General features: G+C 35.6%; 9 protein-coding genes across 13 annotated transcripts in view; 2 read left to right on the forward strand and 7 right to left on the reverse strand.

Annotated features, from left to right (window-relative positions):
* katnal1 (katanin p60 subunit A-like 1) overlaps positions 1-23,530 on the reverse strand; it is a 23,963-nt gene extending 433 nt beyond the window's left edge. Inside the window, exons 1-11 of one of the 2 annotated variants that reach the window (XM_056467593.1) lie at positions 23,447-23,530; positions 20,742-20,989; positions 17,319-17,479; positions 16,845-17,007; positions 13,424-13,551; positions 10,523-10,628; positions 10,022-10,180; positions 7,965-8,091; positions 4,543-4,677; positions 2,587-2,713; positions 1-215 (exon numbers count right to left, since the gene is read on the reverse strand). The exon at positions 1-215 is cut by the window's left edge and continues 433 nt beyond it. In XM_056467593.1, coding sequence (XP_056323568.1) covers positions 17-215; positions 2,587-2,713; positions 4,543-4,677; positions 7,965-8,091; positions 10,022-10,180; positions 10,523-10,628; positions 13,424-13,551; positions 16,845-17,007; positions 17,319-17,479; positions 20,742-20,903 — 1,467 coding nt within the window. In that variant the 5' untranslated portion in view covers positions 20,904-20,989; positions 23,447-23,530 and the 3' untranslated portion in view covers positions 1-16. Of the gene's footprint in view, positions 216-2,586; positions 2,714-4,542; positions 4,678-7,964; positions 8,092-10,021; positions 10,181-10,522; positions 10,629-13,423; positions 13,552-16,844; positions 17,008-17,318; positions 17,480-20,741; positions 21,008-23,446 lie in introns of both variants that reach the window. The other variant, XM_056467594.1, reaches the window with a different exon arrangement.
* A 6,672-nt stretch (positions 23,531-30,202) lies between these two features.
* On the reverse strand, positions 30,203-34,738 carry hmgb1a (high mobility group box 1a). The gene is made up of 5 exons (XM_056466837.1): positions 34,652-34,738; positions 32,046-32,206; positions 31,819-31,964; positions 31,560-31,734; positions 30,203-30,938 (listed from the first exon to the last, which is right to left on the reverse strand). The coding sequence occupies exons 2-5, from the start codon at positions 32,190-32,192 to the stop codon at positions 30,789-30,791; spliced, it is 618 nt and encodes a 205-aa protein (XP_056322812.1). The 5' UTR covers positions 32,193-32,206; positions 34,652-34,738; the 3' UTR covers positions 30,203-30,788.
* Positions 34,739-39,027: 4,289 nt separating this feature from the next.
* On the forward strand, positions 39,028-57,927 carry uspl1 (ubiquitin specific peptidase like 1). Its single transcript, XM_056466453.1, has 9 exons — positions 39,028-39,149; positions 41,833-41,984; positions 42,269-42,391; positions 44,866-46,162; positions 51,622-51,732; positions 51,821-51,950; positions 53,947-54,072; positions 54,164-54,324; positions 56,367-57,927. Exons 2-9 carry the CDS (start codon positions 41,865-41,867, stop codon positions 57,626-57,628), a joined length of 3,330 nt encoding a protein of 1,109 aa, XP_056322428.1. The 5' UTR covers positions 39,028-39,149; positions 41,833-41,864; the 3' UTR covers positions 57,629-57,927.
* A 2,806-nt stretch (positions 57,928-60,733) lies between these two features.
* Positions 60,734-67,913, forward strand: alox5ap (arachidonate 5-lipoxygenase-activating protein). Its single transcript, XM_056467169.1, has 5 exons — positions 60,734-60,931; positions 62,698-62,782; positions 64,604-64,674; positions 65,006-65,087; positions 66,969-67,913. Exons 1-5 carry the CDS (start codon positions 60,862-60,864, stop codon positions 67,129-67,131), a joined length of 471 nt encoding a protein of 156 aa, XP_056323144.1. The 5' UTR covers positions 60,734-60,861; the 3' UTR covers positions 67,132-67,913.
* Positions 67,914-67,919: 6 nt separating this feature from the next.
* Positions 67,920-77,546, reverse strand: LOC130236455 (mesenteric estrogen-dependent adipogenesis protein-like). Its single transcript, XM_056467165.1, has 5 exons — positions 77,050-77,546; positions 76,828-76,958; positions 73,532-73,647; positions 69,932-70,102; positions 67,920-69,412 (listed from the first exon to the last, which is right to left on the reverse strand). Exons 1-5 carry the CDS (start codon positions 77,247-77,249, stop codon positions 69,392-69,394), a joined length of 639 nt encoding a protein of 212 aa, XP_056323140.1. The 5' UTR covers positions 77,250-77,546; the 3' UTR covers positions 67,920-69,391.
* Positions 77,547-79,854: 2,308 nt separating this feature from the next.
* nipblb (NIPBL cohesin loading factor b) lies at positions 79,855-142,357 on the reverse strand. Its single transcript, XM_056466466.1, is given in 64 exon segments — positions 79,855-80,941; positions 82,630-82,806; positions 85,114-85,288; positions 87,686-88,074; positions 89,244-89,390; positions 92,844-93,044; positions 94,744-94,851; positions 97,359-97,549; positions 99,316-99,489; positions 99,582-99,672; positions 102,877-103,031; positions 103,123-103,216; positions 104,607-104,747; positions 105,308-105,426; positions 105,429-105,443; positions 105,526-105,634; positions 108,915-108,968; positions 109,072-109,104; positions 109,106-109,147; positions 109,149-109,172; positions 110,865-110,999; positions 112,627-112,722; positions 112,724-112,774; positions 112,858-112,931; positions 112,934-112,955; positions 114,023-114,125; positions 115,357-115,382; positions 115,384-115,577; positions 115,652-115,745; positions 116,711-116,773; positions 116,776-116,856; positions 116,938-117,009; positions 117,012-117,037; positions 117,040-117,071; positions 117,810-117,829; positions 117,831-117,871; positions 117,874-117,892; positions 120,990-121,119; positions 122,993-123,093; positions 123,177-123,257; positions 125,075-125,226; positions 128,138-128,172; positions 128,174-128,367; positions 128,450-128,475; positions 128,478-128,535; positions 128,623-128,723; positions 128,843-128,932; positions 129,012-129,058; positions 129,060-129,081; positions 129,179-129,354; positions 129,668-129,797; positions 129,905-130,521; positions 130,523-131,113; positions 131,115-131,841; positions 132,161-132,610; positions 132,613-132,624; positions 132,627-132,701; positions 133,479-133,560; positions 133,698-133,846; positions 136,602-136,631; positions 136,634-136,752; positions 139,663-139,771; positions 141,713-141,843; positions 142,350-142,357. Coding segments are annotated over 64 exon segments (8,397 nt in total). The 3' UTR covers positions 79,855-80,575.
* Positions 142,358-143,745: 1,388 nt separating this feature from the next.
* LOC130235935 (nipped-B-like protein B) lies at positions 143,746-200,908 on the reverse strand. Its single transcript, XM_056466467.1, is given in 40 exon segments — positions 143,746-143,864; positions 143,867-143,971; positions 144,064-144,154; positions 147,361-147,515; positions 147,606-147,699; positions 149,091-149,231; positions 149,793-149,929; positions 150,012-150,120; positions 153,411-153,464; positions 153,567-153,665; positions 155,369-155,503; positions 157,082-157,228; positions 157,310-157,408; positions 158,475-158,577; positions 159,798-160,018; positions 160,101-160,187; positions 161,155-161,298; positions 161,381-161,513; positions 162,251-162,333; positions 165,417-165,546; positions 167,427-167,527; positions 167,611-167,691; positions 169,515-169,666; positions 172,508-172,739; positions 172,822-172,908; positions 172,996-173,096; positions 173,216-173,305; positions 173,385-173,456; positions 173,554-173,733; positions 174,035-174,160; positions 174,268-176,220; positions 176,541-177,083; positions 177,862-177,943; positions 178,081-178,229; positions 181,004-181,155; positions 184,125-184,233; positions 186,180-186,310; positions 189,254-189,419; positions 193,144-193,287; positions 200,620-200,908. Coding segments are annotated over 39 exon segments (6,957 nt in total). The 5' UTR covers positions 193,208-193,287; positions 200,620-200,908.
* Positions 200,909-208,919: 8,011 nt separating this feature from the next.
* Positions 208,920-237,527, reverse strand: slc1a3b (solute carrier family 1 member 3b). The gene is made up of 10 exons (XM_056467160.1): positions 237,409-237,527; positions 235,754-236,000; positions 234,874-235,011; positions 228,988-229,192; positions 228,866-228,908; positions 222,110-222,381; positions 219,106-219,339; positions 217,656-217,850; positions 215,978-216,112; positions 208,920-209,868 (listed from the first exon to the last, which is right to left on the reverse strand). Exons 2-10 carry the CDS (start codon positions 235,932-235,934, stop codon positions 209,658-209,660), a joined length of 1,614 nt encoding a protein of 537 aa, XP_056323135.1. The 5' UTR covers positions 235,935-236,000; positions 237,409-237,527; the 3' UTR covers positions 208,920-209,657.
* Positions 237,528-255,211: 17,684 nt separating this feature from the next.
* On the reverse strand, positions 255,212-278,418 carry rsf1b.1 (remodeling and spacing factor 1b, tandem duplicate 1). Of its 4 annotated transcripts, none has more exons than XM_056467159.1 (16): positions 278,208-278,418; positions 276,555-276,646; positions 276,314-276,406; positions 276,001-276,206; positions 273,104-273,252; positions 270,293-273,009; positions 269,845-270,120; positions 267,289-267,393; positions 266,934-267,013; positions 265,054-265,108; positions 263,466-263,578; positions 263,312-263,379; positions 263,014-263,221; positions 260,172-260,410; positions 259,790-259,969; positions 255,212-257,678 (listed from the first exon to the last, which is right to left on the reverse strand). In XM_056467159.1, the coding sequence occupies exons 1-16, from the start codon at positions 278,359-278,361 to the stop codon at positions 257,140-257,142; spliced, it is 5,274 nt and encodes a 1,757-aa protein (XP_056323134.1). In that variant the 5' UTR covers positions 278,362-278,418; the 3' UTR covers positions 255,212-257,139. The 4 variants fall into 4 exon arrangements, with proteins under 4 accessions (XP_056323134.1, XP_056323132.1, XP_056323133.1 ...); XM_056467157.1 differs by having other exon boundaries at positions 260,172-260,413; XM_056467158.1 differs by having other exon boundaries at positions 269,845-270,123.
* Between the last annotated feature and the right edge of the window lie 9,940 nt (positions 278,419-288,358).

The raw sequence follows: 288,358 nt of genomic DNA on the forward strand, positions 1-288,358 counted from the left end.
TAGCAGTGGTTTGTCTTCACACCGACCCAAACTCAGACATCCAGGACTCGTATTTCTCCAGATCGGCCGCCGAGACAGATTTGGAGATCTTTTTGAGAGCGAGCTCAAAGTCCTCCATGGTGACCGGCATCTGCAGCTCGTCTTTAGAAAGAGCTCGAATCTCCTCAGGACTCAAACCCTGGATCCTCCTGCGCATCGCCATCATCGACGCATCTCTGAGAGCACAGACGCAACATCAGCAGGCTCATTTACATCATTAAACCCACATGATTTAAGCAGACAGCTTCACTTAGGCTAGTGATTATGAAAGATGTTTTACTTTCATTCGAACATACAATACTGGAGGGCGCCATAAGTTTGTTCCAGTTGTTCACTATTTACCTGGTTTTAAAAAATATTTAAAGATTACATTTTTATTTAAATTCTTAAAAGTTCAGTGAAATTAAAGGTTTTTTTAGATGTTAGTATGAGTAAGTTAGTCTTCAAGAATATCTATAGGCTAGTGTGGTAACAAAACAATGACAGGATTTGAGATTAGTAGATATAAAACTGATACAAGCATGTAAAGCTTGTAGTTTGTCGCTTCCGCCTGAATGGATCAATGATTTTTTTTGATGTCAGCTCATATTTCCGTTTCTTAGCAAATGTTCTGACCAATCAAATGCTCTCTAGTATCTAAAATGCTCCGCCCCCTTCAAGACGCTTCACATTTACTTTTCTTTTGATGCGCTTGAGCTCGATCTGTGCATTAGCAGAGCTGTAATAAAACGAAATGCTAATGGCTGCTTTTCTTAAAGGGGAGGAGCTATTCTATATCCCACCCTCTCTTCGTTTTTCAGTTGAGATTACATCAAGCATCGAATGAAAAAATGCACATTTCAAAGCACTTCAAGGCACCTTTAACTATTTTATTACAAAACAAGTATAAAATTACTTTATATGAAACATTTCATTTTCTAAACACCCGTGGAAATTAAGACTTTATTAATTTGCATGTCTTGAATTTTGTTAAAATCAGGCTATTAGTTTATTTGTCTATTTGGTTATTTATAAATATCCTTAAAATTGGAGATCTGCCACCATTCATAGGTTTTACACTAATGTATGTATTCCAATTTTGAAGTTAAAACAATGTAATAGCTACAAACTAAAATTAAGTAACAAATAATGTCTTTGATAACTGGAAAAGAATATTTGAATCTATCCGTTTACAAAATACTGATGGCCTGTTTTTCTAGGCTTTATTGGGGATAATGGACAGGATTGTTGGTCAATTATTGCCTTTTTAGCTTAAGTATAGGACAGAAACTAGCTAGACGGTAGTGTGTGAATTGTTTAGTGGGCAAAATAAAAAAAAAAATGTAAAAAGTCAGTATTTTTAGTAAGCTGTTTTGCATTTATTCTTGCCGAATAAAATTTTTTATTGTAGAGCAACCCATTTTGTCTTGTCATTGATATTTAACTTTAATAGGTAGAACAGTCTGAGATATGAACAAAAGCGAGTGATGCATTAAAGTTTGATTTAAAAAATCTTGTATGGTTATAAATCATTATAATAAATTCTAAAAAATAATTCATTTAAAAATCTTGAACGATACTAATGATATGACGTAGTTCCGGAAACTTTCTACTTCTCTGTTTATCCGTCTGATTTTACGGTGGATTTCTTTTGACCGCCCCCTGCCATTTTAAAGAATATCACAATGGCGAACGCCTCAAGTATAAAAGCCTCGTCCGTTTCTTGAGGTGCGCGCACAGTCAGCGGAGGTGCGTGATGTGGCGCCAGGCGAAAGTATAAATAAGGCTTAAGATGTTTTGGGTTTTTTTTTTCTATAGTTTAATGGTGCATCTAACCTGTCTTTAGTACTGTTCAATTTAAATAATTTTATTTTACCACAAATTTTGTGAGTTTTACATTTTCTCTGGCGTGTTTTTAATATTGTGATATAGGTCTTAAATTTGATATTATGATATCTGCAGAAACCCTGTCCAGGTTGAGGGTTGAGCGCTGGGCTAACGACCCACCTCATAAAAAACTAGATGTAACGAAGCACCAACATTGTGCGCCTAAATATCAACTTTGATATAAATGGCCCTGAGAGTAAGTAATTTTCTGTTATCATAGTACATGATGCAACAACAGAAGAGTCAAGCTTTAAATAGAAAAATGATCTAAACTTTTTTTTGAGTGAGATGCTAATGGCCTAATCCGATTCAATAATCTAAGCTAAGCTATAAATGCTCCAGCCAGACCCGTAGATTGGTTGAATGGATTCAAACTGAACTGTTTAACTGTAGGGGAGTAGTAAAATGACTCTTAATGCAAAGATAAAATGAACTGTTCCTTTAAGCATCTGATCTGATTGGTGTGGTTTACGATTTTTCTTCTATTGTGGAGTTTTTTTTACAGTGCTGAAGGGCAAAATAAATGGAAAATAATCTAATAGGGCGCTATCAGCAAAATGAGCTTGAGTCTGTTCTTTCTGCCAGTGATTTTGTCACTGCAATGTACTGCGCACAGAGAAATGACTTCACATGCAGTTCAGTGAGGACGAGGTGTTCTCTAATCCTGAAAACACACTGTACCTGCAGACGTTGGTGATGTCAGCACCCGAATAACCCTCAATCTTCTCAGCGATGATGGTCAGATCCACATCAGACGCCACTTCCACTTCTCTCAGATTGATCTTCAGCAGCTCTGCCCGGCCTTTAGCTGTGGAGTTCAGTTCTATCAGTTAGCTTTGTTTACATTTTTACCCTGTTTTTATTCAAAATCCATTTATCATGAGATTGGTTTGGCTTCTTTTTAGAAACACAAATCATCTGAAATGTGTTACTTCATATTTCAAAGAGACAAATAAATAGAGGTAAAGAGAGCACTTAAAATCACTCACATTTGCATTGTTGCCGACTTAGACACACGCAAGTTTATTTGTAAAGCTCATTTCTCACAGGCTTGTATTTATATACATTTGTATAGAATGTTGTTTATGACAACAGAGGTTTTTTCATGTACTTTTCATTCTTAATCTGTTCTAAATGGTGTTAAATGTAGTTCATTTACTTGTATTGCAGAAAATACATTATTTTGATATTGCATTCTATTATTTTAATATACTTTTTTATATAATTTTATATTATTTTTTAATATAATTATTATAAATTTCTACTTAGTTTTTATCTTTTATCCCCCAAAACAACACAATATTACATTACCAATAAAGCATTTAAACTTCGTTGTGTTAATTGTTAGTTTGTTTACTTTATTAATTTATGCTGTTAGTAATTTTTAAATGATTTAATTATTTATATTTATAAATGTGCTTCAATTGTCAGTGCCACTGATTATTATTATTGTATTGTCAGGTATATATATATACACAAATGAAGTCAGAATTATTAGCCCCCCTGTTTATTTTTCCCCCAATTTCTGTTTAACGGAGAGCATTTTTTTCAACACATTTCTAAACATAATAGTTCAATAACTCACTTCTAATAACTGATTTATTTTATCTTTCCCATCATGACAGTACATAATCTCACACTCAATACACTACAATTACTATAGTATAAATACAGCACTACAACATACAAAAGAGAGAGTTCGACTTAAAATATCACTTACCAATATAATAATGATTTGATCAGCTGTAGTTAGAAATTACGAGTTTTTCTCCTCTAAGAGCTTATTATGCGGTCCTGTCGCCATCTTGTGGATGGACAACGTCAACCATCTTAGCTCTGCACAAAGACTAATGGATGCCGACGCGCTGTCTCTCCGAAATTATAAATATTTAAAATAGGCACTATTCTTATAATTAAATGGCATATTTGCAATCTAAAAAACTACATTCTCGACTTAAAAAGCCTCAAGAGTACATTGTTGTCCAACAGCAGCAATATTTGTTAAACTGTAGAGTGTCCTCTGCTTGTTGCTGTATGTGCGCGGAGTAATACACAAGGGTTAAGAGGCTGGACCAGTGCAGTTATTTGCAGAATATCCCACGGTTATCAAATTCAAGAAAAAAACAGACAGAACTGCTGTGTATATTTGTGTAATATTTACTCTTTTCAACTTTGTATTGTTTTTGTCATTTGTTTGTTTTAGTATGTATACCTGTTTCAGTGTTTTATTTGTATTAATTTTACCTTTCATTTTTCAAGTTTAGAGTTAAGCTATATTTATATATTTACCACTCATTTTCTAATTTACAATTCAAAAACTAATCTTAATGGTCCCAAAAATAACACTCACTTCATTCATATTTATACCATTTCTATTTCCCCCCGTTTAGTTTCAGGCAAAAATATGGCCATTTATAAACTTGACATATTCTTGTCTTTCTTCCAATTTGAAATGCTAAAATCCAGACCCTGTAACAGTAACAATGGAGTTACATCAGACAGTGAATCCTCGCGAGCAATGACCTACCAGCACACCATGAATGGATGGAGATTAGTCAGTCTGGTTGATCAGTGAGTGGGTGAACGGAGGAGCCGTGACTGCCTGCAGGATGTGAGTGTGTGTGGGTTTGAGTTTACCAGTGGGCAGCGGGATGTAGATCCTCTTCTCTAGTCGTCTCCTCAGAGCCTCATCGATGTCCCAGGGGAAGTTGGTAGCTGCCAGGACCATCACCATTTTAGAGGGGTCTTCACTCTCTTGAGTGCCTCCTACACCTGATGCCATTGCATAGGTGGGTGGAAGAATACTGGAAAATTAGACTCAACTAATATCTTTATATAGACATCACCTACAGTATATAGTATACAATAAGACTGAACAATATATCAATTGAGCATCGATGTCGCAATGTGTGTAATCACATCGCAGGATTTTATTATTAAAGGATTAGTTATTAAAGGCACTGATTATAAGGCTGAACGGCATGAAATGTCAGGAAATGCCTTCTTGAAAATGTCTGTTATTTGCCAGAACGCTGTCTTTGTTTTGGTTCTTTTAACCCGCCCAATGCCAGTTTAGCCAATTAAATTTCAGCAGCCCGGGCTGGCTTGGTGGAAAACTGCGTATTTCATTCATTCAGTCAGAAAGGCTCTCAAAGCATGCGTCCATGACCGAAATGCGATCTCCGGTGGACAGTAATAGACTCCGAAATGAGACGCAGATTCAGAGTTCCTCATGAGGTTATTAATTAGCAAATAATATAAATATTACGAATGTAAACGTTAGGTAAGCAGGTTACATTGTAACCGCGTGTCTTAACAACACGCTACGTGACGAGATTTGCAGTGATAAGCAATTTGGCTGTTTGCACCAGACGCAGCACGACAGAAATTTAAATACAGCCATTCAGAAGCACAGAATATGCACTCACTCACCAAATGGTAAGGTTTATAATGTAATGAATACATATTAAACATTATTAAATGTAGATGCTGAATTACTGATGTGTTTGTTTGCATTATTTCGCAGTACTAAAATTCAATTTCAAATGGTTGATTTTATTTTCAAGATCTGAGGTGAACTGTCTGCTGCAGCTTTCAGTAGTATGGCAATATATGTCATGTAAAAAGTCATTGTTAGCATTTAACACTGAATAAAGCACATGAGGTGTACCTGAGGTGAGCATTGTCAGTTTTCTGTTGTTCAGCTGAAATAGAAGCCGTGTCTAATATATCAATTCGAGGTGTTGGTTAGAACAAAAACTCTTTTTAATATGGAAAATATTCCTTCTATATGGTGCCATTGCTTTTATATGAAATATGGTTTAAATCAGCGTTTAACCTCGCTCCTGTTGGTCGTCAATCTGGCAACCTGCGCTTGCCTTTGTTTTGATCGAGGAATGCAATACCTAATGCAAAACCACTTGGTGTCAGACTTACAAGCTGCACCTTTAAATATTAAAATACAAAGATAATCATAAATATTTTTATATTATTGTATAAAATTATTAATATAACTATGACCATGTTATTTTATGTTAGATTGTTACATTTTTGTATTTGAATACTGTTAGACTCCCCAGAAAACCATACAGCACTGTTTTTCACTTTTATTTTTGCTCTGTTGTATTTACATATATATGATCGTAATTTATTATATTTTAGATAAAATTCATAGATTAAAAACTTGATCACCCCAGTCAATCTAAACTATTAAAATCTTTCCAAATAGAGCTATAAATAATCAGGTGACATTATATTCATATCGCATATATACATATATATTTAAAAAGTCAGAATTATTAGCCCCCCTGAATTATTAGCCCCCCTGTTTATTTTTTTTTCCCCAATTTCTGTTTAACGGAGAGAAGATTTTTTTTCAACACATTTCTAAACATAATAGTTTTTATAACCCATTTCTAATAACTGATTTATTTTATCTTTGCCATGATGACAGTAAATAATATTTGACTAGGTATTTTTCAAGACACTTCTATACAGCTTAAAGTGACATTTCAAGGCTTAACTAGGTTAATTAGGTTAACTAGGCAGCAACAATCTTGCTGTAAGGCAACAGTGCTAACCACTGGGCCACCATGCCATCCTTTAAAGGGAAAGGAGGGACGAGTAGGGGTAAAAAGGAGGATTCTTCAAGGCGAAGTTACCTAAAGTGAGAAACTTTATAGTGAGTTAGGAATCATCTGATAGGTGAATCATGCGCTAGTTAATGCGGGACCAGCTGTGATCAATCATAAGCACGTGCTCCTCTCGAAATTAGTTTATAAATAAACTTCACATATCACAGCAAAACAAAATATCGCAATGCCAAATATTCCAATATCATGCAGCCCCACTATATAAATGCAGGTTAACTACATCTATATATAATAACTTCAACTGTTAAAGGATATTAGTAATTAGTTACTAGTTAATTAAAGTTATTAGTAACTAATAAAGTTATGGTAACTAATATATTATTAATTAATATTGTGAAATTAACAAATAAATTAGTTTTTCAGGAATTACTTCCCAAAAATACATATAATGTAAGTAAAAGTATGCGTTATAAATACTACTGAAAGTATGAGTAAAAAGTAGCTCTTTTAAAAGTAGCCAAGAGTAGTGAATATTATGGTGTAAAAATTATTCCACCTTATTCTCTCCAAATTCAAAATGAGGCTGACATCAGTGCTATTTTCTTTTCAAGGTTTGTTTTTAAGTGTAAGTTAAATTATTTGCAATTCATGGACTATACATTTAAAATGAGAGTATAATTTATCGTTAGAACACATTACATTAATATATGCACCTATAATAAGCTGACAGAAAGCAGGTTGATGTGTTTACATGTAAAGTAAACACTGTGTAACCTAAGGGGCAAAAAACTAGCAGTGACAATATGCTAACACGTGGGTTATGCACTTTGAACCCTGACTAACAGGCTGCGAGTGTTAAGTTGGCACTGCAAACCAAGCTCATGCAGCACTGATAGAATACATGCAATTTACTCATGTGTTCAAAAAAATGTATCATTCTGTAGTGCATTTAGATATTCCTCAGGACAATTTCAGCCTCGAACAGTCATCATAACAGTGGGCATCCTTCATCTTTTCATCAGTGACCTAAACAGTGTTACTGTCTTTAAGCAATTTGATTGGAGGGAAATCTGATTATTCTACCTCACCAATCACCATAGACAGCATAATTCCTTAAAAAAACTAATCAATTATGCTAATGTTTATATTAACTGGGACTTCTGGAGGTGCACATCGATGGATTTGCTCCTCAGTGTTTGGACTTTTAGCAGTGAAAATTAAACCACACTGAACTGAACTAAACTGAACTTCAGCTTTGAAAACTGGACTGACACAGTTTCAGTTTACTAGAACTTCTATGTTAAACTGCTTTGACACAATCTACATTGTAAAAGCACTACCGAAATAAACATGAAATGAATTGAATTATTTTGAGTATTTGTAATTTGTTACTTTACCCCAATGTTGGTAAAATCAGTCACTGTCCTATTATAACAGAGTGGTGGACTTGGACAACACTAAACTTACCGTCCATCTGCACCAGTAACTCTGACTTGACTCTGCGACTCGCCTCGTGTTCATCTGATGTGCCGCGTCTGCCACATATAGAGTCGATCTCGTCGATAAAAATGGTTGTAGGGGCATAAAAACGGGCCTGTAAAAGGGGAAAAACATTCTTATAACTTAACTTTTTGTTTTCATTTACCAGAGCTTATATTTCCATAAAATTACTTAATTGAGATATATTTATTATATATATATATTTATATAATATATATATATATATTAAGGAGCAATATTTGCATTGGAATATAATATTTTTAGGCAGACTATTATAATTATTAATATTATTTTAAATATAATAAGATAATAAGGAGCAATATTTGCAATGGAATATAATATTTTCAGTCTGAATATTATTATTATTATTATTATTATTATTATTATTATTATTATTTTAAATATAATAAGGAGAAATATTTGCACTGGAATATAATATTTTTAGGCAGACTATTACTATTATTATTATTATTATTACTATTATTATTTTAAATATAATAAGGAGCAATATTTGTACTGGAATATAATATTTTTAGGCAGACTATTACAATTATTATTATTATTATTATTATTATTATTATTATTATTATTATTATTATTTTAAATATAATAAGGAGCAATATTTGTACTGGAATATAACTTTTTTTAGTCTGAATATTATTGTTCTTTTATATATATAAAAGGAGCAATATCTGCACTGAAATAAAATATTTTAGTCGCAATATTATTATTATTATATTAAATATAATAAGGAGCAATATTTGCACTGGAATATAATATTTTTAGGCAGACTATTATTATTATTATTATTGTTATTATTATTATTATTATTATTATTATTATTATTTTAAATATAATAAGGAGCAATATTTGTACTGGAATATAACTTTTTTTAGTCGGAATATTATTCTTATTTTATATATATAAAAGGAGCAATATCTGCACTGAAATAAAATATTTTAGTCGGAATATTATTATTATTATTTTAAATATAATAAGGAGCAATATTTGCACTGGAATATAATATTTTTAGGCGTATTATTATAATTATTATTATTATTTTAAATATAATAAAGGAGCAATATTTGCACTGGAATATAATATTTTCAGTTGGAATATTACTATTATTATTTTTAATAAAATAAGGAGCAATATTTGCACTGGAATATAATATTTTAGGCAGAATATTTGTATTTTTTTAACTCATAACTAACCTATAACATAACATAATGCCGATATATGTAAAATCAACAAAGTTTATCAAAGTTTTTTTTTTTTCCTTTTTAAAAGGATGTTTTTTTTATTTTCCCCTCTCACTCACTTACTGACTAACTAACTGTAAACTCATCAAAAATACAGTGTTTATCATTAATGTGTATTAGCCACTGTTTGTCAGAAATGTATTATTAACTTTTACATGGGGGTATTTTTAACTAAATGCTTTATATGTCTTTCCTAAAAACAACATATTGCACATTTAAGTCAAATAAACACTTCCAGCGCTATTATTTACCTTTCTTTAGTGCATTTTTCCATTAAGTAATTAATAAATCATTTCCTCTATGTTGACCATTGGCATTATCTTTTATTTACATTATCTGGAGTATCTTTCACTTTTTATTTTTATCTATTTATTCATCTTTCACTTTTTTAACTATATTGTTGACTAAATAAAGTATAAAAGCACCTTTAAATAATGCAAAATGTGTCACAACACTAACATGCATTTTAAATATTAGATCCCAGTGTTAGAATATAGAGATATCTATAGTCTAATATGATTTTGCATGCGTCACAGTTTCAGATTTTAAAGCTGTTTGGTAAGCATTCTTTATACTCTGGAGAAATGTAACAAAAACATCAAAAATACAGTTTTATCAATCCAAAATTATCTAGGAAAAAAGGCTTCCCTATGGGATCTTAAATTTCAAGTATGAGGCTAATTTTTATCACTTTTAGTGGCATTGCTATAAGATTACACTTCAGAAAAGAGTCTATCCATTGCTTCCTCAGAGATCACTTACCATTTCAAAGAGGAGCCGCACCAGTTTCTCAGACTCGCCTCTGTACTTTGAGGTCAGTGTGGAGGACGACACATTGAAAAATGTTGTGCCACATTCAGTAGCAACCGCTTTCGCCAGCATGGTCTTCCCAGTGCCCGGAGGCCCCACCATCAGCACACCCTGACAGATAAACAACATGATAATGTGACTTTTGTGAATTTAAAACATACAAAGCTGATGATTTATGGGGAAAAAAAAACTCTATGGACCAAATAGGATGTGCAAAAACAAACTGAAGGAGAACTACATGAGCTGATGAATACTACAGCAGTAATAAAAGCTTGCATCCTGTCCTATAAGATAAACTAGTATCACAGCACCCTCTAGTGGAATAAAAACTAAAAATCAGATGCAAATTAAGAAATAAATGTTGGCAAAAACAAAGAATGACAGACTACTCCTCCATATGTGCGTATGGTGGGATGTCAAGCTCTGGCATCAGGTGTCACCTAACATATTAACCTTCCACGGGCGGCGGATCCCCTTGAAGAAGTCTGGCATCCACATGGGCAGGACCACTGCCTCTCTCAGCAGCTTTTTGGCATCTTCCAGATCTGCTATGTCATCCCTGCAGAAACAGTAAAACACGACAGCTTGCCTGAATCACCGTCCAGCACTGAATCACTAACTTCCACTGTGACTGACAGCTGTCGCTGACTCAGCATGCTATTTATTGTCTTCGGCGAAGAACAAAAATTAAACTTACTGCATTGATGTTTACGTAGCCAATGTCTAGGTCCTGAGGGACTTTTTAGATCGTTTAGACTTATTTAGATCTTTTAGACTTATTTAAACACAAAATCTGAGAAAATTAAATCAAAATTAGGTTCTTGAGCAAATTAATTAATTAATTAAAAATAATAAAGTCAAAAACCCAATTGAAACTTTCGTCATTCATTTTACTACAAAAATTAAACTGCATCGATCAAGAACCCAACTGAAACTTTACCCAATTGAAAATCAAAAACCCAACGAAAACTTAACCCAATTCATTTTTATGACAAAATTTAACTCACTGCATCAAGGTTTACAAGCCAGTGTCTAGGCCCTGAGCAGTGACGTAAAGAGTACTGAAAAATCATACTTAGGTTAAAGTACCATTACTTGCCTAAAAATGTAGTGCAGGTAGAGTAGAAGTATCGGTTGTAAATATTACTCAAAGTATGGCTAAAAAGACCTTTCAAAAGTATTCAAGAGTAGTGAGCATTACCCTGTAAAAAGCTGATGCATTTACATGTAATTTGTGGACCTGTGTAAACGTAATATTCTGTAGTGCATTTAGTTATTGCTCAGCAGGCACACAATGTCATAAGACGTTAATATTAGGTTAGATTTAGGTTATGATGTCAGGTGACCAAAATGTAATGTCTAGCCAGCGTCCAAGAACAGCGTTATTTTGATGTCCAATAACGACGTCAAATGATGCTGGTATTTGGTTGATTTTAGGTTGTTAGAAACTGACCAAATCCAACGTCGAGCCAACATCTTAAACCAACATCGTATTATTGTCAAATACTGATATTTATTCGTCAGGTATGGCCAAAAATTCAACATCTGATAGACGTCATAGTGGTAACGTCCACACAACGTCAAGCTAGACCATCATTAGACATTGATATTTGGTTGGACATTGACAAAGGCCTGCCATTGACTTCTGGCTTCAACCCAATTTTCAAACAAAATGCAACGTACCCATGACATTGGGGTACGACGTCAATCTGACGTCATGTTGATGTCTTATGCCTGCTGGGTGTTTAAGGCCATTTTGGTCATCATACAGTAAACATCTGTCATCTTCTCATCAGTGACATGCATCTAAACAGTCTCTTGGTCAATGCGTGTAAAGATTTTGGACATTGTCTTGGACACTTTTAATGATTCCAAACAGTTTGCTGCAATTATAAATCATTCATGTCTTGAGGTACTACAGAATGTGTGATTTGTTTGGACAGGAATCACAGGACTGATTTTTCCAATCCCCATAGACAAGAGAAAATAAAGTAGTGACTACAGGATGAAGAAAAGTAGTGGAGTAAAAGTACCGCACTAAAAATGTACTAAAGGGAAAGTAAAAGTACACATTTATAAAACTACTCAGTAAATTACAAGTTCTGAGAAGAACTACTCAATTACAGTAATTTGAGTATTTGTAATTTGTTACTTTACACCACTGACCCTGAGGGACTTTTTTCTATTTTAGGTCTTAAACACTAAACGGGTTCTTGACCAAAAAATAACCAATAATAATAATAATAATATTAACAACAACAACAACAACAACAAACTCGGCAACACCAAGGCTCCAAAAATACCTGATGCTTTCTCAAAACATTACAGGCTATGCAAAAGCTTTTTTAAAGAACTGAAATTACTAATTCTTTTTGAAAGCTGAAAGTATTATCAAACTAGCTAAAATATTTGCCACTCTCAGAGGCCGTTCACACAGAATTTATTTTTCCATTCCATTGTGCTACTTTTGCATTGTTTTTCTATGTAAACATGAGTTGACCAATGTGTGAATGTTTGTGCCTTACAATAAGTTACATCCATCCAAGGATAACCCACTTATGTTCCCATAATACACACAATATAGTAATAATACATAATACAGCATTTCTCAGTGTTTGAAATGGTTTGTTCAAGGATACAATCTATCTAAACCACCTTTCTGAGAGCCTGCTCTACACTGATTGGTCAGTTGTGGCAAAATCTGCCTGTGCACCAACAGTATATATGTATGGGAAAGTAAGTATTTAGAACATATTAGTAGGGAGTACTGCATATAAAACAAACTATAGAGTTAAAATGCAAAATTATTAGTCCAAAGCACTCAAAAAAAAGTGAAAAAATGATTTAAAAAGCCTTTATTAACGTGGCTATTCCATAAAACTGCACCTACACATTTTGGCAAATACTTGCCTTCATCAGGGTAACCTTATCTTGTTTATCTGTATGAATATCTTACCCAAAAAGCACCGACACATTAATTTCCCCTAAAGCACATTTTGTTTGAATTTTTTTATAAACTATAGAGTCGTTCATTATAAACAACATTCGTTTAAACTAAATGAAAAGGTAAAGTAAAATATTAGTCTGTAAATGTTAACAGAAATCAGAGACATACAAGCAGACAAAATACTAGCCTGTCATGATTATGTTGTCTCATAAACCATCAATAATTTACATTCAAATCAAGAAAAGTATTTGTGTAATGAAATGGCATTAATTGTGTGCTGTCTTGTCGTATTATGTAATGAAGTAATGTTATACACAATCCACTGTGATGGTCACAAATGACCAATAAAATGGCATCAAAATATTTATTCTACATACTATATGTAAAGATGTGAAATGGCACATTACCAATGGATATTTGGATTGCGCGACACAATGTCTCTCTCCAGTGCATCCACCAGATCGCTGTCATATCCTGTGCCATCAAACTTCTTCTGTTCCACATCAGCAGCGCCCTCCTGAGCATTTCTCTTACTCTGAACACACACAGACAGACAGGTACAACACATGAAATAGCCGAAACACAGAACACATTTATGAGCTGACCTGAAATGAACCATAATTCTGACTCAGAGAGGTTTTCCAGAATTATTAGCCCCCCTGAATTATTAGCCCCCTGTTTATTTTTTCCCCCAATTTCTGTTTAATGGAGAGCTGATTTTTTCAACACATTTTTAAACATAATAGTTTTAATAACTCATTTTTATAACTGATTTATTTTATCTTTGCCATCATGACAGTAAATAATATTTGACTAGATATTTTTCAAGACATTTCTATACAGCTTTAAGTAACATTTAAAGGCTTAACTAGGTTAATTAGGTTAACTACGCGGGTTAGGGTAATTAGGCAAGTTATTGTATGATGATGTTTTTTCTGTAGACTATCGAAAAAATATATAACTTAATAAGGCAAATAATTTTGACCTTAAAATGTTTAAAAAACAGCTTTTATTCTAGCCGAAATAAAACAAATAAGACTTTCTCCAGAAGAACAAATTATCAGACATACTGTGAAAATTTCCTTGCCCTGTTAAACATCATTTGGAAAATATTTTAAAAATAAAAATAAATAAAAAAAAAATCAAAGGGGGGCTAATAATTCTGACTTCAACTGTATATGATATGATACAAAATATGATATGATATAATATGATATGACATATATCATATGATCAGGGCTTGATATTAACTTTTTTTGTTCACCAGCCACTGTGGTTAGTAGTTTTCCAATATTACTAGCCACTCGACAATTTTCACTAGCCACAATTTTGTTGCTGGGGAAACATATTTTATATACATAAATTTGAATTGGCGCACTAAAATTACTTGATTAAAATTTTGTGTAATGTAAACATCCCTCTTTGTTAATTTAACTTTTTGTTGTGTTGTGTATGACCTTGCTCAATGAGCAAGAGCAAATGGGTTGTGGTTTCATAGTGTCACATTGCAATTAGTTTTATTTCACATGGCTTTTTAGGGCTCAACACTAAGGATTTACCCATTTTTTTGTCTCTAGCCACACTAAACAAATAATTTTCTTGCTACAAATTTTAAATAATGGGTCAAAACAAGCAACATATAACTTTTTATTCAACAAAAATGTTCTTAAAAAAAAAACAATTGACATTTAAAAAAATTATGTTCATGTATCTATACACAGTAGCTTGTCCAGGCTAAAGGTCCCAGATCGCCAGTGAACTATAGATAAATGGAGAGTTAATCTTCTATTAATGCAATGTTATTGTAAAGGAAAATAATTAAACCACATTAACAAAAATAACTGTAAACAAAAGAAAGCCAGTGAATGAACAACATTCTGTGTGCAATAATGAAAGGATGATTGCACACACTTGGTTAACGTTAGGCTCATTAAATATCTGTTCAAAGAATGGTTAAAGTGAAAGCAGCAACTGCTGCTGCTTACAAACAATCTCAAGCTGTGAAAGTAGCAGGACTGTTGGGGGCATGAGCACCACTTTTTTCTAGTCTTTTTCAAAGAGAAACGATCGCATCAGTTGTATTTCCAGGCCTGGTTACTTCGCACAATGAAACGGGACACGGGAGTTTTTAAGCACTTGTGCGCATCCCATCATGCATCTAATCTTTAGTGACAAGGCAGCACTGACAATTTAAAAATTACTTTCAAACAGCCAAAGTGGCTAGAGGGGGTGTCTGTCTAGGTGAAATCTACCCGCATTTGGCAGATGTTAATGTCAAGCCCTGCATGATATATGATATGATGGTAAAACATTTGGGAGCAATCAATTTTATTATTTTGAAGAAGTCTCTTTTCCTCACCAGGGCTGCATTTATTTGAAAAAAAAATACAATAAAAAGTTAAATAGTGAACTATATTTAATGCATTTAAAACAAAAGCTTTTGATTTTTCATATATTTTATCATTTTGTTCATTCCTGTATTTACTCCTGTTCAGTCTCATAAATTATTATCATCTGCTGATTATATAGATACATTATAAATGTCTTTCATTTTACTTTTGAACAATTGAATGTGTCCTTGATGAATAAAAGTAAACATTTTAATGATACTTAAAGTTTTTAAAAGGTACTGTATCAGAGTTTCCACAAAAATGTGAAGCAGACTAACACTTTTTAATACTTATCATCATATATTTGAAGGATTACATGACACTAAATACTGGAGTAATGATGCCTAAAATTCAGCTTTAAAATCAATTACATATTACATTTTAAACTACATTCAATAAGAAAAAGCACAATTTTAAATGATAATATTTCCCAATTTTACAGTTTTTATTGTATTTTCTATTCAAGATTTAAATAAAATAGATGTAAATCAATTTAAACTGTAAAAAATTGGGAAATATTACCTTTGTTAACAGAATATGCTTCTTTAAAAACAATAAAATAATTTAATTTAAATGTACTAAACCAAAGCCCCTTTAAGGCAAGTCATTTCACTCGGTGGCCATCTTTCAAACTCCTCTCGGCCGTATGCTCGAGCATTCTGTCTAAATGGGTAAGCATTAAATACTCCAAAACAGTTTGCCAAGCTTATGATTACATTACATATTTGGAATCACCAATAAAATTAAACAACAACTGTCTCATAGGTTTTGTCTTAACGTTCAAATTAAATAAATAATTAAATGTGTATTTTTTCAGGTTGCCCAAGCTAATTGGCATGCGCACTCGAAAAGAACAAGATCACAACACCAACCTCATTAATGGCCGTTCTGCACATTATCATCCTCTGAATAATGATCCTCTGATCGTGCTGCACTTCAGAAGTAATTCACAACTTAGTCTTGATGGTGAATCTCCTACAGAAATGGCCACGACTCTTTATTTACATGTTTGTGGCCGATTGAGTAGTTGTTGTCATGTGATGTGCGTTTGACAGGACGGACTGTACCTCACGTTTGTTTCATTCAGAATACAAAACAAAAAAAAAAAATTGTTTTCAAGTACACTTGGTTCATTTAAAAGTACAGATTTCGAGCTTTATCTGGATCTATTTCTTATGTCCGTGAAGCCAGTTTTAGCTGAGATTCCTTTGCGTTTGTTCACCACAAAAACTGTCATAAAGCACTTGTCTGGTCCCAGCTTCTTTCTTGGAGAAACGTCAGTCTATAGCGATTGATGATTGGCTCTGTACTAGTAGGCGGGGCTTCATTCACTATATTGACCATTACACTTTTCCTCATTCAAGACTACACAAGTGACATGTCTTGTGTATTCTATAGTCTTTGACTAAATTAAAACTTAACCAGTTATGAAACTTACCTTTTCCTCCTTAGCCTTATTTCCACGTCCGTCACGGGTGTTGGGTCTGTCAGGTTTAATGTTGGGCTGACCTCTGCCCACAGGTCCACGATGCTGCATCCCGGGAGACTCTTTCCTCTGGGGCTTTGATAAAGGGACCGGTTTCTTTACCTGGACAGGTCCTCTATGACCACACAGAGTCACATTATCAGGTATAACCAACTAGCACTGCACTCAAAAATCACATACTGTACAGAGGGAACTTCATTTGGTTTGAAATGTATTTTGTGAATGCTGAAGTTGTTTCTGTATAGCATGAATGTGTAATCTAAATTAAATTCTAACGTACCGCATCTACAATGTTTTTTTAATAAAACTAAACTAAATGCATTTTCACCAAATTCTAATCGTATCTATTAGTGCTGTCTGCTAGAGCAGTGCATGAGTGAGCAGCCAGTGACAGCACTGAAGCCTGAAACTCTCTGTCGGCTGTACCTGTGCTCCGCTGGGGTTGGAGGAGGCCACACATCAGGGTCCCTCGGGCCCTCCTCAGGCACAGGGTTGGGGAAATCAACCGCTTTGTCCACCTTGAAACTCTCCAGGGTGCTTACAATGCTTTTCACCTGCTCATATTCCTCTGCCAGTTCCTGCCGTACCTGGGTTCAGAGAGGAGGGGAAACTGCATTGATTTGAGTCCTTCAGAATACATTTACTCTACCAGCATCACTATATTTTATGGGTAATAAATATAATGTTGATGAAGGAAGCCTCTTGCGTTCAACACAAATTCATTGTGAAATATTATTACAATTTCAAAATAAACTGTTGTGTATTTGGGTTTATTTTAACATGTCATTTATTACTGTAAAGCTGAATTTGTAGCATTAATGCTCCAGTCAATAATTAATATAAATAATTAATATAGTTATAATAATATAAATTTTATATAGTGAAAGATATTTAAAAAAAAGAATAGTAAAGTTTTTGCCTTTTAATTTTTGAACTGCAAATAATGTGTGTATTTCAAATACATCAGTATTTAAAGAGCATTTTGTAGGTTAAAAAACTATTTCAAAACAAGGTAGAATCGTTTGTGAAAATACTATATAATACCATAAAATACCATATTAAAATGTTTTACGAAGCGCAAGGACACAAATTTTAAAGAAAATGTGTCTGTTTTTGCCACTTCCAGAAAATCCGCTTTTTGTTTCGGTAACGCCAGAAACAGTTGCTAGTTTTGGTGTAATTTATCATCATCGTGGTATAATATTGCGTTTATGGGAACGACACAAACTGCCTGTCAGTCTGTCAGCATATCAACTCCACAAGTTTCCGTTGCTATGTTGGTTCATATGTGTTCGTGAAATAGGATGAATGCGATAAGACCGAGCTGACGCGAAAACGGCGAAAAACGGCGAAAAACACGTTCCTGGATCAGTCAATGAAAGCGAGAACTGCACGGTATGAAAACTCCTTTTTCTTTTATATTTGTCTACTTTCAAATCAGTAAGCATGATTATTTGAGTAATTTGAAGCAACACGATGTGTTTACGTTAGAGTGTCCTACAGTACAGCACTGCTTTTTTTAAATGTGTGAAAATATAAGCATATGATAAGACTACTGGTACCATCAGTTCGCTAATATTATAAATGTCTTGTATAGTTACAGCATAGTGACTTTGTTTGCTCAGCTAATTATTAATTTATTGTCATGTGGTGTGTTTATAAGGCTTTGGGAGACGCATCTGCAGCAGTGATGCCCTTCCAGCTGCAACCCAGTACTGGGAAACACCCATATACTCTCATATTCACACACACACACACACACACACACACTCATACACAATGGCCAATTTTGTTTACCCAAGAATTCATCTATAGCGCATGTGCTTGGACTGTGGGGGAAACCGGAGCACTCAGGGAGAACCCACACCAACACGGGGAGAACATGCAAACTCCACACAGAAATGCCAACTGACCCAGCCGGGACTCGAACCAGCAACTTTCTTGCTGTGAGGCAACGGTTTTAACCACTGAGCCACCATGCCACCGGTGAAATATTATTATAAATTTTAAAAACTTTATTCCATTCATATTGACATTGATATTTTTGTGTGAAAGCGTTGTGCAAAACTATTCTAAAGATTGAGACAAGTGCTTTTTAAGCTTTTTATTTATCAAAAATTAAGTTATTTTCAGCGCTGACAATAACAAGCAATATTAGTATCGATGTACCAATAACAATCGAGCACTAAATCACCAATATTACCACAAAAAATAAGATTTTACAAAATCAAGTGGATTAAAATACAATTGTTTTATTTTATACTGTAATAATATGTCACAACATTACTCCGTTTAGATCAAAGCTAAGAGTTTTTTTCCTTCACTTTTGTAAATTGGTGAAGTTTGTTTCTCGCCACTGTTGTCACTGGCTTGCTTGAGAGCTGGGTAAAGAGGGGGTAATTTCATTGACATTAAAATGGTTTAAAACAAATCAAGAACAGCTTTTATTATAGCCGAAATAAAATAAATAAGACTTTCTCCAGAATGAAAAATATTATAGGAAATACTGTGAAAAATTCCTTGCTCTGATTTGGGAAATATTTGAAAAAGAAAACAAATTCCCAGGCGAGCTAATAATTTCGACTTCAACTGTATCAGTGCTTCCCACAGGTTAGATATTCAATTGAAATTTACCCAATTTACCCAAATCACATAAATAGTTAACTAAATATGACAAACAATATATAATAAAAATTAACAATAATTTTATTACACAGTTTGTTTTCAATGAGTTAAAGTAAAAAAGACATGAACAATTTCTCTTACTTTTATGCTATTCAGGAGCCATGTGCACCCGCTGACAGGTCAAATCTGCTTCTCTCAAAGCAAACTTGAATGCCAAAGCATTTTACATATGTATATACAATAGCACTATGTAACATATTAACATCATCAAATTAATAAAATAATCAGCAAATGAGAAATAAATGACAGAAAAAGAAATAAAAACAGACAATATCTCTAAAAAAATAATCATAATTACAAGATTAAAATGTGTAGATTACTTAAATAAGGTAAATGCTTTGATTAACCGTTACTAATGGTGTACATATATTTTGCAGCCAGTTTAGAACAGGCATTTCATCCTCTCAGAGTATATAGTAAAGTTTTTCTGAGTTATTTAGATAAAAAAAAAAAAATTATTATTGAATGTTTCTCTCACGAATTGCGAAGCCATGCGAAGTAGCCTGAAGTAAAAAGGTAATGCAAAAACGCATACGAGCTTTAGAAAGCGAAAGCAGAAGTTGAATCCCGGACCGGTGTCCTGACATTTTATTCTACCCATCACATTATGCTACCAACACTGTATTTGAATGGTTCTGAGGTTGGGGTTAGGGATTAGGTAGGTTAGGCCGATGTTACACCTTCATATCACACTCCTCCACATTAAAATTTACACTGGTAGCAAAATCTAATGAGTGGCATATTGAGTCATCAAAATGTGCTACCCACTTTTTTAATGGAAGGTAGGACAAATCTACCGAACACCGGACGAATTTTAAGTCCCAAAAAGGCGTGCCTCTGTGGGTCTGCAGAGCACGTGACACTGTCTGTGGGAGTGTTGACAGGTCTTGCATGCACAGAACGAAACAGGTAAACGAGAGAAGATTTTCCACTACTTATGCGCTCACGGATGTTTGGTTATATTAGGCGGATACAAAAAAATGCAAACGATGTTAATAACAGTAAAAAAAAATGTGTCACTAAATATATATGGGCACTTGTTAATATATCTGGGCGGCCCGCAGAAGTAAAGTCTATGTGTGGGAAGCACTGCTATATATATTTTCTTAAATAAATAATCACTTATACATATTAAGTTAGACAGTTATAAAGTATAAGTTTTACCTGTTGCCATTTGACTTTCTGTGCAGGATCTCTGAGGGACTGACAGTGCTTATGGATCTGCTGTATAACCCCTTGATAGTACACCATGGAAGAGTCATAGTTCCCCAGCAGTGCGTATTCTCTTCCTTTCTTAGCATTGTCACAAATCTCAGTCAGATTCATGATGTGAGAGAAATCAGAACCTTTCTTCAACACGACTGGAGTTCAGAGATGCTGGTTTGAGAGCTGCTGATATCAGGCCATGAGTCCTGAAGAGAACAGAGAGGCTGATAAGATGATGCAGAGCTGAATCAATCATTTACACTGATGCAATTACTCAGTCCCGACTGCTCAAAACAAATACAAGATTAGTTTTGGTTGAATGTAACTGCCTTTTTTATTCTTAACAGTTAATTGTGTGATAGAAAACATACAGTTATTGAGTATATGAAAATAGAAAATGTGTGTATGTGTACATTTGTACAAGCTGCATATGATATCAACGTAACAAATGAAAGCTGATAAGAGTAAAAGGATTTTTCTTAAACACCCGGAGTCTTCCCCAGTTGACTAATTATTAAATTAGGAATTGCAAACTTTCATTTGTATTACAGGTTTTCTGTTAAAATGTATACTTTTAATATGCTAATTAGGCTTAATGTAATTAAATATCGCTAATTTGCATATATTTATTGCATAATATTATATAATTATTTTACTTTTAATAATTACTTTTTTGGGGCGGCTTGGTGGCTTAGTGGTTAGCTCTGTCGCCTCTCAGCAAGAAGGTCACTGATTCGAGTCCCGGCTGGGTCAGTTGGCATTTCTGTGTGGAGTTTGCATGTTCTCCATGTGCTTGTGTGGGTTTCCTCTGGGTGCTCCAGTTTCTCCCACAGTCCAAACACATGCGCTATAGGTGAATTGAATAGACTAAATTGGCCGTAGTGTATGTGTGTGAATGTGAGAGTGTATGAGTGTTTCCCCAGTACTGGGTTGCTGCTGGAAGAGCATCTGCTGTGTAAAACATATGCTGGATAAGTTGGCGGTTCATTCAGCTGTGGTGACCCCTGATCAATAAAGGGACTAAGCCGAAGGAAAATTAATGAAAGAGAATACTTTTTACTATCATTCTTAGGCATATATTAGTCAAGTGTTTTTAGAAAAGAGAATTTGTGTGTCTCTTTATTTCACTCTATGATTATAATAATGTAAACTGGAAAAAATAATTATTTATTTGTAGGAAATACAACATATAGAAAAACAAACATATCTCTTAAAAAAAGATATGAAAAAGTTTGAGTAAAAACTACAAATATATAGACTTTTGTGATTAAATAAGTTTGATTTCTTTCCACTAGACCAGAGATGGCCAAACTAGGGTCCGTGGGCCAAAGTTGGCCTGCCATGCCAGCTGAGAGGAGAGTGAGAATCAGTCTATCTATCTATCTATCTATCTATCTATCTATCTATCTATCTATCTATCTATCTATCTACCTATCTATCTATCTATCTGTCTTTGTATCTGTCTGTCTATCTATGTATCCGTCTATCTATGTGTGTGTCTGTCTATCTATCTATCTATCTATCTATCTATCTATCTATCTATCTATCTATCTATCTGTCTGTCTATCTATGTATCCGTCTATCTATGTGTGTGTCTGTCTATCTATCTATCTATCTATCTATCTATCTATCTATCTATGTATCCGTATGTATCTATGTGTGTGTCTGTCTGTCTAACTGTCTATCTATCTATCTATCTATCTAACTATGGTCCATGGCACTTAATCAAGTTTGGCACTCCATAAGAAAAGGTTTGGGCACCCCTGCACTACACTATTTTACATTAGACTTTACATTTTTATGAAGAGCCAAAAATCCCAAAATATAAATGTTATCCTTCATCATATGCAGCATTATTTTGCATGTTGCACTTTGTCATAAATACATTTATTTTCCATTTAAAGTTTCAGTGTTCAGTTTCCCACCTGGTCTCCGTAAAGAGTAAAAATGGGATGTATTATTGTGCTAGCGTTTTAAAACGCACAGTAGTAACTGAATCTTGAATAAACAAACCAGTCTTTTCCACTTTTACGTTACCTAGCATTACCATATCACGTAGATTCACGGAAAACAATCAAAATTTGTGGATTTCTATTTGGGTCTGAATGTAAATCTGCACTTACTACTAAACTCTGGTATATTAACCTTTGTCCTGGCCACAAACAAAGCGACTGTCAAAACTAAAGCATTTGTCGGACACCTGACGTGAGGCGCATAATAATTACCATCCCAGGCGCCTCGTGGGTTATTTTTAATTGCGTGTTTTTCTGTATTTCCACCAAAATTACCTAAGTAGCAATACACAATTAGTAATTCAAATTCAATATGTTTTACCTAGTAAATCAAATGTATCAATCATTGCTTGCATGTAAGAGTAGCACAAACGTCATCGCTTTTCGTTTTCCTTGACAAGGGACTTGTAGTTTTTTCCGTTATGCCTAAACCCACAGACACATAATGAAACCCGCAATAACAAACTACACTACCCAGAAGGCACCAGTGGAAGACACTGAAGATTTAGGCCAGCGATAACAAAAAGCATTTGGAAAGAAACAAAATATAAAGCCAATTCGTTAGTTTATGGGTCCTTCTATGAACGTGCGATATGAACGGTGCATACAACATCAACTCCACATTTGCATGCCAAAGAGTAAATGTCTTACCTTTATTCAAGGCAATTTTACATTTGTCTGGTCCTCAGTCCGTTGCCTGTTGATGTTGCCATGGCCGCGGACAGACGCGCACTGATGAGTGAGTGCATGTGTTGTGGGCGGGACTTGAGGGACAAGGTTTAAAAATATTTTATAAAATAAATAATTTAGATATTTTAAGCGAACTGTACTCCCCTGCCTGTCTGTCTGTCTATCTAATCTATCTGCCTGTCTGTCTGTCTATCTAATCTATCTGCCTGCCTGCCTGTCTGTCTGTCTGTCTGTCTGTCTGTCTATCTAATCTATCTGCCTGCCTGTCTGTCTGTCTGTCTGTCTGTCTGTCTAATCTATCTGCCTGCCTGTCTGTCTGTCTGTCTGTCTGTCTGTCTATCTAATCTATCTATCTGCCTGTCTGTCTGTCTGTCTGTCTGTCTAATCTATCTGCCTGCCTGTCTGTCTGTCTGTCTGTCTGTCTGTCTGTCGGTCTGTCTGTCTGTCTGTCTGTGTCTGTCTATCTATCTATCTATGTAATCTATCTGTCTAATCTATCTGCCTGTCTGTCTGTCTATCTAATCTATCTATCTGCCTGTCTGTCTGTCTGTCTGTCGGTCTGTCTGTCTGTGTCTGTCTATCTATCTATCTATGTAATCTATCTATCTGTCTAATCTATCTGCCTGTCTAATCTGTCTGTCTAATCTATCTGCCTGCCTGTCTGTCTGTCTGTCTGTCTGTCTATCTATCTAATCTGTCTGTCTGTCTGTCTGTCTGTCTGTCTAATCTTTCTGTCTGTCTGTCTGTCTGTCTGTCTGTCTATCTAATCTATATGCCTGTCTGTCTATCTGTCTGTCTGTCTGTCTGTCTAATCTATCTATCTATCTATCTATCTGCCAGCCTGTCTGTCTGTCTGTCTGTCTGTCTGTCTGTCTGTCTGTCTGTCTGTCTGTCTGTCTAATCTGTCTGTCTATCTAATCTATCTGCCTGCCTGTCTGTCTGTCTGTCTGTCTGTCTGTCTGTCTTTCTATCTAATCTATATGTCTGTCTGTCTGTCTGTCTGTCTATATAATCTATTATCTACCTGTGTGTCTGTCTTTTTGTCTGTCTGTATAATCTATCTGCCTCTCTGTCTGTCTGTCTGTCTGTCTGTCTGTCTGTCTGTCTGTCTGCCTGTCTGTCTGTCTGTCTGTCTGTCTAACCTATCTATCTATCTGCCAGCCTGTCTGTCTGTCTGTCTGTCTAATCTGTCTGTCTGTCTAATCTATCTGCCTGCCTGCCTGTCTGTCTGTCTGTCTGTCTGTCTTTCTATCTAATCTATATGTCTGTCTGTCTGTCTGTCTGTCTATCTAATCTATTATCTACCCGTGTGTCTGTCTTTCTGTCTGTCTGTATAATCTATCTGCCTCTCTGTCTGTCTGTCTGTCTGTCTGTCTGTCTGTCTAATCTATCTGTCTGTCTGTCTGTCTGTCTGCCTGTCTGTCCGTCAGTCTGTCTGTCTGTCTATCTAATCTATCTGTCTGTCTGTCTGTCTGCCTGTCTGTCTGTCTGTCTGTCTGTCTAATCTATCTGCCTGCCTGTCTGTCTGTCTGTCTGTTATCTACCTGTGTGTCTGTCTGTCTGTCTATTTAATCTGTCTGTCTGTCTGTCTGTTTATTTTTTGCTGCCAAAATTCTATAAAATCAGTTGCCTCTGTTATATTTCTCAGATCAGAATTGAAATTCGCAGAACAGTAAGTACATTTCTCAAAACAGCATGTACAAATACCAAAACACCATGGATTACCTGCAAAAGCCAGTCTCTTACTGAAAATCCTGAGTTCATCTCTCAAAACTACATTTCTGTGTGAATGAACAAGTCAGTGGTGTCAGAATTACGAGTCCTCGTGTCATTGTGTATGGATAAGGCAATCAAATGACAGTCATGTTGTCAGTATAACAGTGTCCTCTGGAGGGCTGTTCTGGTGTAAACTATTTTTTGTTGTTGCTGTTTGTACTGTAATTTGTTGACAGATCATGGCATTGTGATACAGTGAGGAAAAGACAACACTGCATAGCACAAAAAACAATACAAAAGTAGAAATGTAAACAGGACAATCTGCTTTGAGGTGCACCTTATTAGAAAAAGCCAAGATTCACCTGTGAGAAATTTACTAATTCTAGACAGATTTAGATAAAAAGTGTAATGGAAAGGTATAGAAAAATGCATTATGACACAATATTATGACAGATTGTTCAAGCATTTTTCATGTAAAGACTTATATGAACTAATGCCTAAATGTTGTGATGGTAAGACTATTCAGAGAGAGAAACTTATAATCCATTTTGATCAACATGACATAAGCAACTGATAATGTAGGAAACAGCAGAGAACTGCACATCATCATTTGCGTGGAGGTACAAAAGCATTTGCAACTTGTTCAAAGGAATGAGAAACTGCTTTTCTAATGTGCACAAATGACACAATGGTCTGTAGATTGTGCAGGTAGTTTTGAGAATTTCAATTCTGATCTAAGAAATGAACCAAAGTGACTGAGAAAAACTGTGACTGGAGTAAAAAGTGAGACTCCTAGACTCAGCATTTTATTATGAGAATGAAAGGTTGTTGAAAAGTGTTCTCTTCTGTTTAATGGCATCATTAAACTTTCCCCCCAAAATACAGTGTTTGTCTATGGGTTTAAGACAAGATATACGTATTTTATACATATTTTATATTTGCAGAAAGCCTACTAAGTAAAAGATAAAGGTCAAAATATGGCTGAATTAATGCTCTGTTTTATTCAGCGTAACATATTTTTAGTTAAAAAAAAAAAAAGATTATTTAAAAAAATATGTATATACAGTTAAAGTCAGAATTATTAGCCGCTCTCTTTATTTTTTCCCCAATTTCTGTTTAACAGAGAGCAGATTTGTTTTCATCACATTTCTAAACATAATAGTTTTAATAACTCATTTTTAATAACTGATTTATTTTATCTTTGCCATGATGACCTTACTATTTTACTAGCTATTTTTCAAGACACTTCTATACAGCTTAAAGTGACATTTAAATGCTTAACTAGGTTAATTAGGTTAACTAAGCAGGTTAGGGTAATTAGTAGGGCCAGACGGAATCTGTTAATGTTTTTTGCTATTTCTGTGGAGAATATTTGTAAAAATTTGCTAATTTCTGCTGAATTATTTTGGGAGTATCATAAATAAAACCTTAATACGTGAAATAAAAAATAATATCTTTTTCACTTTTATTAAATGTTTAAAATGCAAATCCAATTAGATTCACTTTATTTGGTAAACAAAGCAAGTCTCTCATATAATATCTCTACTAAAGACAGAAAATATTACTGTACAAGCTTCATTGTACATAAATCAGATGAACATTTTCATATTAGTCAATAATATTACTGTAATTAATTTTAAAACGAAATAAATATAGATTTACACACATTTACACAAGTAAATAAACAGAATTAATGATGGGCTAAAAATCTGCTGAATTCTGCGCACGCAGATTCCGTGTGGGCAGAGTAATTAGGCAAGATATTGTATAACAATGGTCTGTTCTGTAGACTATCAAAAAATATAGCTTAAAGAGGCTAATAATTTTGACCTTAAAATGGTTCATAAAAAAATAAAAACTGCTTTTATTCTAGCCGAAATAAAACAAAAAAGACTCTCCAGAAGAAAAAATATTAGCAGACATACTGTGAAAATTTCCTTGCTCTATTAAACATCTTTTATATATATATATATATATATATATATATATATATATATATATATATATATATATATATATATATATATATATATATATATACTTATAACTTCTTGCTGATAAATGAGTATGAAGTGTAGTGACGAGGTATATGTGTGTGAATGAGTGTGTATGGCTGTTTCCCAGTACTGGGTTGCGGCTGGAAGGGCATCCGCTGCATAAAGCATATGCCAGATTGGTTGGCAGTTCATTCTGCTGTGGCTACCTCTGAAGTAGAAACTAAGACGAAGGAAAACAAATGAATTTGAACCTTAGATCGAGCATTTTATTGTGTTATCAAATGATTCCTGTGCTAAATATGAGCTATATGTTTATAAATATAATTGGCATATAATCTATTACACTGAAGGACATTTTACTGTGTCTTCGGTAAACCATTGCCAAAATGTTGGATAGGGATTTTGTGTTGTTGTTTTATTTTAATTAAACTGCCTATATTCTAATACACTATTAAAATACACAAAATAAAAATGTATTATTATTATTATTATTATAATTATTACTGTTTATTTAACAGGGACAATGCAGTATAACAATGCTACAGTTTAAAGCGGCCGATGCTCCTCATATAGGTTTCTATCCAATGGTTAATTTGCAGCTTTAATCCCTTTTTAGGCTTTTGATACACTAAAACTGTACAAATACATTCATAATATAAATATATAAAGATTCATAAAAAATACCAATAAATAAATAAATAATAAGGAAACTGCATGACAATCGGTGTTAACTGTATTGTTATTGTTGATTGATTGATTGATTGATTGATTGATTGATTGATTGATTGATTGATTGATTGAAAACCCTCGACCCCAATATATAGTTTGTAATTATTACCAAATGTATCCTTACCACAGAGTCTATGCAGCTGTATACTAATACCCACTGAAAATCCAAGCTCAGAAATAAGGGCATGAAAATGATGGCATGTACGGAAAGCAGCTCATATAATCAGATTGAAGAGTCACGGCCTCTATAAACATATGACAGTGGCACAAAACACTCGTCTGGTGGCGCTGTATACCACTTAAAATATGCAGTTTGAGCAGATGAACAGCAGGCGGCTCGGATTAATCGAGATTTTCATCTGGTGATTCGTTCATGTGCTCTTTTTAAGCCTGTGTTTGTCAGGAAAAACACGCGAAGGCCTCAAAGCTGGCTCAGTGTTTGTGTTAAGACCAGACATTCATACATACTGCTAAATACTATGCTACATTCATTGTACTACTGTACAGTATATCCTACTAAAATAGCACATCAATCAATCCAGCTCATTATTTTTGAAATCAATAGTCATATTCGTCCCAGAATGACATGGTCTTGAATAATAAAAACAGCTTCACAAAAACTTTCCTACAGTTTACATGGAAGCATTGAAATTTATTTTGATTCATAGGGAAATTTTCTGTGACCCACAATGCTAGCAAACATTAAAGGAGACGTAATATTAAATAAGGCTGTGGTATTGGCAATTGTCTTCTATTTTGTATGTGTTTTGGTTTGGTTTATTTACTCCGTTATAACAGAATTCATTAATTTATTTTGTATTGTTCCGCTTGTATGTTAATGCTCTGTATTTGATATTCATCTGCGTTATATACAGGGGCGTAGCAACCGGAGGGGACGGGGTGGATCCGTCCCCCTCACTTTTAGAGACAGACCATTTAAAAACAGGTGATTAATAATTATATGAACATATGATCTCATACAGCCGTCCCCCCCCCACTTTTAAAATGTCCGCTACGCCCCTGGTTATATATGCAAATAAGAAAATTAATAAAAAGTTCAAATCATAAGAAAATAACTTTACATTAGACATTCATTCATTCATTTTCCTTCAGCTTAGTCTTTTTTTCAGAGGTCTCCACAGTGTAATGAACTGCCAACTATTCTAGCATACGTTCTATGCAGCAGATGCTCTTAATAATAAATAAGTTATTTAATGTAACTTTGTTTATAGAAGTTTATGAAGCGTGTGAGGCCAGAAATCTATTATTGACTCCTGGTGGGATTTTGTTTCATTCATTCATTTTGCTTCAGCTTAGTCCCTTTATTCATCAGGGGTCGCCACAGCGGAATGAACCGCCAACTTATTCAGCACATGTTTTACTCAGCGGATGCCCTTCCAGCTGCAACCCAGTACTGGGAAACACCCATATACTCTCATTCACATACAATACGGACAATTTTATTCAATTCGCCTGACTGTGGGACAAACCAGAGCACCTGGAAACCCACGCCAACTAGGGGGAGAACATGCAAACTCCACACAGAAATGCCAACTGACCCAGCCGAGGCTCGAACCACGACCTTCTTGCTGTGAGGTAACAGTGCTAACCACTGAGCCACCATGTTGCCCCTACATTAGACATTATTAAGGTTAATTCGGTAACTTCCATTAATGTTTATGTTTTTGCCATGACCTTGAGTAGATGTTTTAATTATTTAGTAAAACACCATTATTCATTCATTTTCCTTTAACTTAGTCCCTTTATTAATCAGGGGTCGCCACAACGGAATGAACCGCCGACATATTCAGCATATGTTTTACACAGCAGATGCCCTTCCAGCTGCAACCCAGTACTGGGAAACATCAATACACACTCATTCACACAAACAATACGTACAATTTAGTCTATTCTATTCACCTATAGTGCATGTCTTTGGACTGTGGGGGAAACCGGAGCACCTGGTGGAAACCCATGCCAACACAGGCAGAACATGCAAACTCCACACAGAAACGCCAACTGACCCAGCCGGAGCTCAAACCAGTGACCTTCTACCTTAGACTTTATCAAGGTCATTTAGTTTGCACATTATGGTCTTCCATTAATGTTTGTTTTTGACATGAACTTGAGTAGACGTTTCATTCATTTAGTGAAACAAGCTATTAATAATGTCTTAAATATGTCTTAATAAAGTTAAATGTATATCATATTAATCCACTTATTAAGTTCAACACAGCCAACATGTCAACACTATAAAGAAGTGAAAAAGAAGGACTTTATTAAAAAAAAGTTTATTGATGTCAGAAGCATACCAGAACAAAACAATTACATTTTTGAATCATTTCTGCAATTACAGTGGTATTCAAAATACAGTAAAATAACTTTGATACGGCAACTTACTAATGATGATAATATTTGATCTGAAAAAAAAAACAAGTAAACAAACAAAAAGTACATTAAGATATGAACTACAACCTCACATGAAACTAGGTTGTGTGCTGCGCACGTCTAAAACTCCACTGAACCCAAGACAATTTTACAACCCCCATTTATTTACTTCTTTTTTTAAACTGTACCAGGCAAGGATAGTGGTGTTGGAACCATGTTTAAGAAATTAAACTAAGAACTCAATCAAGGGTTGGGGCAATCGGACGAACACAGATGACACTTCTGTAGTGTTAACTATACAAAAACAAGGAAACAAAAGAAACTGTACAGCTTAAAAACATATCATATACACAGCCTTATTTGATTTTTTTTTTACTTTTCTTTTTTTATTTACCCATTTTATGGCCTCAGTAAAGTGTACAAGGGGGTTAAATGCTTTATAGACAACAAGCTAAGCTCTAAACGTTATTTATCTACTCGTCATCCTCCTCCTCTTCATCATCGTCATCCTCGTCCTCCTCTTCATCGTCGTCTTCGTCCTCATCATTAGCCTTGTCCGGCTTGGATGGGGCTTTGGCTGCGCCTCCTCCCACTTTGCCTTTAGAGCGATAGGCGGCGATGTCCTGAAATCAGATATTCGACATGTTTAAATTTCCTCAAATGCACACAATACGTCAACTGTAGCTTAAATTTAGAGTATAGATTGCACATGCATTCATTAGTTCTTCACTCTGTGTGTTGATCTGTTAGATAACGTAATACAGAAAGCAGTGACCCTGCACTCATGTGACGTTTGAATACTCTTTCTGATGTACGTAAAAAAAAAAGTCATCAAAATGAGAATATTCACATGAAAGTGCAGGCAAAAGCTTGTTTTTTTATTTAATTATTTATTTCTTTATATTATGTTTATTCATTCATTCATTTTTTTTTCGGCGGATTCCCATTATTAATCTGGGGTTGCCACAGCGGAATGAACCGCCAACTTATCCAGCATATGTTTTATGCTTGTTTATGCATGCTCTTCCAGCTGCAACCCATGACTGGGAAATGTTTATGTTTATATAATTGTTATATTCCATTTATTTTATATTTTTGAAACGATGAAGACCTCCTTTATCATGCGGATGAGTCAACTTCATTGTTTATCAAGAAAATGATGTGTTGTCTGAACAGTAACTTCCAAAATGAGAATATTTACAGACCACTATGTTCTTCGTTTAATCATCACTTGATTTTCTCACCTTCTCGTACTTCTCCTTCAGCTTGGCAGCCTTCTTCTCGTACGGCTGCTTCTCTTCAGATGAGATTTTGTTCCACATCTCACCCAGTTTCTTGGCCACATCTCCGATAGACAGACCAGGGGTCTCTCCTTTCACCTTGGGTCGGAACTCGGAGCAGAAAATGAAGAAGGCAGACCTTTTTGGATAGAATCGATTAAAAAATGAATTAAAAATCAGAACTCTTCACCAATGCATCGTCATGAATGGGTGAGATGCTTACGGGGGTCTCTTGGGAGCATTGGGGTCCTTAAACCTCTTCTTCTTCTCGCCTTTGGGTGGAATGTAGTTCTTCATCTCCCTCTCGTAACGTGCCTTGTCGAGTTTGGCCATGTCTTCAAACTTCCCTTTTTCCTTGGCAGACATAGTCTGAGAAAGGAAAGAAGAAAAAAAGTTAGGATAGGAAAGGAAAAGGGTTTTAACACAATGTAAATAAGAGGTGTGACTGACCTTCCATCGCTCGGAGCATTTTTTGGAAAACTCCGAGAAGTTGACCGTCGCCTCGGGGTGTTTCTTCTTGTGCTCCTCTCGGCAGGTCTGGACAAAGTATGCATAAGAGGACATTTTGCCCCTTGGTTTTGTCGGATCCTTCCCCATCTTGGCCTAAATATCTTAAATTGAATAAAAAAAAAACATAATTAAAAAAATTATAATTTAATCAATTACACAACAGGTATGAAATGGCAGGTCTGGACAAAGTATGTGTAAGATGACATGTTGCATCTTGGTTTTGTTGGATTCTTCTTCATCCTAAATGTCTTTAACTGATTTTTTTTTTTAATTAATATTTTAATAAATTAAACAATAGATATGAAATGGCCAGTACGGACAAAGATTGCATAAGACGACATTTTGTCCCCTTGGTTTTGTTGCCTTCCTCATCTTTGCCTAAATATCTTTAATTGAAATTAAAAAAAAGGTAAACTTAAAAAAATATAATTAAATAAATTAAACGATAGATTTAAAATGGCAGGTCTGGACAAAGTATGCATAAAAGGACATTTTGCTTCTTGGTTTTGTTGGATTCTTCTCCATCTTTATCCTAAATATCTAGAATTTAAATTAAGAAAAAAAAAAGATAATTGAAAAATTATAATAACTAAATCAATTAAGGAATACATATAGAATGGCAAGTCTGGACAAAGTATGCATAAGATGACATTTTGCCTATTGGTTTTGTTAGATCCTTTCCCATCTTTATCCTAAATATCTTAAATATCTTAAATGGAATTTAAAAAAAAAAATTGTAATTAAAAAAAATAATAATAATTAAATAAATTAAACAATAGACATGAAATGGCAGGTCTGGCCAAAGTATGCATAAGAGGACATTTTGCCCCTTGGTTTATTGGATCCTTTCCCGTCTTTACCCTAAATACCTTAAATTGAATTTAAGTAAATATATATATAATATTTCAATAACACATATCAAATGGTATTAACTTATACTCTTAAAATGTGCAGTTGTATTAGCTATTCTCTTTAAATTAACTCAGTTGTCTAAATTATTATTTTGGTTTTACAACATGAGCGATCTTTTCACATTCGTTGTTTATGATTATATTTACAAAGCTCATAGCTTCTTTACTTCTTCGCAACAAATTTTATGATTTCTTATGTAAACATGATCTTTTTACAATAGTGCTTTTAAATATAAAGTGTTGTTGTGCACTTTTGAAACGTCAAAAAGTTGTTATAAATACTCAAACTTTCGGAAAATCGCATTTTTTCAAAGTTAAAAATGCGAAAATAAGTGAGTCTATTAAAGTTCTTTTGTGTGCCAAAGTGTGCGCGACATCACAAAAAGTGTTAAAACGTCTTAAATTCGAGTTCACTTTCGCCGTGTTCCCCGTTGAAAACAGCCCGTTTCTTTCTATGTACCGTTCAAATAGCAATGGCGCACACTCTCGTCTCGCTGAAGGAAAGGAGGTCAACAACGACGGCAATATTTCTTCTTCCATTTTGTGAGAAAGCCTTCTTCATGAAAGAAAGTCCCCCTAAAATGTCTCCACCCGCCTTCCTGCTCGCTTTTGGACACGACAAACAAACGGCGCGGTCGGTTTTCCCGACCGAAAATTGTTTCCTTCGCAAAAAGCCCAGTGCATTCGCTCGGTGTACAGTAATACATTGGCTCTGTGCTGTGCAGAGTTTGCAGTAGGCTCGCAATGGCCGCTTGTCTTCATGCACTAACACTGAGAATATGGCTCCTTCTCTTTGTGTCAGCGCTCAGCCATTACACCGCTTTGCAATAGGGGGAAGCATCACCTACCTCACTTTAACTCTCATTTTAACACCCTTCTCACGCACGGAAAAATACCAAAATACCCGCGTTGGAAAGAGGAGAGATGGAATTTTCATTTTCCGACGAGAAAAGGGTGCACTTTGAGCGCGGTGGGGTTGAAAACACGATCTGAAAAAGTTGAAGCGAACTGCGCCTGTGTACAGCTCTATGGCTTTGCCTTGTTTCCTATGCGAGTACAGTCAGCCATTACAGTAAAGCGCAGCTCCTGAGGTGATCTTTTTTCGCTAGTATCTTTGTCATTTCAACATTACCGAGCGTAAAAATCCGCATACACACGAATGGCGATGTGCTTTAATTTTTTCGCCAGTCCGCTTATTTTCTTTCTTATCGTTTCTCATAGTTCGCGGTGTTCTTCTGACAGACATCCCTCGTAAAGCGCTGCAATGGCTGCTTGCTGGCACTATCACCGTCCATAGACCTTGTTTGTACGCAATTCTGTCACCCAGTTGTCCGTTTAACGTTATTTTTTCGAATTTACGTATTTCCGCGCATTTCAACCGCTCGAATAAAACCGAATATTTACGATATTATTTTTAAGTCGGTCGTCAAGAAATAAATTGCAAAGCTGAGGTTATTCTAGATCTAATTCTGAGGGGATAATACCCTCAATTTTATTTTACGTTTAATAAAAAATTCCCCGGTGATAAAATAGCTCGTTTATAAGCCAATATTAAATTTAATATGCTTTCCTGTCCTTTTCCTGCAATTTCTGTACTTACCCCACACTTTGAAATGTCTACAAGCTGACACTTACCACTGTCTTGTCTGGATAGTGAATGTACTGCAATGGCTGTATGTGGATGTAATAGCTCTACGCAGTAGTCTGCTCTCTCAACCCTCTAGCATTACTCTCAATAGGGCTCTCATGCCATTGGCTCCCGCTACGGCGAACATTCCTCTGATTGGCTGAGCGCTTTCCATTGTCCTAATAACAGCCCACCCGCGATTGGCTGCCCTTTGTGAAACGTCATGAGTGTTTTAAATGGCGCGTTAATACAAAATACGGAGTGTTTGTGTGTGTTTCTTGTCTCAGCTTAAAGCAAAGGCTGTGTATACTGTGTTGGCTGTAGTAGTACTGTGTTCCGTGTGTGCTGAATGAATGACTGACTCGGTGTGCATTCTCGGCGATGCAGTGAGGTGGAAAACACCGAATGAAAAAGCGCTCGGTCCAACTGACGTCCCGCTTCGATCAGACACTATACAAACACCTGAGTCAGATTTTAACCAAAATATGCAATTATAAATCAAATTTATATACGCCGCTTAATCTGTGGGGTTTGTTTTTAACCATCAAATGCTGATTAATTACACAGTTCCGACATGATCCACTATTAAAAACGTCAGAAGTGTGTTTCTGCTCAATGTTTGTAACTCTTTGATTTGAATAATTAAATGACAGCACGCTAAAGTAATGATCATTATTTCAGTATTAATGTGTTGATTTCACATTTTCAAAACAGTAATAATGCCATATAGAATATATATTAACCATCCACTGATTTATTTGCGTAAATTTCATAATTAAAATATTAATTTTAGAAGATAAATAGCATTAGAGAGCAGAGAATGTTACACAATTATTATTATTCCTCTTCATAGCCTATTATTATATCCTATCCTAAATCTGCGACTGTAGTGATATTAATTTTAATAGCCTACATATTTGTATATTTGCTTAACTCAATTTTTTTATTTCATATCTTTAATTTACTTTAGGGATACGTTGTTATACAGTTTTCCTGTTTATATACCATATTTTCTTAAAATATTGTATTTTTCAGATTGCAGCATTGTAATGATATAAAGTGACACCCAAAATTCCCTTGACTACTAAAAAGAGTCAAAATAATTTGGACTCATCAAATATTCCAGTTATTATGCTATAAATATATGCAAATTAGAAAATATTTAATTAAATTATGCCACGTTTGCATATTTAAGATATATCATTTTCATAGAAAACTGTGGAAGTTATCTATCTATCTATCTATCTATCTATCTATCTATCTATCTATCTATCTATCTATCTATCTATCTGTCTGTCTGTCTGTCTGTCTGTCTGTCTGTCTGTCTGCCCATCCATCCATCCATCCATCCATCCATCCATCCATCCATCCATCCATCCATCCATCCATCCATCCATCCATCTATATCTGTCTGTCTGTCTTTCTGTCTATCTATCTATCTATCTATCTATCTATCTATCTATCTATCTATCTATCTATCTATCTATCTATCTATCTATCTATCTATCTATCTATCTATCTATCTATCTATCTATCTATCTATCTATCTATCTATCTATCTATCTATCTGGAACTAAACCAAACACCACAGCATCTGAAAAGGAGAGAGAGACAGCAATAGCTTAACATATGCATTTCTATCTAGGCCATAATTTAGAAACCAGATTAATTTCGTACCATAAACACACGCAAGAACCGAAGCCTATGCATGTTAATGACTAAATCTTGGAAGAAATTATGCAAATTCGTATTGTGTGGGATTGGGGGGCAGCAGATAAACCGTCAAGGGAGCCTGATGGGGAATTGATGCCCGTGTAGTCTTCTATTGTTTATAAAGAGCAGCTGTAGCCCCATGCGCTCCTCAATACAGGCGCACGCTCACTGACGCGCGCGCACACACACGCGCACTGAACACACACACAGGCGCCGTTACTGACACACGTGTTATCGATTACTTATGCATTATTATGTTGCTTTTTGATTCATATATTGATCCTATTTATTTTTCATCTAGTCATTTTATCTTTTTATTAAATTGATGCAGGGTGGCTCAGTGGTTAGCACTGTCGCCTCACAGCAAGAAGGTCACTGGTTCGAGTCCCGTGTTTCCCAGAACTGGGTTGCAGCTGGAATAAGTTGGAACATTAATGAATGAATGAATAAATTGATGTATGTAAATGACTAAATGTAAATGTAAAATGTATGTGGGTAGCGCTTGTTGAAATATCACACTTAAATAAAGTTTAATGATGAATAATTATTTAAATTAACTTTGATTATAGAAGTTTACTAAGAGTGTGGGGCCAGAAACCAAAGGGAATAGATTGGAAATTTATTATTGACTCCTGGTGGGGTTTTGTTTCCTTCCTTCCTTCCTTCCTTCCTTCCTTCCTTCCTTCCTTCCTACCTTCCTTCTTTCCTTCATTCGTTAATTAATAAATAAATAAATAAATTTATTTATTTCTTCATTCATTAATTTATTCATTTATTAATTAATTCATTAATTCAATTATTTATTCATTCATTTATTCATTCATTAATTTATTTATTTATTCATTCATTTAATTATTTATTCGTTCAATAATTCATTTATTCATTCATGTATTCATTCATTCATTCATTTATTTATTTATTTATTTATTTATTCATTCATTCATTTGTTTATTAATTCATTTATTTATTTATTCATTCAATAATTGATTAATTAATTCGTTTATTCATTCATTCATTTATTTACACGTTCGTTCATTTATTTATTTATACATTCATTCATGTATTTACTTATTTATTCATTCATTCATTCATTTATTCATCCATTCCTTTATTTATGTATTTATTTATTTATTTATTCATTCATTCATTCATTTTGGCGGAACGAACCGCCAACTTATTTTTTACGCAGTGATTGCTCTTCCAGCTGCAACCCAGTACTGGGAAACACCCACACACCCTCATTCACACACATACACTATGGCCAATTTAGCTTACCCTACTCACCTATAGAGCACGTCTTTAGAGTGTGGGGGAAACCGGAGCACCCAGAGGAAACCCATGCCAACATTAGGAGAACATGCAAACTCCACAACGGTGCTAACCACTGACCCACAATGTCGCCTTTTATTTATTTATCTATTTACAATAAAATATAGCAATAGTTTCAATAAAATATATATTTATTTTAAAAAGTTGTTTACTTTCACTAAGATTGTCCTTTTTTATGTACCACACAAACACCCCTCTTAAAATCTCAGAAAATAGTATGAGTGTAAATAGTTTCATTATTTTTCTTATGGAAAGTGAACAAGCACCATTTATGATGAACATTGGTTTACGTTTTGAACATTACATTAACTTGCAAAGGTTTTTACCACTTTATTTAATCTTTAACCCTTTACTTGCCTCACTAAAAAAACATTTTGAATTGCATTTCTTAACTCCTAATGTCGCTAGTTAACACACTCAATGCATTTTTTTCAACACATCTCATAATTTCTAAAATATTAACCTCTACTATGTGGTTGATTTGTCGGTTTATGGTAAAAGTACCACAATTAATACATATACTATGAAAAATCTGCAAATATGAAGTGTAAGACCAATGTATTTAAAACATAATACAAATAAATCATCTTTATTTTTTGAAGTATGCCATAAAATAGTTCAGGTTCCCATTTAACATGTTTTCTTGTCTGTTTGTTTTTACAATAAAACCAAAATCAAGTGTAGTAGTGCAACAGGATTTTTTGTTTGATTTTTTTGTAAACCATCAATGCTGTGTGTGTAAACAATTATCTAAAACAGTCAAAATTTTGGTCAAGCATTTGGTAGAGCAGGCAGTTGAAGTGTTAAATTAACAATTTCACGTGGTCAGATTCCAATATAATGTTTTTATTTGACTATTTTAGATATGAAAACAACTGAAATTGTTAAAGCTTAAGCTTATAATTAATTACATTTTCCAGTCTTTGTGTTTTCTTCACTACTGTATAATGTATTTACTTTCCCCATGTCTAACAGCACTCATGTAAATGTAGCTTAAATACATGTTTAAGAGTAAAACTGTAGCAATATATTAAAAAATACATTAATTTTACATCTGTCATGTTATTTAGATTTTAATTGATACCATTAGCCATTCAGGATAATATCTATCTCATTTAAAACGTGTCTACTTTTGTGTATCTACTGATAATTATAGTCTAGTAGGCTTGGGTTGTTTGGATGTTGTTGTTGTTGTTGTTGATTCAACCCCTTCTGCTGCCTAATTTAATGTTCGGACAGCCTGTTCAGTCGTTCCGCAGACCATCCGGATGATGGCGCTCACGTGCCGTTAAAAGACAATATTTGTAAAAACTTTATTACACTCTTACGCAAAACCGGAAGTTGTGCGTTGATCGTACGACGGGGAGCATGCACATGGAAATGTCTCCTACCGGCGTGCTGGAATTACCGAAAGTGTGTATAACATCCAGTCTGGAGATTCTCCGCATCTGCACCGGACTCGAGGTATGTGCTGGTGTATAATATGTGCACCCTTGGAAAAGCAGCGTGTAAGGTTTATGGCGATCTGTTATCGTCTAGTGCGTTCACTGTTGCTATGCTATTCGCGCATGATATCTGTTATTCACAAAAATAGAAATTCCCACCTGCTTTACATCATTATTTGAGTAATCGTGATCTGTTAGCAGTTATTGTGAGAGTTTTGTCTGTTTAATACTGCAGCTACATTTATCAATAAACTCAACTGTCAGTAAGAAAGCAGCCAATGGATTAACATAACATGCTAATTTGACTATCAGCCCTAATTTAATGTTTGTTTTTGCAATGTTCGTGCAATATTCGTGATTCCTTTACAGATTTGGTTAACTTTAATGTTGTACGTATTTAAAAACAACAACAACAACAACAACATTATATAATATAATTACTTTATACCAATCATTCATCACGGTGAACTCAATCCAAACGTATTATTTACATATTATGCCGGATCATTGTTGTTTCGTATCTTGATTGTTTTATCAGTTTGTAGAGAAATATTAGATTTTGAAATACTTACGTTGACGGAACGTTTAATGACCACAATCAAGTATTTGCATACCGACTTGGATTGGTCATTGTCTTCATATATATTTGCATATGTGATTTGTGATTGGTCGACTTGCTGATCGCCACAGTACATAAATTAGTAACTTAGACACAAATACAAAATTTGCCACCTGTTTTTTTGTGATTGAGGTAAAATTGCTTTTATATTCGTACATTCTGACTTTCTCATTAATAATATCATTTCAGAAATGTATTATTTGTAAATTCTAATCAATGAAATCACATTAGCAGCCAATGACCTTCAAAGTAGGTTGTTCACAGTCAAATAAATAGTGCTAATGTTGATTTCAAGTCATACTTGCATTAGATTTCAGACCGGATATTCAAAGTACGGATCATAAGGATCATGTCACAAATTGTCACTGAATATAATGCGAATATAAAGCCAACTTTACCTCAATGGCAGCAGAAGGGATTGAATCAACAACAACATGCAATCACTCAAGCCTACTAGACTATAATTATCATTAGAATCACACAAGTAGAAATGTGTTATATGAGATAGAAATGATTCTGAATGGCTAATTCTAGTTTAATATAAATACCAAGAACAATTAATGTGTTTATTTAATATATTGCTACAGTTTCGTCCCTCAAACATGTATTGCATTTACATGAGTGCTGTTAAACATGGAGAAAGCAAGTACACTATACAGTAGTAAAGAAAACACAAAGACTGCAAAATCTATTAATTATTGTAAGCTTAAGCTTTAGTAATTTCAGAGTTTAGTTTTCATATTTGAAGTAGCAAAACAAAAACATTATATGAGTGACTGACAGACCATGTGAAATTTTTAATATAAATACTAAATAAAGTGGTAAAAACCTTTGCAAGATAATATAATATTCAAAACATAAACCGGTGTTCATCATATATGGTGCTTATTCGCTTTATGATACGTTAATTATTTACACTAATACTATTTTCTGAGATTTCAACAGGGGTGTTTGTGTTGCACATCAAAAAGGACAATCTTAGTGAAGGTTATCCAACTTTTTAAAATAAATATATATTTTAATGAGACTATTGTTATATTTAAATATACAAAAATAAATAAATAAATAAATAAATAAAGCAAAAGTCATTTGCATACCAACTTGGATTGGTCATTGTCTTCATATTCATTTGCATGAGTGAATTGTGATTGGTCGACTCTCTGATCGCCATAGTTCATAAATAAGGACGCATAAATAAAAATCTGCCATCTATTTTTGTGCAGTGAAAACCTTTCTTTTCATTCTGTTCTGTTTAAATTCTTATACCCTCATAGTCTTTAATTAAAATATCCTGCCACTTCTCTGATGACCCATTTACTGTCAATCACGAGATCCTCCAAGAGAGTGCATAAGTACTCACCCACACTTTCAGCAGTGCTTGTTCTAGCAGTTTTTTTATTACTATGGAGATTAAGCGTTAATTTTATGTAACCCAAACCAAACAACTACGAGATATGAACGCAAGCTAAAAAAGCCAATCAGTAAATAACCGTGTACTTAAGTTTAATGAAGGATATGCAGTCCTAATAAGGACTGTGCAGATAACACAAACTAATTTAATTGACAAAAAATAGGAAACTATTACTTTAAAGAACAAAAATTTAAGTGGTTGAAGCGAAAGATCTTTTTCCGCTTCGCTCAACTGCAACTGTGATTGGTTGAATTACATTACTGTACAGCAGTGTGGGAAATGTAGTATTTTGACACGTTTAGCTAATAAACATGATGAATATTTCTAAAAGAAGTGGAATTCATTAAACAAAAGCATATACAATCATTATATAATATCACAACAGATCTGTCTTTAAAGGTTTGTTATTAAAAAAAGTCTCAATCAAAATGTTTTACTCAAATATCTTGAATCTCTATAGCAAACAACAGTGATCCAATTGATTCTCGGCCTACTTTTCTTTCTTTCTTTGTGAAGCCATATTCAATTTGGAAATAAAGATTGTTTCATGCCAATTTGAATGCTGTTCTCTTACTGACTGGCAAGTGCAGGTATTTTGTTCAGGAGTCTAGCTTGAGATGTTTGTAGTGTGTGTATCAGGGTCAGTTAATGTGATATTCTTTCTCACTGCAGTGCGTTCAGGCGGTGAGCCAGGTGATGCGGTTATGTCAAGTTTATGGCAGCAGGACTCGTCAGAGAACGGAAACCTCAGTGGCAGGAAAATGAACGGCGAAGGCACTGGTATAGGGGCTCCGACCCCAGCGTTGGCGGGGTTTTTGGGAAAAGTCAGTTATGCTCAGTTCTCTCCCTCTGTCACTCGTGCAAAGCTCTGCTGTCACCTTCAAATTTGTGTCTAAATTGTATGGAAAATGGTACTGATTTGAACCACCACCCCAAAACCAGACAAAACACACGGAAATCTGTCATGTAAAAGGCGAAAGACATGTTAAAAAAAAGTGATGTGCTGCTATATACACTGTAATTGTGTGAGATTGTGTTGTTTGCTATATGTGAAGTGTTTAGTTTTAAAGTTTACTGTGATTCTCATGTTATTGTTTTATGTTTGCAGAGTGAAGACAGAAATGCTTCACCTGGGAACTGTCCTTGGTGCTTGGCGAAAGGTCAGACAAACGCCCTCCGCTTTTATGCCGTCAACCTAAAGGAGACTGTTCTGCTCTGTACAAATCCAGTGGTGAGGCTTTTATTATTATTTTTGCTCATCACTGACACTCAATCAAATGAGGAATTGAACGAATCTCACAACACCCGTCAATAATATGCGTCTATGGATCATTTCTTCTTTAATTTCAAGATGAAGACATGTTTTGCAAGATCTGTAAAATATATTTTATAGGACTATCCTGCTTTTAATGTTTGTATGTATCAGTTTGCCATGAAAATAGCTGGAGATGCTGACATATAACTAAATAAAAGTATGCAATACCATCAAATCTTAAGGATACAAAATGAAGCTTAGTTTTAGATTGGTTAATAATTAATATGGATGCAACCTTTTTTTTGCCACCATAAATTTGATTGCTATATTCTGTTATGACTAAGCCCACACGGAATCTACGCGTGCAGAATTCCGCAGATTTTTAGCCCATCATTAATTCTGTTTATTTACTTATGTAAATCTATATTTATTTAGTTTTTAAATTAATTACAGTAATATTATTGACTAATATGAAAATGTTTATCTGATTTATGAACAATGCAGTTTGTACAGTAATATTTTCTGTCGTTTAGGAGATATATGAGAGACTTGCTTTGTTTACCAGATAAAGTGAATCTAGTTGGATTTGCATTTTAAACATTAAATAAAAGTTAAAAAGATATTAATTTTAATTAATTAAGGTTGTAGTTATGAAACTCCCAAAATAATTCAGCAGGAATCTGCAGATTTTTACAAAAAATCTCAGCAGAAATAGCAAAAAACGTCCGCAGATTCCGTCTGGCCCTGGTTATGACTCCTGTTTTGCTGTAGTAATAATTATTTGTATATTGCTTGAAAAAGTTACATTGTATTTCATTAAAATGAACTGAGTCCAGGGTTTCCACGGAGTCTTAATGTCTTAATTCCCAAAATTAAAATAGAAATTTACTGAAATATTGTGTTGTAGGTCTTAAATCTTTTTAAACAGGTCTTAATTTTTCTTTGTTCATGTATTGCTACCCAATCTGGCCAAAACATATACAATCACCAACAATCATTTCAATAAAACTTTCAACTTTTCATTTAAAAAGGTATGTATTTTTTAGGGGTAAAAAGGTGATTTTTAACACTATTTATGTTAATGGTTTAATTATTTTTCTTACCATAACATGTGTTTAAAAGTGCTCCATGTATTTACTGGTGAGGACAACGACCTGGACAGATTGTTGTGTATAGATTTAGTTTATTATAGTTTTTAAAACATTTGTTCTTTTTATTTTAAAGAGAGTTTATGTTGGGGAAAAAAGTGCATGGATACAACTAGAGCTTGCTTGTTTTTACACAAAATTTAAAATATTTTGCTTAGAAATATTTAAAATATTTAATTTTTTTATAATTAATGTATTATTGTATTATTAAATGTATTAAATTATAATATATATACTTTTGATAGGTCAAATAAAAATCTCTTCCATCTGGGCCATTTGAAAAATTCCTTAGCCTTTAGCCCCTTATGAGTCTAAAATGTATTTCATAATGGTCTTAAAAATATCTTAAAGTCCTAAATTTAACTTGGTAAAACCTGCAGAAACTCTGTGAGGGGAGAATAAGATGCAAGTTTGCTCCCAAATGAGAAATTAGTCTGTTTTTTGATAATTAAAAATTTATATTTTAACGGATTATACGCACAGCTAATGTTTTTCAGCCAATGATAAACGTCCGGTGAAAGGTTAATGTGACTATTTTCAATTTTATAAGCTTCCTTTTACAGCATCGATATTGTAATGTAATTAAAATACATTCAGTTAAATAGACTTAAGCATTCATTTAGTTGTACGAGTGTAACACAAGATGAAAAACTGTGTAACAGCTAGCGCCGTCAGTACCAGCAGGCGGGCACAGAAACTCTATTGAAAATACTGGGGTAGTCGGCGCCAATAGCCTTGTGGTTAGTAGTCGACATATAGCACCAAGGTGTTCACGGTGACTCGAGTTCAATTCCCAGCTCAAGGTCCTTTGCTGATCCTTCCCCTATCTCTGCTCCACACAGACTGCTCCTGTCTGTAAAATCTCTACTGTCCTATACCAATAAAGGTGAAAACCCCTAAAATAATTAAATAAAAAAGAAAATACTGGGGTAAAATAAATTGCCATATTTTAAAGACATGGCAGGGGAAAATGGGATTTAATGCTTCTTGTCTGGTCGGAGGCCCACTTTATATTGTATATCAAAGAATTCTGAAGGAGACAGTGAGTTTTATATTTCCCAACAACATTAATTATTCTAATATTGGGCTTTATTTTCTTGTTGAAAAAATGTTTTTTTTTCTGATAATGGGCTGAAATACCAGCAAACTGAATATATTCTTGATGAGTTTTGTAAAATTCAGCCAACTATTAATCTCAAGCTCTTCATATTTCTGATCACATTAGATGCTTGTGACACTTTCTTAAAATATTATCCAGTAAGATGGTCATTTACACCTGCACTGTTTTCTCTTATCTTGCAGTGCCTTTACCCGTTGGTTAGTAGATCTCTGGAAGAAGTGCGTGCTAGTTTATCCAAAGGTGGATGTAAAAGGAGCATTTCTTCCCTTCCCGACATCAGTGATGAATCCTGTCCTCCAAAACGACCCAGAGAAGCGAACATGGATGTTCTGTCAGATGTTTCTGAGCCATGTGATGCTGAAGTCAATGATGCCACCCTTCCAGACGACACTGTCAAAACAGAAACATTTACAGATCAACAATCAGCACCTGCAGAGACTATTTCTATTGATAAAACTGAGGAACAACCTGCTTCAATAGAAGACTTTAAGGAACAACCTATTTCTCTTGATGCCACTGAGGAGCAACCTATATCCATTGATCATACTGAGGAGCAACCTGTTTCTATTATTCACACTGAGGAGCAACCTATAATTCTTGATCTCATTGAAGTAAAACCTATCTCTGTTGTTCACACTGAGGAGAGACCTATGTCTATTGATCATACTGAGGAACAACATATCTCTATTGATAACGCTGAGGAACAACCTGTTTCTATTGTTCACACTGAGGAGCAACCTATAATTCTTGATCTCATCGAAGTAAAACCTATCTCCGTTGTTCACACTGAGGAAAGACCTATGTCTATTGTTCACGCTGAGGAGCAACCTATGTCAGTTGATCATACTGAGGAACAACATATCTCTATTGATAACGCTGAGGAACAACCTGTTTCTATTGTTCACATTGAGGAGCAACCTATAATTCTTGAGCTCGTTGAAGTAAAACCTATCTCCGTAGTTCACACTGAGGAGAGACCCATGTCTATTGATCACATTGAGGAGAAACCTATGTCTATTAATCACATTGAGGAGAAACCTATGTCTTTTGATCACACTATGGAGAAACATATGTCTATTGATCAAACAGAGGAACAACCTGTCTCTATTGATGCCACAGAGGAGCAACAACCTGAGGAATTACCTGCTGCCACTGATGAGGATGTAGACTTGTGTGAAAGGAAGGATGATTGTGTATCCAGTACTCAAGATGAGACGGAGGAGGTCTTGGAGAGTTCTTCAGAGCTGGTCCCGGTTCATCCTGAACTCTTCTGGAAAAATGAGGAGAACATGTGCTGGTTGGATGCAATGTTGGTGATGCTGGTGCACTGCAGGACCATCAGAGAGACTCCATGTCAGGGCATAAAGCTGAGCGATAAGTTGGCAACAGTGCCTTGCAATGATTCTGTCGTCTGGAAACTTTGCTGGACGTATGATAAAACATGTGCCTACCTTAAAGCCAAGATTAAACAGAGCGAAGGTAAGAGAAAGACGTACATATATTGGCATTTGTACAGTATTTGATTTTTGAACCATCAAAGTATGTGGAATGTCTTATTTTTTATATACAAAGTTATCTAGCAAAACAGGCAAACTATGGCTTATCACAAAATATATGGGTGTTATGATGCACAGAACAAACATTTTAAAGTTAAGCATGCATTCGCTGCAGTCTAATTAGCTTATTAATGTTTGGTTTATCCTTGTATAAGCAAAACTATTCAACTATAACATGTTTACATAAGCACAATATCGTGGTTTATGTCAGGGGTCACCAAACTTGCTCCTGGAGTGTCCTGCAGCTCCAGCCCCACTAAGGCCCTGTATACACTAATGCGTTTTAGTTTAAAAAAAGTTTTGCTACGGTTACGCCATCCATCCACACCATGCCGGAGTTTTCGAGCGCCGAAAACGGAGCGTTTTGGAAACGCTCAAGAGGCCATTTTCATTCTAAAATGCTGCTGCTCCGTCTCAGTGTGGATGGGGGGGAAAACAGACATCTGAAAACGGAGGCGAGGCTGCAGACATTCGCCTCTCTGATTGGGGCTTTTCCTTAGTATTAAGTAGCCTACACACAGTTCAGTCTTGCATCCTCTCCTTGTAAGTTCAGACTTTGCAAGTTTGATATGGAAAACAGACTCCAGAGGACACATCGGGTAAATCCTCAAAGGGAACAGTGTAGGCTACTTTATAACCTTATTCACATCATTCTGGATACTGTACATTGTTTCACTATCTTAATAAAATGAAAACACGACATGAGGAACTGCCTATTTTCATTTTGATATTAGCAACTTAACAGACAGCAGAAGTGCTGAGGCGTCGAGCTGCATATTTATACTGAGCGTCATCTTCACTGTATGCATATTTAGAACAAAATGGAGTCTATAACATCATTGCCTCCTTTAATTGTCATTGAAAATACGAAACATACCCTCTCTTTTGCATTGGATATTCAGAATATCAGTTTTAATAATCAATAATGGCCATTATAAAAGTATAGTGTACAATAAGTTTATACATTATAGGAAATAAAGGCAAGCTATCAGTCAAATATACAGAATCAGTGTACGTGGTAACATTAATTATTAACTTATCTTTGCACTCAGCCAAAACACATTACCTGAGAACAAGTAACAGATTCAAAAGAACAAAGTCGGGGAATATGTTGTTAGATAGAGACAACAAGATGAATTAAATATCACGTTTAACAAATATACGTTAGTGAGATTGGATCCAGCGGTAGATCCTTGATGAACAGTCCGACGAGCACAGCTCTCATCTGGCTAGATATGCTGCAGCGCATGCCAGAGAGAGTGTGTGTGTGTGGTCTCGTGATGTGCGTTTTCAACGGTGTGGTATAGACGGAGAGTTGTTCTGAAACGCTGGGTGAAACGCTAGTGTGGACGCAGATCGTTTTCATTCTTAAATGCCGTTTTAAAACTAAAACATATTAGTGTAATCGGGGCCTAAAACATGCGTGAATGAGCTAACCAAGGTCTCACTAGGTAAACGTCCAGGTAGGTGTGTTGAGGCTAGGGGTGTCAAAAGTATCGACTTTGGTATCAATCGGTATTGAACTTTTAAAAACATCCCTTTCCCACTAACCCTTAATCTTGTTCTTAAATGCTGCTGATTGGCCATTGTGTTCACATGCTCAACAGAAATGACTGTGATAGGCTGTGAAGGTCATCAGCTCACCATGCTTCACCACTGTTCACCAAGTGCAAATACAGATACACGAACACTGGAGCAGTTCAAAGCGGTGTAGATCAGTCGATCTGCTCATAGAAAGACCAGCTTACCAATTGACAATCAGCTGTGTTTAAAAGGTGAACTGATCTGCCAGAATGTTTGCATTAGCATAATAGCTTATGTTTTAATAATGCTAATAATTAGCATAATATCTTTTGCCGAACGTTTTTAGTAGCTGAACAACACTTCTGTGTATATAAACCCATTCATAAACAAGAACACGGTCTACATCAGCTTTGCGTGGCTAAATAGTTTTAAAACATACCTGTGTAAACGAAATACTTCAGCCGTGGTGTCACCCTTCAGATCGTTGTTTTGAACTGCATAACGTCATTTCCCTCCAGCGTGCAAAAGTAATTCCGATATTGATTCAAGGTTTAGAGAAGATACTGCATTTTTGGCATCTGCATCTTGTTTTTCATGGACACAAGGCCACTCTGGTCTTTCAGAAGAACTTTAGGTTGATGCAGACTTCGCCTGATGACGTCTCTGTCAGCTGTAGATCTGCGCTTAACGTGTGCGCGAGTGACGTATCTGTCTGCTTAGACGCTGCGCAGAAATTCAAATTTATATTTGTTGACAGTTTGAGATGCCTGTCGTAATTGAGTTATTAATCGTGCAGCTCTAGAATAGCCCATTCATTCACCTTTATTTTTCATCTACAGAATCGTGTGAAAATCGTGATCTTTATTTTAAGCAAAAGAAACGCGATTCTCATTTTAGCCAGGATCGTGCAGCTCTACATTATATCCTACGGGACTCCTGCAGATTTTGTTCATGGTTGAGCTAAAGCATTTAACACTTATTATCATGTTAATATGAAGCAGAGTAAGGCTGAAAGCTGTCGAAGGGAAATGAGAGTGATGTAGCAATTGCTGATGAGGAACTGATGCTGACATGGCACGAAAGCAGTGGAGCTTTTATTATGCCACAGTTCAAAGCTTCGGGTACTTCCACTCATGATCATGTGGAGAAGAAGCAGTGCTGTTTTATTATACTAAATACATTTTACAGCCAGTAGACACCTAGCCAATGGTTGACCGATGGGCTTTGTCAGTTCAGCTAGTTGGTTTGTTTCACATGTTGCCCATCATCGAGTTAACTTCAGAGTTCGTTGCTCCAATTAAGCATGATTATTCATTATTATGTTGCATATTATTCGTTTATCTTAAGTAAATGAAAGTATTGGGTGTTTTAGGACACAAGAGCAAGTAATAAAATATAGGCTATATTTTGTTGTGCTCAGCAGCTATCCACTAATAAAGCTCTACATTTAAAATTACTTTTTAATTTTACCACGTCATATAAAAACAAACATTTGTTTGGGGATATTTTCTTGACGTGCAGTTTTTTTGCCAATTCGTTTATAAAGCAGTGCTGCGCAGGACTGGATGAGCGAAAAGAAGGTAGTTTCTGGTTTCACTCACCCAAAAAAATGCTGTTTGCACGATTTGATTAATATCATCATATCCAAATACTATAAATAATGTTTCAAAACTCCTCCGTTTATTGTTTTTAGAAAATATCTAAAATCTTTTTTTCAGGCAGGCCTTTGTAAAATGAAAGTCTTAAATTGCTTGAAACGGTTAATATTATCTGTATTGTACATACCTAAATTGTTCTAGCTTTTGTTTGTTTTTATATTGGTTTATTTATTTAATGTGATTTTATTATATCTGATATTTGTAATTCTTCAAATGATTTCATTATAGCTTAGGCTATTCTATCTAGATATGACACCATTGTGTTGAGCCTACAAAAGTGGTAGTTGTTATGTCTAGTTGTTATGTCTTGTTGTTATTATTATTATTATTATTATTATTATTATTATTATTATTATTATTATTATTATTATTATTATTATCTTCAAAATAAAGAAAGAAAAAACCTGCTTTGACACAATCTACATTGTAAAAGCGCTATACAAATAAAGGTGAATTGAATAATATGGTTTAAAGTAGAGCTGCACGATTCAGGCTAAAATGAGAATCCCGATTATTATTATTATTATTATTATTATTATTATTATTATTTATTTATTTATTTTTTTGCTTAAAATAAAGACCATGATTTTCTCACGATTCTGTAGATGTAAAATAAAGCTTATTCGGCGATTATTAGTCAGCAATTATTATAGTTTTTTTTCTCAAACATATGGTAAAACAACAATAATGATATTATGTGTAGGTCTACTGGTTTCTATAAATAATTCTATTCTAATTATAGTAATTCTGATGTTGAATTATGTTTGAGATATATGCTTGCAATCTGTCATTGACAACATAATTAGACCATTTAATTCACTGGTAAAATCAACATTATATAGGCTAGAGTAGTTATACTGACACTGTAAACATTTATTTTCATGCACAACTGTGTGTTCGCTATGAAAGAAAACAGATCAAACGCTTGTCACAATCATAACTCTAAAATGTGATATGATCATTTAAATGTTGTGCACGCTTTCGGTTTCATTTTCACTGCTAAGTGCTGTTCATACTTCGCTCGCGGCTCTCAAACGATCACTCTGTGCCACAAACTGAAGACTATTTACAACTTTATTACCTGTTACTCACAGCCTATGTAGGTTCTGTTCACTAAAGTAGACGTGCGCGTGTCTATCATTAAGTAGGTTGTGCGCCCGCCCTCTCTGTGATAAGAGCTCACGGTCAGCAGCTCACGTCACGTGGGATTTCCCGGCTACAAATACAGCATTATATGAAGACAAAAGTGACATAGGTGAATTATACCTTATAAATACAGTATGTGACTCTTTCAACATCATTTGGGGGTGTCAATATCGCTGAGCAATGTATGTGAAACAATGAAAAGACTCGTGCAGCCGCCTTTGCTTCTCTCCTGAACTTGAAAATATGATGGGCAGAATCATAGAAATGCTGGATTAAGATCGTCTAGGGGGTCGAATGGAGATCGCGATCTTTTTTCGATTAATTGTGCAGCTCTAGTTTAAAGATTATTAAACATTATTAAGGACAGTAGAAATATCACTTATTAAATTAAAAACGACTTTATTATTTTATGCAACAGCCTTACATTTATAAGGGAAACATGAGGGCTATCATAAGCAAAAAGACCCCTAGCCTATAAGGTGTTTTATGGAATAGCCCATCTTAAACTGACCAGCTATAAGTTTTTTCTTTCCCTTATTTATTTAATTGTTTATTTATTTATTTATTTGTTTGCCGCATGTACTCATGTGTGATTATATGGCGGTATGCCATCTTTACCAGACTCGGGCAAACACCTCTGCTTTCAATCTGCCCGAAGCCCCAGCTGGCCCTCTTTGGCCCAAGGTATTCGGCGGGCTGAAAAAGGCCAGCCGCTGACCCAGAGGAAGCCCCGCTTTGGCCTGACCAGGCCCCGGAAGTGACAGTAGTGGAAAAGCGGCTATTGCTGCTCTGTGCAGTCTAATAAAACACAACATATTAAAGCGTCTTTTGTGCTTCCGTTTTCAACGTCATTAGCACGGTGATACAGGACACCGACGGAGTCACTAGTAAAAATAGCTTATTTCTTATAAATATAAGCAAATAGATTTTAAAAAATCTATTAAAAATCATATTGTGACTTAAAGTGTAAATAAAAACAAACATCTACCCAATAATAGGTTTACATTATAAATATGTTGAGTTGTAGAGCGCTCACCTGTTTCCCTCTCTGCAGATAACGTCTTGCGAGTCCCTGCTGGTGTCCTGGATGAGGCTGAGCGGCGTCTGTCTGCTCTCCGGCTCTCAGTCTTCAAGCTCCTTCAGCCTACACTCAAGTGTGAAATTGGTAAATGGCTTCAACAGCTACTCATAAAATGATTTTATATCAATGTGCCGCTTGTCATTGACTGATAATCCGTCTGTCTGCCATGCAGGTCAGCAGGAGACACCAGTGTTCGCTCTCCCGCTTCTTCTGCGCTCAGACAAGTGGGCTCAGGATATTTTCCAGCACACTATCCGATGGGAGTTCAAGTGCACTTGTTGTGACTTTACTGTAGCTGAGAGGTAAGCTGAGGAACCATTTATTTAGTAGATACTTCTTTTGTTTTATCAACGCAAGCTAGGGATGCCAACGTTTAATTATCAACTGATTAATTGTCAATAATCATTTAAATTGTTGGTCAGTTAAGCATTAATGTGGATAGTTTTGGCACCCAAAATGTACAGCAGATATGAGGGAGAATAAAGTTGCACAGCATTCATTGTGGACAGCAATATCAGACCATTAGTTTTCTGAAGTGGATTATAAGATTCCTCTGAACTGAACTTTAACTCATGAACATTACATTTATAAATCTAGATGTATATAAAGACAGATGATGTGGGCTAACAGTGAAATGGCATTAGGATTTAACAAATCGTGGACATTCATAAGTAAACATGAGCCTTTTCACATTCTCCAGATTTTACTTAGCACACCAATAGCATGCACATTTGAGATGAAATGAACAATTTGTAACACAAGATATATGCTCTCATAGGCACACACACATGCTATTGGTGGTGCTATTCTTCAATTAATAATAATAATAATAATAATAATTAGTGCTGTCAATCGATTAAGAAAATTAACTAATTAATCGCACTTTTTTGAAAATTAACTTGCGATGAATCGCATTTAAATGACTGAAACTTGTAATTTTGGCTTATTTAAATGTAAAATTAATGTAAAAGCAAAACAAAAACTAATTAAATTCAAAATATAATTGTTTATAAGAGTTTTTGTTTAACTTGTAACACAGATTTCTTCACGTAAACAACATGCCCACAATAAAGCACCAAGATCCTGCCTTGACAGCCATATTTATTACAGAAATTAAAACACAGGCATGTTAATGCCATTTGAGTTTCAAAACAATCAATGCCAATAAAGAAAAAAATGATTTCCAAGTTGGATTCTAAGTGGACTGCAAAAAATGCCAAAATACAGGCATTGCAGATATGGAAAATGGAAAATTATAATAACAATAAAGTACTGAATACAAACAATTGTACTCATTGTAAAGTTGTATTGCTGTGAGTTGAGAACAATAATTATAAAGTAGAAACAATTTTGCTTAGTCCTCCTTTACATTCAGCCAGTTGCTAAGACAGTCCAGTCTGTTGATATTATCAGGGAAAAATGTGGACCTTTTCTTTTGAATGATGTGAGCTGTGAGTGCAGCGCAATCTCACGGCAATTCATAACTTTTTGATTTAGTGGCTACGGACAACGACGTTTAGGCAGGTTTGTTGCAGACGTTTTTGTAAAAACTATGCATGTATTGCATTGTATTTAAACCATGCTGCAGCTGAGCACCTAAAACTTCATTCCTCAAAGTTCTGTGATGTTAGAAGATGATATTAGTTTATTAAAACTTGTTTAGAGGTATTAGGTGGAAAATTGTCATTCATATAATATTCAGTAACACTTTAGGTCACAATTCACGGTATTAACAAACCATTACTAGCTTAATAAACTTCTAGTTAGCTGTTAATTAATAGCTAGTAAGGTAGAAGTTAGGGTTTAGGGTAGGATTAGAAATGCAGAATAAGATCATACTTTATAACTACTAATGAACAGTTAATATCTTATTAACAGGCAAGTAATAAGCCAGTAGTTAATAGCATGAATTGTGACCTAAACTGAAGTGTTGCCTAATATTCGAATAATTAATTTGCAATAAACTGTAGATTCCCTTTTAGCAATAAAGTAATGTATTTATGTAAGTTGTATTGTAAACCTCACTTCACAAACCTCAAATATGAGCTTCAGAGAGTTTTATTTTTATTATACCTCACTGAAAAAGAGTTTTTGCAGGGTGGGATGTCTGTATATAATTTGGAGCTTTTGCCCGAGTAAAATATTTTCCTTTACATGAGAACAGTGACACATCTTGCTATTATTAAAGTTAATAATTGATTAATACTTAATTTAAATGATGATTGCTCATAGGATTCTGTGGAAATTGACATCCCTAATGCAAACACGCATAACCTGTTCTTCCTTTTTGTCTTGTAGTGTTGAGAAGACTCTTACAACTTTGACTTGTATTGTTAAGGACTGGCATCCGCTAAAAGCCAATCATCGCACTCAGTGCAATAAATGCGAGCACAAAAACCAGAGGAGGAAATTGGTGCTTGAAAAGTATGGGTGTTTCTTTCTGTTTCATCATCATTTAATCAGTAAAAATCTGCTAGTGTTTGAGATTGATAATTGTCTTTGTGGATTTTTGCAGGCTGTCCTCTGTGTTTGCGCTGCACTTTGTGGAGGGTCTGCCCAGGAAAGACCTTACTAAATATGAGTTTACATTCCAGGGTTTACATTACAGCGTTAGCACTATTATCCAGTACAACAAACATCTTCAGCACTTTGTCACTTGGGTCCGTCAGAGCAATGGTGAGTGACTACATTAACTCAACTATTTACACTGACATTTATGTATTAAGGGGCCGGATTTTTCATTTAGTGATTAAAAACTATTTTGAGACATCCAGTGAAACTCTTTTTGCAGCTGACTTTATTACATGAGTATTTTTGAGGGTTTGTGGTAGTGTTTACTAGTACCTTATCATTGTCTGTTGCATGTTTATGACCTGATTTGCACTGCTTGATGTGCTCTGGACGTTATGTAAATGATCTGATATGCCTGTGTTCTTTACCCTTCTTTCCATTTCCAATGCAAACTTTATTTGCAAATAATTTCAATTGAATTGTTTTATTATATTGATCAAAAGGAGTCAATATTTTTTCACATATGTTAATCAGCTGATTTTGGACATTGCTAACAATAATAATAAATGTTTAATCACCCCCATAATTACAAACTAATGTACTGATCATCAACTAACAAAAGTATAATCTTAAATTAGGGAATTACATCGGTCCCGATCAGTCAACCCTAATCGATTTACTATTGAGTATCTGCCTAATACGGAGTTCCTATTGATACTTGTATTTTTGGGTTGCTAGATGAATTTTTAGATACATTAATCATATTTAAACCAACACATTGTATCAGCTCATTTACACAATACTGTAAAGCATCAAAAAACAGGTCCAAACAGAACCTAAAATAAACCTTGATAAAGTTAGGAAAGGTTTAAGCGAATTACAAGTATGTTTATAGAGAGCTGTATTTACATCTCATAACATGAGAGCAAACTTGCACAAATCAGCCAAACACACAATCACTTCCTCATGAGCATTTAAGTGTGAGATTAAAACTAGCCTAGAGCGCCATCTGCTGTTAAAAACTAGGCTAGAGCACTATCTGCTGTTAAAAACAAGCCTAGATCACCATTTGCTGTTAAAAACTAGCCTAGAGTGTCATCTGCTGTTAAAGTCTAGTATAGTGTCATCTGCTGTTAAAAACTGTCTAGCCTTCAGCATTATTTGCTGTTTAAAAACTAGGCTAGAGCATACTGTCTGCTGTTAAAAACTAGCCTAGTGTCATCTGCTGTTAAAAACTAGTCTAAAGTGCCATTCGCTGTTAAAACTAGCCTAGCCTAGAGCACTATCTGCTGTTTAAAAACTAGCCTAGAACGCCATCTGCTGTTATAAACTAGCCTAGAGCGCCATCTGCTGTTAAAAACTAGCCTAGAGCGCCATCTGCTGTTAAAAACTAGCCTAGAGCGCCATCTGCTGTTAAAAACTAGCCTAGAGCGCCATCTGCTGTTAAAAACTAGCCTAGAGCGCCATCTGCTGTTAAAAACTAGCCTAGAGCGCCATCTGCTGTTAAAAACTAGCCTAGAGCGCCATCTGCTGTTAAAAACTAGCCTTGAGCGTCATCTGCTGTTAAAAACTAGCCTAGAGCGCCATCTGCTGTTTAAAAACTAGGTTAGAGCATACTGTCTGCTATTAAAAAGTATCCTAGAGTGACATCTGCTGTTAAAAACTAGCCTAGAGCATACTGTCTGCTGTTAAAAACTAGCCTAGAGTGTTGTCTGCTGCTAAAGACTAGTCTAGCATAGAGCATTTTTTGATGTTTAAAAACTAGCCTAGAGCCCTGTCTGCTGTTTAAAAACTAGCCTAGATTGAAATCTGCTGTTAAAAACTAGCCTAGGGTGCCATTTGCTGTTTAAAAACTATCCTAGAGCACCATCTGCTGTTAAAAACTAGCCTAGAGTGACATCTGCTGTTAAAACTGCAGCCTAGAGCACCATCTGCTGCTAAAAATCAGCCAAAAGCACCATCAATTTAAAAAACTAGCCTAGAGGGCCATTCATGGTTAAAAAGTAGCCTAGAGCATCATCTGCTAAAATCTATAGCTCAGAATCAATTTAAAGAGAGATTAGCAATGCGTTTTGAAAATCTCCGAATAGATTTTTCACCACCGCTCTACCGATGATTAAGAGCATCTCTCATTTTGATAATGAATATGAAATGCATGTTTTGAGCAGTGGTTCATTCATCTCTCTATGTTCTGTCTTTTTTTAAAGGATTATGGCTGGAACTTGATGACCTTAAACACCCTTACAGCCCCACTCACAAGAGACTTCCTTTTCCCTCCAGTGAATTTCACATTCTCTTCTGGGAGACAGACTCCTTTAAAAAGGAGCATTCAGAGGTTTGTTTACCGACCGCTCCCCCTGTGGTCCTGAATGCCCCAGATGAAAATCCCCTAAAACTGTCAGACTCTGTGGCCGACGACACATGCGTGATCAGCGCACTCACAGTGGAAGACACGACTGCAAGCAGCATTGCGGATACATCCATAGGCAGCACCACACTACTGGACACATTTGAAGGTCTGACCCATAAAGACATCGTAACCCTCACTCTGGTTAATTCTGAATCCACTGAGAATGAACCACGTCCCATGAGACCAGGCTTTGTGCCGGCTCCTCGTCACTGTCCTTTTGTAGCATCCAATTTGTTATCTGGAATCCCCAAAACCGTGAGTCGACTTTCAACACCTCCGATTCCACAGAAGTCTAGTTTAGTTAACAAACCAGAGGTGGCAGCACCAGCAGCCGTATCAAAAACACATTTACCACCTACATCATTATTTCAGCATAATCCTTCCTTTCAGTCTACACCAATCAGACCTCCTCCTCTTCCTCCTCCTGCTCCAAAACCAAAACCCAGTCTGAAATATGACAAAAATGAAGATCTGCTTGTAAAGCCGGCTGACATGTTTGGCGGCTTCAAGACTAAGAAATTGGCAAGTTCTCAACCCAAACAAGTCAGCCCTCCGGGTGGCCTTAATCCAAGTGTTAAGAAAACAGCAGAGCAACAGCCCATTAGCACTACAGATGCCCTCAGGCTAAAGCTAATGAAAAAGCTGAAGGCGAAGAAAAAGAAACTGGCCAAGTTAAACCAGCTCCTGGGAAATGGAGGTGAATCTGTGGCCAAACCGGACAGCACTGCACTTTCATCACCGTATTCGGTCACTTCTAGTACCACAACGTACGACAGCTTTGACGACCAGTTTTTGGCTGATCTATTATCTCCTGCGACGACCGTCAGTAACCTCTCGCCTGACAGCACGGGTCTCCTCGAGATGTTGAACAATGGCCAAAATGGCGAAACGGGGATTGTCGGCGGACAGCAAAATCCTGCTGTAGCAACTCTGGCTCCTGGAGCAACCCTAACCTGCTCTTCTTCCACCATATCGCCTTTAGATGAATACATGCAATCAGGAATGTGCCACACTGCACTCGAGAACGCTGATTTTAATAGCTTGGATCTATTTTTCTGATTTAAGAAGAACTTTTAGATGTTCAGAGCCATTGAGTTTTGCCTGGTGTTAAGATCTTTTTAGTTTTGCATTGGTGAAAAGGAAGACCTTTGTTAGCAAAGTAAACGGCACATCATCTGTTAGTTGTTCATGTTTTGTCTGATCTACTTGAAGAACATTACGCCATGTTTGACGATCAAAGTAAGCACAATGTACTTGTAACGTTTTGTACAGAGTTGTCTAATGTTTTTCCTTGTTATTTTGTATGGAGATCACCGTATTTAAGCTGTTCATATTAAATTGTTCCAGAAAACTGAAAACATGGTCGGTTGCTGACTTAATATTAACTTGGTGTGAAGAAACTCTCTCTCACTGTAAATATATTTGTCATTTCTATAATTTGCTTTAATTCAATTCAGGCTGATTTGGGTAATAAGAAGCATCTTTACAATGTATAACCGTTTGCTTCCACGTGTCCAATGAAGGGAATTTTTTTGCTACACAATTAATCCTTATGTGCTGTTGAGAATGTTTTCATCCACTCTGGGGTGATTTTGTGTCTTCATTTGGCCAGAACTTTTATTTGTGTTTTAGCAAATAGAATGATTTTTTTTGTGACAAATCTTATTTTGACACGCATTTCATATTTCCTCTAGGATTTTTTCCAGCTGTGGCGGCAGGCTTTTTTACACAGATCTACTAACTACCTGTGGCGTTATTTCAATGACAAATGTCGTGAGCGCAGTATTACGAGTCAAGATCGCATTCATGTAATAGCCTACAGCATGCGAATCTAGTTGCTTGTGCGCCGATTTCCTCTGCTCGTGCACAAAGCTTCGTGCGCGCCTTCAAATACGCGCTGCTCAAGCGCAGGCAGTGTTGCCTGATTGGGCGGTTTTGAATTTATTTTTGCGGGCAAAAAATGACATGGGCTGGTAGTAAAAATTTGGGCGGTTGCAACAGCATCCCCGCCAGCCTCGGTCTGCCCTCGTAAACCTGTAAACAAATGACGCACAGCACTACTACGGTCGGTTACAGAAAAGTTCACGCGGTTATTATAATTCACTTACCCTTTAATACGTTTTGGTGCGATTATCACCCGCTAGTAAAAGAATGAAATGTTTTGAATGAGAAGCTGTAATGTAGCCATGGCGGGATGAATTTTGGCGTGGCGTGGCGTGGCGCCCCGCCATGGAAGAATGAATGTAGCGGAAACCATGTATTTTAAGAAAATGCTTTGAATAAAAAATAACAAAACAAATTAACTACCTATTGTTATGTTCGAGATGAAAACATCCACTTTATTAAACAGCTGTAAAATTGCATCAGATTAATATATATATATTTTTTTTTTCAAAATGTTTTGCATAAATCTGTTAATCTCAGACCTGATCAAAACTTCTAAATTGCTTAGAAAATTACAGGATTTTAACTGTTTAATTGCCAAGTTCATAAATGATGTCTGTAGAGTGACAAAAAACACACTAAATAACGAACTTTCAATATAAAAAGTAATTGTGGACTGGATTTTTTTCCCTTTTATCAAAGTCTTGGACATGTGAAACAACATTGTCTTTGATGCATTGTTTTTGATTGATTTTTCATTTTTTTTCTAATTTACTGTTGGTAGCTGTTTTTTTTTTACCTATTAACTTCCATGATGACTTCCAATCATTGTAAAATATTCATAAAAAAACTGCAGATTTATGCAGGCACCTAAGATGAAAATCAACTTTTGTAAGCTGTTTAGACAGAATTGTATGTGTAGTGTGTCCACTGTCATATTGGAGTGATAGAAACAAGTCTCTCTCTTTTTTTTTATTTTTATTTCCTGACGTTAAAATAGGACCCAAATGCCAGTGATTTTGAGGCCCACCGAACAGTGTCGTGGGAGTGCGGTTTTCCCCGCTCATAAAATTGATTGACAGGTGCCATGTAATAACATGTACAGTGCTCACCATAATTGAGTATAAATATTAAAATAAATTAAATTAAAATATTGAAGAAAAAAAAATCACAGCCTACAAAATTTCAATTACATTTGTCAATTTATTTGTTTACCTTGATTTGTCCTTTTGAGGAGTCATGAAACTTGAGGGGTCTACTATATATATATATATATATATATATATATATATATATATATATATATATATATATATATATATATATATATATATATATATATATATATATATATATATATATATATGCTGAGCACTGTAATCACGTCCACAGAACATTTGATTGCAAATAAACTGGGATTAAAATATCTGTTCCAACTTTTTGTAATGTTTATAAGTTTAAACCATTTTTAAAACGGAGCATGTTAGTAATAAAGATAGTAAATTCAATAGTAATTCTTAATCGGTATAATCACCACAGCTGCATGGTGTCAGTTAAAGCTAATATGGGTGTACCTGCAATCAGCATTAGTGTGTGACTCATTTCAGAAAGGCTTGAATGAACTCCACCACTAATACATCAAATAAATTTACTTGGTGTTTTTGACTAATGAGCTGTATTTTAGCTTCATCCAAGTCTGTCTCTATCACTGACTGCTATTTATCTGACATAACACGTGATGAGAAGCAGACACTAACGTCGGAACAGTGGGCGGAGATAAGCAGCTCATTTGCATTTAAAGCCGCAGGCTACAAAAACAGCTACAATGTACTCAGGCACCAAAATGAGTATAGTCTGGAGGCTATAATAAATAATCTGATGGGTGTTTTGAGCTGAAACTTCACAGACACATTCAGGAGACAGCAAAGGCTTATCTTACATCTTGTAAAAGGGGTAAAATAGGTGCCCTTTAATACACAATAACTTCTTAACTTACATTTAAGGTTTAAAATGCAAATCACATAAAAAACACCCACTTTAAGACAGAACATGTTACTTTACAAACTTATTTTCATCTTTTGCCGAACTATCACTTTAAACCAGACCAGCAAACCAGTTTAGGTCAGCAGATGGCCAGATTAAACTTAAAATTACAGAAAAAAACATAAAAAGCAGCTGTGAAACGGCAGATGCCGCTGTACTTCCAATTATAATTGCATGCATTCTTTGAAATGTGCTAAATAAAGCAGAAGTGTGAGTTAATGCCCCTCATTTCCCTCCCTCCAGGAAATACTTCAGTGTGTGTGTGGTGGTGAAGCCCAGTAGTGATGTTATCTCTCTAATACTAAACACCATCAGGCAGCAGTTGCACACCAACAGCTCTAAAACAAACCTTCATACTCGACAACATGTACGCTTCAGTGATGGACAACATTTTCTTACTGGTGCTGGTCACTCTACTCAGCGTTGTTCAGAATGGTAAGACATTTTGTTTTGTTTTCTGTCGTTGGCTGATGTTTACGCAGAATGAATATGCAAATTATCTTTGAATACATTATGCATGCGTTCATATACCTAGAAGGAGTAGTTTGTAATGTTTTTATATGGTTAAAAACTAAATTATTAGCCCTCCTGTGAAATTTAATTTGCTTTTAAAATATTTGTTTAACAGAGAGAAGATTTCTCCAACACATTTTAAACATAATAGTTTTAACAACTAATTTCTAATAAGTCATTTTGTTTGTCTTTGCTATGATAGTAGTAAATAATACTATTGCTATTTACTAGTCATTATAAAAGAGTAGTATTCGGCTTAAAGTGCATTTTAAAGGCTTAACTAGGTTAATAAGGTTAAAGCTCAGTTAATTAGGAAAGTCATTAGAAACTGTGGATTGTTCCATAGCCAATTTCATCGTCTACAGTTAATTCTACTGTAACTTGTTTAGTGTGATCTGTATTGAAAGGATATATTTACATGCTTGCACTGAGTTGTGAGATGCGTTTACTCTCATTGCACATACACTGTATACCTGTACAGTGAAATTAAAAGGCACTCTGTTCTATTCCATTCAATTAAAAAAAAAAGATAATTTCAGTGCTTCCCACAGGCTTAAAATGTACTTGCGGTGGTAGCCGGATTGAAACCAACAGCACATAAATAGTTAATTATATGCGACAAACAAAACATAATTAAATTTTAACACTATATTTTATTATTATCTCTTTTAAAATTAAATAAAAAAAGACTGTTGACAAATTTTAAAAATCCCCTATTTCTCTTTTATGCTATTCAGGAGCCATGTACACCCACTGACAGGTTAAACCTGCTTCTCTCTACCTCTCATTCAAGTCCAAGTTGCTTTATTGGCATAACATTTAGTACAGTATTGCCAAAGCATTTTAGATGTATAAAATATGTAACATATTGACATCGTCAAATTGATAAAATATACAGCAAATTAGAAATTAATGATAGAAAAAAGGAATAAAAACAGACAATATCTCTAAAAATTATAATCAGAATAAAACGTGTGTTTAAATAAGACAAATTAGTTGATTAGCCATTTCTAACTGTGTACAGATATTCTGCAGTCAATTTAGATGTAATTTCGTTTGGAAAGTTTAGAATTAAAGTCGATTAGATTGAAGAATTAATTATTTAATGTGTCTCTCGCGGCTGTGCGCATAAAATTAACGACAGCTTAAAATGAAAGCAAAACCAAATTCCGGACATTTTAGTAGCTTTAGAAACACAGATGCAAAAGGTGCGGGTCTCTGTGGGTCTGCAGCACATGAGAGTCTGTGCGTTGACAGTGCACACAAAGAACGAGCAGTATGAAACGGGTAAAGGAGAGAAGATTTTCCACTTCTTTGTTTATATTAGGCCAATACAAAAAAAATTGTAAAAGGATGATAATAATAGTAAAAATAAACAAAACGTGTCGGCCCGCCCAAGTAAAGTATATGTGTGGGAAGCACTGCATTTATTAAAGAAGGTAATAATATTGACCTTAAAATTGTTTATAAATGAAATGTAAAACTGAATTAAGACTTTCTTCAGAAGATAAAATATTATCGGAAATACTGTGGAAAATATCCTTGTTCTCTTGAACATCACTTGGGAAACATTTGAAAAAGAATACAAATTTCAAAGGAGAAAATGACAAAAAATGTTGCCTTCATCTGTATATGGATTAAACTAACCATAATAAGATGGATTACTAATACAATATCTTCTTCTTTAGTGTTTTTTGCTCTAAAGGTTGAGAAAGAGTGCACAGGTCATCAATCGAAACGTTCTGCAGCTTTCGAGCGCTTGTCTTGCGCAAAGTGAGTAACGCTGATTCTGGTTCCTCAAATTATACATTGAGATTATATATTTAAGCACATATCCAGTGCTCAGCATATATAAGTACACCTCTCACAATGTCTTTTAAATTCATATTTTTATAGGACGCTATACGATATTGTATTTGTGCATATGCAATAGATTAGTCAGCACTGAAGCCAAATATGGAGCTAATCTAACAAAATAACTCATGATAACGGTCCAAAACTAGTACACCCAAATTTATTTGTTATAGAAAATATTAAATACAAATTTAAAAAAGAGGAAAAGTCAAGAGAAGCAAAAAAAAATTGAAAAATTTAGTTCAAATTGTGTAGGTTGTAATGTTGTTTTTGCAATATTTTGCTTGAATTTAACTGTATTATCTTTCGATTTCTAAATAGGTTTGGTGACTAAAATATTAATTTAATAAATATATCTGTTTAATAAATCTATTTTGTTTAAATGCACCAAAATGCATTGCCTTTATTCCCTGAGGAATGGATAAAAATATTCATTTTCAAAATGGGGTGTACTCAATTACGCTGAGCACTGTATATTTTTTTAAATAAAGTATTAGCTAGTGAAACACTACTGGTTTATCTTCTTTTGCATAACAGCTCAAAATTTTCCTGCGATTAGGGAAACTAACTTCTGCTTTATTTGCATAATATGTTGCAAGAGGGTTCCGCTGGTCTGAAAAAAGTGAAAGGATCTGTACAATTACAACTTTTTAATGTTCATTTGGACGTTTGCAGATGTACTTTAAAGTAGGGCTGCACAATATACCGTTTCAGCATTGATATCGCAATGTGTGCATCTGAAATAGTCACATGCTGAGCTGACGTTGCAGTGTATTTTTTACATTTACATATACAAAACAATAAAGCATACACTGTTTGTTTCACTTTTATCTTTGCTTCAGTGCATTTATCTATGCTTGTAGTTTGTTTGTTACATGAAATGCTTGATTCACAATGCATGACCCAAATTAATACATTTGGTAAGATTTTAAGGACTAATTCTCACTATTACTTAGTTGCAAGGTTATTAAGATATTGGCTGTTTATTAGTAAAGCACGTATTCGGTATGATCTACATCCCTAATCCTACCCAATACCTAAACTACCCTAATAAGGAGTTTATTAAAGCAAAAGTCAAAATGGTTTACTAAGAGTGAGAATTGAAGCTTAAAATAAAGTGTAACCAAAAACGCTTTCCAAATAGTGCTATGCAATCATTTGCTGGAATTGTATAGAAACAGTGGATCGCAATATATAATCACAGAAAAACTAAATATCGCAATGTCAGACTTCCAATTATCATGCAGCCCTACTTTAAAGTAAACTGGCTGATTAAGTGTAACCTATGAATGTGGACAGAAGGAAAACAGAAAAATGTCTCCAGTCAAAATGTATGTACCTGCAATATTCTTCTGTACTGCATAGTACATTGAATATTTAACACTGAATATTTTTGCAGTGTATTTTTCTTCCCTTTTTATTTTATTTTTTTAAATATGGAAAATAAACCAAATTTACAGCACTTGTTATCAGGTGCATAAATCTACACTGTTTCATATCAGTTTGCAAGTGTCTCAGTTTAGATCGTCTTCATAGTGTCATTAACCATTACCACAGAGGAAGTAACAACTATGTGTTTTTATTTTCCAAAAGAAAGAGCTTGATCTGTTTGGTAACATAACAGTTGTGTGAATGAGCTGATTGAGTTTGTTTCTGAAGCTGTATATTTGAAAATTATGATTATTAATAAATAACTGTGCTTCATAACGATTAATTTATAACTGTTTCTGACAATTTAAGGCGAAACTGCATGGATACGTATCCTACATTTCTGGCAGTGCTGTGGTGCGCTGGTATCTGCCTCAGTCAAGGTAATATTACCGTATAGATTCATGACAATACTTTCATCATAAAAAGTACTGAACAAACCTTTTTTTTATTATAAATGTTTTATTTCTCACCTATGTTAATCACAACATTGTCTAGGAAGGGAGAATACACCCCTTTGTATTGTACTATAAATGGCTTGCTTTGCTCAGATGTTACGTCAATTCGTTTGCAAATACTTGTTCACGCTTAAGCCGTGACGTATAAACATGTGAGCCAAAAACAACATTGTACAATCGTGAAATTACGCCTATAGAACTCAAAATTTGTACTTTCAATGTCATTTCTAACAACAATAAATCATTTCTGCTGCAGCTCCAGCTGCCTTCGCTGGCATTCTCTACCTTGTGGTCCGCCAGAAGTATTTTGTTGGTTACATGGGGGAGACTTGCCAAAGGTAAGATATTTGAAAAAATCCATAACTCGGAACAAATAACCACAAAAAGATGGTTTCTTTTGCTAAATAAGCAACACTTAAATAAAATTAAACATCGAAATTGTATTTTGATGACCTTTTTAAAGGCTTGTTCACACCAAGGACGATGGCAAAATACATTTAAAAGAACGCAGTCCGCGTGCACGCCACAACTTTAACGGCACGGTTTACAAGGAGTTTTAAAAATGTTGACAACCAATCAGAAATCATCCTGATTTAAAGGGCGCGAAGTCACAAAAATCAAAACTACAGGTAGCCTGTCAGGTCAATGTTTATCGTTATTAGTGTGAGCAGGTCTTTATAAGAACTGGAATTATACAAATATTGGTTATTCTGCATTTTAACATCAGATAATATACACGCACCGGCCACTTTATTAGGTACACCGTATTAGTACAGGGTTGGACCCCTTTTGCCTTCAGAACTGCGTTAATCCTTCATGGCATTGATAAAAACAAGGTACTGGAAATATTTCTCAGAAATTTTGGTTCATATTGACATGATTGCATCATGCAGTTGTTGCAGATTTGTTGGCTGGACATCAATGATGTGAATCTACCGTTCCACTACATCCCAAAGGTGCTCTTTTGAGTACAGTGAACTCATTGTCATGTTCAAGAAACCAGTCTGAGATGATTTGCGTTTTATGATATGGTGCGTTATCCTGCTGGAAGTAGCCATCAGAAGATGGGTACACTGTGGTCATAAAGGGATGGACATGGTCAGCACCAATACTCAGGTAGGCTGTGGTGTTGACACGATGCTCAATTGGTACTAATGGGCCCAAAGTGTGCCAAGAAAATATCCCCCACACCACTACACCACCAACACCAGCCTGAACCCTTAATACAAGGCAGAATGGATCCATGCTTTCATGTTGTTGACGCCAAATTCTGACCCATCCGAATGTTGCAGCAGAAATCAAGACTCATCAGACCAGGCAATGTTTTTCCAATCTTCAATTGTCCAATTTTGGTGAGCCTGTGTGAATTGTAGCCTCAGTTTCCTGTTCTTAGCTGACAGGAGTGGCCCCTGGTGTGGTCTTCTGCCGCTGTAGTTTATCCGCCTCATGGTTGGACGTGTTGTGCGTTCAGACATGCTCTTCTGCATACCTCGGTTGTAACAAGTGGTCATTTGAGTTACTGTTGCCTTTCTATCAGCTCAACCAGTCTGGCCTTTCTCCTCTGATGTGATTGGCTGATTAGAAATTTGCGTTAACGAGAAGTTGGTCAGGTGTACCTAATAAAGTGGCCGGTGAGTGTATCTAGTGATGATGTAATGCAGAATAACCAATATTTGTATATAACTAGATTCAACTTTTTCATATTACTGATTTGTCAATAGCTTTAAATTAATCCAGTATCAGGTGGTAAATATCTCTACTATATAGGTAATAGATCAGTAGAGATATTTACCACCTGATAGTCGATTAATTTAAACCCATCAACAAATAATATGAAAAAAGTTGATGCCAATAGTTATATAGGCCTATTATAATTTACATTGTGTTAAAAACAGTATTGTTACATGTTGTTTTTATGTTAACTTGTGCCTCTTTTAAAACGTTGAACAGTTCAATGTTAAATGGATCCAATCCTTATTCAATCAAGTTAATTTAACAGAAATAAACTAGCTAGTACTGTAAACATTTGACCAATATCAGTGCCTCCTCCCTACTTAAAGTATTTCTGTATAGAAATTTTAATCTTTGAAGCATTTAGCTGAATTTTAATAAAGTTTTAACCGTTATATTGCGTTATACAAACACATATGTTTATCAGTACTGTCACCAAGCCATATAGCAGATTTGCTGACAGATTCTCTTGTATGTATGCCTGACAGTACTCCTGGCTTCCTGTTTGGGAAACGGATTCTCTTCTTCCTGTCACTCATGTGTGTTGTGGGAATCATAAATCACCTGATGCTCAATTATGGTGGCAGCGACTATAAAGAATACATCCAGACCATCACCAAAGCAGCATCCACCCTTCTGCTCTTGCCCTAAACTGGGTTAACATCTCAGTGTAAATAATCTCTTTTGGTTAATGCTTTATCAGTGTGAGGATATAAAAAAAAAAGACGAAAGAAAGAAAGTGTGAAGCGTCTACATGATTACAAAAAGCATTTAATTGCAAAATGGTATGTACATATTACAAATCTTCACAAAAACCAACACAAGAAGACACAAAATAGCTGTTATATCCCAGTGTAATGTATTTAAAATATGTTTTAAAGGGCTCAAATCAATCAGTAAAGTTTTAATTGTGGCCAAAATAGTAAGGATTTAGAATTTAAGCCTGTTTGTGTAAGTTTTCTGTATTTAACTGAATACTGCTGTGTTAATGGCACTTAAAATAGTCTGTTTGTAATATCGTGCCATTAAAAAGGTCCAAGTTCTGCTTCTGCACCGGATTGCCGGTTTCCTGTTGTGTGAAATACAGCGCAGCGAAATCAACAGCCTCTTTGCACAGCCTGGATTACATAACAGGATTGCAAAATATTCAGTGATGACATGTCAAGATCAGACTGAAACCTTGTTAAAAAATACACGTTTTTAATGATTCTCTGGTAGTGCAGAGTAGATGATGCTCTACACAGCACAAGTCAGAGGAAAACGTGATGTTTTAACCTGTGACGTGAGGAAGTTTTTCACTTTGCTGTAAAATATACAGGAAAATTTGATTCTTTATGACATGAGTCATTTAAAGCAACGAAAGGAACACATTCAGGCACATACAGTGACCCATTTTAAAAAAAGTATTGTAATTATTTTTATTTATATACAATTTAGGACTTCAACATAATTATTTAACAATATTTATTATTGTTTTTTTTATTATTGCTAACGTGAGAAAATAAAGTTTTATTTACAGTAAAATGGTCCTTAAAGGTGCTTTAATGAACAACAGTTTCCTAACTCTCGTAGTCTCCTCATCTGTGTACTTTGATTCCTGAATTAAAGAAATAGTTCAGTCAAAAATGAATAATATAATCACCCTCAAGCCATCATCGTTGTATATGACTTTCTTCTTTCAGATAAACACAGCTGGAGTAGTTTTAATCCCAGGGTTCATTCATACACATTTTTACTACTAAATTTCCATGACTTTTCCAAGACCTTCAAGTAAATTATCATGAGCTAATGTTTCATGCAATGTCTACATACGCGTGATAAAAGAAAAACAATGCATGTTCAAATTTATTACAGCATATCGTAAAACATGCAGCAATCTATTTAGTTTCAATTTATATCTATATCTATGTAAAACTGATTTAAATAATGCTTACACAGCACTAATAATGTGAGAGTATGTGATTGATCAAGGACAGAAAAGAAGTAAATAACCTATATTCAAGTATACAGATATGTTTTCCATGACTTTTCCAAAACTTTGTGGGTTTTTCTGTTTTTCCAAAGCTTTCCTAGGCCTGGAAAATGCCATGTCAAAATTCCATGACTTTTCCAGGTTTTCCATAACTGTGTGAATCCTGTAAACCTTATCCTGGCCCTTCCATGCTGTATAATGGTGTAGGGTAATGGCCCTTTTTTTAAAGCTTGAAATGTTGCAAAAATTACCAAAAATATTTACAATTTTATAAATAATAAACTCAAAATAAAGTCATAAAAACTAAATAATTGAGTTAATAACAAAGGTCAAAAACAGTAAGCAACATATTCAATATTTAAATATAATAACTAGACATCTTCTTGACTGACCTCTGACTCGACTATGATGCTGGTGGTGATGATGATGATGATTTACTCTGGTTCAAATATACTTGTGCAAAAAATTCAAACTCTTCTTCTCTTAGTCTATATTTACACAACCACTATGTAGTCAAAAAAGGCATTTTTACTTTGCATTTTGAAAATGTTTTTAAATGCATCATTAAACTAACCATACACCATCTACTTGACAGTGTTTTCAAAATGATCTCTTTGTATTATGTTTGCCAGGCCAGTATTTGGCACTGTTACTTTATTAGTAAGCAGTGAATGTGCCATCGGGGGCTCGGCACACATTTCTTTGTATACTTTGTAACGTGACGTAATGCTTTAATTGCTTTTGTATGCTTTGAAAGAGAGCCACTAGTCAGCATCATTATACAGCATGAAAAAAAAACTGAATAAAATGTAAAACTTCCCCAACTGTGTTTGTCTGAAAGAAGAAAGACATATACACAGAGGATGGCTTAATTGTGAGTAAATTTTGGGGTGAACTAATCCTTTAAGTTGACATTTTCTGTCTCAAATTGTGTTGATATCATCTTCCATGGTAAGAGACCTGCAAAATCAGATTTCCAGTCATATTCTCAATACTTTAAACCATCAAACAGACCTCACTGTAAAAATAAATAGTTAATTAGCAGTTTCCGTATTTGATGATTCATGGTTTTTTTAATTCACTTAATTATGCTTTTGAATTGCATTAAGGGAGCTTGATCTTTCCTCCAATAGCTTTTGATGTAGAAAAGTTTGAAAAGTGATGTCTTGTTGACATTTTTAATATTGTGAAGTGATATATTGTCTTTGTTTGTATTGTAAATTATGGTACAAAAACCTGGTAACAAATTGCCAGTATATAGACTTAATTCTCTCTATATGATTTCTTAAATAATATTTTATCCTAAAATGCCAATAAAAGTCACTTTGTTAATCTGCTGTGTTGAATTTTCAACATCAAATTCGCCAGAGCAGAGATGAAACAACCGTAAATAAACAGAAAACGCCATGTGAACCACAACATACGGCGCCTGTTAATTAACAGATATTTTTACAGTGCTGCTAAAGGATTAAAACAAACCTTGAACTGTCGTTTGCTGAAGCCAAACCAGTAGGGAAAGTCAAAGAGGGCATCAGATCGATACTTTATGGTGAAGTGTGTGTCTTTCCAGGTTCGTTCTACCTTTTCCATATCAGCAAGAGCTTGAGCGTTCTCCCTCATCCATCCCTGTAGTGCTGCACTAACATCAACCTTGACAAAAGAACATTCACTTTTCATTAAAGATTTATTTTTTGGCTATTTTGCCTTTATTAGATAGGACAGTATGCGAAGTTGGAGAGAGAGAGAGGGGGGTAGGGTAGGGAAATGTCCTCGAGCCGGGATTTGAACTCATGACGCCCTGACGTGCTACTGCACCATATGTCAACGCGCTAACCACTAGGCTATTGCGCCGACCACTTTTCATTTTTAGCTTGTCAAAAAAGAGACACAAATTAGGGCTACACAATATATTGTTTCAGCATCGATATCGCAATGTGGTCATTCACAATAGTCACATAGCAAGATATGAAATGTTGAGTCTGTATTGTAATTTGTCATTTGAGCAATTCCAGCGTTATGGATGTGACATTTGCTGTAAAAAATCAAAACATAAATTCACAGAGAGAGTATATGGGAAAGTATAAATATGAGTTATGAGATCAGAAAAATATAATTTTTTAAATAATTTAAATGCGAAACAAAAACATGCGTTACAGATGTGACCAAAAAAGGTTGCGAGTTTACAGTACACTACCTGACAAAAGTCTTCTCGTCGATCGCAGTTGTAAGAGAAACAAATAACAACTTGACTTCCAGTTGATCATTTGGAAAAGTGGCAGAAGGTCGATTTTTCTGATGAATCATCTGTTGAACTGCATCCCAATCATCACAAATACTGCAGAAGACCTATTGGAACCAGCATGGACCCAAGATTCTCAAAGAAATCAGTCAAGTTTGATGAAAGAAAAATCATGGTTTGGGGTTACATTAAGTATGAGGGCGTGCGAGAGATCTGCAGAGTGGATGGCAACATCAACAGCCTGAGGTATCAAGACATTTGTGCTGCCCATTACATTACAAACCACAGTAGAGGGCAAATTCTTCAGCAGGATAGCGCTCCTTCTCATACTTCAGCCTCCACATCAAAGTTCCTGAAAGCAAAGAAGGTCACGGTGCTCCAGAATTGGCCAGCCTGGTCACCAGACATGAACATTATTGAGCATGTCTGGGGTAAGATGGAGGAAGAGGGATTGAAGATGAATCCAAAGAAACTTGATGAACTCTGGGAGTCCTGCAAGAACGCTTTCTTTGCCATTCCAGATGACTTTATTAAGAAGTGATTTGAGTCATTGCAAAGATGTATGGATGCAGTCCTCCAAGCTCATGGAAGTCAGACACAATATTCATTCTTTTTCCACTGCACCATGACTTTATATTCTATACTGGACATTATTTCTGTTAGGTGACAAGACTTTTGTCTAAGCAAAGTCAGACCTTACTGTCCTAATTAAATAATTCAAAATCAAGGCATGATCATATTTTATTTTGTTAAAATAAGCGTAATCTAGAGGCTTTTGCCTTTCATATGAGCCACTTCTGATGCCAAATGATCAACTAGAAGTCCAGTTATTATTTAGTGTTCCTAAAACTGGATAGGTGACAAGACTTTTGTCAGGTAGTGTATACAACATACTTTGTAAACATTCTGTGTATTAAACTGCACAACCCAAACAAATAATGCTAATCAAAAGGATAACAGTTGTCTCTCTGTAGAACAAAAATGATTGACAATTTTATTTGACATTTTTGCATTTATGAGGAAAAAGCTTGGTTATGGATGTGACAGATGTGAAATTGGCACTAGTGTGACAAATAAAAAATTTTTGTTTGAAAACATTCACTGAAAAAAATTATTCAAAGATGATTCCTTGGATTTACTCAATTTTTTTTATGTTAAGTGGCTGTAAACAATTTCTTTGGGCTGAATTTAAACAAACAAATTAAGCTGAACATTATTCAATTTAATTTGTTTGTTTAAATTCAACACAAATAAATTGTTTGCAACAGTTTTGCATGCAACACTTTTTTCAGTGTAGAGACAGTTTTGAGTATTTTTACAGTACTGTAAAATACAAGCCTACACAACAAACTGAGAAAGAGTTTTGCTATTTTGGTAAAAACTGTTTGTGGCAAGAATGACATTTGCATGTGTTTTGGAGGTCTGTTACTGTTTAATGCAAGGGTGTAGATTAGCTCTTGACATTGGTTGGGACATACATCCCTAGATCGCATGCAGCGAACAGCACAAATTCTGTTTCACACTTTTAAAAAAATGAATAAAATACTTAATAATATATAATAAACACTTAATAATACAAATAACAATCATGTCCCATGCTGCAAAATCAATTTACATGATTTTACTGCAGTCAGGCTTTGAGGAGGTATGAATGTAGAGAAATTTAGAGAGGTGTGTGATGCAATTTAACTGTTTTATACCGATTATTGTTTCCCATAATCATGGAGGCCAAAATCAAAACCAAGTTTCGATTATTTACACAGCCTTGGTTAATAGTATTACAGTGAAGTCGTATCGAATCTGACTTTGTGCATGTGTAGGTTACTAAGGGTTGACGGAGGATTATTTTATTTTAAAGTCGATTACATTATAGGTAGGGACATTAATTGGTGGATATTGGTGGGGACACGTCGCCTCCGCCCATGACAATTCTACACCCTTTGTTTAATTATTTTAAAGGCATTCAGGCATAAGAAATCATACTTTCGCAACATTAATAATAATTAATTTTATAAAATTTTTTTACTTTTCAATTACTTGAACTGTACCTGAACAATGTTCGACTCCGAAAATGATAAAGCGGTTTATTTTGTTTCTATCTTTTTCTTTATTGTCGGTATTTATATATTTATCTATTATTTTTGTTATTTATTGATGCTTGTAGATTGGTTATTAGATTTTATGCCTTACAGAATAATCTCAATCAATATAAAATAATACATGCGTTCCAAATAAAGATATTCAAGTCATTTAGTGAAATCATACTCATATCACAATATACAGTTAAAGTCAGAATTATTAGCCCTCCTGAATTATTAGCCATCCTGTATATTGCTTTCCCCAATTTTTGTTTAACTGAGAGATTTTCTTAAACAAATTTATAAACAATAATTTTAATAAATCAGTTATAAGAAATAAGTTATTTTATCTTTGCCATGATGACAGAACATAATACTTTACTAAATATTTTTCAAGATGCTAGTATTCAGCTTAAAGTGACATTTAAAGGCCTAAAGAATTTAATTATGTTATTAGAAAAATTAGGCAAGTCAATGTATAATGATGGTTTGTTCTGTAGACTATCATAAAAAAATATTCCTTAAGAGGGCTAATAATATTGACCTTAAAATGAATTTTAAATATTATAAACGGCTTTTATTCTAGCCAAAATAAAACAAACAAGACTTTCTCCAGAAGAACAAAATATTGGAAATACTGTGAAAATTTCCTTGCTCTGTTAAACATCATTTGGGAAATATTTTTTTTAAAAATCACAGGAGGGCTAATAAATTAACTTCATCTGTATATTGTAAATCACAGAAAAACGAGTTTCCACTCACATCAACTGTATAGCTCTCTCCAGCGACAGATGAAATGGTCTTGTCCAAGCCTCTCTCCATCTCCCATCTGATCATTGGATGACTGCCGTTTATCGCCAACACGTAATATTCAGCAGCTTTGGACAATTATTAAGGGTGTGGTGTTAACTAATGCAGTATGTGACTGTGTCAAAGTTTAATAATTCCTTCAGTGTTGACATGACATATAGCTTTACTGTATTTCCTGGCTGACTCATTTGAGTAAATTAGTACTTGTTAATCTCACCAAGACAATAAAAATAAGTTTTAAGTCCATGTTAAACCATATGTAAAAATAGATAATTTTATATTTAACCATAAAACTAAAACTGTTATTCTGGAATAAAATAAAATTAAATTAAATAAACTGAATTAAAAAATAAAAATAAATATTTCTCATTTCTCAAAAAAATTATAAAAATAAAAATAAAAATAAGATAAACAAATATAATTTAAACTGAGAAAACTGGAAATGAGAAATATTTTTGTCAGTTTATTTAAATTTAAATAAAAAGAAATTAATTAACTAAACAAATAAAACTAATATTTATGATTAAACATTAAAATTTGGATAAATAAATAATCACTATAACACATTTTTACTATGATTTTACTACAAAGATACTTAATAAAATGTAATTCTATGTTCAAATTGTTTATATACCAAAAAACATATATTAACTATATTCATTATTTTAAATATTTTAGTAAGTAAAGGTAAGAATAAGCATGTCGTTTCATTTTTACATAAATATATCTGTTATGAATGGCAATGGAACATTTATTTTTCACTAAAGTAATATGAAATATTACTCTCTTGAGTGTTTTATGCTTTCTGCATATGCATATAATACTTTTATTAAATGAAAACACAATAGGACTTGTCTTTGACTAATATATAATTGACTAATACATTTGTAGTTTAAAAAATAAGTATAGTCATATTTCTTCTAAATCTTCAGGAAATATTTTTGGTACATAAAAAAGTGCAGTTATGATGACCACACAACAAGCTAAAAATAGTGCTTAAAATGTCACTAAAATGCAGTATTTAAATATCATAATTAAATGAAAAATCAGGCAAATAACAGCAAAAATGTCCACTTTTTATGAAAAAAACCACCCCTCACCAGGCTGGCTACAGACCTGTTGTTATACGAACTTAATATTGACAACTTTAAAGGAGATTTTCTCAATATTTTTTAAAACCCTTTTGATACCAGATGTTGAAATAGTTGCATCTGAAATGTTGTTAACCAACAATAACAAAAAATAAATCATTGGAAAGCTTATTTATAAATTACAAATCAAATTTACGTTACGAATGGTTTTGTGGTCCATAGTCATATCAACAAACCAATGTCCAATGTTTGTAGTCAGAGATGGGCAGAATTTATGATACATGTTTTTAAATACTTTTTTGAAATACAAAACAGTATTTTGTAATTAGTATTTGATAGGGATGATGAAAATGGCTAATGTTTTGTATCAAAATACTTTGTCTTGTACTTTTAAAATACTTTGTAGGAAGTCTACCTGATGACATCATAAAAATGCACCATCTGATTGGTGCTTTGGACATTATTGACTCTTCCATTTAAAGAAGAACTGGAAAAAAAAATCTTTGGAGAATGAGCATCCTGTACTAATAATAGCAGTTTTTGGATGGATTGCTGATGCCAAATATTTGTGATTAAAACAAAACAACATAACATAATGTTCCAACATAATTCCTACAAAGGTGATTTCTACAATACTTTATTGACTGTTTCATATGCAAATTTATTTTTCAGAACAAAAATTCAATTCAGAACAAAAAAATTAAAATGAACTTAATTGATCACCCTTTTAAAATATTAAGAGGTTGAATTATCATTGTACAGAGATTATGGCAATTTTACTTGCCAGCAAATGGGTGAAAACACAATCAACAGTTGTAGTACATTGTTCCGATTTGTTATCTGCATTCATAGATATTTACATTATCTGTGTAAATACCTGTTGTCTATTGAAAGGAATGCGTCAATAGAGCCGCCATTTTCATACAGGGTAGCGCTCCATTGAAATGAATGCGAGACCAAGGGGCAGTGGAGGACTGGCCATCCAGAGCCAGAAAAATACACAAATATGCATACATATGATCCGTAGTTTTCCCGGTGATCAGTATGCAAATATTTTTTAAATTATGAAAATTATAATTTTCCATCACTTTTCTATATCGATGGATAAGTGACCGCACGGACATTATGACAAGGAACAAGTGTTTGTGTGCATGGAAATGTATTATCCACCCTCCCTGTTAAATTTGATCTAATCCGTGTACTGAAACACACCCCTTTCTCCTGGTTTCCCTTCTCATTCTGATGGAGGGAGGGATTCGTTTGTGAATGAATCTCTGTTTTGAACAACTCGTTCACTTAGCCACAATAATACAAGCTTTTGGCACCGCAGCATTTCGTTGTCATATATCATTTACATTGTTTGCTTATTTTATTCAACGAAACTAGCATACGCTTATATTTAGTGCAAGTTGGAGCTACTTTGCCTTATGGTGAATGCAGCAAGAGACTATTATCATCAGTAACGTTACCTGTTTAGCACAAGTTCATAACATACAAAAATGTACAAAACGAAATCTTGTTCTGCTTTCATGCTTTGTTTGCTCGTTACTTCACCCGTACACAGTGCTAATATCCAGCATCTTAACGTTGGCACACTGTCTTGACTAGTGCAGCTGAATGACATTTGTTCTGGGAGCACTGTACAAATGTGGCGGTGCTATTGACGCATGTTCGGGGTCCGTATGTGATATCTAGTGTATATATCTATGATCTGCATTAAATGTTTTAAAGGTCATGTTCAAGACAGGACTTTCTATATGAAATATATACAAAATATTGTATAAAATAAAAAACACATTACATTTTATACCTCCTGATGTACAGTAGCAATAGAGGTGAGCAAAGTGGCAAAAAAAGCTAAAACTTGGTCAGAGAAAAGTTATTGTTGTTGAGTATAATGGTGAAGGGATTAATCGAAAAGAGCTAATGATGGAAGGTTTGTAAATAAATATCATGCGCTCTTGTAAAAATATTTTGTAGTAATTTTAAAATACTGTATTTTATTTTGATACATGTTGTGGCTGCTGCATTTTGTAGTTTATTTTGATACACTTAAGCTTAAGGTATTTGGTGTTTTATTTTAAAATACTGTTTCATGTAGTTTTGCCCAACCCTGTTTGTAGGGGTCTTCTGTAAGAAAAATGTTGATTCACCTACCTGGAACATCTCCGTTGCTCTTCTCTTCGCCTTTAGTGTTGTCATAAGCAGACACTAGTATGTAAATCGTCTTTAAGGTCAGTTGTCGTCTTAAATCAGTGTACTCTCCCAAAGTACGTACCGTGATTTTCCTGAAATGCCCAGTCACAAGACTTACAAAAGCACGCTAAATGTAAACAAACCACTGAAATTTGATATATGGAATTAATAAACCAAATTTACCTTCCTGGGGAATTGTAGAAGATTACTTTTCCCTCTCTAGAATGGATGTCATCGATGAAGACGCAGCTTTTCTCAGGATCCCATTTCAGGAGTCTGCACCCCGGGCGCCGCTCCACGGTGAATCCGGCTGGAGGACGGTTCACGAACGCCTCCAGTTTCATAAAGTCCAAAACAGACCGCGAGCTGATGTTTTCACGCATTTTATTTACTTTTTAACTTCTTTGAGGACGGACACAAGTGTCCGTTAAGCTTCTGAATCGCCCGTTTCTTTGGTTTGGTGGGCGTGGAGGCTAAAGGAACAAATCTCAACATAAAAACCGCTTATACTGAGTCATAGTTCAGCGTGAAACCGTTTAACAGCAAACTGACTGTTTTATCGCCTGTCATACTAGTGATATATGATGTCCTCATTTAAAAAACAGCTTATGGTTGCTATTTAGGACAACTTTCCCATTAGTCATGTTAAAAGTAGGTCAGTTTACCGTCCACAAGTCGTGTAACAACGGCGTCTCTGACTGAGGGAACACAAATATGTTTATTACCTCATTAACATTGCCGTACAAAATAGTTTAAGATGGTTTGTTGATGGGTTTTGGTTGTAGCTAAACTAATCCAGCTAAATTATCTGATAGTTTTATAGGGATAGTTCACCCAAAAATGAAAATGTACTCACCATCAAGTGGTTTTATAAACTTTTTTTTTTCTTTAATCCGTAAAAACACTGTGTTGGCGTTGGTTTCCTCCGGGTGCTGCCTTGACCATCCAGTGTGTTTGTAGCTATGGATGTTTCCCAGTAATGGGTTGCAGCTGGAAGGGCATCCCCTGTGTAAAACATATGCTGGATAAGTTGGTGGTTCATTCCGCTGTGGCGACCCCTGATGAATAAAGGGAAAAAGCTGAAGGAAAATTCATGAAAAAACACTAAAGAAGATATTTTGAAGAAAGCGAAAAACATGAAACCATTGAGTTCCATAGTAGGACAAAGAAATACTATAAAAGCCAAATGGTTATGGGTTTCCAGCATTCTTCAAAATATATATATATATATTTGTGATCTACAGAAGAAAGTAAAACAAGTTTGGACCAAAAGAAGGGTGAATAAATCATGCCATAGAGAACTATCCATTTAACTTAGCTACAGAGTCTGGCTTACATTCTACATAAAAAAAAATCCCCTTTTCCCACAAAATTATCAGAATTTCCACTTACCCTGGGCTGCCAATGGTGGTGCTGATTTCAGTGGTTGAACAAACTATGAAGTAACGCAGCAGTTTGATCACAACACAGCCTGAAATTCAACTGTCATACTGTGGTATGATCTATTGTTATACAGAGTATTTTTTTGCAATCATGGTAATATTTATATTTAATAACATTGTTATATTCCTTATCCCCTTTGTCCATTCAGGAAAAACTATTCTAGCTAAAAAAAACAAACAAAAAAATAAATTACTAATGCTTTGCTTCTTAGACTTTACACACCTGAAACTTGCCTATAGCACTTATTCACTGTTGCTCTTGTAGTTGTGTGAATTGCTTCCTTGTTCTCATTTGTAAGTCGCTTTGGATAAAAGTATCTGCTAAATGACTAAATGTAAATGTAGCTTGTGAGATCAAACCATCTATACTAGGACTTTTATTAGACCAAAACCCGCCAATTTTTTGATAAAAGTTTTGTGGTGAGTACAATTTTTCTTTTGTAAATTAATGCAAGATACATTAATTATACTCTGACAGAAAAAACATATAATGTCCAATATAATACTATTTGAAATAAATGCCGTCCTTTTAAACTTTGTTCATCAAAGAATCCTGAAGAAAGTTATCTACATAAATAGTAGTATGGTTTTAATATTGACAAGAAATGGTCTTGCTCCACTGAGCCTGGTTTCTCTCAAGTTTTTTTTTTCCTTCAACTATGTCAATTGGTGAAGTTTGTTCCTCGCCACTGGCTTGCTTGGTTTGGGACAAGTGGAGCTGCGCATCGATGGATTTGCTCTTCAGTGTTTGGACTTTCCAGCAGTGAAAATTAAACCACACTGAACTGAACTTCATCTCTGAAAACTGGACTGACACAGATTCAGTCTACCAGAACTTCTATGTTAAACTGCTTTGACACAATCTACATCGTAAAAGCACTATAGCAGGGGTGTCCAAACTCGGTCCTGGAGGGCCGGTGTCCTGCTTGCCAGGATCTTTCTAGTATATCTAGTAAGAGCTTGATTAGCTGGTTCAGGTGTGCTTGATTAGGGTTGGAGCTAAACTCCCCAGGACCAAGTTTGGACACCCCTGCACTACAGAAATAAAGATGAATTGAATTGAAAATGTTTAATCAAACCAGCACATTAAAATAATTTCTTTAAGACCTTGAGACTGAAGATTGGGGTGACCATGCTGAAAATTCACCTGTAACAGAAACAGATTACATTTTATAATATATTAAACTGTATATTTGGTCAAACAAAACTTAATAAGTGGCAAACAATCATATATAACTTCAATGACATAAGCATAAAATTATATTCAAATAATAAAAGACGTCTTCCCTCAATAACACTCCAGGCTTTACCAATGAGTATTTCAATGAGTGCCCTATAAAGGGTTAAGAAGAGACAAAACCCCCAAACCTTTGATTAATAGTGTACATATATGGAGATAACTATGATAAATCTTAATATTCAGTCATGAGATCAACTTAACAGCCCTTCATTTTATCATTAATAAAATTACTAAATGTTTTCGTAAACATTCGGTAAAAGTAAATAAATATATGTGTATATCCAAGTCAAATGCAAACAAGACAAGTAAGAAAGAGAAGTAAAAAATTTATTGCAGTATTTGCTCCTCCACACATGCTGGGGTCCCCCGTGTCCCGCTCTGGGGAGTAGAGACCCGAACCCTGACCCAATACATCAAAATCTACATTTACAAAAGAATCCCTCCCGTCCATGTCGGCGACAGATACTGCATGCTCTGCTTTCAAACTGAATAAATTATGTCCAGGAGACTCCATTTTACAGCACAAAAGAAGTCAAACATAAAGCAGAGGAGATGTTTCAACGTTTATTTCCCTGGAAAACTGAGCTAAGCTAAAGAAATCCATCCGGCGCTAGGTTAAACTCCAAGGTCACTTTTATTAAGAACATCAACAGACTAATTTCCAACATTCACTTTAGGTTTATTTCTTTAAACAGACTTTTTTTTCTTTTTTTCGTCAGAGATATAAACATTTTTGTTTGCGTTTTTGTGTGTTAAACTATGATACAGTGAAGGGGGAGGAAAAAAATATTTCAAACAACCAGGTTTTGCTGCACAACAGCGAAGGAGCTCCGTTTCAGTTTAACTTAAAAAGATGTACAGGATTCACATCTGAACAAACCAACACTTCCTTAATACCACGTGGGATCTTAAAACCTGCGAGTCTGTAGGATCTCTGACTTTAGGTTTACAAAACGTTGAATCCTGATGAAGTTTGGCTGCTGAGAGTTCACTGGGTGTAACAGTTCCAGAGTTATTACAGGTTTAATTAGCTGGAAGATCCTTCCTTGGCTGCGTACAGTGAACGTAAAGTCTGCACTACTTTGTTGCTCAGTTTGTGTGCGCTCGTCAAGGCAATTTTCTTGTAAATAATGTCAGACTCCTTTATAGTGTCCACCCAAGGCACCAGTTTGCGTCCGTCTCGTTTCTTGGCCTCGGCCCAGGTGCCGGAGTAGGATCCGGCCATCCAGTGAATGCTGTAGCCTTTGCTGGTCTTCTGAATAACGCGTGCGAGCTGCGGCCGGTCCTTATATTTGGGGCAGCACAGAGCGATGACGTCCGCGGCTTCCACAGTTTCGTTCCTGTGTCCTGATGCCTCCGCCGAATCTCCGGTTCTCCTTGACCTCCGGGAGGACTGGAAGAGGACAAATAGAGAGTTTTATTCAGTGAGAACCACCGCATGTATGTTCGTTATCAAATTACAACTACTCAAATAACTGTGATTGAGTAGTTTTTCCTCAGGAACTGCAACTAAGTAGTTTTAAACGTGTACTTTTCCTTGAGTAGCAGTATCAGTATTTTTCTCCTCTCTTTCCTTCAACCTGCAGTCACTACTTTATTTTTTCTTGTCTATGGGGATTGGCTGAGTACACTACCTGACAAAAGTCTTGTTGCCTATCAAAGTTTTAGGAACAAGAAATAATAACTTGACTTCTAGTTGATCATTTGGTATGAGAAGTGGCTTATATGAAAGGCAAAAGCCTCTAGATTACGCTTACTTTACCAAAATAAAATATGATCATGCCTTGATTTTGAATTAGGACAGTAAGGTCTGACTTTGCTTAGACAAAAGTCTTGTCACATAACAGAAATAATGTCCAGTATAGAATATAAAGTCATGCTGCAGTGGAATAAGAATGAATATTGTGTCTGACTCCCATGAGCTTGGAGGACTGCATCTATACATCTCTGCAATGACTTAAATCACTTCTCAATAAAGTCATCTGGAATGGCAAAGAAAGTGTTCTTGCAGGACTCCCAGAGTTCACCAAGATTCTTTGGATTCATCTTCAATGCCTCCATCTTACCCCAGACATGCTCAATATTGTTCATGTGATTGGGCTGGCCAATCTTGGAGCACCTTCACCTTCTTCGCTTTCAGGAACTTTGATGTGGAGGCTGAAGTATGAGAAGGAGCGCTATCCTGCTGAAGAATTTGCCCTCTCCTATGGTTTGTAATGTAATGGGCAGCACAAATGTCTTGATACCTCTGACTGGCTGTTGATGTTGTCATCCACTCTGCAGATCTCTTGCACACCCCTATGCTGAATGTAACCCCAAATCATGATCTTTTCTTCACCAAACTTTACTGATTCTATGAGAATCTTGGGTCCATGTGGGTTCCAGTAGGTCTTCTGCAGTATTTGTGATGATTGGCATGCAGTTCAACGCATGATTAATCGGAAATATTGACCTTCTGCCACTTTTCCGAATGATCAATTAGAAGTCAAGTTATTATTTGTTGCTTTTACAAATGGGATCGACGACAGGTTGTCGCGTAGTGTAGAAAAAAAAAAATCAGTCCTGAGATTCCTGTCCAATCAAATTGCATCATACTGAACTACCTGAAGACACGGGCGCTTTATAACGTTTTATAATGTTACGTTTACACATCCCTAAACAAATTGCCTGTAAACACATCAGCCTTTCACAGCGCAATACTCACTATTCATTACTCGAGTAAGGGCTTTGTTTTACTCAAACATTGAGTAATATTTACAACAGATACTTTTACTCGACTCGCACTACATTTTTGGGCAGGTAATGGTACTTTTATTTGAGTAAGATTTTTCAGTACTCTTTACACCACTGGTTATCTTTGACTTTACATCAGCAATAGTTAATTTGAGTAATTACTGGTATGTATAAAAAATGAAGAATGCTGGTCCTGAGAGAAACACGCTCTGCCTTTAGATCACTAGCAATGCAATGATGTTGGCATTAATCCACATGTGAGATCCACACATGTAAACATTGGGATGTAAAATTAAAGTATAACCAAACTAAATAGCATACAATAGGAAAAGAAGTGGTTCTTCGTACCCCAGGAGTCTTTTCTTCCACTTCACTATCGTCGTCGTACGATTCAGCAGCATTATTCTTGGGACTGGAGCCTCCTAGCAGAGCATTGATGGCTTTATTTCTGGCATGTGAACTGGCTGAAGCCTCTCCCTCCTCTTCTTCCTCATCCGGGTCCAAGTGCTCCATCAGTACCTTAAACTGTGGAGGAAACCGTTTAGAGATGGTCACTTTCATTCATTTTTGATAATCAGTTCAAAATGTCTGTTTAAAAAATAAATTCAGTGAGCTATTTTTGCATCCACAGTCTATTTTTTGATACATTTTAGATGTTCTAGGTAGGGTTTTTATTTGTCGTTAATATAGCATACATGTAAATCGACTTCTTTTTTTAACTGCAAACACTGGACAATGGTTGATTGATAAAACCATGGACCACAAAACCAATCATAATTGTCAATTTATTTTTACAATTTATAATGAGCTTTAATTATTTATTTTAATTGTCATAATACTGATGTTTTGTCTATAGTAATGTTTTGTCTACACTACTTGCATGCAATATCAGCTCTATTTCAGTTTGTTGTTGTTTTTATAGGAAAAACAGTCCTATTTTTTTGTTAAAAATCAACCCTGGTGTAAATAAAAAAACTAATATTGTATAAAATAATGTATTAAAATAAAAAATAAATGCATTTATTAATGTAGCATACATTTATTTATTTATTTATTTATTTATTAATTTAATCCTTCAGCGCTTTTAGTATTGTCATAGAGCTTTATTTTAAAATAATTATAGTTTTTATCATTCCCATACTTTACCTCTTTATTAAGTAAGTTGCTACAGTAAAATGTACACTTTTCATAAAGAAAGACATTTTAAGTCTAGCTAATATTTCTAAAAAACATTACGTTCAATATAAATATTGAAATTTCTATTTGAGTTAACATAATCACTAGCAAAGCTTTGTTTATTACATGTACGGTGCTCAGCATAACTGAGTACACCCCATCTTGAAAATAAATATTTTTATTCATTTCTCAGTGAATATAGGCAATGTATTTTGGTGCATTTAAACAAAACAGATATATTAAACAGATATATTTATCAAATTAATATTTTAGTCACCAAACATAATTAGAAATTGAAAGAAAATACAATTAAATTCAAGCAAAATACTGCAAAAATAAATTACAAATTATTTAATATTTTTCCCTAATATAAAAATTTGGGCAACTAATTTTACCATTATTGTAAGTTATTTTGTTAGATAAGCTCCAGATTTGGCTTCAGTACTGACTAATCTAACATATTTGACCAAATATGATAATGAAAAGCCTTCTATAGAAAATATTACTTTAAATGAGAGATTTGTTTGGGGTTGTACTCTTATATGCTGAGCACTGTATATCCTGAAAACTTATTAGGAAATGCAACCAAAAAAATGTATGAATTTCAGCTTTATTAAAGCTAAACGTATTATAGTTTTGGTACTGTATGGAAAAATACCTGTCTGATAATTTGGCTCTTGAAAATTAACATATGTAATCAAAGGTAAAGCAAAGACTTTAAAAAAAGTGTGGTCCCCTTTCGGTCACTTTATAAAAAGATAGATAAAAATTGGAAGTCTTGACTGGAAAGATGACTGTAATTTAACATTTAATGTAATAGGGTGGTGTTGTTTTTATTTTTATTTTTTTATTTGAAGAGTTCAGATGCAAAAACCTCTAAGTGCTATCTGAATTTTCCACCCAAAATTAGCATTTTTCTCAAGCTTCTGTGTATAAGTTGAGTAATTTCCCTTTTGTCAATTAATACATTATTTTTATTGTTTTTAATGTGAAATAAGTGAACGTAAATAAAGGAGTATCAGAAAAATGGTCATCTTAGAAATATATTTCAGATGGCACTTAGAGGATTTGCATCTTCACTATATATATATATATATATATATATATATATATATATATATATATATATATATATATATATATATATATATATATATATATTTTTTTTTTTTTTTTTTTTTTTATTAAATACGCACCTGCACAAAGGTCAATTCAAATCTATTAATTAATTTATTTAAGTATTGTATCTTTATCATTTATTTTAAATGTTATTTCTGTTTAATATATGTTGGGGTGGGAAAGTACATTCAAGTATATTATATAAGTTAATATTTTGTATTGTTTGCTGGGCTTTGTAATGTAATTAAAAATCAATAAAAAAAGTAAAAAAAAACAAAAACAAACAATCACTAGTTTTATATTTTTATATATAAAAAGTGTTAAATGTTATAAATAAAAAAGTTGCATATTAAATAAAAAAACGACTAATAATAACAACTGAAAACATAATTTTTATTCATCAATCCAGTTAATTCTAATGACAATAATAAATACCAAAAACTAAAAATGTTCATATCCTTTTTGTAAATCACCCATCCCTACCGAACAGCTTATTATATGGCAAATTGTGTATAATAAAAAAAAAGCAATGCTTACATCTAAATACTGTCTAACGACTCTCCTCTTGACGTCGTTGCTGAGATCTGCATTGGACAGGCTGTTGGTCAGGTAGTCCAGCGTCTGCCGTGGGTTGAAATGCACGTTGGCCTTCCTGTTTACAGCTTTGTCATAAATCTTTGCAGATTCTGTAGGCGAGTACTTCTGAATTTTACTGTAGGGACAGACAAAGAGGTGTGTGTGATTAAGCCATTCATTAAGTAATTGTGGGAGCAGATTTAGAGACGCACAAATGGATCGGATAGAAACCAGAAGCATGTTTTATGTCACTACAAGATTATTCTTGAAATTATACAATCTGACTTAAAATACTACCTGCCCAATATAATCTACAGTTGAAGTCAAAATTATTAACCCTCCTGTAAATTTTTAATTGTGTTAAAATATATACAGAGACCGTTTTTTTATTCTAAACATAATAGTTTTAATAACTAATTTCTAAAAACGAATTTCTTTTGTCTTTGACATGATGACAGTATGTAATATTTTTCTACTTATGTTGCAGGATACTAGTAAGATACTCTCGGAGCGGTTCAGTGTGTATATGTGAACAAACCAAGTGATCTTGCTGGTCTGTTTGTGGTCTGATATCTTCGTGACAAGTGAAAACAAAGAGATCCCGGACTGCTCTGCATTTCGATTTGACATTTGTACCTAGCCAAACCTGCAGCTGTGTTAAAGTATGTCACACTGTTAAGATACAGATAATTCTGCATCCATATATAAATGTTTATGATGTAACTATGGGATTAACTTTTGACGAGTCAATATTCATAGAAGTAGAGGTCTGCGTTAGTCCCGTTACCGCCCACTCCTGCAAGATTTTACTCCGCACCGGACCCCTCCCACTGCATATTCAGCCTTTGTTTACCGGCTGCCCACCCCACCTCGTTTTCTACCCGACCAGACCATTCGCGCTAATTTTAGATCTGGTTTCCAAAATCTCAAGTTTAAATTGGGTACTACCAAAAGAGAGAGATAAAACAAGAAGGGTATAAACGGAGGTCGGAGCCAGCTCCAAGTGGGAGGGCCTTCGAGCTCCAAGTGGGCTGTACAAACCTGGAGTTTTTATTTATTTAATGTCTTGTACATGAGTCCAATATCGTGTTTTATTAACATCTACACCTACCCCAACCCTCAAGCCAACCTCACAGCAACCTGATGTTTTATTAATATCTGCTCCACCTACACCACCTAAACCCAACCTACTTGTGGTTTAAGTCCCTCCCACTTGGAGGTCACCCAACCTATTTCCAGTGTAATCCAGGCAGCAGCGATACCTGCTTGGATAAAACTGTAGGTTGTGCGAGGATTGTAGGCTAAATATAAGTTTTGTTTGCCCTGTGATGAGACAGGAGTGCCGTCTTTAACCTGAGATTCCAGTCTTGTGACTGCTAAAGGGTAAAACTTTAAGTTATTATCACATCGCGCATGAATTATCACATCTCTGACGCATGAAAAAGACTCCCATACATCAGACTTGCCTGATGTGGGTTTCCTAACAGTAAACTGACCATGTTCTAATTCAAGCTGAAGGACAGAGCATCTTCACTTTGCTCTCCCATGTTGGTAATGCCCACTCTGAGGACTGTTATGCAGTTGATGCAAGCACAAGCTGTGCGAAAAAAAGCATGTGCAGAAAGCACTGGTCATGCGTTCATCATGTGTAACAGTCGTGAGCACTGACTGTACCGGTGTTCAATAAGAATGGACTCTGGAGCACTATATTGTTAAACTGCCCGCTCCCATTCAAATTACACCAGAGTTACCGACTGCTACCGCATTATATTCAGAAATTAATTTTCGCGTCGCAATAAATCTGGTCGGGTCTTATGGTACAGCCACGGGAATGGAGACATCTACATAGAAATATTACAGTTATGGTGTGGGGAAAAAAAGGGTCTGAGATCATCTCTGAAGAGAAACAGAAAAGGTTCTGGGATCTTTTTTGAGTCCACTATACTGTGAACACCAGAAGAACTGAGATCACTTTTCACCCTTTCTGGTTCACTTTAAAGTGAACTCGGTTCAGTTCTTTTAAAACAAACTATATGTGTAAACACCCTTAAATGCTTAACTAGGCAAGGTGGGTTAATTAGGTAAGTCAATGGACAACAGTAGTTTATTCTGAAGCAAATTGAAAAACAAAAAAAGATGATAATAATAATTTTTTTAAGGGACTAATAATACTGATAAAAAATTAGCTTTTATTCCAGCAAACTAAAAGAAATAAAACTTGCTTCAGAAGATAAAAAATATTAAAGGAAATACTGTGAAATTTCTTTGCTCTATTAAACAGAATTTGGGAATTATTTGAAAAAAAATAAAAAAATTAATAAAATAAATAAATAAATAAATAATAATAATAACAATAATAATAATAATCACAGAAGGATTAATATATTTGCCTTCAACTTTGTCATTTTTTTGGTTAGATGGTTTTCTGGTTTCTAGCTGAAAAGAAAAGAAAAAAAAAAGTCTAAAAAAAAAGGGAATTAAAAAAAAAAAAAAAAAAATTCAAGCTGATTGCACATGAACACTAGTGTTTCACCTGTCAGAGAAGCCGTAGAGGTTTTTGAGGTGCTGTTTGAGCATCAAGAGCAGCAGAATGCCCTGAGACGCGTTGGCGAAGTCCAGCAGGGGTTCGGGGTTGTCTGGCAGCCGCAGCATCACTTTATCAACATCCTCCACGTCCAGGTCTGAATCGGAGTCGGAGTTTGCAGTGGTCCGTCTGGGTTTCTTCCGCCGATGAATAACTTCATCTTCAGAGCTGTCGCTGTCACTGCTGCTGCTGCTGCTGCTGCTACTACTACTCCTACTGCTCTCATCCTCTTCCTCAGAGCCGTACTTCTTCCCTCGCTTCTGCTTCTGCTTCTTCTTCTTCTTCTTCTTTTTCTTCTTTTTCACCACCTCCACTTTCCTCGGCTCTTTCAGGAGAGACTGAAAAACAAGGCAAGAATGTAGGAAAACTGAGTGTCTGCTCTTAATAAAATTGGTACAAAGAATAAAACAAATAAGGTTCAAAAATTAAACCAAAGCTATAATAACCGTTAACGAAATCTCTGTTGTCTTTTGTTAACAAAAACCGAAACTAACATAATGACTTTTGTCAACTGAAATGAGTCAAATTAACAAAATATATATAGCAGATGGAAAAATTGACTTAGCAGCCATTTTAGTTTAAGCACTGAAATAAATAGCGTAGCTAAAAAAAATCATGCTAACTAATTCAAATGCAAAAGGATTAAATTACAAAACATTTTATTTAAATGAAGTTAAATAATATAAACAACACTAATAAATACACACAATTACTGTAAACATAGGGCTTCAGTACAGTTTTAACTGGCATTTGTGGATGTAACTACATATTGGGGTACTTGAGAAAGCCCATGTGGTGATATCGCTAATAGATGAATGAAGATTCTTGATGCAGTACCGCCTGAGGGATCTGAGTTCACGGTAGTTCAGCTTAGGCTTGCGCCCTTGCCACTTACGCAGTGAAATTCCTCCAGATTCCTTGAATCTTTAATTATGTTATGCACTGCTGAAGGTGAAATACCCAAATGTCTTCCTATCTTTTTTTGAGGAACATTTTTTTTAAACATTTCATTAATTTTCTCACGTATTTGTTGGCAAACTGGCGATCCTCGGTCCATCTTTGCTCCTAAAGGAGTAGAGCTTTCTTGGATGCTGCTTTTGTACCATAACTACAATCACCTGTTAACACCACTCATTTTAAATCACATCATTATTTATCCAATTGACCTAATTACTAGCCCTAAACTGCTCCTGTCCCAAATTGTTTTGCAAGGTGTTGCAGGTCTGAATGACAGGAAAGGATGTATCTTTACAAATGAGCTGAAATTGACCTGACAATAGATTAAACATTTTGTGTTCATATAGTCTGCAATAAAATACAAGTCAATATACATTTGGAAATGACTACTTTTTTTTTATTCGCGTTTTCCATACTGTCCCAACTTTTTCTTATTGTAAAAATCATCATCAGAATAGGAAAAAAAAGACATTTGCTTTTAAAACTAGTCTACAATTGATGCTATTTTAATAATCATCTAATATGAAAGAGTTGAATTAAGTGGAGGGACCTCTTTGAAGGACTGCAGCAGGTTGCTGCCGGACACAGACAGTGTAATGTCCACATGATGCATGATGAACATCGGCTCCTCCTGAGTCTGATAGGGGAAACAGGCCAGATTGTCTGCGATGTACAGCAGCATGTTCACATCCGACTTCTGCATCACAACAAAAAATAATCCAGCATTAATCAACACATCTGAAACACACATCAGGGGCCTGTACTATGAAGCCTGTACTATCTGCCAACTAAGCAGGTAAGTTTCAGTTTACTGCTACCTAAAACCCAAGATTGGTTTGCATGTTGTTGCGTTCTGTTTAGTTTGTGCTATTTTGTGTTACACATGTTTTTTTATTGTGTTGCAAGTCGTGTTGTTGCTGCATTCACACTACGAGTGGCTCGCAGCAGCAAAGCAACAAGCAACATTTTATTTTAACAGAGAGCGAGCAACTTCCGGCGACCTCTGTTTACGCGAGCGACAGCGACCGTTGACAACCAGGTAGGCATGTCGAGCGATGCAACAAAGTTGAGAACTTTATGCAAATAAAGCGCGACTTTCTTGAGCGACAGCCAATATGAGCTCCAGTAAAGCTCATGTGATCCTCTCTCAGCACCTGCAGAGGCCAGTTGTATTATTCATGCTGTAGACCTACACAGACCCGTGTTCGCAGGAGATAAATAGCCACAATGACAGAGAACACATTTTTTTTCTTGATCATCTTTGTAATTTGGCATTTTTTGTACTGATTCCAACTATATTTAGTGTTTTCTTTGAACAAAGGTTATTTTCAGCAGCACTTAACTGTTTCGCTTTCTGTGAATAACACCATAAACGTTACCTACGCAACCCCAAGGTGGGAATGTCCACTATCGACTTCAATCACCACCCAGAGCGGCAAGTAGCTACAAAGTTGCTGCTAGTGTGAATGAGGCATTAGGGGGAGTTCACATATCACATCTAAAAGTAGGGATGTCCTAATCAGGTTTTTTTTCCCCTCGAGTCCAAGTCTGAGTCATTAGATTTTGAGTATGTACTGATACCAAGACCTAATCCGATACTTCTAAAGTACATTCAAAAAATAAAGAAGAGTGAAGAAACAGATCCTGTTCCTTATTTTTTATTTAATTCACCTTATTTTAACATTAAACAAGCAGAGCAGTTATGTGAGGTAGCTTGAACAATCTAGTAATAAATAAACATCTATTCTTCACTTTTGGACCTTAGTGCAATAGTAAATATTAAAAAATCTAATATAAAAACAAATAGAACCTCAGCTTAAAATACCCGGCAGGCAATCCCAAGTTTACATATCTCACAGTTTGCTATGGCAATGCTGTCATAAATTTTATAATACCGCAGACATACTCGCGCTTTCCACTTCAAGCTGTTTTAATTTGCCGGCATTAAACCAATAGCGTTCCTGCTACAAAGTGATGTCAAGCCGCATGCGTTGCTGTTTCTGTGTGAAGTTAAGAACGAGGTCTAACTTTGTGCCACCACATAACTATAGATGTGTTAAAAATAATGAGAATATATACTGTATATAGATCCATATTCGAGTAGTGATCGGGAAGTCACTTCCAATTCTGATAGAGTCTGAAACCAAGTGATCGGGACCGATTTCTGACCACGTGATCAGATCGTGAGTGCACTTCCTTCATCATTTTCAACATGATTTTCTCTCGTGCTCATTTGCCATCTGTCATTGCTAGGCTACCATCAACCACTTTCTCAGAGGATGACAAACTACCAAAACATTGCTGAAGCTCTGATATAAGCTTTATTTACGGAAAAAAAGTACTGCAGCGTTTGGGTGTTCTGTGTGATTAGTCTACCGAAATGTCTATATTCCATACAAAGTATGATGCAATTTAGTCAGTTCTTATCACGTGACTTGCAGTGTGCTTGTGGCATTCTGAAAAGTTGACATCAGTTCAACTAGGTGTGCCTGGAAAGCATGTTGCTCCGAATTTGCACGTGCAAGCATGTGCGCCTACATTAGAAATAACAAACTTCCGTGCTAAGACATGATATGTGAACGGCCTCAAATGCTAGCTGTTGTGTTTCAAGTTGTTGTGTTGTTTATAGTTAGATGTTTAAGCGGCAACCTCCCGTTTTCCCTCGGGAAGCTAATAAAGAAGTAACTAAAACTGCAATTCATCGAAATTCCGCTAGTCCTGGCTCCATATGGAGCAAATTTCTATTGAGCCCATTGTTAGAATGGCCAACTTTACAGCGGAAAAAAGGGTGTTTACAACCTGGTACAAAGAATGATTTTGGTTCATTTAGCTAATATTAGCCTTCATGACAACTGTGAGGGGGGTGAATTTTTTTATAACTCATCTGTTTCCTTTATATTAGGTTATATTAAGTCTGCATAATTAAGGGATTAAGTCTGCAAATATTAAGTCTGCATAATTAAGGGAGTGGCCACTTGAGTGGCCACTAGGTCTCGCTGATTGCAGTCTCGTCACCTCAGCTGATTCTGGCTAATTAGCCGCTGAGCTCAGAATACACATTGTATATGTTTTAGTTAATGTTTCTTTAAACAGTCAATTACCTTTTGGGATCATTTCCTAGAATTATCAGATGATATGGGATGCTGTGTGAACTTATTTGTGCTCACAAACCGTTCAAGTTGCCTCCATTTCCAAGGTGAGTGAAGTTATATACTTATATACCATCTCTATAAATGTATTTGTTTTATTTAAGATCATTTATATTTTAGAGATTATTGAGATTTATATTTTTCTTTAGACCTGTAAAACACTCCAGAATCTGACAGATTGATTAGCTGTAGGCTCTAGAACAGTCATCTGAAGCGTTGTCATACAGTGTTATGCCTGGATTTCATCAATAGTCTTGTATTTACTAACACAGACTATATTTGAAGTGTTTGGAAGAAACAGAAAAACATAAATACAATGCTTAGTGGCTCAATGTTTTACAGCAGTGTTTTTAAAAGTCTAAACACTTTATTGATATAGTACACAACCAAGCACATGTGGTCAGAACACAAACGAGTCGCAGGTAATGAAGTATCAAGCGTTTCTCCCAAAGTAAAATCTGTCAAAGCTAGGTCTAAGCAAAATGCCAGCAGGTGTCTGTAGCTCCGCTCACTCTCCGCCTCTTTGCCCTTGTTTGGTATCCCGCCATGGGTGCGATGACGCGCGAACAAAATGGTGACGGTTGGCCGCACCTACTTGTAGCTTCTTTTGCATTGTTCAGAAACCTTTGGGTGACGTCACGGACCATACCTTTTACAGTCTAAGGTGATGTTGCATCTTGTTTTGTTGTGTTGGTGAATTGTGTTGTTTTGTACTACGCAGCGTGTTGTGCTTGGGTTACAATATTTTGTTTAAATAGAAAACTATTAAGCAAGATTAATTATTATGAAAGCAACAATTGCTCATTCAAGCAGTTTTAAGCACTTTATCCCAAATATAAGCACTTTCCAAACCTTGAAAACACTAGATTAAAATTCAAGCATTTTCCTGGATTTCCAGAACCCTTATGAACTCTATTAAGGTTAACAACTAATGATCACGGGAATTTGTAGAAATTGGCATATCTAGTTATTACACAGAGGTTATGAAAGAAAATACTAACCGCGTTGTCGTCGAACAGGTTTAGCAGTGAGATGAGGAAAGCCCTGCGGTGTTGCCTATTTCCGCGCACCATCGTGTAGAGATGTGAACACAGAGCTGTGCTGCTCTCGTCCAGCCGGAAACCCCTGATCACAGTGTCCTTCGAGCCCACGATGGCCTGCTGCACCTGATACGACATCTTCATCCCCGCCACAGCCTTCATCTGATAGGACGACACAATCATTCAATTCAATTGTATTTGTATAGCACTTTTCACAATAATTATTGTTTCAATGCAGCTTTACAAAAGGTGCACATTATTGCATTACAATCAAAATAAGGTTATTAGATACCATAACTAAATCTTTAATTAGTTTACTAGTAACTGATAGCTTTTAACAGTTAAAGTCATGATATATAAACATAGTTAACCTGCAGTTACATAGTATATAGGTGATGTCCATGTGTACATGTTCAATGATATGAGTTTGGGTATTAAGAGCGTGTGTGTGTTGTCCTTGAAGTCTTCGATGGTTTGCATCACCTCTTCACAAGTCTTGATCTCATCATTCAGGCAGATATCATCATTTTATTTGATTTAGTTTATTTTTTTAAGTCTTTATTGTAATTTTAATTTAAGTTTTTCTTTATTTTAATAAATTTGTAATTATTATTATTTTAATTTGAGCATATTTTAAGTATTTTAGTAAAAAAAATGAAAGATGTGTTTTGCCAACTAGCTGAAAAAAAAAAAGTTCATCATGATGCTATTTTATCAGTTCGTTATGATTTTTTTATTTATTTGGTTTCATTGGTTTCATTTTATACAAGTTTCATTGTAATTTTTAATTCAAGTTTTACTTTATTTTATATATTTTTATATTTTTTATTATTCATTTTTAGTATAATTAAAGTATTTGAGTATAAGAAAATGAAAAATGTGCCTTGCCAACCAGCTGGAATAAAATATGTTTGTTATGATGTTGTTTTAGCATCAGTGAGATAAATTTAAAACTACATTTTTTTTTTGTGAATTTATTAGTTACTACAATAAGAAATGACTACAGTAAATTACTTTGAAGTACTTTAATTTGTTCTATTTCAGTTTATTTAGTACATCATGTTGTTGGAAATTAGAAATGTTGCTTAGAAAAATAGCTGTTAAGTTTGTCCTATATTAGTATTGATAGATATACACATTAACACATTAACACATTTTTTATTAAACACATTTTTATTAAATTAAAAAATAGCTTTTGCTAATTTTTTTAAATCTCAGTTTTAAATATTTCACTGCATCCATTTCCCCTAAAACTTGAAACATTTTACTCTGACAACTGTTAATCCAACTTTCTTTTTTTCATATTATTTGGCAGAAGTTTTAGCAATTGTTATTTGCTTCGTTTTTTTGTCATTTTTATACCTTATTGATTTTTTTAATGTTTCATATTGTTTTAGTTTTTAAAATATTTTTTATTTCAGTTATAATAATTGTAGTTAAAGAAAATGTTGTTAAAGCCAATGCTGAATTGGTTGAAATAAAATAAGTTTTCATATTTTTTATATACTTTTATTGTTCATTTCAATTAACTAAGTTTGGTTTTAGCTTTACTCAACGATGTTAACCCTGTTTTTTTTTCATTATCTTCGCTTTAGTTAACTACAATAACTTTGTTAACAAATGAGTTTGTGTTCTCATTTCATTTTAATTCAGCTAAATTTTAGGCCCTTTTTAAGTTTACATTTACATTTTAGTTTTTGAACCATTTAAACCCTGTTTTGTCACATACTGAACATTTAATTAAGCATTTTATGGATTTGAGTTCTAGGTAAGTATATTAACGATGCACAAACCCAACGCATTATCATGCATTGCATCACTGTAAATAACAAACGCATGTTTGCTGTTCAAATCCACTCACATGAATGAAGCCTGTGTACTTCTTGTCGATCTCCACCAGCTGTTGATCGGCTTTATTCCTCATTGTGGGCTCGGAGTCAGTTCCCATCGCAATCAGATATGGGACACACTGATGGAGGAAATGAGATATTAAACTCAGGACACTGAGAGGGTCACATCAGCATGGTCTGTGTAGCGTGGGACATTTACTCCTTTAGGCAGTTATTACAAAATACAGTTGAAGTCAGAATTATTCACCCTCCTCTGAATTATCTTTTTTTTTTTCAAATATTACTCAAATGATGTTTAACAGAGCAAGACAATTTTCACAGTGTTTCCTATAATATCTTTTCTTTTGTAGAAAGTCTTATTTGTTTTATTTTGGCTAGAATAAAAGCAGTTTTTAATTTCTAAAAACAATTTTATGGTCAATATTATTAGCCCCCTTTTTTTCTGATTGTCTTCAGAACAAACCATCGTTATACAATAACTTACCTAATTACCCTAACCTGCCTAGTTAACCTAATTAAGCCTTTAAATGTCACTTTAAGCTGTATTAAAGTGTCTTGAAAAATATCTAGTAAACTATTTTTTACTGTTATCATGGCAAAGATAAAGGAAATTTGTTATCATAACGATCATGTTTAGAAATGGGTTGAAAATTTGTTTTCTCCGTTAAACTGAAATTCAAGAAAAAAACTATACAGGGGGGCTAATAATTCTGACTTTAAATGTATACACTTAAAATTGGGGTCAAAATAAGCACTTCACATTATCAGAGAGTTGCAGTGTAGAATGCGGACTCGTGTTCTCGTCAAGTTACCTCAGAAGAACTCGGAAGACTGCGAGAACAGAGAACACATATATTCTGAGAAATGAGATGCTGCGTTCTTCCTGATGGTCACGTGACCTTTTAAAATTATTTTAACATTACAGCATTCATACAACGATTTATTGTTTTTTTTTCTTATATATTTATATATATATATATATATATATATATATATATATATATATATATATATATATATATATGCACAGAAGCCTTACAAATACACTGTACAATACAAATAAAACAGATTTTAATACGAATTTCAGCACATAAACACCCTAAATACATTTATGCTTTTACTACGATTTTCATGTGAACGTTTACAATCACCGTCTCGTTTAGGGAAACTCCTGAGATAAATAAGATCTGTCTGAACTTTAATACTAAATAGGTCAATATAAAGTCATGTGCTTCCCATCTTCTTTATAGCGGCAATGACTTCTGAAACTTCTTAAGGCTGATTTATACTTCTGTGTCAAGCGCACGAGTAAGCTAGGGTGCAGCCTTCACGTGGTCGCAAAACCCCTCGCTGTGGCTGCGTAGCTGCGAGCCCGTTGGAGCGAGTGTTTACAAGTGTCGAGTCCAGTGAAAGAGCTCCAGGTGGAGACTTTTGTTTTGTGTTTTAAAAGCTGTTGCATGTCCGTCGGTTCCCGCATCTGAATGAGCGAGTTTTAGCTACTTGTACATTAAGATAGTGTTCAGAAAAAACAAAACACCCATGAAGAAACTCGACACAGAGGAACATAAAAATCTACTGCCAGCTAGGGTTTCGGAAGTGTTATTGCAGAGCAACACAAACAGCACACAGAAGTATAACTGCACAGCTACGCACAAGGCACACCGTGGGTCACGACGATCACTCGACACACAAGTATAAATCAGCCTTAAAGCAATTACTGCGCTCAGGTGTGCATCTCCGATATCAAAACACATAAGTTCTTGGGTTTTGGAACTGTACTTTGGCAACTGAGGATGAAGTAACATGAAAAACCAAGAACGCAAGATCACTTAAGAACGTGCATTGAGAAACAGCCAATGTGTCACCTACAAGTGGTTTGTCAAGCCCACTCACCTGCTTGAAGAACAGTATGAATTGCAAGATTGTTTTCCAGAAACATGGAGTATTGATAAAAAAGAAGTGTCTGGTGCAAACAGAGAAGATAATAGTGTGTGTCACCCACAAGTGGTTTGACAATAGGGGTGTTACCCTACACTGGTCTCAGGTTATCATGCCATCAATTCAGTTCAATTCGATATCTCAACGCAACACAGTTGGCTCTAATGGTCAGTGTGGCTTTGGCGTTATTCACAGATAAACTGCCGCGGTTACAGTCCATGTGCATAATGTGTGATAATCATCACTGATCCATGATAGATGTGGTGGAGAAAACTTGCTCTGCAGACACGCTCATGTCTGGATCCACAAGAATTACTTTAACAGCTAAGAGAGGAGAGGAAATGTCACCTCACACAAGCAGGTCAAAGGTCCACAGAGTGTGAGTCTCCTGGGCTCTGCTGTAACTTCAGTGTCAGTGAAAGACTGTCCAGCAAACCCATAAGCGGTGAATTGTAAGTAGTTGGAGTATTTTAATTACTTGCCCTTGCCTCCCTCGCCATATTAAGGTACATAGCGCATATGAAATAAGTGACATCAGTACGTAATAACCAGTTATGATCTATTACTTAACTGATACAGAATTGTCCGTGTCTGCATCACCGTGCACCGAAGAAACAATTCATTTTGACAAGCCCACTCACCTGTGTGAAGCACATTAAGAATTGCAACATGGACTGTTAATACGTACCTGTACAGGGTGAATGAGCCCCTGATTGAGCGTCAGGGCGATGACGTTGAGGGCGTAGTGTCTGACGCTGGACTGCGTGTGGAAGAAAGCCTCCAGCACCTGCTTGAGGTAGAGCTGCATGATGGAGCTGCTCATGCCGGACGAGATGTCGCCCATTTCCTTCAGGTCCTCTTTCTTGGACAACTTATTCCCTGCACAGAGCATACAGACACGATCAGACCAGAATCCAGCCCTGGATCTGCATGATTAAGACCGTCTTTGTAAATGAAAATTTTAAATAATTTTACTAATCAAAAATAAATAAATAAAAAATACTTATTAGATAATAATTTAAAACGTTATTTCTTCCTGTGATTTCATTTTTTAGCATCATTACACCAGTCACACAAACCTCCAGAAATCATTCTTTAAAGGGCACCTATGGTGAAATATCTACTTTTCAAGCTGTTTGAACAGACATATGTGCATGTATGGTGTATAAACCGTCATATTGGGGTGATATAAACACACCCAGTCCTTTTTTTCAATTTAGCAACATAAAAAACGGTGGACCAATTGGAGCGGTTTTCAGATCGACCGCAACTTTACGTAGGAGTGCGGTCCCCCCGCCCACCGAATTGATTGACAGCTGCACGTATTAAAATGTCCCGGTAGTCACGTGTATAATTATATCAACAAGAGAGGACGAGCGCAAAGCAGCCGGGAATAAAAGGTCTGTTCAGTTCGCTAGGATCATCAATCATCATCAAACGTGATCAAGAGTGAGTTTCACATGTTTAAAATGTTTTAAAACAGTGCATGTGTGTAATGAATTACAGCGATTTAGCTTAGCTTTACTTCATCAGCACAGCCGCGTCTCAGAACAATTATAAAGGAAGACGCTTCAGTCCCGGTTTGTGGACGTTAAATCAGGTTTATTTTGTACATTAATATAAGATATATCCATACAGCAGTGGAGATTAACCTGTATCCTGTCACATTTGCGTGCAAAAAGAGTGCAAAGCTAAACGGGCGCTCTGTCTGTCTGTCTGTCTGTCTGTCTGTGTGTGTGTGTGTGTCTACTGCAGTGTGTGTACGTGCGCGTGAACTTTGTGTGACCCTGCCATGCAACTGCACAATAAATACTAATTGGTAAAGTTCTTACTGTAGTATTTCTCACAAACACTACGTGAGATCTGCTTCCTTTAAGTCTGTCTGTTGTCTGACGCAGCCGCAGGAGGAGATTAAGGCACGCAGAAAGGCAAGTAGAAACGGTGGGCGGGGAGGACTAGCCTTAAAGGAGCAGTACACCAAAACGGCCACCCAGTGAAAAAATGTATAAATAGGAATTTAATAAAAGGTATAATAAAAAACCTGCTGGGTGTTTTGAGCTGAAACTTTACACACACTTTCTGGAGACACAAAAGACTTATTTTAAATCTGGAAAAAGGGCTAACCTAGGTGCCCTTTAATACACTACAGCAAAGCTTTTGTAGAAAATCAGTATTTTCTTTTAATAAATACATAAAGAAAACAGATAAACACACCTTGCATATTACATAAATGCATATAAAGAAAAGAGTATTCTTTAATAAAAAGAAAGTATTTTTAAGTATTTTTATATGCAAAATGATAGAACAGAAAATAGACTAGAACGTGAATTTATTTATATATTTATTAAAAGACATAGAAAAGAAAATAGATTACAAAATAATTCAAAACTTTTTTTAATCGCCATTATTAAACCTTTTACCTTTCATGATCAAACTAATGAGTTTTTACCAATTCATTTGATGGATTCATTTTTAATTCAGTGAGTAACCTTGCCAAATAACTAATCACGTTTTGTTTTCAATTCAGAATCATGATCTTATTATTTGATACAGAAATTCCATGATTGTCAATGTATCCTGAATGGTGCAGTTCTAGCTACTGCTGCACTGAGAACAGAAGTGTGTGTTGTATAAGTGAGACTCACACTCGCGGTCGGCCTCCTGCATTCGGGAATCCTCCTCTTGTAGATACGTCTGCAGGTTCTTCAGCACCTGAATCTTCAGATTCACTGATGTCTTCCTGTCGGCCAAGAGGGTGTTGTAGAGGTTTTTCACCTCTGTAACAAACATGAGTCCTGGGTCCTGGATGAACAGAAACCCTAGAGAAGCAAGAGATCATGGTTTTATTTATTCTGAATGCAGACAAGAATTTCAGTGTTTATGGAGAGCAGATGCAGATGCAGATGTTTACCTAGACCAATGATGGCTTTGGTTTGCACCTCCTCATCATCGTTCTTAGTGAAATACAGCAGCAGCTCCAGGACTTTGTCCTTTATGACCACCTGAAAGAGAAGACGAGAATTCATCTCATGATAACATTAGCTGAGGACATTTTTACAACATTTTAGGGTGATGTTTTTGCCATTTAAAGAGGAGCGAAAGTGCAGGACACTTTGGGATTTGGGTGGGTGTTTAAACAGACAAATACACTTTATAATATGTAAACATGTCCATCCTGCATGTTTTATTTTAAACACAAAGCTCTGTGCGTTCTTACAGTGACACCTCTGCTTTTCACTTTTGATAGCAGGTGTCACTGTTAATGTGAGGTGTCACTTTAAATGGCGTGTACAGAAGCTGATCTGGGATCAGTTTATCATGTGGAGCGCGTCCGTCAGTTACATCGGTCAGCACTCATACATGCATTCACTGATTCTGAGGTTGCATATGAAGATGATCGACGCACAGCTTTAATGCAAAGAAAGTGAATGCAGACATTTTTATATTAACTTCAGCGTGCTTTCAAGATTAAAAATATATGAGAAATACGGGAAAATACTTAATGATAGGATGATAGCGGGATAGAATAGTAAAATACGGGAGAATCTCTGTAAAAACTGGAGGGTTTACATGGAGTGTACAAAGGAGCTGCTGAAACAGTTCTACACCTCCATCGTTGAATCAGTCATCTGCACATCAATAACTGTCTGGTTTAGCTCAGCTACTAAATACGACCTCCAAAGACTATGTCGAAAAGTTCGGACTGCTGAGCGAATCACTGGTACAACCCTTCCTACTCCCCAAGAACTGTACTAATCCAGAGCGAGCAGAAGGGCTGCCAAAATCACTCTGGACCCCTCACACCCAGCACACTGCCTCTTTGAACTTTTACCTTCTGGTCGACGCTACAGAGCACTGCGCACCAGAACAGCCCGACACAGAAACAGTTTCTTTCCTCAGGCAATCCATCTCATGAACACTTGATGACAATAATTGTGGAACCAACATCACTACTTGCTATACACTTTTAATACACATATACACTTATTTAACAACACACTTTACATGCCAATTTGCACATAACAGCTGCTATAAAACAGCTATATAACGTTGTATATAGTAATAAACACGTACATACACTTGTCAATTTGTATATTTGCATTCACTTCTTACTTGTATTTTTTTAAATATATTTATTATCCGTTTTTGTCCTGTCTCTGTAATCCTGTTGCACTGTAGAAGCTCTGTCACGAAAACAAATTCCTCGTATGTGTGAACATACCTGGCAATAAAGCTCTTTCTGATTCTAATGTATGAAGTGAACAGGAAGTGTTTGTGGAACAGTTTTGCGAGGGAACGCAAAGCATCTTTGGGAGGTAATGTAAAAACTTTTCCTATCACTAGTTTTTTTTTCCCCACTCAGTTTTTTATCCACAATCACATCCCTACCGGGTCTCCGTACAACAGCATAAAACAGAGATTCTACAGGTTTTAGGAGGGCAAATGAAAGACTTTTTAAAGACCAACTAACGACAATTTAAGAAATAATCATTTTTGAAAGGAAAACAGCACAGCAATGTGTATAGAACTATGTATAGCACATGTGTCAATTACAAGGCCCGCGGGCCATTGTGGCCCGTCAAAACATTTAATCAGGCCCGACAACAAGTTTTGATAACAAAATTCAAGTGGCCCGTGCTCGCTTTAATTATTAGGTCTGGGACCATTACAATATTGAGACGCAGGTGGTGTTGTTGCACTTCACCCTGCTCTCTAATTTAGACGTTAACATATTGTTACGCTAAATGTAAACAAGGCAAAATATTTCTGGGACTAGCACAATAGCAAAAAAACACAAAGTGGACAGAGAATATCGACAATTTCAACCAAGGTGGAAAACTAAATATGTATTCAAATATTTATTCATATATTACAAGTCCTTTAAAGAAAAATAATCGAAATAATACAATTTCTTCCCATTTATTTTTATATAGGCTACCATTTATCTATAATAGCCCACTAATAAATATATTGCTTTAATTTTTTCCTCTGAAATCCAAAAGTGCAGTTGTCGGCATCGACAGTTGGCATGGACCATTTCATGATTAGGTTGTCTTTAAAAGCTAAAAACTAAAGTTTAGTAATACAATATCAGAAGCCATCTGTTGCCTGTTACAATGTGGTATATCAGTTGTTGCCTTTTTGTTTTATTATCAGTTTTTCTGAATATTAAATTGTTTTTAAAGTAAACTACTGTTCTATGCTAGCCTACTGTACTGTTTTATGCTTATATTGGTTAGAGACCTTCATGTTTTGATAGAGATAAAAGCTGCTGTGACACAAATGTGGTCCAAATTAAAATTAAATGTAAAACCTTGCTATTTTGATAAATGTGGTTTAATGAAGTGTAAGAGATGTTAAAGTTGTTAATACACTTTTATTTTCTCCAATAATTAATTTTAAAAAATGTGTATGTACGGCCCCTGACTTTACTCACAACCCTTACCAAGTTTAGATTTGACACCCCTGATGTATAGTGTCTACGAAGCACACGAAGAGTTGTTTTTATAGTAACATTTCAAAGAATTTACAGACAATCAAAATGATTCGATACACTAGATAGCACCACCGCCACTAAATTGTGCAGTGCATGAATTGTGGAATTCAAAAGCGAATGTCACCATTGGTATATTGGTGACGGCTCCCTAACGTAACACATTATAGGGCTAAACATTTTCATTGTATTACATACACAGTGCATCCCAAAACAGGTAAATCTGAAATAAGATACAATCCTGAATGCAGCAATATTGCTCTCAATCTCGTTCTCAAGCATGGTGAACACTAAAGGCGCAAATTATAAAGACAAACTTGCTTCTCTGATTTATGACCCGTTTAAAGGCTTGATTAATGGAAAAGTTGATTAAGTAACTTTAAGATTTGCAAAAACTGTACAAAATATTAATCTATTAACATAAAAAACATGTGATTAGTAATATCATCATAATACATATTTAAATTAATACAATAAACTTAAGAGTTTATTTGTTATATTGGACCATTTTCTAAACATAATAGTTTTTTAGGATAAAGACAACCAAAAATGACAAGTGTTGTGAAATTATCTGAAGAAAAAAAAAAAAAAAAAAAGATTTATAAGTCATATACAAGTACTGACCACATGTTCGACAGCCATCTTGGATTAAAGCATAATATTTCCTACAATTAAAAACCCAAAAGCCACATCCCATGATTGAGGGTCTGACCTTATTACTGCCTTTGAACTCCTCCTGGTCGAAGTCGAAATGTCTGCACAGCGCGCCGACGGTGAAGAGTGAGCGGAGCAGTGCAGGTTTATTCGAGACCAGGACGGTGCTGTTGGGGTCTTCCTGATGCTGCATCTTCAGCTTGCTCAGAGCTCCTGCATATCCAAGAAGAAGAATATTCAAGTGATTAACAGTCTGAGAAATCCCAGATCAGTTGCAAACGAATCCAAACAAGACTTTACTCACCATAGTAGCGGTTGAAACAAGACCAGACAAACTTGTAGTTATGGGTGACCCTATTGACGACTGCGCCAAGACAACTCACACAGTGCTGCACAACCTGAGGAACATAAAGATGATTGCATTATGGGAACGCTTGAGCCTTTTCTCTGCATGTTTTGGGAGAACGTATAGATTTAATTTGGATAACCCCTTTCTTTATTAGGGCTTGCCCAAATTATCAGCCCCAGTTGATCTGGATGAAGTTATATGCATTGTGTGTTTGTGTGTGTGTGCATTCTTGCATTTAAATGGTGATAAACAGTGAACACTGTTTAAAATGGTTCTGGGTTTATAATTTAGATTTATTACACGGCTGTCTGGAATACTTGATTCTGATTGGTCAGTTGCGACATTCCAAGGCATGTTATTTCAAGATGATACGTTCACATCCATATGTTTACATCCTTATTCTTATTTACATGCTTATTTGTCACGTGCCGTTTTTGACTGTCTTCTGAATAAATATTATGTCTGTTAGTCTATGCTCTATTTAACGGTTTTTGTTTCTGACAGCTATGCTTTTTTTTATGTTTGGCGCCATCTTGTGACTGAATAATGCGCAGGTTAGTGTATACTCCATCGGCTGTTTCTGTTTCTGTCAGCTTTGCGTTTTTGACTGTTTGGCGCCATCTTGTACTGAATAATGCTCAAGCTAGTGTATACTCCATCAGCTGTTTTCGTTTCTGTCAGCTTTGCTTTTGACTGTTTGGCGCCATCTTGTGACTGAATAATGCTCAAGCTAGTGTATACTCCATCAGTTGATTTTGTTTCTGTCAGATTTGTGTTTTTGACTGTTTGGCGCCATCTAGAGTCTGAATATTGTTCAGGTTGGTGTATACTCCATCAGCTGTTTTTATTTCTGTCAGCTTTGTGTTTTTAACAGTTTGGTGCCATCTTGTGACTGAATAATGCTCAAGTTAGTGTATATTCCATCAGCTGTTTGGTGCCATCTTGTGACTGAATAATACTCAAGTTAGTGTATATTCCATCAGCTGTTTGGTGCCATCTTGTGACTGAATAATGCGCAGGTTAGCGCATACTCCATCAGCTATATTCGTTTCCTTCATCTTTGCATTTAACTTAAGTTTCAGAAAAATGTTTTGTGTCTAATTTTGAGTCTAATTGTTATGTGTTTTAGCAAGTAGCTGTGTAATAAACAGATATAATTTTGGTTAAAATTATCAAAAATTGCCGGTAGGTGGCAACTTTTTAAAAAAAGACTGGCAGGTGTTAAGAGTTAAGAGGCTATATCTTTATCTATCATGTGCTTTTTCAATTAAAAACTTTGCAAATTATTACATTAAAGGACAGCTTTGTTACAAAATGCAAATAAAATATCTATTTCATTTGAAAAAAGTAAATAAAATGAAATAAAAAGAGGGTTTGCTTTGGCCTAAGCTGTTGTTAAACCTGTCCCCAGATCTGCTGAATCTGGCACTTCAACTGACCGTCATGCCATATTTGATGATGAGTTTCATCAGGTCTTCTTCGATAGTGGTGAGGAAGCTTTCACTCGGATGGTCCATCAAAGGAACAACAAGCTCCAGGATTTTCGCCACATTACAGATCACCATAAAATCACTCTGAGTCTGCAAAACCAAGAAACACAGAGCGCACCATCACTCTCTGGCCTCTAGATGGCAGCACAAACACCATTTAAAAGGGGCCTATTATACACCTTTTAACAAGATGTAAAATAAGTCTCTGATGTCCCTAGAGTGTGTATGTGAAGTTTCAGCTCAAATTACTATACAAATAATGTTTATAACTCTTTATAACTGCCTCTTTTAGGCTTTGATCCTAATTGTGCCATTTTGGTGACTGCACTTAAAATTCAAATGACACTGCGTTATTTTCAAAGAGGGTGGAGCTACAAATGTGTCAGCATAGTGGCAGATTCAAAAACAACATTAACATCCTATGCTAATGAGGGAGAGACTGCCACTATGGGCAGGGCTTTCCCCCTCTGATGACACGTCCAAAGGGAGAATGTCAATCAAATTGATTTAATTAATTTATTTTTACCATTAGAAGCTGGTTATATTCACAGACTGTTGCCACACAACTGTGTTTTAAACCCGTTATAAACATTATTTTTGCATAATTGGTCCTATTTAAATCAGTAGGGTTTTTCAAAAGCAATACTCACGTTACACTTTGTGGTCAGGTACGGCTGCATAGTCATGGCATGTTTCACCATCAGATGCGGTCGGATTTTGCTGAACAGGTATAGCGTGGTGATACAAGCCACTAGGCAATTAGACGTCAACCCTTATTCTCACAGTCTGCAAAACAAAAAGACAACAAATCTCAGGGAAAGTTCAGCTAAGGTAAATCCTCAGCTTCATAACTGAATGCAGACCGTACCAGCGAGAGACTCCTCATATTTCAGAATGTGCTCCACGAGACTGTCCACCAGCTGAGTACAAGCCTTCCTGGCCGGTTTGTAAGAGGCGTCCTCTTCTGATTTCCACAGCTGACAACAGAGATTAAATCAATGATTAGTCTTTCTGAAAAAAAGTACATTGCTTTACACATTTCTTAAAAGTAAAAGTGTGATTGTGTTTACATAATCTAACCAAAATTTCACAGCCAAAGCAGTCATTTAAACGGATAGTTCACACAAAAATTAAATGTACTCATACTTTACTTGTTTCAAACCTTTATGAGTTTAATTATTCCATTGAATTTAAATGAGATATTTGAAGAAAGCTGAAAACCTGCCAACCATTGAGTCCATGGTAAGAAAAACAAATATGGAAGTCAATGGTCACGTTTCTAACATTTTTCAAAATATCTTCTTTTGTGCTCAACAGAAGAAAGAAACTCATAAACGTTTGAAACAAGTAAAGAGTGAGTAAATTATGACAGAATTAAAATTTTTGCGTGAACTATATCTTTTAATAGGAACCAGCAGATTCTATATAAATATGCATTAATTCCTACTACATTATTTGTGATTAGGGATGCACCGATTAAAGATTTTGGTTTTACGATTATAGTCTGAGAAATAATCATCGGTATCACGATTATTATGCATTCATTAATTTCATAACATACTAGTTTAGAAAAATCACATAAAAACTCCTTTTATTTTAAATGTTATTTATTACTGCTAAATAATACAGCACAAAATAATGATAAAAAACAAACCAATAGTCTATTTCTCTCTTTGGACTTAAAAAGAAGTGATGTTTTTTATTTATTTTAAACATAAGTAATAATTTTACACTGAAAATAAATGACAGAACAATCTATAAATAAATAAATAAAAATAAGAATAAATAACCAAGCAGTATTGTCTAATATAAATCAAGCAACATATTAGCTAAGTATTTAAATGAGCTGTTGTTATAATCTGTGTTTATACATACATAACTATTTTAATATCTTGTAATAATCCAACACATATATTGTTTACATTGCACTGAAAGCCGCTACAGCGTGAGATGTTTTCAACTGGGTGTACCTAGAAGGATAACGCTTGCTTGTCACTCACTACTGGCCCGTTTCCACTGAGTGGTACGGTACCGGTCGGTAAGGTCAACTTTATCAGGCTTGGGTTTCCACTGCCAAAGGGTACCAATGGTACCAATGAGGGTACCGTCATTATGAGTTCATAATGTTTAAAAGGTGATGATAATAATTAAACATGCAGTTTTGTTCATGTTTTTTACGTTGCTGAAAAAATTATTTGCTCCATGTTTTTTTGGGCTTCTCCTTTGTTTTTTCACACTTCACTCATGTCTGTTTCTGAAAGTATCAGACGTCAGAAGCATTTCCATAATCATGCGCACATTATTATCATCAGCTCCAGAAGATTGTTATTTCTAACATAGACACGCACACGAGCTCTCTTGAGAAAGTGAAACCGCTCATGCTTTAGATGGATGGCCTTGTCAACAACAATGGGGCACAGGGTAGATTCTGTTCTTCTTCTTGGCTTGTGGCTGTTCATCAAGACGACGACAAGGTTTGTTTTGAGCTCGGGTCGACCATGGCTCATTATTATATGTATATATTTTTACGGTGTAATGTCCTGGCTGTGTATTTAAAAATGGAGCTTCCTTTGTTTCATTCTCCTCCTTGGGCACGAGCTAGTGACGTATCTCTGTAAACCAATAGCATTCAGCTGCGCATCTGGCCCCGCCTTTTGGTACCCCTTTGTTATGCTAGGTACCCTTCCAAAAGGGTACCCAAAAAGTGGTATAGTATGATTAGTTTTTTGGTATCTTTTGACAGTGGAATGGCGGTAAAGCATACCGAACCGTACCTCTCAGTGGAAAGGAAATGGGCCATACATGTGCGTGCAAGTTCCCAGTTCAGTGCTGGATTCGGTTAAAATCTCCTCAAAGGAGCAGCTCACAACCTGTAAGTGTTTTTATTTGTTTAAAATTGATCATGACATGTACAGTGTCTATCATTAACGGTATGTTGTAGCAAAGATGTAAACAACAGGAAATGCTGTTGGCACCGCAAACGATTTAGCAACAAATTTATATTTATCAGTCAAAACCGCTGTAAACACACACACTCTTCACCAGAGCGTGCAGCGTCTCTCTACGCGTGTGCGACTGTGCATTGTTTCTCTATAGGCAGCTTTTCCTGCGTTCCACATCTCAGATAATGAACTCGCAAAAGATATGTGAACGATTCATATTACTTACACATGCATATTCCGAATATATGTGAAAGACGTCGTGTAACACGTTGAGTTAAAAAATAAATACAGGAGAGCTCGCCTAACTCGTGTAGCAGCAGAAAAAATAAATCAAGGCTCACACAGGTCGCATCCCACATCTAGTGATTTATTCTTCTGTCAACAGTGTCACTACAGAAAATAACTTAATCCCAGCATCAGAGAAAAATAAATATCGGTCCCACGCACATGCGCTTCTCGTGTTACACACGTCTACACACTGTTGACCACACACAATGATGATCTCTCTTAAAGGAGCCGCACCTCATTTTCACTCGTTACAGACAGTTGTCAGATTTTATTTTTGAGAGAAGCATGAGGTTGACTGACTGTTTACACAGCACAAAAAAAACGCATGCTTGTGTGGGTGTGACGTGGATCCATGAATCAAAGCAACATAATGATAGATGACCAATCAGAGTCACTTGAGGGCGGGCCTTTCGGAGGAACTAGGGAATATGACAGTCGTTTTCATGTTAGCTGAGTAGCTGTATATAATCAAAGTAAGATATATAGAAAAGAACGTGATTTCCTTCAAGTGAAACATGAGCACACATTGCTTTGCATCTTATAAACACAACCAAGCCTTAAAATTACATTCTGGACCACCCCTTTAAATTATAATAGCTCCTTATAGAAAGAGCAGAGGAATGGATTTGAATGGAAGACAACATGAGAATTCGGTATCTCTGAATTGAATTGAGCCTGTCAAGTATGGTTTTACCCCATACTAAAAATTGGTTCCCTCTGCTTTTAATCCATCTAAGTGCACACACATATACATATATTGAATGAGGAGTGAAGCACACACACCTCAGCTGGGTATCAAAGATGGAGAGAGTGTGGTTCATCACCTCCCCCCATCTCCAATTCCTGCCAGGACCGGGAATCAAACCAGCAACCTTTGGGTTACAAGCCCGACTCAGAAACCATTAGGTCACAGCCGCCCCAAAAGCTGTATATTTTCAGTTACTGATTCACATAATCTCTAAATTAAACTAAAAACTACCTAACATTGGAACAACGAATCTGAATTGTCCCATAATGGGCAACTTACATTCTGAAGCAGCTGCTCGAACCAGTCGTAACCGGAATCCCTGCAGGCAGCGACCTGAGAGACAATAATTACGTCAGCGGGGACATATTGTGTTCTTAAACTTAATGTATTACAACACACGTTTTGGGGTTCTACAGATGAGTTTGCAGGTCCTTACCACGTCTGTGATGTGAGAATCGGTGTGCGTGTCATGGCTCTTTATCGTGATTGGGTGTAGGAGTGAACCAGAGCTTTCTGAAAGGTTTCATTCACCAATTTCTGAACAAGAGAGCAAAATAGATTTCTTAGTTATAAGGGCAATATTATATATTTTTATAAAGCAAAAAATATATAAATGTTGAATAGCATCATTGATATACCAATTGAAATCAAAAACTTTTTAAAGAATTTATATTTCAGTCGATATTTGTCCTGTTTCACATTTTTTCTGAGCAAAATTTTTTTTGACTAAAACATTTTTACCAATAGGTTCCTATTACCAAAATATTAATATAACAATAGTTTAGAAACCAAAATATTGTCAAGTATATTGAGAACAATAATTATTTGATGACATATTAAAAAGACTTTAAGAATATATATATATTTTTAAATTATCATTTTAAACTTGGCACTGAACCATAAAAGACAAATTATTTAAAGGTGCAGTGTGTGAAGTTTGACACTCAGTGGATGAACTAGGTATTGCACTACTGGTTCAAAAACACACGCAAGCGCAGGTTGCCAGATTGACGACACCAACAGCAGTGTACCTGACTGCCTAAAGGCTGATTTAAATCGTGTTCTAAATAAAAGCAACTGCACGCGATAGAAGGAATATTTTCCATAATAAAAGAAGTTTCTGTCCTAACCAACACCTCGAGTTGATATTTTAGAAATGGCTTCTATTTCTTGCAAGCTGAACAACAGCATAAACTGACAATGATCACCTCAGGTACACCTCATGTGTTCTTTACTCGGTGTTAAATGCTAATAATGTGAGTGTGAATGCCATTTTACATGACATGTATTGGCCATATACTGAAAGCAGCAGCAGATTGTACACCTCAGATCTTCAAAATAAAACAAACCCTTTGAAATTGAACTCAGAACCAGTGACTCAGTGCATGCCAACACATATCAGTAATTCAGCATCTACATTTAATAACGTTAAAGAAGTTTATAGTCTTAATTTTGATTATAAACCTTACCATTTGTTATAGTACAGTAGTGCCCTATTCTGTGGTTTTGAATGGCTGCCGTGTTCGTCTGGGGGCAAACAGCCAATTGCTTATCACTGCAAATCTCATCACGTAGCATGTTTAGGACACAAGGTTACAATGTAACCTGCTTACCTAATGTTTACGTTCGTAATATTATATTATTTGCTAATTAATAACCTGAATCTGTGTCTCATTTCATCAGAGGTGGCATTTCGATCGGCGACACATTCTTGAGAGTCTTCCTGACTGAAGGAATGAATGAAATATTGGTTTTCCACCAGAGCAACATGGGGGTGCTGAAATATAATTGGGCTAACTGTCTATTGGGTGGGTTAAAAGAACCCCAAAAAGGCAGCCACCACATAACTCACATTTTCAAAGCAGAATATCTGACTTCGGCATTGTTTTTCAGATAAACAAGAATGTTCACTTAGCATGTTTCTTAAATATCTACAAACATATTATAATATTTTATGCTTTAAATAGAGTCAAAAACTTTCATACAGCACCTTAAGCATAAATACGCTTTCTATGCGTACAAAAAAAAATCACCTCTGTAAAATATTTGATGCATCCACCAAACATCTCATCTTTGACCTAATATAAATGACTAATTACTTTGATTAAAATACTTAGATTTTTTTTCATTATCAATTAATAATAAATGATCTCCATAAATTAAATACAGCAAACAATGCATTTATTTACATGGATAAACAGACATTTAGAAGAGAGAAGCATGACAAACCTTGATGCCTTCTTCGTCATTGACCCTCCTGATCATCTTCACACACATTTCTGTGACCTTGTTGAAGGTGGGCTGCTCCAGACAGATGTCTCGCAGGATTTTAATAACTCTTTTCCTCACGCTGATGCCCGTGTCCTGAAGAAAACACATGCATCAGTTTAAATCAAAATGCAAAACAATTGGTTTTCACTGTTAGCAGGATATAACTGAGTGCATTACATTTACAAAAGAGCACAACAGAAGATTAGAGATAAAGTACAGGCAGTCCGTTATTTTTGCAACATAAACCCTGGCAGACTGACTAATATAAAGCAGGAAATGTTCTTTAAGCGGTTTATTTCATAGATGAATGTAAAATAATGGCATGTAACAATAAATGGCATGTATTGGATGTTTAAAAGGTGTTTTCAGGCCTGATGCCATATGTATTTGGCAACAGTTTAGCAACCAAAATTAAAGTATGAGTTATATATATATATATATATATATATATATATATATATATATATATATAAAATGCAAAGAAGGTGACACGGTGGCTCAGTGGTTAGCACTGTCGCTTCACAGCAAGAAGGTCGCTAGTTCGAGCCCAACTGGATCAGTTGGCATTTCTGTGTGAAGTTGCAAGTTCTCCCCGTGCTTGCGTGGTTCGCTCCGGTTTCCCCCCAGTCAAAAGACATGCGAATTGAATACACTAAATTGGCCATAGTGTAAGACTGTGAATAATTGTGTATGGGTGTTTTCCAGAGCTGGGTTGCAGCTGGAAGGGCATCTGCTGTGTAAACATTTGCTAGATAAGTTGGCTGTTCATTCCCGGTGGCGACCCCAGATGAATAAAGGGACTAAGCCGAAGGAAGATGAATGAATGAATAACGGAAAATAACATTATTTAAGCTGAAATTATTTTACTTCATGAGGAGAAAGAGTCCGCTTACTTCAAATAATAACATTAAAATGTCAAGGAAATATTTAAAAACACATATCGGAGAAGCATTTTCGGAGTCATTATGCAAAACGTTGACTCTAAAATGACACATGCAAAACAATTGGTTTTCACAGCTAACTGGAAATAACTGCATGCATTACATTTACAATAAAGAGAATTCTGACATTATTTTTTCTGACATAAGGAGAGCCTTTTAGCTTAGCTTAGCTAAAAAGATTAGCTTAGCTAATGAGATTAGAGCACTTACATCTCTTCTGGTATTTTCTAGGTCGATTTAACTAGGAATTACACTTTCATTCTAATATAATAATCAAGAATGTACAATGCTGTTCCAAGGCTGCAACAGGTGCAGTGATGTTATACACGGCGGTGTTATCTAGTTATTTAGCTGGAAACTATTTTCAGGTGCCATGTAATATCATTGCGCCTGCTGCAGCCATGGTACCGCAGCAAAGTTCCTTGATTATTATGCCATATTTTTAATATAGTTCCTAGCCATATAATTGCAACTATTCATTCAGGAGCCATTCTTTAACAGGGAAATTTTTTTGTGGAAGATGCTAATGGTCTAATACAATTCAATGATTCATACTAAGCTAAGCTAAAAGTGCTCCCGCCAGACCCAGAGATCATCAGAATGGATTTAAAAATGATAAAACTCATCTTTTTAACTCTAGAAGACTTGTAAAACTGTTTAAAGACAAAACTTTTAAAGACAAATGTTGAATAAACAGTTTTGAGTTATTATGCAAAAACCAAGTTGACTGTAAAATGCTGCAATTCTGATTTGTAAAAGTGCTCAGAAAAAACACAAACCAGGATGCGCTCGATCAGCATGTCGTAATACTGTTCAGTGAGCTGCGGTCGGCTCAGAACGAAGCGTCCCAGCAGCTCGACTGCAGCTTCTCTCACCACTGGTGGAGTTGTCCATCAGTCGGCCATGAACGCCCCGCTGCATGTCCAGCTGCAGAACATTAGAAAAAGTGAAATACGAGAACACCAAAAGCTTTAGACTTCGCAGCAGAATTGTTTGCTACAGCACTTCACACGCGCAAGAATACTTGGGATCCACTGCCACACTTCAGAAAGACACTTCATCGCTTTAGTTCTCACTGCAATGCACTTTCACCGAGAACTCTCAAGATCTGCAGGTGAAAACGAGGTGTGTTATTGAGATACAATAGATTTCATTTACATTATAATGTAACACTTTATTCAACTCAATGGTTATCCAAGGATATCTATAGATAAGTAAAGAGTATTTTATTTTTTAAGTCACATTTTTTAACATCTGACAATTGCTGCACTGCGAATGTACAGAGGGGTTTGGGGGGGGGTTGACTCAAATTAAGCTTGATCCCCCCCGAAGGACATCAAAACGAGATGTATGGAGGGGAGGTCAGCCCTTTAATAGTAACAAATGGCTTTCTCTGATCTATATCTTAAATACTGATTAATTGAAAATGTATAATATAAATATACATTTGATCCCCCCTAAAATGGTCTATACCATTGTGAATGCCTAATTGCGCCAATCAATGCTAGAAAAAATATCATTCAACAGTCTGAACTGGCAGTTCTAGAGCACCAATAGACATCTTAAGTATTCACAAAACACGTGTCTTGTAAAATAGGTGTTTATATCTGCACGTAGCCTAAAAATAAGAAAACTAGACATAATTTGTATAGTTTGACTTACAGCAACTTCTAAAATAGTCACTAAATATCCCCAAAACCCCAAACCTGAAAAAGTATACATTTCATTAATAAATTAGATGTAATTTAAATGCATTTATGAATTTGATTCACTGATGCATGTATTACAAAACAACTACTACAAAAGTTGACCCCACCCAATCGTCAATGTATAATTCGCACACTGACGAAGTCTTATAATGCATCTAACGTGAAGCAGTTCATTCTGTAATTCTCTGAATTCAGTTAACAGTCAATTTACAGTAAGTTCAATTTATATTTATGTGTAACTTAACCTAACAGAAAATATAGTAATAACATTTTTAAATGATCACAAAAAAACATTTTACTTAACGCTGTATAATAACTGAACAATAAAGTAGTATCTCTAACAAACAAACATACAATTAAATAAACCCATAATAACAAAAAGGCAATAAGAGTAAAGAAACAACGTCTTCAGAAATATTGAGATGCAAACAGAATAGAAAAACTGGGAGATGTGATGACCACTGACCTGTGTGGAGTAAATATCAAAGCTCTGTGCAAACGGCCTCATGGAGGCCAGATATCGCACAATGAGACACGAGTCCTCGTAGTCCACAGTATCCGAGTTTACTCTGATAAAAAAAAAAAAAAATGCACAGCAAATGGTTAAACACTTCTAAATATAGACAAAACAACTTTCACAAGTTAAAAACATTTATTAAAAGTTGAAAGTTGCCCCGTTATGCTATTCTAAGGATCCTAATTTTGTTTTGGAGCCCTGAAAATAGATTTATAATAATCGTAATAATAATAATAAGGTTTAAATAAGGTTTACAGCCATTTAAGTGTAAAAAAATGCTCACATTTTCTCATTATTATGCATTGTAGCATCAGCTCTTTTTTCAACATCGCATAAAACAGTGGATTAAAAAATCTGGTTTTTCTAAACCCACCTTTCTGAAAGCCTCCTCTGTTCTGATTGGTCAGATTCCAGACAGTTTGCATAAACTTCTTTCTTTTGAGACAAAAACTGCATTTATCATCCTGGTGGTGTGGGTTTTCTAAAAGATGTCTGCTCCAGGATGGAGTACCACATATCCTTTATGATTATTAATAAATTTGAATGTTTAGCCTAGATTATATAATAACCTTAGTGTCCATCCCTCTTCAAAGTAAAACTGGAAATAATATGTGCGTGATTGCTTTCTGTATGCCAAATGATTTGTTTCCTCAGGATCTAACAAGGCCAGGTAAGAGGTCATGGAGACTCTCGATGGACCTCGAACTTCCTTTGTATGCAAGCTGCCAGGTTTGGATGTAATTGTACCATTTTTAACCAGTTTTGATAAGACTGCTGAGAGTACACTCAGCCCTTGGATAAGAAACTGATTGTACGTTGTGTGTGTGTGTGTTCTATTCAATTTTGGATAATTTCCACACATTACAGGTCTAGAGTCAGCTCGGAAGTAGCTGTCTGATGTTTGTATGCTTGAGATATTGTACATAAGCACATGAAAAGTTTCTAAGTCTATCTGTGTTTTAACCAATCAGGTTAAAACACCTATATGTATGACGCAGTTAATGACATTACGTAAGATTATAATTGGTTGATGTTTGAGATTGGTAAGCAGAGCTCATTACGAGTGTTAAAGCTGGCTCTGCTGATGAAACTGCAAACTATCTACAGTAAACTTTCTTTTTAATTGAATCTCTGACTCTGGCTCTTCTTCATCTGACAGACTGCTCATTTTTGGGTTCACACTGTAAAAATACCCCTACAATCCCTTTGCAGATTTTTTCAACATTCATTCAGTATTTGTGGCACTTTCACCATTTAAAGTTTTTTTAGTGGTTTAAAGTTACCTCAGTGAGCTGAATTTCGATGCCGTGGGTCTTAATAACAGACCGGAGGAACTTCTTGCGAGCTTCAGCTTTCTGCAAGATCTCACTAGTGGTTTCGATGTCTTTAGCGTGGTGAGGCCCATCAGACGAATCGTCGTCCCTCTGACTCTGAGATTTCATGGCTTTCTCCGTCTCAGTGCTGGTGTCCCTGTACCACTGCGCAAGGTAAAACTTCTTGCAAACTGTTGAAGACATCATAAAAATATTAAAAACAAAGTTTGAGGGTTTTTTTGGGTCAAAATGACCTTTTTAAAACATCTCACCAAGAGAAATGGATCCGTCTCCACATTCTCATCCAGGTAATTTAGCAGAGCCTTTTGCAACTGCTGAATCTCATCACTGCCTGAGCTCTGTAAAACACCAAACAACAATAGTTTCATTCATCGTCTATCTATAGTGTCCTATGATTTACACCATGTGGACAGAATTTAGCTAAATATTTATTTACTGTTTAAGGCAGATTTTAGATGAACAAAATGATCAGAAGTAGGCTTATGCACCTGAACGAACAGAGAAATGGACTAGTGTTGTGAATAATAAACCACAAAAAAACTACGAGGACATAGTCACCAGAGCTGCTGAGCATTTTAGTATTTAATACGAGAAAAACTATCGTATCATGTAAAATATTCATTCAAATACCAGTTTAACTTGAAGAAATTGTAATGGATTAATACTATTGGGGGGTTAATACTATTGTACAGTAGAAAGTACTTCTCAATAGTAATAATAACAACAACAACAGCTGAACAGGAGAAACAGAACACATGAGAATTGTGTTCAACCGAATGGAGAGAATAATTTTTATTTGCACAAGTTTTAAGGCCTGACCAAAGTTCCATGTATTCAGGCACAATAAATTTTACTGCTTGTAACTTTAATAAAGAATAATTTATTTAGTTATTTATATACTAAAAAGCTGTGTTTTTTTTACATTTGATTATTCCAATTCTGTACCTGATTGCTATTTGACTGCCCCGAAAATCATAATTCGAAAATCTATTTCACTTTTATCTGTGATTTTTATCTATTTTTCACTTGTATCTTGCTTTTTTGTATTTGCTTGTAATTTATTATATTTTATGCATGATTCACTTCCCTACAAAATCCTTCCAATCATTCTAAATTAATACATCCTTTAAATAATAGTTTCAAGTGATCCGGTGAAACTGTAAATAATATTATATCGCAGAAAAAACAAAATATGGTAACGTCAGATTTTTCCTATATCGTGCAGGCCCTACTAAAAACTAATAAAAATAATAAAACTATTTGATTTATCCCTACATGTGATGACACAGACTCTGTTGTTTACCTCTCCGAGGATGCGGTTGATGGAGCGCTGGTCCATTTTGCTGGTGACGGCATCATTTGCGAAGTCGTGCAGCCAGCTGTGCCCAGATAATCCAAAGAAGCCACTCTCAGAGCCATCTCCGTCTGCTTATTACTGAACTGATGAACCTACAGAGAGGAGCCAGGACATCATGTCAGATTTCAAGTGTGTGTACCTGTAATCGACCTCTGATCGACAATTGAACTTACCAGCAGCCTTCCCAGAAGGCTCAGCAGCAGCTCTGCAGCCGGCCAATCAGGTTTATTCACCGTAGACAGGAGATATCCTGAACAAAGTTCTCAAAGAGCGCCTGTAGTCGTCTTCACCCTGCTTACTACCACACCTTAGATTGACAATAAACAAATAATGTTAAATAATTACATTTATTCTTGAAAAAAGTGCAGGTATTATCTATAAAGATTGAGCTACTGAAACTGTACTATTGTTTTTCAGCACTGTCTCGATAAAGTAGAAAATAATGTAACATTTTACAATAAGGTTGCATTAGTTAATGCCACTTACTAAAAGGAACAACAATAAACATTACAGTTATTAATTGTATTTATTCATGTTTATTAACATTAGTTAATGGTAATAAAGTTGTTCATTGTTAGTTCATGTTAATGTTAACTCACTGTGCATTCACAAATGTTAACAAGCATGAATTGGATTTTAATAATGCATTAGTAAATGCTGAACTGTGATTAATAAATGCTGTAAGTATTGCTCATTATTAGTTCATGTTAATAAATACATGAAATAATGTTAACTTATGAAACCTTATTTTTAAAAGTGTGACCAAATACAAATAAAATAAATAAAAATATATTTGTAAAAACAAAGAAACAAATAAAATTCAGCATTGATAATTTAGAGACACAGGTGCTGTTTGTCCTCTTGGTTAAGCTGATGAAAATTCATCAGACGACAGAAAGTAAAACAGGTGTTTCCTGATCTAAACGTCGCACTATTTAGACAAAGTCTTATTTGATTCTAGAAAGATACTGTTTATCTATAAATGGTGTAGGGTTTATATGGTTTGCAGAGTGTGGCTGGAATAATGTCAAAGGGTTTATCTTACTTTTTGAGGAAAACAGAGAGGGAAGTTTTGTGCTGTCCTCATTGCGGTCTCATACGAGTTGTGATTAGCACATCCTGATCAACCTGAAAGAAAAAAAGAAAAAAAGAAAATGTGCCTCAAATGTGCTTTCGATGGACATCCGATTCAAGGACTTTTTAAATCAGCATTCATTTTAAATCAAGCTCCTTTGTAATTCACACTGCCAGGATATGCAGCACCATAAAAGTAATTCCTGTACTTAACATTTGATATTAACATCAAACATGTCATTCACTTTTAAACATTTTTGAAGAACTTTATTAAAATGTGTTGAATTCAATAATGGTATTGTTAAAATTAGTTTCTGAAATATTGATAAAATGGTGCATTTTTTTGTCAGAGTTTTTGTACAGATTTAAATTTAATAGGAATTCAAAGATAAGAGATTTTTTTTTTGGCCGATATCGATAACCGATAACTCTTAAGATTTAGAGGCTGATAACCGAAATATATAGCCGATAAATATAAATATCTTTTAGATGTTATTTTTCATAGTGAACATTTTATAGTGATATATTATAGGATTTTATTTTAAAACTTCAAACTTGAAAGAGCCATAAAGTTTGTAATTTATCAGCTTAATTTTAATTTCAGACCAACAAACGATAACATTAAAAATAGCATTTATCTGCTTTAGTTATCGAACCCCTAGCAGAACTCATCAGACAAAACAGAAATTTCCACGGTATTTTAATAGGAGGGGAAGATCATCGTGCCTCACTTTATGCAGATGATGTGCTCATATTTATATCCAAACCAGAGCAGTCTATTCCAACATTGCTGGAATGCATCTCACACTACAGTAGTTATCTGGTTACAGAATAAATCTTCCAAATCCATAGCTTTACCCTTAAAACACCCCTTCTTTGGAACATATAAAATTAATTTCCCCATTCAAATTATCAGAAACTGGCTTTAGATATCTAGGAATCCATGTCACATCTTCACTTAAAGACCTATTAAACATAATTATACACCTCCTTTATAGAAAAAACTCAAACTTAATCTGAAAACATGGTGTTCACCTTCCCAATCTCATTTCTAGGAAGAATAAATGTAATAAAAATGAATGTACTTCCTAAATTTTTATATTTATTCCAGTCCATACCGTGCTACTTAGCAAATTCATTTTTCAAAGAGTCTTAATAAACACATCTCAAAGTTTATCTGGAATAATAAAAGACCGCGTATTAAAATTTCTAAATTAATGAAGCCTTAAGACAGGGGTGGAATAGGCTTGCCAAATCTCCAGTTGTATTATTGGGCAGCCCAAATAAAAAACATGATTAGCTGGTGTAATGAGAGGACTAACTCTATTTGGTTTAAAAATGGAAGAAACAGCTTGCTCCCCTTTACCAATTAAATATTACCATTTGTTAAGAATTATATTAAACTAAAAAAGATTTCTGAACATTTTATCATATCAAATACTCTTAGAACTTGGAAAGATGTAAAGACACATATAGGAATCTCCACCCCTTTCTCCCTGTTCTCCCCACTTTCTTTTAATCCTGATATGCCTTTAACATTGCAAAACACTGTTTTTTCAGCATGGCGGGAACTGGGCATCTCTCAAATATCATGCTTACTTTCAGAAGGCACCATAAAATCTTTCCAACAGATTGTAGATCAATATAACGTTCCAAAATCCAATTTTTATAAATATCTACAATTAAGACATTTTTTTAAAACCAAAGTTGGACAAAGGAGAGCTGAGATCCAAAACAACAGAGATTGAATACCTTTTACTGAATTCAGCTTGTTTTAAAAGGATTGATAACAAGGATTTATGACCACTTTGTCTAACAATTGCACTTCTGCCTGGCTAGGACTTAAAGATGTTTGGGAGAAGGATATTGGTCAAACTATTGAAGAAAATGACTGGAAAATTGTATGTACCTCTCTTGGGATCCATGAGCTTAATTTTAAATTTTTTAATAGGATCTACTTTACTCCAATACGTATTAAGAAAATGTTTGCCAAATGCCACAGACCTGTGTTTTAAATGTAAAAAAGATAAAGGTACATTCATTTCATAGTTTTTGGGACTGTGAAAAAAATTTTGCCATTTTGGAAAGAAAATACATTAGGTACTGGAAAATATTCTTAAGCTTAATTTTGACATGACCCCAGCTCTGTACTTATTGAATCTTAATGCAAACAATCTGTTAAAAAAAGATGCATTCCAGTTATTTATTGTATTGGTATATTTAGCTAAAAAATGTATTTTGCTACTCTGGTCTGCATCACAAGCTCCATCTTTTAAAATGTGGATATCACAGATTGCTACAAGGCTACCATTAGAAAAACTTACCTATGACAAACATAAAAAATCTGATAGATTTGGTCAATTTGGTCTCCCCTTTGGGAGTACATAAAAGAGCTCTCTTAAATTAATACAAACATCCTTGACATTCATTTACCACTTTTTGTTATAACTTACACTTAAAGACTACTCTAAGATTATGTAATTGTACTTTCAATTATTTCTCATCTATTTATTTATTTTATTTTTTTTTTACATTAATTTCTCTGTTACTTTCACTCTCAAGATTGTACATTCTCTTTAATATGTTAAAACATGTTGATGTTAATGTTTTGTGAATATGGGCATACAATAAAAAAATAAAAAATAAAAAAGCATTTATCAACCAATATCGTTATGGCCACTGATTTATTGTGCATGCCTAAAAGTTTAGTTTTTTAAATAAAGAATTTCTCATTTTCTTTGTTCAGTTTTTGACAGCAGCACAGTATAACTGTTTTAATAACACCATAAACTTTAAATTCAAGCACTTTCAAGATCCCATGTTTGTTTTTAAGCACTTTCTCCTTGAATTCATATGACTGAAATTCAAGTACTCAAGAAGCGTGGGAACACTATATATTCTTAGGAAGTACTTTCTTAGTACTCACAATAACATAAAGAATAAAAACTTTAAATAAAAGCTCTTGTTTCATTCTTGAACATATACAGTAAAATTCTACATATAATTTTCACTTTTTTTTTTTGGTAGCATTTCGTGTGAACTGCAGCTGCGGTAAACATCAAGCTATGTCTGAGAATCAAAAATATGCATGCTGTGTTGCACATCAAGACCAAAAGATTACAACAGATCTGAATAACTATGTAACTCATACCTTTCTGTCATTCTCCTCATCCGAGTCTTTGTCTGAAGGCAGATTAACCACACACTGAATGAGCTGCAGAACCAGCGCCGTCACCATCTGAATGTACATCGGCTCTCCATCCACATCACTGCTGTTCAGTCTGAACACACAACAGAGTCAATACAACGGGGCTAAGATGATTGAATATTGAATTGACGTTTTCCTATACTCTGTATTTTTGTTTTTTCAAGTGTTGGAGAGAATGTGGCAAGTGAGATTTACATTACTGTCAACCAATAAAGATTTTTCTATCCAGTTTATCTACAAACATGCAGTGCAGTACTGCTTATATACAGTTGAAGTCAGAATTATTAGCCACCCTTTGATTTTTTTTTCCTTTTTAAAATTTTTCCCAAATGATGTTTAACAGAGCAAGGACATTTTCACAGTATGTCTGATAATATTTTTTCTTCTGGAGAAAGTCTTATTTCTTTTATTTTTGTTAGAATAAAAGCAGTTTTAAAATTTTTAAAATACATTTTAAGGTCAATATTATTAGACCCTTTAAGCTTTTTTTTCCGACAGTCTACAGAATAAACCATCGTTATACAATAACTTGTCTAATTCCCCTAACCTGCCTAGTTAACCTAATTAACCTAGTTAAGCCTTTTAATGTCACTTTAAGCTGTATAGAAATGTCTTGAAAAATATCTAGTCAAATATTATTTACGGTCATGATGGCAAAGATCAAATAAATCAGTTTTAGAAATGAGTTATTAAAACTATTATGTTTAGAAATGTGTTGAAGAAATCTTCTCTCTGTTAGACAGAAATTGGGGGAAAAAATAAACGGGGGGGGGGATATTATTCTGACATCAACTGTACATTAGAGCTGCAAGAAAACATGGATGAGTGTGAAAAAACGAGCGGGGACTTTTTTTAATGAGTACAAAAAGGAGATTGAAAGCGACTGAGGCATCTTTATCTGGCACAGACACCTAAACATCAAGAATAAACAGCTCGATTCACTTCACTTCACAGCTGTTTGGGGCCTAATAATTTTTATCAAAGTACATAAATAAATGGGTCACTTTAATTTAAGGTACAATTCTCACTACTAACAAACCATTAACTGAAACGTTTATATCAATAATTTTAGCTAATATCAATAATCAATTTGCTAATATATAATTATAAACAATAATTTATAAATAATTATATTACTAATAATTATATTATAGAATAAAATATTATAAATAATTATCAATAATCTAATTTGCTGTTTATTAATAAACTAGTAGATGGTTTAGGTGTTGGTTAGGATTAAGTATGCACAATTAGCCACTTTTTTTACTCAAGTGGTTCCAGACATTTAAGAGTTTTTCTTCCATTGAAAACAAAGTTATTTTGAAGAAACCTGAAAACCTGTAACCATTGACATTCATGGCAGGAAAAACAAATACCATGGAATCCAATGGTTACAAGTTTCTGACATGTTTACAAGTAGAAGAACCTTGAAAAGATTTGAAACAAGTAAACGGTGAGTAAAATAATGACAGACTTTTCTTTTTGGGTGAAGTATGCCTTTAAACTGAAGTGTTACCAAAATATTCACTACTCTAATAATATACTCTAATATACAATATAAAGATATCTTTTATCTTTGTCATGATGAGAGTACATAATATTTTACTAGATATTTTTCAAGGAACTAGTATTCAGCTAAAAGTGACATTAGAGGCTTAACCAAGTTAAATTAGGCAAATTAAGGTAATTAGGCAAAGCATTGTATAACAGTGGGTTGTTCTGTAGACTATTGAAATAAAGTATTGCTTAAGGGCAAATATACGAGGGCAAATAATTCTGACTTCACTGTATATACAAACTCCCCCAGTTTTTAACTCTGAAAAAAACCCTGCTAAATCAGTTTCAGCATTTGTATATTCACTGAAACCGAAATTGAGAATCAAATTAAATCAGGATATCGGAGTAATCAATACATGTGCAAGACTATCTCTAGACTGGGCAGGTACCTGTAATTCCTCAAGTTCCTCTTGCTGGTTGGCAGTCTGGCGAGAGAGGTGAAGATCTCCTCCAGGATCAGCTGTCTGTGCTTCTCGTATCGAGAAAACACCTGGCAAACACACAATATCAGAGCGTCAGACATAGTTGAGCAACAGAGAAGGGTAAAGTAGACTGGAACACACTAGTACTTACAGCAGTCACTAGTTTAATGGCACAGAGCTGCAGCTCGCTCACGTTCTCCACAAAAAATGGAGTGATACCTAGAGATGAAATCTGCAAGAAGAGACAAGATTGGATTGCAAAGTGACTATATTTAAACTCTTTGACAAAAGTTGAACCCTTGTGTGCTGTTGGGGATGTTTACATCCACTCTGGGGTGATTTTGAGTCTTTCTTTGGCCACAACTTTCTCTGCGTTTCAGCAAATGGAAATATTTTTTGGTGATGATACGTATTTTGACACATATTTAGAGAAAATGCTTTGGAATTAAAAAAAAATAATAATTCCATTATGATGTCAATTTTCAAATTGATTGCAAAGTCATGACAGCATATAATCATGCATGTTTCTTGATGGATGGTAGTTTTCCTTGTTGGGAAGAGGTCAAATTTGTATTTTTTAATGTTGATCATCAGTTATAGTAATAAAAAAAATAAAATAAATAAAAAATAAATAAATAAATAAAAAAAATACACATATATATATATATATATATTGGCTTTTACATGAAGTATGAGAGTATAGGAGAAACTTTTTTACACTTACCTTGATAGGTTTGAGAAAATCAAAATAAGCAGCTCAGCTCTTGGAACATAGTAAACATAGTATGAGTATTTATGCACACACACACCCTAATCTGCTGTTTTACTCCATATAAAACCAGAACTTTTTTGCACAGGCCTATCTAAAGGGTTAATGGTGCCAACTAATGATCAACAGTAAAAATTATTTTTTTCTCTTCCTTACAAAGGAAAACCACCAACAATCAAGAATACATGATTGTATGGTATCATGGTTTTGTAATAAAAATGTGATTATAATGGAAGTTAATGGGGCAAAAACAGCCACAAACATAAGGAAAGGGTAGTCATTGAACAGTACACAAGGGTTAAGATCACATGATTTTAAAATTCTTTTTAAGAAGCCTCGTCATCACAAAGGCTGCATTTACAATAAAAACAGTAATATTGTGAAATATTAATTACATTTAAAATAGCTGTCTTTTGATTTATGTTTATACTGTAATTAATTCCTGTGATTCAAAGCTGAATTAACTCCAGTTGCCTGTCTCACATGATCCTCACAAATCATTATAATGTACTGGTTTGTTGGTCCATAATGACAGAGTATTATTAGTACAATCATTAATAATGACTTATAACAGGGTTTCTGCAGGTTTGGTAAATGATTGGTAAAGGATCCTGTGACACAGATGACTGAAGTAATAATGAGATTTTAAAATCACAGCAGGATAGGCTTGTTTAAAGGTCCCATGAAGTGCTTTGAAATGTGCATTTTTCTTGATGTTTGACGTAATCTCAACCCAAACACGAAGAAGGGCAGGAAAATAGTGTAGCCCCTCCCCTATTTAAAAAACAGCCAATAACATTTTATTCTGTTCTGTTTATTCTGTTTACACTGTTCTGCCTGTGAGAGTGGTTGAACTCAAGTGCATCAAATGGAAAGCGTCTTAAAGTGGGCGGGGCATGTCAGATACTAGAGAGCATTTCATTGGTTAAAATTTGATGAGAAACTGTAGTATGATATAGATGACGTGAAAAAAACAAGCTCAACATCCGTTTTATATCTCCTAAATGTGAATTTTTTCACTTGTTTTGGAGCACACTAGCTTATTAACGCAAAAACTAGCACTGATACCAACATCTACAAAACTTTATTTTACTTTCATGGGACTTTTGACTGGCAGTGTAACTTTCAATCCTCATGAAATGTAGTCTTTATCAGGCTTAATATTCTGTCAAAATCTATTTGCTCCACATATGAAAGACTACCTGCTGAAGGGATAACAGACGCCATAGCAACAGATTTGTATTCAGGAGCAGCAGCAGTGCAGAGTGTCAGACTCTCACCTGGAGGATGGTTGTGTCTGTCAACAGCTGAATCTCCAGGAGTTCAGACAGGTTACTGATAACGTCACACACTTTGTTGTAGAGCATGACGGTAACTCTCTGCTTGTGCGTTGAGCATTTTGCTCGCTTGGCTTTCGAGCTTAGTGTTCCACCTGAAATGAGAGCAGCAATGCTATTATTTGGACAGTTGAGGACACAAAAAAGTATCTAAATCTTATTTAACAATCAACCTTCAATGACTTAAACCATTTAAGTAACATTTTATATCTTAAAATAATAACTTTAATATGTTACAATAGATATAATACCACTGTACAAAACCATTTTATCATCTTGAATTTACCATTTATTCATTCATTCATTCATTCATTTTCTTTTCGGCTTAGTCCCTTTATTAATCCGGAGTCGCCACAGCGGAATGAACCGCCAACTTATCCAGCCGCAACCTATCTCTGAGAAACATCTCACTCACACTCGTACACTACGGACAATTTAGCCTACCCAATTCACCTGTACCGCATGTCTTTGGACTGTGGGGGAAACAGGAGAACCTGGAGGAAACCCACGCGAACGCAGGGAGAACATGCAAACTCCACACAGAAACGCCAACTTACCCAGCAGAGGCTCGAACCAGCGACCTTCTTGCTGTGAGGCGACAGCATTACCTACTGTGCCACTGCATCGCCCATTTATTATTTATTGTTTTCTAATTATTAAATAATTACTAAATCATTTAAATGATATTTATTATTCACAACAATATTTAGCTAAAACATTGCTATTGATGTAACACTTTTATTTAATAGACAATAATAAAAAAGTCACACAACACTAACATCTTTGGTTTAATTTCCCTTTAAATGTTGTCCCTGTGAGATGTCAAGCCTGTTTTGCACATAGCCACTAGATGGAGTTTCTAACTTGTGTAAAGTACGGTGGGCGAGAGAGCTCAACGCGCTGCAATTAAAGAAAGCACCTGCAATTACAAAAAACAAAAAACAATCTTCATCAATTTGACAGCACACGTGTTGCAAATTGGTTACAACACAAACAACTGAAGAAACGTGCTGCAAATTGGTCATAACTTGTAACAACACAACAGAAATGTTTCAAGGGGACCCAAAACCATTACGGATATGCTGGATAAGGATGTGTTATCACGTCGTGTAATCAGGAAATTAAAATAAACGATAAACATCTTGCCTTTTAGAGACCACCAATCACTTCACTGAGCAACAGTTACGGCAAAATAAAACATACAAATCTCAGGAGGGTCCGTCATGTTTTTGCGTCCCCTTGAAACATTTCTTTTGTGTTACATGGATATTTGTAAGTGTTGTGACCAATTTGCTGCGCGTTTCTTCAGTCATTTGTGTTGTGACTAATTTGCTGCGCGTTTCTTCAGTCGTTGTGTTGTGACCAATTTGCTGCGCGTTTCTTCTCGTTTGTGTTGTGACCGATTTGCTGTGCGTTTCTTCAGTCGTTTGTGTTGTGACCAATTTGCTGTGCGTTTCTTCAGTCGTTTGTGTTGTGACCGATTTGCTGTGCGTTTCTTCAGTCGTTTGTGTGTGACCAATTTGCTGTGCGTTTCTTCAGTCGTTTGTGTTGTGACCAATTTGCTGCGTTTCTTCAGTTGTTTGTGTTGTGACCAATTTGCCGTGCGTTTCTTCAGTCGTTTGTGTTGTGATTAATTTGCTGCGCGTTTCTTCAGTTTGTGTTGTGACCAATTTGCTGCGCGTTTCTTCAGTTGTTTGTGTTGTGACCGATTTGCTGTGCGTTTCTTCAGTCGTTTGTGTTGTGACCAATTTGCTGCGGGTTTCTTCAGTTGTTTGTGTTGTGACCAATTTGTGCGTTTCTTTAGTCGTTTTGTTGTGACCAATTTGCTGCGTTTCTTCAGTCGTTTGTGTTGTGACCATTTTGCTGCGCGTTTCTTCAGTCGTTTGTGTTGTGACCAATTGCTGGCGTTTCTTCAGTCGTTTGTGTTGTGACCAATTTGCTGCGTTTCTTCAGTCGTTTGTGTTGTGACCGATTTGCTGTGCGTTTCTTCAGTCGTTTGTGTTGTGACCAATTGCTGCGCGTTTCTTCAGTCGTTTGTGTTGTGACCAATTTGCTGCGCGTTTCTTCAGTCGTTTGTGTTGTGACCAATTTGCTGCGCGTTTCTTCAGTCGTTTGTGTTGTGACCGATTTGCTGCGCGTTTCTTCAGTCGTTTGTGTTGTGACCGATTTGCTGTGCGTTTCTTCAGTCATTTGTGTTGTGACGATTTGCTGTGCGTTTCTTCAGTCGTTTGTGTTGTGACCAATTTGCTGCGCGTTTCTTCAGTCTTTGTGTTGTGAGATTTGCAATTTGAGAATTTGAGAATTTTGTGTGGTGTCAATTGATGAAGATTATTTCTTTATTTGCTGGTGTTTTTTGTAATTGTATTGTTTAATTTTTTTAAATTGCAGCACGTTGAGCTCTCTCGGCCACCGTAGTAAAGATCTCGAAAGTTATGCCATACATGCATGAAGGGTGTTTCAAATAAATCTGTATACATGTTCACCTAGTCTTAACTAGTCCAGAAGCAAGCTATTACAGTCAATAATTTAATAATTTTACACAGCCAGTGAAAACATATCTGATGGAAACAGGCTTCGCCCAATAATTTCAAAGTAGGCGGTGCTACAAAGTGTGACAGAATATAAACCATACAACAGACTAAGGCCCTATCCCAATTCAATTTTTGTCCCCCTACCCCTTCCCATTGGCCCTTGAAAGAGTGTGAAGGAGAAACACAAGAAGAAATTCTGAACAGAATGAAATTGAAAACTGGTAACCACTGACTTCCATAGTATTCATTTTTCTATTATCAATGTTAACAGCTACCAGTTTCCAACATTTTTTTAAATATCTTTTTTTGTATTTGACAAGTATATAAAAAGTGGAAGGGTGAGCAAATTTACATTTTGGGTGAACTATTGCTTTAAAACTTTGTGGCACTGCTTTATAGAGGCAAAAACTAATGTTTGTTTGTAATATAAAAGATCTTGTTGATTAAAACAAGAAATAAAGGGAACAGGACTGACCACCATGATGATCCACCCTATAGACGGGGTCATATTGGGTACAGCGTGTTCTGTAGATGAAACTTGGTGTACTGCACGACCCTCTCGATAACGTCCTCGATGTAAACGGCCTTGGGCATTCGTGCTGAGGTCATGATGTTAAGAGCCGTCAGACAAGCATCAGCAGATTTGGTGACACGCTCCATGATGAGGTCACGCCACAAGCGCTCCTCGTCGTCCCTGTCGTTGTCCTGAAATCACAAGGACAAGGAATCTGTCAGCGAGAGTCGACGGCAGGGCCATTTCACCAATAACAACTGCAATGATGCTTACGTGATTCATAAGGGTGGAGAGCTTTGCCCATCCTGGATGTTCTTTTCCAAAATACTCTGGACCTTCACCATTTTATCAGTTGTAATCTGAGGATGAAATCATTTGGAGTGAAAGATGAGTAATTTATGATGTTTTCTGTTGCTAAGATGGTGAAGAGAAGATCCTTTACCCACCTTATGCATGATGCCCATGGCCTTTATTTTGGCTGATTCACTGCTTAACTCTGAGAGCTGGTGTTTTCCGAGCAGCAACTCCTGGGGAATCTCATCATCATCTGTTGTTGTAGAAAAGTTCGTTAAATCGATTACCGTCAAACTTGCAGAGGCATTTCATTGGATTTCTAATAATCTTTCAGTATGTCAAAGGCAATTTCTCCACATTGAGCACATTTACCTAATGATGTCAAGTCCACATCTTCAAGGTTGTCCAGAATGTTGTCAACACTGGTTGTAAATCTCTTGAACGTCGATGAGTCCATCATTTCTGTGGAGCATAAGGTGGATTACTAAAGACCTTAGCATCTCAGATCTCTCGACACTAATTAAAAAAAGTGCAAACATACCGTCCACAGTCAGTTTAGGCTCGTAGGATTTCTCTTTTTCTGCTTTTCCTTTTCTTCAGCTTTCGGGCAACTGATCAGAAAAAGATCAGTTTTCACACTTTAACCCATACCAGCAGCAGGAAAACTGTCAAGATTATCAATGCAATCAATGCTAACTGGTCACTTACGGTCACTTAGGCTTGGAGGAGGTGAATCTTCATCTGAGTCTTCAGGGCTGCGTTCTCGATGTCGACCTCCAGAACTTCTCCGACTGTCGAAGCTCCGCCGGTGATCTCCAGAACCCCGCCGGTCCTTTTCTTCATATTCCCATGTTTTATCTCTGTCCTTTTTGAACGCTTTGGGGCTACTGAAAATCAGAAATGGGGATTTTTTTAATGCTTTTTCCATTCTTTGCATATAATATATATATATATATATATATACATATATATATATATATATATATATATATATATATATATGATAGAAAAGATTGGGTAAAAAGAGGGGAGTGTGATCGGTAAATGACTGCAAGGCTAAAATCGAACTCAGTGTATGCAGTGTGGGCACAAGGCGAGACTGAACAGACTCCACTATTACTAACATCAGTGAGGATACATTGATTCAGAACAAAAATTCAACAAGCCTGAAAACAACATTATATTTAGTATATTTACTTACTTTCTACAGAGCTACTATCATCATCATCTGAGCTGACTTCTGCATACTTGGGCTTCTCATTAGTGGAGCTGCGCCTGCGTTTATTCATTTTCACTCTCTCACATAGTGGCAAACGGGAATCAGTCTCTGCCAACACACGAGGAGAAAGTTCAAGCACTACTGAACCATCAGAGGCCTTTACAGACTGGATTACTTAAACTCTTCAAATTAATATTCAGAAAAAATGGACTTACCTCTAAATCTGCCGTGAGACGACCTGCTGGATTTCGAGCTGCGTGAATTACTGATCATCTTCTGGACCTCATCAATGGAAAGTTTCTTCAGAACAACAACAGGTTTGGCGCCCTTATTGAGGTCCTCTACCAGGTCTAGCTTCTCTAATTTCACACGTGGCTCGGAAAACAGTTCTATTCGCACTTCCTGCATCACATTACCCTCTTTGTCCCTTTTTAACTTGGGAATGACAAAATTCTTTAATGCACTTGATTTCCCCCCTAATAGGTAGTTGGGAAAATCGGCTGTTTTACTGTCCATTGATAAAGGCTTGTGTCCATCAACTTGGTTCTTGTTTTCCCCACCCCTTTTCTCATCTTTGTTGCTGGAATTTTTGTGGACCGACCGCTCAGGTTTTATTTTGGATTCTTCTCCATTACGGGGTTCCTGTTTTACCCGAGGACTGTTGGGACGTGACCGCTGCTCTGGAGCCTGTTTATCCTCTGTGAGTTCTTTGTTGCGCTTTTTTTCTTGATCTCGATCCCTGTCCCGACCCTTTTCCCGAACTTTTTCTCGTTCTTTGTCCCGATCTTTTAACCGTTCCTTCTCCTGATCTTTCTCTCGAGTTTTAACCTGTTTTGTCCCGGTCTTTCTCCCGCCCTTTGTCCCGATCTCTCTCCCGCACTTTTTCCCGAAGTTTGTCACGATCTTTCTCACGAAACTTTTCCCTATCTTTCTCCCGAGTTTTGTCACGATCTTTATCTCGAACCTTGTCCCGATCTTTCTCCCGAACCTTGTCCCGATCTTTCTCCCGACCTTTTTCCAGCTCCTTGTCCTGATCTTTCTCCCGACCTTTTTCCAGCTCCTTGTCCTGATTTTTCTCCCGACCTTTTTCCAGGTCCTTGTCCTGATCTTTCTCCCGACCTTTTTCCAGCTCCTTTTCCTGATCTTTCTCCCGACCTTTTTCCAGGTCCTTGTCCTGATCTTTCTCACGACCTTTTTCCAGCTCCTTGTCCTGATCTTTCTCTCGACCTTTTCCCAAGTCCTTGTCCCGTTTTTTGTCCCGACCTTTCACCTGCTCCTTGTCCCGGCCTTTCTCTTGCTCCTTGACTCGATCTTTTACCCGCTCTTTGTTTTTGCCTTTCTCCACCTCCTTATCACGACCCTTCTCCTGGTCCTTCTCTGGATCTTTCACTCTCTCTTTGTCCCGGCCTTTCTCCAGCTCCTTGTCTGCCTTTCTCAAGGCCCTTATCCACAACTTTTTCTTGGTCCTGTTCCTTGTCCCGATTGTGCTCTACTCTACTGGACTTCGATGTATCTGATCGGCGGCCTTTAGAGCCGTCACTGTCCTTTTCTCTGTGCCTTTCCTCTTTGCACTCTCGAGATAATTCTGATCGCCCTTCATGCTTTCGGGAGGTTTCATGGCCTCTTCCCTCAGCCCTTACTTTATCAGCTTTACCATCATGTCTGTGCTTTGACAAATCTGACCTCTTTTCAGAACTCACTTTGTTGGAGATTTCCCGTCGGTTTTCGTGCTTGTTTTTGGGAGTCTCTGGTCGTCCATCTACAGCAGTTTTCTGTGGCGTAGTTTCTACTCGTTGCTTGATAACTTCTGGCCGACCATCTACTGTCCTCTGCACCTCCCCATCTGTCTTTGATTTGAGCCTCAAGACCCCGGTGGATTCGGAGCCATCCTCTGTCCAGCGCTGAGCCTCTGTGGCAGGGACAGGAAAGGAGTCCACTGGCCCTTCCACCCTACCTGCTTGCTGCAGGTCAATACTGACCATCAAGGCTGGCCGACTAGATCCATTGCTCGCAGCACAAGCCTCTTGAGGTACCAGTTTGTTCCCAGCATTGCATCCGCCACCAACACCAGGTGTCCCAGAAGCACCAGCTGTGCCTGCAGCTCCTGGTTCCTGAGGGTACGAATCCTGTTTTCTCTTCTTTAGAGGCTTGTCTGTGAAATTACAATTACACAGATCAGAAGCAGTATTCAATGCTATATATTTACATTTACACTGACAGTAAGTGGTTCTTGGTCATGCAAATAAATTGACTGGTTGAAAGCGTTTAGAGTGGTTGTCAGATATTAGCATGTTCTGAGTTGTTACAGTGTAGATTCTGTGTAGATGCAATGGAGCTGCTAGCAGTTGTGGTTTTAAGTGTTGCTAACATGTTACAGCTTTACAATCTCAAAAAAAAATTATACAAGTACAAATATATCCATGTAGATCACAAGCATGCACGTCAAGTGATAAAAACAAAAGTAACAGAACCTTTATCTTGAACTTCCTTAGAGCAGCGTTCTCGTTCTATAGCAGATTCCCTCTCAATCCTTTCGATCTCAGCAAGAGCATCCAGCTCTGCCTCGTCGTACGGGGTTCCACTAACTACACCGGGCTGTTTGGCTGCAAGTGCCCCGATGTTTTGTAGTACAGGAACCTGCTGGTAGGCTGATTGCTCCCCTGAAAGACACTGACCAGCGGAGAGTCGCTCCTGGGGGTTCCGGTGATATGATAAGCTGTTGCATGATACCTCGTTCTCAGCATCTGAGCCATGGTCTACTACAGGTACCACAGGCTCAGCTGACTGCTCAGTCTCCGATGACTTCACTCGAGACAACTTAATTGTTAGTTTAGTCGAGTCTTTAGAGGGCGAGCTGACAATGTCATACATGGCGCCTTTACCTCCCTCCTCTTTCAATAACCTTTTCTGCTTCTTTTTCGTTCAGGCGAATCCACAAGAGGTCCGGAGCTGTATCTCTAGGGGAGGTGTAGGGTGAAGAAGACTGAAGAATCAAGGGCGGCCTAGGTCCAACTGAAATATAAATAATGTAAACAAGAAAAATCACTCTTCTGAAACTTAGAAGAGCTTTCAGCATAGACCAGTTTGTCAGAGTTCTGGTTGACTGTGTGATTTCTGCGTCTTTGTGCACATTCAGTCACACTCACTACCCACTTGTTAAGTCGAAGCCACGCAGCATTTTCTGAGTCCAAATGCCCTATCAGATACCAAAAGCAAACCACAAACATTGCTAATACACACTTATAACAGTGCTGCTATAATAATGTCTTTTATTAAGAGACAGCGCAGATATCACAGTGCAGACAGTAAGCTTAGCTTAAACGTGTGTTCTAAACAAACAGTACACTGTTCTCTACTGACATAAGGCCTGGACACAGAAATCGTTTTCTTCACAAAGCAGATATGTGGGAAAGTTTGGTTAAGCATAACTTATCTATGATTCAGGCATGCGTCATAAACAAATATGTGTGGTTCTTAGTAAATGGTATCATTTCTCACAGCTGTTTGAATGTAATGTCTATATCGTATACTCATGCTAAACGTCCAAGTACAGACGTATGTGTACTGAGCGCATATTCAAAGTGACAATAACATGAATAAAACAGTGTATCTGGCATTATCTTACCCTTAGTTGTTACCTTATTACAGTTGTGCACAGCTGCTGCTAGTAAACACTGCCGGTACTCACACGGATGGTGCAAAAGCACCATAAATACAATGTGAAAAGTGAAGAAAAACCCTAAAAGCACGTTGCTATATAAAAATAGTACAAATGAAGGTTTAATCCACCTTTTGGAGTCTCTTCACTTCCAGCAGGAGAACAGGCGGAGCGTACAGGAAAAGAGGTATTTCTCATGGCGGGGTCACCCTCCTATGAAAACACAGAGAACACGGGTGGACAATTGTGCCATATATACAGGCTTAGGCACAGCTGAATTAATAAAAAAATTGGAACGAGAAATATATTTAGGGTTATAAAATCTTCTGTTAGCTTTGGCAAGCACTCACATCATTTCCAAGTCTCTGGACGATGTTGATGTACTCGTCGTTGGAGCAATGCCTCGCGTTGTGGTTGGAATTACCCGACACTTGACCAGAGACTTTGTTGTCGTGAATGTTTCTCATGCCACTGGGAACTATTGGACTGGATACGGAAACTGTAACAGAAAATATCAACTTATTTGCTGTTTTTATTTATTTGCATTGACCACAATAAGGAGCATATAAAAAACATTAAAAGTAGGGTTGCACAATATTGGAAAAATCTAACATTGCTAGATTTTTTTATTTTGCGATATATATATATATATATATATATATATATATATATAATTATATATATATAAATTCACCATATAAGTTCATATCTCTATTTGTAAAGAATTTAAATGTTAGATTGATTGTGATGATTCTGCAGTGGGAGTGCTTCTCCATAAAATCTAATAAACAATAAATAAAATTTCTGGGGTCCCCCGACACACTTTCGTGGTTGTCTGTTCTACTTGCAGTGTGTTTCTCTATTTGCATGTGTTGTGAGTATTTTTATGGAAATGTTTAGTCAGGGATTGATGAATTAATGTTTGCTATTTGCATCTTCATAAAATCTAATAAACAATCTATAAACCTTTTTGAGACCCCCGACACCTTTTCGTTGTGCTCTGTGCTATTTGCAGTGCTGTGTAAGCGCAGGTTTTTTGAGCGCTCTCAAATAAATGCTCCAGAAGTGCGATTAAGTGTGTTTATGTAACGGGATATGTCTCCGACATTTATTACATTTCCTAGGAATATTTATGATGTCTCCAATAGACCTACAGAGCTGCATTAATGCGTCCTGAAGTGAAACAGCTATAAACTCCAGGAAGATAAAGTCATGGCAAGCAAAACCACAGACCTTTATCTATAATTAAAAGTATAATGAAATAAACTGTGTTCATCTTAACTGAAAGCTACATCGTGTTTGCTGGCCTCATGCATCACGCACCTTTCAGTCAGTCAGTCAGTCAGCATGTCACCTTAAAGGGTTAAACAAATAGCGCACAGCACTACTGCGATTACAAAAAAGTTTACGCTGTTATAATTCGCTTACCTTTTAATACATTTTGGTGCGATTATAACCCACTATTAAAAAAACAACAACTGAATGATTTGAATGAGAAGCTGTAATGCACCCGTGGCGGATGAATTTTGGTGTAGCCATGTAAAATATTACACAAAATCAACATTGCAAATCCGATGATGTGACCATTGCGAGTGATCGCATTGCGATATCGATGCTGAAACGATATATTGTGCAGCCCTAATTAAAAGTATGCACTCCATTAATATTTTGTCATATTTTACTCACCCATATGCTGTTTCAAACTCTTTAATTCACTTTTGGAATAAAATTACTTAATCTAATCTATGACTCGACATAATCTAAAAGATTACTGTCCCCTTGACATTCCATTGACCAAATTCTTCAAAACATTTAACAAGAGATCATAAAGCACATCCATATGAATCAAGGAGTTTAATCCAAATCTTTGAAAGACACTAATTTCTTTATATGACATATTTACACATTTAATTTAAGCTTTTAAATGGACGTAAACATTAGCTATGTTTCCATCCACCTATTTTTATGCGCATTTTAGATTTGCGCATAAAAATAGGTGAAGGAAATGGCAAGATGTGCATCCATTTTGAACGTATGTGCATAAGTGAGTAGGATAAACTTTTATTCGATAAGAAAAGATGCGCATAAACTACAAATTCTAGTATGCACATTAAAAAAGTCATGTGATTTTGTTATAAGAGATCATGTGATGATAAAAATGTGTGTGAATGGACAAACCAGCAGGCTGAGCACGTTGTAAAACATCTGAAATGTTGCTTTGGTCATTCTAAAACGCCTTAATCATCTTATTAGTGTGTTATTGTATTATTCATTACCTCCAGAACTGTCAAGAGCGTCTGTGCTCCACATCTGATGCCTTCAAACGCCACCACGCATTCATTGTGTCATGGCATTTGTCTTCTGAGGCGCAAGCCATTTATTAATAAAGAAAAGATTTACGCAGTTTCTACTGCAGCAAATTCCATCTTTACTGTTGATATTTGGCGCCAGTTAATCAGGAAGTGATGATTTTGTTCTCTTTGACTCATTGGATGGAAACCATGCTTTATTCACACATCTTTTAAGCGAGAATCAGTTTTACGCAAATGGAAACAGCGATTGTTCAGTGAACATACACAACAACCACATCTGCTTGACATGCAAAAATGAACCTCACTGGTTTTCACATGTCAAGCAAGCATGCTTGAGATTCTGTGAGTCAATCTAAATGCTGCAATCATTATTTGCTGATAAATGGGGCTACAAATGTCTCAAAATGACCATGTCTCTACAGAAGACTTCAATTATACCACTGTTTAAGAGTTTAAGTATAAAGACTTTCAACAGAAGGACTAAAAATCTCTAAAATTGTATTAACAATATCTATCATGTGTTTCATGACCAAACACGAGGCTTAGAAAAAACAGAATAAAAATGTTAGTGAAATAACCCTTTACTAAGGAAGCCAATGGCTGTTTTTCTTCCAGCAATCTTCAGTATACCTTCCTTAGTGTTCAACAGAAAAAAAAACCCAAACAGGATTAAAAGAAGCGAAAGAGGAGTAAATGATGACATTATAATTTTTTTAAGTAAACTATCCCTTTAAGAAGGTAAATACAGATTTATTTACTTGTTTTTACCAGCAGGGATTTTCTGTTGCATCATTCAGCAAGAGACACGGATAAAAGAAGATTCAATAGGCACAAATCCTATTAAAACCACTTTTCCTTGTGCCCTGAGGTGGTTTAAGACTATAGATGCCAAAAATGGTGACAATCCTCTTGAGGGTCTCGCAGACGAAAATGTGGACTCACCTTGCTGGATCGGTTGGTGCTGGGGGTAGCTGGTGGGTGGCTGTACTGCATGTAGCCCGCTGGACTCTGTGGCGCATACGGACTGGGCACTGGACTGTTCTGCTGGGGCATGTACCTGCTACCAGAACCCGCCTGAGTTTGAACATATCGGCTGTGGAGTAAGAGTGAAACTGGTCGGTAATCAGACTGGAAATGGAACCAATTTTATTGTTCAGCATATTGTAATTCTTTTAATCACTGCAGGTATATTGGTATGGTTTTATTGAATAGGCCTGTCACAATAATCAATATATCGACTTATTGCACAACACATGGACATGACCTCAATATTTTTGGTGACCCAATTATATCACACATTAAAAAAAAACAGATTCTAGCAGTATTTTAGCTGATTGTGCAACATCTCAATCTCTATTAGATGTGTCAGTGTCAGTATAGTTAAAAAAACACCATAGTATTTATTATAAATTACTATAGTATATTTTCATGTGGGTGTTTGACAACTGAAAATAGATGTGGTAGCAGATATCGCAGCCACTTTCTTGTTAACATTACTATTATTTAGGATATGCATTTCACATTCTGATTCCAATGCCTGATGAACTTGTTAAATGACTATAATTAAATAAAATATTCTTAAGAATAAATATTATGTTCTTTTGAAAGTGTACTTGCATTGTGATATTATGTTGTAATTCTAGCATTATGGGATGGGAACTGAAACTCTTCACTTATCTGTATCGGTGCCAAATTAAAAGACAGAAGTATCGATAAGCTCTGACGTTAACGGTTCGTTAACGGCACTGGATAATTATTGCTAAATAAACATTACTTAAAGTATGTTACGCTTCCCGTATGTTTTGTGTTTCACTTTTTTGTTCTCTTCCGTTGTGTAGTCTGTCCTGTCCTAGGTGTGCAACCATTGGTCGAGAAGGCTGTCAATCACCATAACTCGCACTCGGCGCACCAATCAGGAGCTGATCCGCCACATAAAAGGCGTTCGCTTGCGCTGTTCACAAACTCCTTACTTGTCGGCCAGCCTGTTCATTTGTGTTTGTATTATTTTTGTTGTTGTTGTTGTCTACTTTGTCTCTCGTTAAGTGATCTATTTATTAGATAAGCTTGCGCAGCTCAATTTAGTATTTATTATTGGGAAGCTGAACGATCTTTATGAGAATTGGATTATCAGACAAGCTCGTTTTGCTAACAGTGTGTACTTACGAGGACTTCGGTATTTTGAGCAGCATAGCTGTTTTTGTGTTAGCCACATTTGTAATTATGTTTTGGATAGGTAATTACAGTTTAGTATACGCTGAAGATTATGGTTTGTTTCTGTATTTGTTTTGGTTAGTTTAGTGGGTTGGGGTTTAGTTAGATTGTTTTGTTATATTTATTTGTTTGTTTTGGCAACACTCCTGTTTTTCTATTAATTTGGTTATTTAAAATAACATTCTAAATTCCTATATTCATTGTTTATTAATCTCTGATTAATAAATTGTCATTTTTGTTTCACTTATCATCGGTTGTGTATTCTGATTTTCACCCAGCACCATTAGAGACTCACTGAATGTTACGTCTCATCCAACTTAACAACTTAAACACGTAACAAGTAGCATAATTTAACTAACCAAGCTTTTCTAATTTGCGATATTTGATATTAATCCGCACAGTTGGCAATCACATGAGAAACACTCATGTTTTCGCCCAACAGTACAACGGCGAGTGCGTCAAGTATAAAAGCCTTCACAGTTCTCGGCTGTTTGCGCACATTCAGCGGAGGCTCAGCTAAGCGCACATGCATAGCTCGCGACACAGACTTGCTCACACACAGCTCGTAAGCTTGCAGAGTGGCGGAGAACCAAATGGGTTGTATTTCCCAAATGGACACAGACAATGCCCGTTGCAGCAAACGCAACAAGTTGTTTTCTTGTATAAGCGGAAACGCATGCAATCTGGCTAAGCATCTTTTAAAAGTGCATTAACTGCAGAAAGACAAATGAAAAGTTTTTGACAGCCTAGCTAAGGTACATCATCCACATCATTATGCTAGCAGTCAATCACATAAGGCAGGGGTCACCAAACTTGTTCCTGGAGGTCCGGTGTCCTGCAGATTTTAGCTCAACTCTAATCAAACACACCTGAACAAGCTAATCAAGGTCTTACTTGGTATACTTGAAACACCCAGGCAGGTGTTTTGAGGCGAGTTGGAGCTAAACCCTGGAGGGACACCGGCCCTCCAGGGCTGAGATTGGTGACCCCTGACATAAGGTCTCTAAATTAGTATCACAATAATAGTTTAAACACACACATTCGGTTACATCGGATGTGGAACACAGTATTTTTTACATCGGAACACAGTATTTTTTTCGCAGTTCCTCAATAAATCTTAAACATTAAAATGCTTTTACATTACTGTATTTACAAATATACCCTATGAAAACCTAATAATAAACTACGCTTATAAAGAAATTATTTTAAAAACTGATTTTTTTACATGAACACCCAAAACAGTTAACTCATTTATGTGAATGAAAAATCTTTATTATTATAATAATCATTATGTGATTATTAACTGCATTTTGCAACTCAAAGAGGGTATTTTTAGTTGCAGCGAGCACAATACACCAAGAAAGAGTTTTTCCTTCAAACCATTGTACATTCTTTTACAGGATTTTTTTTATTTATTTGTTTTACAATTATTGGTTTAGTTTTATTTTACATTAAAAACATAAAATAAAACAAAGTGTTGTTAATTCTGTTCAATTTCATTTTATTTTTTCATAACAAAAAGAAAAAAAAAAACACTACAAAAAGTACCGATAAGAGAACCATTAAAGTACAGAACCGATAAGTGGTATCCATAAAAGTAGTAATACTCTTAAAACCTTAACAATACCCATCTCTAATGATGAGTGGCATAAAATGGAATTAAAATGACAATAATATCGTTTATCATAATATATTTTTGTGCAATAAATTGTAGAACAAAAAACAGATATCATGACAGGCCTATTATCTACTTACCTTTTTAACCTAAATAAAAAGGAAACTGGAACAGTACCTGGGAGGGCTCGGAGTTATAGTGGTTTGCTGGTAGTTTGACGCCGGACTTCCATGCATGGAATTCTGAGGCATCTTATACGGTGGTATCATTGGCTGTTGCATTAAACCTTTAAAGCATCAAACAAAGAGGAAATCATGGTTTAAAATGTGGTAAATGATAAGTGCATCTTTGCCATGATGTCTTACATTAGTTTTAACAAATAGAACAAAAAAATCCACAAAGATTAAACACTAACCATACTTAATAACACACACTACCATTCAAATGTTTGAGGTAAGTAGTTGTACTATTAATGTGCATTATTAATACATTTGCAGAATGCATTAATTTGATTAAAACCAACAGTAAAGACATTCCTAATATTACAAAAATATATATTTTAAATTAATGCAGCTCTTTTTGGCTTTCTGCATTAAAATTATAGTATTTCTGCCAAAGATGTTAGGTATCGCAACTGCTTCCAAAATTTAATAAAAAAATACCAACAAAACACCATATTTGAATTATTTATGTGTAAAATCATTTGAAACTGAAGTTTAGAGGAATGATGCTTACAATTCAGCTTTGCATTACAAAAATAAATTGCACTCTTAATTATTTTAATTAAGTAAACAGTTATTTCAAATATTTAAATTATTTAGCTGTTTTACAGAATGTTGAGATCAAATAAAAGCAGACTTGGTGAGAAGACGACTAGGGCTGTGCGATTAATTGAAATCTTATTGAAATTTTGACATGCGCCATTTCTTAATCTCAATTTTCCTGCAGTATGCTGTTTGAACCAATCATAACACAGTGCGCCTAAACAGAGCATGAAAACAGGAGACCTGCATATACAGAGACGATGAGTTCAGCACAGGAGGATTTAGTGCGAAAAAAAAGTCAACATCTGTGGTGTGGGATCACTTTGGATACAGGAAGGCTAATGTATGGCAGAACCAGGTAATTTGAAAGTCAGTCATATATTGCACCTATAAGTGTGTGGAAAGCGTGAGCGCATTGCTTCCTTCAGCATTTTCAATGTGCTTTGCGGTAGCGCCTTTGTCTCAGAGGATGAAAAACTAACAAAACATTGCTGCTGTTCCGATACAAGTTTTATGTATGGAGAGAATTAAAAAGCACTTGGTGTTCCAGTGTGTTTGTCTGAGGTATCTGAAATGTGTATATTCATACAAATATGAAGCTGAGTTTGATACGTGACTCTAGGTGCGGCACTCTGAAAACGTACCTTTAAAGTTTGTCTGAAAAGAGATGTTTTTTTAGCTGGGTGCACCTGGATGTGGCAAACAGGTAACTGTGCATGGAATCTACGCGCCTTCATTGCACACAAAAGACGCAATATGAGAATGGCCTATTTCACGGCAGCGTCCCAAAGAGGTCTATGGTCAATGCATGACAAAACAAATCCGTGAACACATACGCAACTACTTCTGAAATTTGGTCAAGCAGAACATCAGAGCCTTACTTGAGTTTGACTGCGTGCGCGCACACACACACACACACACATTTGTTTTGCCATTGGGCTGTACTAGACACAAAATTTGTTACAGCTTTACTAGGTGATTTTTATTTTATTTTATGCCTGTTTTAGAGACATGTTACAGGTCTTTAATAAAGATCTAATTGTTTTTCTTTTGAAATGTTTCAGATTCACATTGTAAACACAGATTCAGTCTGTTTATGACAAAATCATGATTAAAATCGAGATCGCAATATTGTTCAAGTAAATCATGATAGTTTTCTTTAGCCCATATCGCACAGCCCTAAAGAAGACTCCTTTAAAAACATTTTTGTTTGACCATGAACATTTGAACAGAAGTGCATGCATAAAACCGAAATGCTAAAAGATTGCATTATGGTAGCTTAAAAGTATCAGAATTGTATAAATCTGAAATTGTAAATCAATGTCACTATTAATCAACTCTAACTACAGTCTGTAAATTCAAAAAAAGAAGAAATGGGATTTTTAATTCAGGGAGCTCAAGCAGAGGCCACAGAGTAAAAGCATGCCCAGACTAAACAGCTTTATTTCTGCAGTTTTCCTTACCGCCCTGAACCCCGTATCGGGTGGGCGTACTTTTCTCCCTGAAGACATTGGGGTTCCTGGACAGCACCGTCTGTAGCAGTAGAGGCACATCTCCTTCCGGGTCATCACTGCCCAAGTTGTCCTTCAGCTCTCTAAACACAGAACAGCAAAGAGGGAGTGAGATATGATGCACGATATTAAGGGGGAAATATATGACATTGCAATATTAATTGTTTTTTTGCAATATGAACACAATTTCACCAATTTCACTAGCACTATTTTGAAAGAATCAATAATTTTAGATTGATTTGAGTGATTGGAGCATAAAAATTAATAAATAGTCTGACCATATTTGCTATTTTCATGAGAAACATTCTGGCCAGGAATTCCATATTTGGTTTTCCTGCTTGAATAACTTCTGAAGTTTGTACTTCAAAGTAGTTTGACAAATAATGTGCAGACATTGTACATTATTCAACCGATTATGAGAATGTTGGATCTACAGAGAACAGTCAATACATTGCAATTATGCGTACATGTTAAATGTTTTCGCTCATTCAATTACACTGAGCTGATTGATCATTGTATGACGAGAGGAAGTCAGAGGTATAAGAAGCTGTCTACTCTATTACAGCTATCATACAATGACTATGCTTACATGGACATCAATAATCGAATGTTGCCTTAATCTGAATAAGACAATAATAGGAGTAAGGTGTTTACATGAGTTGCTTTTTAAATGTTCTACGTTAGAGTGCGGTCCCCCCGCCCACCGAATTGATTGACAGCTGCACGTATTAAAATGTCCCGGTAGTCACGTGTATAATTATATCAACAAGAGAGGACGAGCGCAAAGCAGCCGGGAATAAAAGGTCTGTTCAGTTCGCTAGGATCATCAATCATCATCAAACGTGATCAAGAGTGAGTTTCACATGTTTAAAATGTTTTAAAACAGTGCATGTGTGTAATGAATTACACGCGATTTAGCTTAGCTTTACTTCATCAGCACAGCCGCGTCTCAGAACAATTATAAAGGAAGACGCTTCAGTCCCGGTTTGTGGACGTTAAATCAGGTTTATTTTGTACATTAATATAAGATATATCCATACAGCAGTGGAGATTAACCTGTATCCTGTCACATTTGCGTGCAAAAAGTGCAAAGCTAAACGGGCGCTCTGTCTGTCTGTCTGTCTGTCTGTCTGTTGTGTGGTGTGTCTACTGCAGTGTGTGTACGTGCGCGTGAACTTTGTGTGACCCTGCCATGCAACTGCACAATAAATACTAATTGGTAAAGTTCTTACTGTAGTATTTCTCACACAAACACTACGTGAGATCTGCTTCCTTTAAGTCTGTCTGTTGTCTGACGCAGCCGCAGAGGAGATTAAGGCACGCAGAAAGGCAAGTAGAAACGGTGGGCGGGGAGGACTAGCCTTAAAGGAGCAGTACACCAAAACGGCCACCCAGTGAAAAAATGTATAAATAGGAATTTAATAAAAGGTATAATAAAAACCTGCTGGGTGTTTTGAGCTGAAACTTTACACACACTTTCTGGAGACACAAAAGACTTATTTTAAATCTGGAAAAAGGGCTAACCTAGGTGCCCTTTAATACACTACAGCAAAGCTTTTGTAGAAAATCAGTATTTTCTTTTAATAAATACATAAAGAAACAGATAAACACACCTTGCATATTACATAAATGCATATAAAGAAAAGTATTCTTTAATAAAAAGAAAGTATTTTTAAGTATTTTTATATGCAAAATGATAGAACAGAAAATAGACTAGAACGTGAATTTATTTATATATTTATTAAAAGACATAGAAAAAAAATAGATTACAAAAAATTCAAAACTTTTTTTAATCGCCATTATTAAACCTTTTACCTTTCATGATCAAACTAATGAGTTTTTACCAATTCATTTGATGGATTCATTTTTAATTCAGTGAGTAACCTTGCCAATAACTAATCACGTTTTGTTTTCAATTCAGAATCATGATCTTATTATTTGATACAGAAATTCCATGATTGTCATGTATCCTGAATGGTGCAGTTCTAGCTACTGCTGCACTGAGAACAGAAGTGTGTGTTGTATAAGTGAGACTCACACTCGCGGTCGGCCTCCTGCATTCGGGAATCCTCCTCTTGTAGATACGTCTGCAGGTTCTTCAGCACTGAATCTTCAGATTCACTGATGTCTTCCTGTCGGCCAAGAGGGTGTTGTAGAGGTTTTTCACCTCTGTAACAAACATGAGTCCTGGGTCCTGGATGAACAGAAACCCTAGAGAAGCAAGAGATCATGGTTTTATTTATTCTGAATGCAGACAAGAATTTCAGTGTTTATGGAGAGCAGATGCAGATGCAGATGTTTACCTAGACCAATGATGGCTTTGGTTTGCACCTCCTCATCATCGTTCTTAGTGAAATACAGCAGCAGCTCCAGGACTTTGTCCTTTATGACCACCTGAAAGAGAAGACGAGAATTCATCTCATGATAACATTAGCTGAGGACATTTTTACAACATTTTAGGGTGATGTTTTTGCCATTTAAAGAGGAGCGAAAGTGCAGGACACTTTGGGATTTGGGTGGGTGTTTTAAAACAGACAAATACACTTTATAATATGTAAACATGTCCATCCTGCATGTTTTATTTAAACACAAAGCTCTGTGCGTTCTTACAGTGACACCATCTGCTTTTCACTTTTGATAGCAGGTGTCACTGTTAATGTGAGGTGTCACTTTAAATGGCGTGTACAGAAGCTGATCTGGGATCAGTTATCATGTGGAGCGCGTCCGTCAGTTACATCGGTCAGCACTCATACATGCATTCACTGATTCTGAGGTTGCATATGAAGATGATCGACGCACAGCTTTAATGCAAAGAAGTGAATGCAGACATTTTTATATTAACTTCAGCGTGCTTTCAAGATTAAAAATATATGAGAAATACGGGAAAATACTTAATGATAGGATGATAGCGGGATAGATAGTAAAATACGGGAGAATCTCTGTAAAAACTGGAGGTTTACATGGAGTGTACAAAGGAGCTGCTGAAACAGTTCTACACCTCCATCGTTGAATCAGTCATCTGCACATCAATAACCTGTCTGGTTTAGCTCAGCTACTAATACGACCTCCAAAGACTATGTCGAAAAGTTCGGACTGCTGAGCGAATCACTGGTACAACCCTTCCTACTCCCCAAGAACTGTACTAATCCAGAGCGAGCAGAAGGGCTGCCAAAAATCACTCTGGACCACTTCACACCCAGCACACTGCCCTCTTTGAACTTTTTACCTTCTGGTCGACGCTACAGAGCACTGCGCAACCAGAACAGCCCGACACAGAAACAGTTTCTTTCCTCAGGCAATCCATCTCATGAACACTTGATGACAATAATTGTGGAACCAACATCACTACTTGCTATACACTTTTAATACACATATACACTTATTTAACAACACACTTTACATGCCAATTTGCACATAACAGCTGCTATAAAAACAGCTATATAACGTTGTATATAGTAATAAACCACGTACATACACTTGTCAATTTGTATATTTGCATTCACTTCTTACTTGTATTTTTTTAAATATATTTATTATCCGTTTTTGTCCTGTCTCTGTAATCCTGTTGCACTGTAGAAGCTCTGTCACGAAAACAAATTCCTCGTATGTGTGAACATACCTGGCAATAAAGCTCTTTCTGATTCTAATGTATGAAGTGAACAGGAAGTGTTTGTGGAACAGTTTTGCGAGGGAACGCAAAGCATCTTTGGGAGGTAATGTAAAAACTTTTCCTATCACTAGTTTTTTTTCCCCACTCAGTTTTTTATCCACAATCACATCCCTACCGGGTCTCCGTACAACAGCATAAAACAGAGATTCTACAGGTTTTAGGAGGGCAAATGAAAGACTTTTTAAAGACCAACTAACGACAATTTAAGAAATAATCATTTTTGAAAGGAAACAGCACAGCAATGTGTATAGAACTATGTAAGCACATGTGTCAATTACAAGGCCCGCGGGCCATTGTGGCCCGTCAAAACATTTAATCAGGCCCGACAACAAGTTTTGATAACAAAATTCAAGTGGCCCGTGCTCGCTTTAATTATTAGGTCTGGGACCATTACAATATTGAGACGCAGGTGGTGTTGTTGCACTTCACCCTGCTCTCTAATTTAGACGTTAACATATTGTTACGCTAAATGTAAACAAGGCAAAATATTTCTGGGACTAGCACAATAGCAAAAAAACACAAAGTGGACAGAGAATATCGACAATTTCAACCAAGGTGGAAAACTAAATATGTATTCAAATATTTATTCATATATTACAAGTCCTTTAAAGAAAAATAATCGAAATAATACAATTTCTTCCCATTTATTTTTATATAGGCTACCATTTATCTATAATAGCCCACTAATAAATATATTGCTTTAATTTTTTCCTCTGAAATCCAAAGTGCAGTTGTCGGCATCGACAGTTGGCATGGGACCCATTTCATGATTAGGTTGTCTTTTAAAAGCTAAAAACTAAAGTTTAGTAATACAATATCAGAAGCCATCTGTTGCTGTTACAATGTGGTATATCAGTGTTGCCTTTTTGTTTTATTATCAGTTTTTCTGAATATTAAATTGTTTTTAAAGTAAACTACTGTTCTATGCTAGCCTACTGTACTGTTTTATGCTTATATTGGTTAGAGACCTTCATGTTTTGATAGAGATAAAAGCTGCTGTGACACAAATGTGGTCCAAATTAAAATTAAATGTAAAACCTTGCTATTTTGATAAATGTGGTTTAATGAAGTGTAAGAGATGTTAAAGTTGTTAATACACTTTTATTTTCTCCAATAATTAATTTTAAAAAATGTGTATGTACGGCCCCTGACTTTACTCACAACCCTTACCAAGTTTAGATTTGACACCCCTGATGTATAGTGTCTACGAAGCACACGAAGAGTTGTTTTTATAGTAACATTTCAAAGAATTTACAGACAATCAAAATGATTCGATACACTAGATAGCACCACCGCCACTAAATTGTGCAGTGCATGAATTGTGGAATTCAAAAGCGAATGTCACCATTGGTATATTGGTGACGGCTCCCTAACGTAACACATTATAGGGCTAAACATTTTCATTGTATTACATACACAGTGCATCCCAAAACAGGTAAATCTGAAATAAGATACAATCCTGAATGCAGCAATATTGCTCTCAATCTCGTTCTCAAGCATGGTGAACACTAAAGGCGCAAATTATAAAGACAAAACTTGCTTCTCTGATTTATGACCCGTTTAAAGGCTTGATTAATGGAAAAGTTGATTAAGTAACTTTAAGATTTGCAAAAACTGTACAAAATATTAATCTATTAACATAAAAAACATGTGATTAGTAATATCATCATAATACATATTTAAATTAATACAATAAACTTAAGAGTTTATTTGTTATATTGGACCATTTTCTAAACATAATAGTTTTTTAGGATAAAGACAACCAAAAATGACAAGTGTTGTGAAATTATCTGAAGAAAAAAAAAAAAAAAAAAGATTTATAAGTCATATACAAGTACTGACCACATGTTCGACAGCCATCTTGGATTAAAGCATAATATTTCCTACAATTAAAAACCCAAAAGCCACATCCCATGATTGAGGGTCTGACCTTATTACTGCCTTTGAACTCCTCCTGGTCGAAGTCGAAATGTCTGCACAGCGCGCCGACGGTGAAGAGTGAGCGGAGCAGTGCAGGTTTATTCGAGACCAGGACGGTGCTGTTGGGGTCTTCCTGATGCTGCATCTTCAGCTTGCTCAGAGCTCCTGCATATCCAAGAAGAAGAATATTCAAGTGATTAACAGTCTGAGAAATCCCAGATCAGTGCAAACGAATCCAAACAAGACTTTACTCACCATAGTAGCGGTTGAAACAAGACCAGACAAACTTGTAGTTATGGGTGACCCTATTGACGACTGCGCCAAGACAACTCACACAGTGCTGCACAACCTGAGGAACATAAAGATGATTGCATTATGGGAACGCTTGAGCCTTTTCTCTGCATGTTTTGGGAGAACGTATAGATTTAATTTGGATAACCCCTTTCTTTATTAGGGCTTGCCCAAATTATCAGCCCCAGTTGATCTGGATGAAGTTATATGCATTGTGTGTTTGTGTGTGTGTGCATTCTTGCATTTAAATGGTGATAAACAGTGAACACTGTTTAAAATGGTTCTGGGTTTATAATTTAGATTTATTACACGGCTGTCTGGAATACTTGATTCTGATTGGTCAGTTGCGACATTCCAAGGCATGTTATTTCAAGATGATACGTTCACATCCATATGTTTACATCCTTATTCTTATTTACATGCTTATTTGTCACGTGCCGTTTTTGACTGTCTTCTGAATAAATATTATGTCTGTTAGTCTATGCTCTATTTAACGGTTTTTGTTTCTGACAGCTATGCTTTTTTTTATGTTTGGCGCCATCTTGTGACTGAATAATGCGCAGGTTAGTGTATACTCCATCGGCTGTTTCTGTTTCTGTCAGCTTTGCGTTTTTGACTGTTTGGCGCCATCTTGTGACTGAATAATGCTCAAGCTAGTGTATACTCCATCAGCTGTTTTCGTTTCTGTCAGCTTTGCTTTTGACTGTTTGGCGCCATCTTGTGACTGAATAATGCTCAAGCTAGTGTATACTCCATCAGTTGATTTTGTTTCTGTCAGATTTGTGTTTTTGACTGTTTGGCGCCATCTAGAGTCTGAATATTGTTCAGGTTGGTGTATACTCCATCAGCTGTTTTTATTTCTGTCAGCTTTGTGTTTTTAACAGTTTGGTGCCATCTTGTGACTGAATAATGCTCAAGTTAGTGTATATTCCATCAGCTGTTTGGTGCCATCTTGTGACTGAATAATACTCAAGTTAGTGTATATTCCATCAGCTGTTTGGTGCCATCTTGTGACTGAATAATGCGCAGGTTAGCGCATACTCCATCAGCTATATTCGTTTCCTTCATCTTTGCATTTAACTTAAGTTTCAGAAAAATGTTTTGTGTCTAATTTTGAGTCTAATTGTTATGTGTTTTAGCAAGTAGCTGTGTAATAAACAGATATAATTTTGGTTAAAATTATCAAAAATGCCGGTAGGTGGCAACTTTTTAAAAAAAGACTGGCAGGTGTTAAGAGTTAAGAGGCTATATCTTTATCTATCATGTGCTTTTTCAATTAAAAACTTTGCAAATTATTTACATTAAAGGACAGCTTTGTTACAAAATGCAAATAAAATATCTATTTCATTTGAAAAAAGTAAATAAAATGAAATAAAAAGAGGGTTTGCTTTGGCCTAAGCTGTTGTTAAACCTGTCCCCAGATCTGCTGAATCTGGCACTTCAACTGACCGTCATGCCATATTTGATGATGAGTTTCATCAGGTCTTCTTCGATAGTGGTGAGGAAGCTTTCACTCGGATGGTCCATCAAAGGAACAACAAGCTCCAGGATTTTCGCCACATTACAGATCACCATAAAATCACTCTGAGTCTGCAAAACACAAGAAACACAGAGCGCACCATCACTCTCTGGCCTCTAGATGGCAGCACAACACCATTTAAAAGGGGCCTATTATACACCTTTTAACAAGATGTAAAATAAGTCTCTGATGTCCCTAGAGTGTGTATGTGAAGTTTCAGCTCAAATTACTATACAAATAATGTTTTATAACTCTTTATAACTGCCTCTTTTAGGCTTTGATCCTAATTGTGCCATTTTGGTGACTGCCACTTAAAATTCAAATGACACTGCGTTATTTTCAAAGAGGGTGGAGCTACAAATGTGTCAGCATAGTGGCAGATTCAAAAACAACATTAACATCCTATGCTAATGAGGGAGAGACTGCCACTATGGGCAGGGCTTTCCCCCTCTGATGACACGTCCAAAGGGAGAATGTCAATCAAATTGATTTAATTAATTTATTTTTACCATTAGAAGCTGGTTATATTCACAGACTGTTGCCACACAACTGTGTTTAAACCCGTTATAAACATTATTTTTGCATAATTGGTCCTATTTAAATCAGTAGGGTTTTTCAAAAGCAATACTCACGTTACACTTTGTGGTCAGGTACGGCTGCATAGTCATGGCATGTTTCACCATCAGATGCGGTCGGATTTTGCTGAACAGGTATAGCGTGGTGATACAAGCCACTAGGCAATTAGACGTCAACCCCTTATTCTCACAGTCTGCAAAACAAAAAGACAACAAATCTCAGGGAAAGTTCAGCTAAGGTAAATCCTCAGCTTCATAACTGAATGCAGACCGTACCAGCGAGAGACTCCTCATATTTCAGAATGTGCTCCACGAGACTGTCCACCAGCTGAGTACAAGCCTTCCTGGCCGGTTTGTAAGAGGCGTCCTCTTCTGATTTCCACAGCTGACAACAGAGATTAAATCAATGATTAGTCTTTCTGAAAAAAAGTACATTGCTTTACACATTTCTTAAAAGTAAAAGTGTGATTGTGTTTACATAATCTAACCAAAATTTCACAGCCAAAGCAGTCATTTAAACGGATAGTTCACACAAAAATTAAAATGTACTCATACTTTACTTGTTTCAAACCTTTATGAGTTTAATTATTCCATTGAATTTTAAATGAGATATTTTGAAGAAAGCTGAAAACCTGCAACCATTGAGTCCATGGTAAGAAAAACAAATATGGAAGTCAATGGTCACGTTTCTAACATTTTTCAAAATATCTTCTTTTGTGCTCAACAGAAGAAAGAAACTCATAAACGTTTGAAACAAGTAAAGAGTGAGTAAATTATGACAGAATTAAAATTTTTGCGTGAACTATATCTTTTAATAGGAACCAGCAGATTCTATATAAATATGCATTAATTCCTACTACATTATTTGTGATTAGGGATGCACCGATTAAAGATTTTGGTTTTACGATTATAGTCTGAGAAATAATCATCGGTATCACGATTATTATGCATTCATTAATTTCATAACATTACTAGTTTAGAAAAATCACATAAAAACTCCTTTTATTTTAAAATGTTATTTATTACTGCTAAATAATACAGCACAAAATAATGATAAAAAACAAACAATAGTCTATTTCTCTCTTTGGACTTAAAAAGAAGTGATGTTTTTTATTTATTTTAAACATAAGTAATAATTTTACACTGAAAATAAATGACAGAACAATCTATAAATAAATAAATAAAAATAAGAATAAATAACCAAGCAGTATTTGTCTAATATAAATCAAAGCAACATATTAGCTAAGTATTTAAATGAGCTGTTGTTATAATCTGTGTTTATACATACATAACTATTTTAATATCTTGTAATAATCCAACACATATATTGTTTACATTGCACTGAAAGCCGCTACAGCGTGAGATGTTTTCAACTGGGTGTACCTAGAAGGATAACGCTTGCTTGTCACTCACTACTGGCCCGTTTCCACTGAGTGGTACGGTACCGGTCGGTAAGGGTCAACTTTATCAGGCTTGGGTTTCCACTGCCAAAAGGGTACCAATGGTACCAATGAGGGTACCGTCATTATGAGTTCATAATAGTTTAAAAGGTGATGATAATAATTAAACATGGCAGTTTTGTTCATGTTTTTTACGTTGCTGAAAAAATTATTTGCTCCATGTTTTTTTGGGCTTCTCCTTTGTTTTTTCACACTTCACTCATGTCTGTTTCTGAAAGTATCAGACGTCAGAAGCATTTCCATAATCATGCGCACATTATTATCATCAGCTCCAGAAGATTGTTATTTCTAACATAGACACGCACACGAGCTCTCTTGAGAAAGTGAAACCGCTCATGCTTTAGATGGATGGCCTTGTCAACAACAATGGGGCACAGGGTAGATTCTGTTCTTCTTCTTGGCTTTGTGGCTGTTCATCAAGACGACGACAAGGTTTGTTTGAGCTCGGGTCGACCATGGCTCATTATTATATGTATATATTTTTACGGTGTAATGTCCTGGCTGTGTATTTAAAAATGGAGCTTCCTTTGTTTTCATTCTCCTCCTTGGGCACGAGCTAGTGACGTATCTCTGTAAACCAATAGCATTCAGCTGCGCATCTGGCCCCGCCTTTTGGTACCCCTTTGTTATGCTAGGTACCCTTCCAAAAGGGTACCCAAAAAGTGGTATAGTATGATTAGTTTTTTGGTATCTTTTGACAGTGGAAATGGCGGTAAAAGCATACCGAACCGTACCTCTCAGTGGAAAGGAAATGGGCCATACATGTGCGTGCAAGTTCCCAGTTCAGTGCTGGATTCGGTTAAAATCTCCTCAAAGGAGCAGCTCACAACCTGTAAGTGTTTTTATTTGTTAAAATTGATCATGACATGTACAGTGTCTATCATTAACGGTATGTTGTAGCAAAGATGTAAACAACAGGAAATGCTGTTTGGCACCGCAAACGATTTAGCAACAAATTTATATTTATCAGTCAAACCGCTGTAAACACACACACTCTTCACCAGAGCGTGCAGCGTCTCTCTACGCGTGTGCGACTGTGCATTGTTTCTCTATAGGCAGCTTTTCCTGCGTTCCACATCTCAGATAATGAACTCGCAAAAGATATGTGAACGATTCATATTACTTACACATGCATATTCCGAATATATGTGAAAGACGTCGTGTAACACGTTGAGTTAAAAAATAAATACAGGAGAGCTCGCCTAACTCGTGTAGCAGCAGAAAAATAAATCAAGGCTCACACAGGTCGCATCCCACATCTAGTGATTTATTCTTCTGTCAACAGTGTCACTACAGAAAATAACTTAATCCCAGCATCAGAGAAAAATAAATATCGGTCCCACGCACATGCGCTTCTCGTGTTACACACGTCTACACACTGTTGACACACACAATGATGATCTCTCTTAAAGGAGCCGCACCTCATTTTCACTCGTTACAGACAGTTGTCAGATTTTATTTTTGAGAGAAGGCATGAGGTTGACTGACTGTTTACACAGCACAAAAAAACGCATGCTTGTGTGGGTGTGACGTGGATCCATGAATCAAAGCACATAATGATAGATGACCAATCAGAGTCACTTGAGGGCGGGCCTTTCGGAGGAACTAGGGAATATGACAGTCGTTTTCATGTTAGCTGAGTAGCTGTATATAATCAAAGTAAGATATATAGAAAAAGAACGTGATTTCCTTCAAGTGAAACATGAGCACACATTGCTTTGCATCTTATAAACACAACCAAGCCTTAAAATTACATTCTGGACCACCCCTTTAAATTATAATAGCTCCTTATAGAAAAGAGCAGAGGAATGGATTTGAATGGAAGACAACATGAGAATTCGGTATCTCTGAATTGAATTGAGCCTGTCAAGTATGGTTTTACCCATACTAAAAATTGGTCCTCTGCTTTTAATCCATCTAAGTGCACACACATATACATATATTGAATGAGGAGTGAAAGCACACACACCTCAGCTGGGTATCAAAGATGGAGAGAGTGTGGTTCATTCACTCCCCCCATCTCCAATTCCTGCCAGGACCGGGAATCAAACCAGCAACCTTTGGGTTACAAGCCCGACTCAGAAACCATTAGGTCACAGCCGCCCCAAAAGCTGTTATATTTTCAGTTACTGATTCACATAATCTCTAAATTAAACTAAAAACTACCTAACATTGGAACAACGAATCTGAATTGTCCCATTAATGGGCAACTTACATTCTGAAGCAGCTGCTCGAACCAGTCGTAACCGGAATCCCTGCAGGCAGCGACCTGAGAGACAATAATTTACGTCAGCGGGACATATTGTGTTCTTAAACTTAATGTATTACAACACACGTTTTGGGGTTCTCAGATGAGTTTGCAGGTCCTTACCACGTCTGTGATGTTGAGAATCTTGCGTGTCATGGCCTCTTTATCGTGATTGGGTGTAGGAGTGAACCAGAGCTTCTGAAAGGTTTCATTCACCAATTTCTGAACAAGAGAGCAAAATAGATTTCTTAGTTATACAGGGCAATATTATATATTTTTATAAAGCAAAAAATATATAAATGTTGAATAGCATCATTGATATACAATTGAAATCAAAAACTTTTTAAAGAATTTATATTTCAGTCGATATTTGTCCTGTTTCACATTTTTTCTGAGCAAAATTTTTTTTGACTAAAACATTTTTACCAATAGGTTCCTATTACCAAAATATTAATATAACAATAGTTTAGAAACCAAAATATTGTCAAGTATATTGAGAACAATAATTATTTGATGACATATTAAAAGACTTTAAGAATATATATATATTTTTAAATTATCATTTTAAACTTGGCACTGAAACATAAAAGACAAATTATTTAAAGGTGCAGTGTGTGAGTTTGACACTCAGTGGATGAACTAGGTATTGCACTACTGGTTCAAAACACACGCAAGCGCAGGTTGCCAGATTGATGACACCAACAGCAGTGTGCCTGACTATTGAGGCAAAAGGCTGATTTAAAGTCGTGTTCTAAATAAAAGCAACGGCACGCGATAGAAGGAATATTTTCCATATTAAAAGAAGTTTCTGTCCTAACCAACACCTCGAGTTGATATTTTAGAAATGGCTTCTATTTCTTGCAGCTGAACAACAGCATAAACTGACAATGATCACCTCAGGTACACCTCATGTGCTTTACTCGGTGTTAAATGCTAATAATGTGAGTGTGAATGCCATTTTACATGACATGTATTGCCATATACTGAAAGCAGCAGCAGATTGTACACCTCAGATCTTCAAAATAAAACAAACCCTTTGAAATTGAACTTCAGAACAGTGACTCAGTGCATGCCAACACATATCAGTAATTCAGCATCTACATTTAATAACGTTAAAGAAGTTTAATATGTCTTAATTTGATTATAAACCTTACCATTTTGTTATAGTACAGTAAGTGCCCTATTCTGTGGTTTTGAATGGCTGCCGTGTTTCGTCTGGGGCAAACAGCCAAATTGCTTATCACTGCAAATCTCATCACGTAGCATGTTATTAGGACACAAGGTTACAATGTAACCTGCTTACCTAATGTTTACGTTCGTAATATTTATATTATTTGCTAATTAATAACCTGAATCTGTGTCTCATTTCATCAGAGGTGGCATTTCGATCGTCGACACATTCTTTGAGAGTCTTCCTGACTGAAGGAATGAATGAAATATTGGTTTTCCACCAGAGCAACATGGGGTGCTGAAATATAATTGGCTAAACTGTCTATGGGTGGGTTAAAAGAACCCAAAAAGGCAGCCACCACATAACTCACATTTTCAAAGCAGAATATCTGACTTCGGCATTGTTTTTCAGATAAACAAGAATGTTCACTTAGCATGTTTCTTAAATATCTACAAACATATTATAATATTTTTATGCTTTAATAGAGTCAAAAACTTTCATACAGCACCTTTAAGCATAAATACGCTTTCTATGCGTACAAAAAAAAATCACCTCTGTAAAAATATTTTGATGCATCCACCAAAACATCTCATCTTTGACCCTAATATAAATGACTAATTACTTTGATTAAAATACTTAGATTTTTTTTTCATTATCAATTAATAATAAATGATCTCCATAAATTAAATACAGCAAACAATGCATTTATTTACATGGATAAACAGACATTTTAGAAGAGAGAAGCATGACAAACCTTGATGCCTTCTTCGTCATTGACCCTCCTGATCATCTTCACACACATTTCTGTGACCTTGTTGAAGGTGGGCTGCTCCAGACAGATGTCTCGCAGGATTTTAATAACTCTTTTCCTCACGCTGATGCCCGTGTCCTGAAGAAAACACATGCATCAGTTTAAATCAAAATGCAAAACAATTGGTTTTCACTGTTAGCAGGATATAACTGAATGCATTACATTTACAAAAGAGCACAACAGAAGATTAGAGATAAAGTACAGGCAGTCAGTTATTTTTGCAACATAAACCCTGGCAGACTGACTAATATAAAGCAGGAAATGTTCTTTAAGCGGTTTATTTCATAGATGAATGTAAAATAATAAATGGCATGTAACAATAAATGGCATGTATTGGATGTTTAAAAGGTGTTTTCAGGCCTGATGCCATATGTATTTGGCAACAGTTTAGCAACCAAAATTAAAGTATGAGTTATATATATATATATATATATATATATATATATATATATATATATATATAAAATGCAAAGAAGGTGACACGGTGGCTCAGTGGTTAGCACTGTCGCTTCACAGCAAGAAGGTCGCTAATTAGGGCCCCAACTGGATCAGTTGGCTTTTCTGTGTGGAGTTTGCGTGGTTCGCTCAGGTTTCGCCCACAGTCCAAAGACATGCGAATTGAATAAACTAAATTGGCCGTAGTGTATGACTGTGAATAATTGTGTATGGGTGTTTTCCAGTGCTGGGTTGCAGCTGGAAGGGCATCCGCTGTGTAAAACATTTGCTGGATAAGTTGGCTGTTCATTCCACTGTGGTGACCCCTGATGAATAAAGGGACTAAGCCGAAGGAAGATGAATGAATGAATAACGCAAAGTAACATTTATTTAAGCTGAAATTATTTTACTTCATGAGGAGAAAGAGTCCGCTTACTTCAAATAAAGACAATAAAACGTTAAGGAAATATTTTAAAAACCATTTCGGAGAAGCATTTTCGGAGTCATTATGCAAAACGTTGACTCTAAAATGACACACGCAAAACAATTGGTTTTCACAGCTAACTGACATTATTTTATTTCTGACATAAGGAGAGCCTTTTTAGCTTAGCTTAGCTAAAAAGATTAGCTTAGCTAATGAGATTAGACCACTTACATCTCTTCTGGTATTTTCTAGGTCGATTTAACTAGGAATTACACTTTCATTCTAATATAATAATCAAGAATGTACAATGCTGTTCCAAGGCTGCAACAGGTGCAGTGATGTTACACGGCGGTGTTATCTAGTTATTTAGCTGGAAACTATTTTCAGGTGCCATGTAATATCATTGCGCCTGCTGCAGCCATGGTACCGCAGCAAAGTTCCTTGATTATTATGCCATATTTTTAATATAGTTCCTAGCCATATAATTGCAACTATTCATTCAGGAGCCATTCTTTAACAGGGAATTTTTTTGTGGAAGATGCTAATGGTCTAATACAATTCAATGATTCATACTAAGCTAAGCTAAAAGTGCTCCCGCCAGACCCAGAGATCATCAGAATGGATTTAAAAATGATAAAACTCATCTTTTTAACTCTAGAAGACTTGTAAAACTGTTTAAAGACAAAACTTTTAAAGACAAATGTTGAATAAACAGTTTTGAGTTATTATGCAAAAACCAAGTTGACTGTAAAATGCTGCAATTCTGATTTGTAAAAGTGCTCAGAAAAAACACAAACCAGGATGCGCTCGATCAGCATGTCGTAATACTGTTCAGTGAGCTGCGGTCGGCTCAGAACGAAGCGTCCCAGCAGCTCGACTGCAGCTTCTCTCACACTGGTGGAGTTGTCCATCAGTCGGCCATGAACGCCCCGCTGCATGTCCAGCTGCAGAACATTAGAAAAAGTGAAAACGAGAACACCAAAAAGCTTTAGACTTGAGCAGAATTGTTTGCTAACAGCACTCACACGCGCAAGAATACTGGGATCCACTGCCACCACTTCAGAAAGACACTTCATCGCTTTAGTTCTCACTGCAATGGCACTTTCACCGAGAACTCTCAAGATCTGCAGGTGAAAACGAGGTGTGTTATTGAGATACAAATAGATTTCATTTACATTATAATGTAACACTTTATTCAACTCAATGGTTATCCAAGGATATCTATAGATAAGTAAAGAGTATTTTATTTTTTAAGTCACATTTTTTAACATCTGACAATTGCTGCAACTGCGAATTACAGAGGGGTTTGGGGGGGGGTTGACTCCAATTAATGCTTGATCCCCCCCGAAGGACATCAAAACGAGATGTATGGAGGGGAGGTCAGCCCTTTAATAGTAACAAATGGCTTTCTCTGATCTATATCTTAAATACTGATTAATTGAAAATGTATAATATAAATATACATTTGATCCCCCCTAAAATGGTCTATACCATTGTGAATGCCTAATTGCGCCAATCAATGCTAGAAAAAATATCATTCAACAGTCTGAAACTGGCAGTTCTAGAGCACCAATAGACATCTTAAGTATTCACAAAACACGTGTCTTGTAAAATAGGTGTTTATATCTGCACGTAGCCTAAAAATAAGAAAAACTAGACATAATTTGTATAGTTTGACTTACAGCAACTTCTAAAATAGTCACTAAATATCCCCCAAAACACTGAAAAAGTATACATTTCATTAATAAATTAGATGTAATTTAAATGCATTTATGAATTTGATTCACTGATGCATGTATTACAAAACAACTACTACAAAAGTTGACCCCACCCAATCGTCAATGTATAATTCGCACACTGACGAAGTCTTATAATGCATCTAACGTGAAGCAGTTCATTCTGTTAATTCTCTGAATTCAGTTAACAGTCAATTTACAGTAAGTTCAATTTATATTTATGTGTAACTTAACCTAACAGAAAATATAGTAATAACATTTTAAATGATCACCAAAAAAACATTTTACTTAACGCTGTATAATAACTGAACAATAAAGTAGTATCTCTACAAACAAACATACAATTAAATAAACCCATAATAACAAAAAGGCAATAAGAGTAAAGAAACAACGTCTTCAGAAATATTGAGATGCAAACAGAATAGAAAAACTGGGAGATGTGATGACCACTGACCTGTGTGAGATAAATATCAAAGCTCTGTGCAAACGGCCTCATGGAGGCCAGATATCGCACAATGAGACACGAGTCCTCGTAGTCCACAGTATCCGAGTTTACTCTGATAAAAAAAAAAAAAAATGCACAGCAAATGGTTAAACACTTCTAAAATATAGACAAAACAACTTTCACAAGTTAAAAACATTTATTAAAAGTTGAAAGTGCCCCGTTATGCTATTCTAAGGATCCTAATTTTGTTTTGGAGCCCTGAAAATAGATTTATAATAATCGTAATAATAATAATAAGGTTTAAATAAGGTTTACAGCCATTTAAGTGTAAAAAATGCTCACATTTTTCTCATATTATGCATTGTAGCATCAGCTCTTTTTTCAACATCGCATAAAACAGTGGATTAAAAAATCTGGTTTTTCTAAACCCCACCTTTCTGAAAGCCTCCTCTGTTCTGATTGGTCAGATTCCAGACAGTTTGCAATAACTTCTTTCTTTTGAGACAAAAACTGCATTTATCATCCTGGTGGTGTGGGTTTTCTAAAAGATGTCTGCTCCAGGATGGAGTACCACATATCCTTTATGATTATTAATAAATTTGAATGTTTAGCCTAGATTATATAATAACCTTAGTGTCATCCCTCTTCAAAGTAAAACTGGAATAATATGTGCGTGATTGCTTTTCTGTATGCCAAATGATTTGTTTCCTCAGGATCTAACAAGCCAGGTAAGAGGTCATGGAGACCTCTCGAGTGGACCTCGAACTTCCTTTGTATGCAAGCTGCCAGGTTGGATGTAAATTGTACCAGTTTTTAACCAGTTTTGATAAGACTGCTGAGAGTACACTCAGCCTTGGATAAGAAACTGATTGTACGTTGTGTGTGTGTGTGTTCTATTCAATTTTGGATAATTTCACAGGTCTAGAGTCAGCTCTGAAGTAGCTGTCTGATGTTTGTATGCTTGAGATATTGTACATAAGCACATGAAAAGTTTCTAAGTCTATCTGTGTTTTAACCAATCAGGTTAAAACACCTATATGTATGACGCAGTTAATGACATTACGTAAGAGTATAATTGTTGATGTTTTGAGATTGTAAGCAGAGCTCATTTACGAGTGTTAAAGCTGGCTCCTGCTGATGAAACTGCAAACTATCTACAGTAAACTTTCTTTTTAATTGAATCTCTGACTCTGGCTCTTCTTCATCTGACAGACTGCTCATTTTTGGGTTCACACTGTAAAATACCCCTACAATCCCTTTGCAGATTTTTCACATTCATTCAGTATTGTGGCACTTTCACCATTTAAAGTTTTTTTAGTGGTTTAAAGTTACCTCAGTGAGCTGAATTTCGATGCCGTGGTCTTAATAACAGACCGGAGGAACTTCTTGCGAGCTTCAGCTTTCTGCAAGATCTCACTAGTGGTTTCGATGTCTTTAGCGTGGTGAGGCCCATCAGACGAATCGTCGTCCCTCTGACTCTGAGATTTCATGGCTTTCTCCGTCTCAGTGCTGGTGTCCCTGTACCACTGCGCAAGGTAAAACTTTCTTGCAAACTGTTGAAGACATCATAAAAATATTAAAAACAAAAGTTTGAGGGTTTTTTTGGGTCAAAATGACCTTTTTAAAACATCTCACCAAGAGAAATGGATCCGTCTCCACATTCTCATCCAGGTAATTTAGCAGAGCCTTTTGCAACTGCTGAATCTCATCACTGCCTGAGCTCTGTAAAACACCAAACAACAATAGTTTCATTCAATCGTCTATCTATAGTGTCCTATGATTTACACCATGTGGACAGAATTTAGCTAAATATTTATTTACTGTTTAAGGCAGATTTTAGATGAACAAAAATGATCAGAAGTAGGCTTATGCACCTGAACGAACAGAGAAATGGACTAGTGTTGTGAATAATAAACCACAAAAAAACTACGAGGACATAGTCACCAGAGCTGCTGAGCATTTTAGTATTTAATACGAGAAAAACTATCGTATCATGTAAAATATTCATTCAAATACCAGTTTAACTTGAAGAAATTGTAATGGATTAATACTATTGGGGGGTTAATACTATTGTACAGTAGAAAGTACTTCTCAAAGTAATAATAACAACAACAACAAGCTGAACAGGAGAAACAGAACACATGAGAATTGTGTTCAACCGAATGGAGAGAATAATTTTTATTTGCACAAGTTTTTAAGGCCTGACAAAGTTCCATGTATTCAGGCACAATAAATTTTACTGCTTGTAACTTTAATAAAGAATAATTTATTTAGTTATTTATATACTAAAAGCTGTGTTTTTTTTACATTTGATTATTCCAATTCTGTACCTGATTGCTATTTGACTGCCCCGAAAATCATAATTCGAAAATCTATTTCACTTTTATCTGTGATTTTTATCTATTTTTCACTTGTATCTTTGCTTTTTTGTATTTGCTTGTAATTTATTATATTTTATGCATGATTCACTTCCCTACAAAATCCTTCCAATCATTCTAAATTAATACATCCTTTAAAATAATAGTTTTCAAGTGATCCGGTGAAACTGTAAATAATATTATATCGCAGAAAAACAAAATATGGTAACGTCAGATTTTTCCTATATCGTGCAGCCCTACTAAAAACTAATAAAAATAATAAAACTATTTGATTTATCCCTACATGTGATGACACAGACTCTGTTGTTTACCTCTCCGAGGATGCGGTTGATGGAGCGCTGGTCCATTTTGCTGGTGACGGCATCTTTGCGAAGTCGTGCAGCCACTGTGCCCAGATAATCCAAAGAAGCCACTCTCAGAGCCATCTCCGTCTGCTTATTACTGAACTGATGAACCTACAGAGAGGAGCCAGGACATCATGTCAGATTTCAAGTGTGTGTACCTGTAATCGACCTCTGATCGACAATTTGAACTTACCAGCAGCCTTCCCAGAAGGCTCAGCAGCAGCTCTGCAGCCGGCCAATCAGGTTTATTCACCGTAGACAGGAGATCCTGAACAAAGTTCTCAAAGAGCGGCCTGTAGTCGTCTTCACCCTGCTTACTACCACACCTTAGATTGACAATAAACAAATAATGTTAAATAATTACATTTATTCTTGAAAAAAGTGCAGGTATTATCTATAAAGATTGAGCTACTGAAACTGTACTATTGTTTTTCAGCACTGTCTCGATAAAGTAGAAAATATGATAACATTTTACAATAAGGTTGCATTAGTTAATGCACTTACTAAAAGGAACAAACAATAAACATTACATTTATTATTGTATTTATTCATGTTTATTAACATTAGTTAATGGTAATAAAGTTGTTCATTGTTAGTTCATGTTAATGTTAACTCACTGTGCATTCACAAATGTTAACAAGCATGAATTTGGATTTTAATAATGCATTAGTAAATGCTGAACTGTGATTAATAAATGCTGTAAGTATTGCTCATTATTAGTTCATGTTAATAAATACATGAAATAATGTTAACTTATGAAACCTTATTTTTAAAAGTGTGACCAAAATACAAATAAAATAAATAAAAATATATTTGTAAAACAAAGAAACAAATAAAATTCAGCATTGATAATTTAGAGACACAGGTGCTGTTTGTCCTCTTGGTTAAGCTGATGAAAATTCATCAGACGACAGAAAGTAAAACAGGTGTTTCCTGATCTAAACGTCGCACTATTTAGACAAAGTCTTATTGATTCTAGAAAGATACTGTTTATCTATAAATGGTGTAGGGTTTATATGGTTTGCAGAGTGTGGCTGGAATAATGTCAAAGGGTTTATCTTACTTTTTGAGGAAAACAGAGAGGAAGTTTTGTGCTGTCCTCATTGCGGTCTCATACGAGTTTGTGATTAGCACATCCTGATCAACCTGAAAGAAAAAAAGAAAAAAAGAAAATGTGCCTCAAATGTGCTTTCATGGACATCCGATTCAAGGACTTTTTAAATCAGCATTCATTTTAAATCAAGCTCCTTTGTAATTCACACTGCCAGGATATGCAGCACCATAAAAGTAATTCCTGTACTTAACATTTGATATTAACATCAAACATGTCATTCACTTTTAAACATTTTTGAAGAACTTTATTAAAATGTGTTGAATTCAATAATGGTATTGTTAAAATTAGTTTCTGAAATATTGATAAAATGTGCATTTTTTTGTCAGAGTTTTTGTACAAGATTTAAATTTAATAGGAATTCAAAGATACAGATTTTTTTGGCCGATATCGATAACCGATAACTCTTAAGATTTAGAGGCTGATAACCGAAATATTAGCCGATAAATATAAATATCTTTTAGATGTTATTTTTCATAGTGAACATTTTATAGTGATTATATTATAGGATTTTATTTTAAAAACTTCAAACTTGAAAGCCATAAAAGTTTGTAATTTATCAGCTTAATTTTAATTTCAGACCAACAACGATAACATTAAAAATAGCATTTATCTGCTTTAGTTATCGAACCCCTAGCAGAACTCATCAGACAAAACAGAAATTTCCACGGTATTTTAATAGGAGGGGAAGATCATCGTGCCTCACTTTATGCAGATGATGTGCTCATATTTATATCCAAACCAGAGCAGTCTATTCCAACATTGCTGGAATGCATCTCACACTACAGTAGTTTATCTGGTTACAGAATAAATCTTTCCAAATCCATAGCTTTACCCTTAAACACCCCTTCTTTGGAACATATAAAATTAATTTCCCCATTCAAATTATCAGAAACTGGCTTTAGATATCTAGGAATCCATGTCACATCTTCACTTAAAGACCTTATTAAACATAATTATACACCTCTTATAGAAAAACTCAAACTTAATCTGAAAACATGGTGTTCACTCCCAATCTCATTTCTAGGAAGAATAAATGTAATAAAAATGAATGTACTTCCTAAATTTTTATATTTATTCCAGTCCATACCGTGCTACTTAGCAAATTCATTTTTCAAAGATCTTAATAAACACATCTCAAAGTTTATCTGGAATAATAAAAGACCGCGTATTAAAATTTCTAAATTAATGAAGCCTTAAGACAGGGGTGGAATAGGCTTGCCAAATCTCCAGTTGTATTATTGGGCAGCCCAAATAAAAAACATGATTAGCTGGTGTAATGAGAGGACTAACTCTATTTGGTTTAAAATGGAAGAAACAGCTTGCTCCCCTTTACCAATTAAATATTTACCATTTGTTAAGAATTATATTAAACTAAAAAAGATTTCTGAACATTTTATCATATCAAATACTCTTAGAACTTGGAAAGATGTAAAGACACATATAGGAATCTCCACCCCTTTCTCCCTGTTCTCCCCACTTTCTTTTAATCCTGATATGCCTTTAACATTGCAAAACACTGTTTTTTCAGCATGGCGGGAACTGGGCATCTCTCAAATATCATGCTTACTTTCAGAAGGCACCATAAAATCTTTCCAACAGATTGTAGATCAATATAACGTTCCAAAATCCAATTTTTATAAATATCTACAATTAAGACATTTTTTAAAACCAAAGTTGGACAAAGGAGAGCTGAGATCCAAAACAACAGAGATTGAATACCTTTTACTGAATTCAGCTTGTTTAAAAGGATTGATAACAAGGATTTATGACACTTTGTCTAACAATTGCACTTCTGCCTGGCTAGGACTTAAAGATGTTTGGGAGAAGGATATTGGTCAAACTATTGAAGAAAATGACTGGAAAATTGTATGTACCTCTCTTGGGATCCATGAGCTTAATTTTAAATTTTTTAATAGGATCTACTTTACTCCAATACGTATTAAGAAAATGTTTGCCAATGCCACAGACCTGTGTTTTAAATGTAAAAAAGATAAAGGTACATTCATTCATAGTTTTTGGGACTGTGAAAAAAATTTTGCCATTTTGGAAGAAAATACATTAGGTACTGGAAAATATTCTTAAGCTTAATTTTGACATGACCCCAGCTCTGTACTTATTGAATCTTAATGCAAACAATCTGTTTAAAAAAGATGCATTCCAGTTATTTATTGTATTGGTATATTTAGCTAAAAAATGTATTTTGCTACTCTGGTCTGCATCACAAGCTCCATCTTTTAAAATGTGGATATCACAGATTGCTACAAGGCTACCATTAGAAAAACTTACCTATGACAAACATAAAAAATCTGATAGATTTTGGTCAATTTGGTCTCCCCTTTGGGAGTACATAAAAGAGCTCTCTTAAATTAATACAACATCCTTGACATTCATTTACACTTTTTGTTATAACTTACACTTAAAGACTACTCTAAGATTATGTAATTGTACTTTCAATTATTTCTCATCTATTTATTTATTTTATTTTTTTTTTACATTAATTTCTCTGTTACTTTCACTCTCAAGATTGTACATTCTCTTTAATATGTTAAAACATGTTGATGTTAATGTTTTGTGAATATGGGCATACAATAAAAAAATAAAAAATAAAAAAAGCATTTATCAACCAATATCGTTATGGCCACTGATTTATTGTGCATGCCTAAAAGTTTAGTTTTTAAATAAAGAATTTCTCATTTTCTTTGTTCAGTTTTTGACAGCAGCACAGTATAACTGTTTTAATAACACCATAAACTTTAAATTCAAGCACTTTCAAGATCCCATGTTTGTTTTTAAGCACTTTCTCCTTGAATTCATATGACTGAAATTCAAGTACTTCAAGAAGCGTGGGAACACTATATATATTCTTAGGAAGTACTTTCTTAGTACTCACAATAACATAAAGAATAAAAACTTTAAATAAAAGCTCTTGTTTCATTCTTGAACATATACAGTAAAATTCTACATATAATTTTCACTTTTTTTTTTTGGTAGCATTTCGTGTGAACTGCAGCTGCGGTAAACATCAAGCTATGTCTGAGAATCAAAAATATGCATGCTGTGTTGCACATCAAGACCAAAAGATTACAACAGATCTGAATAACTATGTAACTCATACCTTTCTGTCATTCTCCTCATCCGAGTCTTTGTCTGAAGGCAGATTAACCACACACTGAATGAGCTGCAGAACCAGCGCCGTCACCATCTGAATGTACATCGGCTCTCCATCCACATCACTGCTGTTCAGTCTGAACACACAACAGAGTCAATACAACGGGGCTAAGATGATTTGAATATTGAATTGACGTTTTCCTATACTCTGTATTTTTGTTTTTTCAAGTGTTGGAGAGAATGTGGCAAGTGAGATTTACATTACTGTCAACCAATAAAGATTTTTCTATCCAGTTTATCTACAAACATGCAGTGCAGTACTGCTTATATACAGTTGAAGTCAGAATTATTAGCCACCCTTTGATTTTTTTTTCCTTTTTTAAAATTTTTCCCAAATGATGTTTAACAGAGCAAGGACATTTTCACAGTATGTCTGATAATATTTTTTCTTCTGGAGAAAGTCTTATTTCTTTTATTTTTGTTAGAATAAAAGCAGTTTTAAAATTTTTAAAATACATTTTAAGGTCAATATTATTAGACCCTTTAAGCTTTTTTTTCCGACAGTCTACAGAATAAACCATCGTTATACAATAACTTGTCTAATTCCCCTAACCTGCCTAGTTAACCTAATTAACCTAGTTAAGCCTTTTAATGTCACTTTAAGCTGTATAGAAATGTCTTGAAAAATATCTAGTCAAATATTATTTACGGTCATGATGGCAAAGATCAAATAAATCAGTTTTTAGAAATGAGTTATTAAAACTATTATGTTTAGAAATGTGTTGAAGAAATCTTCTCTCTGTTAGACAGAAATTGGGGGAAAAAATAAACGGGGGGGGGGATAATTATTCTGACATCAACTGTACATTAGAGCTGCAAGAAAACATGGATGAGTGTGAAAAAACGAGCGGGGACTTTTTTTAATGAGTACAAAAAGGAGATTGAAAGCGACTGAGGCATCTTTATCTGGCACAGACACCTAAACATCAAGAATAAACAGCTCGATTCACTTCACTTCACAGCTGTTTGGGGCCTAATAATTTTTATCAAAGTACATAAATAAATGGGTCACTTTAATTTAAGGTACAATTCTCACTACTAACAAACCATTAACTGAAACGTTTATATCAATAATTTTAGCTAATATCAATAATCAATTTGCTAATATATAATTATAAACAATAATTTATAAATAATTATATTACTAATAATTATATTATAGAATAAAATATTATAAATAATTATCAATAATCTAATTTGCTGTTTATTAATAAACTAGTAGATGGTTTAGGTGTTGGTTAGGATTAAGTATGCACAATTAGCCACTTTTTTTACTCAAGTGGTTCCAGACATTTAAGAGTTTTTCTTCCATTGAAAACAAAGTTATTTTGAAGAAACCTGAAAACCTGTAACCATTGACATTCATGGCAGGAAAAACAAATACCATGGAATCCAATGGTTACAAGTTTCTGACATGTTTACAAGTAGAAGAACCTTGAAAAGATTTGAAACAAGTAAACGGTGAGTAAATAATGACAGACTTTTTCTTTTTGGGTGAAGTATGCCTTTAAACTGAAGTGTTACCAAAATATTCACTACTCTAATAATATACTCTAATATATACAATATAAAGATATCTTTTATCTTTGTCATGATGAGAGTACATAATATTTTACTAGATATTTTTCAAGGAACTAGTATTCAGCTAAAAGTGACATTTAGAGGCTTAACCAAGTTAAATTAGGCAAATTAAGGTAATTAGGCAAAGCATTGTATAACAGTGGGTTGTTCTGTAGACTATTGAAATAAAGTATTGCTTAAGGGCAAATATACGAGGGCAAATAATTCTGACTTCACTGTATATACAAACTCCCCCAGTTTTTAACTCTGAAAAAAACCCTGCTAAATCAGTTTCAGCATTTGTATATTCACTGAAACCGAAATTGAGAATCAAATTAAATCAGGATATCGGAGTAATCAATACATGTGCAAGACTATCTCTAGACTGGGCAGGTACCTGTAATTCCTCAAGTTCCTCTTGCTGGTTGGCAGTCTGGCGAGAGAGGTGAAGATCTCCTCCAGGATCAGCTGTCTGTGCTTCTCGTATCGAGAAAACACCTGGCAAACACACAATATCAGAGCGTCAGACATAGTTGAGCAACAGAGAAGGGTAAAGTAGACTGGAACACACTAGTACTTACAGCAGTCACTAGTTTAATGGCACAGAGCTGCAGCTCGCTCACGTTCTCCACAAAAAATGGAGTGATACCTAGAGATGAAATCTGCAAGAAGAGACAAGATTGGATTGCAAAGTGACTATATTTAAACTCTTTGACAAAAGTTGAACCCTTGTGTGCTGTTGGGGATGTTTACATCCACTCTGGGGTGATTTTGAGTCTTTCTTTGGCCACAACTTTCTCTGCGTTTCAGCAAATGGAAATATTTTTTGGTGATGATACGTATTTTGACACATATTTAGAGAAAATGCTTTGGAATTAAAAAAAAATAATAATTCCATTATGATGTCAATTTTCAAATTGATTGCAAAGTCATGACAGCATATAATCATGCATGTTTCTTGATGGATGGTAGTTTTCCTTGTTGGGAAGAGGTCAAATTTGTATTTTTTAATGTTGATCATCAGTTATAGTAATAAAAAAATAAAATAAATAAAAAATAAATAAATAAATAAAAAAATACACATATATATATATATATATATTGGCTTTTACATGAAGTATGAGAGTATAGGAGAAACTTTTTTACACTTACCTTGATAGGTTTGAGAAAATCAAAATAAGCAGCTCAGCTCTTGGAACATAGTAAACATAGTATGAGTATTTATGCACACACACCCTAATCTGCTGTTTTACTCCATATAAAACCAGAACTTTTTTTGCACAGGCCTATCTAAAGGGTTAATGGTGCCAACTAATGATCAACAGTAAAAATTATTTTTTTCTCTTCCTTACAAAGGAAAACCACCAACAATCAAGAATACATGATTGTATGGTATCATGGTTTTGTAATAAAAATGTGATTATAATGGAAGTTAATGGGGCAAAAACAGCCACAAACATAAGGAAAGGGTAGTCATTGAACAGTACACAAGGGTTAAGATCACATGATTTTTAAAATTCTTTTTAAGAAGCCTCGTCATCACAAAGGCTGCATTTACAATAAAAACAGTAATATTGTGAAATATTAATTACATTTAAAATAGCTGTCTTTTGATTTATGTTATACTGTAATTAATTCCTGTGATTCAAAGCTGAATTAACTCCAGTTGCCTGTCTCACATGATCCTTCACAAATCATTATAATGTACTGGTTTGTTGGTCCATAATGACAGAGTATTATTAGTAATCAATCATTAATAATGACTTATAACAGGGTTTCTGCAGGTTTGGTAAATGATTGGTAAAGGATCCTGTGACACAGATGACTGAAGTAATAATGAGATTTTAAAATCACAGCAGGATAGGCTTGTTTAAAGGTCCCATGAAGTGCTTTGAAATGTGCATTTTTCTTTGATGTTTGACGTAATCTCAACCCAAACACGAAGAAGGGCAGGAAAATAGTGTAGCCCCTCCCCTATTTAAAAAACAGCCAATAACATTTTATTCTGTTCTGTTTATTCTGTTTACACTGTTCTGCCTGTGAGAGTGGTTGAACTCAAGTGCATCAAATGGAAAGCGTCTTAAAGTGGGCGGGGCATGTCAGATACTAGAGAGCATTTCATTGGTTAAAATTTGATGAGAAACTGTAGTATGATATAGATGACGTGAAAAAAACAAGCTCAACATCCGTTTTATATCTCCTAAATGTGAATTTTTTCACTTGTTTTGGAGCACACTAGCTTATAGATAACGCAAAAACTAGCACTGATACCAACATCTACAAAACTTTATTTTACTTTCATGGGACTTTTGACTGGCAGTGTAACTTTCAATCCTCATGAAATGTTAGTCTTTATCAGGCTTAATATTCTGTCAAAATCTATTTGCTCCACATATGAAGAGACTACCTGCTGAAGGGATAACAGACGCCATAGCAACAGATTTGTATTCAGGAGCAGCAGCAGTGCAGAGTGTCAGACTCTCACCTGGAGGATGGTTGTGTCTGTCAACAGCTGAATCTCCAGGAGTTCAGACAGGTTACTGATAACGTCACACACTTTGTTGTAGAGCATGACGGTAACTCTCTGCTTGTGCGTTGAGCATTTTGCTCGCTTGGCTTTCGAGCTTAGTGTTCCACCTGAAATGAGAGCAGCAATGCTATTATTTGGACAGTTGAGGACACAAAAAAGTATCTAAATCTTATTTAACAATCAACCTTCAATGACTTAAACCATTTAAGTAACATTTTATATCTTAAAATAATAACTTTAATATGTTACAATAGATATAATACCACTGTACAAAACCATTTTATCATCTTGAATTTACCATTTATTCATTCATTCATTCATTCATTTTCTTTTCGGCTTAGTCCCTTTATTAATCCGGAGTCGCCACAGCGAATGAACCGCCAACTTATCCAGCCGCAACCTATCTCTGAGAAACATCTCACTCACACTCGTACACTACGGACAATTTAGCCTACCCAATTCACCTGTACCGCATGTCTTTGGACTGTGGGGGAAACAGGAGAACCTGGAGGAAACCCACGCGAACGCAGGGAGAACATGCAAACTCCACACAGAAACGCCAACTTACCCAGCAGAGGCTCGAACCAGCGACCTTCTTGCTGTGAGGCGACAGCATTACCTACTGTGCCACTGCATCGCCCATTTATTATTTATTGTTTTCTAATTATTAAATAATTACTAAAATCATTTAAATGATATTTATTATTCACAACAATATTTAGCTAAAACATTGCTATTGATGTAACACTTTTATTTAATAGACAATAATAAAAAAGTCACACAACACTAACATCTTTGGTTTAATTTCCCTTTAAATGTTGTCCCTGTGAGATGTCAAGCCTGTTTTGCACATAGCCACTAGATGGAGTTTCTAACTTGTGTAAAGTACGGTGGGCGAGAGAGCTCAACGCGCTGCAATTAAAGAAAGCACCTGCAATTACAAAAAACAAAAAACAATCTTCATCAATTTGACAGCACACGTGTTGCAAATTGGTTACAACACAAACAACTGAAGAAACGTGCTGCAAATTGGTCATAACTTGTAACAACACAACAGAAATGTTTCAAGGGGACCCAAAACCATTACGGATATGCTGGATAAGGATGTGTTATCACGTCGTGTAATCAGGAAATTAAAATAAACGATAAACATCTTGCCTTTTAGAGACCACCAATCACTTCACTGAGCAACAGTTACGGCAAAATAAGACATACAAATCTCAGGAGGGTCCGTCATGTTTTTGCGTCCCCTTGAAACATTTCTTTTGTGTTACATGGATATTTGTAAGTGTTGTGACCAATTTGCTGCGCGTTTCTTCAGTCATTTGTGTTGTGACTAATTTGCTGCGCGTTTCTTCAGTCGTTTGTGTTGTGACCAATTTGCTGCGCGTTTCTTCAGTCGTTTGTGTTGTGACCAATTTGCTGTGCGTTTCTTTAGTCATTTGTGTTGTGACCAATTTGCTGCGCGTTTCTTCAGTTGTTTGTGTTGTGACCAATTTGCTGCGCGTTTCTTCAGTCGTTTGTGTTGTGACTAATTTGCTGCGCGTTTCTTCAGTCGTTTGTGTTGTGACTAATTTGCTGCGCGTTTCTTCAGTCGTTTGTGTTGTGACTAATTTGCTGCGCGTTTCTTCAGTCGTTTGTGTTGTGACCAATTTGCTGCGCGTTTCTTCAGTTGTTTGTGTTGTGACCAATTTGCTGAGCGTTTCTTCAGTCATTTGTGTTGTGACCAATTTGCTGCGCGTTTCTTCAGTCGTTTGTGTTGTGACCAATTTGCTGCGCGTTTCTTCAGTCGTTTGTGTTGTGACCAATTTGCTGCGCGTTTCTTCAGTCGTTTGTGTTGTGACCAATTTGCTGCGCGTTTCTTCAGTTGTTTGTGTTGTGACCAATTTGCTGCGCGTTTCTTCAGTTGTTTGTGTTGTGACCAATTTGCTGCGCGTTTCTTCAGTTGTTTGTGTTGTGACCAATTTGCTGCGCGTTTCTTCAGTTGTTTGTGTTGTGACCAATTTGCTGCGCGTTTCTTCAGTCGTTTGTGTTGTGACCAATTTGCTGCGCGTTTCTTCAGTCGTTTGTGTTGTGACCAATTTGCTGCGCGTTTCTTCAGTTGTTTGTGTTGTGACCAATTTGCTGCGCGTTTCTTCAGTTGTTTGTGTTGTGACCAATTTGCTGCGCGTTTCTTCAGTTGTTTGTGTTGTGACCAATTTGCTGCGTGTTTCTTCAGTGGTTTGTGTTGTGAGAATTTGCAACGCGTGTGCTGTGAAATTGATGAAGATTATTTCTTTATTTGCTGGTGTTTTTTGTAATTGTATTGTTTAATTTTCTTAAATTGCAGCACGTTGAGCTCTCTCGGCCACCGTAGTAAAGATCTCGAAAGTTATGCCATCCATGCATGAAGGGTGTTTCAAATAAATCTGTATACATGTTCACCTAGTCTTAACTAGTCCAGAAGCAAGCTATTACAGTCAATAATTTAATAATATTACACAGCCAATGAAAACATATCTGATGGAAACAGGCTTCGCCCAATAATTTCAAAGTAGGCGGTGCTACAAAGTGTGAAAAGACATAAACCATACAACAGACTATGGCCCTATCCCAATTAAATTTTTGTACCCCTACCCCTTCCCATTGGGCCTTGAAACAGAGTGTGAAGGAGAAGACACAAGAAGAAATTCTGAACAGAAATGTTGAAAACTGGTAACCACTGACTTCCATAGTAATCATTTTTCTATTATCAATGTTAACAGCTACCAGTTTCCAACATTTTTTTAAATATCTTTTTTTGTGTTTGACAAGTATATAAAAAGAGGAAGGGTGAGCAAATCCACATTTTGGGTGAACTACTGCTTTAAAACTTTGTGGCACTGCTTTATAGAGGCAAAAACTAATGTTTGTTTGTAATATAAAAGATCTTGTTGATTAAAACAAGAAATAAAGGGAACAGGACTGACCACCATGATGATCCACCCTATAGACGGGGTCATACTGCGGGTACAGCGTGTTCTGTAGATGAAACTTGGTGTACTGCACGACCCTCTCGATAACGTCCTCGATGTAAACGGCCTTGGGCATTCGTGCTGAGGTCATGATGTTAAGAGCCGTCAGACAAGCATCAGCAGATTTGGTGACACGCTCCATGATGAGGTCACGCCACAAGCGCTCCTCGTCGTCCCTGTCGTTGTCCTGAAATCACAAGGACAAGGAATCTGTCAGCGAGAGTCGACGGCATGGCCATTTCACCAATAACAACTGCAATGATGCTTACGTGATTCATAAGGGTGGAGAGCTTTGCGCCATCCTGGATGTTCTTTTCCAAAATACTCTGGACCTTCACCATTTTATCAGTTGTAATCTGAGGATGAAATCATTTGGAGTGAAAGATGAGTAATTTATGATGTTTTCTGTTGCTAAGATGGTGAAGAGAAGATCCTTTACCCACCTTATGCATGATGCCCATGGCCTTTATTTTGGCTGATTCACTGCTTAACTCTGAGAGCTGGTGTTTTCCGAGCAGCAACTCCTGGGGAATCTCATCATCATCTGTTGTTGTAGAAAAGTTCGTTAAATCGATTACCGTCAAACTTGCAGAGGCATTTCATTGGATTTCTAATAATCTTTCAGTATGTCAAAGGCAATTTCTCCACATTGAGCACATTTACCTAATGATGTCAAGTCCACATCTTCAAGGTTGTCCAGAATGTTGTCAACACTGGTTGTAAATCTCTTGAACGTCGATGAGTCCATCATTTCTGTGGAGCATAAGGTGGATTACTAAAGACCTTAGCATCTCAGATCTCTCGACACTAATTAAAAAAAGTGCAAACATACCGTCCACAGTCAGTTTAGGCTCGTAGGATTTCCTCTTTTTCTGCTTTTCCTTTTTCTTCAGCTTTCGGGCAACTGATCAGAAAAAGATCAGTTTTCACACTTTAACCCATACCAGCAGCAGGAAAACTGTCAAGATTATCAATGCAATCAATGCTAACTGGTCACTTACGGTCACTTAGGCTTGGAGGAGGTGAATCTTCATCTGAGTCTTCAGGGCTGCGTTCTCGATGTCGACCTCCAGAACTTCTCCGACTGTCGAAGCTCCGCCGGTGATCTCCAGAACCCCGCCGGTCCTTTTCTTCATATTCCCATGTTTTATCTCTGTCCTTTTTTGAACGCTTTGGGGCTACTGAAAATCAGAAATGGGGATTTTTTTAATGCTTTTTCCATTCTTTGCAGATATATATATATATATATATATATATATATATATATATATATATATATATGATAGAAAAGATTGGGTAAAAAGAGGGGAGTGTGATCGGTAAATGACTGCAAGGCTAAAATCGAACTCAGTGTATGCAGTGTGGGCACAAGGCGAGACTGAACAGACTCCACTATTACTAACATCAGTGAGGATACATTGATTCAGAACATAAAAATTCAACAAGCCTGAAAACAACATTATATTTAGTATATTTACTTACTTTCTACAGAGCTACTATCATCATCATCTGAGCTGACTTCTGCATACTTGGGCTTCTCATTAGTGGAGCTGCGCCTGCGTTTATTCATTTTCACTCTCTCACATAGTGGCAAACGGGAATCAGTCTCTGCCAACACACGAGGAGAAAGTTCAAGCACTACTGAACCATCAGAGGCCTTTACAGACTGGATTACTTAAACTCTTCAAATTAATATTCAGAAAAAATGGACTTACCTCTAAATCTGCCGTGAGACGACCTGCTGGATTTCGAGCTGCGTGAATTACTGATCATCTTCTGGACCTCATCAATGGAAAGTTTCTTCAGAACAACAACAGGTTTGGCGCCCTTATTGAGGTCCTCTACCAGGTCTAGCTTCTCTAATTTCACACGTGGCTCGGAAAACAGTTCTATTCGCACTTCCTGCATCACATTACCCTCTTTGTCCCTTTTTAACTTGGGAATGACAAAATTCTTTAATGCACTTGATTTCCCCCCTAATAGGTAGTTGGGAAAATCGGCTGTTTTACTGTCCATTGATAAAGGCTTGTGTCCATCAACTTGGTTCTTGTTTTCCCCACCCCTTTTCTCATCTTTGTTGCTGGAATTTTTGTGGACTGACCGCTCAGGTTTTATTTTGGATTCTTCTCCATTACGGGGTTCCTGTTTTACCCGAGGACTATTGGGACGTGACCGCTGCTCTGGAGCCTGTTTATCCTCTGTGAGTTCTTTGTTGCGCTTTTTTTCTTGATCTCGATCCCTGTCCCGACCCTTTTCCCGAACTTTTTCTCGTTCTTTGTCCCGATCTTTTAACCGTTCCTTCTCCTGATCTTTCTCTCGAGTTTTAACCTGTTCTTTGTCCCGGTCTTTCTCCCGCCCTTTGTCCCGATCTCTCTCCCGCACTTTTTCCCGGTCTTTTTCCCGAAGTTTGTCACGATCTTTCTCACGAAACTTTTCCCTATCTTTCTCCCGAGTTTTGTCACGATCTTTATCTCGAACCTTGTCCCGATCTTTCTCCCGAACCTTGTCCCGATCTTTCTCCCGACCTTTTTCCAGCTCCTTGTCCTGATCTTTCTCCCGACCTTTTTCCAGGTCCTTGTCCTGATTTTTCTCCCGACCTTTTTCCAGGTCCTTGTCCTGATCTTTCTCCCGACCTTTTTCCAGCTCCTTTTCCTGATCTTTCTCCCGACCTTTTTCCAGGTCCTTGTCCTGATCTTTCTCACGACCTTTTTCCAGCTCCTTGTCCTGATCTTTCTCTCGACCTTTTCCCAAGTCCTTGTCCCGTTTTTTGTCCCGACCTTTCACCTGCTCCTTGTCCCGGCCTTTCTCTTGCTCCTTGACTCGATCTTTTACCCGCTCTTTGTTTTTGCCTTTCTCCACCTCCTTATCACGACCCTTCTCCTGGTCCTTCTCTGGATCTTTCACTCTCTCTTTGTCCCGGCCTTTCTCCAGCTCCTTGTCTCTGCCTTTCTCAAGGCCCTTATCCACAACTTTTTCTTGGTCCTGTTCCTTGTCCCGATTGTGCTCTACTCTACTGGACTTCGATGTATCTGATCGGCGGCCTTTAGAGCCGTCACTGTCCTTTTCTCTGTGCCTTTCCTCTTTGCACTCTCGAGATAATTCTGATCGCCCTTCATGCTTTCGGGAGGTTTCATGGCCTCTTCCCTCAGCCCTTACTTTATCAGCTTTACCATCATGTCTGTGCTTTGACAAATCTGACCTCTTTTCAGAACTCACTTTGTTGGAGATTTCCCGTCGGTTTTCGTGCTTGTTTTTGGGAGTCTCTGGTCGTCCATCTACAGCAGTTTTCTGTGGCGTAGTTTCTACTCGTTGCTTGATAACTTCTGGCCGACCATCTACTGTCCTCTGCACCTCCCCATCTGTCTTTGATTTGAGCCTCAAGACCCCGGTGGATTCGGAGCCATCCTCTGTCCAGCGCTGAGCCTCTGTGGCAGGGACAGGAAAGGAGTCCACTGGCCCTTCCACCCTACCTGCTTGCTGCAGGTCAATACTGACCATCAAGGCTGGCCGACTAGATCCATTGCTCGCAGCACAAGCCTCTTGAGGTACCAGTTTGTTCCCAGCATTGCATCCGCCACCAACACCAGGTGTCCCAGAAGCACCAGCTGTGCCTGCAGCTCCTGGTTCCTGAGGGTACGAATCCTGTTTTCTCTTCTTTAGAGGCTTGTCTGTGAAATTACAATTACACAGATCAGAAGCAGTATTCAATGCTATATATTTACATTTACACTGACAGTAAGTGGTTCTTGGTCATGCAAATAAATTGACTGGTTGAAAGCGTTTAGAGTGGTTGTCAGATATTAGCATGTTCTGAGTTGTTACAGTGTAGATTCTGTGTAGATGCAATGGAGCTGCTAGCAGTTGTGGTTTTAAGTGTTGCTAACATGTTACAGCTTTACAATCTCAATAAAAAAATTATACAAGTACAAATATATCCATGTAGATCACAAGCATGCACGTCAAGTGATAAAAACAAAAGTAACAGAACCTTTATCTTGAACTTCCTTAGAGCAGCGTTCTCGTTCTATAGCAGATTCCCTCTCAATCCTTTCGATCTCAGCAAGAGCATCCAGCTCTGCCTCGTCGTACGGGGTTCCACTAACTACACCGGGCTGTTTGGCTGCAAGTGCCCCGATGTTTTGTAGTACAGGAACCTGCTGGTAGGCTGATTGCTCCCCTGAAAGACACTGACCAGCGGAGAGTCGCTCCTGGGGGTTCCGGTGATATGATAAGCTGTTGCATGATACCTCGTTCTCAGCATCTGAGCCATGGTCTACTACAGGTACCACAGGCTCAGCTGACTGCTCAGTCTCCGATGACTTCACTCGAGACAACTTAATTGTTAGTTTAGTCGAGTCTTTAGAGGGCGAGCTGACAATGTCATACATGGCGCCTTTACCTCCCTCCTCTTTCAATAACCTTTTCTGCTTCTTTTTTCGTTCAGGCGAATCCAACAAGAGGTCCGGAGCTGTATCTCTAGGGGAGGTGTAGGGTGAAGAAGACTGAAGAATCAAGGGCGGCCTAGGTCCAACTGAAATATAAATAATGTAAACAAGAAAAATCATTCTTCTGAAACTTAGAAGAGCTTTCAGCATAGACCAGTTTGTCAGAGTTCTGGTTGACTGTGTGATTTCTGCGTCTTTGTGCACATTCAGTCACACTCACTACCCACTTGTTAAGTCGAAAGCCACGCAGCATTTTCTGAGTCCAAATGCCCTATCAGATACCAAAAGCAAACCACAAACATTGCTAATACACACTTATGACAGTGCTGCTATAATAATGTCTTTTATTAAGAGACAGCGCAGATATCACAGTGCAGACAGTAAGCTTAGCTTAAACGTGTGTTCTAAACAAACAGTACACTGTTCTCTACTGACATAAGGCCTGGACACAGAAATCTTTTTCTTCACAAAGCAGATATGTGGGAAAATTTGGTTAAGCATAACTTATCTATGATTCAGGCATGCGTCATAAACAAATATGTGTGGTTCTTAGTAAATGGTATCATTTCTCACAGCTGTTTGAATGTAATGTCTATATCGTATACTCATGCTAAACGTCCAAGTACAGACGTATGTGTACTGAGCGCATATTCAAAGTGACAATAACATGAATAAAACAGTGTATCTGGCATTATCTTACCCTTAGTTGTTACCTTATTACAGTTGTGCACAGCTGCTGCTAGTAAACACTGCCGGTACTCACACGGATGGTGCAAAAGCACCATAAATACAATGTGAAAAGTGAAGAAAAACCCTAAAAGCACGTTGCTATATAAAAATAGTACAAATGAAGGTTTAATCCACCTTTTGGAGTCTCTTCACTTCCAGCAGGAGAACAGGCGGAGCGTACAGGAAAAGAGGTATTTCTCATGGCGGGGTCACCCTCCTATGAAAACACAGAGAACACGGGTGGACAATTGTGCCATATATACAGGCTTAGGCACAGCTGAATTAATAAAAAAATTGGAACGAGAAATATATTTAGGGTTATAAAATCTTCTGTTAGCTTTGGCAAGCACTCACATCATTTCCAAGTCTCTGGACGATGTTGATGTACTCGTCGTTGGAGCAATGCCTCGCGTTGTGGTTGGAATTACCCGACACTTGACCAGAGACTTTGTTGTCGTGAATGTTTCTCATGCCACTGGGAACTATTGGACTGGATACGGAAACTGTAACAGAAAATATCAACTTATTTGCTGTTTTTATTTATTTGCATTGACCACAATAAGGAGCATATAATAAAACATTAAAAGTAGGGTTGCACAATATTGGAAAAATCTAACATTGCTAGATTTTTTTATTTTGCGATGTATATATATATATATATATATATATATATATATATATATATATATATATAAATTCACCATATAAGTTCATATCTCTATTTGTAAAGAATTTAAATGTTAGATTGATTGTGATGATTCTGCAGTGGGAGTGCTTCTCCATAAAATCTAATAAACAATAAATAAAATTTCTGGGGTCCCCCGACACACTTTCGTGGTTGTCTGTTCTACTTGCAGTGTGTTTCTCTATTTGCATGTGTTGTGAGTATTTTTATGGAAATGTTTAGTCAGGGATTGATGAATTAATGTTTGCTATTTGCATCTTCATAAAATCTAATAAACAATCTATAAACCTTTTTGAGACCCCCGACACCTTTTCGTTGTGCTCTGTGCTATTTGCAGTGCTGTGTAAGCGCAGGTTTTTTGAGCGCTCTCAAATAAATGCTCCAGAAGTGCGATTAAGTGTGTTTATGTAACGGGTATGTCTCCGACATTTATTACATTTGCTAGGAATATTTATGAATGTCTCCAATAGACCTACAGAGCTGCATTAATGCGTCCTGAAGTGAAACAGCTATAAACTCCAGGAAGATAAAGTCATGGCAAGCAAAACCACAGACCTTTATCTATAATTAAAAGTATAATGAAATAAACTGTGTTCATCTTAACTGAAAGCTACATCGTGTTTGCTGGCCTCATGCATCACGCACCTTTCAGTCAGTCAGTCAGTCAGCATGTCACCTTAAAGGGTTAAACAAATAGCGCACAGCACTACTGCGATTACAAAAAAGTTTACGCTGTTATAATTCGCTTACCTTTTAATACATTTTGGTGCGATTATAACCCACTATTAAAAAAACAACAACTGAATGATTTGAATGAGAAGCTGTAATGCACCCGTGGCGGGATGAATTTTGGTGTAGCCATGTAAAATATTACACAAAATCAACATTGCAAATCCGATGATGTGACCATTGCGAGTGATCGCATTGCGATATCGATGCTGAAACGATATATTGTGCAGCCCTAATTAAAAGTATGCACTCCATTAATATTTTGTCATATTTTACTCACCCATATGCTGTTTCAAACTCTTTAATTCACTTTTGGAATAAAATTACTTAATCTAATCTATGACTCGACATAATCTAAAAGATTACTGTCCCCTAATTGACATTCCATTGACCAAATTCTTCAAAACATTTAACAAGAGATCATAAAGCACATCCATATGAATCAAGGAGTTTAATCCAAATCTTTGAAAGACACTAATTTCTTTATATGACATATTTACACATTTAATTTAAGCTTTTAAATGGACGTAAACATTAGCTATGTTTCCATCCACCTATTTTTATGCGCATTTTAGATTTGCGCATAAAAACAGTTGAAGGAAATGGCAAGATGTGCATCCATTTTGAACGTATGTGCATAAGTGAGTAGGATAAACTTTTTATTCGATAAGAAAAGATGCGCATAAACTACAAATTCCAGTATGCGCATTAAAAAAAGTCATGTGATTTTGTTATAAGAGACCATGTGATGACAAAAATGTGTGTGAATGGACAAACCAGCAGGCTGAGCACGTTGTAAAACATCTGAAATGTTGCTTTGGTCATTCTAAAACGCCTTAATCATCTTAGTATTGGTGTTATTGTATTATTCATTACCTCCAGAACTGTCAAGAGCGTCTGTGCTCCACATCTGATGCCTTCAAACGCCACCACGCATTCATTGTGTCATGGCATTTGTCTTCTGAGGCGCAAGCCATTTATTAAATAAAGAAAAGATTTACGCAGTTTCTACTGTAGCAAATTCCGTCTTTACTGTTGATATTTGGCGCCAGTTAATCAGGAAGTGATGATTTTGTTCTCTTTGACTCATTGGATGGAAACCATGCTTTATTCACACATCTTTTAAGCGAGAATCAGTTTTACGCATAAATGGAAACAGCGATTGTTCAGTGAACATACACAACAACCACATCTGCTTGACATGCAAAAATGAACCTCACTGGTTTTCACATGTCAAGCAAGCATGCTTGAGATTCTGTGAGTCAATCTAAATGCTGCAATCATTATTTGCTGATAAATGGGGCTACAAATGTCTCAAAATGACCATGTCTCTACAGAAGACTTCAATTATACCACTGTTTAAGAGTTTAAGTATAAAGACTTTCAACAGAAGGACTAAAAATCTCTAAAATTGTATTAACAATATCTATCATGTGTTTCATGACCAAACACGAGGCTTAGAAAATAACAGAATAAAAATGTTAGTGAAATAACCCTTTACTAAGGAAGCCAATGGCTGTTTTTCTTCCAGCAATCTTCAGTATACCTTCCTTAGTGTTCAACAGAAGAAAAAAACCCAAACAGGATTAAAAGAAGCGAAAGAGGAGTAAATGATGACATAATTATAATTTTTTTAAGTAAACTATCCCTTTAAGAAGGTAAATACAGATTTATTTACTTGTTTTTACCAGCAAGGGATTTTCTGTTGCATCATTCAGCAAGAGACACGGATAAAAGAAGATTCAATAGGCACAAATCCTATTAAAACCACTTTTCCTTGTGCCCTGAGGTGGTTTAAGACTATAGATGCCAAAAATGGTGACAATCCTCTTGAGGGTCTCGCAGACGAAAATGTGGACTCACCTTGCTGGATCGGTTGGTGCTGGGGGTAGCTGGGTGGGTGGCTGTACTGCATGTAGCCCGCTGGACTCTGTGGCGCATACGGACTGGGCACTGGACTGTTCTGCTGGGGCATGTACCTGCTACCAGAACCCGCCTGAGTTTGAACATATCGGCTGTGGAGTAAGAGTGAAACTGGTCGGTAATCAGACTGGAAATGGAACCAATTTTATTGTTCAGCATATTGTAATTCTTTTAATCACTGCAGGTATATTGGTATGGTTTTATTGAATAGGCCTGTCACAATAATCAATATATCGACTTATTGCACAACACATGGACATGACCTCAATCATTTTTGGTGACGCAATTATATCACACATTAAAAAAAAACAGATTCTAGCAGTATTTTAGCTGATTGTGCAACATCTCAATCTCTATTGTATGTGTCAGTGTCAGTATAGCTAAAAAAAACACCATAGTATTTATTATAAATTACTATAGTATATTTTCATGTGGGTGTTTGACAACTGAAAATAGATGTGGTAGCAGATATCGCAGCCTCTTTTTTGTTAACATTATTATTTTTTTAGGATATGCGTTTTCACATTCTGATTTCAATGCCTGATTAACTTGTTAAGATGACTATAATTAAATAAAATATTCTTAAGAATAAATATTATGCGTTCTTTCGAAGAGTGTACTTGCATTGTGATATTATGTTGTAATTCTGGCATTATGGGATGGGTACAGAATAGCTATACTTTATCTGTATTGGCGCTAAATTATAAAAGACAGAAGTATCGATAAGCTCTGACGTTAACGGTTCTGTTAACGGCACTGGATAATTATTGCTAAATAAACAGTACTTAAAGTATGTTACGTTTCCCGTATGTTTTGTGTTTCACTTTTTTGTTCCTCTTCCGTTGTGTAGTCTGTCCTGTCCTAGGTGTGCAACCATTGGCCGAGAAGGCTATCAATCACCATAACTCGCACTCGGCGCACCAATCAGGAGCTGATCCGCCACATAAAAGGCGTTCGCTTGCGCTGTTCACCAAACTCCTTACTCGTGTCGGCCAGCCTGTTCATTTGTGTTTGTATTATTTTTGTTGTTGTTGTTGTGTAGTTTGTCTCTCGGTTAAGTGATCTATTTATTAGATAAGCTTGCGCAGCTCAATTTAGGATTTATTATTGGGAAGCTGAACGATCTTTATTAGAATTGGATTATCAGATAAGCTCTTGTTTTGCTAATGGCTAACAGTGTGTACTTTACGAGGACTTCGGTAGTTTTGAGCAGCATAGCTGTTTTTGTGTTAGTTTGTGTGAGCCACTTTTGTAGCTATGTTTTGGAATAGGTAAGCAGTTTAGTTAAGCGTCGGATACGCTGAAGATTATAGTTTTGTCTCTGCATTTGTTTTGGTTAGTTTAGTGGGTTGGGGTTTAGTTATATTGTTTTGTTATATTTATTTGTTTGTTTTGGCAACACTCCTGTTTTTCGTTTAATTTAGTTATTTAAAATAACATTCTAAATTCCTATATTCATTGTTTATTAATCTCTGATTAATAAATTGTCATTTTTGTTTCACTTATCATCGGTTGTGTATTCTGATTTTCACCCAGCACCATTAGAGACTCACTGAATGTTATGTCTCATCCAACTTAACAACTTAAACACGTAACAAGTAGCATAATTTAACTGACCAAGCTTTTCTAATTTGCGATATTTGATATTCATCTGCACAGTTGGCAATCACGTGAGAAACACTCATGTTTTCGCCCAACAGTACAACGGCGAGTGCGTCAAGTATAAAAGCCTTCACAGTTCTCGGCTGTTTGCGCACATTCAGCGGAGGCTCAGCTAAGCGCACACGCATAGCTCGCGACACAGACTTGCTCACACACAGCTCGTAAGCTTGCAGAGTGGCGGAGAACCAAGTGGGTTGTATTTCCCAAATGGACACAGACAATGCCTGTTGCAGCAAACGCAACAAGTTGTTTTCTTGTATAAGCGGAAATGCACGCAATCTGGCTAAGCATCTTTTAAAAGTGCGTTAACTGCAGAAAGACAAATGAAAAGTTTTCGACAGCCTAGCTAAAGGTACATCATCCACATCATTATGCTAGCAGTCAATCACATAAGGCAGGGGTCACCAAACTTGTTCCTGGAGGTCCGGTGTCCTGCAGATTTTAGCTTCAACCCTAATCAAACACACCTGAACAAGCTAATCAAGGTCTTACTTGGTATACTTGAAACACCCAGGCAGGTGTTTTGAGGCAAGTTGGAGCTAAACCCTGGAGGGACACCGGCCCTCCAGGGCTGAGATTGGTGACCCCTGACATAAGGTCTCTCTAAATTAGTATCAAAATAATAGTTTAAACACACACATTCGGTTACATCGGATGTGGAACACAGTATTTTTTACATCGGAACACAGTATTTTTTTCCGCAGTAGCCTCAATAAATCTTAAACAATAAAAATGCTTTTACATTACTGCATTTACAAATATACCCTATGAATAACCTAATAATAAACTACGCTTATAAAGAAATTATAAAAAAATGATTTTTTTTACATGAACACCCAAAACAGTTAACTCATTTATGTGAATGAAAAATCTTTATTATTATAATAATTATTATGTGATTAATTAACTGCATTTTGCAACTCAAAGAGGGTATTTTTAACTGCAGCGAGCACAATACACCAAGAAAGAGTCATTTTCCTTCAAACCATTGTACATTCTTTTACAGGATTTTTTTAAATTTATTTGTTTTACAATTATTGTTTTAGTTTTATTTTACATTAAAAACATAATAATAAAACAAAGTGTTGTTAATTCTGTTCAATTTCATTTACATTTTTTCATAACAAAAAATAAAAAAAACACTACAAAAAGTACCGATAAGAGAACCATTAAAGTACAGAACCGATAAGTGGTATCGATAAAAGTAGTAATACCCATAAAACCTTAACAATACCCATCTCTAATGATGAGTGGCATAAAATGGTATTAAAATGACAATAATATCGTTTATCATAATATATTTTTGTGCAATAAATTGTAGAACAAAAAACAGATATCATGACAGGCCTATTATCTACTTACCTTTCTAACCTAAATAAAAAGGAAACTGGAACAGTACCTGGGAGGGCTCGGAGTTATAGTGGTTTGCTGGTAGTTTGACGCCGGACTTCCATGCATGGAATTCTGAGGCATCTTGTACGGTGGTATCATTGGCTGTTGCATTAAACCTTTAAAGCATCAAACAAAGAGGAAATCATGGTTTAAAATGTGGTAAATGATAAGTGCATCTTTGCCATGATGTCTTACATTAGTTTTAACTAATAGAACAAAAACATCCACAAAGATTAAACACTAACCATACTTAATAACACACACTACCATTCAAATGTTTGAGGTAAGTAGTTGTACTATTAATGTGCATTATTAATACATTTGCAGAATGCATTAATTTGATTAAAACCGACAGTAAAGACATTCCTAATATTACAAAAATATATATTTTAAATTAATGCGGCTCTTTTTGGCTTTCTGCATTAAAATTATAGTATTTCTGCCAAAGATGTTAGGTATCGCAACTGCTTTCAAAATTAATAATAAAAAAAATACCAACAAAACACCATATTTGAATTATTTATGTGTAAAATCATTTGAAACTGAAGTTTAGAGGAATGATGCTTACAATTCAGCTTTGCATTACAAAAATAAATTGCACTCTTAATTATTTTAATTAAGTAAACAGTTATTTCAAATATTTAAATTATTTAGCTGTTTTACAGAATGTTGAGATCAAATAAAAGCAGACTTGGTGAGAAGACGACTAGGGCTGTGCGATTAATTGAAATCTTATTGAAATTTTGACATGCGCCATTTCTTAATCTCAATTTTCCTGCAGTATGCTGTTTGAACCAATCATAACACAGTGCGCCTAAACAGAGCATGAAAACAGGAGACCTGCATATACAGAGACGATGAGTTCAGCACAGGAGGATTTAGTGCGAAAAAAAAGTCAACATCTGTGGTGTGGGATCACTTTGGATACAGGAAGGCTAATGTATGGCAGAACCAGGTAATTTGAAAGTCAGTCATATATTGCACCTATAAGTGTGTGGAAAGCGTGAGCGCATTGCTTCCTTCAGCATTTTCAATGTGCTTTGCGGTAGCGCCTTTGTCTCAGAGGATGAAAAACTAACAAAACATTGCTGCTGTTCCGATACAAGTTTTATGTATGGAGAGAATTAAAAAGCACTTGGTGTTCCAGTGTGTTTGTCTGAGGTATCTGAAATGTGTATATTTCATACAAATATGAAGCTGAGTTTGATACGTGACTCTAGGTGCGGCACTCTGAAAACGTACCTTTAAAGTTTGTCTGAAAAGAGATGTTTTTTTAGCTGGGTGCACCTGGATGTGGCAAACAGGTAACTGTGCATGGAATCTACGCGCCTTCATTGCACACAAAAGACGCAATATGAGAATGGCCTATTTCACGGCAGCGTCCCAAAGAGGTCTATGGTCAATGCATGACAAAACAAATCCGTGAACACATACGCAACTACTTCTGAAATTTGGTCAAGCAGAACATCAGAGCCTTACTTGAGTTTGACTGCGTGCGCGCACACACACACACACACATTTGTTTTGCCATTGGGCTGTACTAGACACAAAATTTGTTACAGCTTTACTAGGTGATTTTTATTTTATTTTATGCCTGTTTTAGAGACATGTTACAGGTCTTTAATAAAGATCTAATTGTTTTTCTTTTGAAATATGTTTCAGATTCACATTGTAAACACAGATTCAGTCTGTTTATGACAAAATCATGATTAAAATCGAGATCGCAATATTGTTCAAGTAAATCATGATAGTTTTCTTTAGCCCATATCGCACAGCCCTAAAGAAGACTCCTTTAAAAACATTTTTTGTTTGACCATGAACATTTGAACAGAAGTGCATGCATAAAACCGAAATGCTAAAAGATTGCATTATGGTAGCTTAAAAGTATCAGAATTGTATAAATCTGAAATTGTAAATCAATGTCACTATTAATCAACTCTAACTACAGTCTGTAAATTCAAAAAAGAAGAAATGGGATTTTTAATTCAGGGAGCTCAAGCAGAGGCCACAGAGTAAAAGCATGCCCAGACTAAACAGCTTTATTTCTGCAGTTTCTCCTTACCGCCCTGAACCCCGTATCGGGTGGGCGTACTTTTCTCCCTGAAGACATTGGGGTTCCTGGACAGCACCGTCTGTAGCAGTAGAGGCACATCTCCTTCCGGGTCATCACTGCCCAAGTTGTCCTTCAGCTCTCTAAACACAGAACAGCAAAGAGGGAGTGAGATATGATGCACGATATTAAGGGGGAAATATATGACATTGCAATATTAATTGTTTTTTTGCAATATGAACACAATTTCACCAATTTCACTAGCACTATTTTGAAAGAATCAATAATTTTAGATTGATTTGAGTGATTGGAGCATAAAAATTAATAAATAGTCTGACCATATTTGCTATTTTCATGAGAAACATTCTGGCCAGGAATTCCATATTTGGTTTTCCTGCTTGAATAACTTCTGAAGTTTGTACTTCAAAGTAGTTTGACAAATAATGTGCAGACATTGTACATTATTCAACCGATTATGAGAATGTTGGATCTACAGAGAACAGTCAATACATTGCAATTATGCGTACATGTTAAATGTTTTCGCTCATTCAATTTACACTGAGCTGATTGATCATTGTATGACGAGAGGAAGTCAGAGGTATAAGAAGCTGTCTACTCTATTACAGCTATCATACAATGACTATGCTTACATGGACATCAATAATCGAATGATTTGCCTTAATCTGAATAAGACAATAATAGGAGTAAGGTGTTTACATGAGTTGCTTTTTAAATGTTCCTATCCTGATCCCATTCTACATGTTATAGCACATAGATCCATTAACGCCATTGTATCATCACGCTATACACACTTTTCCTCCGGAGTTTCATGTAATTTCAAGTGTTTCACTTTTAATTTGCTGACTTCAACTGCACTTTCACTTTCATTCAGGAACATTTCACGCATGCCCCCTGTGACAAACGAGGTATTGGATGAGAGTATGAACTGCTGGAAGAGTGTTGTTTTAATGAAATTTCATACCACACGCCAAACGGAAAGAAAAACACGTTCGCATTTCGTAATGCAGGCGTCTGTGGTCCTTCACTGACTTGGTAGGTGCAGAGAATAGTGTCAAACAGCTATGTGTGTATATAGACTATCCTTTCGCAAAATGCGGCGAAAATCCTACACGTTGGTAATAGTTTGATTGCTGTGTTTACATGTCTGTACTGCACCTCAATAACGCAACTAAAATTGGCATACTCCACATGTCTTTATTCCATTTCTGTTTAGTTCGATTATGACTTCAGTCAGATTAAGGTCATTAAAAATCACTGTTTACATGGTAGACTCTTAATCAGAGTATTGTCTTAATCATATTAAAATCGGATTATTTGTGTCTATGTAATCGTACTCAGTGATCAGTCTGCACAGTGCAAACAGCACAAACCTGGATATTTTAGGAAATATAGACATCCTGATCAGCATGCTCCCAGTAAAATAAAGCATACATGTTTTATAAACGTTTTATAAATGAGACACCCCAGAATATTTAAATGGTTATCCTCTTAACTGTTGGCATCTTGTAATCAGAAAAATTTCAGTACATTTAAAATAATAATAATAATAATAATAATAATAATATTCTCAACTCTTACCTTGACAAACTATAATATGCGGTGCTCGGCATAAACAAGTACACCCTCTTTTGAAAATAAATATTTTTATCAATTTCTCAGTAACTACTGCCAATATATGTTAGTGTTTTTAAACAAAATATTTGTATTAAACAATTATATCCATTAAAACAAGAGATTGGTTTGTTAACATTTTTGGGAATTGAAAGATAATACATTTAAATGCAAAGTTAACAGTTTGCTTCAACAATAACAAAAAAAAAAACTGTTGATTTCTCTTGATTTTTCCTGTTCATATAAATCATATTTAACAGTTTTGTAAATATACTAATTAGGGTGTGATCATTTTTGTACTGCAATATTAAGTTTTCTGTACAGTTGAAGTCAAAATTGGGGGAAGTAAATAATACAGGGAGCTAATAATTCAGGAGGGATAATAAATGTGACTTCAACTGTATATGCACTAGGGTTGTGCGATGACCAAGTTGATGTCGAACGATGTCTAATGTGAAACATTGCGATGAACGATGGCATCGTTGTCGTAGGCGGCAGTGAATTAATTATTTATGAATAATTCATTAATTCATAACGAATTAATTATTTATAGCCTACCGTTTCAACTACCTGACCGGCATGATCTTTGTTTTACCCATAACCAAATCATAAATAAATAAAGATAAGTTACACACTAATTACCACCTGTCAATCACGTTTTCTGCGAGACTCTGGCATGAATAGTCAGAGTGATCTGTGTGGTTATAATAGTGTCGACAAACTTGGTTGGTATAAAAAGATGCACAACCAACAGGAACCAACCAACAGTATCTGAGGTTTTCACTAAAATTACTTAGTACAAGTGTGAAAGCGAAAGATTGAAGCAGTGTACTGATGCTGTGACACGTTACCTGATAGATTCAAAAGACAGAAGACTCGTTAAATAGAGACAAGATTAATTAAAAATCACGCTTAACAACTATAGTCAGACGTCATTGATAAACTCTCCAACGTTCATTGCTCTCTGGGGTCTTGTGCTCAAAGCACAACTGCTGAAGCTCAGACACGTACATACATTGCAGCGCATGCCTGTGTGTGGTCACGTGATGTGCGTTTTCAGCGGTATAGTATGGTAGGAGGGCTTTTCCTAAATGCTAGATAAAACGGCAGTGTGGATGTGGATTTTTTAATCCATATTTAAGACATATTAGTGTAAACAGGGCCTAAGTATGTATTTTTTGCGAGCGGGTTGCTGCGACAGGGGCGGGGCGGAGGATCGCAATGCCGGCTCAGCATGGCATCATCAATCGACCCAACCCTGATATGCACAAATATATTATTGTAAAGCATCCCATGGAAAATAATAATTAAAAAGAGAGATCTGTGAGAAGTGTACTTATTTATGCTGGACACTCTATAAGCTCTCATTTTCAAGTGTAAATACCAAATTTAAGTGTAACATTTGAGGGGTTAAGGCCATAAGGTGAGAATGTCCTGAAAAAAAAGATACCCACATGTGTTCGGTTGACACCTGGTTGAGGCTGTGTGCCAGCTGAGACACGAGCGTGTCGTCCCGGCGGGACAGAAGACAGCTGACCTCCTCCGTGATCCTCCCATTGTACAGCAGGCTCTTAGTGGTGGTGGCAGGTAGAGGAGAGGGCAGAGGCAGCTGATTTAACACTGACAAATAAACACAAAACATGAGTTATTTCCCAGCACAACAGCAGGCGTGAAATATTCCTCATTTCTCAGAGACTTCCCATTTCGATCCGAGCCGCAAAGTTATTGCCTGTACAAATCAAGTCCTGTCGCATTGAAAGTTCTGAACAGACATTTAATCCACGTCCTCAAAATCCAATCAAAGAGACGGGCTATTCACACACATATTTACACAGGCTTTTGAAGCTACAGCAAAAGTAAATCAATAGTACTTTGGATAAATGTGTTTAAAGTTCAGTGTATTAAAAGAAAACTCTTTACAGAGGACAAAAAAAGAGAGGTTTTAATCTACATGATGGCCACATGATCATTCAAGCTTTATTTAAGGGTCTGGTAATCTAATGTGTATTTATATAGCGCATTTATAGCGTATTGTCATACACCCAAAGCACTTCACAATCATGAGGGGGTCTCTCCACAACACCATCAGCGTGCAGCATCCACTTGGATGATGCGACGGCAGCCACAGGACAAAGGCGCCAGTGCGCTCACCACACACCAGCTATTGGTGGAGTGAAGAGTCAGTGATAGAGCCAATTTGGTAGATGCGAGGCCATGATTGGTAAGTGCTGATGGATGGATTTTGGCCAGGACACAGGGGTTACTCCCCTACTCTTTACGAGAAGTGCCATGGGATTTTTAATGACCACAGAGTGTAAGGACTTCGGATGACGTCTCATCCGAAAGATGGCGCTCACTGACAGTATAGTGTCCCCTTCACTTTACTGGGGCATTAGGACTCACAGACCACAGGTTGAGCGGCCCCTGCTGGCCTCACTAACACCACTTCCGACAGCAATCTAGTTTTCCCATGTGGTCTCCCATGCTGATACTGACCAGGCTCAGTCCTGCTTAGCTTCAGTGAGAACCCGGTTTTGGGTTGCAGGGTGATTTTGCTGTGGTAAAGTACACCGTTTTTTTTACCCAGGGTCTGCGTACAGCGCTAGTGGCACAAATTTTGTCATCAGTATCCATGCACACCACCTGATTATTGCAACCATGCATACACTCAAAGAGTAAGTTGTGCATGTGCTTTGAATTGTTTTTGTGCTGTGCATTTGACTGTGCACATACACAAATCTATGTGTAAGATAAAGGCCCATATCTTAATTCTATTTTTGTACCCCTACCCCTTCCCCTTGGCCCTTAAAACAGAGCGTGAAAGCAAAGGGCTTCAACATTTACCCCTACGAAATAGCACAGCACTACAAAACCTGCATACGTCACCATATGTCATCGCAAGCTCTTGCTTCATTTAAGATCAACGATGGCAACTGCTCTAGTTATTCCAGTAGCGTTATTTTTTGGTATTTATCTTCAGGAAATCACTGAACCATATCTTATCAAACCGATATAATGTGGCAATAAGATCGTAACTGGACTGTGTATTTACACCATGGCCATATTCATCTATGCAAACACACCAAAACAACATTAACATTATAGCAGACATTGTAAAATGCACATTCCCAGCCACTAGACTTTTCTGACAGGGTATTCGAGTGTCATCAAGTGACAGTATGCTGTGGGACTGCTATACAGGAGTTATTATTAAAAATTATAGATTTAGCAGTTTTAATTTTAGCTTTTTTTAGCCCTTCCCCTTAGCCTTCAAGCTGAAGAGAATTGTGACATCCCTACCCCTTCATGTGAACGTGAGTAAGGGGAAGGGTTTAGGGCTAGAATTGGGATTGGGTCAATGTTTATCTTAAATTAACATTATCATAAGATACTCTCAGGTACCATTTCTGCAAAATTAAGTCACACTAGGTCAAAATGTAATTGCTAAGAGAAGAAAAACATTCCAATTAAAAAAAATTTCTAATTGGAATTTTCTAATTGGAAAGTTTCTAATAGGGCTGCATGATATTGGAAAAATCTGACATTGCGATATTCTGTATATTCTTCAATATATTTTTGCGATATATATTGGGACATGAACACAATTTCACCATTATCATTATCTATTTTGAAAAAACGTATTCATTAGGATTTTACAGGGTGTGAATCATGTATAAAGTAAAATAATATAAGTAAAATAAAAACAGTTCTTTATGGTACAGTCATACAGTATTCAGGTATAAAAATTCAATAATGAAATGTAAAATAACAGTGTATAGGGTCTTCATTGTATTAATTCAGGAAAATAATTCCTCAATAAAGTTATACATGTACTTATTTTGTGCCTGAATGTTTAAAACTATTTTGAAATGCCTTTAACACACATGCAAATGATAAACGTTCACTTTGTTATGGTTATACTGATCAATTATAATGGCAACTTAATATTGCATACCCTGAGTGTGACTACTGCGGACACACACACACACACACACACTGCGATATCAATGCTGAAATGATATATTGTGCAGGTCTAGTTTTGAAATATTTAAAAAGCGACATGTTCAGCATGCACAACTAAAACAACATTGAAGGATTACAGGACCGCATATGCACAGGCGCACACTGTTTCTCTATTGTGGCCTGGCATGAATAATACAGTGTTTTTGTAGGGATGCTACGAAATTAAAATTCTGGGCCAAACTGAAACTGCTGCTCTTGCACTGTTATACTTTTTTTGATGAAAATTGAAAATGTCATTTTCGACCCATCATTTTTGCAGCTGAAAATTTGCTGCGTCCCTACATTTTAGTCAATGTTGACTACACTGTAAAAAATATCTGTAAATTAGAAGTTTACCGTATTTTACGATTCATGTTTTGATTTTTCCCCATTCATTTATGGTTTTGAATTGCATTTATGAGACCTTGATCTCTCCTGAACAACTTTTAACCTTGAAAAGTTTGAAAAAGTGACTTTTATAAACATTTTTTTAGTTTAAGTGATATATTGTCTGGGTTGGTGTTGTATATTATGGTACAAAAACCCCGTAATAAACTGCAGTATATTTTCTGATATTTTAAACACTTATTTGTCTGTATATTATTTTTTATACATTATATTATTTAAAACTACACTGAAAAAAATTATTCAAAGCTGATTCCTTGGATTTACTCAATTTTTTTACGTTAAGTGGTTGTAAACAATTTATTTAGGCTGAATTTAAACAAACAAATTAAGTTGAACATTATTAAATTTAATTTGTTTGCTTAAATTCAACACAAATAAATTGTTTGCAACAGTTTTGCATGCAACACTTTTTTTCAGTGTACTAAAATGTCAATAAAAGTCACTTTGTTAAACTGTTGAGTTGAATTTTCAACATTTAAAGTGGACAGAGCAGAGATCAACATCCCATAATGCAATTCACAGCCGTGAATAAACAGAAAACACTTGTGAATCACAAAAAACGGAAACAGTTAATTAACAGATATTTTTCAGTGCACGCTGTTATCTTTCCACAAAACAATATATATTACAATACACAGTGTATATATATACAAATATGAGCATTTTAATAAACATACTTTACAGCACATTCTATAGATGACAGAAAAAATGTCACTTGCGCACTCTTAAAAACACCAACATGTAACATAAAATTTCTGATTACATTTATAAAGCAATCAACGCCAATATATGACTTGCTTAGGGAGCATTGGATGTGTATATATATATATATATATATATATATATATATATATATATATATATATATATATATATATATATATATATATATATATATACACACACATAGGATAAAAACTTGAGCTCAACTTACGGTCAGTGAGGCTTGCAATCCCAGCGAGAGTGGTGATAGGAACATGAGGCATGTCCCCATTCATGCTGAAGAAGGGCAGGGAGCTCACGTGCACGCACAGGTTGCTCAGTGTCGCTGCTCACTGATCCACCTTTACATCTTTTGCTGCAGGAGGACGAAAAAAACGGGATGACATCACCAATATTATCGAGTTCAGTATTAAAAGTACACGCGCAACCACAGCAAAAACAGCACTTTGCTTTTAAATGAAACATACATTAGTATGTTATGAGAGTGCAAAGCTGTGGATGAAGAAAGCAAGGCTTAAAATTCATGTCACAAGTAAAACAAATACATATACATACACATACATATATATTCATATATACATACTAAAGTCCAAAAGTGAAGAATTGATGTTATTTAATACATGACTGTTCAAGCTACCTCACAGAAGTGCTCTGTTTGTTAACAGAGTTGTCGAATGTTAAAAAAGGTGAATTAAATAATAAATAAGGAACATCCTGGATCTGTTTCTTCACTTTTCTTTAGTCATTTTTTATGTATTATAGAAGTTTCTGAACGAGTTTCAGTATCGGTAGACACTCAAACGACTCAGACTCAAGGGCAAAAAAGCTGATCGGGACATCTCAAATATATATATATATATATATATATATATATATATATATATATATATATATATATATATATATATATATATATATATATATATATATATATATAGTTGCCTTAATTTATTGGGTTTTACAGTACTCAGTTGATTTAAGTTCTCTTCATTTATTGGGTTTTACTGTGCTCAAATTGCTTTCTCTACTCAAATGGTTTGAGCTACCTTAACTCTTTGTGTTTTACAGTGTAGTTGTGTTGTCACGATACTGAAATTTTAAAAACACCCATTTCCCGCTAACATTTGAGCGCAATTTTAAACAGCGCTGGTGTGTCATTGTGTTCACATGCTCAACAGAAACGACTGTGATTGGCTGTGAAGGTCATCAGTTCACTGAACTCTCCACTGTTTACTGTGTGTAACCACAGATACAGGGACACTGGAGTGTTTCAAAGTCACGTCAATCAGCTGGTTTGTCTATAAGCTGACATTCAAGCGATCCGCTGATGAATCGCGGCTTTAAAGCACTTCAGTGTCTCTGTATCTGTGGTACACTCTGTAAACAGCGGTGAGTTCGGTGAACTGATGACCTTTCACAGCCAATCACAGTCACTTCTGGTGAGCATGTGAACACAATAGCAAATCAGTGCTGTTTAGGAACGTGCTCAAATGTTAGCAGGAAATGGGTGTTTTAAAAATTTCAGTATCGTGACAACACAACTACACTGTAAAACACAAAAAGTTAAGGTAGCTCAAACCATTTGAGTAAAGAAAGCAATTTGAGCACAGTAAAACCCAATAAATGAAGAGAACTTAAATCAACTGAGTACTGTAAAACCAAATAAATTAAGGCAACTCAAACTAGGGGTGGGCGGTACACCGGTGTCATAGTCATCACCGGTGTGACATTGCGCCACGACATGGATTTTCTAATACCGTCAATACCGTAATAAATCAATTATGCGCCTTGAACAGCTGCATTTACATCAATAATAGCTAATTCTAAATAATAAGGCATTCAATTTTCTCCAAACGTTCAGTTGTGGTCTGAATACCTGTCCTTATACTACAGGGCTCGAAATTGCAACCATTTTGGTCGCATGTGCGCCCGAAATTTAATCTATGCGCCCTCATAATATATTTGGGAGCATTTGATTTTCTCTATAAACTTGCTGAATCGCTCTACGCTGCTGCTGTATTGGTTCATATTAGCTGTCAATCACTCAACGCTTCCCGCTGTCAGATGACAGGGAGCTTTTGTTACTGCAGGAAATGCAAACGGCTGAAGAATGAAAAGTACACCGGTTTGCAAACCTCACTTAAAGTTATAATAATAATAATGGCGCAGATGACAGCGATCATGACATGAGGTAATTGTTGATCCACCAGCTGAGATCAATCGAGGGTTTTCGGAGAAGGTGCCCGAATCTTGTTGCGTTGCTTTCACTGCGAAATGTCCGCTAAATGTAAAATCTAACACTGTACACATCATCGCCAAAGAAACTCGTTTTTACTAAGTTTACACTGAAACTACGGCTCATAACAAAGAGCAGTATTGCGCCGGTGGTCATCGCGAGAATCCTGCTCTGTCTGCTCATAAATTGGTGCCGCTTTATTCCACAAACAGAGAAAAATGAAGATCAGCTCATAACGGGACAGAGCATTTAAAATGACACAAACCGAAACCAAAACTTAAAGAGTGATAGAAGTGAGACTATTTTTTTGTCCGTTCTTCCTTAAAATGTATATTATTTTGCTATTGAAAGTAATACCATGATATTATACCGTCACCGTTCAAAAGATGAAAAATATCGTGATATTAATTTTAGGTCATATCGCCCACCCCTAACTCAAACCATTTGAGGAAACCGATTGCAACAAACTATGAGAGTTAAAAAAAACTCATCTATACGAGTACTGAGAACTTACTCCATTTGAGTTGAAGTTATGAGGTATATAATTAACCCGTTACCTTCAACGCTGAGTTCAAAACACTTTTCAAATGAGTAGAATTAACTTTCAATAAATTTTGAGTTAACTACACTCATTTCATTGATAAAGTTGACTGTTGGGTTTAGGTTTTGTTTGAATTGTTTCCATCTTTTTATTGTGTTTACATCTTTGAAAATTACTACTTCAAATGTATGGGATCAGTGTGTTTTTATTATTATTATTATTATTATTATTATTATTATTATTAAGCAAGGATACCCTGAATTGATCAATGAATATTTCAGATGATTTCAGCTTTTTGTTTATCAAAGAATTCTGACAATAAAAGTATAATGGTTCGCACAAATTATAATGCAGCAACAACTATTTTCAACATCGATAATCAAAAATTACTTTGAGCAACCAATTATTAGGTCAGAATACTTTCTGAAGAATCGTGACACCAAAAACTGGAGTAAAGATGCTGAAAATTCATGCTTTTCATCACAGGAATTAATTTCAAACTGACCTTTTTACACTGACATCACTTTTCATAACATCACAGCAACATTTATGCAACGCAAGTGAACATAAGACACTTCAGCAACACTAAAATAATAGTCCATTAGTTAGATAATGTATTTACTAACATGAACAATGAACTGCATGTTTATTATAGTTTTAGTCATCATCATTAACGTTAGTCAATGAGAATAAAGTCGTTTATTGTTAGTTCATGTTAACTCAAAGTGTATTAACTCATGTTAGCAAGCACAACTTTGGATTTTATTAATAGATTACCAAATATTAAACTATGATTAATAAATGCTGTACAACACTGTTTATACTTAATTTATGTTAGTAAATACATTAACTAATAGACCATTATTTAAAAGTGTTACTGAAGCTTAGCAACAACAGTTCAAAATTTGAGCAGCATGACAATGATTGTTAGCATCAACATCTGTGTTCAGTAAAAACTCTGACTGCTACTGTCAGGCACACTTTACTGAACACATGGAGCCATATACATAAAAACAAAAAGCTTCACTTTAAACTTAGCATACGCATTATGCACAGAACAAAAGAGGTACCGAGCATGGCCAAAACTACACGCGCATCTGCTCATCAAATGGGCTTTATTTTGGAGTTTCCCCTCCCCCCTTATGCTCCTCTAGGAGGCTTTCCCATCAGGCACTGGGACAGAGACACTGTCCTGCTGCAACAGGAAGGTCTTCCCCAGACGTTTAAAAGAAACCAGAGTTTGTAGCCAATCTCTTCTTCTTCAGCAAAACCACCAGAGTCTGAGACTCCAACCTCACTTCTAAAACACCAGAGTCTTACTGCTAAAACAGCAGCTCAAAGCAGCGGAGCGGAGGACACATTTACAACTAAGATGAATTTGCAAAAAACTGTGAAAACTGTTTTATTTTCTGATGATGATGTTGGTTTATGTAAACAAGAACTCATTTCACTCAATGTCGTTTTTTTAAACAAATATTGATTAGCTTTAATGTTCAATAACCAATATTACCGGCAATTGTTCTGCATTTGTTTTCTACAAAATAAATCATACTGATTGCAGAAACTTCTTAATTAGTAGTAAAAATAATAATTATCTTCATTTATAATTTAAATATTTACATTTGCATTTGATGGTTTTAATTAGTATACATAATAATATTTAAACTGTCAATATTCATGTTTTTTCCATTTTTTCCTACAATAATAGAAACATGTGTGCTGTGAATATTTCAATGTAATTAGTTATATATAGATTAATTATAGTGAATTTACAAAACAAAACATATTGTTCAATTAAATCTAAAATAATATTAATTTTAATGATGATAATTATAATAATATTAATTATTATAATGATAATAAACTAATTAAATATTTACAATGCATGTCATGTTATTATTACTATTATTGTTATTATTATTATTAATATTATTATTAATGTATAATAATTAATGTACAATAACTAATTTTACAGGCAAACTTTTTTTTCTGCTTTTGACTACAATAATAAAACCATGATAAGCAACTGTAATTATTTTTTTTATTATTATTACCATTGTTATTATTATTATAGAAACAATAAGAAAATATTACAATTAAAGTTTTTATTATAATATTAAACTCAAAATAAGTATATTATTACAGTGTATACATTTTCTTTATTATTATTACCATTGTGGCTGTTGTATAATATTCAATGTACAATAACAACTAACTTTAATTTTTATTTCTGCTTTTTATTATTATTAATATTATTATTATTATTATTATTATTATTATTATTATTATTATTATTATTATTATACTAAAAATAATTAGCAAATATTACGATTAGAGTTTTTATTATAATAATAAATTCATAATAAGTATATTTTTAATGTTTACAGTGTATGCATTTTCTTTATTATTATTTTTGTTATTGTTAAAATTATTATTCTATAATAATCAATGTATAATAACTAATTTTCCAGGCTAACCATTAAATTTTTATTTCTGCTTTTGATAAAATAATAAAACCATGATATGCAACAGTAAATAGTTTTATTATTATTATGGTCACCATTAGTATTATTATTACCATTATTATTGTTATTATTATTACCATTATTATTGTTATTATTATTAACATTATTATTGTTGTTATTATTATTATTACCATTATTATTATTATAGTCACTGTTATTATTATTATTATTACATTAAAATAATTACCAAACATTAAGATTTTATTTTTATTAAAATAATAAATTCATAAGTATATTTTAATATTTACTATATGTGTTTTCTTTACTATTAGTACTATTATTATCATTACTAATTATTATTGCTATTATTCGTAATATTTTATTCCATAACAAACAATCAATTTTGCACAATCGTTATTGCTGTTTTTGAATGCAATAAAAATTTATTTGTTTCAAACATATATGGAGAATAACTTACTTACAGTAATAATCACATCTATAAATAACAGAATACTTTAAATATTATTACACATTGTTATTAACAACATTTTGCATGTATTATAGTTAATATTGCTAGAAACTGCATAATAAAAATAATCTGTTTTTCTACAACATGTTGAATGAACATTATTTTTTACATAAAGAAAATATTTTTTTATATTTGTATATTTAATTAAATTCTTAATGAATTAGTTGCATTTGAAATGCATTTTTATAAACAGCAATCAAATTTGAGTCGCTACAATAATTTTCTATAATAATATGACTCATCACAGTGACTATATAGGTTATACACACACACACACACACACGAGACATACATGTGCCTTATATACTGGGCAACAGATCAATATTCAAGCTAAAATTAAATTAAACTCTCCTCTTCATGCTTTAACTGGTATTACATAAACACTGAAGTACAAATAAAGAAAACAAATCTAGAACAAAAGCATCCAATGATACTGGCTTGGTTCATCTCAGGACAAGCTTCATCATGCCTGCTCATTTAATAAGGTTAATATATTAATACAGGTCTCTTATGTGAAATCTCATTCATAGATTACAGCCGCAGCTCAATGTTTCTCCTGCTGCAGCTGCTCAATAGAACATCACAAACAAATCTGGCACACTTCTTCACATTAACGTGAGCCACTTCAGGCATAAGTCTATCTGAGAATCTACGCTTATGAATGCAAACTCTTGTCAATGGACACAACATTCACTTTTGGTTATTAATTGGTGCACAATTTGGACATGAAGAAACTAAATTGAACTGCTCACACATGCTTTTGATTATTTGTTGATTATTTATTGAGATGCATCTCAATAAATAATCAACAAATAATCAATGCATTTTTAATAAACTGAAACAGCATTTCAAATAACAAAATCTGCTGTTATAAAATGCATAAATATTTAAATAAATAATTTCCAGCATTTGTTTATATCCATATAGTAACTTACATATACTTAATTCTGGTCTTTATGTGCAATTATTATGTTTATATTTTGTTTGTGTGAATTACTAATTATTTGTGTATATTATTTACACAAAGTCAGAGATAATTTCCAGCAAACAAGCACATAAGCTCATCTGAGAATTGATTTAATAAAAAAAATATCGATCTGAGGGTGAATAATTCAGTAATTCATTTAAACTCCCTTCACAAATCCTGTTAGTTATGAATATGAATTCTGAATTAATCATTCTGCCTACAAATACTTTCAAATTATTCAATCCAGTAGCAGTGCATTGTTTGATCTACACTTTGACAAATGCATAAAGGTTTTGATTTAATGACATGTTATGAATCTCATTATTAAAACTACACCAAGACAAGCTCATCCCAAAGAATCGCCTTGGCTATCTAATCAGGACGGTAATGCTAATGTTTACTCTGCGAGATGTAAATAAGCATTGTTTATATACTGAATGGCGGATTGCTTTACTATTGTTGTCATTAATAAGTTGTGCTCTAAAATGAGAGCAAAAGTAATGATTTCGGATGGTTCTGCTATGATTTTGGTTAACTCTGACAGGCGCTGGATGCGGTTTTACTCTGAAAGCACAGTATTGTTTACTGAGATGGAAGGTGAATGAGGTTTACTCTGTGAGGACAGTATTGTTTACTCTGGTCTGCGGAGCTGCAGGCCCGTGTGACTCTTATCTCCGGGCTTCGGGCTCATTCGCACACCTGCATCTCCAGTCGAGCCTCCCGGACCGGTTGAGTCCGTTAAAAACGGCCCGTTTTGGCCTTCCGCTCGCGAACCATCCGAACCGCGGATTCGCCTGCGGGCCCGCACCGAGCTAACGCGTATGCTAACACGGAGCGAAGGCTGCAAAACACCGATAACCTTTCGGAACGTCCGAAGCACATCCCACCCTGAAACCGGACTCTTGATCTGCCTGGCTCGGAACATAAGAAACAGGTCCAGTGTGTTTACCTGAGGCTCTGCCGTTGAAAGGTGAAGGTGGAGGGGTTCGGGCTCGCTGTGTCCCTCTCACAACAATAATCCGGGTCGCACCGCTTCCTCTCACTGCGAACATGAAGACGGGCGGGCGGCGGTCATTCCTTCTCGCAGGCGCCCGCGGAAGCTCGCACTTTAGTCCGGGTGATAGCGGAAAAGATTCGGTACCGAAATGTTCCCGGGCGCTCATAAAAAAAGACTCCACACAGAGACTCTCTCTCTCTCGCAGAACAAAATGCCGACCGGAAGCAGTGCTGCAGGAATGACTCCCTCCACCGGCGCCGAACCAACCAGCAGCGACCCGCCGACTTCCGCTGATGCTCTCCTCCCCTTCCCTCTGCTCCATCCGCCGCTTCCCATCACCGTCCTCCGCTGAGCTCTGTGTTCAATCTGCTGTCTAGCTAAAGTTGGTTTTATATACGCATTATATTAACTGGCTTTGCTCCTTACATAGTTTACCATGGTACTTTGAATATTCGGTCTGAAATCTGATGCAGGTATGACTTGAAAACAATATTAGCACTATTTAATTGACTGATCAGTGTTGGGCTTATGGATTGAGGTAAAGTTGCTTTATTTTAGCACATTCCTTCACTGATCATTTGCGATATGCTCCCTATAACGTTAGTTATTTGACTGAGAACAGTGTCGTCCTTTGAATTGAGGCTAAGTTGTTTTTATATTTGCATTATATTCAGTGACAATTTGTGTCATGCTTAGTTTACCACGGTACTTTGAATATTCGGTCTGAAATCTAGTGTAAGTATGACTTGAAACCAACATTAACACTATTTCTTTGACTGTGAACAACCTACTTTGATAGTCATTGGCTGCTAATGTGACTATATAATCTAAAATTTGCAAACAATACTTTTCTGAAATTATATTATATTACATATTATTATTAATTACATATTATTATTATTATAAACATATAATATTTCTCGGATTATACTTTTTTTTATTTGATGTTGGTGTTGTTTTTAAAGTACAGCTGTTTTGACCTGATGTCAACTGAAATGCACAAACAAACAAATCAAGTAAAGGTTATTGAAAATGTATTCTCTGTTCTTTTTATTTGGTCTTATTTTTGAATGCTTTAAGAACAGCTACTCTTGTCCTAAAAGGTGTGAAGGGGTTAACGCGGAGGTCTATGAGCAAAACCATTGTTTTTATGCACTGACTTCTTTCAGACCAGTGGAAAAACGTTCAAAATAAACAGCTTTTTCTTTTTTTTATCAAATTTGCTTCTGTAGATTTTACAGAGTACATTTTAATGCAACAATTGTTGGTTATCGCCCCTTTAGCAGCACATTTATTATTAGCATCTGTGTTCAGAATTTGTTTGTGTAACATTTAACTGACAGGGTGTCTGCAGGGTCTTAAAAAGTCTTAAAATGTCTTAAATCTTAAAATCCAAATTTTAGGCCTTAAAAAGTCTTAAATTTACTGAAATATTGTGTTGTAGGTTATAAATCTTTTTTTAAACAGGTCTTAATTTTCCTTTGTTCATGTATTGCTGCCCAATCTGGCCAAAACACATACAATCACCAACAATCATTTCAATAAAACTTTCAACTTTTCGTTTAAAAAGGTCTATTGTATTGTAAAGTTTAATTATTTTCCTTATAATAACATGTGTTTAAAGGTTCTCCATGTATTTACTGGTGAGGACACCGACCTGGACAGATTGTTGTGTATAGATTTAGTTTATTATAGTTTTTAAAACATTTAAAACATTTCTTTTCTTTTTTTTTTTAAAGAAAGTTTATGTTGGAAAAAAATGTATGGACACAACTAGAGCTTGCTTGTTTTTGCACAATATTTAAAATATTTTGCTAAGAAATAAAATCTAAAATATTTACATTTTTTATAATTAATGTATTATTGTATTATTAAATGTATTAAATTAGAATATATATTTTTTTATAGGTCAAATAAAAATCTTTTTCATCTGGGCCATTTGAAAAGTTACTTAGCCTTCAGCGCTTTATGAGTCTAAAATGTCATTCATTATGGTCTCAAAAAGTCTTAAATTTAACTCTGTGAAACCTGCAGAAACCCTGAACTGATTTATTCATGTTGTGTCGGATGAATGAATAGTAAATGAATGAATGAATAGTAAAATCTGCTAACATGTAGGCTATATTATGTAAGACTATTGCTTTAAATTTTTTATTAGTTTATATATATATATATATATATATATATATATATATATATATATATATATATATATATATATATATATATATATATATATATATATATATATATACATACATACATACATACACACACAAACACACACACACACACACACACAAGGAAATGTAGATCCTACAGGAAGGTTTGAAATATACTTGCATCTGGATTTACAAGCTCAATCGCGCCCCCTCGTGGCACCATAGCGTATACACTGATAATAGTAACTGAATACAGTTACTGTATGTTATAATATTGGTAAAATAAAATCTATTAAACATTTACAGTGAACACGTGTTGACCTCTGTAAGTTTGACCTCCTGATCTTTAAGGTCTGTAATTTTTTTCTACAACAGAATCTGCACGGATCACACCTCCAACTTCCTAAATGGTTTATAAAATACACATGGCTTCAAATAGACACGCAGTTTATCACTTATTTTACTCATAAATAGAAAAAAACTGATGAAAAATCACCACTTGTAATTAAATAACCTGTAATTTTGGTCTAATTTCATTCATTCATTTTCTTTTCGACTTAGTCCCTTTATTAATCTAGGGTCGCCACAGCAGAATGAACCGCTAACTTATCCAGCATATGTTTTACTCAGCGGATGCCCTTCCATCTGAAACCCATCACTGGGAAACACCCATACACATTTACATGCACACTCATACACTACGGCCAGTTAAGCCTGCCCAATTCACCTGTACCACATGTCTTTGCACTGTGGGGGAAACCGGAGCACCTAGAGGAAACCCACGCGAACACGGGGAGAACATGCACACTCCACACAGAAATGCCAACTGACCCAGCCGGGACTCAAACCAGTGACCTTTTTGCTGTGAGGTGACAGTGTTAACTACAGAGCCACCGTGTCACCCATAATTTATTTTGTTATCATTTATTTTGGTTATTTATTTATGTATTTGCATAATTAATTTTAAGAATTATAGTAAAATTGAAATGGGAAAACTGGTCTCTTCATATTGGCATGTAAAGTGTTTACAGTATGACCTGAGAGTGATACTCGTGCACTAATCTAACCTGGCTAGTTTTTATTTCAAAGAATCTTGATGAACTCTGGGAGTCCTGCAAGAACGCTTTCTTTGCCATTCCAGATGACTTTATAAATAAGTTATTTGAGTCATTGCAGAGATGTGTGGATGCAGTCCTCCAAGCTCATGGGAGTCATACACAATATTCATTCTGTTTCCACTGCAGCATGACTTTATATTCTATACTGTACATTATTTCTGTTAATTGACAAGACTTTTGTCTAAGCAAAGTCAGACCTTACTGTCCTAATCAAATAATTAAAAATCAAGGCATGATCATATTTTATTTTGTTAAAATAAGCGTAATCTAGAGGCTTTTGCCTTTCACATAAGCCACTTCTGATGCCAAATGATCAACTAGAAGTCCAGTTATTATTTGATGTTCCTAAAACTGGATAGGGGACCAGTCTTTTGTCAGGTAGTTTATAAGTATATATACAGTATATATAAAGAAGTTTTGAGTTATAATTTACACAAATGCACAGATGTTCATTTTATAAATGTTTTGTCAGAGCACTTGTTTAATACTAATGAAGAGCATATAGTATACTGACAACTTAAATTATTGAGTTTAAAAGCTACAATAAAACAATTGCCTGAAGAACAGTATTGTCCACTAGAGGGCGGCATAACCATAGCGAGAATTATTTACTGGTTAGTTTAATGTGATGTGTGTATGTACATTAATTCATTTTCTTTTCGGCTTAGTCCCTTTATTAATCAGGGGTCGCCACAGCGGAATGAACCGCCAATTTATCCAGCATGTTTTACGCAGGGATGCCCTCCCAGCCGCAACCCAACGCTGGAAAACACCCATGCACACTGATTCACATACGTGCACGACCAATTTAGCTTATTTAGTTTACCTATAGCGCATGTTTTTGGACTGTGGGGAAACCGGAGCACTCGGTTTATATCATTAAAATTATATTATTAAATAACGGTATTAAGATGTAATACTTCTTGATATGGTATTGTTTTAAGATTAGTTCTTCAAAATCCTTTTCATTTCATATGATCACAAAATAAACAAATAAAACAAAAGATCCACACAATCCGCCGCGACTCTCCATTTTATTCAAAACTATATGTAACACACAACATCCGTATGCTCTTGAATCTATTTTCTAACCACCCATTGTTGCTTTATATAGACCTGACAGGAAATATACAGCACAATTAAAAACACTATGTATACAAACAGTCAAATATAACATGATAATCATAGTTTCCAGCTCAATGCATGCGAGTTTAATAGCAATGTTTTATAAAGATGTAGATTTACAGTTTTCTCCGTTTTGGATGTCATTGCAACCATCTAAGCAGGCACCTCGATGTCAAAACGACTCAAATAGTACGTCAAAATGGTAATTAATTTTATGTCAAAACCCTGACCTCCATTTGACATCCACGTCCAAATTAACGAGGCAAAAATATTATAATATAAGAAAAGTGTGACTGATCTCAAAGCTTCAATTAAAAATGTACAGTGGATTTTATACCTATAATGCATGTAAGCTACCTTGATGTCAAAATGACGTCTAACTGACGTCTAAAATTGGCGTCAAAAATCAGGACTATTCACAAATCGCCTTTTTAAGTGCGTTTTTTTACACCAATGTTAGATGTCAATTTGATGTCGTTTTAATATCAGTACTCAATTAAAATCTAGTAAATTTGCATATTTTTATGTGTATTAAACGTCGTTTTGACATCAAGGTGCATGCTGGGATGAGACTGTAAATATTCACAAATATTATACAGTTAATATTAAGTAGCAGCTATATCGTTATCAATGTTATAGGCAATAAACGATCAGGAAATAGAATAAAAAATAAATCTCATAAATGCACTAAAGCATGTGTGTCATTTCGGATTAGTTGAGAAATCAAATAGCGGCTAAAACACTGAGGAAGGAGTCTTCTCACACATAAAGATGCGTCAAGCAGCTTTCAAAGCTAAACATGATTTTTCCTGCTCATATTTACAGTTTGACATATTTTATACTTCATTTTTCTGAAGATCACATTACATACGAAGCCCAAAAGTGTTTCATCTTGGGTCCTGCGTGCCTGGTGCAGAACGTAAAGTGTAATAATTTACTCTGACATTCATTTCTGCTTAAAATCCGTTCTGTGAACATTCACAAAACCCGTGTGGCAAACACTGGTCACCAACATACAAATGCCCTCCATATCTAACCCAGATTCATATTTCAGCTCATTATTAAAATAATAAAAACCAATACAAAGCAAAGGTTGTTACGTATTTAATAAAAAAAAAAATCTCCTGCCAAATCAAAAAAACAATCAGTGTGACCTGGAAAACAAAACCAAAACCAAATTACAGACAAAAGACCCCTAAAATATACATACAGTTGCCCCAAAACATCTGGACACGTAAGTTTTGCTTTAAAAATGTTTTAAAAGTATTATTAAATCAAGTGGCAACCAGCAGCAACATGACTTTTCTTCAAATAAATTTTCAGATTTTTAATGCCAAGTTTACTTCATATTCCTAATGATGAGCATTCGACAACCAGAAAGTGTCCAAATAATACTTTTCTTGAATAGTCTGTTGTACTATATTTCATTAAAATGAATGCATTTTGGTTTGATGTTGTTTATGTACTCGTAAAAAAACTCGATTTTTTTAATTGCCATCTCTGATTCAACGAGGAGCTTTTAACATCCATGGAAACAAAAAGGTTCTCAACATAATCAAAAGTTTCTTCATATATAGAACTAAAGATTGTTTCTTTAAAGCAGGGGTCACCAAATTTGTTCCTGGAGGGCCGGTGTCTTGCAGATTTTAGCTTCAACCCTAATCAAGCACACCTGAATAAGCTAATCAAGGTCTTACTAGGTATGCTAGAAACACCAAGGCAGGTGTGTTGAGGCAAGTTGGAGCTAAACCCTGCAGGGACACCGGCCCTCCTGGACCGAGATTGGTGACCCCTGCTTTAAAGGGTCACAAAACACCAAAACACATTTTTTGAGATGTTGACAGTCATGTATATGTCCCACGCTGCTAAAAACACTGTTAGGACTCATATATTTAGCTAACAAGTGAAAATTGGTTATTTTTGCGTTATTTCGACCAAGTTTGTTTTTCGATTTGAAAGGAAATTTTGAAGCTACGTCACGGCTATGAGATCATTGTGTAAATTCCAGCATGGAGACTGGATGTTTGTACCAGCTGATACAGCGTGACGGCATTGAGCTTTCAGCATTAAATCATGGGAAAGACTTGTTCAGAGACATGGGTCATTTATAAATATTGCGTTTATAAATGTGGCGTAACGAAGGTTTTGGGCTCTATTTTAACAATCTAGGTGTAGCAACGTACCAACAATGCGCTTTAACACACCTCTTTTCTAGACCAGAACACCCATGAGTCCACAAAATGGATTTGTTATTTAAACAACATGGCAGAAAGCGGGAAAATTAAGGTTGCGTTGGTCTGAAAATAACAACACGTCGGGACAAACACGTCATGCGCCAGGTGTATGATAGGGCCAATTGTTTTCATTTCCTCGCAATGAGAGAGGACCCACATGTGTGGATTACAGTGGTCTGCTAACATGCGACAAAAATATGTTTATGAGGAGCATTTTTTACCCGAGAGCCGTTCGCATCTGGAAATGGTAAAATGTGCATTTGCCACTCGTCTTCTTTTTAAAAAGATGCGGTTCCAGTTCGTGTTTAATGTCCTCTCTAGCGCTGCTCATAATAACTGATTAACCGTTAATCAAAAGGGTGCATTTGTAACTGATTAATGGTATCAGTCAAATGATTAAAAAATATTATTCTATATATTTTACAAGCTTGGCTGCATCAGGGGCCGATCACAACGACTGCGCTTTTTTGCCTTGAGGGGGGCATCTTTTGAATGGTTTACAAGCGGCAGCGAGTGTTTTGCGGCACCCTGCGTGCCTTGTGTTTTTGCCATTGCGCGCTGTGTGCTTGCAGTTGATAAAACTCAACTCTGAGCGGAAAAAGCGTGTTACGTCAGTCGCATCTTTTTCATTCTTTCATCAAATAACAGCAAAGGCAGTGTTTCCGTTGATTAAATGCATATTTTCTGTGGCGCAATCGATTTGAGGTAGTCTGCTATTTTTATTTGACGGAAGAAAAAAACATATGATTGGAAAGACAGCCTACGCCTGTTCTTAAAAAGCATGCAGTCAGTGTTTTCGTTTTGTAATCTTAACTTGTCATTTAAGTGAAAATATCTACGGCAGATGCGTGACGATGTTCTGTTGTTCTGAATGCTGCTGTTCGCATGTTAAAATAAACCAGTATTTTAAAATGTAATATTTAATGTGTCACACAAAATAGACACGTCATTTTTTTTTAATTAAATAATAATTTAATATTAATCTGACCAGTTAACGGTTAATATTCAGTTAACGAGCAGCGGTTGTCGGTTGGCAAAATCAACCGAAATGAGCCTCCCTAGTCCTGTCTCTATGGATTTGGTAAGTGTGTGATCAGTGTTCTTTGTTTATGTTTATTCAGAGGCAAAGTTAGTATCATCAGCAGTACTCTCTCAGTTTTTAAAGACATACCTTGGTCAAAATGATTTAGTTACTAAGTTTACAGTAATATCACTACAATATTATGGACTGAAAGATCCGCTATAAATGCTGCTCTCCGAATGTAAACGTATAAACATCTTAATCAAACTATTACCGTCTTGTAGGATTTTCGTCGTGTATGATTTTCTCCTCATTTTGTGACAGGATAGTTTAAACACACATGGCTATTTGACACTATTCTCTGCACCTACCGAGTCTTTGCATCTACTGAACAGATGTGCTGAAAACTCAATGACGTCACTTTGTATCAGCGGGTACACACAGCCAATCTCCACACTGGAATTTACACAATGATCTCATCGCCGTGACGTAGCTTCAAAATTTCTTTTCAAACCAGTGGAACAAATTTGCTCCAAACAACGCAAAAAGAACCGATTTTCACTTGTTAGCTAAATCCTAGTGTCCTAACAATGTTTTTAGCAGCGTGGGACATATATATGACTGTCGACATCTCAAACTACTAATACTAATTATGACTGTCGACATTTTAAAAAATGTGTTTCTGTGTTTCATGACTCTTTAAGTAAACACTCACAGTTTGGCATTGTCTCTAGCTCCTCTTCGTGAACTTTTATATTTAAGAGTGTAATGCAGTTCAATCCTTATATTATTTAGTGTGATTACCTATGAAACTCCCCCTTTTAGGCCTTGATCCTAATTGTGCCATTTTGGTGTCGCTTTAAATTCAAATGAGATCGTGCTCTTTTCAAAAGAGGGCGGAGCTACAGATGCCTATGTGTCAGCATAGTGGCAGATTCAAAAACAGGACTAACATTCTATTAGAGCTTAGATCGGGCCCAAAAATGAAACTCGACCCTACCCGAGCCCATGCACATTGTGTCCGAGCTTGACCCGGTCCGACACATTAACTGTAATTATGAGCCCAAGCGCAATTTAAGACAGACTATTGGGACATATATATGACTGTCAACATCTCAAAAAATGTGTGTTGGTGTTTCATGACTCTTTAAGTAAATACTCACAGTTTGGCATTGTGTCTAGCTCCTCTTCGGGAACTTTTATGTTTAAGAGTGTAATGCAATTCAATCCTTATATTATTAAGTGTGCTCAACTATATTTGGAGGCCACTGTATAAACAAACACAAACAGAAATCAAACATATCCTTGGTTGGGCGTTGAACATCAGCCTCTACATCTTGGTCTCGCTGTCTGGCGGTTTCTCGTTCTCGTATTCGTTGTCCTGAGGGATCTTCTGGTACGGTTTCTTCAGCTCGTTCTCCTCCAGCACTGAGCTGCCCAGCTCCACATCCCCGCCCTGGAGCTCATCTTTGGACAGGAACTCAATGATTCCAGCTCCTATTGAATCTCCCAGCACATTAGTTGTAGTGCGCAGTCGATCCCTGGAAAAAAAAGAGGAAATGAAGAATTCAATTACTTGTTGTGTGTCAAATGCAAAGCTTTGTGGGATTGTAGTTCTTTCAGCCAAGCAACAAGATTTAAAATAAGTCTCTGATGTCTCTAGAGTGTGTATGTAAAGTTTCAACTCCAAATACCCCACAGATAATGTTTTAAAACTCTATGAAACTCCCCCTTTTAGGCCTTGATCCTAATTGTGCCATTTTGGTTATTGTCGCTTTAAATTCAAATGAGATTGTGCTCTTTTCAACATAGCAGATGCCTATGTGTTTTCTACAGATGCCTATGTGTCAGCATAGTGGCAGATTCAAAAACAGGACTAACATCCTATTAGAGCTTAGATAGGGCCCAAAAATAAAACCCGACCCTACCCAAGCCCGTGCACATTGTTTCTGAGCCAATTCTGAGTGGTTTGAACTACAGAAAGGAGTTTAGATTTATCTTAATGAATAATGTAACAAGGACGAAGCATGTAAACGGCATTGTTTGTTTATTCAGAATCGATCGTAACAAAAGAGGTCATTGAAGGCTGACTATCATCCTTTCTGCCATGGCAAGCCTGCTTGACATGTGTCTGTTCATCCTGTAAGACTTCATTTTTACACCTCTTTCACACCGCACGTGTGTGCAGCATGTGTTTTTTTCGGAGTCCATGTTAATGGATAAATATTAAGAGCTTCATACCGCATGCAGAAGCAACGCATCAGTGCTGAGCGTGAGCAGAGCTGAAGCAGCAGTGCCGCAATCATTTCGGCGCTGGGTCTACTTTTGCCACTGCGCATGCTCAATTAAAGTGACTGCATTAATAACAGTGGTGTAAAGTAACAAATTACAATTGCTCAAATTACTGTAATTGAGTAGTTTTTCTCAGAAATTGTAATTTACTGAGTAGTTTTATAAATGTGTACTTTTACTTTCCCTTTAGTACATTTCTAGTGCGGTACTTTTACTCCTCTACTTTCCTTCATCCTGTAGTCACAACTTTATTTTTTCTTGGCTATGGGGATTGGAAAAATCAGTCCTGTGATTCCTGTCCAAACAAATCACACATTATGTAGTAGGTAAATCGCATCATAATGAACTACCTCAAGACATTGTGTGCTTTATAACTGCAGCAAACTTTTTGGAAGCAATAAAAGTGTCCAAGAAGATGTCCAAAATCTTTACACGCATTGACCCAGGGCCTGTTTCAAAGCATGTCACTGATGAGAAGATGATAAATGTTTACTGTATGATGACTGAAATAGCCTTAAACATAAGATAAGACATCAACATGACGTCAGATTGACGTTGTACCTCAACGTCGTGGAGATGTTGCATTTTGTTTGGAAATGAAAATCAGGTTGACATCAGAACTCAACGTTAGGCCAACATCAATGTAAAACCTAAAATCAACCAAATATCAATGTCTAATGATGTTACAGCTTGACGTTGTGTGGATGTTATCAATATGACGTCTATCAGACATCTATTGGTTGCCATATCTGACGAATAAATGTCAGTATTTGATGTCAATATGAAGTTGGTTTAAGATGTTGGCTCGATATTGGGTTTTGGTCACTTTCTAACAACCTAAAATCAATTAAATATCAACGTCATTTTACGTCATTATTGGACAGCAAGAATTAGATGCTGAATAGACATTGAATTTTGGTCACCTGACCTCACGACCTAAATCTATCCTAATATTAACGTCTTATGACGTTGTTTGCCTGCTGGGCAATAACTAAATGCACTACAGAATATTACGTTTACACACATCCACAAATTACATGTAAATGCATCAGCTTTTCACAACTTTTTACAACTACTCTTGAGTACTTTTGAAAAAAATTCTTTTTACTCATACTTTGAGTAATATTTACAACAGATACTTTTACTCGCACTTCATTTTAGGCAAGTAATGGTACTTTAACTTAAGTATGATTTTCAGAGCTCTTTCCATCACTGATTAATATTGACCATTTTTATGCACTGTTTCCGCTCTACATAAGCACTTCGCGGCTTCAACTCTGCTTGCGCATGCGCTGTGTGCCGGAGTAGACGTTGCAGGAGTAAGAGCGTTGCTGCGTATGACACGTGTTTGCAATTGTGCTACTTCGTAGACCCACACGTGTTGCTTAGGCCAATTTTGCTAAAATATTTGTATTATATTTCTAATTATGGCATAACCTGCCACCCAATTAGGCTAATTAAGTTATGATTGAAAAAAAAGAACACAAATGCTTGATCGTGACCCGGCCCGAAAGTAGTGGCAGGAAATATCGTGGGCTGGGTCGGGCCAAGTGTGGGCTCGGGCTCGGGCAGAGAATCTAAACTCCTATGCTGATGAGATCGTCACTAGTGGGTGGGGCTTTCCCTCTCTGATGACACGTACAAAGGGAGAATGTCAATCAAAGTGTTTCTGCTGTTTTTATCAAGTGTGATTATAAACAATAAAATTAATAAATGTTTACCATTAGAAGCAGGTTATATGCACTGTTGCCACGTAACTGTTTTTAAACCCCTTTAAAAAATGATATTTGGATAATAGGCCTATTATTATAGATCAACAAAAAATAAAAATAACCCCATAATTTACTCACCCTCATTTCTACCTTCATTTGTTTTTCTTTACGCTGCAAAAATTTAATCCACTAACCTAGTTTAATCCACTAACCTAGAACAGTATTTGTATTTTCTTGCGGTTTTATTGGATATTAATATCCAAATGTTACAATTTTTGATCAAAATCTATATAAATTCAATTGGCATCATATGTGTGAGCTTCTTTGAAGGCATCTTGAGTAAACCAGCACCAGCAAAATGCCTGTGACCTCTTTTACAGACAACAGAAATTTGTTGAGCATGACCACATATATGCAGTGCCATATTGAAAGGTCAACAGGTAATTTACTGCAAAAAACAGCCTCTGATATAAAAAAAGCTTTCAATTGAAAAATATGATAATCGGCGGTTCATTCCATTGTGGCGACCTCTGAAATAGAGACTAAGCCAAAGGTATATGAATGAATTAATGAAAATCTGACAATCTTTCATTAGCTAATTCTGCCATTCATTTTGTGTTTATAGTTTTTTTTTAAATCATCAATGCTAAAATCTATTACAGATACATACACTGTAAAACCCAAAAAGTTAAGGTAACTCAAACCTTTGAGGAAACCAATTGCAACTAACCATTTATATTCTAAAACTAATCCAAATGAGTACTGTGAACTTACTCCAGTTGAGTAAACAAAGCAATTTGAGCACAGTAAAACCCAGCAAATGAAGAGAACTCAAACCAACTGAGTACTTTAAAACCCAATAAGTTAAGACAACTCAAACCGTTTGAGGAAACCGAATGCAACAAACCATTTGAGTTAAAAAACTAATCTATACGAGTACTGTGAACTTACTCCATTTAAGCTGAAGTAATGAGGTATTTCATTAACTCATTACCTCCAACACTGAGTTCAAAACTCTTTCAAATGAGTAGAATTAACTTTCAGTAAATGACTGCTGAGTTTTACAGTATATGCATACGTAATTAAATAACACTGATGAGGCATCTATGAATATAAGTCTATGATCTCTACAGATAGCTTTCATCACAGTTCAGATTGTATTTAGTTAGAAAAATATTATAGTATTTATCTGTAAACTTCACACAGAGACAGTAAATATCAGCTGTGCTCGATTGTCAAAAGTTTTCTACTTTCCTCTCAGTTTTCATCCTAGTTTAAAAAGAGGCTCTTTTAGCTGTGTAACTTGTGGGGATCTATCTGGAATGATTAATTTGGCCAACCTAATTACGTTTCTATGTTAAAACCAATTGAATTACATGAAATTCAGGAGAAAAAAATATGGAACAAGTCTCATGGGAACATATCAAAGTGTGTCACCTGGGTGGATGATGGAAAAAATGAAGGGAGTCCCAAATAAGAGGAAGGATGAAGTGCTAAACAGTCCATTTAGAAGACACTTTTTGTATTGCCTTATTTTGCTTAATACTAAAACAAATATGCATACTAAAATAAGCTCATTTTACATAAGTAGTTTGAACAAGCAGTAAAATAATTTTTATTGCATCTGCCAAACGCTAAAATGTAAATGTATAATTTTATAAACTCAAAAAAAGATTTTTCTACTTGTTCAAACTACTCATGTAAAATGAGTTAAAACACTCGACTGCTTTGTTTAGATTTTAGTAACTATAACTGACTTTTTATTCAGTTTGTGGCCTTCATCTTTTTTTTACTACAAAGATGCCATTCTTGCGCGTAAGTAACATAGTAAACAATGTAAACAACAGGTCTCTGGAAGAAACGGTGACATAAACAAATGAATAACTAAATGTGTTCTTTGGGATGTTGTTCCGAGGACTCTTACCTTTCAAAATAAACCGTGATTTACAGCAAGTGTGTGTCTTGTTATTACGATGATAAGTATGTACTCCATATCTAGTAAGTGTTTTCTGTACAACTTACACAAATTTAGCAAATACGCTCTTTATAAGCTTCCCATTGAAAAACAACAAGCTAGAATGGTTGCTTTAGGGTTGTAGCTTTAGACTAATGTATAGTTTGTTAAGATTACTTGTATTCTTTTTGATGTAATCTATTTGTAAACACTGACATGTGGAAAAACAGCGCCCCAGTGGCTCTACGTCCTGATGCTGGCTAAGAGGTTACATTGAATTGTACAACACAATTCTTAAGATTTTTTTGGGACAACTTAATTGTTTTATGTTCAAACCACTTAAATTTGTTAAGTTAACTTAAATGGTTTGTGTTGCATCAAAAAAACTTGCTTTTTATGATGTGAAAGTCTAATTTAGTACACAATTCATATCTATCTATCTATACACTACCTGACAAAAGTCGTGTCACCTAAGTTTTAGGAAAACTAAATAATAACTTGACTTGATCATTTGGTATCATAAATGGCTTATGTGAAAGGCAAAGGCCTCTAGATTACGCTTTTTTTACCAAAATAAAATATGACCATGCCTTGATTTTAAACTATTTAATTAGGACAGTAAGGTCTGACTTTGCTTAGACAAAAGTCTTGTCACTTAACAGACATAATGTACAGTATAGAAGATAAAGTCATGCTGCAGTGGAAACAGAATGAATATTGTGTCTGACTCCCATGAGCTTGGAGGACTGCGTCCATACATCTCTGCAATGACTCTAATCACTTATTAATAAAGTCATGTGGAATGGCAAAGATAGCGTTCTTGCAGGACTCCCAGAGTTCATTAAGATTCTTTGGATTCATCTTCAATGCCGCCTTCATTTTACCCCTGACATGCTCAATAAAGTTAATATCTGGTGACTGGGCGGGCCAATTCTTGAACGCCTTGACCTTCTTTGCTTTCAAGAACTTTGATGTGGAGGCTGAAGTATGAGAAGGAGCGCTATCCTGCTGAAGAATTTGCCCTCTCCTGTGGTTTGTAATGTAATGGGCAGCACAAATGTCTTGATACCTCAGGCTGTTGATGTTGTCATCCACTCTGCAGATCTCTCGCACGCCCCCATACTGAATGTAACCCCAAACCATGATTTTTCCTTCACTAAACTTGACTGATTTCTGTGAGAATCTTGGGTCCATGCAGGTTCCAATAGGTCAGCAGATGATTCATCAGAAAAATCGACCTTCTGCCACTTTTCCAAATGATCAACTAGAAGTCAAGTTATTATTTGTTACTCATAAAACGATAGACGACAAGACTTTTGTCAGGTAGTGTATGTAAATTTATGATATTTTAGGTATCATGTTGTCTACAAATTTACATCTACATATCTAAAAAAGGGCATATTGTCGTTAATTTATGCAACACTTCTAACATTATAAATAACATTTTTATTTTAAATTAGGTAAAAAAATATCGGTAGTTTACAGAATAAAAAAAACATTTTCCTCAAACAGCGTAATATAATATATAATCATGAAATAAAATAAAAAAAAATTAAATGAAGTACAGAAAATGTAAATTTTTTTTATTATTATATTTATTTTCATGATGTTTAATTGTATTCTAATAAATGTTAATAGATATAGACTGAGAGAAAGAGAGATGAAATCAAGATTCAGTATGAGGTCACTCACAAGAACCAATCAACTGCAATGATGAGGGTGATGTCATCGGTAGGGAGTCCGACTGAGGTCAGTACAATCACCATGGTGACCAGACCAGCCTGTGGAATTCCAGCCGCTCCGATACTTGCAGCAGTGGCCGTGATGCTGCGTTAATAATACACATATCAATTATTCAGTCAAATCAACAGTTCTTCATGTAAATGACTGCACAATATTCTTATTAATCACAATCTGATTTTTTTTATTTAGAGGCTGCCTGAAATGAGCGTCAGTATAATTTAGAAATTGAAATGCATGTTTAAAAAAGGTATATTTTTATTCTATAAAGAAAATGTATGAAAAAAATGCACAAAAGCACACACATCACTTTAAACGAGAGCAGAGCCAAACAGCAAAAAGTGCAAAAGTATATATTCTGACTGTCTGAATATATATAGACTGTCTGATGAAGAGCCAGTGTTGTCACAATCACCAATGATTCAGGCTTGTAGATCGCTGGGAATCACTCACTTTCACTTAGGACTACAAATCTGTCAACATATGGACTCCTGTCATGCAGCACACACTCACACCTGTTCCTGTTCCGCTGATTGCTAACACACAGCTGAAGCTGTTCAGAATTGATTACATGGACTTTTAAAGCAGTACAGACACACACACCAGTTGTTGAGTCTTGTTTAACTGTGTGTGACATTATGGCTTGATTTTGCTTTGCTTATTTACGTGTTCTTCTGCCTGCCTTTTGACCATCCACCTGTTTATTTACCACGACTCTGAATTGCCCGTATACATCTGTTTGTTCCTATCTTGACCATTGCTTGCCTGACCATTCTCATAATAAATCCTGCATTTGGATTTGCACATCCTCACCTTCACTGTCAGCATTCTCATCACATTACAGGTGTGCTTGAAACGTTACGCACCTTGTATCAGCCTTTTTAATTGATTAAATTGCCATTTCTGGAGCTTTGGCGTTGCCACCTTTTTGAATATATAAAGAAAATGTTTACAATTTGTTTCAGATTTAAAATATTTAATCTATAATAAATTTAAAAGATTGTAATTCAGAGCATTCGTGTTTTACTTTTTGTGAAGAAAACAACATATGGTCAAAATAATAAAAGGGATTTGATTTGTTGTGATTTAAAAATTTTAAACGTTAAACTCTTTCCAAAGCACACAGTTTGCAAAATTGAAATCGCAAATTATAGTTGATACTGGTATTTGGTTATAGCACAAATATCATATATGATCCATGATATATAAAAATATGATTAAAATAAGATTAATTATGTAACCCTAATTCATACATCAGCATTTTTTATTTTATTATTTTTAAATTTTTATTAATTGTATTTTATTTAATTAAATTTTATAAAAATAATTTAATTTAATTTTAACCTAATTTAGTTTTTATTTAATTAAATTAAATTTTAATTTAATTGAAATTTAATTTAACTTTTTATTTTGGTGAACTGAATAAACTAAATTGCCCGTAGTGTATGTGTGTGAATGAATGTGTATGGATGTTTCCCATTACTGGGTTGCAGCAGGAAGGGCATCCGCTGTGTAAAACATATGCTATATAAGTAGGTGGTTCATTCCACTGTGGCGACCCCTGATAAATAAAGGGACTAAGCCGAAGGAAAACTAATAAATAATTTGATTTGATTTTAAAATTACCCACCTAATAGTTATGATCTGCCCGAAATTCATTTCCATGTTGTTCACCTGGGCGATAAAGATAGCCGCCAGAGCTTCATACAGAGCGGTTCCATCCATGTTGATCGTGGCTCCAACAGGAAGAACAAATCGAGTCACACGTTTGTCCACCTTATTATTCTCCTCCAGGCATTTGAAGGTAATGGGAAGAGTGGCAGAGCTGGTGGATAATAATACAAAACTGTGAAATAGCTGCAAAATATTCTCATGTTGTCACAATACTTGGAATTTCTACACTGTAAGAAATTGGTGTAAAATTTGCACTATTACTGGCATCTTTGGTTTCCAGTAATACTGTAAAAGTTACAAGTGCACTGTAAATGAACAATTACAATTGTGCTATAGTTTTACAGCCCAATTCTAATTATAAATCGCGGCAGCTAGATAATTACAGTGCATCCGGAAAGTATTCATAGCGCTACACTATTTCCACATTTTTTAATGTTACAGCCTTATTCCAAAATGGATTAAATTAATTTATTTCCTCAAAATTCTAAACAAAATACCCCATAATGACAATGTGAAACAAGATTTTTTGAAATTGCTCCAAATTTATTAAAAATAAAAACCTGAAAAATCACATGTGCAGAGTTAGTAACTGAGTTAAATAATTATAAATGTAACTAATGATCGGGGAAAGTAACTATTAATAAGTAATAAGTGCTTGAGGTGGAGAAAGATGAAGTTTTATCTGCTTTGACTTTGTGGTTTTGTCTCCTCCTTTGGTAGCAGAGCTCACCTTTTCACCTGCGTAGCCACTAACTGATAAATGAGGTGCTTCATTAGATTAGAATTACTTGTCACTGACGCAGAGAGAATCTTTTTTTCCTGGGCATAAGTTGCACGATATATAAACCTTCTTGCCTTTCACCTCAACGAGGGAAAAGTAGTGCTTATGTTTCCAGTTTGCAAACGCTACCTTTGAACTTGTTGGATTTGCTATCGTTCTGACTCCTGGTCATTGGTGTGTGTGACTGACTATGCGTGTGTGAACACCCGCCCTACTCTGCCTCTGATTGGCAAACGATGGAAATGTACTCTATCTAAGCCAATCATCACATTCTCAGTTACACCACGTTCACAGACACACTAATCATCATTGGTTGGTTATGTGTCCCGCCCCAGCCCCGAACACACACACATACCCACCCCAGAGAAAGCTGCTCGCATGAAAATCGCTTCAGTGATCTCAATTATAGTAACGCGTATTCTATTGTCACTAACAGTAATGGCATTGTAATGGGGGAAACAGTAATTCATTTGATCACTTGTAACTGTAAAAAGGATCACTGTTAGTAACACAGTTTATTAATAGCGCCGTTTTTCCCATCACTGGCTGTAACATAACGATACTGTATCATTTCAAATATTTCAGTATCAATACATATGAAAATATGAATAATAGTGTGGCGTACCTGGACGAGGTGCCGAGAGCTGTGATGAGGGCCTGCAGCAAACCCGTGATGAAGATGAAGGGGTTTTTGCGTGTGATGACGAAATATAATGTGGGCAGAATGATAATGCCGTGTATCATGAGGCCGATGATCACCGTAACCGTATACATGCCCAGCTGCCCGCCCATCGCTGTGATGTCATCCATCTCCACGATTTTACCAGCAATCAGGAAGAGGATACCAATAGGTGCGTACCTGAGGATATGACATAATGTTTAAACACACTGCATGATTTATGTACAGTTGAAGTCAGAATTATTCGCCCTCCTGTGAATTTCTTTTTCAAACTTTTCACAGTATTTGCTATAATATTGTTTCCTCTGGAGAAAGTCTTATTTGTTTTATTTCGGCTAGAATAAAAGCAGTTTTTAATTAAAAAAAAATAATAATTTTAAGGTCAAAATTATTTAGCCCCTCAAGCAATATATTTTTTCTGATTGTCTACAGAACAAACCAAGGGTGTAGAATTAGCATGACCGGAGGGGACTTGTCCCCACCAATATCCACCAAATAACGAAATGTTCCCACCAACAATTTAATTGCCTCCTAAATAAAATAATGCTTTGTTGAAACTCTTCAGTCAGGCTTACAGGGCAGGACTCGCGTGAGAAATGGACATCAGCAGCTATATTTCAAAGAAAAGTGTCAGTCACTTGAAGTCAAGTTCGCTACAAGTCCACCATAATAGTATCCAGGGATGTGCAATTAATAAAAAAATTGTTAAATTTGTTAATGAAAAAACAACAATCGAGATAAAAAATGTTGATTGTGTCATATGCCTCCCCTTTCCAGAAGTATGCATTCATTCCTTGTCAAAGTAAAATCATCCAAATTTACTTTTGCACCATAAGACATGCTTGATTTAATGTTGTTTTTATTGCTAATTGTAATTTATTTATTTATTCATTATTATTATTTTAAGCGGGAAATTGAACATGTGTTGTACTGTTTACATGCTCAGAAAAGGAACAGAACATGGACATGTAAAACCATCTTTTAACTTAAGGTGCTGCTGGACTTTTCCTAAGTCCTCCCCATGCTCTTGATAATAAAAAATGTAAATTATTTACTACCTCAGACCGACTTATTGAGCACGTTGAGGACTTGGGAAAAGTCCAACAATTCATAAATGTTTACTTGCAAAAATGTGTTCAGATTATGCACAAATAAGCTCTCAGTAATCAAAAGTCTTTATTAAACTACCTTTTTTTGTCAGACATTTCTTTAACTTTACAGTTTAATATGAAGATACATTTAAATCTTACAATTTGGGTGTGGGGGTTGGTGTCAAATTAGGTCCCCACCAATATCAAAAGCAAATCTACGCCCTTGGAAAAAACCATCCTTATACAATGACTTGCCTAATTATCTTAACTTGCTCAATTAACCTAGTTAAGTCTTTAAATGTCACTTCAAGCTGAATACTAGTATCTTGAAAAATATCCAGTAAAATATAGTAAATCCAGTAAAATAAAGAAATCCGTTTCTAGAAATTAGTTATTAAAACTATTATGATTAGAAATCTGTATGAAACTGAGGCACCCAGAAACATCACTTGTTAATAAGATTTCCTAAAATGTCACTGAGCTACTCGTGTAGATGGAAAAAAAGGGTCAGGAAAAAGGGTCACTCAAAATGAGAGCATTTCTGCCCAGACAATGAGAAAATCAGTCTAATTTTGCAATAAATTTTGCTGAGGCTTTTGTGCGTGATGAATTTGATTAATATATTTTTCTTTAAGGCGGACATGGTGGCTCCTCAGTTAGCACTGTCGCCTCACAGCAAGGAGGTCGCTGGTTCAAGTCCCGACTGGGTCAGTTGGCATTTCTGTGTGGAGTTTGCATGTTCTCCCCGTGTTGACGTGGGTTTCCTCCGGGTGCTCCGGTTTCCCCCATAATCTGCAGACATGCACTCTAGGTGAATTGGGTAAGCTAAATTGTCCATAGTGTATCAGTGTGAATGAGTACTTATGGGTGTTTCCCAGTACTGGGTTGCAGCTGGAAGGGCATCCGCTGTGTAAAACATATGCTGGATAAGTTCATTCCGCTGTGGCGACCCCTGATGAATAAAGGTGACTAAGCTGAAGGAAAATTTATGAATAATATAATATAATATATTATAAATAATATAATATAATATAATATTACATAATATAATTTAATATTACATAATATTACATAACATAACATAACATAATATAATATATTACATAACATAACATAACATAACATAACATAACATAACATAACATAACATAACATAACATAACTTAATATAATATAATATAATATAATATAATATAATATAATATAATATAATATAATATAATATAATATAATAATAATCTTAATATATAAAGATTAGAAAAATATGTTTTGATTTTAGTTCATCTTTACTTGCCTTTTATAAGTATTAGTTTATTAATACAAACCCCAACAATTTAAAATATAATTTAAAATTTAACATTATATTATATTATATTATATTATATTATATTATATTTTATTTTATTGTATTATATTATATTATATTATATTATATTATATTATATTATATTATATTATATTATATTATATTATATTATATTATATTATATTATATTATATTATATTATATTATATTATATTAAAATGTTGGGGTTTGTATTAATATACTAATACAAGCAATTTAATACAAACATTAAATTCTATTGTATTATAACAATAATTTCTCATTTAAGATTAGATTAAATTAAAGAAGAACTGTAAGATTAAATTTCTTTTTATTAAAAAAGCATCTTAGCATGAACTAAATCAAATGCTGTTGTTTAAGAAGCTTGTTCAGATGTTATGTGCAATATTGTCATTTATTGTAAGCTCATAATAAAAAAAAAATCTGCCGGAGGCTACATTAACACAGCTTCTAAACTAGTTTATGATTCCGCCACGGTTTCCTCCTGTTTGTGTGTCTGGAATCAGTCACTCACCACATAATAATAGCAACAAGTCGCATGATGGCCTCATTGAGGGAGTCGAAGAAATCTCGGAGAGCCTGTCCCTGTTCCTTCATGTTCCCGATTATTAGGCCGAAACACATTGAAAACACCACCAGGCCGAGGGCGTTGACGCCGTTGGTGGTGCCCGACAGAGGAATCACCTCCTCCTGAGCGATCTCCTGCGTGGCGTTCGTCAGATTGAAGATCGAATCGTTTACAATCATCTTCACGTGGATGATCCTCTTGCCATACTGAGTCTTAAACTACAGGATGAAGAAGAAAAATGAGCATAATCGATGATTGATCAACTGTCAATAATACTTCAAAAATCGATACACCAAATTACACCAATACACCAAACTTGTGAGAGAACGGATTAATGTGAATAATGGGACATGGAAACACACTTGCCAAAATAAACTCTGATGTATCGAACATTAAAACCGTTTGACCAATCAGCTGTCTCCATTGTGCTCGCCTTGTTTACCGTTGGTTACTAGGTTACCAATTCTATTGTCAGCCACTAACAACTCAATAGCTTCAACTTCACCATTGTTGCGGGTGTGTATTCACGGTGTGTGCACACTTGGATAGCTTAAATGCAGAGCACAAATTCTGAGTATGGGTCGCCGTACTTGGTGACCACAACTTTCCTTCCTTCCTTCAAACTTTCCTTCCTTTTCCTTCCTTCCTTCCTTCCTTGCTGGAAATTAACCCGATTAACATTTGGGATTTTTTTTCGCAAACTTTTAAAAGATTCACTTCATGTTAGGACTGAAATTCAGCTACTGATCATCACTTCACGCTCTCCACTAAGTGCTTATAACATACCTGTCAACCCTCTCGCTTTTTTCCCAGGATTCTTCCATATTTTACAATCGTCCTGTAAAGGTATTTTCCCGTATTTCTCCGGTATTTTTAATCTTTCTAATTAATATATATTTTTACCACAAATGCATTTGTCTTCTCTTTATTTGTGGTGACCAGTTTAAGGTTGCAACAAACGGGGGCTCGTCCGGGATCTGAACCCAAGACTTCTCGCACCCAAAACGGGAATCATACCCCATATATTTATTTTTAAGTAATTTCACTAAACAACATGTTGCTAGCTCTATTCAGATCCTGGCCCGACTCAAGAAAAAATAGGCAACCATAAGACTCTGACTGCAGCCCCAAACACATCTGAGACAGACCTGCTGTTTATAACAGCAAGAACTGACCATACACCGGTGTTTTCAATCCCGGTGCAATCAGCTGTACCTGTAACACACAGACACATGCACACAGATGTGCACAAACACAGACACCCACGCCCCAACAGAAAATGACCACAAGGGGTCTCTTCACCTCTGTCATTTAATGCAACGAAATATCTTAATAAGAGATTAATTCGCTGCTCTTTAATCAGAATATTTAAATTATACAGTGAAGATAAGGTTAATGAGATTTGATGACTTGATTAATTTTCTTTATAATAGCTATTTATTTAAAAAAGGCTAAACTGTTTGCTAAATTATTTGCAGCTTTAGTCTAATTTTACTTGCGTTCTGTGAATGAACGTCGCCTCGTGGTTCCATCCCTAAGAGGGAAGAAATCAATGAACTCCCTAACTACATCAGAACGGCAGAGTCACTTGCTGTCTTCAAGAAACGACTAAAAACTCAACTGTTTAATCTCCACTTTCCTTCCTAATCTGTAACTGCCTCTCTGGCTATACCACTAACTCTACTCTCTCTCTCAAAAAAAAAAAAAAAATTCTAATGCTTTGCTTCTTAGACTTTACACACCTGAAACTTGTCTATAGTACTTATTCACTGCTGCTCTTATAGTTGTGTAAATTGCTTCCTTGTCCTCATTTGTAAGTCGCTTTGGATAAAAGCGTCTGCTAAATGACTAAATGTAAATGTAAATGTACTATTTATTCTTTCGGGTCAAAGACAACAATCATTCATTTTCTTTTCGGCTTAGTCCCTTTATTTCTAAGACAACACACAACAGATAATTCTATAAAACATCTGTTTTTGCATTCTATAGAACTGTCTATAGAATTTAATTCTAATGAAATTAATATTCATGCAAAAGATTTCTTAAGTTATCTTAGCATATCACTCCAGTTGTGTCTTTAGATATAAACCACCTGTAGAAAACACACTCTTTCATCACTCGGACACCTTAACCCTCACTAGCAGCAGTTTGTGAACTGGCCACTTTCTTTCAATCATTTCATATCTCAATAAAAACACTGTGCATTTCTGAAATGTGCCTCACACAGGTGAGTGGGCTTGACAAACCACCTGTAGAAACGCTCTTCTCTCTATATGCACCGGATACTTTGCTTAAACTCCATTTTACAAGGACTCAATAGGGAAAACAATGTTTACCTGTGAATGTACCACAAATCATTCATTCATTCATTCATTCATTCATTTAGTTACATTTAGGATTAATTTCTGTTATGTATTTAGAATAATAATTGCATAATAACAATTATACTGTTTGTTTATATATATATATTATTTTATTTTATTTTATTTTTTTGAGGGGGAGCTGTGCCCCAGTAGAGCTTTGTGTCTAGCAATGCCACTGGTTCACACTAGTCAAACCTACCATACTTTGATGTCAAACGAACTTGGGTGCGGACCAAAAGTGCTAGTGTGAAAGCACCCTAAGTCTGTACTTTTGACAACACTAACAAATAGCAGGAGCCTTTAACACTTCATAGACCAGAGTAAATTTGACACATTCTCCAGATATTAATATGCAGATTTGAAAAGCGTACTACGCAGCACACATTAACAAAAACATCTGAGATGACAATATTGACTTTTTATATTGTTTGTTTATATTATTTAATGATTAAACAGTTGTATTAAATTACCAATCATTGATATTTACAATACTACTGATCTTTTATTTACAGTAAAATCATTTGATCTGAGAATACTTTTTTGAGCGTCATTTACACATCTTGTCAGTGATAGTCACAGTTAACTATTATTAATTAATTTTCCTTTAGCTTATTCCCTTATTTAGCAGGGGTCGTAACAGCGGAATGAACTGCTAACTATTCCAGCAATTGTTTTTCACAGCGGATGCCCTTCCAGCCACAGCAAAGTACTGGGAATCACCCACACACTCTCACATTCACACACACACTCATACACTATGATTTTAGTTTATCCAATTCACTTCCAGTATAGCGCATGTCTTTGGACTGTGGGGGAAACCGAAGCACCCAGAGGAAACTCACGTGAACACGGGGAGAACATGCAAACTCCGCACAGGAATGCCACTGGTCCAATCGGGACTCGAACCAGCGATCTTCTTGCTGTGAGGCGACAGAGCTACCCACTGAGCCACCGTGCCGCCCCAGTTAAATATTAATTGCGAATGAGAGTTTGTGCAAACCCTCATCTCTAGTTTGATGTGTGGATTTGGATTGCTAGAAACTGATTCAGAGAAAGGCTCTTTTCAGTGTGTGTGAGATATGTTTTTTTTTTAGTCTGCTTGACTACAGGGCGTCCCAGTGGAGTGTGTCCGGACAGACTGCGAGCCTCTGTCAGGGTCATTGTCTGTGCCATTATACCCGGCTGTGGCTCAATCTCAGCTGTGCCAAAGCTCTCAGCCGGCGACTGGCTCCAGCTCAAGCCAGACTCTCTAAATGCTCAACGGAAAACGTCTGTTCTTCACATGCTAAGTCCACTCGCTTGGGCCAGCAGCAGCAGGAGGAAATATGAAACGTTGTCAGCACTGTCAACAGTAATTCAAGCCCTCCCAGAAAAACACTTTAGATCCAAGAGTGATAAATGATCTATTTTTGTGCTTTAAGATGTCATCAAATCTGATAAAGTGAGATAATAAATTGACTTCCTGCTGAATCGAGAGATAAATGCTTCACCCCAGAGTATCTCTTGTATCTCCCAGAGTATATTAACAAATACTACTATTTAAATCTATTATTTGATTTTTTTTGCTATGGTGCAATACATTTATTTACTCATTTTTACCCTCAGAATTAAAAATTATATATATTTTTTACATAATTATCTCTGATTGAATTTTTTTGTTGAATATACTTTTAATAAATAAATTATTGTTGCATAATATTAAATACATGCAACCCATTATTGATACGTACCCCTATATACATTTCTGGACATCGCGAAATATGTGCCAGGAGCTACGTTTTTTCCCAGTTTCTGTTTTCACGAATTCACCAGAGGTCGCTGCGTACGCCTTTTCAGATATAAAATTTTTCTTGCGAGTATATATTGATGGTGTTTTCAAAAGTACCAATTGACCCGATTATCCCCTTCCCTAAATCCAACCGACAGTGTTTTCAAAGGCAATCCAGAAAAAGAAAAGCCCTCACAGCCGCCTGATTTTTACCACATTTTCAGATTTTACCACATTCTCACCCTGTTATTTACCTGTTTATTTTATTTTTGGCTTCTGTTTTTGTTTTACCTGCTTTCTGTAACATTTCTTCACCGGAATCGAACTCCATCATCACCATCAACTCCTCTCTGTGTCTCAAGTCAGCTGACATATACTGCGAGCCACTGGCTAAACTGGTAACGGTGGAAAAGCCGTCCACACGGAGGTAAGCGCTCGGTTTGTAGCGTGAAAAGAAACAGAAGATGTCGGCGGCGTCATACCGACCCATAGCGTTCGTTTTAAAGATGAAATGCAGCCAGAAATGTATGCAGGGGTGCGTTTTCATAATGAGCCTGTGTTGTGTTGTTCCTCTTTAAGGTTTGAAGCTGCAATTAATAGTCATTTTCAGTTTCATTGAATTATTGTTTGATTATTAACTTATCTATATTTGTAGTATGAAATGAATTGACTTAAGATTTTAGATTTTTGTAATGATTATTATTTCAGGCAAGCAAATCCTTTATTAAACCATTGTTTTCAGAAAGTTAATTCATTCATTTATTCATTCATTTTCCTTTTGGCTGAGTTCCTTTATTTATCAGTGAGCGCCACAGCAGAATGAACCTCAAATTTTTCCAGCACATGCTTTGTACAGCGGATGCCCTTCCAGCTGCAACCCAGTACTGGGAAATACCCATACACTCTCACACGCACACTCATACACTACAGCCAGTTTACTTTATTCAATTCGCCTATACCTAATGTCTTTGGACTGTGGGGGAAACCGGAGCACCCGAAGGAAACCCACACCAACATAGGGAGAACATGCAAACTCCACACAGAAATGCCAACTGACCCAGCCGGGACTCGAACCAGCGACCTTCTTGCTGTGAGGTGACAGTGCTAACCACTAATCCACTGTGTCGCTTCTTTTAGAAAGTTTTAATTCAATTATACTTTTAAAATACGGACATATTTAATTTCAGTAAAATTGTAACAGTTCTTCAATCATCTTTTACAGGCTTTAATATTCTTAAACCCACATTTAGAGTAATTTTTTTAATTAGTGTTTCCTAATAATTAGTGTCATCCTAATAATAAGATAAACAGAATTAATTTTAACGCTTAAGCTTACTTGTGATATTTTTGTTTTAAGTAAAATCATCTTAGGCAAGACCAGAGGGGCCCAAAGTAGGGCCCACGGGTCAAGGTTGGCTATTTTTGTAACCTTTGATTCGACTCACCATCCGATCTGAGAAAAGAACGAGAATGATGGAGAGGGTAGGGGCGAATACTTTTAAAAGAGATAATTTCTAGTTTGACGTAACCTTTTTTTAATTAAATTGAGTAAATAAATCAGATTTTAAAAAATGTAAATAAGTGAAGTTTATTTAAAAACTAATTACGAGAGGATCACGTGCTTATGATTGCTAGCGTCATGGATCCGCATTATCCAATTCTCAATGCACCAATCAGACGACTCCTAAGCCACTACAAATACCCTTGGTTACGTACCACCGCTATCTTCGTTTTGAAGAACCTTTCCACCCCTACTCCTCCTTCTTCCTAGATGGGTGACACGGTGGCCCAGTGCTTAGCACTGTTGCCTCACAGCAAGAACGTCTCTGGTTGCAGGTTTTACCAAACCAACAGACGTTTCTGTGCGGAGTTTGAACTGTCTCCCTGTACTCACGTGGGTTTCCCCCGGGTTTCCCCCGGGTTCCCCGGTTTCCTCCCACCGTCCAAAAACATGCAACTTAAGTTAATTGACTTATCCAAATCGGCACCATAGACATGCTCCAAGTAAGTAGTTATCTCTTAAGAGCAATCACTATATGTTCATTAGTTACTACAGCAGGGGAGTTCTCGAGATCTACCTCAGCTCAAACTACCCTCTCCCCTTGCAACTCTCATAAGATCCTCGAGCCCGGGGCTCCCTCCCGGGACAGCATGCCAAACAAGCTTATAATTAATCATCAGCTAAGTGTGAACTCTTGAATGTCACTTGATGGAAAGAGGACTATGAAGAAAACATTGATGAGCAAATCAAGGCAATGAGTGTAACTACATTCTGACATAAATGAGATTGTTTTGGTTTTTACTGTAATAAGTTCATTATAAAATGTAACAATACTGTATTAAGTAATTTAAAGCAATGTTTCTGGTAATTTTTAAGTATTATTAAATAAATTAGGAAATTTACCATGGCTACTATAGTTACCTTCAGCCCACAAACAAAAAATTGGGCAAGACCAATATTTTTTATAATAAGTGTGCAACAGAGAGTGAGCATTTAATCATTCTTTCAGATTTTCTAGAATAACATAAAACAAAACAATTTCTAAGTACAACAATGAAAATGATCCTCACCTGTTGAGTGCAGGCTTGAACCAGATTAGGAGGAAACATGTTTCTGAAGAAAGAGTGTATATCATAAATACAGCGTTGGGTTAATCTCAGTATTTTGGCATTCTGGATGGTCGCCCCATTACCTGATGAGGTCCAGGAAGGCATCTGCCGGGCTGACCTGCTCAATCTTCTGCTGTTTGGTGAACTCATCCTTTGAGCCTTTGCCTGGGTGGATGATCAGGACCATGATGATGCCAATGAACACTGCGATGAAGGTGGTGGTCATGTAGTAAATGACCGCTCGCATGCCCATCTTGCCAGAGGCTCGGCTGTCCAGAGCTGCCATGCCTAGACAGAAACATACAAGTGAGTGGGTTTGACAAACCACCTGTAGAAAACACACTCTTTCGTCACTCAGACACTTTAACTCACACTAGAGGCCGTTTGCAGCAAACACTTTCTTACTATTACTCCAAATCTCTTTAAAAAACATTATGCATTTCTGATTGTGCTTCACATAGGTGAGTGGGCTTGACAAACCACCTGTAAAAAACACACTCTTTCGTCACTCTGACTCTTTAACCCACACTAGCAGCAGTTTGTGCATTGGCGACTTTCTTACAATCACTTCATATCTCAATAAAAACACTGTGCATTTCTGAAGTGTGCCTCACACAGGTGAGTGGGCTTGACAAACCACCTGTAGAAACACTCTTCTCTCTATATGCACCGGATACTTTACTTAAACTCCATTCTTTTTCTTTTCAGCTTAGTCTCTTTATTAATTCAACTTATCCAGCATATGTTTTACGCAGCGATTGCCCTTCCAGCTGCAACCCATCACTGGGAAACATTCATACACACTCATACACTACGGACAATTTAGCTTACCCAATTCACCTATAGCGCATGCCTTTGGACTGTGGGGGAAACCGGAGCACCCAGAAGAAGCCCATGCCAACACGGGGAGGACATGCAAACTCCACACAGAAATGCCAACTGACCCAGCCGAGGCTCGAACCAGTGACCTTTGTGCTGTGAGGCGAACGTGCTCCCCAATGCGCCACTGTGTAGCCCCACAACAAATCATGTTGCACTATTTGTTTTCTTCTAACGTGAAATACCTCTTTTGCATAATATCTTGCACAATATTGTTCTGTCTTATGTAAAAGTACATGTATATAGTCTGTCTTAGGTTATGTGTATGCACATGTATAGCATATGTATAATTAGTAGTTAGTTCAGTTAGATTAGCACTCCAGTATGTTAGTCATGTATAGGTTTAAAATAGCTCTTACGTCCAATGTTGTGTTCATCTTGTAAAAAATGGCCGTGATTTCAACGGTAAAAAACTGTAAAATGCTACAGTAAAAATCCATAACCTGGCTAACAGTATGTTTCCTTAATATATACAGCGAATAACCGTAAATTGACTTTCCCAGAATTTCCTGCATGGCACATCACTTTTTATGCTTTTTGTTGACATTACTATGGATCTTTTTAGTTGTTTCCCAATCAGTTATGTACATTAGAGATTAATGTTACATCTAATGTTGATAAACAATGTAGCTGTGTGAATGACACTGAGCACCTTTTATACACTGATACTCTTTTCTGCTTGTGGAAAAAGTTGTTTGTGATGAGCATTGGTTCATTACGTAACTTTCTCATCATCACCTGCATATGGTTGTGCTAACGTGTCTAACTGTGTAACAAAACATGTGTAGATATTGGGTAATTCAAAATACAGACATAATACATCTATAAATGAATTAAATACGGTAGTTTACTGTAAAAATGAGAAATTACTTTTACGGTTTGTATTGTGTTTTTAACAGTAAAAACAGCAGCCGTTTTTTTATCATAAATTTTACAGATATATTTTTATTTATGTACCACTGTGTTTCTGCGAGACACATGTACACACATGTAGCGGAATGGCCATAAAGCTCAACTTGACTTGACGACTTGAAGGTAAATGCACAAATACAGTGTTCACCACACCATTCCTACCAAAACAATCAGTTTTTGATTAAAAAAAAACAACAACTAACAATGTGCTGAATAAAGCAATAAAAGCAAAGAAGCCATGGTGTACAGTGAATTTATAACAGAAAAGGGGGTTTGTTAGGGGATAGTTTAGCCAAAATTGAGCATTGCCTCATCATTTATTCTCCCTCATGAGGTTTCAAACCTTTATCAGCTTCCAGAAATGATCAGATGTGCTCCAACTTTAGGCATATTCAAATCAACACTGAAAACATCTGTTTAGCTGTGCCTTAATTGAATGAGCACCGTGCTACGTCCAACAGATCACGCTATCTGTTTTTATCAGTTTTAATCATTTTAATTCTTTTAATCACTTTTTATTTTCTTATTTCTTTCATTCTTGTTTATGTAAAGCACTTTTAATTATCATTGTGTATGAAATGTGCTATAGAAATAAACTTGCCTTGCCTTATTGAAGAATGCATGTTTCTGGCACCCATTGACTTACTATGGAAGTCAAGGGGTGCCACCAGCTACCATTCTTCAAAATATATTATTTTCTGTTTAACAGAAGAAAGAAACTCAAATAGGTTTTGAACAAGCGAAGGGTGAGTAAATGATGACAGAATTTTACATTTGGGGTGAACTAACTCTTTAAGCACAATCCTGTAAATTATGACTTCAGTGGGCTTAAAATAATTATTTCATATACACTCAAACAAAATTACCTTTGCTACTTGTTCAAACTACTGAATCCACTTAAATTTGTACAAATTATTAACATAACTTAATCGGTTTGTGTTGGGACAACATGAAGGAACTGTGTGGAATGCTTAACAGTGTAGGTAACACTTTCTTTATCTTTAGCTGATGGCAGATTCCCAAGCAGCAATCACAAGTGTTTGTTTGCAAAACAGCTTTGAACATGGCTCAACCAATCAGAATCAAGAACTACAATCTGTTATTAGTTTGTTCATTGATATTTTAAATGGATATATAATCCTTATTATTATGAAAATGACTAAACTGTGTCACTTTTACGGCAATCACTGTAGTAGTCAGTTTGCCTGACCAAAACTTTCACTTGCTAAAAGATTTTAAAAGTAATGCAGGGTTTTCTGCAGTCCTGATCCCCAGAGCAGAAAGAGAAAGCAGCAATTGTTTGGTCCTCTTGTCCTCCTGGGGGCCCAAACTTCAGCATCTGTTCAAGTTCAAGTTCCTAGCTCTGTTCATACGTGGAGTATCTCAACCACTCTCTTTCTCTCTCCCTCTTTCTCTCTCTCTGTGTCTGTCTCTCTCTCTCTCTAAAGGCCCGGGAAACTCCTCCACCTGCCTGATTCAGAGCTCTTCCACCCTCTCTGTGTCTCCAGATAAACAGAAAACAGTCCTCCAGTGCACACATGTTAAGCTCAAGAAATGGCTCATGTTGTTGTAAAGGAGTGAATAAACAAACAGCCCTTTTACACCAAACAAATGGTGAGCAAAATAACATTTAAAGACTATTACTACTAGTAATTATAAACATTAATTAAATAATTTGTAAACAGAACTATTGATTTAACCTATTGGTTAAATATTGTTACAATTCTGTTCATTATTCAGTCATTTAAACTACAATTAACCACGACTGCCGGGTATTTACTGTATGACTGGTTAATCAATAAAAATAATAATAATTGTTGCTTTTATAATTATGAAATAAATTAAAGATAACTTGTTAGACATCTTATCCAACAGTTAATAAATTGTTGGGTAACATGTCCAACAAGTCATTTAACTTTTATTACAAAACATAACATAATATTATAACATAATATTTTATAGCATCATTAAATTTATTAATTTATTTATTTGTTTTTATTCAGTTATTTAAAAATAAGTTTGACTATTTGCTGGTAATTTTACTTTAAATAAATGAATACAACTATTTATTATATTATTTGATTGATTGTTTGTTTGTTTGTTTGTTTGATAAGAGATTGTGTTAAATGATGATAAAAAATCTGTCATTTTGCTGTATGAAAAATAAGCACGAAAATATATAGTATGAAAGTCAATGGGAACCAGAAGCATTTAATATTGTCTTTTACATTCAGCCAAAAATGTAAAACTAACCTATTTAATTGTGTAGTAATTTTGCGAATGAGTAATTGACAGAATCTTCACATCTGTGTGAACTGTCCCTTTAAGACTTCTCTGCGTCACTAATTACATTTACATTGATTTGCATTCTGTGGCTCTTTAATTCCAGAGCTGTTTGTTCTCTGTGTTGGCATTAATTGGCCACTAATTTCCTTCCTTTTCTGGCCTCTTTTCACCGCATTTCTCTTTTACATCCTATAGAATCATTTTGAAACGTTCATCCACTCCCACTATCCCACACTCAGAGCCTTCTCACGTTCTCATTCTAGGACTGTCCTTGTTTTATAAGTCCTCAGGCACTCAGGCACTCGGCCTTCAGCTTCTGCACCCCCTACTGCTGGAATCAGCTTTCAGAAATGATCAGATGAGCTCCAACATTAGGCACATTCAAATCAATCAAAAACACATCTGTTTAGCTGTGCCTTTACTGAATGAGCACTGTGCTACGTCCGACAGATCACACTATTATGTCTTTCTTTTCTTTTTCATTCTTTAAAAACCCGTTTAACACATTTTAATTAGTTTTTAATCACTTTTATTATTTGTTTTATTTTCTTATACTTGTCTCTTTTATTCCTGCTTATGTAAAGCACTTTAAATTGCCACTGTGTATGAAATGTGCTAAATAAATTTACTTGCCTTGCCTTGCCTTTAAATTGGAAAAAACTAAAAGGCCATCCTGTGGCCAGTCAATTAAAGAAATGACTAGCAATCTTGCTCTGGAGAAGCTGACATACACTGTTAAAGGCAAATCATTAATTCAATTCAATTCAATTCACCTTTATTTGTATAGCGCTTATACAATGTAGATTGTGTCAAAGCAGCTTCACATAAAAGGTCACAGTAAATAGGAACAGTGTAGTTCAGTTTGTAGTGTTTAAGTTCAGTTTAGCTCAGTTCAGTGTGGTTTAATAATCACTACTGAGAGTCCAAATACTGAAGAGCAAATCCATCGATGCGCAGCTCTACAGATCCACAGATTATTATTATTTTTGATAAAATATGGACCCCCTTTCAACACTTACTTAACTAGGTGGACCACACAACTTTTCTTGATATTTGAGCTTTCAAACGTGTCTTATTGTATTGTTCAGATGTCTTAAATTCCAGCAACAATTAATACATTTGTTTAACCAGCACACACTGGAAAGCTGTGAAATGCAAGGTGCGAAAATGTACTGAACATTGTTATTATTATTTTTTTTTTTAATAATGTACCGTTACTATTTGAATTTATGTCATTTATTTACATATTTATTTTCACCCATTTAACCATTTGTCTTTTTAATCTGATTTTTTTACGTATTTTGTTCAAACAAAACAATTCAAACAAAACCCAATAAATATATTTTGGATTAAAAAGAGGGTGGAGAGACATGTTTCCACTTTAAAAGGAAGAGACGTCTTGCTAGCAAAGTAATAAAAGTTTTTCTGTATTTCTAGTGTGAGTTTTGTTTTTACCATCTTGTGCAATATGTTTAGCTATACTGAAAGCACCAGGCGATTTGACTTCATTATTGAATATAAAATAACTAGCAATAGCACAAAATACACAAAAAAGGCATAAAAAACTAAAGTGGTACGCTGAGGTGGATCATTTTTTAGATAATTAGAAGAAAGGCAGAAGTACAATGATCGACATAATTAAATGTGTCCAAACTCAGTCCTGGAGGGCCGGTGTCCTAAGTTTATCACCATCTTGCATGTTTCTAGTATATCTAGTAAAAGCTTGATTAGCTGGTTCAGGTGTGTTTGATTAGCATTGGAGCTAAACTATCCAGGACACCGGCCCCCCAGGACTTAGTATGGACACCCCTGACATAAAGGAAACATAGCTACTGCAACATTGCATGCTACACGACGGGCTAATGAGAAACTGAAAAAATTAAATATCATACCTGTTATCAAACTTGAGACTAGAAGAGGAAGCACGAGCATCTGCAGCATCCGCATCAACAGCTCACCAGGAAAGGAGAAATACTTCACTTCTCTGTATGACATCTTGTAGGACCTCAGAGCAAATCCCAGTGTAATTCCTGCAATATTTATTTTTTTATTAGATGCACGGATCAGTAAATCATGTGTTCAGTCATAAACCAAAGATATCCCTTGCTTTTAAGTCCTTGAAGTGAAAGTTCGCCCGAAAATGGTAATTTATTCACTGTTAATTCAACTCAATAAGATTAAAAAAACGTTGAACACAAAAGAAGATATTTTGAAGAATGTTGAATGTTGACTATGGATGCCATTGACATGCATATGGGGAAAAAAAATACTAATGTCAATTAATGACAGCTAAATGAAAGTCAATGGCTACTAGTTTCCAACATTCTGACAAGTTTGAATCAATTACAACCAGCTAATTACTAGTAGTAATAATAATTAATAGTATTTGCTATTAGAATTATTGACATAACATTTGTTATATATTATTATAGATTCTTTTTTTCAATTCAGGCATTTCAATTATAATTAATTATGACTCTTAAGTATTTACTGTATGACTTTTAATCAATCAAATTAATTTGATTGATTGATTGATTTTATCAATTATACAATAAAATAAAGATAACTTGTTGGATGAATTATATTATTAATAAATTAAATAATTGTTGGATAACATTGAAACAATTGGAGGGTACGTTAAAGATGACATAAATTTAATTTTTGGGTGAACTATCCTAATAAACAGATTGTTTAGATCACTTCTTAATAATAAACAAACATTCATATTCTGAAAGCATCCCGAATGAATGATTTCCCTAAACACTGACTGACCAAACACCACCGCTCCAATAGTTAAGAGCACAAAGGCATTTCTCCTCAGAAAGCCCTTCACGTCATCTTTACTGATGTCTTCAACTTTCTTCCGGGCCTTTAGGGAGCGCAGCTGGATTCCTTCTCGGATCTGCTGGACGCGGTTGCGCGACCGCGGTTTCTCCCCGGTGCTTTTGGTCATGCTGTCGCTCCACACACTGAGATCAAGCTGGCTGGGCTGAACCGGTGACCCAAAAGAGACCCTACACTACAAGAGAAGAGGAGAGAATGAGACTAACCCAGTTTATCTACACAATGACCTACATTACAAATCTTCAAACGGGAACGACAGAGAATCATGAAAATCTAAATGCAAACTAAATTGTTTGCAGTGGTAAAAGATTTGAATTAATTCTGTTACAGCATAAATAAAAGAGAATAACAATTGATTTGTGTGATATTTAAATATATTTCATTAAAATGACAACAAAGACAATATAAATATATATATATATATATATATATATATAGAGATGATGCTTCTTACAGAATTTAAAGAAAAATGTCTTCAATAAAGTTTATATTCAGGTTTATATTCATTTTTTTAAACAACACAATAACAATGTTTTAACTTCAAAACAATGGGGTTTTTGGTTGAATTACCCCTTAAAAAGAAAACAAAATTTTCTGAATGACAATTTAATATTTTAAAATTAGAAGAAATTTTATCAGATATTAATAAAATAAAACAAATATTAACATTTAACTCATCCTTAATCAATCTAGTAAATGAAAAAACTCTGAAAAGAGTCTATCTATCCATCCATCCATCCATCCATCTATCTATAAATCTATCCATCCATCCATCCATCCATCCATCCATCCATCCATCCATCCATCCATCCATCCATCCATCCATCCATCCATCTATCTATCTATCTATCTATCTATCCATCCATCCATCCATCCATCCATCCATCCATCCATCCATCCATCCATCCATCCACACTGAAAATAGTGTTGCATGCAAAACTGTTGCAAACAATTTACTTGTGTTGAATTTAAACAAACAAATTAAATTGAGCAATGTTCAACTTGATTTCTTTGTTTAAATTCAGCCCAAATAAATTGTTTACAACCACTTAACGTAAAAAAATTGAGTAAATCCAAGGAATCATCTTTGAATAATTTTTTTCAGTGTATCTATCTATCTATCTATCTATCTATCTATCTATCTATCTATCTATCTATCTATCTATCTATCTATCTATCTATCTATCTATCTATCTATCTATCTATCTATCTATCTATCTATCTATCCATCCATCCATCCATCCATCCATCCATCCATCCATCCATCCATCCATCCATCCATCCATCCATCCATCCATCTATCTATCTATCTATCTATCTATCTATCTATCTAAAAATATATCTATCTATCTTTTAGTTAATATCCATCAATTTAGGGTGAACCACATTTAATAATAGAGTCAGATATAAACTGTCATCTGGATGAGATATTTAGTTCAGCACAGTTTATTTATAAAGATAGTTTGTCTATTTATATATGTTTTGCTTCGGATAAATTATTTCCAAAACGCAAGTGGTTAAAACCAATAAATAAGCAATCCAGCATAGCTATACAAGTATCAGAGAGAAGAAGAGCTGCTTACCTGCTTGCTGTGAGCTCTTGTGCTGAGAGATGCCCTGAGTGATCAGAGTTTCCAGTCTGTGCTGGGAATTTAATAACCTTCCACCAGTAAGAAGCTCCTGATACTCAGGATCTCAAACAGGGAGGAGCTTTGAAGACTTCAAATAGGAGATGCTGGAGACACTTTAAAGGGGGGCCCCAATAGTGGCACATGATGGAGTGGCAGGAGGGGCCGTGGCTTGTTTCTCACATGAACTATATTACAGTTTTTCTCAGTGGCTTTGGTGCATTTCTCACAACACTATTTACATTTGCACAACAGTTAATGCATTTCTCAAAACAATTAGTCATTTGTGCACATAGTAGCAGTTTCTCATTCCTTCCAACAAATTGCGAATGCTTTTGGACATGCGTCAATTGCTTTCATACAACTCTCTGCTGTTTTATAACATTATTATTTGCTTATGTCATGTCAGACAAAATTAACTACACTTGTGAATGCTGAATAGTCATCCCATATAAAACTAAGAGTCGTCATTTCATTACTTGAGTCTTTACATACAAAAATGTTGAACTACTTGTCAAAATTTGTCAAGGAAATTTTAATAAAAAAAATTGTAAAACTTTTTTTTCCCCTGAAAATGTCTTCTAAATTGAACATTTTCATGAATAATTTACAGGCCTATGTATATTGTAGATTCAGTTCCAATCTGTCCTGCAATATTGTTTACAGTCGTGCTCAGCTCTACCCAAAGAAAGTTTATGTTTGTTGTAAATAAGGGTGAATTTATTCTTTTGCGCAATGCTGTGAATAAATTAGTATTACAAAGTATTACAACAATTTTTTAACTTCAAAACAATGGGGGTTTTGGTTGAATTACCCCTTAAAAAGAAAATAAAATTTTCTAAATGACAATTTAATATTTTAAAATTAGAAGAAATGTTATCAGATATTAATAAAATAAAACAAATAATAACATTTAACCCATCCTTAATTAATCTAGTAAATGAAAATCTCAGAAGAGTCTATCTATCTATCTATCTATCTATCTATCTATCTATCTATCTATCTATCTATCTATCTATCTATCTATCTATCTATCTATCTATCTATCTATCTATCTATCTATCCATCCATCCATCCATCCATCCATCCATCCATCCATCCATCCATCCATCCATCCATCCATCCATCCATCCATCCATCCATCCATCCATCCATCCATCTATCTATCTATCTCTGCTGTTTTATAACATTATCATTTGCTAATGTCATGTCAGAGAAAATTAACTACACTTGTGAATGCTGAATAGTCATCCCATATAAAAGAAAAGAAGCACTTCAAATCACCAGAGTGGCAGTATAAATGTCATGAAAAGTTTAAGGTTTTAAGTTTAGCAGTTTTTTAAATTAATATCCAAACACACACACACACACACACACACACACACACACACACACACACACACACACACACACGCACACACACACACACACACGTGTCCTAAATGTGGTTTTTAATGTTCACTCACTAGCATGAATTACACTCAAGATTGCAGTTTTCTCAGAAATGTGGAGGGTTTATAAGGAAGTGTCCCGGTGCATATGAAAAGGAAAAGAGTGTCTCCTACAAGTGGTTTGTTAAGCCCACTCACCTGCGTGAAGGCAAGATAATTTTATTTATATAGCACATTTCTTTCATAAGAGTAATTCAAAGTGCTTTACATAAACAAGAATAAAAGAAACCAGAAAAAAACGTTTAAGAGTTAAAAACAGATTAAAACGTGTTAAACAGGTTATAAAAAAATAAAGACATAATAGTGAGATCTGTGGGACATAGCACAGTGCTCATTCAGTAAAGGCACAGCTAAACAGATGCGTTTTCAATCTTGATTTGAATGTGCCTAATGTTGGAACCTTTATTAATCTGGGGTCACCACAGTGGAATGAACCGTCAACTTATCCAGCATATGTTTTACACAGCGGATGCCCTTCTAGCTGCAACCCATCACTGGGAAACACCCATACACTTCCATTCACACACATGCACTATGGACAATTTAGCCTACCCAATTCACCTGTACCGCATGTCTTTGGATTTGTGGAGAAAACCGGAGCACCCGGAGGTAACCCACGCAAACATGGGGAGAACATGCAAACTCCACACAGAAATGTCAACTGGCCCAGCCCAGGTTCGAACCAGCGACTTTCTTGCTGTGAGGCATGAGTGATACCCACTGCACCACAGTGCTGCCCATGTTGGAGCACATCTGATCATTTCTGGAAGCTGATTCCAGCAGCGGGGGGTGCCACAGTAGATGAAAGCCGAATCACCCTGCTTTGACTGAACTCTTGGAATTTCTAGTTTATATGATCCTAAAGATCTGAGTGATCTGTTAGTTTTAGTGAGCATATCTGTAATGTATTAAGGTCCTAGGCCATTTAGTGATTTATAGACAAGTGATAATACTTTAAAATCTATTCTGAATATAACTGAGTGCCAGTGTAAAGACCTGAGGACATGTGTGATGTGCTCTGATTTTCTGATTCTGGTCCGAATACTGGCAGCAGCATTCTGGATGAGCTGCAACTGTCTGACTGTCTTTTTGGGAAGGCCAGTGAGGAGGCCGTTACAGTAATCCACCCTGCTGCTGATAAAAGCATGAACAAGTTTCTCTAAGTCTTCACTGAAAACAAAGCATCTGATTCTTCCAATGTTTTTGAGAAGATAGTATGCTGATTTAGTTACTGCTTTGACATGACTATTGAAACTCATATCCGACTCCAGAATCACACCAAGATTCTTGACCTTTATTTTTTGTTGGTTGACCCCGAGAGCAAAGGTACGCATTCACCTTGAGAACCTCATATCTGTTCCCAAATGCAATGAAGCACAATGTAAACGTATTATAAAAACATCCTGTAGTTTCACAACTCAAAGCTCAAAGCTAGCTTATAGAGGGCAAATTGACAGGCTGTGGAATGAGGATCATGGATCCTTGTGAAGCACTTTGAAAAAGTGCATGTTAAACAAATAATACCTTGAATAGGAAAATCAAATGGGGCGACTTGGTGGCTCAGTGGTTAGCACTGTCGCTTCACAGCAAAAAAGGTCACTAGTTCGAGTCTCGGCAGGGCCAGTTGGCATTTCTGTGTAGAGTTTGTATGTTCTCCCCGTGTTGGCGTGGGTTTTCTCCGGGTGCTCCGGTTTCCCCCACAAGTCCAAACACATGCGCTATCGGTGAATTGAATAAACTAAATTGGCCGTAGTGAATGAGTTTGAAGGAGTGTGTATGGATGTTTCCCAGTACTGGGTTGCAAGTAGAAGGGCATCCGCTGTGTAAAACATATGCTGGATAAGTTGGTGGATCATTCCGCTGTGGCGACCTCTGATGAATAAAGGGACTAAGCCAATGTATGTGAAATAATACAAACATAAGTATATAAATCCAAAATTCATTGCTGTCACAAAAAGCACAAAGATACATATTTTAGTTATTTGTTCATTTTCAGATACAGAATTTGAAGGAATAGATGTGTGTGACATATATTTTTGAGCACTTTCAGATCCTTTTAACCAAACCGTGATAATATTGATAACTGTGATCATTTTGGTCACTATAATCATGACGTGAAATGTTCATATAACTACATCCCAATGCTAAACCATCAAAACTCACGTCGTGTTTTACGTTTAATCCTGAGAGTGGATTTCAATGGCTGAGAACGAGTACGTTAAATCATGTTAAGGCGCAGTATAACGCCACCCTTCAGGGTCTAACACTCTCGGCAGGTCTTTGAGCCATTCAGATGACACTCGTGATAGGACGTCCTGTGGGGTGAGAGCTGTTTCACACACTCACCTCTCCCACAGGCCGGACAAACACTACTTAGTTCCCTCATTCACTGTGTGTGTGTGTGTGAACCATTCCTGAGCCATGGGGTGACGTCACCCTGTGTAATTTACATTTTCAGCCTTTTAGACCAATTAAAGGATCTATCCTTTGTGCTTCGATCAAATTAAGCAATAAGTGACAACAAGTGACTTTTGTTGACTATTTTGGACATTTGGACATTTTTAGATTTTTTTGGAACTTAATGCAACAAATACAGAAATAACAAAACAAAAACATTTAAGACATACAATATATTAGCTTAAACAAGATAGATCAGCCAAAAAATAAAGTGAGCTATTCATTTACTCAACCTTGGGTCAACCAAGATGTTTGTTTTTCATAAAAAATATAAGATGGTTTTGAGCGGAAAATGGTGTTTCCATCTCTTTTAGGGTGCAAAAAACATACAGGCAAATTCAAAACATCACCCTTAGCTCCTGAGGACACACCAAGGGCATATGATGCAAAGTGATCGTTGCAGAAGTGATGTGCCAGAAACTAAACAATATTAGTATTAATATTTTTAGCTATTTTATGTTTTGTATTTTGGGGCGTCATGGTGGCACAGTGGGTAGCACGATCGCCTCACAGCAAGAAGGTGGTTCGAGCCTCGGCTGGGTCAGTTGGCATTTCTGTGTAGAGTTTGCATGTTCTTAAAGTGTTCGCGTGGGTTTCCTCTGGGTGCTCAGGTTTCCCCCACAGTCCAAAGACATGCGGTACAGGTGAATTGGGTAAGCTAAATTGTCCATTGTGTATGTGTGTGAATGAGTCTGGAAGGGCATCCGCTGCGTAAAACATATGCTGGATAAGTTGGCGGTTCATTCTGCTGTGGTGACCCCAGATTAATAAAGGGACTAAGCCGAAAAGAAAATGAAAGAATGTTTTGTATTTTGCACTCCAGAACATGAAATATGCTGCCACAAAGATTCCTCTCACTATTAATTTTAAAAACCTTAATATTTTTGTGGAAACAATGATACCTTATTTTTTTTAGCACTCTTTGACTGAACCATTTTCCATTTTGGGTAAGATAAATCGTCCATTGTGTATGTGTGTGAATGAGTGTGTATGTGTGTTTTCCAGTGATGGGTTGCAGCTGGAATGGCATCCGCTGCGTAAAACATATGCTGGATAAGTTGGCGGTTCATTCCGCTGTGGCGACCCCAGATTAATAAAGGGACTAAGCCGAAAAGAAAATAATGAATGAATGAATGACTGAACCATTTATTAGATAAAAAGTCTAATACGTTAAAAGGATGAAGACAAAATATGATATTTTGATGAAAATAGGCAACCAAACATCCTAAAAATAGTATTTCCCCTCTAGTTCATTCACTATTTTTTCAAACCAACATTCATCAAATTACACTTACCGGCCACTTTTTAGGTACACCTTACTAGTACCGGGTTGGACCCACTTTTGCCTTCAGAACTGCCTTAATCCTTCATGGCGTAGATTCAACAAAGTACTGGAAATATTCCTCAGAGATTTTGGTCCATGTTGACATGATAGAATCACGCATTTGCTGCAGACTTGTTGGCTGCACATCCATATGAATCTCCCGTTTCACCACATCTCAAAGGTGCTCTATTGGATTGAGCTCTGGTGACTCTGGAGGCCATTTGAGTACAGTGAACTCATTGTCATGTTCAAGAAACCAGTCTGAGATGATTCACACTTTATAACATGATGCGTTATCCTGCTGGAAGTAGCCATCAGAAGATGGGTACACTGTGGTCATAAAGGGATGGACATGGTCAGCAACATTACTCAGGTAGGCTGTGGCGTTGACACGATGCTCAATTGGTACTAATGGTCCCAAAGAGTGACAAGAAAATATCCCTCACACCATTACACCACCAACACCAGCCTGATACAAGGCAGGATGGATCCATGCTTTCATGCTGTTGACGGCAAATTCTGACCCTACCATCCAAATGTCGAAGCAGAAATCGAGACTTATCAGACCAGGCAATGTTTTTCCAATCCTCTATTGTGCAATTTTGGTGAGCCTGTGCGAACTGTAGCCTCAGTTTCCTGTTCTTAATTGACAGGAGTGGCTACCGCTGTGGTCCTCTGCTGCTGTAGCCCATCCGCCTCAAGGTTGGACGTGTTGTGCATTCAGAGATGCTCTTCTGCGTACCTCAGTTGTAACGAGTGGTTATTTGAGTTACTGTTGCCTTTCTATCAGCTTGAAACAGTCTGGCCATTCTCCACTGACCTGCCGCTCACTGGATATTTTCTCTTTTTCGGCCATTCATTATAAACTCTAGAGATGGTTGTGCGTGAATATCCCAGTAGATCAGCAGTTTCTGAAATAGAAAAGCCCGTCTGGCACCAACAACCATGGCAAGTTCAAAGTCACTTAATTCACCTTTCTTTACCATTCTGATGCTTGGTTTGAACTGCAGCAGATCGTCTTGATCATGTCTACATGCCTAAATGCATTGAGTTGCTGCCATGTGATTGGCTGATTAGGAATTTGCGTTAACCAGCAGTTGGACAGGTGTTCCTAATAAAGTGTACCTTGTGTTTATCAGAAGAAACTCATACACATGTATGATAACCTGAGGGTGAGTAAATGGTGAGTTATCATTATTTGTAATTGAACGAACACATTCTTGGTGAAATCGAATATATAAACGATTTATTTTATATATTCTATTTGGAAGTATTTGACATGGAGATTGCAACTGTGTATTTAAGCTGGTCTGGAATGTTGAATCGACCAATCAGCATTCAGGACTGGAAATGACCGTCTTATAATGCCATTTCCATTTAACTCCTGGCTGATCCAGAGGCACACATGCCAGTTTTACATGCATCTCCCCAGCTCTGAGTTCAGAGGAGTCCATGTGAATGAGGTTATGATGTAGGTCTCTGTCCTTTCTCAGAATGAGCTGGTCCTCTTCACTGGGCTCTTGGAATGTCTCTGCTTTTGTCTGTCCACTGTGAGAGTAATCATAAACAGTGCTCGCCTTGAATGTGTAATTTGGACCAAACACTTCCAGAGCAGGAACCCCCCTCTTCCCCAATCTCTCTCTCTCTTCCTGGCAGACAAAAGAGATGAAGCACAAAAGAAGCTTTCAGCCTTTCTGCTTACAGTTTTGAGGGAGAGCATTTGAAGATTGCTGGATTTTGGGGAAGCAGGGCCGTCGGGTGAGAGCACTGGTTTCCCAGAACTTGTTGAGTGTGAGGGTTTGGATGAATGGAGTCACTGCGCCTAAAACTATTGCTTATGCAGTACAAATGAACAAGCATGTGTGTACAGTTAATACAAGCATGTGTGTACAGTCGAAGACAGAAATATTAGCACCCGGTATATTTTTTTCCAGTACTTAATAGTACTGACAGTATATCTACCCTGTAAACCATAATGTTGTCTTTACTTAAACAATTAAGTAAAGTTAACTGAACATAACTTTAAATTTGGCATTTTGGTCATATCACTTAATAATATGAGTTAATTTAACTTATGTACCATAAAAATGCATAAACTTAAGATTTCAAGTGTAGTGAGCTCAAAATTATAATCATATATAATCATAATTAATCCTTTGAAAAAAATAGGTCATTTTCACAAATGTAGTCTTGACTGTAAATTTCTAATTTGTGCAACCTTTTAAGGTCTTTTTTAAATTAGAAAATAAATGGCTTCAGGTATGATTATTCATCATAATGTGAATAAATGGCTACTTATTTTTTGTTTCAAAGTTATTTAAACATTTTTTAATAGTAAATTATTACACACACGCATGCACACACACATGCACACACACATGTATGTGTGTGTGTGCACAGAATGAAATGTCTGTCACTTGTTTTTGTTTTTTTGTTATTCATGGAATAATGTAAATAAAAATGCTGATCTAATGGGACTACAGGGCACTAGAGGGAACGCATGGGAAACTTTGCGTTAAGCTCAGCCTAAGGACTTCCTTATTGTCCAGAGACTCCTGAATGTTTGGAAAATGTATTGGTATACTGTCTGAATAAGATTTGATGTTTTGGATACCATCATTATGAAGTTTTATTCCTCAATTATCTGCAAGTCGTTTTATATATATATATATATATATATATATATATATATATATATATATATATATATATATATATATATATATATATATATATAATTTTAATTTTTTTTTCTTAAATGGAAAATATGTCAAATTAAAGAATAATGTACCCAAAATAAAGTTAAGAAACCCCCAATATCTTTGAAACTTCTCTCAAAACAAAACAAAACAAAACAAAACAAAACAAAACAAAACAAAACAAAACAAAACAAAACAAAACAAAACAAAACAAAACAAAACAAAAAAAATGTCTTAGCTCTTAAGTTTAGCATAAAAAAAAAAAATAAAAAAAAAAGGTCACTGATTTGGGGTTAAAAAAAATAAATCATTGAGTGTGTTGAAATCTGTTGACCTACTTTTGCGTCGATATAACAACCAAAAAAACCTATCTTGATTTGCTCTCCAACTCATCACTGACTACGTTTACATGGAAATCAGTAATCAAATTGTTTGCCTTAATCTAAATAAGACAATAACATGACTACGGTGTTTACATGACTTGCTTTTGTTCCTTTCATGATCCTGTTTTGCATGTTATAGCACATAGTTCGATTAGCGTCATTGCGTCTCCACGCTCTCCACATTTGCTCTGAAGATTCATGTCATTTCAGGTGTTTCATTGTTAATTTGTCAACTTTAAGTTTGCCACTTTCACTTTCATTCAGAAACATTTCATGCAAGCCCCCATGACGAACGAGATATTGGGAGGAGTATGAACTGCTGGAGGAGTGTTGTTTTAACGGAATTTGATACTGGACACCGTATGGGAAAAAAATGTCTGTGGACCTTCACTTACTCGATAGGTGCTGAGAATAGTGTCAAACCGCCGTCTTTGTATAGACTATCCTGTCACAAAATGCAGTGAAAATTCTACATGACGTAATAGTTTGATTGTGGTGTTTACATGTCTGTATTTCACTTCAACAATGCGACTAAAATCGTCATACTCCACATATCTTAATCTGATTTCTGTTTAGTTCGATTATGACTTTAGTCGAATTAGGGTCATCAAAAATCACTGTTTACATGGAAGACTCTTAATCAGAGTATCGTCTTAATCGTAAGAAAGAAAAACTTAAATGCTTCTCTTTTTTTTTGGTTTACATTTGAACATATTTTAAAACAGCCCTTTTGGATGAATACTGTATGTTTGATCTATAAGAGGCTGATCTGCGGTAGGGTCTTTCAGAGCCCCGCTGTGATGAGCAAACTCAGGGTGTCTGCCTGCATCAATGGCTCATCATCACCCAGCAACCATTCAGGCCATTAGCAGAGACTCTGCTCATTCAGCAGGTCCGCAGGGATGCCGCTTTGTGCAAAGAGCCTCTCTGCCCTCACAAAACAAAACATCATATAGAAAAAAACACAAGATGATCAAAATGGAAGCAGGAAGAGTATATTACATATATGTCACTGTGTCTTTATTGATGAGAGTTTTATGCAAAACACTTGCTCAAAGAGTCAGTTCCATGATACATTGTGCTTTCATCCAAAGCCAGATAATATATTTGTATATAAGCAATTTATTATTATGCATTGATGGATGAAATTAATATTTATGTATTTTAAAAAATATATATAAAATGTTTTTTATTGTATTAATTGATTATTAAATTAAACATTTTTAATTTAAATTTTTTTTACTTTGATTTTTAAATGAACGTCAAGGTTTTGACATCACATCAATTAGCATTTTTGACCTGTTTTTTGACGTCATGCTTGATGCCAATACTATAAGGAGATTAATTATTACGCATTAACAGATGAAATTAGTATTTATGTATTTTAAATATTTTTTTATAAAATATATTTCTTATCATATTCATTTATTGTTAAATGACATGATTTTTATTTGATAAATGCTATTTTAATACCCTTACTGGTTATATTTTATAATAACTATACACTATAAATCATTTATTAAGCACTAGCAAACAGTGAATTCATTATCTACATTATGCTACATTCTCAGAAATAAAGGTACGCGAGCTGTCACTGGGGTGGTACACTTTTAAAATGTACAAATTTATAACTAAAAGGTCCATACTAATACCTCAAAGGTACATATTAGTACCTAGATAGTACAAAAGTGTTCCTCCTAAAATTTGTAGGTACTAATACATACTTTTGAGGTAGCAATATGGCCCCTTTAAGTATGTGTCTGAAAAGGTACCCAGTGACAACTCACATACCTTTATTTCTGAGAGTGTATAGACTTATAAGCACATCTATAATGTGTTTAATGGTTATATATTTTTGATTGTTATGTTAAGTATTTTATTATTTACTTCTAACTAGTTATTTAAGAGTAGTTGGTGTTTTTTAAGAGCATTCAGAATGCATTAGTAAATGATTATTAAACTATTTAAATTAACATGTATATATCTTATTGTTCAGGCGTATACTAATAGTTACTTTGTGTGTTAACAAATTCTTTATTAACTCAACTTCATCCAGTTTTGTGACCTAATCTAAAGCGAGGACTATTTATGCTTTTATAAATCCCTAATAAATCACAATGAATGGCTTATCAACTGAACAATAAATATTAGCAATCCTGTCTAAAAATAAAATGACTGTAAAGTTTACACATTGCTGAGCAACAGGAGTGTCAACATACATCATAAAATTGAGTACAGTAATTACTCAATATCAGTAGTCATTTATTTTAGATAAGACTGCAAAGATTTACTTTGCATTTGATACAGTTTCATATGTGCATCTTGAAACAAATAATGTGGTTTATTTTCTTTTTTCCAGTTTAGAATATAACAGAGACTTAAAATGACATTAAAGGCATTTACAGAGCATAAATAATCCTCACTTTAGGTCACAAAACTGGATGAAGTTGAGTTAATAAAGCGTTTATTAACACAAATTAACTATTAGTATATGCCTGAATAATAAGAATTATAAATGTTTATTTGAATAGTTTACTAATCATTTACTTACTCATTCTGAATGATCTTTAAAAAAAGAAATTTTTTAAATAGCTAGCATGTAAATAATGCAATACTTAATTTAGTAATGAAAAATGATTCATTAACTAAGTATGAAAAGACAATCATTAAGCACGTTATACATCTGCTTATAAGGAAAGAACAGAGCATTTGTAGCTGTATCTATAAACTGCTTACTAACGTCTATTAATGTAGAGGTAATGCTTAACAAATAATGAATTAACTATTTGCTATGGATTAATAAAAGATTCATAGTGTATAGTTATTATAAAGCGTTACCCAATTTCTTTTATTTTGATTATAACAAACTAGGATGAAATTAATATGTATGTATTCAAATTTTTTTTATAAAATGTGTTTTTATTCTATTAATTTATTACTCAAATGACATTATTAATGATTTGATAAATGTTATTTTAATACAGTTTCTTTTATTTATATCTTTAACAAACTTGATTGCTTACATATAATCTGTACTGCATGTGTTGCATTTATTAATTTCAGTGATGATGTATTTAATCCAGTGTAATCGTATTATTTTGATAAATGATGCAAAATTAAATCATCTTTTAAAGAGAGCAAAAGGGCATTTGCATGGTTGTAGTTTTTGCGGCGCTGAACTTGAGTGGCTGTTTGCCACTTCACATGACCTCATGATGACCTCACTGTGACCATGAGCAATCATTCCCACATAACCATATTCATCAAGAGAAGAAAAATCCCTCTGAAAGCAGGGCGAACGGGGAAACCGATTCCAAAGAAAACAAAAGACACTTCCGAGTTCACACACTTGGGAGTGGTTCATCAATATGGAGCAGTTACTGAAGGACTAAAGACATTAACACATCTAATTGAGTGGCTGCCGGAAGCAAAAACACAGGCAAACTGATTTTTAACAATAGATGATAATGTTTAATAGACAGACCTGTTGCGAGCTCTGAGGTTGTTTTTTGATTGTATATGATTGTATAATCTGTTCACATTAATTGAGCTTACTTTTAAGACAATTTAGAAAAACAGCTTTAAGCTGCGGTCACACTGGGCTTTTCCTCCCATAGACTTCCATTCATACGCACGCGAATGCGTCAGACCGGAAACGCAGGGTCATGCGTCACGTTTCGCAGTTGCTGCGGTGCAAAGTTCAAGTTTGGTGAACTCTGACCTGCGTAATCGCATCACTTGACTGCATGAGACCAATTGAGGATTAAAACATGACCTCTCTGGACAGAAATTTAAAACATGGAGCAATCACTCGCTTTTTTAAATGTCTAATCATCTTGTTTAATCCCGCCCCTTTTCGCAGCGCCGCATGACAGAATTTCGCACACACAAAGCCCAGTGTGACCGCAGCTTTACTGGTGTTGAACAGAAATTCCACCAATCAGCAAGTTGCACTTATGAATGTGCGCCAAAACAGATATTTATCTCTGCCCGCTTCCATTAAGCACTGCAAATGATAAATCTCCCTCAATATACTTAAATATTTGAATATTTATGTATATTTGCAATAAACTTAAAAAGTAAATACAATCTAAAACTTCAATTGAATACTTTTATAATTCTCTGTCATGTTTGATGTGATTGTGTTATTTGCAGTGGTTCAAGGATTGTAGTTCTCTCCCTCATTAATATTTCCCTCATATACCCTATTTTTTAAATAAAAATAAAGTTAGCAACACAGGATCTTTGGAAATATATGCAAAGAGGGAGTATGACACCAACACAGTTCTTTATATATATAGTGTATATATAATATATATTTATATATAACATAATATATATAGTATATATATATACACTGAAAAAAGTGTTGCATGCAAAACTATTGCAAACAATTTATGTGTTGAATTTAAACAAACAAATTAAATTGAGCAATGTTCAACTTAATTTGTTTGTTTAAATTCAGTCCAAATAAATTGTTTACAACCACTTAATGTAAAAAAATTGAATAAATCCAAGGAATCATCTTTGAATAATTTTTTTTTCAGTGTAGTATAGTGTACACTGTAAAAATTTCCGTGATTTCAACGGTAAAAAACTGTAAAATGCTACAGTAAAAATCCGTAACCTGCTCAGTAGTATGTTTCCTTAATATATAGAGTGATTAACCGTAAATTTACTTTCCCAGAATTCCCTGCATGGCACATCACTTTTTTTATGTTTTTTGTTGACATTACTGTGGATCTTTGTAGTTGTTTCCCCATCAGTGATGTACATTAGAGATTTATGTTACATCTAATGTTGATAAACAATGTTTATTTCATGACTTTAATTTTATGCGTGTTACACTGGTGTTAAGTAGCTGTGTGAATGACACTGAACACCTTCTATATACTGATAAACTTTTCTGCTTGTGGAAAAAAGTTGTTTGTGATGAGCATTGATTCATTACATAACTTCCTCATCACCACCTGCATATGGCTGTGTTAACGTGTCTAACTGTGTAACAAATTATGTGTAGATATTGGGTAATTCAAAATACAGACATATTACATCTATAAATTAATGAAATACGGTAGTTTACTGTAAAAATGAGAAATTACTTTTACGGTTTGTACCGTGTTTTTAACGGTGAAATGCTGGCAACCACAGCTGCCGGTTTTATTACTGTTAATTTTACGAATTTATTTTTTACAGTGTATATACCATCATATTGGGGTGAAATAAACACACCCAGTCCTTTTTTTTTTTAAATTAACAACATAAAAACGGTGGACCAATTGGAGCGGTTTTCAGACCGACTTGACGTAGGAGTGCGCTCCCCCCGCCCACCGAATTGATTGACAGCTGCGTATTAACATGTCTCTGTAGTAACTTGTATAATCATATCAACAAGAGAGGACGAGCGCAAAGCAGCCGGGAATAAAAGGTGTGTACAGTTTGCTGGGATCATCAATCATCCTCAAATGTGATCAAGAGTGAGTTTTACAAGTTTTAAAACAGTGCATGTGTGTAATGAATTACAGCGATTTACTTCAGCTTTGCTTTATCAGCACAGTGTCTGAACAATATAAAGGAAGATGCTTCAATCCCGGTTTGTGGACGTTAAATCAGGTTTATTTTGTACATTAACATAACAGATATTCATACAGCAGTGGAGATTAACCTGTATCCTGTCACATTTGCGTGCAAAAAGACTGCAAAGCTAAGCAGTCAGTTTTTTCAGTTAAAGCAGCAGAAAGATGGAATAAAATACCAGTGCATATCAGAGAGAGTATCACTTTTAATCATTTTAAAACTGTTCATAAATTTGGCATAAACAGAATCAAATATGCAGCCACTGATTTGATTTCATTTTACTGATAATGATGTATTGTATGTATTGTACTGAAAGTGTTTTCATTCATTCATTCATTTTCTTGTCAGCTTAGTCCCTTTATTAATCTGGGGTCGCCACAGCGGAATGAACCGCCAACTTATCCAGCATTTGTTTTACGCAGCGGATGCCCTTCCAGCCACAACCCATCACTGGGAAACATCCACACACACTCATCCACACACATACACTACGGACAATTTAGCCTACCAAATTCACCCGTACCGCATGTCTTTGGGCTGTGGGGGAAACCGGAGCACCCTGAGGAAACCCACGCGAACGCAGGGAGAACATGCAAACTCCACACAGAAACGCCAACTGACCCAGCCGAGGCTCGAACCAGCGACCTTCTTGCTGTGAGGCGACAGTGCCTACTTCGCCACTGCGTTGCCCTGAAAGTGTATATTGTATTATTTTTTTACTGTTAAATTTGTTACAACTACAGATGTAAATTAGCTTTATAGCTAACTCTGGCACAACATGTCATGTTGTACATTGTCCCTGTATAAATAAATAAATATAAATAAATAAAATAAATCAAGGTCCCATGATGCAATTCAAAAGCATAAATAAAAAAAAAACAAGAATCACAAAATACAGTAAGCTGCTACTTTACAGATATTCATAACAGGGCAACACACATACATTTACATGAAATCATCAAGCCTGAGTATTTCGCCTAAAACAAGTGGTCTTTTTTAAAGTGTCCAAATGCGGAGTGTTCTCACCCGAGGCATTATATGTGTTCCCTCCCATCGCCCTCACGCTCTATTCTCCATCCCTAACACTCATTCTTCTATACAAACTCAAAAGTTTGACTATGTGAGGACTGTTAGCATGCAGAGCGGAGCCGCATTAGTATTCAGCTCAGTGGCAGCGGCCAGACTCTGCGGTAATGAGATCCAAACCAGTAAATCCCCTTTCACAGCTGGTCTCCATGTTAGCAGATCTCATAATTAAAGTTATGTATGTTCACAAAAACACCTCGTCCCATCAGAACGTATATATTCTGAGTGGAGGATGCAAGAAATGTGCCAGTGTGTAAGAAGCGCTGGCTGTTTCTGATTTTTAGGGCTGCCATGGTGAAGCTGCTTGCTTTAGATACAATGCGGGATCAGATGGTTAAAGTTAAGGACGCTTTAAGGGAAAGTCTCCAACTAACAGGAATTCCTGCTGAGAAGTTTTGAAGTGAATGCCAGAGGCTCATAAAGAATTAAACATGAACTGATGGGAGGAGGAACGCAGAAAACTGGCTTGGCTGTAAAAGAGTTGAGGATGAGACTTCTTTTACTTCTTAATACAGACTAGTTTGCTGGTTTAATAAAGTATTTTTGCTCCTTGTTCATACTACTTAATTAAAATGAGCTGAAACAACACAATTCTTGAGGTTTTTTGGGACAACTTAATTGTTTAATGTTCAATCAACTTCATTTATTTATCTTCCTTCAGCTTAGTCTCTTTATTATCAGGGGTTGCCATAGCGGAATGAACCACCAACTTATCCAGCATATGTTTTACGCAGTGGATGTCCTTCCAGCTGCAACCCAGTATTGGGAAAGACCCATACACTACACCCAATTTAGTTAAGTTTATTCAGTTAATCTATGGCACATGTCTTTGGACATTGGGGGAAACCGGAGCACCCAGAGGAAACCCACATCAACACGGGAGAACATGCAAACTCCACACAGAAATGCCAACTGACCCAGCCGGGACTCGAACCAGCCTTCTTGATGTAAGGAGACAGTGCTAACCACTGATCCAATATGTCACCCCCATTTGTTTTTAGTTCATTGTAACTTATTAAAGTAAGTTAATCATGTTTTAACTTAATTTTATAAGTTATGTAAGCTGTTTTAAGTCAGATTCATTTAGTATAAGTTCAATGGTTAATTTCAAAGTTAATTTAATCCAGCTCAAAAAATTAAGGCAACTATTATTTTTTTTACAGTGTGCTTGTTCAAACTACTTATTTAAAATGAGCTGAAACAACACAATACTTGAGATTTTTTGGGACAATTTAATTGTTTTATGTTCATTCATTCATCTTCTTTTCCGCTTAGTCCCTTTACTAATCTGGGGTCGCCAGAGCGGAATGAACTGCTAACTTATCCAGCACATGTTTCCAACGCAATCTCATAGCAATTATACACCAAAATAAATAATACTACACTAACACTGGTAGGGACAGATATTTTATCAAACCGTAAATATTAAATGATTATCAAATAACATCAAATGAGTTTACACTGCTTTAATTTTATTATATATTGAGTGTATATTTATAATATATTTCATATCATCTTTATATCTATAGCGCTTTGATGTTCAGTTTAGTTTAGTGTGGTTTAGTTTTCACAGCTGAAAGTCTATAAACACTGAAGAGCAAATCCATCGATGCGCATTCAATGTGTGGAAATATGAATGTGTGTAAAAATACATAAAATAAAAATATACATCAAAATAAAAATGCAACATATTTGTAATGCACTTTTGATGTGATGAATCATTATGGACAGACAGACAGTAAAACAGATAGATAGTAAAACAGATAGACAGAAAGACAGGCAGACCGATAGACAGACAGTAAAACAGATGTATAGATAGCAAAAGATAGATAGATAGATAGATAGATAGATAGATAGATAGATAGATAGATAGATAGATAGATAGATAGATAGATAGATAGATAGATAGATAGAAATTAAATTCTCACAAATTTGACGCCACCCAGTGGTCACATTAAGAACTGCATTATCAGATTTACCTCAGTTCAACACTCGCCTGGGCAGCTAGAGTTCAGTCCTGCTCTCACTCTTGATCTGTTCATGTAGAAATCTAGGAGAAGCTGTAAAAATACAAAAAATGGCTCGGTAATAAAATACTTATTGCAAAAATACATCAGTCACAATAACGACGCAGTCTTTTGTTTATAGATAGGCCACCCTACTACATGTAAAAACAAACCCAAGTTATTTCTTGACATTCATTTTATCAAGATTTGCTCTTGTGAACGTTAGTTCTTTCGTGTTTATCCGCTTCCGATACTAACTTAACTACATTAACAGTAAGAGCTAGAGATTGACTGTTTGATTAAATGAATTGGGATTTACCTGAATCTGCACTTCAACTGTTTTCAGCAGCAGCGCCACTTTTAATGGCAAAACTCTTAGATGAACTGTTCCCAGAACTGCAATGTTACTACCTCGAAACTCAGAAAAGTCGTTGCTAAACTATTTAATTGATCATAACTTCGTAAGAGCATTTCTGCTAAACTATTGCGTCAGTATTTAATTTATGAGTTGGAGCAAGAGCGGGAAACACTATGATGTCCTCATCCGTATTTTTGCAGGGGAAAGAAGAAAATATTGCCATTTAAATACTTTTATGTGCTTGGTAGGTATCTTTTGTGGGTTTTGGATATCCCGCCGCTAATTAAAAGTATAAAAAAATTTCGAAATTATTTTATGCAGTGATATGGAAACTACATTGCCGTTAGATATGTTTGTCAACAGAATCAAGCGACTCGATCTGATCAGTAGGTATTAATTACACTGTCCTTACACATGTTTCATTTCGTTTTTATTATGACAAATGTACAAGATAGTAAATCATATTAAAGAAATTACAGTACAGTTAACAAAAACATCAAAAAAAGAGGAACAGACGAACACAAAGGACGCTTCTAAATGCTAAAACCAGACGGTATCTGTCCATCTGCTGTCAAACTACATCAGGCATCTTCAAACACTGGTCTCGGCATTCATAATATCAAATTAAGCGGAGACATTTTTTTCAAAAATGTCAAATACAAATATACACTGTGTCATTATAGGCTGGGCTTCAATTTCAAATTGATGTCTGTACCTTTGATTTTTAAGTTAGACGGCTGAATATTGACGCAATACTGTTGAAGGATCACCTCTGGGGAATTGTTGTGGTTTTGTTCCTAATAATGCTCTTCCTCTCATTTTGAAGAAAAAAAAAATAGGGAAGATTTATTCTGCAAATCTGCAAAAGCAAAGTCAGACTAGAAGATATGTGCATGCCAAGCATAGACATTAATGTACAAGAGATTTTTACACAACTTTTGTCGATCAATTCTGACACCAAAACAATAAAATCTGTCATCGGGCTTTATATCAAATGTATTTCCTTTTGGAGAGCAGATCATTCTTGGAAATGTTTTAGTTATCAGTGGAAATAGGACAGAGAGACGGAAAATTCCTAAAGAAAAAACAAAACCTATGAAAATGAGGCAGACGTGCCCACTTTGGAGTGGTACAAATGTACCTACAAAACAAAATATAAACAACCGCAATCATAAAAAGGACTGCTATGTATAACTTTAAAATGCTTCTAATATGTTACAGCAAAAAAACTACAGATATACACACCAGGATAATGCAAGACTATACCATGTCTGTCAGACGGGCGCATCTTGAAGCTCTCGGAAGGGTCGGAAATTATTCAATATTACCTTTAAAAATAGAGGAAACCAGGAGATGAAGAATTTCTTCCTGCATGTCTTGCAAGAAAAATGTATTGCTTTGCAATTTATGAAAATACATAATCAGCATGTGGAGAAAAACAAAACAATACAATGATTATATTCATATATTTATATAAAGAAAACGAATATAGTACACTGTAACACAGATACGATGGGCAAAAAAACAATCCCTTAGATGGAAAAATCTGAGATGAACAGAGAAACAAACTGCACAACGGCGTGGGAGAGTCCTCAGTTTTATCCTCAAGTGGAAGATTTGGCATTTGACGCATTGAAAAGCTGCCAGCGTAAATAGTGTTTGACTTCACATGGTGCTAGAACTGAATTTTAATATGTTGGCATGAGAAAAATAATAATATTAATAATAATAATTTTCACCGTTAGACAAACTTCCAGGAATCGTTAGCTCTTAACGGTGCGAGCGACCAAAAGCGATAATTTCAGGTACAAATTACAATTCTGTAATAAATAGTGTAACAAAACAAAGCTTATAATGACATCACTTAATAAAAACAATTCCCCACCAAAATGACACTAGAAATTTAACTTCCGCTCGTATGTTGATTATAAAAAAGACGAATGTTTAAAAAAAATGGCCTCGGAGTGGAATCGCACATCACCTCAGGCTCCTCCCCCATTCACACAGACTCCGCCCACTTCCGGGTTTCTCTTTGAAATGTGCGACAGACAGCAGTGAAGATCGAAACACATGACCAATGTCAGATGGCTGAGTGATTAGTGTAAAAAAGAAAGAGGTTTTTGAGGTTTTGCTTCCAGAGAGGGTTTCGTTTGAGAAGAAACATCTCAGGGAAAGGATTGCCGTGTCCTTCTCTTGATACTTTTTGCTCGGTAAAATATTTACAGCTATTATTATTATTATTATTAACGTGTCATGGACAATCTGTTCCACTGGCACTTTTATAACAGGGACTGTTGATGAGATCTGTGGTGAGGGTTTACAAAAAGATGAAGATGAATGCCAGGTTATAACTGTTCGCTGTTGCAGACATAGTCTACGAGGTCTGTGACTCCCAAAAGATCGTCTTCGTCTTCTTCCTGTGCGCCGGCTTCCAGGCCATTGGGTGCTATGGATGGTGTGTTGCCATTTTTAGACGTTGCTCCTGCTGTGGGCCGAGGCGCGCCACCCTCCAGACCCTTTATAGGGCTCTGTCCATTAGTAGAAGGAGGCTCTGCCGTGGTGTCGTTTATTGGACTGGGTCCTTTACTAGCACTCGTCTCCTCTGTGTTTTTCTCCTGCGGGCTTTTCTTCACCTCCTGCTCCTCTTCTTCGCTCTCGCTGGAAGAGTCATCAGAGTCGATTCGGTTTACTCGCTTCCGGATGGGACGCTCCTCTTCCTCGGATTCATCTGAATCATCATCATCGTCATCGTCCTCTGACTCCCGTCGGCGCTTTAGGGATAAACGTCTGCGTCGCTTCCTGGATTCCTCCTCCTCAGACGAGTCGGCTCTGATCTTCTTGGGTTTTCGCTCTTCTTCTTCTGATTCCGCTGACTGGAAACTGGCTGGAGGAGCAAAAGAGAATAAAATCATCAAAATATTATGTTTTAAATCACTCTAAACCAGTGTTTCTCAACCATGTCCCTGGAGGACCACCAGCTCTCCATTATTAATAGTTTTAATAACTCATTTCTAATAACTGATTTATTTTATCTTTGCCATCATGACAGTAAATAATATTTGACTAGATATTTTTCAAGACACTTCTATACAGCTTAAAGTGACATTAAAAGGCTTAACTAGGTTAATTAGGCTGGTTAGGGTAATTAGGCAAGTTATTGTATAACGATGGTTTGTTCTGTAGACTATCGAAATAAAATATAGCTTAAAGGGACTAATAATTTTGACATTAAAATGTTTTTTTTTTTTAATTAAAACTGCTTTTATTCTAGCTGAAATAAAACAAAAAACACTTTCTCTAGAAGAAATAATATTATCAGACATGCTGTGAAAATTTCCTTGCTCAGTTAAACATAATTTGGGAAATATTTAAACAAGAAAAAAAATTCAAAAGGGGGCTAATAATTCTAATTATTCTAATAATAAGACCATTATGTATGAAATTTTAGACTTAAACAGGCTAAATGCTAAGGATTCTTTTAAATATCCCACTTTTCACTTGCCCTATCAAAAATTATTATAATTTAATACGTTTAATAAGACAATAATCCTAATTTTTAAAAAATATTTTTTATTAATTTTCAAATATATCCATTTACAAACTATAACCCTTATCAAGAATATAACAAAACATAGCTGTCAATTACTTCAGTCTACAATAATAATAATAATTTAATAATTAAAAAAATATAGGTGAGGTCAGTATCCTCAGCAGTTAATAAATGGAGAACATTTAAGCAAATGTTACAGTAAGAAAAGTTAATGCTATTTTTAATTAAAAAGTTAAACGCTTTAGTGAGATGGATTGGTGGTGATTGTACTGTATGGGTGTTAATGGCCAGATTGGGTAGATATACATGAACAATGTAAAATTAGGACCTGTTAAAACAGATTTAAGACCTACAACACAACATTTCAGTAGATTTAAGACTTTCTAATTTTGCTTTTGACATTTAAGACTTTAAGACCCTGCGGATACCCTGTAATATAATATAGAAAGGCAGCTGGATTTAAAAACACAGAAAAAACTTTGTTAACATTTTATAATATTATGGAAAATCTGAATCTTCAGCATCATTACTTCAACCTCTGAAGTCAAATCCAATTCTAATAGCATTTAATACTCAAGAAACATCACTGATATGAAGTTTTCAACAGCTGCTTTAGTTTGGGCACCCCTGTTCTAAAGACTTTGGTTAGCCTGTTCAGTTGTGTATGATTAGGACTGGAGCTAAACCAAGGTGGCCCTCCAGGATCAGGATTAAATATGCCTTGTTTTCCCTGCTTTACTACTTTTGTAAAAACAGTAATAAATGTTTATAAATGAATTGATTAAGAAAGTAAAAAAGAGAGAATATATGTACATTATGCATCTTTATTAAAACATTGAATTTAGCTAAAAATAAAAGTAGTAATTCCTAATAAAAAGACAAATATTTCTGAATAGTTCAGTCATCCATGTTCCTAAATAATCGACCTAATCAGCTAGGGCTGCACGATATCGTAAAAATCTGACATCGTGATATTTTGTTTTCCTGCAATATAATGCAGAATGAATATAATTAAACAGGAAATTTGAATATCTCTTTTTGGAAAGATTTAATTAAAACAGATTGACTGAGGTGATCAAGTCTTCTATGCAGTGCATCTACATAAAATTAATTAAAAGAATATATAAATATGACAAAAATAAAAGTGAAATAAACAGTGCTTTATGGTTTTCTGGAGCCTAACAGTATTCATAAACAATAATTGAATAAATCAAAAGTAAAATAACATGGTCCCCATTGTATAAATAATATTGTTTAATCTTTAATAAATAATCTAATCCCGCGATGTGACTATTGTGGATACACATATTGCAATATCGATGCTCAAATAATATATTGTTCAGCCCTATTATAAGCTATTAAAAAAACTGTATTAGTCACACAAACTGTAAGCTAAACTTCCACTGAACTCTTATATTTAACTGAAATGTCAGAGTTATACTGACCTTCGCTGTCAGAGCTGGACAGTCGTCTGCGCTTCTTCTTCTTGTCTTTGTTGGTGCTGGCCTGCGAGCCGTCTGAATCTGAAGTTTCACAGTAATTCACCTCTTGCTTTCGGCTGCGATACGAGCGTCGACAGCGGACGTCCAGATCACTGTCACTGAAGTTACTAGAGCCCTCCGTCACTGCAGAGAAACACACAACAATCAGTCAACACAGTAAATTTAAACAAAAACTAGCAATACATAAATAATACTTATTAGCCAACAAAAAAAGTTACCATTTTAATTAGCCTTAAAATGCAATCAAAAATCAACAACAGCTCTTCTATTAGCTAACTGATGTTAAAAATACTTCCAATGCTGAAGAAATGAATCTGTGCCTCACCCATCTCGTCCTCTTCCTCCTCTTCGTCAGTCTCCAGCTCCTCTTCATCAGAGTATCCTTTGGGTCTGCGTCTTCTGCGCGGAGGTTGTTTTCTCCGGTTTCGATTCCGGCTCGTCCTCTTTCTGTTCGCAGGATTCGCTCGTGGACCTAGAGCGTCACTGTCGAAGTCACTGTCCTCTAAGGACGGCGCGTTGTCTTCACTATCTGCATTTTCAGACGCAACAAACTCCTCCTCAGAACTGCTGACCAATCAGAGCAGAGCAAATGTCATTACACTGATGGATACTGTGCTCCCTATACTGACCAGAGGAGAAGAAACTGTTCAATTAAGTTGTTATTTTTGTTTAATATGCCCACAAAAGTGTGGCTTCATAATATTCTGATTGGACCACTGAAAACACAGGGATGCATTTGAGGAGGATTTCTCTGGACTGAATGTCTCTGGACTGTTGCTGTCTATGAAGGATGAGAAAGATTTTAAGGTCTTAGTGCAGTGGTCTCAAACTCAATTCCTGGAGGGCCGCAGCTCTGCATAGTTTAGCTCCAACCACCTCTAACTCTTACCTCCTTAATAGTCTCTAGTAGTCTTGAACCCCTTGATTAGTTGGATCAGCTGTGTTTGATTAGGGTTGGAGCGAAACTGTGCAGAGCTGCGGCCCTCCATGAATCCAGTTTGAGACCTGTGTCTTACGAGGATTGGAACGACATGAGGCTAAGTAATTAATAACCGAATATACACTTTATACACTTTAAAAGTTAGTTTTGAGATTTTATTTGAGTGTTTTTGGAATTGTTTGAATCTTGGGAATTTTATTATATTATCTTTTGTGCATTTAAATACAAATCATAAAAACATTGTGTGCTTCAGAAAGTCAAATGTTATTGCATCATATTAATTTTATCATTTGAGGCTGGAATAAATTACTTTTTATTATATAATTTAAAGTTTTTATAAATGATTTCTAGTTGTTAAATAATGAAGGATTTTTTTCTAACAACCAACAAAAAGCACGAGCATTATTTAAACATTTATTTTTAAGCATAAAACCTTATCAATTTGTTCATTTATTTTTAAAACGCACACACACAGTGCAAAAGTCTTAAGCCACTAGTATTTTCACCAAAAAAAGGTTTAAAGTTGGTTATTTCTATATTATTCTGTAGCATGTAGTTTGAAATATCAATTTATATTACCAAACATTATTTTTGTCATTAACTGTAATTATACAGTGAGATTTTTGTCAGCACAAGGAGTCTGGCAACAGCCAGTGTTCCACACAGAGATTTGATCTGATCATAATCCAGTCAATCTGGAATGATATGAAGAAATAGAACAAACTAAATCGAGAAGAAATTTGGCAAGATCACAAAAATTCTTCAAGAAACCAATTCATAAACACACACAGGCATACATAGTTCAAGATGTTTGTGTAAACTGAAAGTGTTAAGGAGTAGTGTGAAAAAAGCAATATGTTTTTTATTACTTTTTGTCTCCTTTTCATAAAGAAATTGTATTTGTATTGCTTAAAGCTGACATAATCACTGAGCTTCTTCTGTTGCGTGTGATATGCCTTGCATATTAATGAAGCATTTTTGCAGAAGTAGATGAAGCCGACAGAAATGCAAAGGCCTGAATGTCCAAAATTAACATGAGCTTTGCAGCGAAACTTCCTGTGGTTTAAAATGAACAAATAATATTTGCAGTTGAAAAAGTCTTATTCTTTTAATATTGTGCAGAAAATTCGTAGAAAAAGAGGACGTATGTATGGGTGCGGCCAATGGAGGACTGGAGAATGATTGACAAGTGACGAATTTTACCAAACTCCACCTGTTAATATCAGCTGCCTATAAAAGTTAAAGTCAGGAAATGAAAACTGTTGCGCACCTCCTGAATGTAACTTTTGCATTGCATTGGGGATACCACAATTCTGTGAATCGAATTATTCATTTGTTTCCAATAAATTACAAAGATTTTTGACATTGAAGAAAAACCTTTCCTGATCTTTTTTATTGAACACGCATGGAATTGCTTAGATATCCCAACAGTAGCCTACATGTACGTTATTTCAGCCTAGTAATTCAGTAAAACACTCATAAACATATGTCAACATCTTGCCTTTCTAAATTTTCACAGTGATTAGTTGCCGGCCGGCGTTTTCACTTGACATTAGCATAAAGTCAAGAAATTCTCAACCTTTCTGATGCTCTCGGCTGCTCTTAACACTTTTTCTGTGCTGCTTTCGAGCCCATAATGCACTGCGTGGGGGTTTATGCCCAACTTCCATATGAATGAACTGAAAATTAAAATGTATTTTATGAATTTTTTTCTTGCATTGTTATGTGATGCCATTCTACTTTTTTATTTATTTTATTAAAATGTATGTGTGTGTGTACTTCTAACACATGTGGTTGGTCAAATAAATGTACATTCAAACCAGAGTGTTATTAAATCTAATAGGTAACAATAATAAAATATGATAACCTTGTTTGAAATGGGTTTGTCTAAAAGAAAAATGTGGTTTTGTCTTTACTACTAGGTACTTATAGTATATTGACTGGGTTAAATAGAATTGCGTTACTAAAAAAGACTAAAATATGATTTTCATTGACTAACACTAGACTAAATGGCTTCAGTTTTCGTTGACTAAAGCTAGATGAAAATAGTCATGGATGATTCTGAGTGAAATAAGATATTTAACCTTTCTGACACTCTTGGTTGCTCTCAATGCTTTCTCCGTGTCACTTTCAAGCCCATAATGCACTAGTTTACGCTGAACTTCCATATGAATGAACTGAAAATGTAAAATGAAATACGCCAGTGGAATTGCACCGTTAGCATTACCTGTCACTGAGGCGGAACTCGTCTTCACTTTCCTCCTCATCCACAGTGCTGTCGCTGTCCAGATCATTGAGACGCCGCCGTTTCTTCTTCTGTGCGGCGCTAGTTCTCTGCGGTCGGCCGTTCTCCTTCCCTTCCTCCTGCAGGATGGTGGACATGTCCTTCCCTCTGTGGCCTGTGATGTTCGCCATGTCCTTCCCTCGTCCTGCTCCTGGATAAAAATACACACATCTGATCAGTCATTCAAGCTCAAACATCAACAATACTGCACAGCAAGAAGAGCAAATAAAAGCTCCTTCACCTCCACCTTCTGCCTCTTTGATGTCCTCCTCAATCGCCTCTTCGATCGCTTCATCAAACTCATCAAATCTGTGCAAAAATGAGCAATAAAGTGTGAATAAAGATGGTGTATGAAGAGCAAAAGATCACTGTGTCAGCAAAGGAGATTTATTTACCTGTAGCTTATGTATTTCTTGGCTCTGGTTGATCTCCGTCCCCAGCCTTTGCTCTTCTTAGTCTCCGTTTTATCCTTCACCACAACCTCTTCCTTTTCTTCCTCCACTTCAACCTTCAAAGAAAATGTTGAAAAATACTTTCAAAGACTTTTTAAAGCATCATTCATTTATTTTCCTTCAACTTAGTCCCTTATTAATCAGGGGTCGCCACGGTGGAATGAAGTATTCCAACATATGTTTTACGCAGTGGATGCCCTTCTAGCTGCAACCCAGTACTAGGAAACACCCATACACTCTCACATTCACACACACAATCATACATTATGCCCAAATTAGTTAATCCAATTCACCTATATTGCATGTCTTTGGACTGTGGAGGAAACCGGATGCCAACTGGACCAGCTGCGACTCAAACCAGTGACCTTCTTGGTGTGAGGCAAAAGTGCTAACCACTAAGCCACCATACTGCCCCTTTTTTATTTATTTATTTTTTTTGTATTATTTTAAATTAATAATTTTTAAATGCACATTTTTTGACCCTTTTAAACTGCTTTATTAAAATTAGCTGAATTCAATACTAACAATATTCACATGCACTTTCTGAAATATTGATAAAAAAGTGCATTATTTGTCATCGTTATTATAAATTTAACATTTTTAAATTAAGTATTTCTCAGTTTTTGTTGTTGTTTTTGACAGCAGCCCAGTACAATTGCTGAAATAACCCTATAAACAAATCTCATTTCAAATTTAATTTAAGCACTTTCAAGGACCACTTATTTGTTTTTAAGTACTTTCCAGGCCTTGAATCTATACGTCTATAATTCAAGTAATTTCAAGTACTTTCAAGAACTGTGGGAACCCTGTATAGTAATAATTTCAAAGGTTTATGGTCAGTAAATAAGATGTTTGGATGCATGTAAGGATATTGCTAAAGGTTCTATTGCCAAAGCAAATAAAAAGAGAGACAGAGGGCAACCCTGTTTCGTAGATCAACCTAATAGAAAAAAACTAGAACTATAATAGTTTGTTTGTATAGAGGCTTGTGGATGGGCATATAGTAATTTAATAAATAAAATAAAGTTTGAACCAAATCCAAATTTAGTAAGGGTGGCAAAATAAATCCCACTCAACCCAATCAAAGACTTTTTCTGCATCCATTGAAATAAGTGTTTCAGGTTGAACGGGATCCGGATTCGATGTGTAAATAATTTTAATAATCTTCTGATATTCAAAAAATAAAAGACGATTCTTAATGAATCCTGTTTAGCCTCTGGAGATCAATGTGGGAAGCATTTTCTCAAGGTTAGTGGCTAGAACAGGGGTGTCCAAACTCTGTCCTGGAGGGCCGGTGTCCTGCATAGTTTAGCTCTAACAACTCAATGCAGACTTCCAAACTTTTGAATGTTCATTTTTGAGTAAACAACCCCTTTAAAATCCATTTGATTAATCACTATAGTTTATCCACCCTGTTTATATGATAGTTTAGCTTCACAACTGCATTACTAGAATGCAAAATGTTTACTTACACGTGGTTTACTTCACATGCGAGCATTTTAACATTAAATATCCATAGGGAGGGACTTACAGAGGGCGTGATGATGTTCTCCACACTAATGCCAACATACACTAGTCGCTCTTTCCTACAATGAATAAAAGCAAAACAAAAGAGTCAACATTTCAGGCAGAAAATTTCTCATATACACCATCATTTTCATATTAGAGCAGGATTTCCAGTTTCCAGTGTTGAATCCAACAGCTTTTAGCAATCCAAAACAACTAATTTTGCTGCTTGATACAAGTAACTTTTGATACAAGATGCAGTTTTATTACATTAATTATAAACACTAATTTGTAGCTTTACCATTCACTGTATTTTAATATTTTTCGTGTTGTTTCCCTACAACGACTTACAAACCAGAATCTCGTATATCTACAGAAAGCAGTTAACCTGCATGTTGAAAAATACGGTGGATAGACAGAGCAACTAAAATCCAGATAAAATTATAAAGCACTTCAATGTTGTTATCAGTTCTTTGGATTTGCCATTGATATTAACAAGTACATGTTTTAAATTAAATTCTCATTTAACAGCGTTTCATTTTATAAATGACCAATGACATTTCATTTAAAAGTTTAAATACTGATACTCAATGTAAATGATTCCAAGTTTTTAGACCTTTTACATACAAGCTTATTTCCCCCCCAATGTTTTGCATTTGAAAACATGTAATATTTTATACTGACCTATTGTCATTTTCTCAAAATAAATACTCCAAATGATAATATTCTTAGGTTACACTTTAATTCACGATGTCCTTATGTACTTACTATAGTAATTACAATTAATTATTCATAATTACAAGCAACTAAATCTAAATCTAACCATATTTTGCTATATATATTGGAATATTGCAGTAATTTTATAAGAAGATTTAAATAACTCTAAACAAATTACAAGTATAAATGAGTACAGTAGACAAAGATACAAATGAAACATAATGCTTTATGGTTTTCTGGATATTCTAACAAACAATTTTGAGGTCAAATGTAAAATAATGTAATGTACTCAAATCAACCAAAAATAACACTACATAGTCTTCATTGTAATAAAATATACAATTTATCTTTGATGTTACAAAATTTATAATTTCTTGTGCCAACTACGCCATAACTAGGCCAACATAGAATCTGCGCGCGCAGAAATCCGCAGATTTTTAATCAATCATTTAGTCTATTTATTTACTTGTGTAAACGTGTGTAAATTTATATTTATTCATTTTTACATAATTTCAGTAATATTATTGACAAACATGAAAATGTTCATTGTATTTATTTACAATACAGTTTGTAAAGTAATATTTTCTGTCCTTTAGTAGATATAATATTTGAGAGACTTGTTTTGTTTACCAATTAAGTGGATCTAATTGGATTTGCATTGTAAACATTAAATAAAAGATAAAAATGTATTATTTTTTATATCATTTAATAAATTTTTAGCTCTTTTACTCCCAAAATCATTCTGCATAAATCCGTTTTTTACAAAATTCTGAGCAGAAATAGCAAAAAATGTCCACAGATTCTGTTTAACCTTAATTATAACCCAACATATAATAAAACAATAACCACAACTCAACATTGCAGATTCAGTGACGTGACTATCGCATATTAGCACGTTGCGATATCGATGCTGAAATTATTTACTGTGCAGTAGTTACACTTTAATCAAGGCACCTTAAAATAAAGTGTAACTAAATCCTATTTGACATTTTGAAGACATGCTAAGCAGTAGTTCAGCAATTTGATATAAAAACAAATTAATATTTTACTTCAAACTAAATAATGACTTTGAAGTACTCTTAAATTTCTTTCTACACACTAGAAAGCAGTTGACTGAATAAACACAGGATGAACTTTTCTGCGACTGCCATCTGAATAACTTGATCAGTTTTAAACATGTTTATTCACCTCCGCTCTGCGCGTTCTTTCTTTTTGAGGGCGGCATCCAAATTCAGCAGCTGCTCTTCCAGTCTGTCGCAAAGTAGCTTCTGAAAGCCAAATATACAGCATCAGCATAGTCAGGATTGTTGATTTGTGAATTCTGATTAGGTTTACATGGACACCAATACTCTGATTTTAATACGATTAAGACAATACTCTGATTAAGAGTCTACCATGTAAACAGCAACTAAAGTCAGAATCGAACTGAACAGAAATCAAATTAAGACATGTGGAGTATTCCTATTTTAGTCGCATTATTGAAGTGCAGTGAAGACAATTTATTAGATGACTGATGTCCATGAAAATGTAGTCCTGGACTCACGTGCTGGCAGGGAGGACAGAACCACTCTCCGTCTGGAATGATCATGAGCGGAGGACGCAGGCAGGCAGTGTGGTAGCCGCTGTCACAGGAATCACACAGCAGGATCTGGGGAAGAGAAATATGACAGGATAAATACCTGATGTCTATAATGAGCAAAATGCAGAATCACAGTTTACTGCATGAAGCTGAATGTCACATCATTTGCCAAATTATAGATGAAACTAAAGGTCCTTGCACATGGAGTCTAAAGGTCAAAATGAAAATTTAAGATGCAAATTCTGCCATTGTTTACTCATCCTCTACTTTTTCAAAACCTGTTTGAGTTTCTTTCTTCAGTTGAACTCAAAGGAAGATATTCTGAAGAATGTTGGGGGGAAAAAACAATTTTTGACTTCCACAGAATTTCTTTTCATAGTCTTTTTCCCAACATTCTTCAAAATATCTTGTTTTGTGTTCAACGAAAACCCATTAAACTTTGTAACCACTTTAGTGCAAGTAAATAGAGAGGAAATGTTCATTTTTGGGTTATCACAAAAAATGCAACCTCACATTTACACACCATCTCTGAAACCTTTTTCTGTTACAAAAATATTTGGATCGGGTGAAATTTTCTGCATTTTTTCAGATCCGTAGCAAGATTTTTGACATATCAGAGTGACCGTACAAGCATACATGACAATCCCAAACAACGTCTAATATGATCCATTTCGTAGCACAAAGAACTTCATGAAAAACAAAATACACAATACAAATAGACAGAATATAAATATTAATTTTGAAAGATAATAGCTGTAGCCCAGAGGTGTCAAACTCAGTTCATGGAGGGCCGCAGCTCAGCACAGTTTAGTTCCAAATCTAATTAAACACACCTGATTGTACTAATTGAGTCCTTCAGGCTTATTTGAAACCTACAGGCAAGTGTGTTTAAGCAGGGTTGGAACTAAACTGTGTAGATCTGCGGCCCTTCAGAAACTGAGTTTGACACCCCTGCTGTAGTCTATTAAAGATATACTGCAATTCTCTCTTCATGATAAATTGGTAGTCTTGTATTTAAAATTTAGGCTACCTCCACAGGAAACCAGAGCTTTCACTCTCCTATTTTGTATTTCCACATTAATGCTACGGTCACACTAGAGTTTGAGTTTGACTGCGGCTTTAGCCATTAAAAAAACAGTGTAGTATTCATGGCAGACCGTGTGGTGCAGTAATGCTCCCACAGAGATATAAAAATTAAGAATAAAAAAAAATGGGAAAAGTAGACTTAGTATGTGCATTTACATTGCACGCTGCTTACAAACAGCAGAGTCTGCTCACACAAAAATACAGAAAATATATTTTCAGATTTATCCACTCTGGGACCAAGAAAAAAACAGAAAAGGTGCATCTAATCAAATTGCAATATTGTAAATATTTAACTACAAATGCTATGTCTAAAACAGTGTTTCTCAACCACGTTCCTGGAGGACCACCAGCACTTGAATCACATCTGAATCAGGTGTGTTTGGTTAAGGAGACAGGAAAAATGTGCAGAGCTGGTGGTCCTCCAGGAACATGGTTGAGAAACGTGGTTGATGAATTTGAAAATGGCTTTTCAAACTATCGTTTTCAATTCTTTCCATCGTCCACACTGAAACAACTGAAAACGCTTTCGATCAGTACTGCAAGAGATGCTTTTACTCACATCATATCTGCCTGTGGTCTGCTTCTGCTGCTGAACAACAGCTCCCAGTAAACATTATATGTTCTTTAAAAAAAGAGGTAATATGGAGCATGCACAAACTGAATGAAGCTAAATTGGTCACATGACTACATATGACTTAAATGCGTAATCGTTTTAGAAAGCCTTTGTTTCCACAGTCCACACTGCAACACGAAAACAGCATTTTCAAATGTATCCCCTTTGGTTTTCTTTTTCTAAAAATGCCAGCTCTGTGTGGACAGAAGGCCGCAACAGAGAAATATTTGTGTTTTTAAATAAAAATGCATGGACCCTTTTCACAAGACGAGTTTTTAATCATCAGCATCTTAGATCATTGAAAGTTTTTAATATATATATATATATATATATATATATATATATATATATATATATATATATATATATATATATATATATATATATATATATATATTTTTTAACTTATGAATATTTATATTTATGCATGTGTTATATCATATTTACATCAAAAAAAAAAAAAAAACTAACTACAATTACGAGGTGTTTCTAATGCGGTGTCTGTTGACAGGACAGAGAATTTGACTTTGTTCTTTTTTTCTGGCTGCCATTATCAGTCTCACAACTTTCTTTTACTATTTCAGCAAATGGAATTGTAAAAAAAAAAAACTCTCCCATTCACTGCGCTCTAAGTTTACCTAGCGATGACGACTTCTGCTACTGAGAAACCCAGAAAAGTGAAACGGGTCCATTAGTGTGGACATGGCCAAAAAGACTATTTAAGTTCTGCATGATTGTGTAAATGAATGAGACTGTTGAAAAAGTCTTTAGTTAGCACATTTAACTGCTTGTTGAATTAGTTTTTATGAAGAGTGTCGCACCAGTTCAGGATGGTTGGGAAGGCCACAGTGTTTGCAGGGGTCGTCATTGGGTGTATCGTCTTCTGATGAAGAGGTGGAGGAGTCAGAGCTGCGCCGCTCACGGTTTCGGTTTCTCCGTCTCTTCTTGCTCTTCTCCACCTTGTAGTCTTCATCGCTGTCATCCTCCTCTGTCTCCTCTTCCTCACTTTCGCTCTCCTCTTCATCTTCCTCATCCTCTGAAGATTTCTTTTTACGCCTCATGCGAGACCACGGTTGTCGTTTTCGACGTCTCCCCACCTGCTGAACGAAGAATTACGTTTATTTCCAATTAAATTACTTTGAACTGTATGCTCATTGATAGAAAATATTTAACACAAAAACAAAAAAACTTCATGGGAATTTAAGACTTTAAGGCCTAAAATTTTGTTTTTGGAATTTAACTTGACTTTAAGACCCTGCAGACACATACCTTTGGTTTTGTCTGCCCATCTGGCTCTGCTTTCCTCGGTTTCCTCTGTACAGGCTCCTCCTCCTCTTCTTCTTCTTCCTCCTTCTCCTTCTCCGGTGTGGCCTGTTTCCGCTCCGCCTTCTTATCCTGGATCTCTACGGCTTTAGCAGTGGGTCTGCAGATTCTGGGAGACCTTCTCAAACACCGTCCATCCGTCGTCTCAGACTCCGAATCTCCCTTCAGCTCTTCTCTCTGAATCTCTGCCTTCCTTCTGTGAGCTGGTTTCTTCATCTTCAGAGGAACTCTTCCCTGTCGCTTTCCATCATCTTCTTCCTCTTCTACAGTTTTATCCTTATCCTGACTCTCGTGAGATTTCTTTGAAGGCCGTCCTGGTTTTTTAATGCTTTTACTCTTTTCTTGAACAACAACGGAAGCCTTGCTTTTTTCAGAAGTCGCGTCTCGCTCTGATTGTTTGCTGGTGCTTTTATCCACAGGAACATTGGCTTCCTTCACACTTTCTTTTGTTGTCTCCTCAGCAGTTTTAGGGATCTCCGAATCAGTTTCCATTTGATTCCCGTCCCTTGAACCTGGTTGTTTTTCATGTTCTCGGTCTGATTCGTTGGGTTTTTCTGAAGCTTTATCTTCATGTGATGTTTTCACAGTTTCATTATTTTTATCTTTGTCTTCTGCTGTTTCCGATTTGTTACTTTTAGCCGTTTCAGCTGCATCACATTTGTCCTCAGCATCTACTTTCTTTGTTGTTTCTGACTTTTTGGAATCAGAAACAGAGGATTTTTTAATATCCATTTTTGATTTGGAGGAGCCAGACTTCTCTTGTTTTTTGTCTTGAGGGCTATCCATATCTTCACAGGGTTTAGAACCAATGGACTCGGTTTCTCCGCTGGTTAAGAGTTTGTCTCCTTCTGAGATGCATGGTTTTTCAGCTGACTCTTTTTCTGTGTTGCTGTCATGAAGTTTATTTTCTTCAGCATTCTCTGGCTTTTTTGTGTCAGAATGAGGTTTGATTATTTCCCGGGACTCTTTTGATTTTGATGACTGGAATGATTCAGTTTCCATTGGCTGTTCTTGGTCTTTAGATTTCTGACTTGGAATAACTTTCTGCGACTCTTTTTCTGGGAGAACTTTCTGCGACTCTTTTTTTGTTGGTTCTTGATTTGGGAGATCTTTCATCGAATCTTCTTTCACTGTCGGCTCTTTTGCAGGCTGATCTTTCAACGCCTCTTCGCTTGCAAGATCTTTTGATGATTCTTTGTTTGATGGATCATTTGTTGCACCCTCTTTGAGAGATTTTGCTGACTTTTCATTTGAGGTATCTTGCAATGATTCTTTTTTTGAAAGAGCTTTAGTTTTATCATCTTTTGATTTTGCTGATTCTTTGCTTGGGGCATCTTTCAATGATTCTTCTTTTGAGTCTTTGCTTTTCTTCAATGATTCTTCTTTTGATTCTTTGCTGAGGGCGTCTTTCAATGATTCTCCTTTAGATTCTTTGCTTGGGGCATCTTTCAATGATTCTCCCTTTGATTCTTTGCTTGGGGCATATTTTAATGATTCTTCTTTTGACTCTTTGCTTTCCTTCAATGATTCTCCCTTTGATTCTTTGCTTGGGGCATCTTTCAATGAATCTTTTTTTGACTCTTTGCTTTCCTTCAATGATTCTCCTTTTGATTCTTTGCTTGGGGCATCTTTCAATGAATCTTTTTTTGATTCTTTGCTTTCTTTCAATGATTCTCCTTTTGATTCTTTGTTTGGGGCATCTTTCAATGATTCTTCTTTTGATTCTTTGCTTGGGGCATCTTTTAATGAATCTTTTTTTGACTCTTTGCTTTCCTTCAATGATTCTCCTTTTGATTCTTTGCTTGGGGCATCTTTCAATGAATCTTTTTTTGACTCTTTGCTTTCTTTCAATGATTCTTCTTTTGACTCTCTGTTTGGAATATCTTTAATCGATTTCTCTTTTGGCAGATCTTTTGCTGACTCTTCAGGTGGTGTTTTATTTTCTTCAATAGTTACTTCTTCCGGACCAGGTGTCTTTTCTGACCGTTTACTTACGGTTGAAGGTTTTTCTTCCGCAGGAGTTGTTTTGTGCTGTTTAGCTGAAGCTTTCTTGTTCTCCTCATGCTTCTCTACTTCCATCTTCTCTTCAGAGGGCAATCTGGTTTCATTTGTGTCCATCGTTTCATCCGCCTGGGCGTCTTTTGCTCTTTCATTGGATTCAAAGCGAGAGAGACCTTCTGAATCGGTTGCTTCTTTTTGAAGGTGTGGTACATGGCCATTGATCTTTTCAGCACTCGACCTGCTATCATCGAAACACGTCCTTGATTCTTTTATCGGAGCATTTCGAAGTCCTGTGCTGTTGCTGTCAAAGTCTTCACTTAGCTTCATCTCTCGCTTTTTCAGGGGGATTTTAGCTTGATGGTCATTTTTCAGTGCTCTTTGGGTCTCTTCTAGCGTTTTTCTCTTTACCTCCTCTGTCTGTTCTGCTTTCTTTGAAGGTGCTGAAAAGACTTTCTCATCGGCCTGTGGCTCTTCTTTGATTGATCCAGCAATAACGCCAGAGCCGTTTGCGGTCTCTGAATGTTTCTTCAGCTCCTCTTTCACCTTTAAACCCTTTTCGGACAAAGCATCTGTGGCATCTGCATCTTCTTCCTTTTTATTTTCTTTCTCTAATATGTTTTCCTTATTTTCAGATTTGGACAAATCATCTTGTGACTTCTCCACTAAATCCAAAGCCACAAAGACAAGAAAGATGATCTATTAAACACTCAAACTGTGTTTTGCTCAATAACTGGATACTTTTTAAATTGGACATACCTTCAGCTCCCTCTTTCTTTTTGTTCTCCTCATTATCTGGATTTGGACTGTTACTAGACGAGCCCTCCTCCTGTTCCTTTTTTACCAGGAGCGCTGGATCGATCTGAGTCTTCAAGAGTCCAAGAATCTGAGCCAGGTCATCTCTATTTCTGCAATGGTAAATTACAGATTTTTTCCACAATGAATACATTCCCTCAATGTAAGCATAAAAACATCTATTATGAGTTTAAACTGACAAGACTTTATAGTCTGTATGAAATCAAAATGTGCAATGTTTATTTTCCTAGCGCACATTGTTAAATCAATTAATCTGTGCAAGTTAATGCACTGAAATAAAAGTCTGAACATTTTTTTTCTGCATTTGTAGTGGGGGTCCTTCTCTGTAGAGGCCAGTTTGACGGTTTCAGTCACAATATTCTTAACCACACCCCTCTAGCGTCAGTTTGCTACAAGGGAATGATGCGCAAAAAGAAAGCCCCGCCCCTACTTTATATTCGGTTTCAGTTGGAAATACATACTAATATAAAATTGGAATTTATAAACAACAGCAGAAGTTTTTAAAAGCACATTATAGCAAAATAATTTGATTGTTTCATATACCCACAACGACAACAACAATTTAATGATTATAAATATTTGCTAGATGGCACTGTTCCTGTCAAACTATGTTTGTTTCGTTATACATAAATAAATATAAGTTTCCTTTTAGAAAAACATCTCTTGTTTGTCGTTATGTTTGATGATTTGGTTCACCTGATTTATGTTTCGCACTTCCAAGATTTCATTAAGGACGCATAGCATGCATCGATGCATCCTGATTTTCATAGTGCATTGTAGTAATGCGCGGATGGTGGTTATATCCGCAGGTGCTGCGGATAATCCACGGGTCGGCTAATAAAAAATCATTTATGATTAATTGTGGGTGGGTCATGGGTGGATGAGTTTAATTATTATTGATTTTTGCTTTGTATTTTTAACACATTCTGTAAAATACGAATGTGTTATTAATACATTTTTAATCAGGCAAATGGGCCCTAATTTGCAGGCAAATTTTTTTTTTTAAATGCACGCATGGTGGAGGTCCATTTGATAAAACAAAAATGCAGGTGAACGAGAACTGAGAGAAACTTAAAATAGGAGAATTAAAAACAAAACAAAAGAAAGGAAAGAAAAGTGCTAAGTGGAAATGTTTTATAAAAGTGGTTAACGAGGATGAATAGAGTGCTGGGTATGTATTAAAGAGCTGTGAATGGCTTTATGTATATGAAAGTCACAAAACTGGAACCTATAAAATATAAAACATCATGTGTGTGCTAAATCGAAGGGTCGGTCAAGTCAAAGTCAGACAAGTACTTTAAGTTCTTACATTCGTCTGGAGAGCAAAAAATGCCACTGGAACTTAAGTCATGTCTCGTGGATGAATGTATGGGCCTGTACTGACTTGATATACGCCCCTTCCATGTTCTCTCTGGCAAGGGATGCGCAGATTAACTCACTGAATCTGCTGTTAATAACGAACGATCCGCGCTGCACAAGAACGACCTGACAACTGCACAAGGGGGCAAATAGTGATGCACCTTCACTAACTTCCAATCAAGGCACAAGCTCTAGACAATACACCATCTTTTAGAGAGGGGGTGGGAGTAGTAGCTCATTTGCATTTAAAGACACGCATGAAAACCGCATCTTTTTTTCTTCAATCCAAAGTAAACATTTAATGCAGAACATTTATTATATAATAGGGTTGTCAGGATACTGGAATTCGGTACAAATTGATAATGACATTAAGAACGTCCATTACCCGCTACATTTAAGTGCTGTTGAGTGCGTTTTTAAACAGCGCTGATTTGCCATTTTGTTCACATGCTCAACAGAAATGACTGTGATTGACCGTGAAGGTCATCAGTTCACCGAACTCATTGCTGTTTACTGAGTGTTAACACAGATACAGGGACACAGGAGCGATTTAAAGTCACGGAGATCAGCTGGTCTGTTTATGAGCTGACATACGAGCGATCCTCTGATGAACAATTCAATTCAATTCACCTTCATATGTAAAGCGCTTTTACAATGTAGATTGTGTCAAAGCAGCTTCACATAAAATGCCATAGTAAATTGGAAGAGTGTAGTTCAGTTTGCATTGTTTAAGTTCAGTCAGTAGTGATTTTTAAACCACACTGAAGAGTCCAAACACTGAAGAGCAAATCCAACGATGCATAGTTCTACCGATCCCAAACCAAGCAATAGCGGGTTTAAAATGCTCCATTGTCCCTGTATCTGTGGTTACACTAAGTAAACAGCGGTGAGTTCGGTGAACTACTGACCTTCACGGCCTATCACAGTCATTTCTGTTGAGCTCGTGAACATGATGGCAAATCAGCGCTGTATAAGAATGCGCTCAACAGCACTCAAACGTTGGTGGAAAATGGCCATTGTTAAAATTTCAGTATTGATTGGTACCGAATTCCAGTATTATGACAACCCTATTGTATTGACCTCAATCTTCAATGCGGAAGTGCGCTCATTTTTGCGATTGTTTTAGAACTTGAGATTCAGCTGCCTATGGGTGAAATGACTAGGAATAATAAACGCCAGAAACTACTTGTTCTACAAACAAGTGTGTTCATGACTATACAGACAAGGCAGAATAATATATTAAGACAATGTCAACTTGCAACATCGAGCTGCCGGACCAGCTGTTTTTAATGTCTAAAAATGAAAGTATACAAGACTGAAAGTCTCAATCCAAAAAGATTCAAATGGCTGCTCCCGCTCATACACAAAGAATAAAGTCGTTAACAAGTAATTTTACAGCCTCATTCTGAGAAACTTGTAATATATCTTATATTTAAATAAAGGCATATTAGGAAAACAAAAATTAAATGCAGAATGCCTACCTTACTATACATTTCCAGGACGACCCATCCAAATCATCCTGTTCTTCCACATAGATCCTCACATTATGGTCTTGGTCCAGCTGGAACCAGTACATGAGTCCGTCTTTGTCTCGGCCAATGGGCTGAAGTCGCATTTTATCCGGGTCTTCTTCATTGATAGCATTTTTAAACTTGACATTGTCATCAAACTGGCATTCACACAAATACTGTTAGAGAAACACAAGATAAATTGGGTTAATAAAAATCAAAAACAATCTTTATAGATGAATTTTGGGTTCCAGTGTTACTCATTCCAGGGGTTTTCTCATCTTACCTTCAATATTCCTGTCTTACACTCCACTGTCAACTCTTGATAACCTTTTTTTTCCAACTCCCATGCCCATGTTGTGTTAAACTCCTGACAGATCTACAATAAAACCATAGGAATTACATCTATGCATATGTTCATTTAGCACCAAAATAATTCATGATAACAGCTATACGGAACTGTGTGTGAAAAGCAACAAAATAAGTTATCTAACGCCTAAGTTTAATGTTAATACTGATTGACATACCTTTATGAGATATTTCTCCCATCTCTCTGCAGACACAGATTTGCCAATTTTCCTTAATAATTTCACGTGAAGGTCCACAAGAAGTTTGGGTACTAGAAAAAGTATTTATAAAATGAAGCATTAATATAATTTGCACAGCCATGTTCTGCTAATCCATTTCTAAGGCAGTGGTTCTCAAACTATTGTCTATGAATGCACAAAAAACTGCAGATCTGAAAAATAGAGCTAAATTTAAAATAAACACTGTGTATCGTTAACTGTCTGATTAAATAAAACAAGGAATTAACTGGCTATAGTTAAGTTTACACAGTAACTGTCAATACTACATTACTGTTCTCCTTCTTAATTAGCAACCAGGTCATTTATTTTCATTAGTGAAATAAAATATAATCAATTAAAGTGATGGTAGGAGTTGAAAACCACTATTTTACAATCACACAATAATAGGTTTGTAAATTCTGGTGTTTATCCATTATTGCAAGTACATAAATATAAGCCTCTAATATAGTGCTGGCCAATAAGCGATATAATATCCAATCGCAATAAAATTTGTGTCAATAACAATGATAAGCTCTGTACTTTTTACTGTATATTGATCTGAGAGCCAATCACACAGCAGAAATGTGCAACAATGAGAATCAAAAAGTATGTTGATGTTAAGAGATGTACCGAGTTTTAAGCCACCAAATATGTATCGGCCGAAAATATGTTATGCCATTTAATGGACCCTCTAATTTTTGTGACTTCAGTCATTGTTGGGATATTCTTTTAAATCTGGAAGTATTAACAAGTTATATTGAAAAATATTCAACATTATTGTTCAGTATGGAAATAAATTATCGAGATTGCATTATTGCCATATCGCCCAGGTCTACTCTAAAAGTAAATTATATCACAAAAGTATCTGTCAAATTTCGTAACAGATACAGTTATTGTTACATACCTGGAGTAATGTAAAGGGATCGTTCACAAAAAAGTGAATATTTAACTTTAAATACTTTTTTAACCACCATACAATGTAACCTATAGGCTATAGCTGTCGTTGTATGGAAAATCTGTAATATTTACTACAGTTTTAGTCTAGAAAAACAACTGTGGCAATTTTGTGGCTACAATTGTACATATTTTGTTAACATTAACAAACTGTCAATTAAGATGACACATAGACTGCAAAAACGATAAACGAAAGAATTAAAATGGTTTATTGCTGACTTTCACTATAGTTTGACAATTAAAATAACACAATATTTTCATTTCTCCGTCCCAGCAGCGGGAGCAGGAAGTTTTTACATTCTGCGCATGCGCGGTGCTCATCGCACTAATGCATGCCAAATTATTATTGAACTATGAATAAACACGAATATTCCACTCCTCGCAGCATTCGTGCCACTAAATCGAAACACAAATTGTTTTAATAAACCAAAACATCGCATGAAAATCCAAATAAACTAGCCATGCATTTCCAGTAGCTGTGATGAGCAAATAAAGCAGAATAACGACTTCTGTTCCGCAAAACGCGGAGATTAACGGCAGAAACGGCGCATTAGAGAGGCAAACGGCGATAGAATCACCGCCACCCGATGCTGGAGAACCGAGCGGGCCGTTTATTCGTTTGTAAAGCAGCCGAGGAGCAACAATGGAGGAGCGGCTCACCCGCGCTGCTGTCCTGCAGGCTGCGCTCCAGCTCTGGGAACGACACCTCCGGCAGGTCCAGCAGAGCTCCGTACCGCTCAAGAAACGAGCAGATCACGGCGAAGCTGGGGCACAATCCCGGGGAAGAACCGTCCGCTTCCTCCGAGGCAGACATTATTCCGAACCGAGCCGCTGGAGGACCACAACCTTCCCACAATGCACCGCGACTATGGCAGACACATGGCCCACAAGCCCTTGCGCCGGGGATTGAACTGATGTAAACAAACCAGCGGCAGCAGCAGAGAGGCAGAAAGCGGGAGGAATAGAGAGGGAAAGAGACAAAGGCGCATAAACCATATTAGAAGTTTGATTAAAAGAAATACCCTATAAACCTCTCCACAGATTTTGTCCAGCAAAACATTATTTACAAGAAGTTTAAAGTGGGATTGATGTAAATTGTATTTTCTGCTATGAATAGGAGGAGACGGCGGCGACATGGTGGCTCAGTGGTGTCGCACTGTCGCCTCACACCAAGAAGGTCGCTGGTTCGAGTCCCGGCTAGGGTCGTTTTGCATTTCTTCGTGGGCATGTTCTCCCGGCTGTAGTGTATGTGTGTGAATGAGTGTGTATGGATGTTTCCCAGTACTGGGTTGCATCTGGAAGGGCATCTATATGCTGGATAAGTTGGCGGTTCATTCTGTTGTGGCGACCCTTGATGAATAAAGGGACTAAGCAGAAGGAGTGATAGAGGAGACAGCTTTACAGTTATTTTGGCATTGTACATACTCGGTCAACTTATGGAGTGAGGCAAAAAACATTATTAATAACATGTTTTATTGTTTAAAATCTCTTTCATTGTTATGTGAAAGTGGTCTTTTTGGCTTTACTGTCTATCTTAATTAATTTATCTTAATTTACTTAATATTATATTGTAACTAAATTTTACTTTCGAAAATATAAATTTACTAATAAGAAACCTCATTTTGCAGGGTTCATACGGTCATGGAAAACCTGAAAAAGTCATGGAATTTTGACATGGTATTTTCCAGGCCAGGAAAAGTTTTGCTTTGGATAAAAGCGTCTGCTAAATGACTAAATGTAAATGTAAACAGAAAAACCCACAAAGTTTTGGAAAAGTCGTGGAAATTAGTTTAAATTACTGCACGATATTGGAAAAAATCTGACATTACAATATTTAATTTTTCTGTGATATATATTGCGATGTGAATACAATTTCACCAGATGATTTAACAGGTTTATTTGGGTTGATTGTGGGGGTTTTGTAGAGGACTGACTCTACAAATAATCTATATTATTTAATCTTTATTAAAGTTACAAAAATTTTCTTGTGTCCGAATGTTTTAAAATTTGAAATATTGAAATGTTCACACAGTCACAGGCCTTAAAGGGACAGTTTATTCAAAGATTAAAATGTACTCACTATTTACTCAAACTCCACTTGTTTCAATACTATAGGAGTTATTAAATTATATTCTTTTTGTGTTCATTAAAAAAAGTAAACTCATAAATGTTTGAAACAAGTGAAGGGTGTAATGAAAATGGTAATTTTTGGGTGAACTATCTCTAAAAATGCATTCAGATGATAAACCTTTACTCCATTATGCATATACTCCATTAACTCTATATTAAACTATAATCCCAATATTGCATATCCTGCGATGTGACTATTGCGAATGCACACATTCTGATATCGATGCTGAAACGATATATTGTGCACCCCTAACTTGACTAAGTTAGTTGTCTTACATATTTTCTGTCCTTGGCCAAAAACTTGCTCTCACATTGTTAGTGCTGTGTAAGCATTATTAAAATCTATTTACATAGTTGTAAAAACCAGTTTAAACAAAATAGATTAATAAATTTGAACGTCATTGTTTTTCTTATTATTTATCATGTAGACATTACATAAAACATTACGTCATGAAAATGTAAAAGTTCTGGAAAAGTCTTGGAAAAGTCCTGGAATTTTAGTAGTAAAAATGTGTATGAACCCTGATATTGGTGACTGAAATATGCTTGCATATTACCAGCATCAGAGACTAAACGAAAGCCCTACGCATGTAAAAAAAAAAAAATGTGTGCACTTAATAGTGAATTTATTTAATTATTACATATCTACATTTTGTATATTTGTATATTGTTTATATACGCAGCCCCTGGCATGTATCTTTTTATTGTAAAATGTTATATGCTGTTCTTTAAATGAAATAAATAAATAAAAAGACGCCTAAACCAAAGATGTTTCCAGATAAAAAGCAAAAACAACATACATATTAATATAAAAAGATCAACTGTTTAACTGCAACATCGGTAAGATGGATTTATGGACAGGGCCAGACAGAATCTGCGGTCATTATTGCTATTTCTGCTGCAGAATATTGTAAAAAATCTGTGGATTTATGTAGAATTATTTTGGAAGTATCGTAACTAAACACTTAATATATTAAACAAAAAATAAATGTTTTTAAACTTATTTAATTAAATATATAACTTAATTATTTATCATGTACGATGCAAATCCAATTTGATCCACTTATTTGGTAAACTAAGCAAGTCTTTCATATAATATCTCTACTAAAAGACAAAACATTTTACTTTACAGACTGTATTGTAGATAAATCATAAGAACATTTTCAATAATATTCAATAATATTACTGAAATTAATTTAATAACTCAATAAATATGTTTACACAAGTAAATAAATAGATTCAATTATTGGCAAAACATCTGCAGAATTCTGCGAACGCAGATTCTGTGTGGGCCTTTTTATGGACTATTTCTTTGAGAATGAGGGAGATTTTGGAATAAAAAAAAAACAAGTAAAAGAGGGTAAAAGAAAACCAGACTGCAAAAGAGAGGTTACTAAATACTAATAGAGCACTGATTTTAAAAAAAGCAGTGAACACTCACTAAGTGAACTTCTGTATAATTTGCGTTCATAATTAGCATTTAACAGTTAACAAGATTACCAACAGAGGGCGCTGTCATTTAACTATTTATGATAATGGGTTTTTTTCAGTCAAAAGATCGGAGCTTTGTCTTTGTAAAAAATGATTCTCCATATTTCTTTATTCTCAATATATATATGTATATAAATGTTGCGGCCTCCATTTTGTGTTGTGATTTCAAAAGTAAAAATACACAGCCGTTGGTTGATCAAAACAGACACGATAAGATCAACTGTGTAACTGCAAAACTGGTATGCTAAATTTATGGACTATTTTTTTGAGGAGTTTTAGGACACAGCAAAAATACTAGAGCACTGATCAGAAAAGAAATAAAACTGTACACTCACAAAGTGAACTTCCATATACAGTAATATGCGTTCATAATTAGTGTTAAATTAATAAGACTACCAACAGGGGCCGCTGTCAGTTAACTATTAATGATGCAGTCTTTAACACCACTAACATTTTCATTCATTCATTTTCCTTAGGCTTGGTCCCTTATTTGTCAGGGGTCACTAAAGCGGAATTAACCACTTACTATTCAGGCATGTTTTATGCAGCGGATGCCCTTCCAACTGCAACCCAGTACTGGGAAACACACACTTTGATACACTACGGCCAATTTAGCTTTCCCAATTCACCTATAGCACATGTCTGTGGACTGTGGGGGAAACCAGAGCACCCGGAGAAAACCCATGCCAACACAGGGAGAACAAGCAAACTCCACGCAGAAATGCCAATAGTATCTCACTAAACATCAGTTGCATCAAGCACTATAATTCAGCATGGTTAATAATACTCGATATTATATTTTAATATAATATTGTGGAATATATATATACATATATATACATATACACGTATTTATACATACAGTATATATTGAACATCAATCTGACAAAAATATCAAGTTAATCTTCAAAAAACTACAACAAATTAGTTGAAACCTGATTACCTTATTAAAATAAGTTAAATTAACATAAACTTTTTGTTGTTGTGATGACATTTTGTGATATTTTTAGTGTATATTTCTATCTATGAAGTGTTTTACAACTTTGTTACCATAATAAAATGATTTTGCTTATGGATTGTAACACATATGCTAAATGTACCAAACTGTAAACTTTTTTTCCACTCATTTAAAGGTATTATATGATTCTCTGACTACAGTAAAGATCAGTTGAAAAGTGTAATATAATAAGGCATATAATTAAAATATTTAAGTAATCTATATTTAATTAGTCTTTAATTCATTTTATACAGATTCATGTATATCTTTGTAATTGTAATAAATAAATAAACAAACAAATAATTTCCCAGTGATGGGTTGCAACTTAAAACATATGCAGGGTTAAAACATATGCTGGATAATTTGGTGGTTCATTTCACTGTGGCGACCCCTGATTAATAAAGGGTCTAAGCCAAAAAGAATGAATGAATAAAAAAATACTCACAGACATTCATATAGCAGAAGATTGAATTTGCTTGTTTCTAAAATAAATGAACTGGACAATTAAAAAAAACGAGGGCAGTACAGTGGCTCAGTGGTTAGAACTGTCGCCTCACAGCAAGAAGGTTGTCTGGAGTTCTGGCTGCACCAGTTGGCATTTCTGTGTGGAGTTTGCATGTTCTCCCCGTGTTGGAGTGGGTTTCCTCCGGAAAGACATACGCTATATAGGTGAATTAAATGAACTAAATTTGCCGTAGCGCATGAGTGTGAAGGAGAGTGTGTGGGCGTTTCCCAGTACTAGGCTGCGACTGGAAGGGCATGTAAGATACATGCTGGATAAGTGGGTGGTTCATTCCGCTGTGGCGACTCTAGATGAATAAAAGGAATAAGCGGAAGGAAAATGAATGAATGAATTAAAATAATAATAAACTTGGTTTTTGTAACAATACCATGCATGATAACCACAAATTAACCACAGCATTGCAACACTAACCATATAAGCATAACTATAAACACTAATAAACGAATAAAACCATGGTTCACTTTTTGTAAGTGAGCCTGAGCCAGCAAAACGTTCGTGTGCTCGTCATTTCAAAATAATATATTCTTGGCTCAGTCTTTCAGTAACTGCTGTGTACAGTACAGTACATGCAGTTCAGGATTATCAGATTTCCTCACTGTACGTTTTGTTAACGCACCAAAACATTTGTTATTAATCATAAAATACACTAAACCATAACGAAAGCTTTTCTGTCATTAATATACTTCACAAAATGAGATAAGGATTAGCACAAATAACTAACTTATCTTAAAGGATCTAGCTGTAAAAATGCTTATAGGCAATTTTCACTGCAAGTGTGTGAACAGCATGCAACTAAACTTGAGAAGACCTTTCCTGACTTGCATATTTATTAACCGCTTATTTTAGAAAGAACAAGGACAGGACATTTTTTTTACAGAGAAAATTATAAGGAAGGACATTTCCTCATGAGCGGCTCACTTTCTTTCAATGACGCACAAGAAACGAATGCTTGTAGTGATCAAGAAGCAGCAAACTGATGTTAGATAACCAGCGCTATGAGCATTCACTGCAAAAAAAATGCAGGGTTCCACAAAATGAATGAATGTTGTCCCAACACAAGTCGAGTAAATCTAATTTAAGTGGAATTAACATAAAACAATTAAGTTGTCAGCCAAAATTTCTGAACAATCGTGTCGTTTCCACACATTTAAAATAAGTAGTTTGAACAAGCAGCAAAATTTAAATTTTCGAGTGTATGTTACTGAAACTTTAAGATTCAGTTTGGATGGGGAAATGGATCAAGACACTCTCATGGCATTAAAGAACTATATTTAACACTTAAGTCAATTTTCACCATGTAGTTTTTGTATTTTTACTAACATTGCATCTCACTACAGTAACCCAATCTTTTTTGAAAGTTGTATAAATTTATACAAAACTGCAACCTTCCATCGGTTAGTGTTTTGGTAGGAAGAGTAAAGGGGGTCGCACACCAGATGCGCCACTTGGCAGCATGTTGTGCCGCGCCACGCAGCGCCATGCATTCTAAAAGTCGAAACATGAATTTCTATCAGTGTGCGCACACCGGCACCGCAAGTCAGCAGCTGTCCGCGACACCCAGGTACAAGGGGGTCGCACACTGGATGCACCGCTCAGCGCCATGACATGGCATGCACATCACAGCTGGAAGTATCGCACACCAGACGTGCACATTCGCATGTTATTTAAAATGAAACTATTCAGATGGCGCTCTGTGGCGGGGCAGAAATATGAACAGTGTCTTAAGTCATAGCCAAGCGCCGCAAAAAGCCGTGATTTGTGGCGCCGGTATGCGTACACTGATAGAAATATATGTTAAATATATGTGAAATATATGCGGCGCATCCGGTGTGCGACGTCTTTCAAGAGATCAAAATCTATTTACTGTCAGCCTTCAACCTGTTGGACCGTTCACTGTAAAAAAACATGCTGGGTTTCATACAACCAATGTGTTTGGACAACATGAAAGAATTAAGTTAACTTATTTGTTTTTACAAATTTAGGTGGATTGAGCATAAAACAATTAAGTTGTCCCCGCAAGTGTCCTGCAAGTAGTTTGAAGAAACAGCAAACATCATTTTTGAGTGTTTATGGTTACATGACAAACTATATCTAATCATCTGAAAGCGTAAAATGTTTAATAGATTCTTGATAGATATTACTGAGCAACAGTTATGTATTAATTTGCAATTTGAGTTGTAAAGCATTACTTTGCAACAGCAATCCACATGTAAAACAATTTTCATGTTTTTTACAGGCTAAATTCAAGTCAAATGCCACCATACTTTAGAAACTGATGTCTACGTTACAAATATTGTCAAAAGTATGAAAAAATGTGGTTTATATTCTTCAAAACATACAATAACGATGGTTCAGTAGTTAGCATTGTTGCCTCATAGCAAGAAGGTCGCTGGTCCGAGTCCCGGCTGGGCCAGTTGGCATTTCTGTGTGGAGTTTGAATGTTTAAAAAAAATAAAAATAAAAATAAATAAATAAACATATATATATATAAAAAAAAAAATAAAAAAAAAAAAAAATATATATATATATATATATATATATATAGTTCATATTCTTCAAAACATACACAGAAATAAGGAGCGCTCTTGCATATTCACCTATGGAAACTGAAGGAAAATTAATGAAAAACAAGTTTCAGAGACATTTTTTAGAGGCTAAATTCAAGTCAAATACCACCACACTACTCTTACTACTTTAGAATGTGATGTCTACGTTACAAATATTGTCAAAAGTATGAAAAAATATGGTTCATATTCTTCAAAACATACACAGAAATAGGGAGCGCCCATGCATGTTCACCAGTGGAAACGGAAGGTTAACCGGTGGTCATGTTTGGTACTGCGGCCAAACAAAATATTACTGAATGCTAATTTTTGGAGAAATCAACTTCAAATTTGGAACATAAATTGTTCAGAGATTTAGATTTGATTTTATGTCAAATGCGAGCTAAAACAGGTTTCGTAACATACATATTTTATGTAATATTCTAAAATCTACATTTATTGTTTTATTATTTTCATAAACTAAAAGGCATATAACTTTTAATACGTTTTTTTTTTACTTTAGCTACAACCGGACAAGTGTGATCCGTAAAATAAGACCAAGCCTAAATTTCATGTCTATGTTCAAAAAATAAGTTAAGGGGTTAAGCAATATCTTTAAAAATGATTTAAATGCTTTTATTCCAGCCAAACTAAAAGAAATAAAAGAAATAAGGCTTTCTCCAGATCATAAAACATTATAGGAAAAATGTCCTTGCTCTGTTACAAAGCATTTCAGATGTATTTGAAAAATAATAGCAATTTTTACAAGAGGGCTAATATATATGCACTCATAAAGGAGCTGTAATGTACTGTGGATGTTCAGATTGTAACATTCCAAGAAAAGCCTCCAGCTATACATTGTGTTCTTCTGAGTTTTTTCTTTCCATGAAGTTTGTACAATGTAGAGGGCAGAGAGTGTTTTCAACAGCTCATTGGCTGGAGTCAAAACCACTCCAGATGCTTCCTACAATTTAAGTGTTACATAACTTTATGAGCTTGAAATGTAGTTTTGTAAGCTATTTAAATTATTAAAGTGGGTTTACACGCAGTCTTTTTTTGTTAACACAAACTGCAAACTGACAAAATACAACTTTATACATGCAATTAATGCTTAATTAGGTAAAAGAACAGATGATAAAGTTTGCTGAGTCACGGCACACAAGCTGGAGTTCTAATATAAGACATTTAGCTTGTTCTGCTTATGTCTATTAAAACATACTGTCTTCATCTACGCCTACAATCTTTAGGTGTGAGGTGTTGAAATTTATTAGCAAAAAAGATTGACATCTCCCTATTTTTTTCATTCATTCATTCATTCATTCATTCATTCATTCATTTTCTTTTCGGCTTAGTCCCTTTATTAATCTGGGGTCGCCACACGGAATGAATCGCCAACTTATTCAGCATATGTTTTACGCATCGTATGCCCTTACAGCTGCAACCCATCACTGGGAAACACCCATACACAATCATTCACACACATACACTATGAACAGTTTCAGCTTAATTCACCTATACTCCATGTCTTTGGACTTGTGGGGGAAATCGAAGCACCGGGAGGAAATCCACGCGAACACGGGAAGAACATGCAAACTCCACACAGAAATGCCAACTGACCCAGCCGAGGCTCGAACCAGCGACCTTCTTGCTGTGAGGCAATCGTGCTACCCACTATCATAAGTTTACTTTTTATTGAATTTTATGTAATTAAAAACATCTTGTGGTTTGAAAGACAGTGACAAACGATTTAAGTTGGCATTGAAATAGTAATTTTGTAATAAACATTTTTTTATTATTATATACACTATTTTTGCACTATATTACATTTTAGCAGCTTGTCTTTGGTCACGATTGATCTTTACTTTTTGCTCAGGAAAACAAAAATTTAACAGCACACATTTTAATGTGCACTAAAAATGTTGATCACGTTAACCATTATTTATATTAGAATTTTTCTTTTCAGTTGTAGTAATTATTTCAGTTAATTGCCAAGCCAACATTTTTCAACTAATAGTTATATTTTGATTTGATAATTAATTGATCTTGATTATTTAGTTATATGGAGGACGAAACCTGTAAAAGCAATAAATAAATTAAAACCCACACACTCTCATTCACACACATACACTACGGACAATTTAGCTTACCCAATTCACCTATGTCTTTGGACTGTGGGGGAAGCCGGAACACCCAGAGGAAACCCACACCAACACGGGGAGAACATGCAAACTCCACATAGAAATTTCAACTTACCCAACCGAGGCTCGAACCAGTGAGCTTCAGGCAACAATGCTGACCACTGAGCCACTGTGCCGGCCTCACACATGTATACATTTGAACATATGTACATATTTGAAATTAGAATGGTTGGAAAAAAATATATATAAAAAACAGCCATTTTCTTTGCAATATTAGAAATATATGCTGAATATATGAGATACATTTTATATATGTAAAATTCAAACATGAACTTGTCATTTCCATGTATCAGATTTCTAAATGGGAATCAATTTCTGACAATCAAACATGGGTTAAATCAATTTAACTTACATTTTAAAAACCATATTTAGTCTGTGTCAGTAGAACTGTCGTCATCTAAAAATGAACTTTACTGAGGGTCATGCTGTCTCAACATTTATTACATTTCCATGCAGTCGGCCGGCTGACACAGCAGAAGCTGCACAGAACGATGAGGCATGATGGGAAAAGCCATATTAAGAAGGACAGGAGGAATCGAGAACGGTACTTCTGAAGTCAGCAGTGTGTTAATGTGCAGCACCTGCTTACTGAACTCAATTCTCTAAAACACCGTTTGAGACTAGACATTTCTAGCTTTTTCTAGATCCAATTCCTGTTATAAAAAAAGCATGACATTGTAGATTATTTTTATTGTCCAAAATACTATTGTATTGTAATGTATTTGTTTTCCGTTGTGATTAGCTGCTTAACCTCCATTGTAAAACAAAAACACAAGCATCTCCAACTGGGGTTGCCAAGTCCATGAAAACTTTGCTAATTTTATTATCCAAAATAACGGTATATTATTTTTTCTTGTGATTTCCTGCTCAACTTTCATTCTAATACAAACAAAAAAATGCAAGCATAACCAACCGGGTTGCCAAGTCCA

Source organism: Danio aesculapii, chromosome 10 (assembly GCF_903798145.1).
Source record: "Danio aesculapii chromosome 10, fDanAes4.1, whole genome shotgun sequence".
NCBI classification, from domain to species: domain Eukaryota; kingdom Metazoa; phylum Chordata; class Actinopteri; order Cypriniformes; family Danionidae; genus Danio; species Danio aesculapii.

Coding starts and splice junctions, on each gene's coding strand:
- hmgb1a (XM_056466837.1), bottom strand. CDS start 32,192: ATGGGGAAGGATCCGACAAAACCAAGGGGCAAAATGTCCTCTTATGCA. Junction 31,735..31,818: donor AATGCTCCCAAGAGACCCCC/GTAAGCATCTCA, acceptor CTATCCAAAAAG/GTCTGCCTTCTTCATTTTCT. Junction 30,939..31,559: donor TGAAGGAGAAGTACGAGAAG/GTGAGAAAATCA, acceptor ATCTGATTTCAG/GACATCGCCGCCTATCGCTC.
- uspl1 (XM_056466453.1), top strand. CDS start 41,865: ATGTCAAGTTTATGGCAGCAGGACTCGTCAGAGAACGGAAACCTCAGT. Junction 41,985..42,268: donor TGGCGGGGTTTTTGGGAAAA/GTCAGTTATGCT, acceptor TTATGTTTGCAG/AGTGAAGACAGAAATGCTTC. Junction 42,392..44,865: donor TGCTCTGTACAAATCCAGTG/GTGAGGCTTTTA, acceptor CTTATCTTGCAG/TGCCTTTACCCGTTGGTTAG.
- alox5ap (XM_056467169.1), top strand. CDS start 60,862: ATGTACGCTTCAGTGATGGACAACATTTTCTTACTGGTGCTGGTCACT. Junction 60,932..62,697: donor ACTCAGCGTTGTTCAGAATG/GTAAGACATTTT, acceptor CTTCTTCTTTAG/TGTTTTTTGCTCTAAAGGTT. Junction 62,783..64,603: donor GAGCGCTTGTCTTGCGCAAA/GTGAGTAACGCT, acceptor TGACAATTTAAG/GCGAAACTGCATGGATACGT.
- LOC130236455 (XM_056467165.1), bottom strand. CDS start 77,249: ATGCGTGAAAACATCAGCTCGCGGTCTGTTTTGGACTTTATGAAACTG. Junction 76,959..77,049: donor TTCTACAATTCCCCAGGAAG/GTAAATTTGGTT, acceptor TGGGCATTTCAG/GAAAATCACGGTACGTACTT. Junction 73,648..76,827: donor GAGCAACGGAGATGTTCCAG/GTAGGTGAATCA, acceptor AATTGTCCAAAG/CTGCTGAATATTACGTGTTG.
- slc1a3b (XM_056467160.1), bottom strand. CDS start 235,934: ATGACCAAAAGCACCGGGGAGAAACCGCGGTCGCGCAACCGCGTCCAG. Junction 235,012..235,753: donor TATTGGAGCGGTGGTGTTTG/GTCAGTCAGTGT, acceptor TAAATATTGCAG/GAATTACACTGGGATTTGCT. Junction 217,851..219,105: donor GCTCTCGGCACCTCGTCCAG/GTACGCCACACT, acceptor ATTATCCACCAG/CTCTGCCACTCTTCCCATTA.
- rsf1b.1 (XM_056467156.1), bottom strand. CDS start 278,361: ATGTCTGCCTCGGAGGAAGCGGACGGTTCTTCCCCGGGATTGTGCCCC. Junction 267,014..267,288: donor TCTGTCCTCCCTGCCAGCAC/GTGAGTCCAGGA, acceptor TTTGGCTTTCAG/AAGCTACTTTGCGACAGACT. Junction 259,970..260,171: donor GGAGGAAGAGGACGAGATGG/GTGAGGCACAGA, acceptor GTTTCTCTGCAG/TGACGGAGGGCTCTAGTAAC.